Here is a 285416-nt window from a genome sequence, read left to right on the forward strand (position 1 = left end):
ATTGCCCATTCCCTCTCCTACTCTCCTTGGCAACCTGGCACCTCTCACATGCCTGGCACCACTGTGCCACCTCAGCCGATATACCTGGCCAGTAACACCACTGCCGTGGGAGCTCTAAGGTCCTCTCGACCCCCTGATGGCCATGCCCCTGGTGAACTTCAGTCCGCACATCTGATTTAAAGCAGCAGGCAACAACAACTGAAACACAACCTCTGCCCCATCTGGCTGGAAATCTTCTCCATCAACCGATCCCACTGCCGAAGCAACACCAAGGCTGAGTGAGACACATTCTTGCTCTCCTCTTTATTGAGATGTCGTTTACGCCTCCAGAAAACTAGGACTTCCTGGATAACTGGGTCGGTGTGCTGAAGTGTGACAATGTCAGATGGGGGATGATGGGGCAAGGCTGCAACAGCAGCTTGTTGCACCCACCTTTTCCACCTGCAGGGCCTGCTACAAAGGCTTAGGGAGCAGTGTGCCACGGACCATGGTTTGCATGTCCTGTGGCTCAGGGGGATGCTGGCGAGAGAGAGCATCCGCGTTCTTGTTGCTTTGGCCCAAGCGGTACTTAAGTTCAAAATCAAAGGATGCCAGTTGGGCTGCCCAACGCTGCTTGGTGGCCCCAAGCTTAGCAGACGACAGGTGGCTCAAGGGGTTGTTGTCGGTATAGACAACACATTTGTGGCCCAGCAGATACTCCCGAAACTTTTCGGTCATCGCCCACTTGAGTGCTAAATACTCCAACTTCATGGAGCTATAATTTTGCACGTTGCGCTCAGTGGGCCTCAAACCACGGTTTGCATAGACTATGGGCCTCACCTTACCATCCTGCTCCTGTGATAACACAGCCCGAAGACGTCCATAACTGGCATCCACTTCCAAAATGAATGGGAGCCTGAAGTCAGCATAAGCCAGCACAGGTGCTGAGGTGAGCCTGGCTTTCAATGCCTCAAAGCTGCCGTGACATTCCTCTGTCCAGCGACTGGCCCACTTGGATTTGGGTCCTGCCAGTTCTGCCACCAGCTTATGCAGGGGTGCAGCCAGCTTTGCAAAACCCTCTATGAAGCGGCAGTAGTAGCTGGCAAAGCCAAGGAAAGAGTGCAGCTCAGATGGAGTGGCAGGGGGTGGCCAGCTGGAGACGGCCTCGATCTTGCTGGGGTAGGTGGAAACACCTTTATCAGAAATTACATGGCCCAAGAAACGGACTTCCTGCTGGAAGAAGGCACACTTACTAAGTTTCACCTTTAGCCCTTCACACTGCAAATGCCCCAGCACCACACCCAACCTCTCCAGATGTTGCTCAATGGTAGAGGAGAAAACCACGATGTCGTCGAGATAGAGCAGCAGGGATTGGCACTGCTGGTCACCGAAAATCCGCTGCATCCACCTCTGGAAGGTGCTGGGAGCGTTGCAAAGCCCAAAGGGCATGCGGTTCTACTCAAAAAGGCCAAAGGGGGTACAAAAGGCAGTCTTGGGACGATCAGACTCTGCCACGGGACCTGATTATATCCACTAGCCAGGTCCATGGTGGAAAACCAACAAGCACCGGTCAAGGCATCCAAAGACTCATCTGTGCGGGGCAACAGAAAAGCATCCTTCCTGGTTTTCCTATTAAGGAGCCTGCAGTCAACACACGGAGAGTGCCATCCCTCTTTTTGACCAAAACAATTGGAGAGGCATAGGGACTGCTGCTCTCCCTAATGACCTGGGGCCTCATGTACTAAGACTTCCATGGATTTCCTACTGAAACATGGCATATGCTAGAATCCAGAAACTGTCGTACGCACAAAAAAATCAGATGTATCAAAGTGTGCGTACGCATGGATCCAAGCACTTTTCCTTTGTACATCCCAATCAACGTGGAATTGAGCGCACATGTAGAAGTGCTAAACTCCTCCCTATCCACGCCCCTATTTAAATATGCAAATAAATTTAAATTGGGCCTCCACCGGGGATTCCCTCTCTGCACCATCAGATTTACAAAATGAGTAAAGGGAAGAAGCGCAACTTCACTGAGTCTGAGCTTGAAACGCTTTTAAACAAAGTCGAGACTCGAAGACCCATATTATTTGGCAGCCTTTCTACAGGCATAAACACAAAAAAAAAGAAGTGTGAGTGGGAGCGTGTGTGTGAGGCAGTGAACGCTGTGGGGTCGGAGCAGCTCACACTCCCTGAAATAAAAAAGAAATGGTCTGACGAGAAGGTGGAGGTGAAGCGGAGGATTTTGGCCCACCGCCGAAGCGTGACCGCAACGGGCGGGGGGACAGGAGGGGAGGAACTGACCCCCTTTGACCAGAGAGTGGTGGCCATTGTGGGTGACACAGCTCTCACTGGAGTTGTGGGGGCCCATGAAGGCAACACAGATCATCCCCAAGGTAAATGTGTTAAACTCAGAAATGTTGTCATTTTAATGGTCGTACAATAGGCTGCTCACATTACACATGCTCATGCATAAAGTTGCCAGGATATAAACACATTGACTCATGTTTAATTACTTAATTTTTTATTATCATCATTTCTGAATAGACGATGAGCCAGGAGAGGGCGCCTCCACCGGCACCACGTGCCCTGGCCTCTCCACCGGCGTCTCCACCGGCGTCTCCACCGGCTCCTCCAGCTCCACCAGCACCACGCGCCCCGGCGTCTCCACCAGCTCCACCAGCACCACGCGCCCTGGCGTCTCCACCGGCTCCTCCACCAGCACCACGCGCCCCGGCGACTCCACGCCAGCTGCTGACGTCCGCCCGACTGGCCGAGTCCTCACTCAAGCTGTGCTGGAATCACAGGAGGAAATTATTAGAGCAATCCATGGCGTCAGTGATCGTCTAGATCAACTGATCAATGTCCTCAGAGATATTTGCCATGCAATAACTGCACTTAAAAAGTAAAGTGTGTCCTTGCCTCTTTACATCGTTGAAATCAGATGCTGCCCGTATCGCTTCCCAGGGTGGGTCGAGGTTGACGGGTCCGGCATCCGGTTCCTCTGGTGGGGGGATGTGTTCTGGCAGTGGTATGCCATGCCGGTGTGCCACGTTGTGCAGGACACCACAGGCCAGCACAATGCGGCACACCTTCTCCGGTGTGTACAGCAGCACCCCCCCGACCTGTCCAGACAGCGCCAGCACCCCTTTAGTAGGCCAGTTGCCCTCTCCACCACTGCCCGAGTTCGGGAATCTCTTGTTCGGTGCCGGGGTTAGTGAGAGGGGTCAACAGCCACGTTCTCAGGGGGTAGCCATGGTCCCCTGGAGTCAAATGAAGGAAGAATACAACATGTGAAATAGATTTAGTTTCCTTTGTTCATGCACCATTTGATTGAATCACTATTACTTTTTAAAAAAAATGTATATAAATAAGTGCTACTGTTAGTGGGAAACAAACAGAAGGACAAAACAACTTAATTACAAGGATTGACAAGACGGATCACACTTATATTAATGACTGCAGAAGTGCGCTGTGGCTACTGCAGTGTGACATTTCCAACTTTACGCACGTGTTTATTGACACAAATACTGAACACAAGGAGACAAAAGGAACATAAAGGGCTTGTTAGATAGCTCTATCACTCTATTCTCACCAGGGAAAAACAAATGCACATATTTTAATGCACGTGCCCAAATGGGCATTGTGCTGGTTTGCATTCGGGGCGCAATTAAACGGATACATTTACTCACCGAGAAGCCACCCATCGCGCACAGTGCCAGCCTTCAGCCTGTTACCAACCATGCTATTGGTAAGAATGAACGAGTCATGCATTGAACCAGGCCACCTTGCCACGATGTTGGTGAGCTGCATTTGCGCATCACATATTATTTGAACATTAATTGAATGAAAATGTTTCCTGTGATGGCGCTTTTATAGCAACATGTGTGCAGTCAATAGCTCCGATTACATTAGGGAAACCGGCTCTTGCTGCAAATTGCGCTTTAATGTTGGCCTGTTCAACAGCATTGCATGGGAATATGATGTACCTGGATGACATTCTTATGATCCCGTCCCACACAGCTGGCATGGCTCGGCTCAGAGTGGACTGGCACACTCCTGACCGGTCGGCCAGTTCCCTCTGGAAGGCTCCTGTTGCCAGAAACCCCAGAGTGGTCAGCACCTGTGTGGGCACGGACAACCCCTGGCTCCTGGCTGTGTGTCGTTCTAGAGCCAGCCGCAGCTCTGCGCACAGCTCCAGTAACACTGGCCTCGGTGACCTAAAACGACTAATGAGCCAGTTGTCGTCATTTGCCAACATATCTTCCCGTTCTCTAAACACCCTCTCACGTCTGATGTTACCATTTGCGATGTCTTCTAACAAGGCCAAGGCTGCCATTGTTAATGCCATTTTTTCATCACTTTGCACATGCTTTTATATCCATCTATATGATTGCAAACACGTGTGTGTTAATTGTCCATTAATGTGTCTCTGATGTGCACATTACTCTGAGGACCAATTGTTTTCACATAATTAACAGTCTCCCAGCATCACCTCAAAGTGTCGCCAAAGGAACAATAGCTGTAGAAACGTGCGTACGCCAGCCATGAAGCTGGCGTGGGGCACCACACATTTCCACGGTCATTTCACTTTTGATAGATCTGACCGTTGGCGTGGAAAATGACGCACGCCACGTTTTTGTGCGTACGCAACATGGATACATGAGACCCCTGAGCACTGAGCAGTTGGTTAATATGGTCTTTAACGACCTTATACTCGGATGAAGGAATGCGCCAATAGCGTTGCTTCACAGGGACATCATCAAAGAGAGGGATCTCGTGGGAAACCAGGTCAGTACAACCAAGGTTCCTGTCATGGGCTGAATAGAAAGAACTGTACTGATCAAGAAGAGCCCTCACTTTATCCTGTGCTTCCGCAGGTAAATGACCCAACTCCAAGGCTGCTATTGGATCCTGCACTGGCGGGGAAACAGACTGAGAAGCCACTGTAGCCACCATGGGTGGCACCTCAGTAACACCAGCAGGTAAGCTTACGACACGTACCGCGTCTAAGGTCCCAACAACAGCATGGGGATAGAGCAACACATCGGAAGAGCCTACATTCATGATAGGAATGTAGGCTGTGCCCCGTACCACCGGCACCAGGGCAGGAGAAGCAAGCAGTCCGGCTGGCAGGCCAGAGTCTAATGGCTCAAACAATACAGTGCTGCCAGAGTACTGCTCCGAGCATGTGGCCACCACAATCTTCATCACACCACCTGGGATACGACAAGCACTTTTGCCACAAACTTTGACCTTCCCTGTGCTCTGATCAGCCTTAACTCTGGCTTGATGGCACTTTTGCAGGGCCTGCATGACAAGCTTGGGGGCTTCAGACACCACTGGCAGGTCGAAAAAAGCCAGGCCATGATGCCCAAACAACTCCCTGTAGCACTTGCGAATAACATTCGTCCCTAGAACGCCAGGAACCTGCAGCAACACACAACCAGGAGGATCCTTGACCACCAAAATCCCACAACCTGGTAACCTCTTACCACAAAACTCCACGTCTAGCTCTAGGTAGCCAGTGTAGGGGATAGCCAGGCCATTGGCTGCTCTGAGCTGCAGCCAGTGACAAGATTTGAGCCATTCTTGGCCCCATGGCTTAAAGTGCTGGCGAAAAAGAGACTCAGTAATGGTCGACACCATAGACCCTGTATCTACTAAGTAAGAAACAGCAATCCCCCCCATACTCACACCTAAATGGGGACAAGATGACATGAGCTTGAACACCCACGTCACCTACACACCCTGAGCCAGTAACTGCCCCACCCGAACTGTGGCTCTGCAGCTCGGCGGGTGCTAGTTTTCCGGCACCTGGGCAGGGTGGAACGGCCTGCTTGGCTGAGAGGCCGGCAAAGGAGGCTGAGTGTGGAAAGGGACATGGCCCCCCTCACACTCCCTAGCGATGTGACCTGGTTGCTGGCATTGCCTACAAATTATGGGACCATGAGAAGCTACTCGGCTATGCTGCTGAGGGCCCTGCAGATGGGAAATGCTCCGAGTCAGTTGATTCAACTGCTCTTTTGCTGTAACTTTAGCATTTCCCTCAACTCACGCAACTCAGAGGCTTGTGGGGAACCAACACCTCCCTGGCTACTACCCTGAGCCACGCACTGAGCACCGAAGACAGAAGGGACAGAATAACTCCGACCCCTAACACCCCCGGGTAAGCCCTCTCGTTCCCACCTGATCGCCTCACTCTTAACCTCAAGTAAGGTAGCTGTAGGCTGCCGGCGCACAAACTGCTTCAGTTCGCGATGAAGGGCCCCATCCAGCACATGCTCCACAAACTGGTCACGCAACAATCTCTGCATTGGGTATACCAACGGGTGCATGCTGCTTCACAGATGTCATGAGACCCATCAACACAAGTGAAAACTCTAACAGATTCTCTCTCTTGCTGCCGTCGGGAGAAAAAGGTCTCTTGTAAAGCTACATAGGACTCTACACACCCATATAGCTCCTGTAGCACCTCAATGATCTTAGCTGGATCTGCACGTTCTCCACTGGGTCGGTACATAATCTCCTCACGTGCCTCCCCCTCTAGGTGGTCAAATAAGAAGAATGCCTGATCGGATGCAGACAAGTGGCGTGCTCTCATACAGGCTTGCACCTCCTCCAGCCACTCAGTTAACCCTATCCCTGACTTTCCCCTAAATGTGGGACATTTTCTGTCTTGGGGCACAAAAATCAGTCGCTCCCTTAAAGGCGCACTGGCGGTAGAAGAAGCAGCGGGTGTAAGAGAAACTGAGGGTGCTGTACTAGGGCCAGGCACGGCCGCAACCTCAGCCTCTCATTATCCGCTCTTAGCTGAGCGACTTCTTCCCTCAGTTCCTGCAACTCCGCCTCCATTACTAAACATGTACCTGTACCTGGCTTTCCTACCGTGAAGATGAGACTAGGGAAAAGGGGAGAAGGAGGGCGGGCTCCTCGCAGGACTCTTCTCAGATCCAAGAAACCAACTGCTGCTTTGCCTCAGAAGAAAAAAACACAGGTCAGACACTGACACTTAAAATAGTAACACTGTCACAGGTTTCCCCATTCAAAGGAGGGAAAAGAAAAAAATGAGCAAAAGAAAACAGAACATGCGTCTCCGCTCTCAAATTGCAAATCCTGCCAACAACGCCAGATTGTGGCGGCACGAGGATCGTACTTTGGACAGCACTTGATTAAGAATGAATTTTACGCCAAACAACGCCACCCTGGGGGTTTCACCCAGGGACCCTTTTTTTTAAAGGACTATTTTCAACCAAAGAAGGCACTCAGGTCCATTTTACAATTGAGGCAGAGACAGCATTTCTGGTTACAAAAATATTATTTATTAGTTAAATTTCCAAAATCTTTAAAACTCCAACATTAAGAAGTCACTCACTGGGGCAGAAAAAGGAAGCCAATCAGGGCTGAGACTTACTGGGCAGATGTGACGTGAAGTAAATGAAAGTGAAACAAAATCAACCCAAAAAGTGCTAACACAAAGAGGGACACCGCCACCGGGACACCAATCCGCCACCCTAGACTCAGCACTTGACAGCAAGTGAGAAAAAAGAAATTAGATGCAACTAATCACAAAACACACATAAGAAATCAAGAAATTAGCTATACAAAGTCTCTAATAATTAACACAATAACAAATCAAGTAGAATTAACAAAATCTACATAATCAATGACATTGTTACAAAAGAAAAATAAAGTAATACCATAAAGAGCAACTGATCATGAAGAAAATAAAATAAGAAACTTTCCCACTGTACACACACACACACACACACACACAGATTAAGAGGTGACAGGTCCGACAATGCACTAATATGGCGTCGCCGAGCAACAATTCAGCCAGACCTGGACGAAGGAGCAGCAAGCTATTGCTTAGCCAGCTTTGGTGGGCAGCCGGGAGCCAGGCAGACAGCTTTAGAGCACCGCAACAGCGTGTGCAAATAAAAGCCTGGAGGTGAAGCAGTGCGAAGCCAAGCAATGAGACAAAGCAATAGTAACGAAACAAAGCAGCAGCAGCGAGGCAATGCAGCGAAGCAAAGCAGCAGTGATTTCCTGTGGACGGGTTAGCGGGTGCTGTGCCGCTACACAGGTATCTTTACCCTACAATAAAAGAACAGATATGAGCAACTTACTAATGGCTGGAGGAGGAAGCTAAGGTCACTGTGCTGTGCTACATACCGGTCAGGCAATCCCGTCGGCATGGTGTGGAGCGAAGCGCTCGGCTACACGAGGGTCGACCAGCAGTGGACAGTGAGCAGCACACGGCGAGCGGTGAGCGGCGAGCAGCATGCAGCCAGCAGCAACACCAAAGCGAACCTCTGAAATAAAATAACCAGAATGAACAACTGGATGGACAGCATGAGACCAGACTGCAGTCGCCGCCGCCAGCCTACCTGCCGCCAAGCGAAAGAGGAAGTGACCCAGGCTCCGTCAAGCAACAGGACAACCAGGTGCCTTCTGCCTGCCTTTATAAGGTGCTCTCTCACATCGGTTGGCTGGGAAGAGCCACACAGCTGAAAGCCACTATACACAACTTCGTACTGCTACATATGCTTATTCTGAATTTGATGGCAACAAGTTTCAAACAAGTTGGGACAGAGGCAACAAAAGACTGAGAACAATGAAGAGTGATCCAAAAACACTTGTTTGGAGCATTCAACAGGTAAACAGTATATAGTATCATGATTTGGTATTAAAAGGGGCATTCTCAAAAGACACATGCAAGTATAGGGAGAGGTTCACCACTTAGTGAAATGTGATTGTACATTGTTGCTTCAAGAAAACTTTGTAAAACTGTTGTCAGTAAACAGTTCTGTTTTTATTTTACGTTTTACACAGCACCCCAACTTTTGTGGGATTGGGGTTATAGTTGTAACAGCGATGGCAGTAGTAGTACCAGAAGTAGAAATAATGTTAGCGAAATTGGTTGTGGTGCTGCTTAAAGTATGTGCAAAGGAAAAATTCAAAGATTTGTTTTGAAACACATTCTACATGTTAGAAAGTTTCGATACGTGTATCGTTACAGCCCTACAAATCAAGCATTGTAGAGAAGAACACTAGTCCTCCCATTCATTTAAATAGAGAAGGCAGAATCACGACACAACTTCCAGCCCTATGAGCTATCAGTGCTACCAAACGGCGTGTCATGTGACCACCCTCCAATCATGAGACGTTAAACTTTTTGCAAGCAGCTGCTAGGCTGGGTGACGAAGTTGGCTACAAGAAGATGGCTAATGCCTTTAACCCTGATATTGCGGACCCTCCGAGCTCATTTAGGTCAGCAGTGTGGCAACATTTCGGCTGCCCGGTTAAGATTAAGGATGGCAGTCGTGTTGTGGACAAAACCCAAACCATTTGCCGTAAGTGTTTTAAGAAGCTTCCTCAAGTGACAGGCAACACGTTGAATATGCAAATGCATATCTTAAGGCACCATCCCGACATCAATTTAAGAGCAAAGAAACCCCAACAACAACAACAACAACAGTCTACTCTCCCTAATTTATTTCAAGCTAAATTGCCAGCCAATTCAGGCTGGGCTCAAAAGATTACAAGGGCAATTGCAACATTCTTGGCTCTGGACATGCGCCCCTTTTCGGTGATGGAAAATTATGGGTTCAAGTTTTTACTTAGTGTGCTGGAGCCCCGTTATGAACTGCCAAGCCTAGCGCATTTCTTACAAAATGTGCTCCCAACCCTTTTCAATGAAACCAAATCGAAAATAGAAGAGGAATTGAGCAGTGCCGAATCCATAGCCATCACCACAGATGGATGGACGTCCCGTGCCACAGACAGCTACTTAACCATAATGGCACACTATGTTACAGTTTTTCTCAGTCGCTTTGGTGCTTTTCTCACATCACTATTAAAATTTGCACAGCAGTTAGTGCATTTCTCAAAACAATTAGTGCAAACTGCAAAACCTAGTGGATAACCTGTAAAAGCACGTCACTTGCTCAAAATGGATAGTCCATTCCTCAAAAGCAAGTATTCATGTCAATGAAACTGCCAGTGTCATCAAAATGAGAAGTCTTGACACCATTGTTTACGAACAAGATAGTCAAATGGCTTTGTCATGTTTTCATTATGACTCTTATTCTCTCAGTGTTTTCCAATGCAAAAAAAAGGTCAGAACTCGGGGACACTACCTGAAAATGCTCAAGACAGCACTATACACTACTTGTACAGCCATTTGAAAACTACAGTAAAGTTACACATTGCTGTAGTTAGGGGAGTAAGTGAGTACAAGACACTGAATACGTACGTTTCACATTTTTACTGTATATGCGTTTTGCAATTCTACAGCATTGTGCAAAAGAAAAATACACTACAGTCACTTATTTAGAACAAACATAAGAAACACCCTTTTGGTAGAGCTGTGCACAAATGTGAACAATATAACAGTACATATTGTAACTGAACATAGGTAAATCATTCTGGCACATCCAGACATTCCTGTCTGTCTGGCCACATATTTTCATCTACATCACAACGGATATCATCCCTTGCAATGCAGCGAGGAAAGTATCTCCTGGACTGGCGAATCCACCCTCTGCATGACTCTGCTGTGATGTCGTCACATGCTGCATCCATGGCTGCTAGCAGGGCCATTTACGCATGTGGACGCCGGTCATAAACCTTCCACCTCCAGGCAGAGAAAAACTCCTCTATCAGATTAAGGAATGGGGAGTAGGGAGGGAGATATTTGACCAGCATCCTGTCATGTGCTGCAAACCACTGTCTGACCAGATGTGAGTGGTGAAAACGGACATTATCCCACACAACATACTTGTTGAGTTGGCCTCCACCCCTCTCATTCTCAGGGACTATGTCCCTGTAAAGAGTGTTTAAAAAAGTCAGCAGATGTTGTGTATTATATGGACCAAGAAGGGGGATATGGGTGAGGACGCCATTGTCTGAGATGGCTGCACACATTGTAACATTCCCTCCGCGTTGGCCTGGGAAATCAGTGGTTGCTCTCTGTCCAATGCGATTTCTTCCAAGCCTTCTACCTTTGGCTGGATTGAAACCCGCCTCATCAACGTATATGAATGTGTGCAGTGGTTCCCTGGCTTCCAGCTCTAGTACACGCTTTATCGAGAGAGAGAGAGAGAGAGAGAGAGAGAGAGAGAGAGAGAGAGAGAGTTTTCCTGTGTAACATAATGCATTTTGGAAAACATATTGTACAGTATGTTCTGTGAATACATATACAGAATTGCTAGTGTACTGCATGAAACTACACAAAGTAAAACTGTTTACAGTGCTGAACATTAGAGTATACATAGAAGACATGTTTTACCTGTACATACTGGTGACGGATCTCCTTCACTCTTTCAGTTCAAATGGCACTTTGTACAGTTGTTTTCATTTAATTTCTCTTGAGCATTCTGTCAATTGTTGCAATTGACACAGATTCAATATTGCCAAATACATTGTTATCATCTATGACAGCGCTTTGAATTTCTTTCAACCTTATTGCATTGTTTGCAATCACCATTGAACAAATGGCTTCCTCTTGCTGTGGGGTAAAAAGGGGCCCTCTTCCACCTCTGCGAGGTTGTCTTTCAATCCTATGTGGTGCAGAGTAAAATTACAGTAATGTACAGTAAACATGAAATATTATGAGATGTTGGATTACTGTCCAATACTATACATACCTGTTCTCCCCACGAAATGTTTGAATGATTTTGGTTGATATTTGGTTGCACCCTCCGACCAGCCTCAGCCATTGTGAGGCCGTGATTGACAACATGGTCCACAACTGTAGCCCTAATTTAATTAGGAATCTGCCTATGTATTTGGCCTCTTCTCCCTCTTCCCCTGTTTTGTCCCCTTCCCCTTCCTCCCCGCATCCTCAACCCTCTTCCACGTGAGTGAAAGCTGAAGTTCACCTGAGAGCAATTGTTCAATTTAGGAGACATTTCCAGGAAAAAATGATAAAGGTATAAAATTTGCTTGACAGAATTTGATAACTAGTTAAAAAATGTTGTATGTAATGACTCAAGCAATGAAATGAAGACTATTAGTTTTATTGGGAGCGACTATTCAGCATCCATAAGTATAGTTCATTTTGACTGACATGATATAAGCAAATGATAATGTTATAAAACAGCAGATAATTGTATGAAAGCAACTGATACATGTCCAAAAGCATTTGCAATTTGTTCAGAGGAAGGAGAAATTGCTACTATGATGTGCACAAATGACTAAATGTTGTGGAGGTTGAACTAATAGTTATGAGAATTTTCATTCTGATCTGAGAAAAGCACCAAAGCAACTGAGAAAAACTGTAATATGGTCATGCGCAGTGCGGATTGATTCTTAAAAAAACAACTATTTACGATTCACTTCGGTCGGTAACATGGATTGTAATGCGTTATGTGGCATAACTGTAGTAATACATTACTGAAATATTATTAGTAACGCTTGATATTACTCCATTACACGCTAACGTGTTATACCCCAACACTGATGATGGTATCAAATCAAATCAAATCAAATTTTATTTGTATAGCCCAAATTCACAAATCACAGTTTGCCTCAGAGGGCTTTACAATCTGTACAGAGACGACACCCTCTGTCCTTCGACCCTCGATTCGAGTGAGGAAAAACTTGCCCCAAAAAAGGCCCTTTTAACAGGGAAAAAATGCGGAAGAAACCTCAGGGAGAGCCACAGAGGAGGGATCCCTCTCCCAGGACGGACAGACGTGCAATAGATGTCGCATGTACAGAGCAGATCAACGAGATCACAATGTATTCAATTATAAGCGATGGTTGACAGGAGTGAAAGTACACAAAGATGTATTACAGCAATAATGATGAAATGCACATGGAAATGTGATTACTAGTGATAACAGTAGTAATGATCAATGGCAAGGATGGTATGTAGCAATGCAGTACGATAATAGTAGTGGAACGTATGTAACAGAGATGTGACTAATATTAGCGACAGTAGTGGTGGGTGTCAGGCAGGGTCATGGCAGTAGGTGCATCCACGATCAGGCAGGGCCATAGCAGTAGGCGCATCCACGATCAGGCAGGGCCATAGCAGTGGGCGCATCCACGATCAGGCAGGGCCATAGCAGTGGGCGCATCCACGATCCACGACCCGGGCGCGGCCAGGATCCAAGGGAGCCTGTAGGACTAGAAAGCACAAGGACTCCGGGGAAGAAGCAAGTCAGTGACATGCAGAGATGGGGCATGTATACAGGCATAATGTATACAGATGGAGAGGAGAGGAGAGGGGAGGAGAGAGAAGCTCAGTGTGTCATTGTCCCCCGGACTAGGCCTATAGCAGCATAACTAAGAGCTCGTCCAGGACAGGCCTGGGCCTGTCCTGGACCAGCCCTAACTATAAGCTCTATCGAAGAGGAAGGTCTTAAGTCTACTCTTAAAGGTAGAGAGGGTGTCCGCCTCCCGGACCAAAACAGGAAGATGGTTCCACAGAAGAGGAGCTTGATAACTGAAGGCTCTGGCTCCCATTCTACTTTTGGAGACTTTAGGAACTACAAGTAATCCTGCGTTCTGGGAGCGTAATGCTCTAGTTGGGTGATAGGGTAATATGAGCTCCTGGAGATATGATGGTGCCTGACCATTAACAGCTTTGTAAGTGAGGAGAAGGATTTTAAACTCTATTCTTGATTTTACAGGGAGCCAGTGCAGAGAGGCCAGTACAGGAGTAATATGATCTCTTTTCTTAGTTCCTGTCAGTACACGTGCTGCAGCATTCTGGACCAGCTGGAGACTCTTTAGAGACTTGTTAGGGCAGCCTGATAATAGAGAATTACAATAGTCCAGTCTGGAAGTAACAAATGCATGGACTAGCTTTTCTGCGTCTTTTTGAGACAGGATGGGCCTGATTTTTGCAATGTTACGTAGATGAAAAAATGCAGACCTTGAAATTTGTTTTACGTGGGAGTTGAAGGACATATCTTGATCAAAGATAACTCCCAGATTCCTGACGGTGGTGCTGGAGGCCAAGTTAATGCCATCCAAACTCGCTATATCATTAGATAATGCATCTCTAAGGTGTTTAGGACCAAGTACTATAACTTCGGTTTTATCTGAGTTTAACAGCAGAAAATTGCAGGTCATCCAGGTCTTAATGTCCTTGAGACATGCATGGAGTTTAGTAAGCTGATTAGTTTCATTTGGCTTTATTGATAGGTATAACTGTGTATCATCTGCATAACAGTGAAAGTTTATGGAGTGTTTCCGAATTATATTTCCTAGAGGGAGCATATATAAGGTGAATAGTATGGGTCCAAGCACGGAGCCTTGAGGAACACCATGACTAACCTTGGTATACAGGGATGACTCATCATTAACATGTACAAACTGAAATCGATCCGATAAATAGGACTTAAACCAGTTTAATGCGGGTCCTTTAATGCCAATTAAGTGTTCCAGTCTCTGTAGTAGAATGTGATGATCAATGGTATCAAATGCAGCACTAAGATCTAGTAAGACCAGGACAGAGACAAGTCCTTTGTCAGAAGCGATTAGGAGGTCATTTGTAACTTTCACCAGTGCCGTCTCTGTGCTATGATGTGCTCTAAAACCTGATTGAAAATCCTCATATAAACTATTTTTATGAAGAAAGTCACATAGCTGGTTGGCGACTGCTTTCTCAAGGATCTTGGAGAGGAAAGGGAGGTTGGATATAGGTCTATAGTTGGCTAAAGTTTCTGGATCAAGATTAGGCTTTTTAAGGAGCGGTCTAATTACAGCTAGTTTAAAGGACTGTGGTACGTATCCTGTTAATAGAGACAGGTTGATCATTTCTAGTAAAGATGTGCTAATTAAAGGTAAAGTTTCTTTCAGCAACCTAGTTGGGATGGGGTCTAGGAGCATCGATTCTAATGTTACATGCCTGGACATGCGGGGCTTCTTATTCTTCTTCCTCTTCGTCTTTAGTTTCAGTGCTTGGCGGTTGACTACAGACAGGCATTACGTCACCAACTCGAATGGAACTTGCATTAACTTGTAATTTAGGAGCACTGATTCGCCAAACCTGTCTTCTTGCAGTCTAACAAATTTCTTCTGATTTTATTTTGTAGTAACAAGTAACGAAGATGGTTAGGGGAAATGTATATTATTATTATTATATATGTAATGTACATTTTATTTAGGAAATGTAGTGGAGTAAAAGTGAAAGTTGCCAGAAATATAAATAATAAAGTAAAGTACACATACGTGAAAATTCTACTTAGGTACAGGAAGACACTGAGTAAGGCAAATTTACTCAAACAAGTGATTGATACAAAAGGAAAAATTGGCTGTCCATATTGCAAAAAAAGAAAAATATATGAATAACAAATATATTTATAACATTTTCCAACCCACTTTAGATCCACATCTATACCATGCCATTCCCATAAAACATGAAAGCTACAGTATATTAGAAAATAGTGATATGGGGAGCTAAACGGTCCGTGCATGAAGTATAATGAATCTCCATTGTTTAAGTTGTATAATGAAACATCCCATTTTTGGGGGTATTTCCTATTTCATTGTCGTAAGCAGTCGTATGCAGCTTTTTCATTTATCCAACTTGTACAATGAACATTGAAAAAGGAAGTCGAGTGTCGGAAACAGCCGCTACGGAAGCCCTAAAGGGCCATGCATTCATACATTTTATTTCCTCCGTTTTCCCGTGATAACGAGTTAATTTCATTTGTTTTCTCGAGATCTCAAGTTATTATCTCGAAATAACAACTGCTGTTTTCCCGAGATAACGGGATAATTTTCTCGAGATCTTGAGAAAACAAAACGATAGTGTAGTATATTAAATCATTGCAGCAAACATCATTCAGTGTAGCAATGTCCGAGGAGCAGGAGCATATCAATCACCACGTCACATATCTTTTCAATCAAGGCCTGACACAGGCTGAATTAGCATTATGCCTTGCTATTACAGATAATAAACACATTAGTGTGCGTAATCTAAAGAGGTTAGCAAGGCTTCAGCTATATCGGCGGCACAATCTAAGTGAGCCTGATGTTGTTGTTAACTACATAGCTGACCAGCTATGTAGTTAATGAGGAGATCTCGAATGAATTATATCTTCATCTCGGGAAAACAAAGTTTCGTTATCTTGAGATCTCGAGAAAATTATCCCGTTATCTCGGGAAAACGGCAGTTGTTATTTTGAGATAATAACTCGTTATCTCGAGAAAACATAACTCGTTATTACGGGAAAACGGAGGAAATAAAATGTATGAATGCATTCCGTAGCCTTCAAAGTAAAAGTTGGGCGTTTTGAAGCGTGTTGGCCAGAGCTGTCAGTTTAAGGAGAGCGAAATGAAATAAATATAACCTAACAACAAATAGCCTTAATAATTTAGATAATTCATAACTGTTATACAGTGATATTTCCGCCACTTCCCCACAACTGAGATAGATCATCGCCGGGATTTTCAAAGTAAACACACCGTTTTTGGGACGGAGACTGAGCCGCTGGACTGCAGTCGTCATGAAGTAAGTCAAACTTTTTTGTTGTTGACCTTATCCACCAAACGTCTCCAACCAAACACTGTTTAAATTTGCTGTTGTAACGTTATGCTAACGTTACTCGTTTGTTATTATCAGCTGTTTTGCACGTCATTTTAATATTTGTCCATCTAAGTCTGTGTGAAATGCCTTCAATTATGCTAGAAGTGAGTTAACTGGACCCTGCCCAGTCATATAAGTAAGGCTTAGGGGTGTTTTGATATTAATTTTGATGTATTGAAGTGTGGTGAAGTGTGGTCTGTATTCACAAATGTATGTTACCAGCATAAATATTCTAAATAATATAATTAATGTCATGTATCTACGGAAGCACATTGCATTCACTGGATTAAAAAAAAATAGACACCATATCTCGTAATTACGAGATCAGGAACTCATAATTATGAGAAAAGATCTCGTAATTATGAGAAAGATCTCGTAATTACGAGATAAGATAAAGAAAAAAGGAAACGTCTGTAAATCCTCTCTCAGTGGCAATGATGGCGCTATCACAGTTAATGTGCTATTACTACCTTCTCGGTTTGAGACACTGGGAAATACTGATGTTTCTTAAAAATGAGGATGGTATTAATATTAGTATGTCAACACTGCGCAGGCATCTCAAGTCGTTAGGATTGTTCAGGCGGAAAGCCCAGTCTGACGTGCTGGATGTCGCTCTCTTTCTGCAGGAGCAGTTGAACCAACACGGGATGCTTCATGGATACAAATTCATGCATTTGAAATGCATCCAATCTGGTTTCGTAGTGACTCACTAAAAATTCTAGATCCTCAAGGAGTACAGCTGAGGCAACGGAACCGTCTAAGTAGACGCCTGTACACAAACCCAGGCCCCAACTTCTTATGGCATGTTGATTCGTACGACAAACTGAAACCTTATGGAATATGTATTAACAGTGCCGTTGATGGATTTTCGCATATGGTCATGTGGCTGCATGCTTACACCGCAAATAGCAACCCCAGAGTTATTTCTGGTTACTTCATTGATGAAGTAGAAGACAGGAGCAGCACTCCCACACGAATCAGGGCAGACCGGGGCACTGAGAACCGCTCAGTGGAGCAGATGCAGATGTTTTTAAGAGGTACCCATGACGACGAGTTCAATGAGAGATGCTACATTACTGGCTCAAGTAATCATAACCAAAGGATTGAAAAGTGGTGGGGATTTTTAAGAAAACACCATACTCAATACTGGATCAATGTTTTTCAAGATTAAAAGGACCATGACCATTTCTCAGGGGACATGCTTGGAAATAATTGAGGTAAGTCTTCCTCCCCTTTTGGTTGAATTAAGATAACACTTTAAATGAGTAATGAATGAGGTCTAATTGTTAACTTCACTGGACTAGACTGTTTTTTTATTCTGTCAATAACTAATTATAACAATACTGTTCATATGCCCAGTTGCGCTAGTCGTTTACTACAGCTGTGATCATTTCTCCTCTCCATGCTGTTCATATTCACAGTTCCAATGTGAATATGAATCCAAAGTATTTTCTTCCTGAGCTGCTTAAGAAATTTTGTTGCAAAAAGACTCACATTCACAACAGCTTAATTATTTCTCTGTTTAAACCTCATATGAGCTTCAGCTGAGATTTAGAATGAATATTACACAGAAAGACTGTATTGTCCTTTATCGCATTTATAAGAATTCCTTCATGGCCTCTTTGGGGAGGAGAATGACTGCAGTATCACTTAAAGGGGACATATTATGCTCTTTTTCAAGGAGTTTAAATAAGTCGTATAGGCAGTGCCGGCCCTGACCAATTTGGTGCCCTAGGCAAGATTTTGGCTGGCACCCCTTGCATCACAGTCAATTTTACAATCAATTTTCATACACTCACACAGAAACTACATGTATGTATTCAAGATTTTATTTCTTTCAAGTCAAAAATATCACACCAAATAAAAACTGAAGAAAGAAACAAGTGATAAATAAAAAATACAATATAAATAAGGTATTGCACAAACATATTAAAGAATATTCTATTTACATACAAAATAAAAACAGTCTGTATTCTTTGGGAGGAAACCTTTTGCAGCAGAAGCAGTGCAAGCTATCATTCTTCTTTGAGTACATCAGCCAGCTTCTTTAGATTTTTTCCCCACTGACTATCCCAATTGTCAATGTTGGTTCCACTGATGTGTTGCTCTACCCCCACACTATTGTAGGCACACTGATTGGGGTTAATGTTGTTAGTCTTCCCACAGGAGTTACTGAGGTGCCATCTAGCGTAGCCACTGTAGCATCCCAATCAGTTTCTCATGCTATGCGGGATCAGATAGAGGCCACTGATCTGTCTCCATTGCCTGTTGAAGAGCAGGGTCAGGTGAGGTCCCTTCTTAGGAAGTATACCCCAGTCTTTTCTACTTATGATGGAGATTTGGGTTGCACTAACCTGATAGCCCATGACATCTTTAGACCAGGTTCCGGTAAGGCAGCGCTACAGGCGTATACCCCTGTCTGAGTATGAGGTTGTCAAGGAACATATCAATCAACTGCTAGGAGCATGGGTAATCAGAGAGAGCAGCAGCCCTTACGCTTCCCCCATTGTGCTGGTTAAAAAGAAAGATGGCAGTCTGCGCATGTGTGTTGACTACAGACAACAGCAAGACACGGAAAGATGCATTTCCCCTGCCACGTATCGAGGAATCACTGGATGCACTGACAGGTGCTCGCTGGTTTTCCACCATGGACCTGGCCAGTGGGTACAACCAGGTCCCGGTCACAGAGGACGATCATGCCAAGACTGCTTTCTGCACTCCATTTGGGTTATTTGAGTGGAATCACATGCCCTTTGGCCTTTGTAATGCCCCCAGCACCTTCCAGAGAGTTGCTTCTCTACCTTGATGACATCGTGATTTTCTCCTCCACAGTAGAACAACACCTCGAGAGGTTGGAGGTGTTGCTGGGTTGGCTCCAACATGAAAATCTCAAGGCAAAGCTCACAAATTGTGCATTTTTCCAGCGTGAGGTGTGCTACTTGGGCCATTTGATCTCGGACAAGGGGGTTTTCACCGATCCAAGAAAGGTGGAAGTGGTAGCCAACTGGCAGCCTCCCACGACCATCTCCGTGCTGCGGTCTTTCTTGGGATTTGCTAGCTATTATCGTCGGTTCGTGGAGGGTTTTGCCAAGATGGCGGCTCCTCTACATAGGCTGGTGGCAGAGCTGGGAGGCACCAAGTCCAAGAAGAGGGCAGCGCAGGGTACCATTGCGAACTGGACGGAGGAGTGCCATCGAAGTTTTGAAGCACTGAAGATCAAGCTGACCACTGCACCAGTACTTGCTTATGCCGACTTCTCACAACCTTTTGTCCTAGAGGCAGATGCAAGTTACGGTGGCCTTGGAGCAGTACTTTCCCAAGAGCAAGGAGGCAAGGTCAGACCAATTGCTTATGCCAGCCGAGGTCTGAGGCCCACGGAACGCAACATGTTAAACTACAGTTCTATGAAGTTGGAATTCCTGGCGCTCAAGTGGGCCATGACGGAGAAATTTAGGGAGTACCTGCTTGCCCAAAAGTGTGTCGTTTACACAGATAACAACCCATTCAGTCATCTCTCCTCTGCTAAGCTTGGTGCCACCGAGCAACGGTGGGCGGCCCAACTGGCATCCTTTGATTTTGAGTTGAAGTACCGTTCAGGCAAGAGCAATCAGAACGCAGATGCCCTATCCTGTCAGCACCTACCCAGTGTGCAAGATATGGAAGCCACAGTCCCCGGCACATCACTTCCCAAACCCTTACAGCAAGCCTTGCAGTTGGGAAGGGCTGAAGCAACCCAAACTACCATTGCGGTCCTGCCTCCTCATGCATCTTCCGATATGGCTACTCTCCAACAGAATGATCCCGCTATTCAGGAAGTGTTGGTGTTTTGGAGACGGAAACAGCGTCCCAACCAGGAGGAGCGGAATCGGCCCGTGTCGGCGATGCTTCGACAGTGGGATCGCCTAGTTGAGAGGAGTGGAATCCTCTATCGCTAGGTTTTTTGCCCTGATGGTGCTGAGCCAGTGTTCCAGCTGCTGTTGCCTGCTGCCTTAAAGGAGGAGGTACTGACTCAGGTTCACCAGGAGCATGGCCATCAAGGTGGAGAGAGAACATTGGAGCTACTGTGGCCACGTTGTTACTGGCCAGGTATGTCCTCCGAGGTGGCGCAGTGGTGTCAGGCCTGCGAGAGGTGCCAAGTGGCCAAGGATAACCAACCAGCTGCCCGTAGTTTCATGGGACATTTGTTGGCTTCCCGGCCTAACGAGATTTTGGCCATCGACTACACCATGTCGGAACCTGCCAATACTGGACTGGAAAATGTCCTAGTGATGACGGATGTCTTCAGTAAATACACGCTGGCCATTCCCACACACAATCAATGTGCCTCTACTGTGGCACAGGTTCTGGTGGTGGAGTGGTTCTATAAGTTTGGTGTTCCAGCCCGTATACACTCGGACCAGGGCCGCAATTTTGAGAGTGCTCTAATCCAGCAGCTTTGTGGCCTTTACGGCATTAAAAATCTTGCACCACCCCATACCATCCAGCCGGAAATGGCCAGTGTGAACTCTTCAGTAGGACCCTCCACAACTTGTTGCGCACGCTGCCCATGTCTCGGAAGAGAGACTGGAGTTCCTGCCTACCTCAGGTGCTCTATTGTTATAACACTACTCCCCACCAGGCTACTGCTGAGTCACCTTTCTTCCTGATGTTTGGTCAGGAACCCAGGCAGCCGGTTGATTTCCTGCTGGGTAGAGTTCAGGAGCCTGTTGGCGGCAACACCCACGAGTGGATTCAGGAGCACCAAACCCGACTACAGGTGGCATTCGAAGGCGCCAGGGAACGGTTGAAGACTGCTGCAGAGCATCGAAAGAAGCACCACGACCAGCATGTCCACAATGTATCACTGAAGGAGGGTCAGTTGGCATTGTTGCGTGATTTCAGTGCTAGAGGACATCATAAAATCCAAGATCTCTGGAGCGCGGTGGCCTACCAAGTTCTGAAAGCTCCTCAAGAGGGAGGATCTGTATACAGAATCGCGCCTGTAGACGACCGGTCCAAAGCAAGACGAGTCAATCGTACGCTGTTGAAGGCAGTGGTCAGAAAGGACTGTCCAGGTGGTCCCTCCATCAGTAATCCACTCCCTGTCAACGAGCCACCATCAGAGGACAAGTTGTCATGTGACAAGTGATTTGTTGTTGCACTGCCATGACGTCCTTCTGACCATTCCTACTGAGACTTCTGCCCGACCCCCTGCCGTGACCCAGATGGCCCCTCGTTTGCTGCTCCCACACTCTGAAGCGGCTCCCACTCTACCAGGCCCTTCAGTGGCTCCCACTACTGTAATACTGCACCAACCCTCTGCTTTGTCTGCTGTCCCACCAACCAGTTACCCTGACACTAGCGGCGCAGCAGTGCGACAGACGGCAGGGTCAACAGCTGGCCAGCATTCCAACATCTACCATCTTCTTAGGCCTGTGAGGGAAGTAGCACATGGGGCTGCCAGCTCTCCCGGTCCTGTGTCTAAGGCGGTTTCTGCTCTCTTTAGGCCTTGGAACTAGCTTAGCTGCTCTGTCTGAAGTGATTCATCGTCGGGTCGACGATGCAAGATGGAGGGGTAGATTGTAGCAGAACAGAGCCTGGTTGAGTACTGCTCTGCATGGTTCTGGGTGTTTTCACTCTTAACTGATCCGTGATCGACAGCCAATCATTGTATGCAGGCATACTATAAAGGCAGGTAGTGGTCCCTACTTGTTTTTCCTTCTGTCGCCGTAGTGTACCTCACTTCCGGTGCGCCCGCTGCTGTAGCAGGTAGGAGAGCGGTGTTTGCTCGTGCCTTTGTAATTTCTTGGTTTTATTAGTGTGGTGTTAAAACCATTTGCATGTGCTTTTGTAGATGCCGTGGACCCTCTCCCCTCCTCAGCCGTGACGCTCATTGATCGCAGCTGGTAGGTTCATATACCGTGCGCTGTAACATCATTTAGCATGTAGTAGCTAACTAGCTGTTGTTGTTGTTGTTATAGGTATTCACTCAGGGCGGAATAGCACCTGAGGGCTTTCGTCTGTCCCCCCTCAGCTGACTCATAAGCACAGCCGGATCGGGACCGCGAGTTTGGGTTCAGCAGCCAGTAGTGTCGCAGCTGCTCAGCTCACCTATAACTCTGCTGCTGCTTTGCTTATTGTTTGCTCATCCGAAGCTAACTGTTGTCACTTTGCTCATCTGAGCTAACTGTTGTTACTTTGTTCATCCAAGCTAACTGTTGTTACCTTGCTCATCCGAAGTTAACTGTTGTTACTTTGTTCATCCGAAGCTAATTGTTGTTACTTTGTTCATCCAAGCTAACTGTTGTTACTTTGCTCATCCGAGCTAACTGCTGTTAGCTCAACTAGCCCCTCCTTATTTGTTTTGGGCCACTTCGGTAGCTTGCCAATGGGGTTTAACTCCACCTTTTGTTTATTCCTATTTGGCTGCCTTTAATCCCCGTTAATATTGTTTGGTGTAATTGATTCTGTTTATTTCAGTTATCTTATTTTGTTTTTCTTATTACCTTACTTGGTTTTGTGTTTACTAAGTGCATTGTTTTTTCAGCATTTAATTAGTGTTGTGTTATTTACATGATGCCCCACTAATTTGTACTTTGTTTTCTTTTGTTTAGAAGCTCGAGAGCCTAAGGTGGTGGGGATTGGTGTCCTCCGGTGGTGGTGTCCCCTCTGTGTGCTGTGCTGTCAACCCCGGGTGTGATCCTTCACGTGTGTGTGTGTGTGTGTGTGTGGATGTGTATGCACGTGTGATTGGGGTGACTCTCCTCCTGGACCCTTCACTTCTGGTGGCCCACCTCCCCACTGGTAAGCCTCAGCTTGGGGCGGCAGTGGCTCAGTCAGTAGAGACTTGGCTTGGGGACCGGAGGGTGGCCGGTTCAAGTCCAGCTACAGACCACAATATGGAAGTGGACTGGTAGCTGAAGAGGTGCCAGTTCACTTCCTGGGTTACTGCCGAGGTGCCCTTGAGCAAGGCACCGAAACCCCCATGTGCTCCCCGGGCGCCTGACACGGCAGCCCACTGCTCCTAGTCTGCAGTATGTGCACTTACCATGTGTGTAGCTAGTGATGGGTTAAATGCAGAGGATTAATTTCAGGTGTGTTTGCATGTTCCATGTAAAAGATAGCTGACAATAAAGATTCTTCTTCACCCATCTCCTTTGCCCCATCATAATTGTTTATTTTGTGCCTGCTGGCCTTTTATTAATATTGTGTATTTAAAAATAAAACTTGTGTTGTTGGAATCACGTCTCTTGCCTCATAGAATCACAAACCTACGTGCCATTGAGTGATCAGTTTGGTAAATGTAAAATAATATTCTCTGGGTGAAATTCCCAGAGTGGCATTGTCAGCTCCTCCTCAATTATACCAGCTCGCTGGTTGATTTCCTAACTCCACTCGCCACATACAGCTCCAGGAAGCATCCCTCCCATACATGGTTATCTGTTTAACAACATAGCAAGGGGGGTGAATGCAGAGTTTCTCACCTCTAGCCAGAGGAATAGGAGGTAAATAGGTCACAGACACTAAGTCTGCTAACATAGATAGATCGAAGGCCTCCTTACGAGTTTTACACAAACAGTCAGCTTCGCTTTGGCTTGGTTCGTCAGACATCTGTTCTGTAGACATATCTACAGTAGCTTCGAATAACTAGGTTGCAGAGACAATGAGATATAAACTCATAGAACAGACTTCACTATCCTTATCCAGACTTTAACGTCTTTACAGGATATGTATGACCTCCTATTAGGGATGGGCATTTCGAGTAATTTTCTAACCGAGTACCCGAACCTGGTTCTAATCGAGTAACCGAGTAATAAAATATATGACTCATAAATGCGCTCTGTCCATCAGACAGCGCATTGCTGACACACAGCGTCGTCAGACAAAATATCAGGTGGTTAATAAGAGTAGATTGGAGTTTAAGATGCACATATGAGTTTATGACTGGGAAAAAAAAAAGTTTCCCCTCTGGACGGAGCGCATTTATACCCCAGGATTTTTTTTTATTTTTTTTTTCAGTAATTAGCTGTGCTTACGCTTTCGTGTTTCTTGAACCTTAAGTGGTTTCGCATCGAACTCGTTGAGTGGTTGTAAGCCAGTTTAAGGTTACAAATGCGGTTACATGCTGCATTCCGACATGCCGCTATTTAGACAGTGACCTGTAATTGTCGGAATAGCGGCATTAAAGTTATTTTTCAAGCGTCCCACTATTTCGACATTGTTTTTTGCCATTGTCGGAGACTTGTCGGAATAGCGGCATGTCTAAAGAGAGACATGTCGGAATAGCAGGCGGACCCCGAAATATTGCATACATGTTAATTTACGCATTATTTATTAGGATTTACGGAAGATTTCCTGATAGTAGTGATCACACACGGCAACAGAGCAACCATCTTGATGTAAATAAACGATCTTTGGCAGATCATGTTTTCCCATTGGATTTTAGCCCGTCATGTGACGGCACACGGGTCCCTATTGGACAGGCTTGACTGCTCGGCTTCTGGGTAAGCTAACGTTACAAACACACCGGTGGGGTCGGTGTAAAGGCTGAAATAGACGAGAAACAGAGCGACTACACACCCGGCATCGCCGACAATGAAATAATCCTAGGTTAACCGGTTAATAATTCGTAACCGATTAGCAGATTGTCTACTCGGGTACCCGAGTATCCGAGTAATTGGCACATCCCTACCTCCTATCGTTCCTATCCTCCTATCCTATTGATTTATATCTCTATAAAGAGAAATATAAAGTATATCTCTATATATTTATATATAGAGATATATTTCTTTAATATATACAGTACAGACCAAAAGTTTGGACACACCTTCTCATTCAATGAGTTTCCTTTCTTTTCATGACTATTGACATTGTAGATTCACACTGAAGGCATCAAAACTATGAATTAACGCATGTGGAAATATGTACTTAACAAAAAAGTGTAAAACAACTGAAAATACGCCTTATATTCTAGTTTCTTCAAAGTAGCCACCTTTTGCTCTGATTACTGCTTTGCACACACTCTGCATTCTCTTGATGAGCTTCAAGAGGTAGTCACCTGAAATGGTTTTCACTTTCACAAGTGGGATTTCTTGCCTTATAAATGGGGTTGGGACCATCAGTTGTGTTGTGCAGAAGTCAGGTGGATACACAGCTGATAGTCCTACTGAATAGACTGTTAGAATTTGTATTATGGCAAGAAAAAAGCAGCTAAGTAAAGAAAAACGAGTGGCCATCATTACTTTAAGAAATGAAGGTCAGTCAGTCCGAAAAATTGGGAAAACTTTGAAAGTGTCCCCAAGTGCAGTCGCAAAAACCATCAAGCGCTACAAAGAAACTGGCTCACATGAGGACCACCCCAGGAAAGGAAGACCAAGAGTCACCTCTGCTGCAGAGGATAAGTTCATCCGAGTCACCAGCCTCAGAAATCGCAGGTTAACAGCAGCTCAGATTAGAGACCAGGTCAATGCCACACAGAGTTCTAGCAGCAGACACATCTCTAGAACAACTGTTAAGAGGAGACTGTGTGAATCAGGCCTTCATGGTAGAACAGCTGCTAGGAAACCACTGCTAAGGACAGGCAACAAGCAGAAGAGACTTGTTTGGGCTAAAGAACACAAGGAATGGACATTAGACCAGTGGAAATCTGTGCTTTGGTCTGATGAGTCCAAATTTGTGATCTTTGGTTCCAACCGCCGTGTCTTTGTGCGACGCAGAAAAGGTGAACGGATGGACTCTACATGCCTGGTTCCCACCGTGAAGCATGGCGGAGGAGGTGTGATGGTGTGGGGGTGCTTTGCTGGTGACACTGTTGGAGATTTATTCAAAATTGAAGGCATACTGAACCAGCATGGCTACCACAGCATCTTGCAGCGGCATGCTATTCCATCCGGTTTGCGTTTAGTTGGACCATCATTTATTTTTCAACAGCATCTCATAATATCTCATGTTTACTGTACATTACTGTAATTTTACTCTGCACCACATAGGATTGAAAGACAACCTCGCAGAGGTGGAAGAGTGCCCCTTTTTACCTCATTTAATTTGCTCAAGAGAAATTAAATGAAAACAACTGTACAAAGTGCCATTTGAACGGAAAGAGTGAAGGAGATCTGTCACCAGTATGTACAGGTAAAACATGTCTTCTATGTATACTCTAATGTTCAGCACTGTAAAACTGCTGTGTGTAGTTTCATGCAGTACACTAACAATTCTGTATATGTATTCACAGAACATACTGTACAATATGTTTTCCAAAATGCATTATGTTACACAGGCTCTCTCTCTCTCTCTCTCTCGATAAAGCATGTACTGGAGCTGGAAGCCAGGGAACCACTGCACACATTCATATACGTTGATGAGGCGGGTTTCAATCTGGCCAAAGGTAGAAGGCGTGGAAGAAATCGCATTGGACAGAGAGCAACCACTGATTTCCTAGGCCAACGCGAAGGGAATGTTACAATGTGTGCAGCCATCTCAGACAATGGCGTCCTCACCCATATCCCCCTTCTTGGTCCATATAATACATAACATCTGCTGACTTTTTTAGACACTCTTTACAGGGACATAGTCCCTGAGAATGAGAGGGGTGGAGGCCAACTCAACAAGTATGTTGTGTGGGATAATGTCCGTTTTCACCAGCACATCTTGTCAGACAGTGGTTTGCAGCACATGACAGGATGCTGGTCGAATATCTCCCTCCCTACTCCCCATTCCTTAATCTGATAGAGGAGTTTTTCTCTGCCTGGAGGTGGAAGGTTTATGACCGGCGTCCACATGCGCAAATGGCCCTGCTAGCAGCCATGGATGCAGCATGTGACGACATCACAGCAGAGTCATGCAGAGGGTGGATTCGCCAGTCCAGGAGATACTTTCCTCGCTGCATTGCAAGGGATGATATCCGTTGTGATGTAGATGAAAATATGTGGCCAGACAGACAGGAATGTCTGGATGTGCCAGAATGATTTACCTATGTTCAGTTACAATATGTACTGTTATATTGTTCACATTTGTGCACAGCTCTACCAAAAGGGTGTTTCTTATGTTTGTTCTAAATAAGTGACTGTAGTGTATTTTTCTTTTGCACAATGCTGTAGAATTGCAAAACGCATATACAGTAAAAATGTGAAACGTACATATTCAGTGTCTTGTACTCACTTACTCCCCTAACTACAGCAATGTGTAACTTTACTGTAGTTTTCAAATGGCTGTACAAGTAGAGTATAGTGCTGTCTTGAGCATTTTCAGGTAGTGTCACCGAGTTCTGACCTTTTTTTTGCATTGGAAAACACTGAGAGAATAAACTGTCATAATGAAAACATGACAAAGCCATTTGACTATCTTGTTCATAAACGATGGTGTCAAGACTTCTCATTTTGATGACACTGGCAGTTTCATTGACATGAATACTTGCTTTTGAGGAATGGACTATCCATTTTGAGCAAGTGACGTGCTTTTGCAGGTTATCCACTAGGTTTTGCAGTTTGCACTAATTGTTTTGAGAAATGCACTAACTGCTGTGCAAATTTTAATAGTGATGTGAGAAAAGCACCAAAGCGACTGAGAAAAACTGTAACATAGTGTGCCATTATGGCATGCTGTTAATTAATCTTTGAATATACTAAATGAAACTTTGAATATATTGCATGAAACTTTGAATATATTGAATGAATCCTTGAATATATGGAATGAACCTTGAATATATGGAATGAATCCTTGAATATATTGAATGAATCCTTGAATATATGGAATGAATTCTTGAATATATGGAATGAACCTTTAAATATATTGAATGAATTCTTGAATATATGGAATGAACCTTTGAATATATTGAATGAATCCTTGAATATATTGAAGGAATTCTTGAATATATGGAATGAACCTTGAATATATGGAATGAATCCTTGAATATATGAAATGAACCTTGAATATATTAAATGAATCCTTGAATATATGGAATGAACCTTGAATATATTGAATGAATCCTTGAATATATGGAATGCACCTTGGATGTATTGAATGAACCTTGAATATATGGAATGCACCTTGAATATATTGAATGAACCTTGAATATATTGAATTAATCCTTGAATATATGGAGTGAACCTTGAATATATTGAATGAATCCTTGAATATATGGAATGAAATTTTAATATATTTAATGAACCTTTAATATATGGAATGAATTCTTGAATATATGGAATGAATCTTTGATATATGGAATGAAACTTGACTGACGTCATCAAGGCACTTCTGCCATCTTGTATTTTGCTGAGCAAGAAGTGAGAATGAGTCAGTCAGCTCGGAACCTTGTGGCAGCAATACTGAGCAATGAGGACATTATTAACTCATTGGCAAGTGCTTGTGCAGGCCAAAATCCACCTGATAGTACCCGTGCCCAATACAGTTCTCCTGACGAAGAAGTTCGCTCCCTTTTTAATCGTGGCAGGCCGACTACAACAGGCCTCAGGCAAAATCCTGACAGAAGCATGCCTTCACAGGAGTGCCCCGCAACAGTCCCTCTATATAATCTTCGCCTGTACACAAGAAAGGGCCCAAGTAGGCTCCCAGTAGAGTGCATATAATGATATTCTATATCTTAGTGCAGATCTCCACTAGGCATGTGAAGTTAGAGCGGAACAATTCCGAAACATTAGTGCAATAAATGCACCTGCTCTGTGCAGGCTCACATCTTGGGCGACCTGAAGCACTTAAAAATAAACGCTTCGGGTCGTAAGTGTAAATTTACACTTTTAGTCTATTTCCCCACAATAATCGTGTAAACACGAGGTTGATGTCCAATAAAAAGGCATGTTAAACAAATATATTTAACAACATTTTGCAACAGGCGGTGTAGTGTGTGTGTGTCTGTTGATTTGTGGACAGAGAAGTGAGAAAAGAAGGTATGATGAGCCCTGGTAACACGGCGTCTCCATAAAAAAACAGAGCTATTGACGGAACACTACAACACGCTGTGTGTAGAGGTCTGTACGTCGGTCTGTATGGTTATACAATAGCAGCTTGGTATCATTTTCAGGTGAATTAAATGAAGGTAAAACACAGTGAATGGCCATGCGTAATAGCAATGCGCTCTGGCGCAGCACATCTCCGTGACTGTGGATTTATCTGTGTATCAGCTGCTGCGACTGCAGGGATTTCGTGAACTGAAAGAGAAGCTTGTTTAGATACAATGAGAATCACCCACATTCATAGACCAATGAAGGCTGAATATTTAGTTTAGTATTGAACGTGTTTGATGATCAGCGACACAAAGCTGGGCCCGTTACGCACACAGCCATCACTTTATAGAACCGATACACACCACATACAATATGTGTATATAGTGGAATCTAGATTAGGAGGAGTGATGAGTCAGCAGTCAGTGGGGATATACAGTAACACAGAAGAGTCAATAAAATTGTTTTTTCAATGATACAGTCATAAAAGTGCGCCAATAGGCTGATCGGTCCAGTAGTATGAAATTAACTGCGGACAGACAGACAAATGCATAATCCCCTCCAAGATTATGCCTGACAGAGATAATTACTATGGAATTAATAATTTGTATTACTGCTGTATTAATCACTGTAACACAGTTTAATGGTATACCGTGGTAAGACACAAATGTTGTCTATCAACCACAAAATATACAGTGTAAAATAAATTCACTGTTAACACTGCCTGTTTGTATACATAATTATATATTTTGTTTAATGTTTCTAAGGTTTCAGGTACAAGGCAGTTCACGTTCTGTGGCTCAGTCCTTTTTCAAAGAGGTGATTCTCCTGCCAGACCACAAAACTACACATGTGCCAAGGCGTGCCAAAAAAGCTTGGCTTTTTGAAAACGGTATGCCGTTTTCAAAAAGTAGTCTGCCTTGGAATTTGGCTGTGACTGGGATTCTGACACAATAATGCAGGCAATAACAAACTAAGTTTTGGAATTGTTTTGTTATATTTGTGACCTCTTTTCATTGGATTTTTGCAAGAATACCACAACATATAATACTATGAAAGCTTTATTTTGAGTGCTTGTGTATTGTGAATTAAAATATAATTTTATTATTTTACATTCCCTTTTGCTGCTGCTGATTTCCGACAGGCTTGCTGGGATATATAACAAGATGACCACACACATGTTTTCAATACATTATGGTTGTAAATAGCTGATAACAATTCCATTTAAGTTATACTGAACTGATGCGTCCTGGTAGCTCACCTATTAGAGTGTGCACCCCATGTACTAAAGGCCAAGTCCTTCCCACAACAGCCGGGGTTCTAGTACAACCCGGGCTCTTTGCTGCATGTCATCCCTTCTCTCTCTCACCCCTTCCTGTCTGTCTTCAACTGTTGCTATCAAGTTAAATTCTGAAAAAATATATTTTAAAAAGTTATACTAAATAACAGAAGTAAACTGAAGTTGGTTGAACTGAGAAAATGACAGAATGTTAATTTCTGTGTTCATACAAATGATGTATTGAAAATAAATATTTTCCTTGTACTGTAGTGTGCTCTTTTAGCTTCAACAGAAGTTTCATATACAGTGTGTTTTTCCTTCCTTTAGGTTACAAATCCTGCTGCCATGCTACAACAAATTAGCTGAGCCATCCCTTACTTACATCCCAGACTTTGAATGGAGACCTTGTCAAAAAGCTGTTTCATCAGAAGTCCATTTATGTCAGGCCTGACAAAATCATTTTAAGTGAGGAAAAAGAATCTGTAAGTGTTACTGACGATTTCAGGACATGTTTATGACAGTGGCAGTCACAATGGCAATAATGTAATTTACACTTGATTTAAACAGGTAGCTACTTGTAGTATGCTCTGACACAATACAAAAGTCTGTTACAATGTTTTGTTGTCAGTATAGTCTATTGGATTCATAAAAGTTATTGTATTTATCTCTTTGCATTGACAGTCATGTTCTGATGGAGAAAGCAGCCGTACAAATGACCCTGGTTTGGCAGAAATATCTGACACTGACAAATGTGATAAATATTTTTGTGTTTACACTGTTACATCATATGTTAAGTTTTTTTTAAAAAAATCAAATTTATTTTAAGTAATATTTTTGTGCAGAAAGAAACTAAATCACACTTTTTTTTTAATCTGCCACATAATACATGTATTGTACAAGCCCTAAATGTGTTCTGATGCTCACTGTCAAATAAGGTAAATGTTACTCATGAGTTAATTTTCCATGTTACAGTTACAGTCATTGGTAGTGCGCGAGACATTTCCAAAGAAGTTGTCCCAGACATCTCCACTTCTGAGGCCCATTCCCTCTCCAGTCATACCCCTTCCATCTCCAGTGGTGACGAAGTTATGTGGTGTTTTGCTACCCAAGATATTTGCACTGATGCACCTTCCATCCCAGCCGACACCCTCACCATGTCCACTAGTGCTGGTGTCATCACTATTGATGAGACTCTCACCATGTCCAGTGGCCATCTCCACTGACAACACTCATGGCTTGTCGGTTGGCCCCACTGTCAATGCTAGCGGCAACAGGCATCTTTGCGAATAACACCTCCAGTGTGTCCCATGGTCCCACTCAACCCAGTGCATCTGGTAAAAGTTCATCCAGTACATCCTACAGGTCCATCTTTTCAAATTTTTTCTTCTCTTTTCATACAGTATTTTCAGCAAAGAACTATTTGCTATGTAAAGATATTGTGGAGTCATGGTGTCCTGAACAGAGAAGAAAGTTGCACTCCCTCTGGATTGTTTTGATCTGAACCTCTCTGATGAACAAATAAACCTTTGCCGGCCCACGGACGCGTGTACTGTAGTGCTAGCAAGTCCGAGGGTCCGTTCTGTTTCATTTGTGTATGTATCAGCCACGTGGTCAAGTTACACACCGTTATCACCACTTCATTGAGTGGGGCATCAGAGAGAAAGAGAAAGAGCAGCAGTGGTAGAGTGACATAGAGAGCGAACAAGGAGAGTGAACAGTGGTGGCGAGACAACTGGTGAATCAGAGAAATCAAAATTTTTTGTCTGACTGTATCATAGTGGTTACATAAGCACAAATATACACACTGCCGCACAACCCCGCTACTGATTGTGTTGCCATATGCGCTTGCTGAGAGCTCTTTAAATGATGTGCAGCCACTGGACAGCAGTCAAATGGCATATATTACACCTTTAAATAATGCACTGTCCGTTCAAGACAATTCAAGTTATTAAACCATCAAGGAAGTTATTTGTCCTGTGGTAATGCAACTATCTGTGTGAACAAACATTATATTTGTACCTTAATTATAAAATATTCTTGTTTTATTTTGTAGTACATACCTTGACCTATTTGAGGAAGAATACCTCTCTGATGACCCTGATCTCCAGGAAGCCATTTCAAGGTCTTTAGATTCCAGCGCAAGTGGGAGGTCAGTATAAGACATTATACAAAATCTAAGTGTTGTAATCCAGGATAACAATGACTCTCTAGCCTCGAGAGAAGTAGCAATAAGCAAGCTGCTACCACTTCTGTTCTTTGTAGGAGATACACTAGTAATAATTGTAATTTATTAATCACTGGCGATTAATAAAACACTCGTTAATGGGGCACCACCTCCGATGTTTTGTCTATTTGAATAATCCGGAGGTAATTAATGAAATCCGACTAAACAAGGTTAACTTGTATCATCTCATCTCATCTCATCTCATTTTCTTTCCGCTATTTCCCTATTGGGGTCACGGGGTGTTGCCGCTTTTTTATCCCCCCTTTTCGGGGGGTTGCGGGGCTACTGGGGCCAAATCCAGCTCTCACCGGGCGAAGGCCAGGGTACACCCCTGGATGAGACGCCAGTTCATCCAGGGCCCTCTGATGGCAGAGGCTGCCTTGCAGCTTGCAACTTGCAAGGTGCGAACTGCACATCAGGAGCAGTTTAGGGGTTCAGCATCTTGCTCAAGGATGCTTCGGCACGTAGCTCAGTTCCGCCCAGGGGAGCTTTCTTAGCAGAGTGGCGGAGTCAGCGGCGGAGGGTTTCTCTCCGGTGGTTTGCGACTCTAGCCGGAAGTCCTGGTCCAATGGCCGAGTGTCAGCTTGTCCGGTATCAGCTGGTTGGGGACCACGGTCCGATGTCTTAGGAAGAGTGTGGCTGGTCCAGTACCGAGCCGGTGACGATTCTGGCTCACTGCCCAGCGGGGAGTTACCGCTTGAGAGCGTGGTGGGTCAGAGCCGTTCTGGCTTGTCAAAGTCTGTCTTTCGTTGGAAACCACTTGCACGGTTTCAGACAGCAAGTTGCTGTAGTGTCGTGATGATGATTTTAATAAAGATGTTCTTCTTCATTGCCTCGAGTGGTGGTTCTCAGGCTCTGACTTTGTAAACTAAATTTAACTTTAACAAAATAACGGAGGATGATACGTTGATCCGGCGGATCTTCCGTTGTTACTTAAGGGGGAACTCCGGTTATTTGACACCTGGATCTTATTTATAGGTGTAATTATGCTCGTATACTCACACAGACAATTGTAGTGCAGCTCGGAGTCCTTCGGACGTTAGTTAGATCCAGCCGATCATGACCGCAGCGCACCGGGGCCACGGCAATGGAGCTTCTACATACGAATTATCTGCCGCGAAACTTGCTCATTTCACCTACATTTTGTCATGAATGGCCAGTGTTATCATCATGTCATCTCAGCTACCTTGTTGTCGTCGTCACCCAAACAAACTTTTGATGACGTCATAGACATGCGCCGCAAAAACTCAGCTGTTTCAAATCAAATCAAATCAAATCAAATTTTATTTGTATAGCCCAAATTCACAAATCACAGTTTGCCTCAGAGGGCTTTACAATCTGTACAGACGACACCCTCTGTCCTTCGACCCTCGATTCGAGTGAGGAAAAACTTGCCCCCCCCCAAAAAAAGGCCCTTTTAACAGGGCAAAAAAATGCGGAAGAAACCTCAGGGAGAGCCACAGAGGAGGGATCCCTCTCCCAGGACGGACAGACGTGCAATAGATGTCGCATGTACAGAGCAGATCAGCGAGATCACAATGTATTCAATTATAAGCGATGGTTGACAGGAGTGAAAGTACATAAAGATGTATTACAGCAATAATAATGAAATGCACATGGAAATGTGATTACTAGTGATAACAGTAGTAGTGATTAATGGTAAGGATGGTATGTAGTAATGCATTACAATAATAGTAGTGGAACGTATGTAACAGAGATGTGACTAATATTAGCGACAGTAGTGGTGGGTGTCAGGCAGGGTCATGGCAGTAGGCGCATCCACGATCCGGCAGGGCCATAGCAGTAGGCGCATCCACGATCAGGCAGGGCCATAGCAGTGGGCGCATCCACGATCAGGCAGGACCATAGCAGTGGGCGCATCCACGATCCACGACCCGGGCGCGGCCAGGATCCATGGGAGCCTGTAGGACTAGAAAGCACAAGGACTCCGGGGAAGAAGTAAGTCAGTGACATGCAGAGATGGGGCATGTATACAGGCATAATGTATACAGATGGAGAGGAGAGGAGAGGAGAGGGGAGGAGAGAGAAGCTCAGTGTGTCATTGTCCCCCGGACTAGGCCTATAGCAGCATAACTAAGAGCTGGCCTGTCCTGGCCCAGCCCTAACTATAAGCTCTATCGAAGAGGAAGGTCTTAGGTCTACTCTTAAAGGTAGAGAGGGTGTCCGCCTCCCGGACCAAAACAGGAAGATGGTTCCACAGAAGAGGAGCTTGATAGCTGAAGGCTGTGGCTCCCATTCTACTTTTGGAGACTTTAGGAACTACAAGTAATCCTGCGTTCTGGGAGCGTAATGCTCTAGTTGGGTGATAGGATAGTATGAGCTCCTGGAGATATGATGGTGCCTGACCATTAACAGCTTTGTAAGTGAGGAGAAGGATTTTAAACTCTATTCTTGATTTTACAGGGAGCCAGTGCAGAGAGGCCAATACAGGAGTAATATGATCTCTTTTCTTAGTTCCTGTCAGTACACGTGCTGCAGCATTCTGGACCAGCTGGAGACTCTTTAGAGACTTGTTAGGGCAGCCTGATAATAGAGAATTACAATAGTCCAGCCTGGAAGTAACAAATGCATGGACTAGCTTTTCTGCGTCTTTTTGAGACAGGATGGGCCTGATTTTAGCAATGTTACGTAGATGAAAAAATGCAGACCTTGAAATTTGTTTTACGTGGGAGTTGAAGGACATATCTTGATCAAAGATAACTCCCAGATTCCTGACGGTGGTGCTGGAGGCCAAGTTAATGCCATCCAAACTCGCTATATCATTAGATAATGCATCTCTAAGGTGTTTAGGACCAAGTACTATAACTTCGGTTTTATCTGAGTTTAACAGCAGAAAATTGCAGGTCATCCAGGTCTTAATGTCCTTGAGACATGCATGGAGTTTAGTAAGCTGATTAGTTTCATTTGGCTTTATTGATAGGTATAACCGTGTATCATCTGCATAACAATGAAAGTTTATGGAGTGTTTCTGAATTATATTTCCTAGAGGGAGCATATATAAGGTGAATAGTATGGGTCCAAGCACAGAGCCTTGAGGAACACCATGACTAACTTTGGTATACAGGGATGACTCATCATTAACATGTACAAACTGAAATCGATCCGATAAATAGGACTTTAACCAGTTTAATGCGGGTCCTTTAATGCCAATTAAGTGTTCCAGTCTCTGTAGTAGAATGTGATGATCAATGGTATCAAATGCAGAACTAAGATCTAGTAAGACCAGGACACTGGTCACTTTGTTTTGGTCGGCTATTTCTGTGCAACATGGCAGAATATCTGATGTAGAGGTGTCGGACGATGACGACTTTGAGTATGATGGGTGTCCTTACCGTTTTGAGCCAGAATACACTGACGAGGAGCTCCATGAAAGGAGGATGCGGAGGCAGCGAGCCGAACAGCTGGCCCAAGAACTGGTGGTGCTCTTGTGGACACTGCTCACCGATGGCAACAGAAGAGGAATGTATTTGCTGCTCAGAGCGGGACTTGAGACCAGGGCATACACGTATTGGTCTCCATAAATATATGTCTGACTACTCTGGAGGATTTCTCGGCAATGATAAACCGGGCTGTGGTAGAGACTTTTTTCCGTGTCCCGAAAGTAAATTGGAAGACCCAGCCAAAGCCAGCAGGACCGAGCGGCCAACTTTCGATTGAGTAAGTAGTCTATACATACATAAAGGGTCTATTTTCCATGAATTTGTTTGCTTTATGAGTAAATAACTTGGCGAATTTGAATATCTGTACTTTATAGTAATGGCTTGTGTAGAATACAGACCACAGACTGAAGCTATTACGCAGGAGAAATAAAGGAGAAACAGGGTTGACAACAACAAGGTAGCTGAGCTGACATGATGATAACACTGGCCATTCATGACAAAATGTAGGTGAAATGAGCGAGTTTCGCGGCAGATAATTCGTATGTAGAAGCTCCATTGCCGTGGCCCCGGTGCGCTGCGGTCATGATCGGCTGGATCTAAATAACGTCCGAAGGACTCCGAGCTGCACTACAATTGTCTGTGTGAGTATACGAGCATAATTACACCTATAAATAAGGTCCAGGTGTCAAATAACCGGAGTTCCCCTTTAATACAAGATAATCTAAATTAAGTTCACTTCCTCTAAATCATGTTACGATACTAAACTGTATAATAAAATTAAAACAGAACTTCGTTCTGGTACAAACTTAATAAAAGAAGCTAATCAATACTGCGAAAAATATAAAAATGAGAAAAATCAATGCGTGAGCACTTCTGCTGAAATCGCTGTCTTGAAGCGTGTTTCAAAGTAAAGTAAAAAGCGAAAAATTGAAGACGAGAGTTTCGAAATTAAGAGTGAGACTAAGAATAACTAAAAACTTAAAAGACTTAACTGAAACTTAAAGACTGAAACAACTTGAAACTGAAAAACAAAAACTACTGAGGAGAGAAGTGCTGTCTCTCTGTTTTGTTGTCTCCAAAAGGCGGGCGGGCCTGGGGGCAGGACTGCCAGCTTTTTGTCTCCAAGTAGATAGTGGTGAGTGTGAAGATTCACAGGAACTCACTAAAACTAAACTATAGTTTTAAACGTTTCAAAACCGTGCTTCACCTTTCACCGAATCTCACCATGGCTCAATAGATGGACTTTGTCTATCATGAAAAAGGATTATGTCATGATTAAAAATCACTGAACAATTAAAGGAAATTAAAACTGGATCAAAATAAAAACACACTTGAATAGCAAGCAAGCAAGCAAGCAAATTTTATTTGTATAGCACTTTTCATAGAAGGGGTTCACAAAGTGCTTCACAACAGAGTCAGGGAGTAAAACAAGAATAGACAATTAAAATACAGAGGAGCATAGAAACATAATAGCTTGGCAATATAAAACAAAGTTATGACAAAAACCCAGAAAACCCACCCCTACGTAAAAGCCAGTCCAAACAGCAGAGATTTCAGATCCTTTTTAAAAGACTCGATGGAGTTTAAGGTGCGTAAGGACAGTGGTAGGGCGTTCCAAAGTCTGGGGGCAACAGCTTGGAAGGATCTGTCCCCTCTGGATTTAAAATGGGTGAGGGGGATGATAAGCAGGCATTTACCAGAGGATCTGAGGGAGCGTGTGGGGGTATAAGATTTTAGCAGCTCTGAAATGTAGGAGGGGGCTTGACCATGTAAAGCCCTGAAAGTAAGAACTAAAATTTTAAAATGAATTCTAAAATGGATTGGGAGCCAATGAAGTTCTGCTAAAATCGGCGTGATGTGTGCACTTTTTCTCGTGTGGGTTAAAAGTCTAGCTGCGGAGTTCTGAACAGCCTGGAGGCGATAATGTGCTTTTTGGTTAAGACATGTAAAAAGGCTGTTGCAGTAATCTAGACGTGAGGAGATAAAAGCATGGATGATCATCTCAAGTTCTGCTTTGGACACCATGGATCTTATCTTAGAGATGTTCCTCAATTGAAAGAAGCAGCTTGCTGGTGTGATGCTCAAGGGACATGGCTGAGTCAAAGATGACCCCGAGGTTCCGGAGGCTCGTCTACCGTACCCAACTGAAATTTAATAGAGGGGATGCGATTTTCGGGTGCAATAATCAGGGTCTCTGTCTTTTCTGAATTTAATTGCAAGTCATTTGAATTTAACCATTGTTTGATGGTGGACAAACAGCTGGTTAGTGAAGACAGTTTAAAAGACTCAGACTCGTTAAAAGAACAATACAGCTGGATGTCATCAGCAAATAGATGATAAGAAACATGTTGGAACTGGCTAATTATCTGACCCAGGGGAAGAATGTATAGTAGGAATAGAATTGGCCCCAGCACCGAGCCCTGTGGAACCCCACAGGGCAGGGAGGCTGTTTCTGAGAAGATCTGGTTTGCACATACATTAAAACTTCTTTCAGAGAGATAAGATTCAAACCATTTTAAGACGAGACCGGAAAACCCTAGGTCTTTGAGTCTGTTTGCCATAATTTCGTAATCAACAGTATCAAAGGCTGAGGAGAGGTCTAGTAAAACCAGGACTGAGTCTTTGCCAGAGTCGGCTGCCATCATAATATCACTAGAAACTCGAGTCAAGGCAGTTTCGGTAGAGTGATTTCTACGGAAACCCGACTGGAATTTATCCAGGACATTATTAGTCTCTAAAAACACTGTTAGTTCCTCTGCCACTATTTTCTCCAAAATCTTGGACAAAAAAGGAAGCTTAGAGATTGGCCTGTAGTTTTTAGGTAGTGATGGATCCAGGGATGGCTTTTTAAGAACAGGTTCGACGACAGCATGTTTGAAGTACCTAGGAACCACACCAGTTGAAAGTGAAAGATTAATCAGGTTCACAACACAAGGACCAATCGAGTTGAGAACAGTTTTAACCCTCTAGGCGCCAGAGTTTATTTAGCAATATATTCTGTTTGGACTTTAAGATTTCAAAAGGCTGTAGCTTGGAAGTGGTGAGAGATAAATCCATACTGTAAATGAGAAAAATATTCATAATGACCTAAAGTTTGTGATGGGAGTAAATTTACTCATCTAATTTGCATATTGTGACGTCACCAGGTGACTGGATGTAACTTTCAGTAAAACTCATTTTTGAACATATTTACACACACAAAAAAAAAAATTTATATTGTCATCTCATCCTCAAAATAAAGGAACAGAAGTTTGAGTGGAGTAAATTTACTAATCTAATTTGTATATCACCAGGTAAAATTCAGTAAAACGGAATTCTGAACATATTTACACAGTAGATTTTTTTCCATTTCATTTCATTTTTTCATAGATTTTTTTCATCCTCTCATTCTCAGAGTAAATGAACAGGAATCTGATAGGAGTCAATTTCCTAATCACTCACTCTCGCCGTGATCAGTGCGTGTTGCTTGTGTGACCGTGTCTGCAGCTGCAGCATGATCAGAGTCACTCGTCTCTGACGAGCGATCGTCATCAGAGGGCAGATCGTCCCTTTCTGAATCGCGATCAGCAAAGATCTGTGCAAGCACCTCATCCGCACTGTAAAGTCTTTGGGGCATTTTGTTTTTTATTACAAAAATCGCTATCTGTGTCTCTATCTGTCCAGCACACTTCTGCCACCGCTCCGTGGCTCTCTCCTCTCCCACTCTGCCGCTTAGCCGGTGCAGCTCTGACAGCCGGTGTCGGGTTTCCAACTTTTTTTTCTCAGGTATTTTGCATAGAAACACACCCACAAATGACGTCAGGATTGAAGCTGAATCTAGTGGCCATCTAGTGGTAGTAAGCAGTAACAGCACAGGGCAGTAGATTTAAAGATATGGGCTGTTTTATTCAGCAATGTTGCCTGTCGCAATAATGCGACTTTGGCGCCTAGAGGGTTAAGCAGCTTAGTGGGGATAACATCAGAAGGAGACGAGGAGGATTTCATTTTTTGCAACAGCATAGTGATGTCCTGGAGCGTCACCTGGCCAAAAGAGGACCAGGTGCAGGACAATTGACCAGTAGAATCAGACAGTGCAACAGAGTCAGTTGGAGACAGTGGTGGGATATTGTCTCTAATGTCACTGATTTTGATCAAAAAGTATTTAAGAAAATCATTGCTGTCTGCATTTGAATACACAGGAATTTGCGGGACAGAGGGTGAGACAAGGGAGCTGATAGTCTCAAATAAGACCTTAGGGTTTTTCTTATTTGAGGATATGATTTGAGCGAAATACTGTGACCTGGCTTTCCTCAACAATTCATTTAGAGAGGCTCTAAGCTCCCTTAGGTGGAGTCTATGAACCTCCAGTTTAGTTGACTTCCACAGTCGTTCCACTTTGCGACAGTTTCTCCTAAGAGAGCGGACAGAGTCGTTTATCCAGGGGTGAGCTACATTTGCAGGTGCACAGCTTGTTTTCACCACAGAGACTTTATCTAAGATGGACGCACAGTGACTATTAAAAGACTGGATGAAGACATCTGGGTGATCAATTCCCGTCAGTAGTTGTGGCACAAACATAGAAGAGAAACCATCGGCAGCATCCTGGTTTAAAATCCGCCTTTGAGATTTTATTTTCAAAGGGGGAGGAATTACGGGAACGTTGACATTAAAAAGCACACAGCAATGGTCACTGACTTGGAAGTCCTCCACAAGCACATTTCCAACATCTAGGCCTAATGAAAAAACAAGGTCTAATGTGTGACCCTTGGTGTGCGTGGGTCCAGAGACATGCTGGGTGAGGTTAAAACAGTCAGTGATGGATAAAAAGTCAGCAGCTGAGTTACTTGAGACATCATCGATGTGGATATTAAAATCACCGATGATTAAAACTCTCTCTAGCTTAATAATGGAGGATAAAAATTCTGTAAAATCAGTGAGGAAGGCTCCCACGGGGCCAGGGGGGCGATAAATTAGAACACAATAAAAGGGGCTAGAAGACCCAACTTTTATTGTCTGAGACTCAAAAGAGGAGAAAGGCTCGGAATTTACCAGTCTGCACAGGTGGCTGTCCCGGTACACAACAGCCAGTCCTCCACCACGGCGCTCCATGCGGGGGGTCCCAATAGACGAGCAGCCTGGAGGACAGAGCTCCTTTAAGTGAAAAAACTAATTTTCCCTCTGCCAAGTCTCAACCAGGAACAAGATGTCCATGTTCTTGTTCATAAACAATTCGTTCAGGGTAAGGGATTTATTGGAAATTGAACGAGCGTTTAACAATGCCACCCGCAACGGCAGTGACAAATCAGCTGATTTGACTGCTGATTGTTTTGGGACTGGCAGCAAGCACCTTCTATTTGGGCTGGCGCCATTTGACGCATTAAATGAGGGGGTACGGTGAATGTGAGAGGGCCTATTACTTATTATAACTGGAATAAGGGATTTCAAGTGACATGGAATAGGCCGCTGGTGCCGGTAGGGGGAGGTATTACAGGAGGGAATGGGGTGGGATGAGACCGTGGAAGAAGAAGCAGGTGATGAGGAGGGGGTGTGGCATGTAAACAGTCATTCACGTGGAGATGTAAGGATAGCATAATGAATGTTAGCCGCCAACAGCTGTTTGCCTGAGGAGTTTGGATGGACTCCATCACGCATAAAAAGAGTCGGGCGCTTCCAAAACAAGTTAAAATTGTCAATAAAACCGAGGTTGTGGGCTCGACATGCAGACTGGAGCCAGGTGTTGAGAGCAAGGGTTCTGCTAAAACGCTCAGGACCGTGGGATCGAGCCGGGAGGGGGCCACTGATAAAAACAGACTTCTCACTGGATTTTAAAAGACTAAAAAGGCTGTTAAAAAACTCTTTTGTGAGTTCAGACTGCTGATAGGCCATGTCGTTTGATCCTACATGGATCACTAACCGGGTAGGCATGGAGGAAGGTGGGATCGAGCGAAGCAGACCGGGGAGTTTGTCCAGGAGTACCGGGACAGTAGCGCCAGGGAAGCAGTGAGTGGAGGAGTTTTCGAAGCGGACGCCTCGGGTGTAGGAGTCTCCGATGATCACAGTCGGGGGCGGGAAAAGGAGCGGCGAGACCCCGGGAGAGCCGGGAGCATTTGCACCGGGAAAGTGATCCCGAGGCCGGCCGCTGTGGAGATACCCAGAGCGCCTCCGTACTGCCTCCTTCAGCAGCCTCCGCCGTGAGGCAGAAGTCGCGGTCTGGGATGGCAACTGCCGGCACTGGGCTCCAGAGGTGCTTCCCTGGGTGCCACCGGGGGGTGGTGGAGGAGACGTCGGGCCAGTGGAGCAGCTCTGTGCACCACCAGGTATAGCTGGAGAAGACGTCAGTCCAGTGGAGCAGCTCTGTGCGTTGCCGGGTTGAGCTGGAGAAGACGTCGGTCCAGTGGGGCAGCTCTGTGCGCCACCGGGGGGAGGTGGGGGAGATGTCGGTCCAGTAGAGCAGCTCTGGGTCCCGCCAGGTGGTGGTGGAGGAGCAAGGTGAGAAGGTGCAGCCGCCTTGTCATCCGACACTGGGGAAGGACCCACAGGGCTGCCGGGTAGCAGTCTGCCGGAGCAGGGAGCAACAGACACCACACCGGTCTGTGATAGGGACGCGGCGGCCAATGGAGCAGCACTCGAACCAGAGCCCGAGCCCCGACCAACTCCCTGATCCCCAGCAAGCTGCGACAGAGCATCGAAGCGGTTGGAGAGTGGAAGCGGGGGTGAGACAGCTACGGGTGAGGTCCTCCTGTGGCCACGAGAAACCACCTCGACCCATGGACGCTGAGAGCGGGGGGTGGAGCAGGAGGACGGCCGCAGGCTGGAGGGATCCCAGGGCAACGTGTCCTGAAGAGCCGCTGACAGAGAGGAGATCTGAAGGCACTGTTGGTGAGCGACATCCAGACACTGGTTCAGCAGGGCCTCTTTGGTTTTAAGTTCCGCAGAGAGCCGACGGACATCGTCTAACAGGTCAGCAATCTTCTTCTGTGCTTTCTTTAGTCGCCAGTCTGGCTCCGGGGACACGGAGGTAGCCATGTAGCTTAGCGTAGTGGAGCTAGCTGAGGCTAATTGTCTTGCCGGCTTTCGACTGGGTATAGACCAAACAGTGTAAAAAGTAGTAAAAATAGCCACTGATCACCTTAAAACTCACAGGGCTGCAGCTGTGAGTATTAAAAGGTTAAAAACAGCTAAAATCTGCTGCGATCCTGGGTTAGAAAATACTTAAAATCAGTTAAAAGTCACTTGAGTGAGCAGGAGCTCAGTCGTTCGTGCCACCTCTATGCGGGATGTGTTCTGAGTTAACTGAGACGGAATATACCGTAGAACTAGTAGAATTGATCACTTATACTTATTCCTCCTGGTTCTATCTTAAGACTTGTTAAAACAAAACATATCAGAAACATTTACTGGTTATCAAGGAACTTATTACACAAAAGATCTCCTGAAGGTCTGTCCCAATCGTACCAGGGCTTATCATCAGGTGGTGCTGTGGTTTCACCGAACACAGGACACATTAAACATTAAACTTGATTTCAATCAAATTTCATCACAGAGACACGGGGGAAAGTTCAGTGTTATCAACTTCTTTAGCTGTTTCTTAATCTGTTAACATTAAGAGCATAAGTTCCTGGTTTAAAGACAATTAGAACTTGCTTAAAATCTGGATGAGTGCAGAAACCATTATAGGTTGGAATGTGTGATAAGAGAGGCATAGTCGTAAACCATTTGGGCAGGAGGGCTAGGAAAACAGAGGAGAGGCCCAGAGTGCTTTTACTCTGGAGGGTGTACTTGATAATTCTTGTCACAAGAAGACAAGAAGACACAGAACATCAGAGTCGTTACCGAATTTACAATTGCAAAGAAATAAGTTATAACACATGATTATGACAGTTCTTCTGTTCCTCTTTATCTCTGAAAGGAGATTCATTTGATGATGAACTCGACCGACCTGAGAGAAAGGAGTGTTCATCTTGAGTGGGGGAAGAGGGCAAAAAGGGTTATTCAAGCTGTAAATAAAGAAGAGGGGTTTTTCCTGTGATGCGTCAATCTGACGGTTTCATTGGAAGCAAAACAAGTCAGGTGAAGAGGTGAGAGACTTCATAGCGTCTCTTTCCTGAAAACAGTCAGCTTGCAGATGAGAGGAGTAATTAATGCAAGAGCAGAACCTCAAGGGAATATAGAGGCGATGGACATGTGTTCCTACATCTTTATCTGTTATCCAATCATTTCTGTGGTCATTTTGTCAACAATATACAATAGACCTATTTTTTAAAATCATGGTGTAAAACTTCACTGAATGGGGATTACCCATGCCATAACATGCACTATTTCTGGTATTAAAATGTGTTTTTTTGTGATCAGATAGTAGTTTCAGTGCCTCTTTGGATGAAGGGTGGTTTTCAGTGTTGTAAATTCTTCTCATGCTCTTTACATTTTATGTGCGATATATCAGTAGGTTAAGTACTTCTGGAAAAGCAAGAACAAAGTCAAACTCTTTCCCTTATCCCTTTAGCTTATCACAAACATTTTTGGAAAATGGATATTAATCAGTATTAATAACAATTTGTGGAAGTTGGATTGTAGTTCAGTATGTGAGTTATTGCCATTGACATTAACAACAAATTTGTTTTATTGTTTATTATTGTTCCAGTGATTTAAAGATGACTTCAGAGAGAATAATGGAGCAGGTTTCATCGAGAGTAAATGATGACAGCGCTGTGCGCTTCAATATCATAAGAAGTGTGTGGGATGGAGCATCCAGAGCCATGGGCAGATCCAATTTTTCACCCGAGAAGAAGGTAGATGTCAAGTTTACTGATGACTATGGAATATCTGAGGGTGCCGTGGACAATGGAGGACCTACTCAGGAGTTTTTCTGACTCTGTCTTCATGAAATCAAGGACAAAATTGGCATCTTTGAGGGTCCCCCCTAATGCCAAAGTCCTCACATGCAACTCCAAAGGTACTTATAATTAAATGAATTCTCAGTGAGGCCTCTATTGGATTTCTTTGGATCAATAAAAACTTTGTACCTGAAATGATTGATGATGATTAATGATTGATGATGCAAGATTAATGTAAGACATTTCAGGTTTTTCATCTATAATACCTTTTTGGAAATTTACTGATTACTAACAATGATGAAAATCAACCTGAACATTTCTGATGTAACCATTTGACATGTGATGTTTAATTTCATTTGATAACAGCGATGAAAGACAATAGATACTTCTATGCTGGCCAGATTATGGCAATGTCAATTGTCCATGTTTCTTGTCTGAACCCTTGTATGAGTGTCTTCAAAAAGGTCCGGACAATGTAAAGGTCAAAACTGAACATATTACTGATGAGGAGGTCAAGGTCACTGGTGCAGTCAGTGAGCATATTTTCCTTTGATTCTATTGCATTTATAAATAAATTATTCATTTTGCATGTGAGGTATCTGAACAACAGCACATTCTGTATTATGAGTAATGAGACTGTGATAGGGTGTTCATCTGTGAGAGGTTTAAGGAATGCAGCTGCATGTGTGTGTGTTACATGTTAGCTATAAGATGAGGCCTAAAAAGGTATTGAACTGAGCTCGGCTCTCATCCCAATTGTTTGGATCTGGCTTAACGTATACATTTCCATATAGAGACAGAGAGAGAGATGCAGAGCTTCTTTAGATCGTAAAATCCAGAAGTGACATCAGCAGAGTTAGGCAACGTATAGATTCAATTACTATTGGATAGATGGGCCTTCAATCCACCAAAAGTGACCAATTAGAAGAAGTAGATAGTTGTAGGCAGAAGGGATCTAAAAAGGCCCACACAGGCAGAGAAGATCAGATTGTGGTGGACACTTGTAGATTTCCTAGAGCAGAGAGGATTTCTGATAGAGCAGAGGGCAAAGCATTTTGGGCATCCTTTGCCAAGATTTGAGAATACCAGGGAGTGCACACTCTGGTTCGGACGCTGGCTTGAGATCTGTTTCAATAAAGATTGCTCTATCTTTCACCCAGCCTGCCTCCGCAGAATTTCTTTATCAACATACTACACACCGACACCTTTGGAGGACGACAGCCCATACACTTCACATGCACTCATTAACATACACGTTAAACATAATTAATCTTAATAAAAAATGAATAAAAGTCAATAAATATTTACTGTTCTCATATCCTAATGTTATTTTAATATTTCAGATCTTACAAGCTCAGACTGAATCACAACTGCAAGATGCAGTTGCACAGGCAGCCAGCTTGATCAGTCTTGCTGGTCACAATGTTCACATAACACTGCAAAACAAACAAGAGACTGCTTTGGACTGGAAAGGTATGTTCATATATGACCACATGCTATAATTGTACCCTGGCAGAAAAATGAAGGCTAGTTTCATGGTGGAAAAATGGCAGATACAAGAGAAAAGCTTACTTTTGAGTTGCTGTCATAGAAACCATGTTACCACTGTATACAAACAATTTCAATGATGGATGTAGAGTTCCATTTTATAGTGCACCAGTGCAAGTCAAATTATTATTTTATTTTTTGTTTGATTCATTGTTGGGGGCGCCCACATGGCTCTGTTGGTAGAGTATGTGCCCCAGGAACAGCCCTTTGCTGCATGTTATTCCCCCTCTATCTACCCTCCTTCCTGTCCATCTTCAGCTGTCCCTATAATAAAGGCAAAAAGCCCCCAAAAAAATCTAAAAAAAAGAAAAGAAATTCCTCACTAAATTGAACATTAAAAAAAACACCTGAACAACAAATTCCAATTTGTTTCCCTTGTTTCCCTTTTAATAGGTTCAGAGATGGCTTAATGTCTCTAGGTGTCCTAGATGCTCTCCAGAGATACCCTCTACAGGTAAAGTGCCTTTTCGTGAGGCTGAAAAGAGTTTAACAGCAGCTGATGTAGAGAATCTCTTCCTGATCATTCACTCTGAAAGAGGGAGTAATGCATTCCAAGAAGAGTGCCGTACCCTGGCTTTCAACAAGACATAATTCTTTAAACTGTTTTGACTGCATCATAGTAGTACATGACATTGGTAAAAAATAATTTTATTGGAGATGCTCCACTATGTAAGGCAGTTTATATGAATTATAAATACATTAATTGGGGCAGCAGTAGTGTTTGTCAGCAGTTTGAATGCAAAAAAATCCCCAAATTTATTTTTTGTTTGTTTGTTCGCTCCTCTGTGGACTTTGCCCCGAGGAGGTTCAGCCCATCTTTAAGATTTGCTAACTCGGACCGATTCTCTTGTTATTTCAGGCCAGTCGGGTGCTTTTGAGGCTTATCCTCTGCCTTTGTTTTATAAGGGTGTCCTGATTGTTTTTTTAGCATATTAGGAACTTTTGGTACTTTTCCACAGCATAGCCTACCTCAAAACACAGGTGTTCTCAGTGCTACCAGGGCTACCTAGCTGCTTCTCCTGGGTACTGGATAGTTCATCTTGGATGACACCAATAGCTTCTGGCCTGTGACAGCTCTCTTTTTAAATAAGGATTATGTGATTTATTTCATGCAGCTTTAAAGCATTCCAAACCTGATTTTAACACAACATATTTCATTAGGTTACACAGAGTATATGAGTGAATACATAAGGTGAAGTTTATAGTTTTACACAACACTAGTCTATGGCATTATGAGCTATCCTTTCCTTTCCTCTCTTACACCACTTTGCATCACTTCAGTGGTATAATACTTTATGACTTATGAAAATGCTGGTAGATGTAGTCATAATTTAATTGTGTTACTCTCTTTTTATGTCTTACAGTTGAAAACAATGTGTCTCTGGGTGATATTCTTGTTTTCTTCACTGGATGTGACAGTGTTCCAGCACTGGGCTTCTCTCCAAAGCCAAGCCTTGAGTTCATCACCCATTCCCGATTTCCACTGGCGAGTACTTATGAAAACATTCCTCGCATTCCAGTTCATGCAGTATACACTGCTTTCAAATCTGAAACCAAATAACAATGTTTGTGATATTCCTCAAAATGACTTATTTATATCTGAGTCTATATGTGACAATGTATGACACCGCAATAGTGTAACAACTGAATTACCCAAGCTAGCAGACTATCTCTCAAGCAGTTTAGATGCTCTGACAAAAAGTTCGATTCCATGATTTCCATCATCAGTGAAGGGGTTGATGGGCCTTAACTCCACATTCCACTGGTGAGCATAAGGGGGTTGCACAGGCACACGATTGAGTGGCCTCTGATGCTGAGGAAGTTGGAGCATTCCAATCGTCCACAGTTGCAGTGGGGACCGACTCTCCATTGTCCTCAATATTCCACTGGCTCACAAACTCATCCACAGATCTGTTAATTCTTGGATGATAAACATGGTGAAGAGCTGTAATGTGAAGAGGGTCAGTGCTGTCTAACAGTCCGAAATTTTCCATAAAGAGGAAAAGGTCTTTATAGTATCCTGACACCACCCTGTTTACTTCTGCCCACAATCTTTCGATCCTTTGATTATGGACATTACGTCCAACCATGAAACTTCCTCTGTTTGCTCCTTGATTCTCAATCATGAACCATGCAACATCAATGTTCTCGCTACCAGCATCACCCCTGACATGATGTGGCAGTCCAAATACATCAACGGCACCCTGGAAAAGATGCAAGGCAGTTGATGCTCGGTTGTCTGTGCAACATCTCAGGAAGGTAATGTAGCGACTGTAGCCATCAACTGCTCCATGATACACAAATCCCCATGGATTTAACTTGTGGTTTGTGTCAATATGCCTGAAATAAGAAGAAATGTGATATTATTATCATTATTATTATTATTATTATCGTAATAAACCACTCTGGATGTACATAAAAATGTAATTTCATTGACTTTGCTGTACGACTATTTCTACTTTGTAATAAGAATGTTCCGGGGGTTTGTCTGAGAATCTCAGCAATAAGTCGATCCAGATCGACATTTGCAATGCCAGTGAAACTCCCATGGTTCACCAGACCGAGTTGTGTCCTGTGGTTGTACAGAGTTTGGATGTTTACAGACAGCATCCGAGATATGGCCATCCAGCTAAATCCTAAGTCCCGCACGTGATTCAGCTGAGCAGCTGGTATGTTGTACCTTCAAAGAAAAATAAATAAAATAAAAAACAAATGTGTTAATGTGTTTATTCACACAGTGTGAATGAATTGACTTATTACCTTGCAGCCTATAATGATTTTTATATAATAATAACTAAAATAAGTTTGTAACTTATCTATTGTACCATTTACTATAGAGATTACTCTTGGCCTGCATCAGCCTCCACCCCCATACACTTTAAATACTACTTACCCCGGCCTTCCTCTCTGAGATGCAGAATGAGTGCCTATGCCATGCGCTTGTACATCAACTTCCAGCTGGAATGTTTTTTCCGCCAACATCTCCCTTACAGACTTGTAAATTCCTTCAAGAATGACTCATAAACATTATTGCTCATGAGCACTATGAATGTCGCAATAATGGAAATATGATCCTCAAGGTGACGCGATATAGTCTCCAAACTGTTAGTGTAATTTGGAGTACAACCTGTAGCAAAAAAGTTTTCCAGTTCAAGACAGTATTGGAATATTTCAACTGATGCCATTTTGTAAAACCAGCAAATTCAGAAGGCTATCACTTTGATGAAAAGGATACAACTAGGTTTTGAATTTCATTCAGTATTCTCAATTTTTTATCAGTATATCAAAGCTTCATTCCATATATTCAAAGATTCATTCCATATATTCAAGCTTCATTCCATATATTCAAAGATTGATTCCATATATTCAAGCTTCATTCCATATATTAAAGCTTCATTCCATATATTCAAAGATTCATTCAGTATATTCAAAGATTCATTAAATATATTCAAAGATTCATTCAATATATTCAAAGATTCATTCCATATATTCAAGATTCATTCCATATTGGCAACTGACGTCACAGCGCAGTGCATATTGGGATACCCGCCGCCTTTTTGATAGCCTGTGAATGAACCCATTCATTCATTCATTATTTCCCTGTTACGTAGTTACAACACATTATTATTGTTATCAAGCAAACTTAAAGAACATGGACTTTACCGTGAGAAAATCCTGCCGGAGGCAAAGAAGCGATACCTGGAAAAAAAATCGCTTTAGTCGGATATACGGACCCATATGAGATCGCCTCACCTTCGCTCACTTTCCCAGACTTGTACAGTTATTTTGTCTGTGGTGAGTGCCTACACCGCCGAGCAGTTTCGCTCTTATAAGTTGTTGGAAGCCCACGTTCAATTTACCAATGGATGGGTTTACGACATATAAACATTGTCAGCGATCAAAGGTATGTAAACATCCTCAACTCGTTACCTTTCCTTTAGCATGCTTAGCTAGCTAGTTTTTTAATGAGAATACAATACTTATTCATTCTGTGCTCTGTCTTTTCATTTACTGTTGTTATTTCTGTACTTAGGTTTTGAACTTGCAGCGCCTCAGCGAGCCGCCTTAAAAGCCCTGGATGATCGTTAGCAGCACTGTGAGGGTTGAGTGAGCCCACTGCACCTGTACGGCCGGAGCTGCGGAGACATGTTGATGCTCTGTTCTAGTTCAACACCAGTTCAGAATACAACTTCAATAATCACCATGTAGTTTAATTAATACCTCTCTGGCAATGTCAATCAAAAACTGAACATGATCTTTGCAAAGGCAGAATTTGTTGCAGAGCTGTTGTATTGGATCACATTAGATTGTACAAGTGGTCACAATATTATGGCTGATCGATGTATTTACTTATGTTAACTTATTATTTTGCACTATTTGTTATGCAGTATTTGTAAGTAGTTTGTAAATTGTTTTCCTGAAAAGGTCATTGCACAATGTTTCACTTTTTGACTGCATTGTTTACTTATGTACTTATGTTAACTTCTTTTGCACAATTTGTTCTGCACTATTTGTTGTTAAACATGCACCCAAACAATTGCACAATTACAATGGCATTTCTAATAAAACAAAGTTTTCAGATAATCAGAATTGCATTTATTGCAAAGGAATTACACCACTTATAGATACTTACACAGCTAAGAAACACTTGTTTTGTATTAGGTGCAACAAAAAACACAATGGCATAACAGCAAGGATTTCATAAAACAAAGTACACAAAATATACAAGATATACAGATGTATGCGTTGCATACAGGTAAGTGCCTCTGCGTTGTCTCCATCTTCCTCATCTTCTATCCATATGTGTGTCTGCCTGGTGTTTTCTTCCTTTAAGTCGCTCTTGTCTGCATGAGTACCAGTCCCGATGTGTAACATCAGAGGGACCCAGGTGCAGGGATGGAGCCAAGTCACGGTGTGACTCATCCATTTCATATGCTGGTTTACCTGTAGTGAAACAACATATCAACACTCAAAATAGTCGCAAGCAACAGAAAAGTGAATGACTATCCATCTATTCATCTACCAGCTGGTTAACTAGCCAGCAAGAGACACCCAGTTAGCTGGCTAACTGGCTAGCCGGTTAACTAGCCTACTCGGTAGCTATGATTATGGAGTAAAATCGGATTTTGCGCTACCACACGACCAATAGTAAACAAAACACTCATCCGAGTGAAAATGGAGCATACTTTCATATATTTCGGGATGCTGGCAAACTTGCTGTCAGGGTGCCTTGCCTTGGCACGTCTCCTCTTCGTAATGTCGGACTCAAGGCTTCCTTGAAGCTGCTTCCACGAAGGAGAACCATAAAAAGATAGTCTGTTGTCGAGTTTTTGTTCCTTATGGTCGTGTGAACAGGCATTGCAGCTGACAACGCAACAGGTCCTTCCCATGACTAAAACGATAGCTCTCTCCCTCTCGCTCTCGCTACAGCTTCTCGAACAACCAAGATGGCGTCCGACACCGCAGCGCAAAATTCCATATATTCAAGAATTCATTCAATATATTCAAGGTTCATTCCATATATTCAAGAATTCATTCAATATATTCTAGGTTCATTCCATATATTCAAGGTTCATTCAATATATTCAAAGATTCATTCAATATATTCAAGGTTCATTCAATATATTCAAAGATTCATTCAATATATTCAAGGTTCATTCAATATATTCAAGATTCATTCAATGTATTTAAAGATTCATCCCATATATTCAAAGTTTCATTCCATATGTTCAAAGATTAATTTCCTGAACGGCATGCCATACACACACACACACACACACACACATTTTTTTAGAGATATATCTCTGTATAGAGATATATAAAGAGAGAGATATACTTTATATCTTTCTATATATAGAGATATCTATCCATCTGTCTGTCTGTCTGTCTACCTACCTACCTACCTACCTATCTATCTATCTATCTATCTATCTATCTGTCTATCTAAATATCTATATCTAAGTCTGAGTTTTTTAAATTGTTTTTTTGGTTGAATGCCTGAAATAACGTCTAAATGAGACTACAGAAGTTGACGCGCACACTAAACATCATCACACCGAACACGAGACTCATCTACTCACTAGTCCATGTTTACAGGCAGACTTCAGTTACAAACTATTCCAACTTGCGGATTTATCAGAAAACGTCTTTAGCAGTTGTGTAGTAAGATGCTGAGTGGTGGTGATGTTTAAATTATGTGACCGCAATGTAGTGTGTTTATAGCCTTACAATAGCTTTTTACTTCTAGTAATTTAATTTATGCTGCAAAAATCACAAAAGTGGTGTTCATCTGTGAAGATTATTTTACTGAACAAAATGTGCAAGTATCAAAGTTTGACAATATTACAAAATCCGATTCAAAAATCTCATAGGCTTTTGTCGAGGGAACCATGGTGATGCTAATGTCTGATTTAGCCTTAAAAAATACATCATTGCTACACTAATGTGGAAAAACTTTATATCAGGACAGTTAGTTGCTGAATGTTGGGGGTCGGGGACTGGAGCCCTTTTAAACAAATTAAATCTCAGAAACCACGAATGTAACAGTGGCATGAATGGCATTAATCAACACATGCAGATATAGAATGGTCATTTTTGCTCTACTGAAAAAGTGAAGTATGACTGAATTATCAATGTCTGCTGTTTTGTAAAACACTTCAATCTCCATTCACCAACATGAACTTATCAAAAATAATAAAACTATCACTTTTAATTTTATTATTTTATATAGTATTCAGTGCATTTCAAAATGTTTGTTTTTTTCACCCAGGAGGCATAAAATATGGGGCATATCACATGCCAAAACAAGAGGAGATTAGGTTTTAACCTGACAGAGCTGGGTGGTATTGCTATAACCAAAATTCTAAATCGCAATATTTTTAGAATCTTCAAACCGGTACTCTCTCCGGTACCGGTACTTTGCAAGCAGGACAACATCACTAAAGCCTCACATTACTATTTTTGTCAAGTGCCAAACATACTCTAGTGTTTATAATGAAAGGGATATTAATATTCACACTGGCACACAATACATTAATATATCACTGCAATCATTTTTGCATACAAGCATTACTTACTCATTAAACCATCAAACAGCAATATGGTCAACAAGTCCTGGTCATATCTGACCATATCCAACATAGTCTTTTGGAGACTGAAAACTGAAGAGATCCACTTCAAGTCTTTGTGTCAAGCTGCTGTATGCGAGCAAGGGTCCAACAGAGCTGACCGTGTCTTTTCAAGTTGTTGTTAGTCATTTCCAAGGTGGAGAAGTGAGTTGGGGAGTACCAGCAGCCAAGATTGTACAATACTTGTCATGGTGATAGCATTTAAAGCAGTAACTTCAACTTTAAAGCTTGTAATTTTGGGAACAGCTTAATTCCATCCAGTTCTAGGAAACGTTTCTGAAACACCTCAAAAGTGTAGCGCAGTGTTGGGGGGTATGCAAGATTGAGGGCATAAATTAGCCCCATAAGCAGTGTGCAAGCTTTAGCAGTACTGCTGCATCCTGGCAACATCTCCTTGCCTTCAAGAAGGATGGATACATCTACTGGATCCGCTCCATCAGCATCATGGATGACCAGGATCTGAGGATGTGTTGAGTGGCATCACTGCGGCTGTCCTCCTGCATACAATTTACAAGAAAAATAAAGACGATTCTATTGAGAAACAAATAAACAGAATTGCATTAACCATTCGAAGTGAAGTGACTTTATTATCAGGGCAGAATGAGCACATTCTAAACATGACCATCTTTAAACATAGATCAGATTACAATTTTGAGTCAAATCTATTTTACAGTGACCCAGGTTTAGTAAACCATTTGTAGAACATGTCACAAGATTGCTGTAATATACATATTGTAGCCCCTGACTGAATGTTGCTTTTAGCCACAAGTGCCTTTGTACCTTTACAGTGCGAAGAAAACCTGTGGCTTTGAAACCCCAGTTAAATTTTTGTGATTGTACTTCTTTTGAATTATTGAAAAATATCTGTTCTTCCAGATATTAGATTTTGTGAAATTATAACCGTGTATTAAAAATAATAACCATGCTTTACCAGGCAATCTTCAAAAAGTTCCTCTTTTTTCTCGCCAAGGTACAGTATGAGGCTGCAAATAACAGCTTCACGTCTCACCTCAATGTTTGGTTCTGTGAACAGTTTCAATACATCAATACTGAACCATTATTCATACACAATGAATTGTCAAGTGAAAATACAAGAGCATACATGTACAAGGAGCAGTGATTTGACTGCAAGGAGCAAGAGCCATGTGAGGAAGGATGAAGTGGATTTGTGTTGTGTGAACATATGCATGGGGCAGTGTGCATGTGTGTGTGAGTGTAAGAGAGACAGTAGGTCCAAACCCCTGCAAAAAAATATGAAACAAGCACAATTTTGAACAAGCACACCTGACTCACTTTGTCCAGGAATGGCCTCAGCTTGGTCCCAATGACTCCTTCCTTGGCTTTCATCAGGGCAATAAGTTTTGGTGTGTAGTGGTCAAGTTTGTACATGAAGCGCTGCTCCAGAGAAATTGAAGTTACTCTCCTGAATTACCTCCTTGATCTGAATTGGTAAAAGATTCACAAGTACAACATCAGGAACTGGGCCAAATGATCTGCTGCAAAATGAGCATTTTAAACCTTGTAGATATTGGTGGAATGGACAAGCTAGCACTTTTTAAAATGATCAACTTAAAAAGAGGAAAATTAACTGGGCTTACAATTATAACTGAGAGAAGTGCATTTCAAGTTTATTTATGTTCATGTGTTCAATCATGAACAGTACAACATAATTTATATTATAAAAACAAATTGTTACTGACCAATGGAGCAGGTGTGCAAGTTTTTATGGCTTTATGGATTCACCTACCTCAGTTTCACAAAACAAAGCGTGCCATCGCTCTTTGAAATCATCAGCAGCTGGACTACCACTCACAACCTCAAGCCTTCGACAGGAGGCCATTTTTTCTTGAATCGCTTTAATGTTTTTCTTCTTCTTTGCCTTGTTAAGAAGCTCCTGTCTTTCCATCTCCAGACTGTCGCTGGATTCTCCACTTGGACGTGGAAGGTAGTTCACTTCTGCTCTCTTTCGTCTCTCGCAGTTTTTTTGCAGGATTTCTCTCACCCAGGGGGTTTCCTTTTCAATGAGTTGATATCAAGCTCAGGACAAGGTACTTCACGCCTTCTCATTTTAGAACGGTAATTAACCATCTTGTATTTAAGACGCTACTGCCACCCATATATGCTAGAAAATGAGGTTCCAGGCTCCCCTCGATTCCACCAGATACCAGATATATATACACACGTCCCAGCTCCGGCAGTCCGCAGCCCTCCGGAGCAGATACGCAGGACTTCTATTTCTGGCGGATGCTGGAGCACGACGCAGCAATTCAGCCTAATTCAGCACAGAGCAAACACGAAACAACATGACATCCGGTTAATTTTCAAAATAAAACCCTCAGTGTTGATGCCAGCACAAAAACCTAAAGAAGGGACAAATACAGGTTCTTCTTCTAATCCTTCTGTCGGGAACACTTCGTGTTGTTATGTTTATAACACATAAAGGGCCGGATCTACTAAAGGTTTGCATGTATTAAAACATGTGCAAACTCCTTGCGCACACAAAAAAATGTACAAACTGATTTACTAACAGTGCGCAAAAAGGGTTGCGTCTGTCAAAGGTGCAAAATAGCGCGTCTGCATTCAGTTAGTACGTTTGCAGCAATGAATATGCAACAAGGGGCGTTTACACGCAATTGTGCGTGTTGTGGGTGAAGAAAATGTAAATATATTAATTTAGCACACGCAAAGTGATTTATCAAACCTGAAAGCAATTTTGCCAATAGAAACTGTGTCTATATTTAACTCGTCTCAAAGGGAGGTGCAAACGGTTTGTATGCGTAATTGCGCACACGTGGCTGCGGTTATTGTTGCAAGAAGGAGATGCCGAAACAATGGAAGGAGACGCCGAGAACGCATTTTTCACCCTCGTGTGAACATTTTTGGGATGAATGAGGAAACTATCGTTAGAACATATCGCCTATCCAGCCTTGCCATTTTGGAGCTGTTGGAGGAACTCAGAGCAGATTGCACCTGCTCCTCAACACTGGTCAGAGGCATCTCATCCACGGTGCCCCCGCCTGTTTTATTTGCAGACCTTTTATTATACTCCAATTTTTCTTTTGTTCTTCTTCTGATGTCTTGGTATCTCCTTTTCACTTCATCCACTGTTCACCTGTTTTTTCCAACAGCATTAACTTTTTCACCGATTTTCTCCCACACGGCATTCCTTTGCGCGACTGTCAGATTCCTTTGCTGCAGCTCATTGAAATGTTTATTCCCTTCCTCTACCAACACTTCTAATTCCAAAGGGTCGAATTTCACTTTGCGCTTTCGCTCTCTCAAACTCGCCATGCTGAAAACCATGAAACATGCTAAACCCTCATTTAAATAGGCGTGTCTCCAACACGTTTGCACCTGTTATCATTAACACAATCACTCTTAGTAAATCGCCCGCAAACCGCGGTTCAACCCCACACGCAAATTTTTAGATTGCGCACGCAGATTAGTACAAGCAATTTGGGATCTTAGTAGATCCGGCCCAAACTGCGGTCGCGGGTGATGGTGTAATTATCGCGGGAACTCCTCGGTCTCGTAACTGAAGTGGTGCTGCGCTGTGCCAGACTCAAAACGCAGCTGGTGGGGGTTAATGGAGCAAAACTTTACCTGAGCCGTAACGCAGTGGAGGTACATCCAGTGGAATCTTTGGGTTAGGCATGGATGCTTTTTTTTATCAGAGCTTCTACAATTGCCAGTATTTGAAGACCAGTGGGATAGGCAGTGTAGTGGAATTGCTTCAGCAAGTTTCTCAAGTAGTATGTCACAGTCCATACATTAGGGGTGGGCGGATCGATCCAAATATTGATAGTGTCGATACCAAGGTGAGTATTGGTATCGGATCGACACTAGCGTGATGAGATCGATATTTTTGTTGTAGTTTCTCATCTATAAGTTCAGTAAATCACTCGTATTTCTTCACAGAGTTTGTGTATCGGATCGATATCAATCGGTATCGGATCGATACCAAAATTTGCAGTATCGCCCACCCCTACCATACATACAGTCAGCTTCGCGTCACAGTTGGGGGCGGGGCATTTCAAGGGGGAAAACAATCCTTTCCCCCTCGCCCAGAGCACTGTAAGCGCGCAGATTTAAAATTTTGATATTAATGCTAAATGAACATGTCATACATTGAGTCATTGCAGCCCATTGACAGGGATAGATACGTTTAAAAAATAACTTTAATAGGATCGGATTCTTGTCCGTATCTTATTAAAGAGTGGGCGAATGATCCGACTAAATGGCCTGAAGCGTCATTCCCTGATATCTTCTGCTACCTGGTTGAATCACCCGGTAAGAGGCAAAATCACGTTAACTGATGAATTAAACCTCACATAATTTCTATGTCTGACAAGACATACAATGGTTGTTATTACACAATAGCCATCGTGAGCTGCATATACATATTAGTTATTGACGACTTGGTATATCACTCAGGGATTTACACACAGCAGCCTGAAAAACTATCGGTACCTGAAGGCACACAACTTTTTTACAAGTGGCTTTGTTGGAGTTGTGCTTCATCACAAACTACCTTCCTCGGATACCTACCTGTTCCAATGTGATGTAAAGCCATCCTGGAGGGTGACAGAGAAGCCGCACCAGACGTGGGTCGCAGTTAAGGGAGAGGGTAGTACTATTGTTGCTGCTGTTTCCAAAAGAAATGTCACCACCTGGTGTCACCACCTGGTGACATTTCTTTTGGACGGGCAGTAGGCCTATATGTAAAATCTTAGTCCCAATATCTTTAGTGATCTAGAGCTAATGGATATTTTTTTCCTTCCTTTTCAGTCTTGGTGAATGTTTTAAATTAGAGGCTTGTGTCCGCATGGGGATCAACAAAGTGCCATGCACAAGCAAAGCCTGTGAGTGGAACAAGATATGTGTTAAAAAGACTGAGCCTGCCCTTGTTGCAGAGACAACTTTTTACAGAGGACAAGGCGTCAAAAAAAAGGAAAAGGAAAGCCCCTATCCCAAAAGCCTCTTTATCACAGCAGCAGCAGTTCCTCACTATGCTGGCTGACAGATCACCTGACACTGTGGTATTAAATAGTTTCATGGATTTTTCCAGGCCTTTTAAGAAGCCATGGTGTTTCAGCCAGCATGAGGTGACTGAGGAGGAGATTGAAAATGTGGAGAGAGCAACCATCCTTCAGGCATCCTGTGTGCAATGGCATCAAGAGCGGGTTGGTTGCATTACAGGCTCCATAGCCCGCCGTGTCTTAACAGCTACTGAACATCCTAGCAAGTCACTGATCAACACTATATGTGAACAAAGGCACAGGCCAATAATGAAGCCCTGGATTCAGTGGGGGAGACAGCATGAGCAAGATGCCATTGACACTTATCAATATGCTCTCGGAGCTGGGAGTCCCACAGCCAACCTGCCCTCCACCATTTACATCTGTGCCCCAGGAGATGCACCACATCAGAACCTGGTCATCAGAAAGGCTGGCTTCCGCATCTGCCAAACTATGCCATACCTGGGGGTTTCATGTGATGGCTATGTTTCCTGTGACTGCTGTGGTGAGGGTGTTATAGAGGCTAAGTGTCCTTACAGGTGGGGGCAAGACACCTCTACTGGGTACCAACACTGGCTTGAGGACATCTGGAAAGCCTGACAAGCTTAAAGAGGAGCCATGCATATTTCACTCAGGTATTTCAATATTTCACCTGTATATACCTGCACACCTCTAATAAGTCTGCAACATTTTGTGCAATTATCCAAGATAATTATCCACAGATGGCATACTGTCTATAATGTAAATATTAGTGTTACGATGATTGCATTGCATTTGATTGCATTTGACAGGTCCAAATGCAGATGTTTGTTACCAAAGGGATGTATGCAGACTTCATCACTTGGACTCCTCAGACCTGCCTGATATTCAGAGTACAAAGAGATGAGGACTTCATCATCATTCAGAAGCTGAAAGATGCACAGGTAGGTGGTTGAATTTCCTATCAGTGTAAAAATGGCAACAAATAAGTCACTGTGACTGAGAGTTACATATTTATTTATACCAATTCATTTTGAAGCATATTATAGCTATTTCATTCAGTATCAACATAGACTAGACTATATGTACAAAATCAAATATCACAAAGCCTATACATTTATTTACAACATGAAAACAGACATACTTTTCAAAGGGGGTGTACTCATTTATGCTAAGCACTGTATATGTTTCTGTTAAGTAGGCAGAACACAGTCCAGTTGAAAGCAGCACAGGGAGTGACCCATCAGGCAACACAAGTGTCAGCAGAACATCAGGCAACAGAGGCAGAGCGTCAGGCAACAGAGGCAGAGCGTCAGGCATCAGAGGCAGGGTGACAGGGTGTGCAGCAGCAGAGCAGCACTGAGATAAGTTCAGGGACCTGTGGAAAGACAAACAGCAGATGGTTTTGATTAGAAAGATCCATTATGTCTCCACTGAAACCTGTTAAATGGTACAATTGGAACAATCATGACTTATTTGTTGTATAAAAAAGTTGCATAAAATATTGTTCTCTGATGCTCAATATTAAATTACTGCACATTGATTGTGTTCTTACTCTCAGATTCTGTAACGGTTGTACATAACACTGCCAGACAAGTTCACTAGTGCTGCACAGACATGCACAATTCTGTCAATCATGGCCTCTTCTCTCTTCTGTCTTTCATCCTGCAGTCTCTTCACCAGGCGCAGAGGAAGTGGGCCATCCAGAATGTGGTACCGGCTCTTCAGGGCACCAATTACTCTCTCTGCAGACCTCATATGCCATATTTGTTGTTAAAATGCTGTTTATTTACATTGTTATGTTGAGTTTCACAGGAGTAGCACAGTTGACCATTATATCATCATCATCAGTGCATTGTGTCTTATAATTAGTGTTTCTTTTTCATTTTAAAGTGAAGAAAGTTCCCTGTTAACTTCCTGTTATCCTGATATTGCAGTTCAATGTATTTAAATATAGAATAACATGTTTTTAAGATAAAATGTTATCTTAAGACACCCTACAAAGTAGGGATTACACATGTACTCGTTGATGTGATTAATTGAATAACGTCTCAGCACTTGCATTGTTAACCCGGATCTGTACTGTTACAGTAATTAATTTAGTAAGGGAAATGTGAACCATGTCAGCGGCAAGTAGCAACAGTGATTTGATGATGCAGCACACTCTGAATACCTACAACATTAAAATGTACATACTGTATGAGGTTCTGCCGCAATTTCACCAGAGTAATTAAGAGCTGGTCTTGTGTTGACAGCTTGGACGTTTTCTGTGACTTAACAAACTGTACCAGGTACTGATGAAGAGTGTCAATTACTGTCCATGACAAGCCTGTCATGAGGTTACATTAAGTGTCATTTTCTCTCAGTGTTTACCGAAAATGTCAACGTCTCCAATTCTCTGATGGCTTCATCTCGCTCCTTCATGGCCTCATCTCTTTCTCAAAAAGTTGTTTTCTCTCTAAATCCTGAAGAGGTATGGGAGCTTCTGATGTTGGAGATTCTGGTGCCAGGGCTTCTGGTGCTGGGGCCTCTGATGTTGGGGATTCTGGTTGGGCAGACTGAACACCCTCACGCTTCCTCCTTCTCTCCAGCCTCTGAAGTACTGACCTGGGAGACTTTGTCTTTCTGTGTGGGAACAGCGAGGGTATGTAGTGTGGGTGGGCTATGTCCTCGTTTTTTAAGCCTAGGGTAAGACAGTTCACAAACGAAATGAGAAGGGGATAGAAGGGGAGATAATGAAATAAATTTTAACTGCAGAAAGCTCGGAAGCTACCACCAGTGTTGTTAGCATAGCTGTGTTTTTGTATACTCGTTAGCTTTTGTAACAAGGCAAGGTAGCCTGCATAACGTAGTAGTTAGTTAACTTCTCTTAAAACTAGTAATTGAACATTCATGTTAACTACGAAACAATCTAACACTGTTATTGTGTGAATAACGTTGTCATACCTGTAATGAAGTGCTGACTACAGACGTACACATGTTTGGATTTTGGATCCCACAGGTGGCCAAACTCATCCTCCCGACGGATTGCTTGAAGCCACCGGGTTCTTCTCCTAGGCTCTGTGCTTTGGTTTGGCAAAATATAAAACTTTAGATTTGGATTTTTTATCTTATTTGTTGTACAAAAGGGCACACAGCAGCTCCTGGGCATTGTGGAAACCGGCTTGTTCTCCCCCTCGGCGCAAACCGGATGTGACGTTTTGTGGGCGTTCCCTTGCTTGCAGACTGTATGTATGCTTGGATTCTGAAGGAGTGAGGCATCACTTTCATAAGCCGTACTTCCTGCTTGAAGGGGCATTTTGACATTGTATGAAAATGTGGGTATCACAAAAGTAGTTGGACATGGTTTTGATCGATACTCTGGGGATTGTGTCAGATGAACTAACTGAGGAAGTGTCATCCTGGAAAGACCGATCAGTGGCACAGAAGGGGAGGAAGAAGAAGCCTCATTGATGGGAGTCAATGTGAGAATAATAGAAGGTTCTGTTTTAACTAGTTTGATTGTGTCTTTATCCTTTACCACATCTGTTGACATTAGAGTGAAGAACTGGTTATCAAAATCTTTGTCATGCAGCACCTCCATGACAATCCTAACCCTCTCTGAGCCCAGTGGCTTTTCTCAGTGAAATGAGCGTCTTTTTGCACTGGGAAGTGGAAAAACTGTATTTCAGTGAAAAAAAGTTTTTTCAAAGAAATTTCCTATCCAGGAATGGTTGAAGTTGGATTAATATTATGGCAAACATGCAGTGGCGGTTCCTCATATGGGCAATATGGGCAGACGCCCAGGCGGGATTTGTGGAGCGCCCGCCCAAAAAAAAAAAGGAGCGGACAGTCGCCCACAGTAATCGGCTCTGTAGCAGCCGCCATGGGCTTATCTCATCTCGGTGGTTGCCGACCCGTAACGGCTGCCTTAAATTTGTTTGCATTCATTTCATCCGGTTTTTGTATTGGTCATTTACACGTCAATTATGTCATGTTGCCTTGTGGGGAGTGGGCGGCTGGGCGCCCTCTGTTTTGTAAAGGTGCGTCTGCTTACTGCTGAGAAAGTCTCATATACAGAGGTTGTGGAAGAAGGGGGAGGGGGAGGTGGGGTTGATAGGTTCACCTCTGGACCTCAGCTCTCCCTACTGGTGTGGGGGAGCGGTGAAGCAGGGGATTCAGAATCAGAATTCCTTTATTAGTCCCGCAAACGGGGAAATGTGTGCGTCACAGCAGCCAAAGGACAGTTCAATATAACAATAAACAATAATAATAGTAAAAGCAATTAACAATATAATAAAAAGGTAAGAAGTAGAAATAGAATCGCCCAGGGCGTCATGCAAGCTAGAACCGCCACTGTCTGAACCAAACCAACCAAAATCTTTTTCTTGTCCAAAGGCACATATGCGGATCCAAACACGCTATACTTTCAGTTTATGTGCCGTGAATATAAAACATTTAAATAGTATGACTAAATCTGTTATAATATTTACTCCTCCCACACAGTTTATTTATTACATTAAAACAACGTGTATATATTCAAAGTTGGGTCGCACTTTATTTTACAGTACGTTAATAAGACGTAACAGGCCGTACTTTGTATCAAATTAGACAAAAACAATATGATAATAAGACGTAACAAGCCGTACTTTGTATCAAATTAGACAAAAACAATATGCTAATAAGAAGTAACAAGCCATACTTTGTATCAAATTAGACAAAAACAATATGCTAATAAGAAGTAACAAGCCGTACTTTGTATCAAATTAGACAAAAACAATAGCTAATAAGACATAACAAGCCGTACTTTGTATCAAATTAGACAAGTAGAAATAATGTAATGTTAATTAGACAGTAAACTACAAAAGTTAAACTGTTATTAGACACCATGTAGCCTACCCAAATTATGCTGTAATCAGAAACCGCATATAAAGCCTTATTACTTACAATATAGGCTACTATACTGAGACACTATTATACCAAATTATACTGTGATTACAAACCAAATCGGAGATCCTAATACACTATTAGACACCATTTCACAAGATCTTTGTCTAATTACAAATCACACACAATGCCATATTAGATATTAGACGCTATTCTACCCTCACTACCAAATAATGCATTTAATGCTACCAACATCGGCCACAGCTTAATTAGACGAATGTACTGCCATATTATATCAGACATGGCCTTTACAATAGTCGGACAAAACACACTTGTTTCTAAGAACATGTTGTTTTCATTTAGTTTACTGATATTGTTTGCAGCCAGGTTATTATTTCATTGATTACCTGTATATTAGACGCTAAATGCGGGACTTTTATTTTGAAAGCGTCTCGCTGTGAACCGAAAACATCCGGTGTTGTTGTGGATAGTGTCTGCGTGTTGGAAGTGCACCTGCACGGTGTTTGCTGAAAGTGATGAAAACAATCATTTTGTTTACTTAGCACCTGGCTGATGAAGGGCACAAGGTTTGTTGGCATATCGTTTCATAATATGTTTGATGGTTGTGTACAGTTTGATATAGCTTGTTTGAGCTAGCAGGGACGCTAATTAGCATTAGCTCAGCTATCCTGTTGGGTCAGAAGAACAGAGATGAGGCTGGTCGTTTCATTTCTCTGTTTATTAATATAAAGAAACGCATTTTGTGTGGTTTGTATTACAGCCCTCTAATAGAGGTTTTCATTTAAGTTAAAGCAGATTAAAATGTGATTTTTCCGTGAATGTAACAGTGATTGAAGCAGCTAAATACAAAAATACATAATTTTATTTGGAGTGAATTTATGATCCAAAAAGGGCATGAAGGAAGATGATTAAGCCTACCTTTATTTATTTTTTTTATACTTTTTGCATAGCTCAAGTGTACAAGGTTCCTGCATTAAACACTTTGGACCATCAGTTAGAGAGTCTGGCCATCATTCAGCTGGGGATGCTACACTGGTTAGCTGTTCAGTGAACTTCACTGGGCAGTTCAGCTATTTGACTGACATCTGTTCCTTAATTTAGGAGATAACGTTGTTTTTCTGGAAGCTTCAGCAAACCTCCAGAGAAGGATTCCAGAGAGCGACCATCAGCGTGTGTTTGAGCTGGAGCTCTGTGTGAAGAGAGGGCCACAGTGACGCATCGTGAGCCGCACAGCGCCCTTTAGCCCTATGCTGTAGCCTGTCAACCAGTGATCGGGCTCCAATTCACCGGCTTCCCGGAAGTATGGCCCTTTATGTTTTACTTTGGTTTGAGCCACGAAGTGCAGTATGGCGTCTGATGCCAGTGAATAAGGATCGAAATTAAGTCCTCCACTCCGTCGGCCTGCCCCAGGCATTTTGCACCTCCAAAGTCTGTGATATAATAACGTTCGTTTGATCGTGAAAATGGATTAATTAACAAAGGAAAACAGTCTCTGGAGACTGGACTAAAAGCACAGCCACTGGTACCCATGACTCGGCCGAAGCACATTTCAAAGCCTTATCTCAGGTGACAATGCAGGAGATACTCAAAGTGATCAACATGCCTAAACAGATATTCTGTACACTTTTACTGTCTATCATTTAGAGTCCAAAATGTGTTTGCTATTATTTGTGCTCTTGTTGGAGTTTTTAAAAAAAAATCACAAATGGGCAAAAAATGCTTTGCGTGCACCTTCAGCCACTTCACATTCATTGTGACTGCTCCTGTATTTACTACTTCATCACCCGCTATTGATGGAGACATGGCTTTGAGGTTAACTGGTCAATTGAACCTGGGCAACTTGTTAAAAATGGCTCACTGATACCTGCAGGGCTGCACTGGGCATTCACTGTAAATGCAGTATAATAAATACAGTATAGTCAACTCACAAGGGATCAGTGCAAATAAACAGCAATCTTTCTCTAAAACATGTGTCTCCTCATGACTGTCCCATCTGTGGAGAGGGAACTGCCTGAGCTCTGTGTTACAATATATGGGGAGTGTGGAGAGAAAAGACGCAAAAACAAATCACACCAGCCCATTTCAACATGGAGCTTTCTAACCCCTCTGAAAACATATGACATGATTTGAGGAAAGGATCTTCAGGGCTAATGAGTGCCGCCGCAAACAAGGGATTAATAAGAAACTGGGCTGCAGAATGAATACAGAACCTAAGATGAGAAAAGCCTCAGATCACATGATGCCTGAGGTGGGTCATGCACGAGCCGATGCCGGCCCTGGGGGCCTGGGTGAGTCGTGAGGGTTGGGGCTCTCTGTCTCCGAGGCGCTGGATTTGTCGTCGTCATCGCCCGTCTGCTCGGCGCTGTGGTACAGCATGAGGGCCTGGGTCTTGTGGGTGATGGTGATGGTGCAGGGACCCTGGGCCCACGGTTCCCCGTCCACCTGCATGGGCATCTTGGAGCTCTTGAGAACAAGCCTGATGGTGTGGGCCTGTCCCAGCCGTACAGGATTGGCCAGCTTGACCTGGATCTGGGCACAGTGGAAGGAGCCAAACACACCCACCACCTCCAGCAGACCATCATCCAGCCGTGTGGGCGGGCAGGGTTCATCCCCCATACCCTCCCAGAGTCTGCAGCCTCCACCCTAGTAGCCAATGTTACAAACCGGACAGCAGTAAGCCAGCAGGAAACCTGCAACAAACAGGTTGCACCCCTGGGAAATGCTGGGAATGGATTTGATGGGTCCCTTCCCCAGGAGCTCCAGCAGGAATCTGTATCTACTGGTGTTTGTGGATTATTATTCAAGGTGGGTGGAGCTCTTTCCTTTAAGGAAAGCTACGGCTGAGCCCATCTCTCGCATCCTCACCCAGGAGATTTTCACCCGATGGGGAATACCAGATCACGTACTCTCTGATAGGGGCTCCCAATTTGTCTCCTCTATCTTCCAAACCACCTGTAAAACATGGAACGTGTCACACAAACTAACATCTGCCTACCATCCGCGGGCAAATCTAACAGAACGTATAAACCGGACCTTAAAAATCATGATAGCTTCTTATGTTGGCTCCAGTCATAAGCACTGGGATAAACACCTTCCTGAGTTCAGGTTTGCCTTGAACTCTGCTGTGCAGGAATCCACAGGAGTTACCCCAGCTGAACTCAACCTCCACCGGCCACTCCGGGGACCACTGGATGTATTGTAACAGCCCGGAGAGGTGGTTCCTGATTCGCCAGCCTATCCAAAAATCTCACAGCTTGAGGAACTTCAGGCTTTTGTCACCAAAAACCTCTTTCTGGCCCGTAAGCGACAGAAGAGTAACTATGACAAGCAGCGCAGAGAGGTCACTTTGGGAGAGCAAGCCCGAGTTTGGCTACGTGCCCATCCCTTGTCCAAGGCTGAAAAATCTTTTACAGCCAAACTGGCTCCAAAGTGGCAAGGTCCCTACCATGTCATTCAGCAGGTTGGGCCACTTAACTATGAGGTGGTTCTGGAGGATACTGTTGAAAACAAACGGATCTTGCACGTCTCTCACCTCAAACCTTGCTACCCCACAGCACATCAGGTGGAACAGGAACAACGGCAGAAATTGCAGGAGATATTTGAGGGTGAGACTGAGGATGAGGGTTTTGTTGGATTTCCAGAAGCAAGCCCTGCTTCTCCATCTGGTTCACCTGTAAAATGGATAGCGCAAGGTGGTGAGATTGTTGATCACAGCAATCCACTGACTTGTGAATCTCAGGAAAAAGAGGATAAAAACCTTATAGATCTGTGAATTGAGTGAGGACAATGTACTTGGTTTTTTTTTTCAAGGGGGGAGGAGTGTGGCGATTGCCCAAAATTATATTGATTATATACAGATATAAACAAAAGAAATAATATTGACTCTACTTTTCACTCACCTCCACACACCCACTAGCATGTCAACCAGTGATCGCGCTCCAATTCACCGGCTTCCCGGAAGTACGGCCCTTTATGTTTTACTTTGGTTTGAGCCACGAAGTGCAGTATAGTGTCTGATGCCGGTGAATAAGGATCGAAATTGAGTCCTCCACTCCGTCGGTACCCGTGAGTCGGCCGAAGCTTGTTGGTCCCTTGTTTTGTTTTATTTGTATCTTTCTTCCTTTGTTTTCTTGGTTTCGTTTTTGTTTATGAGTGAACTGAACTGGAGAGAAATGACAGTGATTGCCGGGAAATCCCGAAGTGGAGTAATTTTTGTTTATGGATGAACTGAGCTGGAGTAAACTGACTTGATTACTGGAAATCCCGAAGTGGAGTATTTTTGTGTGGATTGAACTGAACCTAACTTTGACTTTTTTTTCCTTTTGCTTGTCGAACAGAAGGGGTCCGCCCGTTATTCCGACATGTCTCTATTTAGACATGCTGCTATTCCGACATGTCTCCGACAATGACAAAAAACAATGTTGAAATAGTGGGACGCTTGAAAAATAACTTTAATGCCGCTATTCCGACAATTAGAGGTCACTGTCTAAATAGCGGTACGTCGGAATAGCAGCATGTAACCCGAACAGAATTATTTTCGAACTTGAATTGGTGGTGGGGTTGAATTTACTGACATTGTGTGTTTATTTCACCTGCTCTGCTGTTGTTCACCACTGTTTTGTGTTTTAAGAAATGCATTCAGGGGTGAGTATGTATGTTTGGGGTTGATATCAATAAGTGATTTATTTTGATCAAACTGCTACAATGTGTTTATTAAATTTTCAAGAAATAAAACAAGAACATATATGACAAAGCAAACAAACATACATTTGGCTCACATACACATTAAAATAAAAATTTATACAGGCGAGAGATTCAGGAGTCACCTCCTACACAAAGAAAACAAACAAATAAGTAAACAAATAATATATATGTAATAATGTATATATATATATATATATATACATATATATATACATACATGCACATGATACACATGCATACATATATACACACACACACATAAAGTAAAATAAATTGAGGGCACATTGCAATTTATGATACATCCACATGATCAGAGAGAGGTTCATAGAAAGAAAAATACATCAACCAAACCGCAGAGTGTCATTTACGAGGCAGAGCATTCGGAACTATGATACAAACCCTCTTGCAAGAATGGTGGAAATATTCAAACCAATATATGACAGGAAGGGTTCCCATGTTTTACGAAAAAAACATCATCTTTGCTGTGTAGTTTACATGTCAGATAGTCCATTGCAACGTATTCAAGTGTCACTCTTTGCCACTGAGCCTTAGATGGAACTTTATCCATTATCCAATTCAGAAGAATACACTTTCTAGCACAGAAAGCAAGTGTTTGGTAAAGTTTTCTTTTAAATTTGTCAGTGATGGACAAATCATATATGCCAAGTAGCAAATGTAAGGGGTTGTTGTTTCTATTAGTAGACAGAATCTTATTAATTTCCTGCCCTATGACCTGCCAGAACTGCTGTACTTTCCTACATTGCCACAGACGATGTGTATGTACCAGTTTCTATTTTACACTTGGGGCACAGTGGAGATGCATTAGCGTTGAATTTATGACGTTCGGAGGGAGATATGTGGGCACTGTGTAGGAGCTTAAGTTGCATGGCTCTCACTCGATTCTTTTACGCATCGTTCCAACCATTGTCTGTTATCTCAACATTGAGTTCTCTCTCCCATAAGCCTTTCAGAAAATAGGTGTTTGTGTTGTTATACCCCTTAAGGATATTATGGAATAAACTAATAGACCTGCCAGATTTCTGTAAAAAGAGCTGTCTCTCTAAATGTGAAATATTTTGACACTGAAGGATTGTGGTGGCCCTTGTGGCAAAGTTTCTTACTTGCAAATATCGAAAGAAATCCTGTTGTTGAATGCCATATTTCTTTTTCAGCTGACTAAAAGACATCATGGTAGAACCTTCCAGTAATTTGTGTAAATTAGATATTCCTTTATTTACCGGAACACCGATGTTATTGTCCATCACTCCAGGAGGGAAATCAGGCTTACTGCATATTGGAGTGAAGACAGAGGTGAATTGTGATCTACCCTCTTATTTTCTGATGGCATGCCATGCCTTAACTGTGGAAATTGTAATTGGGTTAGTACAAGCAGACTTCAAAAATGCACTTTTTCTAATAAACAAAAGATTACTCAAAGGGTATTTAGACATTGAACTTTCTACATCCAACCAGAGATGTGGACTTACTACACATCCAGTCAGCTAGAGTACGTAAATGAGCACTAAGCTGGAACTTTCTAATGTCTGGGAGATCAACACCTCCTTCTGTGGAAGAAAGACATAACGTAGCTATTTTGAGGCGTGCTTTCTTCTTAGACCATATAAAGGAACTGAACCAGCTTTTTAGCTGTTTGATGGTCTTATGGAGGAGCATAACTGGGATCATTTGTATTGGGTAAAGTAACCTGGGAAGGATGTTCATTTTCAGGAGTGCAACACAGCCTAACCAGGAAATTGGGAGGGTGTTCCATCTCTCTAGGTCCAACTTTATACGCTCGAATATGGGTGGGAAATTTGCTTTATATATTTGATCAAAGGAGGGTGTTATACGTATTCCCAATTAGACAAAACCTTCTGGTGACCATTTAAAAGGAAAGGGAGATGGAGTTTTGGGTATCTGTTTCAGACTGCCTAATGGCATTACTTCTGATTTACTGAGATTTATTCTGTAGCCGGAAAAAGTACCAAACATATTGATGGCCTCAATAAGGGCTGAATTGATACCTCAGGTTCAGTCAAAACAATCAAGACATCATCAGCATGAAGAGTAATCTTGTGTTCTCTAGTGTCAATAGTGAGACCATGTATTTTTTCATTTGTCCTGATTGCCTCAGCGAGTGGCTCAATTGCCAGGGCAAAGAGCAAGGGCGATAAAGGACATCCTTGCCTTGTATCTCTTAAAATATGGAAATTAGAAGAACGCAACCAATTTGTAAGCACTGCTGAGAGGGGATTAGTATAAAGTAACTTTATCCAGTTAATAAACTTTTCACCCAGGCCAAATTTGTGTAACGTGTAAAACAAGTATGGTATTTCAACGTGGTCAAATGCCTTCTTGGCATCCAGAGAAAGCACCAGATCATTCAAAGACCGCTGTTGAAAAACTTGGATTGTGTTTAGTAATCTGCGCATATTATTGTATGAATTACGACCTTTAATAAATCCAGTTTGGTCATCATTTATAAAAATAGGGAGTAAGCCTTTTAGTCTTGTTGCTGATATTTTGGAAAGGAGTTTCAGGGAGGTTTCGGGGATTTTGCCCTTTTTTAAAATTAGAGAGATGTGCGCTTCTCTCAAAGACTGCAGTAAAATGCCTTTCTTAAAAGAGTCCTTAAACACATTTAGAAGAGGGTCAGTCAATAAGTCGTGGAACTCTTTGTAGAATTCACTACTGAACATCTGGACCTGGAGCTTTACCAGATTGTAACCCTTTAATAGCACTGAGCACTTCCTTCTTAGATATAGGAGCTTCAAGAGATGTTTTCTGGTCGTCAGATAAACTAGGAAAGTTAAGAGAGGAGAAAAAAGTGTTCATTTTTTCAGTTGTATCAGTTTGTAGTCCAGATTTATACAATTTTTCATAGAAAGTTTTAAATGTGTTGTTAATGGCTATGGTGTCAAGAGCATGTTTACCCAGACTGTCTACAATTGAGAAAATAATTTGGGAATCTGCTTTTGTCTTCGTCAGATACGATAGATATCTCCCTGCTTTTCCCCAATGTCTTTATCCCCACATTTTTTGTCTAGCAAGTCTGATCCTGCCTTCTGCATCTTATGTTAGTTGTAAGTTTAAAGTGCACCTAAGTGCAGAAATCTCTTTAAGCTTCTGTACAGATGAGTTTTTAACATATTCTTTCTCAGCATGTTTCAGTTTGGACTTCAGATTTTTCTTTGTTCGTCCTGCCTTCGCCTCTTAGTGGACATATAAGATATAATAATACCTCCTGTTTCCCACAGCAGCGAGGGGTCATTGGTGGAAGCTGAATCAACAGACAGAAATGACTGAAATTCTTCTCTAAAGTAAGATATGAATTTATGGTCTGTTAGGATAGAAGAGTTGAACTTCCAGTGTCTAGTTTGGTTGACTGGGTTCCTTAAATTATATTGTATGGACACAGCAGCATGACCAGGAATAACTATATTTCCTATAGAGTTGGAGATAACTGACTGCAGCAAGATTCTTGGAAGGAAGAAGTTATCAATCCTAGTATAGGATTTGTAAACATTTGGAAAAAAAACTATATTCTTTCTCCGCTATGTGTTGGGCTCTCCACACATTATATATAGTCTAGGTCCTCACAAAGGGCGGAGACAGTTTTGGCTTGAGGTGAAAGTGATGATTTTCCAGGTGGAGATTTATCCATAATGGGATTTAAATGACAATTAAAATCTCCTCCAAGAAACGTGTTTCTATAGTAAGATCTATCACCTTAGAAAAGGAAGTAGTCAGGAGATCACTGGGGTATCCAGGTGGGTTGTAAATATTCATTATAGCAATTTCTTCCCCGTAAAGTATGCCTCTCACAATCAAGTAACAACCTGCTGTGTCTTTTGTACAGTCTATAAGTTTGAATGGTACATTTCTCTGGATTAATTTGGCCACATCTCTACTTCTTGAAGTAAAAGATGAAAAATAAACCTGTCCAAAACCTCTTTGTTGTAATTTCAAATGTTCACTGTTGTTTAAGTGTCTCTTGCAACAGCGCTATATCAACACATTCCCTTTTAAGATAAGTAAGGATCTTTTTCCGTTTAACAGGTGTATGAACACCGTTTACATTCCAAGTGCATAGCTTCAAAGCCGACATGATTATAGATTATGAAATAAAATAATGCCTGAATACATATCACCCGTAAAGTAATCTGTAACAAAGTGAGCCAAATAGAACCAGAACACAACACTATAACAGTTATAACAAAAAACAGTGCATCTAAGGCACCCCTTGCCTAACATTGGCATTAAACGTAGACACTGTCCTTCTAAACTCGAGTGTGAAAGGGTTCTCTAGCAACAAAAGAAAGATATCTATCCGGGAGGTCAGGAGGCATTGCTTATAGTGAGCCTACAAAGATAACAGTCTCAGTGCTCCAGATCAAGTACAATGTATGTCCATAATGTCCACTGTTTATCTGTTAAACATAATAAAAGTCTGACGAATCCACATTCAGCATGAAATAAAAGAAAAAAAGAAAAAAGAACTTACAGAGTAATGTTCACACATCGTCACGGAGGGTATCCTTCAGTGACTCGACGACGTATTTCTCCACCACGGCTGGGTCGTGGAACATCTTGGTGGATCCGTGGTAGGTGACTCTAAGACAGTATATTTGCCTGTAGTTGGCACCGAGTGCTCTCAGGTGTTTCTTCATTCCATCGTATCCCTTCCTCCTACGGAGAACGGAATGCGGAAATGTCCTGAAATATCAAAAACGTCGCATTTTCATATTTCAGCGCTTGATTTTTCTGTCCCATCTCCCACGCCGCATTCATTACACGCTGTTTATCTTGATAGTTATGGAACCTAACCAGCAACAGCCGTGGTCTCTGGGTGGAGGGGGGCTTTGGGGCCAGTGAGCGGTGTGCTCTCTCCAACTTCACTTGACCTGACTTTGTTTTAATGTGAAGGATTTTAGGGAGCCAGGTCTCAAAGAACTGAGTCGGGTCTTCTCCCTCAGCATCCTCTGGAAGTCCGACGATACGGATGTTTTTACATTGCCCTCTGTTCTCCAGGTCGTCAGCTCGCTTACATAATTTACACACCATCTTTTCTAGCGCTTTCAGTTTTCTGTCGACCGGGTCTGTGGTATCCTCCAGCGCTGAAATCCTCTGTTTGGCCTCGGTTATGCGCTTTTCGTGGCCTTCAAGCTCCTCCCGGTGTGTTTTTCAGAGCTCTGACAGTGGGCCTAGCTTTTCGTCAATAACTCTGGAAATGTTGGCTGTAATTTCACCCACTGCTTCATGATGTGCCAGTAAGCTAGCGTCTGCTCCGGTGTCGGCTATGGTGCTAGCTCCTGCGTGGGCACTGCCAGCCTGCTGGCTTAGCTCAACATCATCAAGAGCTTGATTTTTCTTACGTGGCATGCTGTCAGACTGTCTCAGAAAATAGCTGTCAATGTTCATGTTAGGCTAATGAACCGTTAAGCGGTTGGAGTGCTATTTTTGCAGGGTTAAATGGAAAAATGAACAAATTAGCGCACCAGCTCTTCCAAACGTGACCTTCTCTCAAGCCGCCATCTTGAAAGTGCTGACTTTGTTTTAAGTCATTTTAGTCACTTTTCAAGCTTAAATGTCAAACATTTACTGTTTCCAGCTTATTGAATGTCATTTTTTGCTGCTGTTGTTCTTGTTTTTTATGACAGTAAATGAAGAGTCTTAAGGTTTGGACTGATGGTTTGACAAGCAGGGCTCTGGGAATTTGCAAATAAAAAAATGTTTAAAACTTTTTAATGAGGGTCATTCTAATGTGGTAATTATACTTTTTTGTGGAAAAACCATATCAGACAAATATTACTGTTCCAAGTAGAGTATTTCTATTTTTATTTACTCAAATAAACTGGTGTGATGCACCAGTAGGGTGCTTCAGCCCATCTTACTGGTGGTACATGGTTACATAGCGCATCTGACAAATGACTTTTACAAAGACCAGCAGCCACTGTTACTTAAAGCCTAATATTTAGGAGATCAGCAGTGCTGTGTCAGCATGCATTCATGGCATTACGTGTAGCAGCTGATTAAAGCTGAAAAGGTCAGATCAAGGAGTGCCCTTTGTTAATCTATGCATCAGACTACACATTCATCTTATACATACATTCCTAGGCATACCGTTGAGACAGGCACCTTGTGGGTAGTTTCTTTTCCCTCAGCCAATGGGAGGTTGTAATCCTACTACACTGTAGACTTTGAGTTGATCACCATATGGAAGACTATTGTTTCATTCTGACCTGACTTCACAATTCTGACCTGACTTCAGAGCATTTTCAGCTGCTTACACTGTTATCAAATCTGTTATACCTATAGCTTACAGTAGTCATAATGTAAATACCCGCATATCAAATCAACAAGTAAAACAATTGAATCGCAAATGTTCCTAAAAAGTTTATATGAAAAGTTTTTGGTTTTTTTTGTTAATATTTTTATTAGGAGGTAAGGCACATTAGAACAGGAACCAATGTTATAATTACATTGAGTATCACATCACATGCGCGTCACAATTGAAAATATAAACATATCGATACAATGGAAATACTGTGCATCATGATGAATGAAGAGCAAGACATACAGTCTGCCTCCTAGGATGTTTTCTTATTTTATATTTGTGGCCCAATAGGAACATGATTGGGCGACAAACAAACAATGTGCAAATAAAAATAAATAAATAAATAAATAAGTAAGTAACTGAGGATTCTTGTATGTAAAAAGTGAATAAGTGTTAAAGCTACAGGGTATAAGCAAAAATACAAGGTAAGCCAAAAGACAGGAGAAGCGAAAAAATAAACAAATCAATCAATCAAAATAATAATAAAAATGATAAAGATAAGAAGAAAAAGAAAGAGAGGGGGTGGGGGTCCATCAATCAGGCAGAGACTGAAGAGAGTGAAAAAATGTTAAAAAGGGAAGCCACTTGTTTTAAAATTTATCAGTTACCTTTCACTGAATATCTGATCTTCTCCAGCTTTAGAAAAGACATGGGGTCCGTTTCACAAAGCAGGTTCAACAAACTCTGAGTCTAACCTTGAACTCTGAGTTGATCTACTCTGAGATAGGAAACTCTGAGTTTTCGGTTCCAGAACAGCTGATTTGAGTTAGTTTGATCAACTCGGAGTAGTTTCACCTGGAGTTAAGCGCGTGCGCCACAAGTATAAAAAGACAGCGTCAATGGAGCCCCGATTCGACGAGTCACCATGGCAACGGGGAAGAGGAGGGCTACGTTTTTTTTAATTAATGCGCCCATACGGTGAGTTTGAGCACGTTTATTAGAAGGAAGTGTAAACAGCTTAAGATGAAACATAAAAACATTGTTCAAACAGGTAAGACCTCGGCATTATCTCATGGGGGTACCTCATTTTGATCATGTTTTACATTGTAAAGTAAATATTAAGTGGCTGTTTGACTGTACAGTTGTTTTATCTCCAACATAATGCTGTTTTCACACACATAAATGTCTTCTCATCTATATCATGTTCTGTTAAATAATCAAGCCTGTTTAAACTAACACAGACTTACTCAGCCAACAGAAAGAAAGCAGATGCCCGTAAAACGGGTGGTGGCCCAGCACCGCACCTCTAACAGAGGCAGAGGAGCTGGGCCTGAGCCAGAGTTTAGGAAGGCCAGTGGCTGAGCTCATCCTCTGAGCTCACCCCCCAAGACACAAGTGCTTTTATAAAATATAATATGCCTAGACCTATATATGTATTTTAAGCCTATTCATAAAAATATGTATTTCCCTTTCATGACTTTTTTTACTTTTGTAAAGTGCTCTGCATCTCCGACGTTGTATAAAAAACTCCCATTTGCAAAAAACCGCAGCACAACACACAATATCTGCTGGGATGTGAGAGCATGACTTCGGTTGGTAATGTTGGAAATGTAAGGGCGGATTAGGTTGTGTATGTAAATGATGGACTGTGACGTGAAACGGTACCGCTCAAAAAGATAATTGTCTGGAAATGCAAGAACATCTATGCGCGGTCTGATAATCATCTCCCGACGAATATTTAATTCTCTGCGCAGTAATGCTGCACCTTCATCCACGGGATCATTATCAAAAGGACATGCCATGGTAGTGAAAATAGTCGCCACCTAATATAACTCCTAATGTCGCCTACTGACTGATTTTTGCAATGATCTTCTCAAAAAACAGACGGCAGAACTATATTACGCCAAAACTCGCCTGCTGACTGAATGAATGAATGAATGAGGAAATCAAATACCGTGTGTGGCTGAAAGAGGCGGAGACAGAGAGAAACTCGAGGTTTGTTGAGAAAAACCTGGTCCCGACCAGGTTAGGTTCATAGAGTATGTTACCATGGTAACTGACCGAGAGCTTAAGTTACCTCTCTCTGTGAAACAGGCTAGAGTTACCCCTCTCTCTCTGGTTTGAGTTACCTCCCTTTGTGAAACGGAAAACTCAGAGTTTCCCTCATTTCAGGGTTAACAGACTCAGAGTTTTCACTAAACCTGCTTTGTGAAACGGACCCATGGTGTCATTGAGCCACTGAGTGCAAGAGGGAGCTTTAGTTGACTGGGCTCGGGTCGGGCTTGAGTTTTTGGGCCTGATCTAAGCTCTACTTGGAGGTAAGTTGATAGCCTGTTGCTCTTGAAACGTTTCCCATAAGTAATGAATTGCGCTATATATCGTTGGCTACAGCCTGCCGTACATTCACAACAACAACAACAACAAGAAGTAATGGATTATAATACCCTGCTGCTGCAAGCACACTGATAAGCAGCAACATGGTTGTCTCTGCTAGTCACGGCCTGAGCAGAGTAGCTACTCCTCCCGGCTCTGTTCTCACTACAGCTGTTCTAATGTCAACAAACACACATGGCGAATAATTTAACAAATTCACGCACATATTTCTAACCAGCCAGCATTACTGGTCCATACAGGAGCAGCTGCGTCAGACGGTCCGACTTAAATGACACTGAATGATGCTTTTGACCTCCGAGATGTATAATGTGTAGGCTATTGAAGAGAAACGCAAATTTCAGCACCACTGATCTGTTTGTTGACATTAGAACAGCTGTAGTGAGAACGAAGCCGGGAGGAGTAGCAGCAGCCTGCTACACAGTGGGAACTGGCACCGCGTTCAGCGGTAGTTTAGTAATCCATGGTAGTACTGTTGTGTAGGAACTGTGATGTTTTGGCACCGCAAGTACCATGCAACACTAAATGTTTAAATCACAGCCCTACGCTGTATACGCCTCCCTGTAATTCACTCACTCATTAGGCTACTCTGCTCAGGCCGTGACTAGCAGAGACAACCATGTTGCTGCTAATCAGTGTGCTTGCAGCAGCAGGGCATTATAATTCATTACTTGTTGTTGTTGTTGTTGTTGTGAATGTACGGCAGGCTGTAGCCAATGATATAGCGCAATTCATTACTTATGGGAAACGTTTCAAGAGCAACAGGCTATCAACTTACCTCCAAGCAGCACAGCACAAGGGAGAAGTGGGTGTAATGCGGAAGGCGTAGCTGGCGCTGGAGCCAGGTCAAACCAACCAATAGAAACTCTTCTCATATCCACCAGCATAGGCCCCGCCCATCAAGTGCAGTTGAATTCGCAAGCAAAACTTTAGAACTTGCAACCAAAGAGGACTGATTTGCAAGCAAAGATTTTTAAATTGAACGCAAAGAGGACTCATTTGCAAGCAAAGGTTTTTAACTAGAAAGCAAAGAGGACTCATTTATAAGCAAAATGGTCGTATGGTCGCCTGACTATTGACATGGCCAGGCCATGATCTGGACGTCCATTGACAGCCAGAATTAGTTGATAAATGACGTTGAGAAAAGACGTCCAGTCAGGCCATAATCTAGACATCCACTGACATCCAGAATTAGTTGAGAATAGACGTTCATACTGGCTATGATCTGGACATCCACTGACAGCCAGAATTAGTCAATAAACGATATATAAACGTCTATACAACGTCCAGAAAAGACGTATAAAAAACTTTCATTCTGGCTCCCCAGAGGATGTCTTTTAGACGTCTTGGATGTCCATAAATGATGTCTAAAAGACGTGATCTAGACCACTCTTTGCTCACTGGGTCTGTTTAAGAGTCTGTAGGGTCACACAGTGTAGTCCTCTCATTATTTGTACTTTATGTATATTGCAGGGAGTTGTTTGGACTTCAGCGTACATTTTTTAATACAGACAGTAGCACGTACCGACGCGCGTGGAATGCGAGGGCCCGTTCATCGCTGCTTGCAGCTTTAATTAGGGCCCGAGCACGAATCTCGTATCTGTAAGGATTATCTTTCTTTTTCTTTTTCCTCCCATTTGACTCATGGGTCTCAAGGATTTAGCCAGGAATTATTTTTCTCGGAATTTTTGCCGTAACAGGAAGTCAGCCATTCTGAATGGCGTGCAGCGATTTTCATTTTTCGGAAGCTGTTTTCGGGACGTTAGGATGTTCGCAGACTTACCAAATTTGGCCCATAGCTTCTAACCCATGAGTACGTTAATTCAATACCATAACTGCCCTCATGCTTGGCACGACAGCTCAGTAGCGCCACCTAACGCCCCCCTTATGGCTTTTCCCATTTTGTACGTACCCATTTCTATGCCTTTGCTACGCCCCCTAGAATATTTCAAACTTGAAGCCCTGCCTCCTACATGCACACATGTTAACGAAAGTCCGTACGCATATGTATCATGACCAGACGCACAAAAAACCCTCTTGGACACATACCCTCAGTCCAACAGGCAGTCCGCCATTTTCCTTCAAAGTCGATCCTTCGCCACAAAGCAGGAAGTCCTTATAACTTCAACATACAATTTCCCATCTGCATCAGATTGCTTATACATGTGGAGGGGCTTGCCCTGAATACATCTCTGCATCAATACTCTGTCATATCTATAGCGCCACCCACTGGACACAGGAAGTCACTGAATATGTCACTGACACAGATTCCAGTTAGGTAGGAACCTTTCCACAGGCAACGGGCGAGCACATATCTGGTTGCGCGCACTCCGACGGCACCACAGCCCGACGTACGTGGGGCAAGGGCCCGTTCATCGCTGCTTGCAGCTTTAATTAGGGCCCGAGCAGGGAACCTGCGAGGACCCTATTGTAATTGTAATGATTATTTTTTGTTATTTGTTATTTTTCTTCTGCCAAAATGATCGCATTTTTCACTGCCTGAACATACCCCAAAACTCACCAAACTTGGAATATAGATCAGACCTGGCGAAAAATTTTATAATCTGTTGTCGTTGTGAATTTTCACCACTAGGTGGCGCTATTATCAACGAAAGTGCGTTTTGCCTAATAACTCCCACATACTTTGTCGCACACTCAAAAACCTTATATCCACGCGTTCAGTGAATCCTCCTGAATCTCTGGGTATAGGCCACGCCCATATCCGCCTACCGTTTTTTTTCACTAGCTCGCAAAATGTCGCAAACCTACTTTTTCGAACTCCTCCCAGGCAATTTCACCAATTTGCACAAAACTTTGCACACAGCATCTGTGGACCCTCCTGACAAAAAGTTATTAAAAGAATTTTGATATACCAAAAAATACTCAAGTTATTAAATTACAAATTCCTGCAGATTTCGCTCAAAACAGGAAGTTTTGCATATCTCCACATTGGTGTGTCCGAATGACTTCAAACTCAGGATCCTACTTCCCTATGAGGCCCTAAGGCTCTCTTCAAAATTTGGGATGATGACCACCAGGTGGCGCTGTTTAAATTGAACTATTTTATATCTCAACATCGGTTGGTCAGATTATCACAAAACTTGGTACACTTATTCCCAATGCCCTCCTGAGGATAGCTGACAAATGTGTTCCAGATCCGACACTAGGTGGTGCTCTGGTGGCCATCTCATTTTATATTTGGCACTGTGCCCACACCATAACACTTATGGATATGAAACTCATAGGGGTGCTATAAACTGGCCCCTGTAACTCACACACCAAAAATGACCAGCAGGTGGCGCTATTATCAACACAAAACCGTTTTTGCCTAATAACTCCCACATAACATGGTGTGAATTCTTAAACCTTATATCTATGTGTTCCCTGCATTCAGCTGAATTGTGTGATGTAGGCCACGCCCACTTTCGCGTCACACTTCCATTTGAAAATTCCGGAATGTCACAAACCTTCTTCTCCGAACTCCACCTATGCAATTAATCCCATTTCCACCAAACTTTGCACACATCATCTGTGGACCCTCCTGACAAAAAGTTATTAAAAGAATTGTGATAGTCCAAACAACGGCCATAATATGAAACAACAATTTCCTGCAAATTCTGTTCAAACAGACAGTCTTCCATATCTTCACCAAATGCAGTCCCATTAACACACGGACAGTTAAGACATACATACACAATAATCGGGCAATGCGGCCGGGTAACTGGCAGGCCCCGACCGCAGCACACCCCGACACGCGTGGACTGCGAGGGCCCGTTCATCACTGCTTGCAGTTTTAATTATTATTATTATTATTTTTATTTTTATTTTTCCCAAATGATCGCATTTTTCACTGCCTGAACATACCCCAAAACTCGCCAAACTTGGAATATAGATCACACCTGGCGAAAAATTTTATAATCTCTTGTCATTGTCAAATTTCGCCACTAGGTGGCGCTATTATGAAGGAAAGTGCGTTTTGGCTAATAACTCACACATACTTTGTCGCACATTCAAAAACCTTATATCCCCACCTTCAGTGAATTGTGCTGAATCTCCTGATATAGGCCACGCCCATATCCGCCTACCGTTTTTTTTCGCTAGCTCGCAAAATGTCGCAAACCTACTTTTTCGAACTCCTCCCAGGCAGTTCGACCGATTTGCACGAAACTTTGCACACAGCATCTGTGGACCCTCCTGACAAAAAGTTATTAAAAGAATTTTGATATTCCAAAGAATACTCAAGTTATTAAAAAACAATTTCCTGCAGATTTCGGTCAAAACAGGAAGTCTTGCATATCTCCACATTGGTGTGTCCGAATGACATGAAACTCAGGATAATACTTCCCCATGAGCCCCTAAGGCTCTGTGCCAAATTTTGGCCGACCACCACTAGGTGGCGCTCTTTAAATTGAAGTAATTTATATCTCCACATCCGTTTGTCTGATTGACATGAAACTTGGTACACTTATTGCAAATGCCCTCCTGAGGATGGCTGACGAAGGTCTTACCGCTCCAACACTAGGTGGCGCTCTGGCGGCAGTTTCATTTTGTTTTTGGCACTGTGCCCACACCATAATACTTATGGATATGAAATTCATTGGGGTGGTACACACTGGCCCCTGTAACTCACACACCAAAAATTACCACTAGGTGGCGCTGTTATCAAGACAAAACCGTTTTTCCCTTGACTGCCTTCACTTTTCATTACTCAACGGAAGTTGTTGCATGAACAAGCCCCGACAGCAGCATGCCCCGACACGCGTGGACTGCGAGGGCCCGTACATCACTGCTCGCAGGCCCGAGCAGGGAACCTGCAAGGACCCTATTGTAATTGTAATGATTATTATTTATTTTTTTTATTTTTCTTCTGACAAAATGATCGCATTTTTCACTGCCTGAACATACCCCAAAACTCGACAAACTTGGAATATACGTCACACCTGGCGAAAAATCTTATAATCTGTCGTCGTTATCAATTTTCACCACTAGGTGGCGCTGTTATCAAGGAAAGTGCGTTTTGCCTAATAACTCCCACATACTTTGTCGCACATTCTAAATCCTTATATCCACGCGTTCAGTGAATCCTCCTGAATCTCTGGGTATAGGCCACGCCCATATCCGCCTACCGTTTTTTTTCGCTAGCTCGCAAAATGTCGCAAACCTACTTTTTCGAACTCCTCCCAGGCAATTTCACCGATTTGCACGAAACTTTGCACACAGCATCTGTGGACCCTCCTGACAAAAAGTTATTAAAAGAATTTTGATATACCAAAAAATACTCAACTTATTAAATTACAAATTCCTGCAGATTTCGCTCATAACAGGAAGTTTTGCATATCTCCACATTGGTGTGTCCGAATGACTTCAAACTCAGGATCCTACTTCCCTATGAGGCCCTAAGGCTCTGTTCAAAATTTTGCCCGATGACCACTAGGTGGCGCTCTTTAAATTGGAGTAATTTATATCTCCACATTGGTTTGTCGGATTAACATGAAACTTGGTACACTCATTGCCAATGCCCTCCTGAGGATAGCTGACGAAGGTCTTACCGATCCAACACTAGGTGGCGCTCTGGTGGCAGTTTCATTTTTTATTTGCCACTGTGCCCACACCATAACACTTATGGATATGAAACTCATAGGGGTGCTATAAACTGGCCCCTGTAACTCACACACCAAAAATGACCAGCAGGTGGCGCTATTATCAACACAAAACCGTTTTTGCCTAATAACTCCCACATAACATGGTGTGAATTCTTAAACCTTATATCTATGTGTTCCCTGCATTCAGCTGAATTGTGTGATGTAGGCCACGCCCACTTTCGCGTCACACTTCCATTTGAAAATTCCGGAATGTCACAAACCTTCTTCTCCGAACTCCACCTATGCAATTAATCCCATTTCCACCAAACTTTGCACACATCATCTGCGGACCCTCCTGACAAAAAGTTATTAAAAGAATTGTGATAGTCCAAACAACGGCCATAATATGAAACAACAATTTCCTGCAAATTCTGTTCAAACAGACAGTCTTCCATATCTTCACCAAATGCAGTCCCATTAACACACGGACAGTTAAGACATACATACACAATAATCGGGCAATGCGGCCGGGTAACTGGCAGGCCCCGACCGCAGCACACCCCGACACGCGTGGACTGCGAGGGCCCGTTCATCACTGCTTGCAGTTTTAATTAGGGCCCGAGCAGGAAACCTGCGAGGTCCCTATTGTAATTGTAATGTTTATTATTATTATTTTTATTTATCCCAAATGATCGCATTTTTCACTGCCTTAACATACCCCAAAACTCGCCAAACTTGGAATATACGTCACACCTGGCGAAAAATTTTATAATCTGTCGTCGTTGTGAATTTTCACCACTAGGTGGCGCTGTTATCAAGGAAAGTGCGTTTTGCCTAATAACTCCCACATACTTTGTCGCACATTCTAAATCCTTATATCCACGCGTTCAGTGAATCCTCCTGAATCTCTGGGTATAGGCCACGCCCATATCCGCCTACCGTTTTTTTTCGCTAGCTCGCAAAATGTCGCAAACCTACTTTTTCGAACTCCTCCCAGGCAATTTCACCGATTTGCACGAAACTTTGCACACAGCATCTGTGGACCCTCCTGACAAAAAGTTATTAAAAGAATTTTGATATACCAAAAAATACTCAACTTATTAAATTACAAATTCCTGCAGATTTCGCTCATAACAGGAAGTTTTGCATATCTCCACATTGGTGTGTCCGAATGACTTCAAACTCAGGATCCTACTTCCCTATGAGGCCCTAAGGCTCTGTTCAAAATTTTGCCCGATGACCACTAGGTGGCGCTCTTTAAATTGGAGTAATTTATATCTCCACATTGGTTTGTCGGATTAACATGAAACTTGGTACACTCATTGCCAATGCCCTCCTGAGGATAGCTGACGAAGGTCTTACCGATCCAACACTAGGTGGCGCTCTGGTGGCAGTTTCATTTTTTATTTGCCACTGTGCCCACACCATAACACTTATGGATATGAAACTCATAGGGGTGCTATAAACTGGCCCCTGTAACTCACACACCAAAAATGACCAGCAGGTGGCGCTATTATCAACACAAAACCGTTTTTGCCTAATAACTCCCACATAACATGGTGTGCATTCTTAAACCTTATATCTATGTGTTCCCTGCATTCAGCTGAATTGTGTGATGTAGGCCCCGACCGCAGCACACCCCGACACGCGTGGACTGCGAGGGCCCGTTCATCACTGCTTGCAGTTTTAATTCCTTTTTAGATTTACTTGAATACTGTGTAATGTACCTGGGCTTGAACTTGAAGCAAAAGTATAATTATTACAGGTTGCACTACTTTTTGTATCGGTTTTATAAAAGATGTTTGTGAAATTTGCACAGTAAAAGTTCTGTATTTTGACCTCAATTGTCTTTGCATTCTGATTCCTCACTTCATTGGAATCATGAGTGGCTCTTTTTTGTAAACAACATCATTTTCTGGGGCCATGCAAACCTGTATTACTACTAGTGTGGAATTATTCTACAATATTCACTCATCATGACAGTAAAATAGACCATCCTAAGTCAATCTACTGCAGTAATTCCTCTCTCAACCAGTAGAAAATGCTGTGAAAACCTGATTATGCATGAAAAAAAAATACTGTCACATACCGTGAAACCGAATTTTGAAAAATACTGTGATATATATTTTTGGTCATACCGCCCAGCACTAGGGAGGATGAAACACATGACTGTGGCTCTAAATCACACCATGGCAGATCAACTGATTTGAACCAAAATTAAATCTTGTGGATATGTGCTGCCCAATAATACAATTGAAAATTTGGAAATGACAGTCCGCCATTGAATTTACATCTCTGTAGTGTGGATTTGCGGATCCTGGGTGCCTTTCCACACCATAGGAAGTGAGAAATAGTTTGATCAATTGTTTTAAAGAACTGCTTTGGCAGGAGAAGTGGGAGACAGTGGAACAAAAATAGAAATTTGGGCAAAATGTTCATTTTGACTGCATTAATTCTTCCAATTAACGAGAGAGGTAAGCTTCCCCATCTTTGGAGGTCAGATTTAATTTTAGACATTAAAGGCAGGAAATTAGCAGAAAAAAGAGAGTTTAGTGTTCTGGTTACACTGATCCCTAGATACTTAAAGCCAGGCAGGCTCAATTTAAAAGGGATGTCAGACTGTTTGAGCTGTGATGCTGAAGCATTGACAGGGTAGCATTCACTTTTAGAGATATTTACTTTATAGCCTGAGAATGATCCAAATCTCTGAAAAGTAGATAAAATTGTTGGGATGGAAAGGACAGGATCTGAGACATACAGCAATAAATCATCAGCATAAAGTGATAACTGAAATTCTGTGCCAACCGTGAAATCCCAGTAAAAATGGAAGAGGACCTCAAAAAGATTGACACGGGCTCTATAGCTAGTGCAAACAGTAGGGGAGATAAAGGACACCCCTGCCTGGTGCCACGGGCAAGAGTGAAAAAACTGGATTGGATGCTATTGGTGGAGATACTAGCTTGTGGAGATGTATAGAGGAGACGTATCCACGAAATGAACACATTTCCCGGCCCAAATTTCTTTAGTACAGTGAATAAATAGTCCCATTCAACCCTGTCGAATGCTTTTTCAGCGTCAACCGAGATCACTACTTCAGGTGTTGCTGTGGTAGTTTTAGAGTGATAATATTTAAGAGAGTACGGACATTAAAGAACAGCTGCCGCCCCTTAACAAATCCAGTTTGCTCAGGTGAAACAATAGTTGGTACAATGTTTTCCAGGCGATAGGCCAAAGCTTTCGCAAGGATCTTAGCATCCACATTTATTAATGAGAGAGGTCTGTAGGAGCTGCAGAGATCCGGATCCTTATCTTTTTTTAATAGGAGACTTATGGAGGCTTGTCTTAAAGTGGGAGGGAGAGTACCATGTTGTAGCGATTCCTTATATACAGCATGCAGTAATGGGGACAGTTTATCCTGAAATCTTTTTAAAAACTTAACTGGGAATCCGTCAGGGCCAGAAGCTTTTTTATTTTTTCATGTTTCTCATAGCGAGAATAATTTATTTTACCATTAATGGTGAGTCAAGTTCTTCAGCAGAGTCTGGGTTTATCACTGGGAAATTGAGGCTATCTAGGAACAAGTTCATTTCAGTAGTGTCAGGTGGAGATTCAGACTTACATAAAGAGGAATAGAATGAGTGAAAAACAGAATTAATGGTAGTGGGATCTCTATGCAATGTGCCTGAAGAAACTTTTATCAGGGAAATCATACGTGAGGCTGCCTGGCAACGTAGCTGATGAGCCAGAAGCCGGCTTGCCTTATCACCATGTTCATAATATGTGGCACGTGATCGTAAGAGAAGTCGCTCTGCATCATTAGTGGTGATAAAATCAAACTCAGTCTGTAGCTCAACAAGTTGTTTAGGTAAACTGGGAGAGGGGCAGGTAGCAAGTTGTTGGTCTAATTTAGTGATATTAATAGAGAGTTCTTGCAATTTGGCTTTACGGGACTTGTTCAAGTGGGGAGAGTAGGAGATTATTTCTCCCCGTAGGTATGCTTTTAATGATTCCCAGAGCAGTGAGCATGAGACTGGGTCTGTGTCATTTTTATTTATAGCAATAAAATCATCAATTATAGCTGCAATAAATGTATTAAACTTATCATCTGAAAGAAGTAATGTATTGAACCTCCAAGGTGTTGAGTATCGGGGTTGTGAGGAAAACTGAATATCTAAAGAAAGAGGGGCATGGTCAGAAATAACAATAGGGCTGTAATTAACAGTAAGTACTTTAGGAATTAGTTTAGCGTCAATAAAATAATAATCAATCCGAGAGAAAGACTGATGCATCTGTGAAAAGAAGGAATATTCCTTGGTGTGAGGGTTGTAAAATCTCCAAGGGTCAATGCAACCATTTTTGGACATGAAATCGGAAAGAGACCTCGACATTAATGATGGGGTCAGAGTTCGTGGGTTAGAGCGATCTAAATTGGGATCAATTACACAATTCATGTCCCATCCAATTATAAGGAGATTGTTATGCAATGAGGGAAAATATTCAAAAAGCTTATTCATAAAATGTGGATCATCGAAATTGGGGGCATATATGTTAACTAATAAAATGGGAACATGGAAAAGTGTACCTCTAACAAGTATCTGCCATTTTTGTCTGATATAAAACTAAATTGACTTACCAATTAAAATAGCAACTCCCCTGGCTTTAGAATTGTGAAACACCTCCAAAACCCAAGGACATTTAAGTCTGACCTGATCTTTGGTGCGCATGTGGGTTTCCTGTAGAAACACTAGATCAGCTTTAAGACTTTTCAAATGTGCAAGTATCCTAGATCTCTTAATTGGACTCCCCATGCCTTTAATATTCCAGCTCAAAAATCTCAGAGAAGACCCAATATGTGGGATATCAGAAGTACTAGGACTAGAGGCCATTTCTTAAGTTCTTAGACATAGAAATAGACTGAATGTGGACCCCCCAAGAGGAAGAAAAAAGAAAAGAAAAAAAAAAGGAAGAGAGGAAAAAAAAAGACACCACAACACTTGCAGTCTAAGTTAAACTGAGAATCACTGAAGAGTGAAAAGAAAAAAGAGAACAAAACACAACCCGTGAAGGCGTGAAACACGTCCATATGAATTGAAAAAGTAATAACTGTCAATATTAATTGTGAAGAGTCACTACATTAGTGTTGTGTTTTATTTCCCTTATGCGTCTAGCGACCTGATGAATGTGCTGGCCTCTTCTGGTGATTTGAACTCCTTCTCTGCACCGTTGTATGTAACCCGGAGGCGCGCCGGGTAGAGCAGCCCAAAACGTATCCCCGGTATCTCACGGAGCTGGCGTCGGACATCATTAAAGGAGGCCCGGGCACGAGCCGTCCTCGGAGTGTAGTCGGGGAAGATAGAGAAAATCATGTCTCCAATCTTGATCCGTTGCTCGGCCCTGGCTCGGCGTAATATGTCCACACAGTCCATATGATAGTGTAGATGAGCGACTATGGGGTGAGGCCGCTAACCGGGTTTCGGCTTTGGCTGGAGAGTACGGTGAACGCGGTCCACGAGAGGCTCCTTCTCGAGCTTACAGTAGGTACTACTTCGTTGTGGCCGAGTTCACACGTGATTCTCGCGAGAATCACGCACATTTTAAGTGGAGGATCAATTGTGTTTTCATGAGAAGCGGCAATGTGCCCAAACAACCACCAGGTGGCATCTGTGAGCAGGAGGACGACAACATGCAGCAGCAGGGAGCAGTGACCATGAACGGGGAATGGACAGAGTTGCCTGATTTATGATTCTGTTCGTTGTTGCTTAAATACAAGAATGTAGCTAATAATACCTCACCCACTCCACACCTCATTCCAACTCCTTCCTTCAGCCTGTCGCTACAGGGTCTCTCTAGCAAGGACAAACTTAGTGAAAAAAATCATTCATCCGCCATCATCATCATCAACAACTCACTATGAAGCCTTTTAAATGTCTTTTAAGGTCTTATTCTTTGTATTTTGTATTTATCTGTGATATTCCCATTTTATGTTTATCTGTTTTCGTTTGCTTTTAAGTTTAACTGTGGTCTTTTTTTGTGCACACGTCAAAGACCCTAAAGACATCTGAGGTTGTGATTTTGCTCGCTCGCTGCAGCCACGGCTAAGCGGAGGCAGAAACAATTACGCACAGCCTACAGAAGTTTCAACGTCCATACAAGCATTGAAGAAATGATTCTTATCAGTTCCATAATTCAAAGAGGATTTTTACTCAAGAAAAAATCTATAAAGATCAGTTTTTAGGTTGAAGACACGACAGCAGCACGTATGTCCAGACGCTGATGTGTGTCAGCTGGGGCAGCGGGTCGGTGATCCATAAGACACATGAGAGCATTATGACTGATGTATAGCTCCCCTGGTAGAGCAGCTCCCTCAGTAAGCAGACTCATCCGCTAGTATGAGTTCGAATCTCAGTATAGGCTGTACCTTTAGTTAATGTGTTTTCTTTCCACATCATCATTATGATCACATATGGCTAGTTTGCGCAAATAAATGAGCAAATGAGCATTAATTCCCCGCTGGGCCGCAGCTTTCCTGCTTGTGTAGAATAGAAAGCGCAAATATTTGTGTTAAATTCTGACACCACAACTGTAGCGTACCGAATATCAACAGATGATAACCAGAAAAAAAAACGTTCTATTGATCTGATTCACTGGCTTTCTTTCTTTCAGTTGTGGTGTCAGAATTTAACACAAATATTTGTGCTTTCTATTCCTTATATTTTCTACAACAGGCTTATAGAAAGAAGAACGACACCACGTCATGTCAGACAGTTTTCTCTAGCTTTATTAAAATACATAATCAGCAGCGTCACAGTAGTGGGATATACAGAAGGTTATTTAAAGCGGAGTGAGTCCCTGAAGCAGTGTCCCTGCAGGAGGAGATCCCTTGGCCGTAATGTTCACTGTCTGCCAGTCACATGCCAGTTGGTGCTCCCTCCCTTTAATGCTATCACTTGCTTGATGACTTTGCCCAAGTGATCAATGTATTTGTTGCAGACCTCTTTGCTGTCCTCAGCGCGCGGGGGTGGGGGTGGGGGTGGGGGCACTGGCGTAGCAGGCTTTTCAAAAGTGTGGGGGATGGATGTGGTCTTTCCAGTTAAGCAAACTTGTTCCAGATGCCTTAACATTAGCATTCCCTCCTGCTCAAATCTTACTACAGTCGCTCAGTTTCTCTGGCCGCTCTCTGTCTGCGCTGCAGATGCCTCCTCTCCCACTCCCTCTCCTGTTGTTGCTTCAAACATGACACCGGCTTTCAGTGTGACCGGCTGATGATTGGCTGTTCTGCCTCAAGTCCCGCCTCTCTTGCTGTGTTAGATATATCGGGAACTAGCCATAGATATACATATTTATATACATAGACGCTTTACTGAGCGCTGAATCGTACGTCGAAGACATGGACTGAACTTTATAAAGCTCCTTCTACAAAGTGCTTTAAGTTAAAGCCTCTCATTTACACATTCACACATGTACGAATATATCTGGTAAACAGACGTACCAAACACAATGTCTGTAACGTTCTCTGATGATTATAAACGTTAACTACTCCTTATATGTTTAGTAAACAGGTAGGCAACAAACCCACATATGTAGCCTATTTTTCTAATGTTTTTATGAGTGTTTACAGCTGCCAATGTATGTAACTCTGTTACTGTGATGATAAATATTGAATCTATAATAACCAGATCCTGACATGTGATGTCTGTGGGAATAAAAAGCACTGATAATTAGCCTACAATACATTTTACATTTAACTGATTTTGATGAATCGTTTTTGTATCCAGTGACTTTAACTACTAAAAATGACATAATGTAATAATGTAATTATCAGTGCTTTTTATTCCCACAGACATCACATATAAGGAATAGAAAGCACAAATATTTGTGTTAAATTCTGACACCACAACTGAAAGAAAGAAAGCCGGTCATAGACGTCGGAACTAGGGGTGCGGCCGCATCGGCCCCCCCGCACCCCATCAGCCTCCCTACCCACGGCATTACGCTTTAAAAAAATAAAGAATCTGACATACATTTATCTCTTACATATAATTAATGCATAGATCTATGCTTTTGATGTGACATGCAGCCTGCCTGACTACATACAGTAGCCTAGGCATCTGGCATAGGAGTCAGGCTGCATCTGGACCTGGGCGTTTTGATCAGGAAGGACTCCGCATAGCTGCAGGGCGAGAGCAGGCAGTTCTTGAGGCGGCTCAGGGCAAACGAGTGGATGTGGGTTCCTCGGAACTGACCCCCTTTCCACGAGAGCGGCTAAGCCTTGAGCTGGACATACTGAGGAATGTGTGTAGGGGACGAGAAGTAAGCACCATCCTGCATACCTTGCAGCCCCAAACCCGCTCCATGCTGTCGGAGGTGGAGAAGCTCATTAAGCTGTGTCTGGCCCTGCCAATATCTGTCGCGGCATCCGAGCGCTCTTTCTCAGCCTTGCGCAGGCTGAAAACCTGGCTGCGCACCATGACGCAGGAGAGACTAACACATTTGACCGTTATGAACGTTCACAGTGACCTTATGGATGAAAGCGATGTCTCGACCCTGCTTAAAACCTTCATCAGTAGGTCAACTGAGAGAAGGTCCACTTTTGGAAATGCATGAAAGCCCTGAGTCAGGAGCGCAGACTTTTCTTTTTTTCATTCAAGGGTACAAATAACGCTGTTATGTTCCTTAAATGGCTTGATTTAGTGATCAAAGTTTCATTTTCTTAACAATAAAGATGCCGTGTTCATCCATGTTATGCCCCGGCCTAGGGTTTACCAGAACATAACATATGGCTTCCCTCTCTTTCTCCCACTCCCAAGAATAACACACAAAACTAAGGATGCAGTCCAAAATAAGGGAATTTATTTATCCCAAACGAAAAATACAACTTCAGGGTGAGCCTCACCTAAAGCAACAAACAAAACGATCTGGGTTTTCAAAACTTACTTTCCTAACCAAAAACAAGAGCCAACAAAAAGACAGGTTGTCTTACCTAACTCCCTAACCATAAACAGGAGAAACAGGTGCACAAAGAAAAAGGCTACTCACCCCTACTATAAAACTGGACTGAATAATATTAACAAAACTATTTACAATATGTACAAAAGAGATATTAAATCCCTTTGCAAACACGAACATCGAGTGTTTCTGAATTCAATGGGAGTCACAATGATTCGGCCAAGGTGCTTTAGAGAGAGAGAGAGCGAGGCCACGAGGTCTGCTCCAGGCTCCACTTTTAAATGTCCCAGTGTTGAGATCTGACCAATCAGCAGCCTTCCAGCTTCCCCAATCCGCAGCCTCCACCTGTAAGGATGTTCTGGACACAAACAGAAAACAGCACCTCCTCTTGGCAGGAGGGAGACAACATCACAGACAAACAGAACAGAACAGAACATACAAATTATGACCCCTGGGGTCATAACACCCCCCCACCTAAGATCAAACATGTCTTCCCCTTACGACATGTTTGACCTAAAATCCTGCACGTGACAGGGCATCCGCCACAACATTGTTGCTACCTTTAATGTGTTCTACTTCCACATTGAAATCCTGCAGCAACAGTGACCAGCGCATGAGACGCTGGTTGTTGTTGCGCATGCGGGATAGGAACACCAAAGGATTGTGGTCGGTATACACCACAACTGGGAGAGAGCTCGAACCTACATAGACTTCAAATTGTTGAAGTGCTAACAGCAAGGCCAGACATTCCTTTTCAATGGTGCTGTAGTTCACCTGGTGTTTGTTGAACTTTTTTGAAAAGAAACATACTGGGTGTTCGATACCATTACCATCCTCCTGCAGCAGAACAGCACCTGCACCATGAGCGCTCGCATCTACCTCCACCTTAAAGGGACGCACAAAATCAGGTGCAGCTAGTACTGGCGCACTGCAAAGGAGGGCTTTGGCTGAGTCAAATGAGTTCTGGCATTCAACTGTCCACAAGAACTGGCGGGAAGGACTCACTAAGCTGGTTAGTGGCGCAACGACACTAGCGAAGTTTCTACAGAACCCACGATAATATCCACACATCCCCAGAAACCGGCGCAGCTGTCGCCGCGTCTCTGGTACAGGGAACTCCAAAATGGCCTGAACTTTGGCTGACAGGGGGCGCACTTGTCCCTGTCCTACCTGCTTTCCCAAATAAGTCACCGCAGCTTTACCAAATTCACATTTGGCCAGATTCAAGGTTAGAGAGGCACCCTTTAAGCGGCTGAATATTTCCTGCAGTGTGGCTAGATGGTCAGACCAGGTGGAAGAATACGCTACTATGTCATCCAAGTACGCCTCACAGTTTTTCACACCTGACAGGACAGTATTCATCAGCCTTTGGAAAGTGGCAGGAGCGTTTCTCAACCCGAAAGGCATGACAGTGTACTGGAGAAAATGATCTGGAGTGACAAAGGCGGAAATTTCAGATGCCCTAGGTGAAAGAGGCACCTGCCAGTAACCCTTGAGTAGGTCCAGTTTCGTGACGTACTGGGCGGATCCTACTCTATCTACACAGTCATCCATGCGGGGCAGAGGAAATGAGTCGGGCTTGGTAATAGCGTTCAGCTTGCGGTAATCATTACAAAACCGAGGAGTTTGATCAGACTTGGGCACCAGGAGCGAAGGTGCGCTCCACGGGCTGGAGCTCGGCACAGCAAAACCATTTTCTAAGAGGTATGCGACCTCTGTCTGCATCACCGCCCGCTTCACCGGATTAACGCGGTATGCGTGCTGCTTAATTGGCTTGTGATCACCCACATCGATGTCGTGCATGAGGACTGTGGTCTGTGTGGGGTTATCACCGAACAGCGCATCATGATCACGAATGAGGTGGCAAATGTCATTTCTAGCCGAATCACACAAATATGACAAATGTCCCTCCAAATTTTCCAGAATTTTTGAGTTCTCCAAACGGGCCGACGGAACTGACATAGACCGCTCACACAGCCCGTCCTCTTTCGGACTGTAAGACGGTGACACCACAGAGGCGACAGGTGATGCACATGGCTCAGGCGGCACGGACGACGCGTCAGCGCATCCGCGGTCAACATATTGTTTCAGCATGTTAACATGACACACTCTGAACTTTTTTTTTCTATCTGGCGTCTTGACCACATAGTCTGTGTCGGGCCGGTCTGCAAGCCACCTCTCTTGCAGGAGACGCAGCGGACCACGCACAGTGTGCCCGAAAACTAATTCAGCGGGACTGAAACCAAGAGACTCCTGCATGGTTTCCCGAATGGCGAACAGGAGCAGTGGCAGACCCTCATCCCACTCCCTGTTAGACTCAGCACAGTATTTGCGAAGCATGGACTTTAATGTTTGGTGGAATCTCTCCAGTGCGCCCTGACTCTGTGGATGATACGCGCTGGACACCTGGTGCTTAATGGACAGCTCCGACATCACCTGTGCAAAAACCCTCGACATGAAGTTAGATCCCTGATCAGTTTGAATGCGTTTTGGCAAACCAAAGGTGGAAAAAAACTTGACCAGAGCTTTCACTACAGCTTTAACTCTCAGCGAGCGCAACGGGACGGCCTCAGGAAAACGTGTGGCTGCGCACATCATGGTCAGCATGTACTGATATGTACTAACTGCTCTTTATTTACTGCCAAACACAACTCTTTGTCTTCTGTTTCCACCTCAACAGAAAGAGGTTCGTTTTTCTGGTCAGAAGAGGGGCTGACGGATACCTCAGATGAGTTCAAGAACGAGTCAGACAGATCGACTATTTCACCAAGCTTACGAGCTTGGGCACGGGTTACGACGCACGCCGGAAAAACTGACGGCGCGTCAGGTGCAGCGGAGGTAACACACAGATCAGCGGTGGGATTTTCAATTACCTCCGGAGCAGACGGAAAAACTTTGTTCCCAGCCAAATCATTCCCCAAAATGAGATCAACTCCGGCCATCGGCAGCTGATCACGCACCGCTACTTGTACTGTACCGGACACTAAGTTGGAGGAAAGAAAAACGGTGTGACGCGGCGCACGGATCACGCTCAGTTTAATTCCCCACAACAGCAAATCAGAACCACAGTACGACTTATCCGAAAAAGGCAACATACCACGACGGGCCACAGAATATGTTGCACCAGTATCCCTCAGGATAGTGATCGGAACCCTGGACGCCTCATTTCCAGTCAGAGAGACAAACCCGTGTGTTGTAAATGGCTTAAAGGAATCATCAACCTCTGTCAGATTTCCGTGCTGGCTTATAGTAGGCTCTGAACTGATCAGACCCACGGCAGAGGGATTTTTACTCTTTGACTGGTCTTTTGCTTTTAACACAGGACAGACTGAAATGAGGTGGCCAGTTTCGTGACAATAATAACACTCACGATTTTCACCCGTGTTCGAGAAACGCCGAGGTCCGCGGTGACTAATAAACCTCGGTCTCCTAAAAACTCCCGGCGTAATTTCTCTGACAGGTGCCAAAAACGCGCTCTTGTGAGTTAGAGCAAACTCATCCGCGAAAACAGCAGCTTGAGAAAGCGACACAACTTTTTGTTCATTTAAATACACCACGATGCGCTCTGGCAGGCACTTTTTGAACTCCTCCAGAAGCACCAGCTCTCTCAGCTGCGCAAAATCTTTGGTCTTGCTGGCATGACACCACTTATCAAAAAGCACGCCTTTGTCGCGCGCAAACTCCACATATGTCTGGCTGACACTTTTCACACAGTTCCTAAACTTTTGTCTGTATGCTTCGGGAACTAATTCATAGGCACGTAGTACACTAGCTTTAACAATGTCATAATTTAAGCTCTGTTCAACAGTGAGGGCGGCACACACCTCCTGAGCTTTTCCTACCAGCTTACACTGGAGCAACAAAGTCCAGACATCCTTAGGCCAGTTTAAGGTGGCAGCAATGCGCTCAAATGCGCTAAAGTAGGAGTCCACCTCAGACTCTCTGAACGGAGGCACCAGTGCAATGAGCCGGCTCACGTCTAGACTCTGTCGGAGAGAGTGCGGGTCTTGCGGGGTGACAGGGGAACGGGGAGCGACATTAGGCTGGCGTTCCAGCTCTAATGCTTTCACCCTCAGGTGCATAGCCTCCATCTCCAACTGCCTATTCCTCATCTCCATCTCCCTAATGCGGAGTGTCAGCTGGAGCTCTTCCGCTGACAAACCCGACGTAAGGGGAGGATCTGAGCGAACGGGCGTGACAGGCGGAACAGGCTCTCGAAGCTCCACGCCACCTTTTCCCGCAGATTCTACCGCCGACGGAACAGCAAACAATTGCCTCTCCGACAACGTCTCCACCAGGAGCCGCCTCAGCTCCTCCTTTCTAACGCTGGGAGGCACTTGCACATTGTACACATTTGAAATGAGCATCAAATCCACCTTTCTGCACTTATTAATTTGCTCCAGCGTAGGCTGCCTAACAAAACCATCCAAATCAAATTCCATTGTGCCACTAAATGAAATAGTGTCCGCCAGAAATACGTGAAAGGAACGAACAAAGAAAACAAAAAAAACTGAATTTGTCCGACAAAAAAGACGAGGGGACAATGATCCCGGACGAGCCCCCATTTATGTTATGCCCCAGCCCGTCTCCAACGCCATTATAAAATAACTTCAAATCAAATCCTTAATCATTGACAAAAGTGCGTGCTTCCCCCGCCCCTCCCAACAAAAATCCCGCCCCCCCTCTCAGAAAATAGTTCCGACGTCCATGAAGCCAGTGAATCAGATCAATAGAACGTTTTTTTTCTGGTTATCATCTATTGATATTCGGTACGCTACAGTTGTGGTGTCAGAATTTAATGTATTTTATGTACACAAGCAGGAAAGCTGGTGCTGGGGCCGGCGGAGAATTAATGCTCATTTGCTCATTTATTTGCGCAAACTTGTAGCCATATGTGATCATAATGATGATGAGAAAAGAAAACACATAAACTAAAGGTACAGCCTATACTGAGATTCGAACTCATACTAGCGGATGATTCTGCTTACTGAGGGAGCTGCTCTACCAGGGAAGCTATACGTCAGTCATAATGCTCTCATGTGTCTTATTAGTCACGGACCCGCTGCCCCAGCTGACACACATCAGCGTCTGGACATACGTGCTGCTGTCGTGTCTTCAACCTAAAAACTGATCTTTATAGATTTTTTCTTGAATAAAAATCCTCTCTGAATTATGGAACTGATAAGAATCATTTCTTCAATGTTTGTATGGACGTTGAAACTTCTGTAGGCTGTGCGTAATTGTTTCTGCCTCCGCTTAGCCGTGGCTGCAGCGAGCGAGCAAAATCACAACCTCAGATGTCTTTAGGGTATCAGATATTATTATAGGCTATTCTTATATTTAAGCAACATCCAGTCAGGCCGTGATATAGGCTCACGGGGGCGGACTGGGACAATAATTTAGGTCGGCAATTTTACCAGTAAACAAATGTTCCTTAAAAAACAACTAATGTCCATATTTTAGCTCTACTGTAAAACAAAGAAAGCACAAGTGATTATCCAAGGTCACCCAGATAATTGAGGTGTCCCACCGCTGTGAAACAATCAGTCTGAATCAATCTGATACGGTTTAGCAGTCCCCCTCTCCATTCACTCTACCTGTAGCCTAAAACAGCGCCACTCTCCATTGCAGCTACATTGTGGTCAAATGTGGAATTGTCCCAAAATCGTTTGAGCTGCAATTCAGTACTATGCTTCCACCTAGTGGCTACAGTTGTCACTTACATTTCACGCGTTCCGTGAATCTCGCTCCCCGCGAGTGAAATGGCCACTTTGAAGTAGTACCTACTGTAAGTGCCTCCTTGAGCAGAGAGGAAATAGCTGTAGCAGTAGAAGAGGTGGAAAAATCCTCAGGAATTCCCACTAACTGTATGTTGTTGCGCCGAGATCACGCCTCCAAATCCTCGCATTTATTGTCCAATCTTATCAGTTCTGTTGACAGATGCTCCACTTTAGCCTGTAAGGTAGTAATGTCGTCAGTGCAGGAGGAAAGTGATGTTTCCATTTCACCTACGGTGCCCTTCAGAGCGCACACATCAGACTGGATGTTTGTAATACTGTCAGATAATTCCGACTTCACTGCCTGTAGCTCAGTCTTGATGTTTGACAAATTCTCGGTCAAGGCCGCTTGAAGCTCGGTTTTGAAAATAGCCGCCATCTCGACGCGGAGTGACGAGAGCAGCTCGGCCTTAAAGTCAGGGCGAGGAGTGCCGCCTGCGGCTCCGTTCGAGCAGGAGGGGGAACCACTACGAGGCGGGGATGAGGCGGGCGGAGTGGGCCGCGGTGGTTGTATAGCTGGTTTAGCTTTTGTAGGCATTTTGATCGGTGAGAGGTCGGCGTTAAGTTGAGATTATGGTGGTGGGGAAAACACACACCGAAAAAAAGACGAAAAAAGATACAAAAAGTGTGCCTAAGATAGAATTTGTGAAGGTTGTTGCAGGAGCTCAGAGAGGCGCATCCTACTCCATCAGTCGCTACACCGGAAGTTCATTGTCCACTCTTATGAATCTTTTGAAGTAATTTTGTCATGATTGATTATCTCTTTATCTTGGCAAAGCAACATTGTTATCTTGTGATAACCACGTTAATCTTGATCTTGGGAAAACTCGTTATCACAGGAAAATGAAGGAAATAATATGCTTGACCCATGGCTGTTTAGGGCTTCAGTACATGTGGACATTTGAAGAATGGTTGTCAGGTGAATAAGATAAATGTTTTGGATGACATAATCTATGATAAAGGTCCCATGTTAAGATAATTTAATATCGGATGAGAGATGAGAAATGAAAAGAGGGGAATTTGGGTGTGACAGCAACACAAGGACAGAATAAGTACAGACAGATAAAATTACAGAGAATAAATAACTACATTTAGATAAAATAACAATAGAATAAAAAAGAAACTATACATAAGCAATTCTAAGTGCTGTATCATAAGCAACTGGATGTGTTTCAGTTTCTTGAAGACGTTTCACCTCTCATCCAAGAGGCTTCTTCAGTTCTAACTGGCTATATCTTCTTGCTATTATCCTGCTTGCTATTCTCTCATCTCATCTCATCTCATCTCATCTCAGTGAAGAAAGTATATTCTTTCTTTAAAGGAGTCTTGAGACTGAAAGGTGATGTGTGATGTCATCAGAGGTGGAACTTGACTCCTCCCCTGTGTCCCTTTCAGATATCAAACTTTCCTTTAAGTTAAATCATATTAAATTGTTATTGACTTCTGTGAAGGGGTCGAGGTTTACAGATTTGACATGGTGGCACTCTCAGCTTTTAAATGATACCAAATATGAAATACATGGACTAACACGATATCACATATTCAGAAATGCATGATAAACATTATTAATTCAGCAAAAATGTTATGAGTGGCAACTAATAAGCATTACATACACTGATGTATTGATACATTGGTATCTTTGAATGGGCACAATGAAATGAAACAGAGTATTAAAAATAACACACTATTGTCCCAGGAAGGTTCTTCTGCTCTGGATGAGAAGGACTGTAGTGTAAGTTAACAGACAAGCATGCAGATTAGCATCTACACAGGCCACAGCACCCTGGGGTCCCAGGTCCTTAGAGAGCAGTTCACAGTTCTTTGTGAACTCTGGGCCAATGTCTGAAGAGGTGAACTTGATGACAGTTTATTAGATAGGTGGGTCTGTCTTGCCAGTTGGAGTTTGGGTCCTTTTGATGTCCTGGAGACAATGTATTGGTGTGTTTAGAGTCATTTCATGACTCTCAGGAAGGGGTCCTGAAGACACTGGGCTGGAAAGGAGGCTCCCCAGTCACATGCCAATTAAATTAGTAGTAACAAAGTCAGCAGAATAATATGGCACTGTCACCTATGACATATTAATTTATTAATGTCGAGATATAATGTCATAGTGTTGTCAAAAATAGCAGTTTTTCAATAACCAATAATAACCAATCAATTCAATACTTTTCAACTCTGAATATTTTATATAGTTTCGACACTTATTTTCTGTCGATACACTGTTACTGCACTGTCTATCTCTCATCTCTCTGAGTTGACACACACACACACACACACACACACACACACACACACACACACACACAAATGTACAAGTAAAATATTATACCCTGGCACACATGAACTGACAAAGAAACACCAAGACACTGAAGTCTTCTTGAGAAAAAGTGTTGATATTCATATATACTCAATTTTAAAATGCAAATAACAACATTTGATAGCAAAATAAATCAATTTCATTCTACAAACATATGTATTTGTATACACACAGTATTCAATATGTCTACTTTCTGATTAACACATTCATCATTCTCCCTTTATACCAGTGATGCCACTGTTTGGTTATCTTCAGAGAAGAGGATGTGCAACACATTTGTAAGTCCAGTCTGAGTCTGGTTTGGTCCTTTTGTTCTGTTTTCTATGACAGAGCATAAAGGTGACTATTAGGGAAAAAATTGACATTTTTAGAGGAAAACCATAATGTTTAAGAAAAAAGTCATAATGTGATGGAGATGTCACCATTTGAAAATAGTCATAATTTATTTTAAGTAGTGATTTTCATTCCCTATCAAAGATAATCATATAATCCTGTGATATTCTCATTTAATTTAATTTAGTTTATTATTCTTTTTATTATTATTATTATTCAATGTATATATGTGTGATATTTCAAATATATGAAATATATATATTTCAATATGACTTTTTTTTTTAATTATGACTTTGTTCTTGTAAATATTCTGGATTCTACCTTAAATCACAGCTCAGATGACATTTTCTACCAGATCTCTTTCCTTTGAGTCTCTGATTTTTTTGGGACTCAAACAAACAGCAGCAGCAGTGAGCAGACATTGTTCTGCATCAGAAATTAAAGCTTATTAAACTTGAGTACCATTATTGCTCTCTATTACAGCACATGATTATGAAGAGAAGTACATTTGCATTCACATCACTACTGTAATGAATGTTAACTAATTAACTAAGACACTGACAAGCAGTCGTATTTCCATAAAAAAAAATGAGCTCACATAGATGTTTAAATAATACCTATGAGCCATTGGGTTTTAGTTAGGTTATTTTCAGGACATTCAATTGTTTTTATGTAAACCACAAAAGAGTTTATTGGTCTTACACTGAATTGATTATTCACTGTAGCAAAAGTGTAGATTTTGATGATGTAAGTCAGTGTGAGTGTCTAACTCAATCACTGGAGGGGCCATCTTAAAACATAAAAATCTATTTGTGGGCCAGATAAACTGGGGCAAAGCAGAACTACTAGGGTCACCAGGTTAGACCCAATGATTCTATTGTGGCAAAAAGTAACTACTTCAAATGTACAGAAAATAAAGAATAATAATTAACTACCCCACACACATCTAAGGTATCTCTTCTGATGTTACTGTCCCTGTAACAGTAGAGGGGTTGGGGGCACTCTCCCCCAGGAATCAGTTTATGGAAAGCAACCTTTAAAATGCTAGTTTTTAGTTACTTTCATAATATTTTTATCCAATAACACTCATCTAGATGGCTGTTTTTTAAAGGGAATGAATCATGACATTATGCTCGTTCTGTAACACTGTTAGCTTTTCAGCAGGAGACCCAGTATACATGTTTATATACATGTTTATACACACATACACACACACACACACACACACGCACGCACAATTTGTGCACTTGGTCCCTTTGTTTTTAGATGAGACGTCGTGTCTAGCTGGCCTGTTTGGAGATGGAGTCCACAGATGTGTCTGGAACAGCAGTCACTGAGTAAACTGATCAGCCAGTCAGGTGACATGCTGGTCTTTCATTGGCTGAGAGTCAGAGGCAGCTGCCACACCAGCAGTGTGTTTTCAGTGGAGTCTGAGCAGGGATCAACTGAGGCTGTCTGTGCTATCCTGCGGTATCCTCTGCCACCAGAGAAGATGGCTGTTGAGGTGACTTTGCTGCGTCTGGGCTCCACCTCCTTCACCCGCTCCCTAGGCCACCCCCTCACCCACACATCAGGGTCCTCATTCACTTCATAGATGGAGCTGTTCTCTGGGCTGTGTTCCAGGGTGTCGCGAGGGGCCCTTGGGCTCCCTTGTTCGGGCTGGGCTGTCAGCACCTTCCCAGGCAGCTGGCAGGTGGAGTGGAGGCGGTACTGCAGCAAGAGACGCTTGGGCTTCTCCTCTGTTGGTGGAGGAGCTTGTGAGTCCTGGCTGCTCTGCTCCAGCCTCTGCCCTCCCTCATCTCCTCTCACATTACCTTCCTCGCTGCCATTGAGGACGGAGTCCCGGCGAAGCAAATCGGACGCCAGGGTGCTGGAGATCGACATCAGGAAGTCCACAGGACCACAGTGAGCGTTCAGAGACATCACCCCCCTACCTGAGGGTACAACAGTTATAAATGAGTCCACACTATCTCCAATAGCACCTTATGAGAAGGAGTAAATGATGTGTGACATTATGTCAACAGGATAAATATACAGGATATACCATGTACCACTCTAACATATGAATGTATGAATATTATTTTTTTGTCAATATCTGATCAACAGGTCATTGAAACTAATATTAAAACCCTGCTACAACAACCAGAATGAACAGAATTATTTATTAAGTAACTACATTGATTTTCATTTGGTTTTATTTTTGGTCAGTAACGTTTGATCATTTGAATAAAGGTCATCAGTTGCTTTAAACTCAGGCACCAGAGATTAATGAACTGATGCTGATACAGAACGCTAGTTGTGTAGACATCATGTCATCAGTTTATTTAGGTCCAGGGTCAGGGTAACAGATTAAAAGCGGCTTTGTCTCCGCACTACATGTCAGTTAGCTATACTCTACCTCAGAAGCCTGACATAAAGTGGACCGACCAGCTATAAAGAGGAATCTAAGAAAACGCAAAGAATGGTATGTTTTAGGGGTGTCGCAATATTCGTGATAACCATGATATTATTTAAATAAACTATTTATATTGTGTTTATAATACACATATGATAATAGTGTGTGAATAATCCAGTGAAGATGTTCGGCCTTGTGCATCCTTTCTTCAGGAGTATATCTGGTTGCCATTACACTAGTAATTGAGTAGTTAATTTCAATCATTCTGTTTGTACACTTTTTTTTTTTTTTTTTTACAGTTATGGTCACAGACTCTCTGTCCACCTCCCTACACTCATCTAAATATTTTGAGGGTAATTTATTCTCCATGTCCATCTCCATCTCCACCACTGAGTCCTGCAAGAAGTTTTCCGTCATTTAAAGTTTTGGCACGTTCATTAACTCTCTTATTGAGATTCATCGTCATAGCTCGTCTTGTGAGTTCACAAATGAAACACGTTTGGCCTTTAGGGCTGGTTCTACGCAGCTTGGTCTGGCTTTCCACTGGCTGAGCACTCTCTGCTCTTCTTTTTGTGGCTCTCTCCAATTTCGTGTTGTTGAACATAAGGCGACAACTGTGTGGTGATACTGCGCCTTGTTCCTCCTCAGAGTTTCTTCAATGCCACCACCATCATCAAGTCTGGCTGGATCCAGAACAATAGGCATCTCTAATTAAATGCGTGACAGAGGGGAATATTATTCGCAATCATAGTGTAGCCATCATGTTGTTGTGGTTGTTGTGCACGTGGTGACTTGAGCTCTTCACTATTCTTCCTCTGGCAAAGACAACACTTGCTCCAGTCAGTCCGGAATTTAGACGGTCCTGGATCTGTATTTGCCATCTTGATGAATGGTAATCAAGGTATCACAGTATGATAATTATCTGTATTCAGTGAATCAAGGCCGAGAGGTTATCCTTTTACCACCTTGCACAATGCGCAATCATGCACAATAAGGTATGGGATACCATAGGGTTAGGGTTAGGGTTAACCCCCTAGTACAGGAAGATGCTACACATACTAAACCTCTAAAGGTGCGTTCACACCGGACCTTTTATTTTTGTCCCTGGCGACAAGTTTACATATTAAGTCAATGCAAACGAGCGACTGAGCGGTTAATCGCTCAGGCGAAATGTCGCTGGGGCTCTGAGCGACAGCGTCCGTGCGACGGGGGGAAAAAACGCTCTGTCGCTCGAGATGAGAAACCCCAAGTCTCTGGCCGTCAGTCGCTTGTCGCTCAGCGCTGACTGGCTGCCGTAATCTATAGGCTATGTAATTATGACAACTACTGAAACCATGGAAACGAAATACAACTCCACCGGTCCGGAAGAGCAAAGCCGGCTTTACGTTGACACACACACACACACACACACACACACACACCGGAGACAAATGGCCAGGCGCTCCTTAGCTGGGATGGAGCGCCTGTAGTTGGTGTCCAACCGGGCAATTCCTGCCTCCGATTCTCGCCAACAGCTCGTCAAACTGGGCCGTTGTCAGCCGCGTATACCATTGAAAACGGGAAGAAATGAGCGCCTCTGAGCGACGTGAAATTCACTGGAATCGCTTGAATGACGTTATCAGAGCGATCTGTTGAATTGTCCCGACAAGCGACTGCAGCTGAGCAACAGAGCGACTTTTTTGGAGCGACACGAGCGACAGCGACAAAAATAAAAGGTCCGCCTGCCCTCTTTGCTGTCGCGCTGGAGCCCCTCGCCTTAGCAATAAGAGCCCATCCGGGAATTGTGGGTCTGGAGGTGGGAGGTACCGAAATGCTCATTAGTCTGTACGCAGACGATGTCATATTAGGCCTAAAAAAGCCAGAAAAATCTGTTCCCCTTCTGCTAGAACTGATTACCTCTTTCGGAAAGCTGTCTGGGTATACAATTAACTGGGCAAAGAGCGAATTTATGCCCCTTTCCAACACCTACACGCCCGGTTTCCTAGAAGACATCCCTTTTAGGTTGGCTAAAGATCACTTTACGTATCTTGGCCTGACAATACCCAGGGAACCCAGACTCCTATTCAAATTAAATTTCTCAGAGTTTGTGGCTAAGCTTAAGGGAAGTATAGAGGCTTGGAAGATCTTGCCCCTGTCTATGATCGGCCGTACTAACTCGATTAAAATGGTCTCCCTTCCCAGGTTCCTTTACCTTTGTCAGAACCTTCCTATTTTCCTCACATCAGCTTTTTTTAAAGAACTAGACTCCATAATTTTGTCATACATTTGGAATTATAAGAACCACAGGATCTCAAAAGCCCATTTACAAAAGGCCAAATCAGAGGGAGGGCTGGGTCTACCTATATTTAGACATTATTACTGGGCTGCTAACATTAGGGCATTGATGTTCTGGCAACTGGAATCTCCAGGCAGTTTGGCCCCTGGGGCCCCCTCCTGGTTGAATATGGAGGCCAACTCGGTAGTCAGATCATCTTTATCTGCCTTGATGTTCTGCAAAATAGAGAAGCTAGCCATTTTGAGGAGTCAAAGTTTTGTTGTTAAAAACGCTGTTAGAATTTTAAACCAGGTGAGAAAAGCCCTGGGTCTGCCAACGACATCTGTACATACACCTATCTGCTTCAACCACTCCTTTATGCCTTCAACATCAGACAGAGTTTTCCATGCCTGGAGGGAGAGGGGCCTTACTTCCATAAAGCATTTGTACGTGGATGGACACTTCGCTTCTTTTGATAAATTGCGGGCAAAATTTGAGTTACCACACTCGCACCATTTTCGTTACCTGCAAATCAGAGACTATGTTCGATCCAAAATCCCTGATTTCAAAACTCTCCCTAAGGAGCATGTGTTTTTCGACATCTTAAGGAGCCCCCCTGACTCCAGGCATCTCATTTCCAGATTTGTGCGTTTGTTTGATGATTGTAACGGGGCTGTCACGGACAGGGTGAGGGCGGCTTGGGAGGGAGAGCTAGGCATTGAGCTGTCTGCAGAAACATGGGAGAAATGTTTAGCTATGATACAATCTTGCTCGGTTAACAGTAGACATCAGTTGATTCAATTCAAAGTTGTTCACCGTCTTCATTACTGCAAACTCAAACTGCATAAGATCGCTCCTTCTGTCTCACCGCTGTGCGACAGGTGTAAGGTGTCGGAGGGCACACTGTCTCACACCTTCTGGCTCTGTCCCTTGCTGACTGGACTCTGGGACAAAATATTTGACTGGTTCTCCAAGGCCTATAAGAGACCCTTCCAACCGGAGGCTGAACTTGCCATCTTTGGCTGCTCACAGACTACAGCAAGCCTACCTGCAGCAATGCAGCAGTCTCTGATGCTGGGGATGATTATTGCAAAAAGGCTAATCCTACTGGAGTGGAAGTCGACGTCTCCCCCTTGCTTTCAGAGGTGGTTGGCTGACATGGCCTCAACCATACAAATGGAAAGACTCAGGTTCACAAGGACTAATTCAATTGGAAAATTTTTGGCTATTTGGGGCCCCTTCCTTGCCTACCTGGATGAGACCAGGACAGATGACAAATAACTGGTAGCCTTACTGTATATTTGTTTATGCACTCATCTATGTGTATGTGTGCTTACTAAAGTCACAGGTATTTTTCTTTTCTAATTTAATTTTACGTGTCTGAGCCGGGGTGTTGTTACTGTTGTTGTTATTGTTATGTCTGTTTTCCTTTAAATGAAAAATGAAAATAAAAAGAATATTAAAAAAAATAAATAAATAAATAAAAGGTCCGGTGTGAACGCACCTTAACACTACTACGATATACACTACCATGCATTTTAACCGAGTCAGACGTAACATGAACCTCTAATTTAGCAGAATATTAGGATTCCGGGACTGATATATGGTACAAGGAAGCCAGTCAGTAAGGCCATGTGTCCAAATTCGGATTCTACATAGTGAAAAATGTATTATTTGACACCAAGATCATTCAAATAGGACAAGTCTTTGCGATTGTATTCCAAAATGCAATATTACTGTATATTCAATGGTGGCCATCTTGAAAAATGGCCGCCATCTTGAATTTTTAGGTGGCTAACGGGTTTTATCAAAAGAGCAATCCCCAGGGAGTATGTGTGCCAATTTTGGTGCTTGTTTCCAGAAATTAACGATCCTCCTGTAATTTGCAGTTATCTGCCCCACTAAGAGAACATGCTGCAGTCTGGAGGTAAGCAGGAGAGCTACTGTACTCAGTACTGACCTGTGATCTTGGGGATTCCCTCCAGGGTGGGTACAGGGAAGGTGAGGATGATGCCTTGGCTTGTCCCCACCCACAGCAGGCCCTGGCAGATAAGCAAGCTGGAGACACTAACCTGACCTGCAAAACAAAAAAGACATCCAACTATTAACACGACCATCAACCTTTATATTTATCATATGTTAGGACTGTCAAGGGATTAAGAACATTAATCTAATTAATTACAAGCTTTGTGATTAATCGCACATTCCAATATTTGTTGTAAGCATTTAAAGTATTTCAAAGCAAATGTATCTTGGTAGATGTGTGAATCAATGAATAAATGGACATTCTAAACTTTAAAATAAGGTGATATTTCAAGCTTGAAGTACTCCGATTCCATCCGAAAACAATGTTTTATCGTTTTTGACAAATAACTTAATTTTGTACTTCAAAATTAAGCTGTCACTAAAATGGAATGGACTACAGTATAATCTTGGACTTTATGTCATCTACCAAGCTTTTTTAAAAAAAATACTTTATTTACAGTTTTATACAAAACTGTATAAAATATGCCACAACAGAGAAACAGTCAAACATAAAAGAAAACAGAGGAAAAGGAAAAGAAAAAGAAAAAAAAAAAGAAGGGGGGCTGCCAGACAGCCTATACGCAGCGCTCCACTGGATCTAATTTCGTCCAAACGACTCCAAATGACACCAAAGTTATCTGGGTGAGTAAATGATCGTATTTTATGCTAGAAATAAGGTCCAGGTTGTAAAAAACGGCAATTCCCCTTTAAGCCCTAAATAGGTGAAATACTCCTCAGTGAATTGGTCTGTTAAGGGCATGAACTCACTCTTTCTCCAGTTTATGGTATAGCAGAGATGCTCCCGAAGGAATTTATATATTCTAGTAGGACGGGAATGGAGACCACCGGGTCAGCTAAACAGACAAGGAGGTCGTCTGCATAAAGAGTCACACGGATCTCGGTGCTGCCTGACCTAATACCTTTAATATATGGATGTCCTCTAATACCAATAGCCAGGGGCTCCAGCGCTATATTGAACAGCAGGGGGGACAATGGGTCCCCCTGGCGGACACCGCGCTGCAGAGTGAGCGGACCGGATCTGTCCCCGTTCATTAGAATGGAAGAAGTGTCGCAAATAGATAAGGACACTCTATCATATCAAACGCCTTATGAGCGTCTAAGGACAATATAGCCGCTCTGTCATCTTGCCATAATCTGCATACATGATACTGCGGATTTTGCAGACATTAGAGAAAGAGTATTTGCCCGGAATAAATCCTGTTTGGTCCGGGTGAATGATACTTGCTACATTTTTACCAAGCTGGTTTGCTAGAACTTTTGTAATTATTTTCACAATAAGTTATCAGTTATCAAGCTCCTCTTCTGTGGAACCATCTTCCTGTTTTGGTCCTGGAGGCGGACACCCTCTCTACCTTTAAGAGTAGACTTAAGACCTTCCTTTTCGATAGAGCTTATAGTTAGGGCTGGCCCAGGCCTGTCTTGGACCAGCTCTTAGTTATGCTGCTATAGGCCCAATCCGGGGGACAAATGACACACTGAGCTTCTCTCTCCTCCTCTCCTCTCCATCTGTATACATTATGCCTATACATGCCCCATCTCTGCATGTCACTGACTTCACTTCTTCCCCGGAGTCCTTGTGCTTTCTAGTCCTACAGGCTCCCATGGATCCTGGCCGCGCCCGGGTCGTGGATCGTGGATGTGCCTACTGCTATGGCCCTGCCTGACACCCACCACTACTGTCGCTAATATTAGTCATATCTCTGTTACATACGTCCCACTACTATTATTGTAATGCATTACTACATACTATCCTTACCGTTAACCACTACTACTGTTATCACTAGTAATCACATTTCCATGTGCATTTCATTATTATTGCTGTAATACCTCTTTATGTACTTTCATTCCTGTCAACCATCCATTATAATTGTATGCATTGTGATCTCGTTGATCTGCTCTGTACATGCGACATCTATTGCACGTCTGTCCGTCCTGGGAGAGGGATCCCTCCTCTGTGGCTCTTCCTGAGGTTTCTTCCGCATTTTTTTTCCCTGTTAAAAGGGCTTTTTTTTGGGGCAAGTTTTTCCTCACTCGACTCGAGGGTCGAAGGACAGAGGGTGTCGTCTCTGTACAGATTGTAAAGCCCTCTGAGGCAAACTGTGATTTGTGAATTTGGGCTATACAAATAAAATTTGATTTGATTTGATTTGATTTTCAGATCATAATTTAGTAGGGCAATAGGCCTGTAGCTACCCGGGTCTGTTTCATCCCTGTCCTTTTTTAATAAAACACAAATATTTGCTTCACTGAGAGAGGATGGAAGCTGTTTGTTTTTAAACGTGTCTCGGATCATTCTCAACAGAGAGGGTGCCAGGACCCCTTGAAAGGCATTGTTAAACTCTGGCCCAAACCTGTCCGGACCCGCCGCCTTGCCGGTGGGGAATGCTCTAATAGCATCCTGTAACTCAGAAAGTGAGAAATCCAAGTCCAGACTCTCCCTGAAAGCCGCATCCAATTTTGGAAAGTGAAGCGAATCAAAAAACTGATCGAAAATCTTCCTGTGTAGCTGTTGATTTGGAAGTGTAAATCTCTGAGTAAAATTCTTTGAAACATTCGTTGATGTCCTTTAAGTCTGTATGCATCTCTCCAGATTCAGATTTGATTTTATAAATGGCTCGTTTTGCTTGTTCTCCTTTTAACTGCCTTGCCAGTAACTTCTGTGGCTTATCACCAAGCTCAAAGTGCCTTCGCTTAAGCTTCAGTAGTAAGTTGCCTATTTGTTCTCCCAGAAGGATATTATTCTCTTACTTTAATTTAAGAATTGTGTTGTAATCTGATTGGAGTAGTGAATTTTGGTAGACCTGTTCAGCAGTTTGTAGCTCTTTTTCAATCTCTTCAAATCTGCCTCGCTTAGTCCTTTTCAGTGTTGCTTCATAAGAAATAATTTGCCCTCTAATATACACTTTGAGTGTTTCCCACAGTATTGTGTCATTCACCTCCCCATTGTCGTTGGTCTCAAGGAACTGTGATATGTGCGTAGTGATGTGTGTTTTAAAAGCCTGATCCTCAAGGAGATAGGGATTAAAACGCCAACTATAGGCTTGTCTAGGCGAGCACAATTTAAGATTAAGATAAACGGGACTGTGATTAGATATTATTATGTTGTGACATTTGGTATGGTTAATGTTAGAAATTAATCTGGAATCGACTAGAAAGTAATCGATCCGTGTGTATGATCCATGTAGATGTGAATAAAAAGAGTAATCCCGATCAGATGGGTGCTGCAGTCTCCAAATATCTACCACCTTCTTTGTCTTCAACAAATTGTTAATGGTTTGTACAGCAAGAATATTAGTTGGGGGGGCGGAAGACAGCCTATCTAAATATGGGTCATCCGTGTTCGGCCCATATATATTCACTAGCGTAACAGGAAATGAACTGATATGCCCAGTTACAATTATGAACCTGCTGTTTGGGTCAGTTGTAGATGATTGAAATCGAAAGGCACAGTCTTCCGGAAGAGAATGGCAATGCCTTGGGCTTTTGATGTGAATGGTGACTGATAGACCTGTGAGATCCAATTAGCCCTGAGTTTCCTGTGCTGAGTGGCTTTAACATGAGTTTCTTGTAAAAATATAATGTCAGATTTAAATGATATCAAATACGAAATTGTCACAACAATCGCTTCCACATTGTGGCTGAAAAACAAACCTGTGTGAGTCTCGGACCAGCTGTGTGTGTCCCAGCTGCTGTTTGGTGCTACTCAGACAGCAGCTGGGACACACACAGCTGGTCCGAGACTCACACAGACCGCGACACAAACGCGTCCGTAAACCGTAATCTCTTGTTTATAGATAGATAGATAAGACACACAAATACACACATCGTAACGCCTATTTGATAATCCATCATATTGATTTAGCAAAGGCTTCGTTGAAAACAAACGGACAAGACCGGAAGGAGGGTTAGCAAAACAGCTGAGTAGTGACCGGGCGAGAGGTTGTTATGGAGAAATAAATCCGGACAAATAAGATAAAAATCCGGAAGAAAATCCGAAACCCCTCCGCTTTGCGTTGGGATTTCATCCATCCCTTCATTCATCTTACTTGCTGCTTCATTTAGCTGCCACGAGTAAATACATAGGCTAATTTGGTGTAAACATGTTAGCAATGTTAGCTTGTTGTTAGCTTACAATGCTAGCATAGAGGCAAACGTCTCCGTCGAACAAGTAAACAAGTGTTCACAACACTGCAGAGACAGACACCGTCTAATAACACAGAAACAAACTAACGGCAGCTTTCACAGTCATAAGCCAGCATCGGCATGAAAGTTATCTGTGTCACAACATCCACAATAAAGACGAAGGTTACCTGCTCAACAGAAACGCCGCTGTATCAGCATCGGGTCCATATCTTCACGGACCTTTCGCCACCTTCGATGTGATGACCCGATGTTTATTCGGTTTGAGCCCTCTTTGTTTCACATTTCCGCTTTGTGTCTTTTCAGTGACAGACTTTCTTTCTTTGACTCTTTGTCAGTGGGGCAAGCAGAGGCAGCTGAACTGCTCAGGGCAAAACAAACCTCTTGTCCGCTTGTAGTTTCAAATGCGGAAGTGGGTCGGGACCAGACGTGAGCAGGCGCAGGAGAGTGAGCAAGGATTGGATCGGAAAATTTATCCAATAGGAGCCATCCGGGCCGGATGGTTCCTATTGGTCAATTTCTTTTCAGTTTTACAGACACTAGAGAGAATGGATTTTTTTGGTTCCTTTTACTCTTCACATTGTGTAGGTGGTACTATTGGGTCATAACCACCATCTAAATGATGTTAATAATAATAACAAATCTTTCAAATCGTAGACCATAGCTTTAAGAGGGTCGTAATCAGATCATAATGTTGGATTACAAATAAGGGAGAAAGCTCACATGTCACTCTGTTGATTTATTTACTTTTATTTTATTTCATTATTTTTTTTTTTTACTGTAATTTTTTACTTTATTATATTACTGTTCTTTAATTTTGCTTATTGGCATAAATATACACACGAGTAAGAGATTATTACTATTACTGGACTACATACTGGTGCAATTTAAAGCTTTTTTTAACGGAACTTAATTGTAATTCTGTCTATATGTGGTTTTCTACATTTACAAAATACTCGCTAAAATTTAAATTGAAAAAAAAACCCCCACCTCAAATAAGAACCTTTTCATACTTTGTCATAAATTGGGATAAATACGCTAAAAATTTTTGGATAAAAACACTGTTTGGCTTTGGAGGGTTCCTCCTGTGGAGGGTTGCGATGTTGAACGTTCTGCTGTTTGTCTGTGGGGGGGAGATGATGATGGATATAAAAGAAGGTGTACCGGTCCTGTTGCTAATGGCTTGTTTGGGAAAAGTACCTGGTAAGCAGGTCAATGGCAGATGAGGCCAGTCAGGGAGCTAGCAGGGGCAGTAATGGTCAGTTGCGTAGTCATTATAGGCAGGGAAGAAGAAGATGGAGGTTCCGGTGAAGAGGTGTGGGATGTAAAAAGTCAGTCACGTGGAGCGTGGGGACATCATTGGCTCATTACCATGAGCCTTTTAAATGTTGTTCATTGTTGTGTGGTGCGAAGGCCTTCTTACCAATGAGGATTTTACAGGGCGTGTCTGATTGAGTGTGGCATCCTACATTGACAGAGACTAGTCCAGAAATGCTTCACTGAATGACAAAAATCAGCACTCTTCACTAAGAATATTCATATGATTCAGCTCGGTTAGCCTCACCTGGTGTCAGGTGGGCGGTGCGGGTGGAGATCTTGACTTCCTGCAGTGGTTCCAAGGTCTCTGTGTGAAACAGGTGGATGGAGGAGCCCCAGGTGAAGGCCATCCATACCCCCGCACCTGAACGAACCATGTGGCTAACACTGTAGCCTGGATTGGAGTGGGCCTGGAAACTCTACAGTCCAGAGAGAGGCAGAGAGACAGAGTCACAGTATGTGGGTCATCTCTCAGCAGTATCATAGTTGTGCCATATGTGAAAATGTAAACTTGGTTATTACAGCATCAACTTATCAAGTTTTCGCTCCACACAGCAACAGCCTCCTGCAACGGCTAACGTTAAATCACAGCACACACCTTCAGCAGTAAGGAATACTGGGCAGTCTTTTCACACCGAGGTATGTTGGTGACGGCTTTTTTGCTTGTGTTTATATGATTGTGACATTTAAACAAAGTTGTAGATTCATAGACTAAAAAGGCTAAAAGAGCTTGTTGAACCTAGTGAACTAGCTGCTAATACACATCTGTCTGCTGTTGGGACCAGCCACATGGTTCTGACGTCGGATCGGCCCGCGTGCAGCTCAATGCTTTGATGCGGCTTCCTTGCACTATAAAAGCCTGATAAACAAAGGAAAGTGCAACGACTCTTAGGTCCAGTAGGTGGCGCCTGCTTGTCACAGCCCCCAGGTTGGAAACTCCCATCTCCCATTGTCTGCGTGCGCACCTGAACGCGTCACATCCGCTGACATTGGAGGAGATAAATACAGCGGCAGACCCTTTTCAACTCAGGTTTTTACGTTGTTTTTACGCAGGGTTTTTACGTCGTTTTTACAGACTAAGCAGTCCCAGAGTTACAAGCTGCGGGAAGCATCAGCTTCCATATGCAACTACTACTCAGAAGGGGGCCTAGAGATGTCTGGACTTATTTTTCCCGTCTAGGCCGCAGTCTTTCATCTCGCCGGATGAGCCAAAACTGCGCCGTGTTCACCGAACACACTCGGGATCCTGAAAAGATGCTGTGTAACCAGCCTCTCTTTACCTGCCTGCAGAAGGAGGATACTTTAATTTTTCCTCAGAAAACGGCCCCTCATGCCCGTTTTCTTATTGCCCGTCGACCACGCTGTCTCAACAGCCAACGCAGAAAACTGCAACCCGCCTTTAATCCGCGCCGAGGAAACGAGCTGGATTAAGGAAGACACGACTACAAGTGAGGCTTAATTAGTGTCTGGGCAGATACTATAAGTTAGCGTGTATTGTATGCTTGTGAGCTACATTATTGTTTGTGAGTTTGTGGACTGCCGTGTCCCTCCTTTTATTGCTGTTTGTTTTACGTTGCAAAACATGTTGTTTGCTTTCACTTTTCGCTCATTACGAGCTGATTTGAGCCCCTCCACGCCGTGGAGCGGGGGTGTTAGCTTAGCCGCCGCTAAGGGCGTTGGCCCTTTGTCTTTGTCTCTCTCTCTCCCTCTCTTTAACTAACACACATGTATATGTACACACATTAGGGGTTACACATGCACACACATAATCTTGTGAGCAACCTGTTGGAGACTTATGGTTGATGACCTCGCTATAACATAAGATATGTGTGTCTCGTGATATCTCCCTTTTATGACTTAAGAGACAGAAGCCTCGTGGTAGCACGTCCACCTTTTGTGGGACCGTAGGTCACTTTCCCTACAAATTCATCTCCTGTGCAATCAAGTGCACACGAGTCCAACGGTGGTGTAACCATTGCCGTTGTTCAAATCTCGCACGTTCGTTCAATTGACTAGCATTAGGTGACGTATTCACGTGCACCATTTTTGGAATTCCAGGCATACGATTCAGCAAAATCTATTGTCCCTTTTGTATTCGTATCCACGCGTGACTTCTCCAAGTCACGTGTCGGCCATTTTTGTAGTTGAACGAACGTGAGTTCCCATTTCCTGTTCGGCCATTTTTGTAGTCCTTTCAACGGAACACTCCGTGACGTCACCCTCCAAGGGAGCGTGACCGCCATTTTGGCTCTCCGCCATTTTGTTTCTTTGACTACAACCGCCATCTTGGCTCCTCTTTCTTTGTCTCTGACACACACACACACACACACACACACACACACCCATGCTTGTTTGTTATTTGTGCTCGGGTTTGTCTTAGTTTAGTTTCCTAATTTAGCTGCTTTGGTTGAGTAATTGATTTGTGTTTATTGAAAGTATTATTGATTTAATCAATTTGCTAACAATAATAAAGTCTATTATATTGTACATAGCAGTTTTCTGTGATTATTTTGTGCATATGTTTTGTAGCATTTATTGGTTGTTATGCTGTCCTCACTACAGTGTAGGAACTGCAGCTATACAACTAGCTAAACTCTTCCATGCAAATGATGACTTGAGTCTTGAGTGAGCTTTAGTTGCTGTTTACTGTCTCTCTTCGACATCAATTTACACGGACAGAGTGAAAACTGTAACAAAGTAAAATACAAAAATCACCATTTTACTCGCAACATGTGCTTTTCTTCAATGTAAATAGACCTAAATGAAATATTTTTAAAACAAACACATCAGATGTCTTTTCATGTAAATAATATCTTTTAACATTAATTTATGCGTTCAATTATGAAATGATTTACTCACAACATTGCCTCCGTGGTGTTTACAGTATGGATTACACAGGATGGACATATAAACACAGGTGTGCAGATTCAGCTGGCTACCTCAAACCGCTAACAGGAAATAAACTGTGAACCTCTAACTTCCAAAGCAAGATTAATTAAAGGCAACCGAGTTGTGATGGTCAGTGCTCGGATTCATTTCCTTCACTGTTCCTTTTAATTGTAAATATTTTTCAAATATTTACATTTAAAATGAACCCTTCTTTGAGACTAATTTTGGTCTGGTTATTGGTCCCTGATTTCAGGGCGGTGCCCCGTTTTTAACGATTTGAAGATTAATTTTATTAATTTTTATTTTATTAATTTTAATAATTATTTTCAATAATTATTAATTCCTGATAACCACACCTGCCCTACCATCCATTCCCAACACTGCTGACCAGCAAGAGCTACGGGTCAGTCGGTGTCAGTGTAGTTAGGCAGTGTGCGTTCATGTGTTTCTGAGGAGTGGCTCTGGAGGGAGGAGGCAGAATTTTTTCAGTTGGATACTTTCAAAATTTAGCTTGCTTTTGCTGGTTTCTACTATATGATATGATATGATATGATATGAAATACTTAATTAATCCCCCAAGTTTGTTAGCGTGTCACCACACATTTAGGACAAAGATCAAGTAGGACAATAATACAAAATACACATTCAGGGTTAGCATCATTCCACAGTACTTAAGATTGGTTGTAGTCAAAGTCATCGACATCATGTCATCATCACATCAATTAACAGTGACAGTCAGCAACAATGTTCATTAAAAAACTTCACTTTAGCAAGACTTCCTGAATCTCTCAGAAGAGCATCTCGGCATAACAAGCCTGTCACTAAAAGAGGGACAAAGCTACTTGAACACTAGATGAACCACATTTTGCGTGACGCTGTTAAGCTTCCTACCCATTCTTTGTTTCAGGACCACATCAGGTGAGTCAGAGGTCACGCCAATAATGGATCCTGGCTTCCTGATCAGTTTATTGATCTTATCCCTTTCCTCATCAATGGTATTTGTCAATGGATATTTGCAATTTGAGTTTGGAAATTGCAAAAGTAGGACAGTAATTGTTCACGTCCACTTTTGAACCACGAGTTCACAACTGATAGAATCAGGCAGAATCAGGAAGTTGCATACATTGTTACAGGGCGGGGCTTTAGACCACAAGACTATCAGAATAGTACAGCTATAGTATTTTAGTCTTTTAACTATTGATGCTGACCAATGTGGAACACCTTTAAATGATGACTAACACTTATACAGTAGATATATATTTATAGATATTGATTTTAAACTTATACAGTGAGTATATAGGACTAAAAAACACTATACAAACTTTTGTGATTTTCCATATTTAACAGAATTGTCCACCTGTTGCTGATGAAATGGCATACCTCTGTGTGGAGGCTGGATCCTTGGATGACTGTGACTTGGTTGGCACAGCTGGCCCATACAGCCTCTTCAAGTGTCAGCAGACTACAGACTGGCTGAGAGCCCAGAGATACCAGCCTGCACGAGTCCACGTCCCACAGTCTCTCTGAGAAGAGGAATGGTCCATGCTTTAGCACCTATTCCTACTGCAGTGTAATACTGTGAATGTGCACCACAGTGTTGACTCTGAAGTTCTTCAGCGAGAACTCACCTCCAGTTCTTCTGTGGTACACAGCTACTTTGCCATTGGCCAGTCCAGCAAAGAGGAAAGCCAGCGAGTGTTTGAGGCAGAGGACTGGAGAGCTGTCAACGTTCAGCAACGTCAGCAGGCACTGAACAGCTGTGTCCACGCTGCTGTACACATGGATGCTGGAGAGACATTACAGTGGAAAGTCAAATACCCCTCTAGTTCACTAAGTTCATTAAATAAGGCCCTGACTCGATTAGTGTCTAGAGACGGAGGCACAGAGTGAGTAGAAATGACTGACCTGCCATCCTGCAGGCCCACACAAATGATGTTTCCTATCTTTGCAGCAGTCTGAGCCTTCTCAGCTTTCTTTTCCTCTGCACTGGAACAAGGTTCCTTCACATACTCCAGACAGAGGACTGGGGCCCTCAGTGGGACAGTCTTGACAAGGCGAGGAGAGACTCGGTTAAGGGAGAAGATCTCTACTTGGCCATGGTTGGAGCTGCCCCCTCCACCAGCAACCTGAATGCCACAGGAACATAAGGAGATACAGCATATCTCAATAAGACGTACACAATACACAGAGGAGTTCATCAAATCAGCAGACAAATATAATGTCAAAAGACCCAAACACATGTTGGAAAGGTAAAGATGGCCAACCTGAATGAAGGAGGCAAGAACATTAAATCTAGATGAGGTCCACTACAAGTATAGCTAACTGTACTCACCCAGAGGTAACCCTGTGGTAACGATGTACTGACAGTGCAGAAGCCAAGCAGGCTGTACTGAGATGGACTGTGAAGAGCTGCCTCCAGCTAAACAGACACAAGAGACTCGTTTCATTTATTGTAGGACTCCTGGACAGCCAAAAATACAAACAAACATACAAAAATACGATAAAAACAACAACAATGTTGGGATCCACAGATGAAGTCGCTCATTGTGGGTTTCCCCAGAATTCTTCAGTCTTTACACCTGGGTCAGAAGACTGCCCAGAGACCCAGTTCTGAACTACTATTGGTCAGGATGACAGACACTGACCAGGTAGTCAAAACTCCAGCTCCTTCCTTTGTTCTCTCTTCTCCCACTAGGCGGCCTTGCCCCCAGTACCTCTCCTGGACCTTCCTGGGCTGAACAGCTGCTGAGAGCTGCCAGCTGTAGTTCCAGCAAGCCCACAGAACTTCTCCCCACAGCAGGGATGTGAGGTCCTGCGAGAACTCTAGCTCAGTTAGCAGCAGTGACACAAAGCTTGCCAGCTAACTTCACAATCAAGAGGAACAAAAGTAAGTAAGCACAGAGCTGCTACCTCTGCACAGGAGAGGGGCAACCAGTTTGCTCCACCTTCTCACATTGGACACTGCACAGCAGGACACCACTGTTCAACCCTGGAGCCACAACTTTCCCCAGCTTGGCATCAGCTGAGGAACCACCAGCACCTTTTTCTACATAGACTGGTAAAGTTGAACTGGGCCCAGATAGCAGACAGTATAGCATAGCATGGCTAGGCACAGGACTGTTGAACTCTGGTTGATGTAATGCACATGTGCTCAATCTATGTGATTGTTCACTGTTTGGGTGTTATTGTGATCTCTGTGTAGTCAGGTTATTGGTAGTTTGCTTTGCTACACGGCTAATTTGAGGTTAGTTGAATTATGCTCCACACAGAGTCAGGGTCTTTGCATGCAGCTAACCATCTTCTCTAACCTGGCACCACATCACGCACACACACTCCTTTAGCCTGGACCATATCACACCTACGTGTGATATCAGTGAGCACATATTGTGAGCACCACCATTTTTTCTTTGTTCCCTCCTATCAAAGAAAGAAATGGTGATCCACCATCTTGGACCTGAGTCCAACCCTCGTTGCCCATGTTGTAGACAGCTTAGTACTTTTTATGAGACTGAATTATTGAATTGGCCCTGATAGTCAATTATTAATGATAGCCAAATTTAACCCAATTTCCCTATTAATGTTGCATAAAACCACAACAATAATAATAATACATTTTATTTATAAGCGCCTTTCAGAGCACTTGATGACACCTTTCAAGACGATGTTAAAAAACAAACAAAAATGTCACAAACAATAATAAAATCAAACCAGGCAATGATATACAATAAAAGCTAATACAATAACTCTGTATAAAATTATACGTTGAATAAAAACAAAATAAACTCGACAGACAACACATGTACAGTGAGAGGCATAGATATACAGAGAGGGAGAATATGGTTGTCATCCACAACTTATTTCTTTGCCCGTCACTTGAACTTAAGTCGTTCTGGTCTGCCATAAATAAAGTTAAGGACATACTGTTGGCACAGACAGAGAGGGAGACGTACTATACTTCCTGAATGCTGCATGGTGCAGCAGTCACAGAAATTCCAACTACATAAAACAAAGGGAAAAACAAAGACTAGCCAAACAGATTCTTGCCCAGTAACTTCTAAACCACAAAGACTACAAACACAATGCTTTTGTCACGGTTTGTTTTCCAAAAATTCATTTTTATGTTGACATGTTGCAACCTCTTTTGCCTTTAGCATCAGTCTGATGTAAATGTCAGTTCTTCACCATGTGTTTGGCTAAGAGACCAGAATATGTGGCTGCTCGATGACCTGTAAACCTAACCAAAGTCTGTTATCAGTCACCTTGAGAAATTAAAACCACAGATGCACAGATCAAACACATTAATAAAAGTTCAGAAGATTCTATATGTTTTATATAAATCAATAACCAGCAGCAGCTCTTACCTTCAGTGTGTGTGTTTTGGAGGAGAAGACAGGAAGTCTGCAGGTCAACAGTGGACAACTGAATGGACCTTTTTTCTTCCCATCTTCCTCAGCAGATTCCCACCCCAAAGTGTTCTCCTGTCCTGAGCAAACAAACCACACACACACACACACACACACACACACACACACACACACACACACACACACACACACATTAAAAACAGTGGCGTGTTCATTAATGTTTCTACTTTTTCAAGAACTTTTCAAGAAAATTCAACAACTCCGGAGTGATACTGGTTTGCAAACATTTTTCTGTTTTCTGCCTCACTACCTCTGGACCATGGTTTGATCAACAAGCACTCTGGACACAGGCCAAGAGTCCCCTATGCCAAGACTTTGTTAAGTTGGAACGTTACTGGTCATATTCAAAAAGTAAGGATAAAAGAGCAACTACAATATTTTCTATGCTTTTTATATTTATGGTGTTGATTTTTAATTCTCTGTGTTTTATTTGGTCAGCTGTTGATGTTTTAAATGTGCTTTATAAATAAAATAAACTTAAACTTACAGTCTTTGAGATCACAAAAGATTTTTCAAGGCACCAGATAATAATACACCAGTCAATCTTTTTTTATCATAAACATATTTGATAAAGATCATTGATCGATATATGTAGTATGTTTAACGGTGAATATAACACAACAATAACTCAGTTCTGACGCAATGTGGACATGCACCATAGCGCTCACATCCAACACTTAGCCAATATCAAGGTTTTTTTTATTTCACCACTTCCTTTGGCTCAGTCTACAGCAAAGTTAATCTTGCACAGCAGTGTTTCCCGTAAGTGACCCAGACTGTGGTGCCCCACCACTGAAATTATTTTTCACTTCTTTTAACAGCAATAAACAGAGTTTGAGCTGTCAGGTACACTTGTGGTCTCAAATAACAGTAATGTTAAGTTGTTGAGCTAGTCTGTCGTCCATTTCCCTCCAGCCTGTCTTGCGAAAAAGATCGGAAATGATAACCATGTGCTCATATTCACATATAATATTGTAAGGACTGGAATAATTGCCGCAGAGCCAAAGCTCAGTGTTATATTATATTATTAGTGTCAGTGTTGTATTAATTTCTACATTTTTATTTTCTACAATTCCTTATCAGGGCCCCAGCATGAACCTTGCAAGGACCCTATTGAAACTGAAGGAGTTATTATTTTTCTTTTTCTGCCAATATAATAGCACTTTTGAGGGACTAAACATCTTGGCACACCGTCAGTCCTGGTGAAAATGTACGCCTGATATGGGTCTTGCATAGGGGCATGACTAAAATGCTTGACCACGCCCCTTTAACAGCAGCCCGCAAGGACAAAAAAGCCTCCTGAAGCCATTTCCTAAACACAACATGAAATAAGCCATTTTAAATTTCGTGCTGATTTCTTCACATGATGTGTTGTATTTTGACAAACTCCTTCTACACCTTTAAAGAGATCAACGTCAAATTTAATTATTTCAAACAACAGGAGAACTCTATTGTGAATGAGGATGACACCACCATCATCAGCCGTAATATAAACAACGATGAGAGTTCATATCAGGAGTAAATCAACAATCTTGCAGAGTGCTGCACAGAGAACACAGAGAATCTACTGCTCAACGTCAGCAAAACCAAGGAGCTGATTGTTGATTTTAGAAAGAAGGAGACAAAGACACACACCCCTGTCTACATCAGTGGAGCTGAGGTGGAGCAGGTGAACAGTTTTAGGTTCCTTGGAATTACCATCTTTGTCATCACACATCACCACCCTGGTTAAAAAAGCACAGAAAAGCCTCTACTTCCTACAGAAACTTAGGAAGGCTAAATTCTGGAGCAAGATTCTGGTCAACTTTTACAGAGGAGTAATAGAAAGCATCCTGATTGGAAACATCACAAACTGGCATGGTTCATGACGGCCAAGGACAGGAAGGCTCTATAGCGAGTAATTAAAACCACCAGAACATCACTGGTACCATCTACAGAGCATCAGTGACAGTGAAGCGAGATGTCTGCACAGAGCCCAAAGATACTAAAAGACAACACCCACCCAGCCACAGCAGGGCCGGACTGGGAGACTTTTTCAGGCCAGGAGTCAGTCATGTAACCAGGCCACCCTGGCCTTGCCCACACACACACACACGCGCGCGCGCGCACACACACACACACACACGCGCGCGCACGCACACACACACACACACACACACACACACACACACACACACACACACACACACACACAGTGCATTCCAAATAGAAGTCCACATATGGGACCTATTGTACAATCTAAGGTTGGAATATACAGTCACTTTTATGTTTGGGCTGGTAAATACAGTAACACAACAATCCTCAGCAAAATCCACTAACACACTTAATAGAAGAGAATAAAGGTTTTACATAATAAGTAGTGCCAAGGTTACAGCTATACATAAAAAGTCATGTCATGTAGAATATCAACTGCCTCATTGGCACATATTTTTTATGTGTAGCCTACAATATAACCTAATAAACAAAGACAACTAAGTCCAAATCAAACAATTAATCAGCTATGAAGGGACAGCCTTCGAACACATGTTCACAGAACTCATGCACGCACGCACTGACAGACACATATATGCAATGTATAATACAGTCCGAGAGCATAGTTCCTAATAAGCAATCACATAATATTGACTAATATTTTATATAGGCTCTAATTATCATACTGGGGAATACTAATGAACCACAACCTAAATCTGAGGTTGGAATACATAGCTTTCATGTTTGGGCTGGGATACATAACAGCAAGTCAGCAACAGACAGCAAAATTCAATAACACTAGCACTTAATAGAATAATGCTGTAGTGCCAAGACAGCTATTATTACAAATGAGAGCCATTGATGTCAAATGGCAGTGCCTGGTGGTGTTCATGTCTGCAACTTGTTGCATGTTGTTGCTCTACTGTAGAAATGATTCTGTACCTACTAATGAACCACAACCTACAATATAACCTAATAAACAAAGACAACTAAGTAAGATTATATCCCATTTGTTGCACAAATAAATAATTTCAAACGCAGTAAAAAAAAAAAAAAAAGTGGCTTGTAAATCTGTGATTTTAAAATCCCAATATTTTATTTTATTTTAATTTCAAGGCCAGGGCCTAGTAGGCTACATATTTACACTGTGTAAAAGTGTCAAGGACCCTGACAAGAACCAGTGTTTTTTTTAGGAAACTTAGCTTGGGGGGGGGGGGATAAATTAGTCAATTTTAGGCATTTGGCCGCGTCATCCTCCAGCGCCTTTCTTTTTCTTCTCTCTCTTCCTCTCGGCACCGCCTTTCCTCTTTTTTTTTTACCCGGGTTAGGGTCCATCATCGACGAAGCCTCATCTCCTCTCCCGGTCCGCTCGCTACACACACACACACACACCGCAGCAGGTACCAGACACACGCCACACACCCCTTCCTCCACACGCTGTGTGTGTGGTTGATACGGACTGTTGGGGCGGGTGTTAATCCAAACAAACCAATCGTCTTGTCCTCCTCACATGCTACTGGCCTGATTGGCCTCTGATTGGCCTGGCATGCCTCTCTGACTTAGAAAAAAAAGTCAGATAGCCGCGACGCCGGCTGACCGGCAGCCTGTTAAAAAAAAAAAGAGAGAGAGAGAGAGAGAGAGAGAGAGACGCAGGCCAGCAGGCCAATCAGAAGTATCTGCTGCCACACCACCAGACTACGGAGCAGCTTTATTCCCCAGGCTGACACTCCTCAATTCATCATTAACACTCCTTTTTCTAAAATAGATGTAGAACAAGGGACTCAAACATAATTTTGCTTTTTGGAACTCTTGTGTTTTTAAAAATGACAATACAGAGTCAGCCTACAGGGAGGACGTCAAACACCTGACTGACTGGTGCTCTCAGAACAACCTGGACCTCAACACAACCAAAACCAAGGAACTAATAGTGGATTTTAGGAAATCTAAAAGGATTGTGCCTCCCACCCTCTCTATTGAAGGAGAGGAAGTGGAGAGGGTGGAGAGCTTCAAGTTCCTTGGGGTACACATTTCAGCCGGCTTCACCTGGTCCATCCACACCTCGAATCAGGTGAAGAAGGCCCATCAGAGACTTTACTTCCTCAGGAAGTTGAAGCAGACCCATCTCGCCCGCCTGACCTACTGCTGCACTGTGTGGTTCACCAGCTGCACTGCCAAGGACAGGAAGGACCTACAGCGGGTGGTGAGGACGGCGGAGAGGATGATTGGGACCACTCTGCCCACCCTCAGAGATATCTACTCTGGCCGACTGCACAAGAAGGCCAGAAACATCAGCACTGATCTCACACACCCTGGACATGCCCTGTTCTCCCCACTCCCCTCTGGAAAGAGGTACCGCTCTCTCAAATCCAAAGCCGCAAGATTGAGTAACAGCTTTTTCCACCAGGCTGCCAGAACCATCACCCCACCCCTATCCATCTCACGCAAGGACTGACATTTGAATACATTCATACACACACTACCAAGTGCAATACATCCTCCTTCCTCCTCCATTGCACTACGAGCCCACTGTGTTTGCACTTTTGCACCACCTTGCACTTTAATGCACATGTCCATATTTATGGGGACTTGTTTTTATACTGTTTATCTGTGTATCTTTTATATATTTTTTTTATTTATTTTTTTCTACTGTCCTACTGCCATGTGGAGCTGCTAAACGTATTTTCACAGTAAATGTTGGTGACAATGTTGACAGTGACAATAAAGGATTCTATTCTATTCTATACATTTAAATTGTAACCTTGTATGTCTTTAAACCAATCACAATAGTCCTAGGGAACACAAAGTGAAGGATCATCAACTTCTACATCTATGCCCAGGATGCAGCAGTGGTGCCCCTCCAATATACTGTTAGAGGAGGGGACTTGTATGGTGGCCCAGAGGTGTCAGGCCAGATACAAAAACCACAACACAAATACAAAAGCCACAACACAAATACAAAAGCCACAACGGAAGTGACCTAAAACGGGTCCGTGCATGAAGTATAATGAATCCGCATTGTTTACGTTGTATAATGAAACATCCCATTTTGGGGGTATTTCCCATTTCATTGTCGTAAGACATGTAATGCAGCTTGTTCCTTTATCCAACTTGTACAATGAACATTGAAAAAGGAAGTCGAGTGTCGGAAACAGCCTTCAAAGTAAAAGTTGGGAGTTTTGAAGCGTGTTGGCCGCAGCTGTCAGTTTAAGGAGAGCGAAATGAAATAAATACAACCTAACAACAAATAGCCTAAATAATTTAGATAATTCATAACTGTTATACAGTGATATTTCCATCACTTTCCCACAACTGAGAGAGATAACCAGGATTTTCAAAGTAAACACACCGTGTTTGAGACGGAGACTGAGCCGCTGGACTGCAGTCGTCATGAAGTAAGTCAAACTTTTTTGTTGTTCACCTTATCCACCAAACGTCTCCAACCAAACACTGTTTTAATCTGTTGACCTGCCAGGAACGTAGTAAGCTGTTAACTTCAGAACATAGCCAATGCTAACAATGCTATTTTGTTTGCAGGTAAAGTTGCTAGCTGTTGTAGCTAAACAGCTGTTGTAACATTATGCTCACGTTACTCGTTTGTTATTATCAGCTGTTTTGCACGTCATTTTAATATTTGTCCATCTAAGTCTGTGTGAAATGCCTTCAATTATGCTAGAAGTGAGTTAACTGGACACTGCCCAGTCATATAAGTAAGGCTTAGGTGGTGTTTTGATATTAATTTTGATGTATTGAACTGTAGTGTGGTCTGTGTTCACAAATGTATGTTACCAGCAGTGTTTGTGCATGCAGACAGACTGCAAAGTAAAGAAATATTCTGAATAATATAATTAATGTCATGTATCTCTATAATTAGTGAGTAAAAACTAAAGCTACAATTAATACACTGTTCATCTGTGGATGTACAGTTGACACCATCAAAATAAAGAGGAAAGATGAACCTCAGCCATATACTTTCTTTATGCAGTCTTTATGTAAGACATCTGTCTTTAAACCTAACAAAATATTACCTTTTATTGCACAGTTCCAGAGGACCAGAGTAGAGAGCTTTTGAGTTTTGATGTGGTTTTTCAAAATTAAAGCCCTCTAAAATGTCAAATATTTATAATATTTCTCTCTTAATTCTAGGGCCGGGACTCGATTAAAAAAGATAATCTAATTAATTAGAGGCTTTGTAATTAATTAATCGAAATTAATCGCATTTTTAATCGCATATAAATATTTGACCTGAGAACAGTGAGAAGCAATTTTTTTCGTATAGGTTTTAGTATACCATTGAATAATGACTGAATAAAAAAGAAAGAAAGAAAAAAAAAGCCATAATTATTACTATTAAAATAAACTGAATAAATAAAGACATGGGATGTTTCATTCGGTGTGTAATGGACATATATATATATATATATATATATATATATATATATATATATATAATGTATTAGTTTCACTTTTTGAATTGAATTAGTGACATAGGCCTTAATAAACTCTCCCATGACATTCTAATGCACCTGTACATCAGAAACAATAGGAGTGATGGGTACAGTAGGATATGCAATAATTAACTACTGCATACATCTTGAAAGCTCTACTTTACACTGTTGATTTGTATAATCCCAACAGACATGTCCAGTGATTTTCAGCTTTCTGTGTTTACATGTGTCTGTTTTGATGATACAAGTCAGCGGTCCTGAAATGTGTGTTTCTCTTCTATAAAACACATTCTACATCGCGGAGGCAACGTCTTTCCACTTAGGGCTTCCTTCACCTTTGAAACGGGGCAGAGCTCCGTGGGAAACACCTGCCTGACACAGCAACGTAGGGAACCGTGCACGTCCGCGGCGCACAGCTCCACGGACATGCACGGGGGGAAAAAACGGCGTCGCCGTCGTACCGACGCTACGCGCCGCTTTGGGTTGTGAGCGCGCATGTCGCGCGTCTACATTGGAAGCTAATAGGTAGGCTATTATCAGTATAATCAGAGGCAACCATGAATGAGTTCGCCTCAGTTTCACGTGATTGTCACTGTCAGGCTGTTAATTCTGCTAACCCGAGCTGAGACGCACCCCAAGTGTCGGCGGCTTTTTAACTCGTTAAATAATTGTGCTCCAGTATAATCGGTACGCCTGAAACTCATCCAGTGAGAAACGTTCCGCGGTGCAAATATAAGTGCGATTAAAATGCGTTAATTTTTTTAACGCGTTAATTTTTGTGTAATTAATTAATCTTAATTAACGCGTTAAAGTCCCGGCCCTACTTAATTCAGATCAATATTAGGAGGAAACTACCTGTTTCCACAGACTAATTTCACTTCAGACAGATAGTGGTCCACCTCAGAGACTCACTCATATAATAACAGGAAGTTCTGATGTGGTTTTTCAAAATTAAAGCCCTCTGAAATGTCAGATATTGTCAATATTTTCCTCAAATTCAGATTTACATTAAAAGGAAACTTCCTGTTTCCACAGACTAATTTCACTTCAGAATGATAGCACACCACCTCAGAGACTCACTCATATAATATCAGGAAGTTCTGATGTGGAATTTCAAAATTAAAGCCCTCTAAAATGTCAGATATTGTCAATATTTCCCTTTAAATTCAGATGGATATTAAAAGGAAACTACCTGTTTCCACACACTAATTTTAATTCAGACTGATAGTGGTCCACCTCAGAAACTCACTCATATAATATCAGGAAGTTCTGATGTGGAATTTCAAAATAAAAGCCCTCTAAAATGTCAGATATTGTCAATATATCCCTTTAAATTCAGATGGATATTAAAAGGAAACTACCTGTTGCCACACACTAATTTTAATTCAGACTGATAGCAGTCCACCTCAGAGACTCACTCATATAATATCAGGAAGTTCTGATGTGGAATTTCAAAATTAAAGCCCTCTAAAATGTCAAATATTTTCAATAATTCCCTTTAAATTCAGATTGATATTTCAAGGAAACTACCTGTTGCCACCTGCTAATTTCATTTCTGACTGATAGTACTCCACCTCAGAGTTACACTCAGGTAATTCCAGGAAGTTCTGATGTGGAATTTCAAAATTAAAGCCCTCTAAAATGTCAGATATTGTCAATATTTCCCTTTAAATTCAGATGGATATTAAAAGGAAACTACCTGTTTCCACACACTAATTTTAATTCAGACTGACAGTGGTCCACCTCAGAGACTCACTCATATAATATCAGGAAGTTCTGATGTGGAATTTCAAAATTAAAGCCCTCTAAAATGTCTTTTTTTTATTGTTTTTTTTAAAAATTGTTTTTACAGTACAAACTCATTGGGCAAATTACAAATCATGAATTCATATCAAAGAATATCAAGTCCTCTAAGGTACAATGAATGATTTTGTCCTTTTTTTTTTACATTTTCTGTCCTTCCTACACACACATTATCCCAACCACCCACCCACCCACCATCGTTCTCTCTAAACACTTCCACCTCACTGTCATACACACTCTCATACACGCTCTCATACACACTCCCCCCCGCATAGCCAAATGCATGAACGAGGGAGTCACTTTGTGTGCTACATTTTAAACATTTATCTGAGGAGTTGCTATCAAATTTTTGTATTTTATCTCTGCTATTTGCGTCATTACTTTGAATTGAATTAATTGTAGATTTTCATTTGTAGTTACTTTATTTGTGAGACGCAAACAGTCCTTCCATCTTCTCACCGCATCATATGTAGCCCTTATTATTCTCCTCTTTTTATCTCCTTCCTTTTTCAAAACTCCCCTTATGTCTGTAGCTACTCAGGAGTTGAGGTCCATATTGTCCCTTATCCAATTTTTCAGTTGCAGGTAACTAAACCTTTCTATTTCTTTTAGTCTGTATTTGTCTTTAAGCTCCTTGTATGAGCATACTGATCCTTGGGTTATGATATCCGCTATTGTTTGGATTCCTATTGTCTTCCATGTTCCCCAATTAATTTTTGTATTTTGAATCCTTATAGACGGATTGTTCCATATTTGTATGTGTCTTGGAATTTCAATTTCATGTCCTATTCGCTTTTCTATTTTTTTTTCCAAGCATTTAATGTACTGTTAATTATGAAGTTAGCTGTACATTTTTGCTTACTGAAAATGGTGGACAGGTAACTTTTGGACATTAACTGATGACTTTCAATATCTATCCATGAGCTTTCGTTTGCAATGTTTATTATATGGTCGATATAAAACATCTGAGCTGCCTGATGATAATATTCTAAATTGGGTAGATTCAGACCTCCCTCCTCCCGTGGGTAATACAATAGCTTTCTTTTTAATCTGTGAGCTTTATTTGACCAAATAAAAGACGATATAAATGAATTAACCTCTCTAAAAAATGCCTTTGGTGGAGTAGTTGAGATCGTTTGGAATATATATAAACATTTTGGCAGCCACATCATCTTAAAGAGATTTATTCGGCCAATTATATTTATTTTCAAATCTGCCCACTTCTCTATGTCTTTCTTTAACCCTTTTATTAGTGGAAGAAAGTTGTCTTTATAGAGTTGAGATTTATCTGTACTGATGTAGCAACCAAGACATTTAATATTCTGTGTTTGGACTTTAAGTTGTTCACAGTTTTCCAGAGTATTCATGCTTTTGTCTACTACTAATAGTTCTGTTTTTTTTATATAAATTTTATTCCCAGATAAAGTAGAGAAATGTGTCAATATTTCGATTACACTTGGTATAGACGTATTGGCCTTATTCAAGTAAAGTAATAAATCATCGGCATAAAGACTTAGTTTATACTCACACTTTCCAATAGTAATACCTTTTATTTTATCTGTCTCTCTTATTTTTTGAGCTAATGGTTCTATTGCTAATGCAAATAATGATGGTGACAAGGGGTCTCCCTCGGCTGTACCTCTATTTAATGGAAATAAATTTGAGAGGATTCCATTTGTATATACTTGTGCCATTGGTGACTTATAATTTGTTTTAACCATATTTATAAATTCTTCTGGAAAACCGTATGCTTCCAACACTTTAAATAGATATGCTCTCTCAAGGCGATCGAAGGCTTTTTCTGCATCTACCGTCATAAGTGTTAAGTCTATTTTACTTTTCTTTGCAAATTGTATTAATGATAAACAAGTCCTAGTATTGGTTCTTAACTCTCTGTTTTGTATAAATCCTGTCTGGTTTTGATGGATTATCGTGGGTAAAATTTGAGCGAGTCTATTATTTATAACTTTAGTAATAATTTTTTTTATCACAGTTAATTAGGCTAATCGGTCTATAGTCTGCCGGAGAATCACAATCTCTTCCTGGTTTTGGTATTACCGAAATGATTGCTTTATGCATTGTTTGAGGCAGAGTATGCTCCTTTTGGGCCGTGTTCACTACTTCCATAAACAGAGGTTCGATACTTGACCAAAATGTTGAATAAAATTCAATTGGAATACCATCCATTCCTTGGGCTTTTTTTAAAGGAAATGTTTTAATCGCAGAGTTAATTTCCTCACTAGTAATGTCTTTCCTAAGTTGTTCCTTTTGCTCAGCTGTTAGATGTTTTAGGTTAAGTGATTTAAGGAAGGGAGTGGGGTCTGATTCTTTTATTTCAGATGAGTATAGGTTCTCATAGTATATTTTAAATTCATTATTAATCATCTGATTGTTGGTAAAGACTAAATCTGATGTTTTATCTTTTATTGATATAGGCTGTCTCTTAACTACTTTCTTGACTAATGATGCTAAATGTTTACCTGATTTGTTGGCTGAGATATAATTAAGTTTATTTGAGTTATGTCTAAAGTCATTAGCTTTTTGTAGTAACAAATTATCCAGCTGTAATTTACTTTCTTGGATTTCTGTTAACACAGTACTATTAGCTTGAATTTTATGTTGCTTCTGTAGTCTATTTATTTTGTCTGTCAGTTTATTTCTTTCCTTATCTAATTCTGCTTTCTTTTTAGCTGCGAATCCTAGCATTATTCCCCTTATATAAGCTTTAAATGTGTCCCATATTATGCCGATTTCCGGTCTATTTTCTGGATTTCCCACATTAACATTAGTTTGAATAAATCATTCAATGTGGTTTTTAATGTGTTTTACGAAATCTGTATCTATTAAGTCTTTCCTATTCATTCTCCAAATTAGTGTTGAGTGTTTTGTTTGGGCATCATACTACATTCTACTATTGCGTGGTCTGATATTACAATTTCATTTATTTTGCTTGATATTATTCTATCCAGGTGTGGTCTAGAGATAAATAAGTAGTCGATTCGGCTATAACTGTTTTGAGGGTGTGAAAAATATGTATAGTCTATTGTTTTCGGGTGTAATGTTCTCCAGATATCCTCTAATTCATTATCTAGTAAGAACCTCAAAAGTCTTTTCGGTGGGTTAATTTTTCTATTTTCTGTAGAGCTATCCTGAGATTTAAAAATACTATTTAAGTCTCCACCAAAAATTATCACTCCTGTTGGAGAGCTTTCTAATACTGTCTGAATTTTATTCAAAAAGGACATTTTTGAATTAGGAGGTTTATAAATATTAATAATTGTATAGAGTTCCCCAAACAATTCACATTTAACTACTAAAAACTGACCCTGGTCATCTGCCTGTTGTGTTATCAACTTAAAAAGGTATCCGCTTGTTAATTAATATTCCTACTCCTCTACTTCTGGAAGTAAATGCAGCTTCAAATACTTCCCCCGTCCAATGCTTCTTGAGTTGTTCAATTTGCCCAGGTTGAAAGTGGAGCTCCTGCAATAAGACAATGTCGACGGACAGCTTCTGTAAATGTTGCATTGCTTATATTTTCTTTGTGCCCTCCTAGCCATTTACGTTCCAAGTTACTATTGAAAATCTGTTTTGAAGGATTTTTATTAAACTCTCAGTGTTATTAGCCATAATCTATGGCATAGTACAGGGAAGCCTCAGAAAAGCGTCCAACGAGATCAATCCAGCCATCAAGGAAAGCTAAGGCATAACACACACACACTTGACCCTCCAGACACACACACACCCACACACACGCATACCAACATTAACCCCCTGGTTTCCCCATATACTGTAAGAGCATGCTTTGCTAAGGCTGTTTGCCCCTTCTCCTTTGCATAGGGCATTGAGCCATTTATATTTTATTTTTTTATTTTTTTTCCCAAATAGTACAGCCTAAATTTTTCTTGTCATTTGTACTGGTATCTTAAGGGTCCATTTAAGAATATAAAGAAATCGCTAACATCAGAAAATAATTCATCTTAATTCTCATTTTTTTTGGCACCTTCAGGAAGGAAAAAACAAAGTACATTCAGCATACACTTGTACTAAATACATTTGGTATATCAGCCTAATTTCCTTGGAACCATCAGAAAAAAAAAGAGAAAAAAAATACACTCAGCATACTGGTTAGTAGTACCAGCTTTCAGAATTTGTAGCTTTGTTTAGAAGTGCTGGACCCGGAATATAATGCCTCTTGGATAGCATGCTCTTTCATTGAGTGGGCCTAGTCGATGTGCCTTCTCAATGTCCCTCTCCTGTAGTGTTAAACCCCATTCAGTCTCCATAAGATCCACCAGATAAGGAATAATCCCCTTGCCGGTTTCTTCTGATCCCGGAACATTTAGAAGTTTGAGGTTTTTCTCTCGCTGTCGGTTCTCCAGTGCGTCGATGTATACCAACGCTTGGTCAAGGTTTTTTTGGAGCTCATCAATGCGTCTCGCCTGTGCGCTTAATTGGATGGCGTGGGTATGCATCTCTCCTTTAAGCAGTCCGAGTTTGTTATCTATTGAGTCCATCCTCTTCGTTAAGAGATGACACAAGACTGTTTGTCGTCGTTTGCAATGACAAGAGCTTATCAAGCTTACTATCCAACTCGTCGAATCTTGCTGCATTTGCCGGCATTTCTGCGATTTGGGATCTTGTGTACATGCGCACCTGCTTCTTTGTTTGTTGCACGTTATGGATCCTGCTCTGTTTTATCTCCTGTTGTTTAGTTGGTATGGATCACGACTCACTGTGCTGTTTAGTTAGTTTTACATTTGCACTTTTTTGAGCTAAAAGTAGCGTTTTTTAGCTCAAAGAGGCCCTACGCGACCAGGAGCTCTTAACCTCTCCGGCCTCTCACTTCGCGCATGCTCAGTGTCAAAAAGCCTGCTCTTAAATGTCAGATATTGTCAATATTTACATATATATTCAGATGGATATTAAAAGAAAACTCCCTGTTTCCACACTAATTTTAATTCAGACTGATAGTACTCCACCTCAGAGTTACACTCAGGTAATTCCAGGAAGTTCTGATGTGGAATTTCAAAATTAAAGCCCTCTAAAATGTCAGATATTGTCAATATTTACATATATATTCAGATGGATATTAAAAGGAAACTCCCTGTTTCCATTCTGAAGTGAAATTAGTCTGTGGAAACAGGTAGTTTCTTTGTAATGTCAAGCTCATTTTTTGACTTTTAAGAGGGCTTTTATATCTGAAATTCCACATCAGAACTTCCTGGAATTACTGGAGTTACTGGAGTGTAACTCTGATGTGGACCACTATCATTCTGAATTAAAATTGGTCTGTGGAAACAGGTAATTTCCTTTTAATGTGAATCTGAATTTGAGGAAAATATAAAAATTATTTCAAATTTCAGAGGGCTTTAATTTTGAAAGTCCACATCAGAACTTACTGATATTATATGAGTGAGTCTCTGAGGTGGTGTGCTATCAGTCTGAATTAAAATGAGTCTGTGGAAACAGGTAGTTCCCTCCTAATATCAATCTGAATTAAGAGAGAAATATAAGAAAAATTGGACATTTCGGAGGGCTTTAATTTGTAAATTCCGATCAGAATTTCCTGATATTATATGAGTGAGTCTCTGAGGTGGACCACTATCATTCTGAACTGGAATTAGTCTGTGGAAACAGGGAGTTTCCTTTCAATATTGATCTGAATTTATATGTAAATATTGACAATATCTTACATTTTAGAGGGCTTTAATTTTAAAATTCCACATCAGAACTTCCTGGTATTACATGAGTGAGTCTCTGAGGTGGACCAGTGTCAGTTTGAAGTGAAATGAGTCTGTGGAAACAGGTAGTTTCCTTTATATGAAAATCTGAATTTATATGTAAATACTGACAATATCTGACATTTTAGAGGGCTTTAATTTTGAAATTCCACGTCAGAACTTCCTGATATTACATGAGTGAGTCTCTGAGGTGGACCACTATCAGTCTGAACTGAAATTAGTCTGTGGAAACAGGGAGTTTCCTTTATATGTAAATCTGAATTTTAGGAAAATATTGACAATATCTGACATTTAACAGGGCGTCAATTTTAAAAAAACACATCAGAACTTGCTGATATTATATGAGTGAGTCTCTGAGGTGGGGTACTATCATTCTGAAGTAAAATTAGTCTGTGGAAACAGGAAGTTTCCTTTTAATGTAAATCTGAATTTGAGGAAAATATTGACAACATTAACATTTCAGAGGGCTTTAATTTTTAAAAACCACTTCAGAACTTCCTGATATTATATGACTGAGTCTCTGAGGTGGACCACTATCAGTCTGAACTGAAATTAGTCTGTGGAAACAGGCAGTTTCCTCCTAATATCAATCTGAATTAAGAGAGATATATTATTAATATTTGACATTGTAGAGGGCTTTAATTTTATCAGTCCATCCATCCATCCATTTTCTTCCGCTTATCCGGGGTCGGGTCGCGGGGGCAACTGTCTGAGCAGGGACACCCAGACTTCCCTCTCCCCGGACACTTCCTCCAGCTCCTCCGGGAGGATCCCAAGGCGTTCCCAGGCCAGCCGGGTGACATAGTCACTCCAGCGTGTCCTGGGCCCCGGTGGGGCATACCTGGAACACCTCCCGAGGGAGGCGTCTAGGGGGCATCCGATACAGATGCCCGAGCAAACTCAGCTGGCTCCTCTCGATGTGGAGGAGCTCCTCACCCTATCTCTAAGGGAGCGCCCCGCCACCCTGCGAAGGAAACTCATTTCGGCTGCTTGTATCCGGGATCTTATTCTTTCAGTCACGACCCAAAGTTCGTGACCATAGGTGAGGGTAGGAACGTAGATTGACCGGTAAATCGAGAGCTTCACCTTACGGCTCAGCTCTCTCTTCACCACGACAGACCGATACAACGACCGCATTACTGCGGCCGCCGCACCGATCCGCCTGTCAATCTCACGCTGCATCCTTCCCTAACTCGTGAACAAGACCCCAAGATACTTGAACTCCTCCACTTGAGGCAGGAACTCTCCCCCAACCCGGAGGGAGCAAGCCACCTTTTTCCAGTCGAGAATCATGGCCTCGGACTTGGAGGTGCTGATTCTCATCCCAGCTGCTTCACACTCGGTTGCAAACCGCCCCAGGACATGCTGGAGGTCCCGGCTCGAGGGAGCCAACAAGACAACATCGTCCACAAAAAGCAGGGATGAAATCCTGTGGCTCCCGAACCAGATCCCCTCCGGCCCATGACTGCGCCTAGAAATTCTGTCCATAAAAATAATGAACAGAGCCAGTGACAAAGGGCAGCCCTGCCGGAGTCCAACATGCACTGGAAACAGGTCTGATTTACTGCCGGCAATGCGAACCAGACTCCTGCTCCGGTCGTACAGGGACCGTACAGCCCTTAGCAGAGGGCCCCCGACCCCGTACTCCCGAAGCACCTCTCACAGAATGCCACGAGGGACACGGTCGAATGCCTTCTCCAAGTCCACAAAACATATGTGGACTGGTTGGGCAAACTCCCATGAACCCTCGAGCACCCTGCGGAGGGTATAGAGCTGGTCCAGTGTTCCACGACCAGAACGGAAACCGCATTGTTCCTCCTGAATCCGAGGTTCGACTATCGGCCGAATTCTCCTCTCCAGTACCCTGGAATAGACTTTACCAGGGAGGCTGAGGAGTGTGATCCCCGATAGTTGGAACACAACCTCCGGTCCCCCTTTTTAAATAGTGAGTCTCTGAGGTGGACCACTATCAGTCTGAACTGAAATTAGTCTGTGGAAAAGGAAGTTTCCTTTTTAATGTAAATCTAAATTTGAGGAAAAAATTGACAATATCTGACATTTCAGAGGGCTTTAATTTTGAAAAACCACATCAGAACTTTCTGATATTATATGACTGAGTCTCTGAGGTGGGGTGCCATCATTCTGAAGTGAAATTAGTCAGTGGAAACAGGAAGTTTCCTTTTAATGTAAATCTGAATTTGAGGAAAATATTGACAATATCTGACATTTCAGAGGGCTTTAACTTTGAAAAACCACATCAGAACTTCCTGATATTACATGAGTGAGTCTCTGAGGTGGACCATTATCAGTCTGAACTGAAATTAGTCTGTGGACACAGGTAGTTTCCCCCTAATATTGATCTGAATTAAGAGAGAAATATTATAAATATTTGACATTGTAGAGGGCTTTAATTTTGAAATTCCACATCAGAACTTCCTGATATTATATCAGTGAGTCTCTGAGGTGGACCACTATCAGTCTGAACTGAAATTAGTCTGTGGAAACAGGTAGTTTCCTTTATATGTAAATCTGAATTTGAGGAAAATATTGAAAATATTTCAAATTTCAGAGGGCTTTAATTTTGAAAGTCCACATCAGAACTTCCTGATATTACATGAGTGAGTCTCTGAGGTGGACCACTATCAGTCTGAAGTGAGATTAGTCTCTGGAAACAGGTAGTTTCTTTTTAATGTCAAGCTGAATTCACATGGAAATATTGAAAATATTTGATCATTAAATTGGCTTTTATTTTGAAATTCCTCATCAGAAGCTCCTGATATTGTGTTTATTTTTACTTTGGACTAATTATTCACACAGAAGAATTGCCATAGCCTCCATCTGCTAAGGCTTCAATGTGATCAGAATGAGGCTGGTAAAATGATTTACATGAATAATCAATGAATTAATTCCTTAAATGCACAATTAATTAATCAATTAACTAATCGTTCAATCAATTCAACAATTAATTAACAGACTGACTGACTGAATGAATGTGAAATTGCAAATTGCGTTCATAGGTCTGTGCTTTTATTTTGAATTCTGTTCTTGGACTGCATTACCGTAATAAGTAGTATATACAGGCACCACAAAATGACTGGGGACTAGTTTGACCGGGGTTTTTCAAGTGGAGGCGGGCTTGACCGCAGTACGTTACAACAGCTGTTTAGCTACAACAGCTAGCAACTTTACCTGCAAACAAAATAGCATTGTTAGCATTGGCTATGTTCTGAAGTCGTTTGACTTACGACTGCAGTCCAGTGGCTCAGTCTCCGTCTCAAACACGGTGTGTTTACTTTGAAAATCTCGGTGATTATATCTCTCAGTTGTGGGAAAGTGGCGGAAATATCACAGTTATGAATTATCTAAATTATTTAGGCTATTTGTTGTTAGGTTGTATTTATTTCATTATGCTCTCCTTAAACTGACAGCTGCGGCCAACACGCTTCAAAACGCCAAACTTTTACTTTGAAGGCTGTTTCCGACACTCCACTCCCTTTTTCAATGTTCATTGTACAAGTTGGATGAAGGAACAAGCTGCATTACACGTCTTACGACAATGAAATAGGAAATACCCCCAAAATGGGATGTTTCATTATACAACGTAAACAATGAAGATTCATTATACTTAATGCACGGACCCGTTTTAGGTCACTTCCGTTGTGGGTCACTTCCGTTGTAGTTCACTTCCGTTGTGGCTTTTGTATTTGTGTTGTGGCTTTTGTATTTGGCCTGACACCTCTGGGCCACCGTAGACTTGTATTGGTGAAACACCTGCATATGGGAGGTGAGTCCTGGCATTAAAAATTATAAATTCATTCATAAACTTCACTCAGCATGTCTCAGGGCCCACCCACAATAAGGGCCATACTCTGGACTTAGTCATATCAAAAGGACTTAACATGACCGTACCCTGTGTCATGGATGTTGCTATTTCAGATCACTGTTGCATATTCTTTGATGTGTCTGTTTTTCCTGTACAACAGAAGGGTACCAGAACAATCAAAAAACGTATCATTAACAATAACACCATTGAAACCTTCAAGAAAACTGTGAATGAGTTATCGTTGTTCATGGCCTCATCAACTGAGGATCCTGTGAACAACTTCAACTCAAAAATACAAAATATCATTGATAACATTGCACCTGTTAAAACTAAAAACATAGAAAAACAAAAAGCCCCCTGGAGAAATGGAGCGGTTGTTACCCGCAGATTCCACTGGATACGGTACTGCTACGGTACGGCTGCGTTACGGCTCCGGTACGATTTTGCTCCGTCGTCCTCGTCCGGCAACCCCCACCAGTTGCGTTTTGAGTCCGCTACAGCGCAGCTCCGCCGATCAGCTGGAGAAACGAAACCGAGGAATTCCCGCGATAATTACATTATCACACACGAACGCAGTTATATGTATGTGCTATAAACACAACAACACGAAGTGTTCCCGACCGACGGATTAGAAGAAGAGCTTGTATTTGTCTCTTCTTTGAGGTTTTTGTGTTTGTATCAACACGGAGTGTTTTATTTTGAAAATCAACCGGATTTCTTGTTGTTGTTTCGTGTCTGACTTCCTGTCTGCTCTGTGCTAAATTCGGCTGAATTGCTGCGTTGTGTTGCGGCGTCCGCCAGAATAGAAGTCCTGCGTATCTGCTCCGCAGGGCTGCGGACTGCCGGAGCTGGGACGCAGCAGACACGCAGCGCAGCGGACCTGGTGGAAGTTATCACATAGACTAAAGTGCTACGGATCAGCTCCGCCGCCGTGGCGGAGCCGTAACGCAGCCGTACCGTATCCAGTGGAATCTGCGGGTCAGGCAGCTTGAGAGAGAGTGTCGCCAGGCGGAACGAAAGTGGAGAAAGACCAAACTTCAGGTTCACCATGAAATCTACAAGGATAGACTCAATCATTACAACAGAGAAATTAAACAGGCCAGACAGTCCTTCTTCTCTAAAATCATTAATGAAAATATCAACAACAGTAAAGTGCTCTTCTCCACTGTTGACCGACTTATTAATCCACCATCTACAATCCCATCAGAGATGCTGTCCACTGAAAAATGTAAAGAATTCGCTACATTTTTCAACGATAAAATTATATCTATCAGACAGAACATTAGTGCATCAACATCCAGAAATGAACCTACCCTCCAGTTCTCCAGGAATATGACTGCTGCCATGTCTCACTTTGTCCTGTTAGACCAAAAAAAACTAGACGATATCGTTGGGCAGCTCAGGTCCTCCACCTGCTGCTTGGACCCTCTCCCTACCACATTCTTTAAAACTGTTTTTAACTGCTTAGCACATGAAGTATTAAAAAATATGAACTGCTCTCTTCAATCAGGTATATTTCCTGCAGCACTTAAAACAGCTGTCATTACACCACTTCTGAAAAAGAGCAATCTTGATGCAGCAGTTATTGCTAACTATAGGCCCATTTCCAACTTACCATTCCTCAGCAAAATACTTGAAAAAGCAGTTTACTTCCAGCTTAACAACTATCTAACATCAAACAGCCTATTAGACTTTTATCAATCTGGTTTTCGACCTCACCATAGCACAGAAACAGCACTTATCAAAGTTGTGAATGATCTGCATATAAACACAGATTCTAATAAACTATCTGTTCTTGTGATCCTTGATCTCAGTGCTGCCTTTGACACTGTTGACCATGATATCTTATTAGAGAGACTAGAACAATGGGTTGGCCTATCCGGCCCAGTTCTAAACTGGTTCAGAACTTACTTACAGGACAGGCAGTTCTTCGTGTCCATTGGAGACTTTTTCTCGGGCAAAGTGGATGTTAGGTGTGGAGTACCAAGGCTCGATTCTTGGACCATTACTATTTAATCTTTATATGCTCCCACTCGCACATGTTATAAAGAAACACAACATAAATTACCATAATTATGCAGATGACTCACAACTGTACTTATCTATATCTCCGGATGACCTACATCCCATTCACTCCCTAAATCAGTGTATTGATGACATCAATCTGTGGATGTCACAGAACTTTTTACACCTGAACAAAGATAAAACAGAAATGCTCATCTTTGGTGCAAAGGCTCAGAGATAGAGAATTGCAGCTCATCTCAGTTCTCTGTCCCTGGAGAGCAAAAGTGAAGCCAGAAATCTTGGTGTAATCATAGACAGTGATCTAAACTTTAAGAGCCATATCAATCACATCACAAAATCAGCTTTTTATCATTTAAAAAATATTTCAAAATTAAGAGGCTTCCTGTCAAAAGCAGACTCTGAAAAATGTATTCATGCATTCATAACAAGTAGACTAGACTACTGTAATGGTCTATTCAACGGCCTCCCAAAATCAGCTGTACAGCGATTACAGTTAATTCAAAATGCGGCTGCACGCGTTCTCACTGGAACAAAAAAGTTTGAACACATTACACCTGTTCTTAGATCCCTACATTGGCTCCCCGTCAAAACTAGAATTGATTTTAAGATTCTTCTACTTGTATATAAAGCTCTAAATGGCCTCGCACCTCAATATATAAAAGACATGCTCATCAGGTATGAACCAGCAAGAACTCTCAGGTCCACCGGCAGCGGTCTTTTAACCATCCCTCGCACTAACTCTAGAGCAGGGGAGGCTGCCTTCTGTATCTATGCCCCAAGTAAATGGAACACCCTGCCTGAGGACCTGAGAGACGCTCCTACACTGAGCACTTTTAAAAGCAGGTTAAAAAAGTTTATGACTAAGTTTCTGCGTGTGTGTGCATGTGTGTATGTGTGTGTGCGCATGCATGTGTCTGTTCTGTATATTGTAAGATTTGTATAGGCTGCATGCACTGGTTCTTTGCATAATTGCACAGACTTTCTGCACCTGTCTTGTAATCATGTTGTCGCTGTGTGTAAAGCACATTGTGTTACATTGATTTGTATGAAATGTGCTATAGAAATAAAGTTTGATTGATTGATTGATTGATTGATTGATTGATAAATCCCTGCAAAATAAAAAGTTAACAACCACTAGCTTGCATAGGTTCATATTGTTGGTGACCAATAAGGGTTAGGGTTAACTAGGGTAACTTGGAGGTTGTTGTTTCCCAAGTGACTGGGATTCGGAAAAGGGTAAAATGCAGCCTCCCATTGGAAGCATGAAATAGGTGGACAATGGAAGGCTTTTAATTGCAGTCTACATTTGTTTAGGTTACGTTTATTATTTCTTTATGTTTATTCTACCTAAGTGTAGATTCTTTTCTGTCTCAATCTTTGTGAACATCAGTGACAAACCAGACACTGTTGGATATCATCTGAGCACAACTGTGAGAATCTGTTGGGTTGATTCGGTTGAACTTACTCTGAGCTATTTTTGCCAGGTGCATCCGGTTCACCCAGGAGATTTTACTGAGAGGGCTGGGAGTGTTGAAGACCACCATAATGCTCACTGGATGACCAGACCTGAGTGAAAAAAGTATAGGAAATTAAAGGAAATTAAAGCACAAGAATATTCACACATCTCTGTCTGGTAAATGCTGGTGCAGTTGAACCTCTCTGCATGCCCCCGCTCTGAGCCTGTCCTATATGAACCTCCTGACACTCACTTATCAGGTCTGCCTGGTACAGACAGACGTAGGTGACACTTGTTGGCGCTCTGGATCTCCTCCTCCTTTAGACGGATAAGCCTCTGCAGAGCCAGACACCAGTCCTGAGACACTGTGGAGTTCAGATTCTAACACAGTGACAGATGAGGGGAAGGAAGGATCGATGAGTTAGACTCTCCTTTGCTTGATTAACATCAGTCAGATGAGAAAAAAAGGTTTTGGCCCGTGCTGAGCGGTGTAGCACCTACAGTGCCTAAAACAAGTAATCACCCCCTTGGATGTTTTCCCCTTTTATTGCTTTATAAATGGAATCATGGTCAATATAATTGCTTTTATATTATATAATGGCTTTTTTGACAATAAAAAAAAAAAATCATATTATTATATGTAAAATAAGTGATTGCATAAACATCCCCCCCTTTAAAGTGACTGGCCTAATTCAACAGATGTCCAGCCAATTGGTGCTAGTAGTCTCACAATTAGTGAAATGGAGATCACCTGAGTGAAGTGAATGTGTCTCAAGTGATTATAGAATACGACATCTATGTCTGAAGGTCCAGTCACTGATTAATCAGTATCCCTTGCTACAATTACACCATGAAGACAAAAGAACACTCCAAGCAACTCTGTGAAAAGGCTATTGAAAAGTATAAATCAGGAGTTCAGTTAAATCCATCATTAAGAAATGGAAGGAATATGGCATGTCGGGACCCTCACCACATGGTTCTGACAATAGAGCAGCCTGCACGTAGACCAAAGCTTAAATGCGGCCTCCTTGCACTTACAAAGCCTGGTAAGCAAAGGAAAGTGCACCGACCCTAATGTCCAGTAGGTGGCGCCTGATTGTAACAGTCCCCCCAGGTTTGAAAACTCCCATTGTCTGTGAGCACACCTGAACGCATCGTCAGTTCCGCAGCGACCGGAGAACATAAAAACAGTCCAATCATAACGTGTTGCTGGAAGCATCAGCTTTTGTCTGTGCAGCTGTTACTAAAAGAAATTTACACTGTAAAACATTGTTTGTCGCTTGTTTTTCTTTTCGCTCATCATGAGCTGATTTGAGCCTCTCCACTCTGTGAAGCTAAAGTGTTATCTTAGCCGACGTGTGAGCGTACAATAAGGCGTATTCCATCAAGAATCAGGCGAAGGTGATTCAAGCCTAAGTTTGTTCACTGACCGCTGAGGTACAGGAAGGCGAGTATTGTGTCTCCACAGCTGTTTCTTCCACTTTGCTACGCTTCTTTTGTCTCTGTCTCTCTCTCTCTCTCCACTATCCCCACGTGTAAACGTACACACATATGTTCGATTGACACATACACGTAATCTTATGAGCAACTTGTTGGAGACTTATGGTTAATGACCTTGCTATAACATTAGATACGTGTGTCTCTAGGTATCACCACCATAACATTAGAACAGAGCCAGCCCGAGGCATAAGCGAACTAAGCGGCTGCCAATCGAGAAAAAAAATTTGGTTTCTTTTTTTTTTTTTCATTTATTTTTTACTTGTGTAGCCAGGTGAACAAGAGACCAAGACTGTTTTCAGACTGTTCAGACAGTGTTTTATTATTCTGTAGGGAATTATTACTGTGTTAGCAGTTTCTTTTTGTTTAGGTGACACTGTCACTTTAAGAGCGGCACGCCTGTAGGTTGCGCGAGGTCGCGGGAGATCATGGGAAATCACCGCGTTCCCGTGCAGAGTTAGTTACACGGAAGTAGCAGTAGCGGGAGTGAAAGACGGACTGCTGAGGTGTGTATTTTGATGTCGCGTGTGAAAAATATCCCCATACATAAAGCACAAGAATAACTGTTTGCATAAACTGTGTCCATTTTGATGTGTTTGATGTATTTAGAGGGGAGATAGAGCGCATTGAGGTCAAGGTGTGTGACTTGGCGCACAAGCTGCACACAGGAATGCGAGTGAGTTTAAGACTATTCACAAAATGTGTTTTAAGCTCATGCAAGAATGTTAACTTGAAAATGTATTTTGTTCATTAGTGTAATTTACAGTATGTTTTCTGTGAACTAAAGAATATGCTGTAATGTGACTATGAGTTATGTGGCTGTGAAAATGTATTTATTTGTTTTTCTGTTTTTTATTTTATTTATTCAGAAAGAGCCACTACTGTTGTCTAGTCAAGTCTAGAGTGTCTAGTCAAGTCTAGAGTCACTTTTAACTAGAGCAAATGTCTAGGACACAGAGATAAGTGTTTGAAGTTCATAAGCTAACTGAGGTTTACCGGCAGTGTGACGTACAGTGAGGAAAAATATTTTGTTTTTTGATACTGATTACCTCAAATCCTCAACATTGCATTGTTAATGCTGTTTCTTTTATAAATTGCAGTCAGGGAACAAAAGACCCACAACAATTATTCTACTGTGTACGGTCTCCTCATTTATGACCTGGCCACACTTGTTTACAACAAATGCAACCTCTACTGTTGTATTTTGTTATTTTTCAATTCGGTAAACCACACTTAGTGCTTCACTTTGAATATGAAAGTTTAAAATAAATTTGTGATTTTAGTACCCTCTAAGGTTAAAAGGTGACTGATTTGGTGTAAATAACAACTATAATAATACAGGGGTCTACCAAGCCAAGGGGGCCAGAGGTCTAGAGGGCCCAGGAGCCCCAAAACATTTGTGGCATGTAAGCAAGGATGGATTACTGAATGAGCCTACTGGGCCCAAGAGGTCAAGGGGCCCTGAAGCCCAAGTCGTTGCGTGAAGTAACTACCTCAATAATCAAAAAGCAAAAGCCTATGAATCTGAACGCATTTAGGTATTGCCCTTCTCCAGCTGGCCATCCCAAAAATGCACCAGAATACAGGAAATCACATCTACCAAATTCAGAATTTTCTTGGGGAAGACTCCCAGACCCCCCTTCCCCCATTTGCACCCACTTTCGTACAAATAAGGTAGGGGGGGGGGGTCCTTATGCATCTGTGCCCAGGAGGATAGTAGTTCATAATCCGTCACTGTATTAATACAATTTATAATGTAACATTATAGTGTGACATTTGTGTCAATAACTGTCAAGCACAGGTGACTCCGCGGTGGTGGGAGGGGGGCCCCAAATCAACTTCTGCTTAGGGCCCCCAAAAGGCTTGGGCCGGCACTGCATTAGAACAAACCATGACGTCATCTTCCAAGAGATCACGTTGGCCATCTTGGCTCTTTGCCATCTTGGTTCTCTTTCCCTATGACTGCCATCTTGGCTTTCTTTCCTTGTCTCTCTGACACACACACACACACCGCATGCTTGTTGTTTGTTATTTGTTGCTTGTGTGGCACCCTGGTCATTTTAGTAAGATATTGTATTCATTGTTAACTGGGTCGCCCCACCCTCAAATTTACTTGTGTAGACACATCTGATCCCGGCCGGGCTGAAACAGTTACTACCTTACGCCAGTAGATGGCGGTAGCAACTGATAGCGTGGTGGTTGCTGCGGGCTCCCGTTGTCGTGGTAACCATTGTATAAGTGCAGAGGAAGTCCGGCCGCAGTAGATACAATGTAGTCAGTTTACATCTGATTCCGGAGTAATATTAAGTGTGTGTTTATCTGTTTGTCTTTTCAGGTGAGTCTAGTCTACACAAGCACCCATATGCCTAGATGTTTTCTGTTATTCGCTGTTTGAATATTTTCTGTTTAATCGCGGTTGTGTTTGTTACTGTTCACTCGTTAAATGTACTTGAGTGAGAGATGGGTAGCAGCGGTTAGCGACCGTTGTTATATGTTGTTAAGTATGTTGTTAAGTATGTTGACACTGTAGCTGTAGTCTTAACTTGCTAATATAATATTGTTGTTTTGTATTGTTTGCACAGTTGTTTTATAAGGTTTATATAGTTTTAATCGTTTCGGACGTTGTTAAAGGTTAAACGTTACACGGTCGCTGCCGCTGTTGCCCCCCGTTGTCATGGTAACCATTGTATAAGTGCAGAGGAAGTCCGGCCGCAGTAGATACAATGTAGTCAGTTTACATCTGATTCCGGAGTAATATTAAGTGTGTGTTTATCTGTTTGTCTTTTCAGACATCTATTGTATATAATAAATCTCCCTTAACACCTGAAGTGGAAGTCTAAAATTCAGTGTGTTACATAATTTGGCGAGCTAGCCCAGGAGGGACTATTAGACAGCTGAGAGTCCCTTCCCACGAGACGAACCGGAAGAATAGAGATCAAGTAAAGATCAAGATGGAACAGATACAGGATGAGATCAGTGCAGTGCTGTGGACGCTTGAGAAACCAGAGCTCATCAGGGTGTGTCAGCATCTCAAGTGCAGCGAATCATCAGGAGAGGGATTCAGAGGACAGTGCCGTCGGACCCTGATTCGCCTTGCAGAGGGAACTTTGGATGAGATCGAAGAGAGTGAGGAATCTCAGGTGTTCCAACAGTTCCTGCATGAATTTCAGTCATTCCTCCAGTCATTACAAGAACATACTTCAGAAGCAACACATCGCACCACCACCACACCTAGTGAAATTGAGAGACTGAAAGAAGAATACCTACAACTCCAGCAGGCTCAGGCAGAGGCAAGGCGGGCCCTGGAGGAGAAAATAGAGGCCTTGGGGACCCGGATGAGCAGCACAGCAGTGGTGAAGGAAAGAGAAGTCAGTCAGCCTGTACCTCTCATAGCTCCAGAGGTAACGCTCAGAAAAGATTTCCGGATCTGGGGTCAAATAGGTGAGGCTGGACAGAGAGAAAAACTATCCTTCACCAGTTTGACCAACCAGATCGAGTCTGGGCTCAAGAAGGGCTATTCAGAGACTGAAATAATTGAGGCTGTGATTAAAGCTGTAAGCCCTGGCCTTCACCTTCGAGACCTGCTGGAGGTGAAACGAGACCTCACACTTTCAACTCTAAAAACCATACTGAGAGGACATTACAAGGTTGACTCATCATCAGATCTGCTTCACAGACTCATGAACATTTCACAAGAGCCCAAAGAATCAGCCCAGGAGTTTCTGTTCAGGGCAATAGAGCTCAGGGAGAAACTGCTCTGGAAGTCTGGTGAGGACGAGGGGGACCAGTTCAGCTCAGATTTAATCCAGCGCAAGTTCCTTCGCTCATTAGAGACTGGTCTGTTCAGCGAGGCAGTGAAGTTTCAGCTGAAACCCTACCTGAGTAACCCCAGAGTCAAAGACGAGGTGCTGATTGAAAGAATGAATGAGGCTGCCAGTCTTGAGCTAGAGAGACAAAATAAGCTCAGGAGAACCACTGCAGTCAGACCACCGAGAATAAATGAGATACACACAGAGCTGCAAGTCAACAACAGCCAGTTTCATCCCCATAGTGAGACAGATACAAATGATGAGGCAGTGGGCGGGGTCGCCCCCACAAAGAAAAAGCAAGGACAGAAAGGACCAGATTTAGAGACTGTGAAACTCATTGCAGACCTCAGGGTGGATGTTTTGGAGGTGAAGAAAATGTTCAACGAGGCAAGAGAAACAACAATGTCAAGGCCAAGCACAAATACCCGGCCATCACCAGCTGCGAGATGGGCTAGAGGATGTCAGCAATGCAGAGAGGCTCAAGCAGGTGACACATGCAGACACTGCTATCGTTGTGGACAGGAAGGTCACCTTCCCCGCGGCTGCAGGCAGGGCAGACCCATGCCGGGAAACGAAAGAGGGTTGCTGAGTCGGGACCCACAGGAGCCTTCTCATCCTCCAGGTCCCAAGTGAACACGGTGTCTCTGCAAAATACACCCTCACATGCACTAAACCCACCAAGTGATCACACAGACACTCCCTCTGCTATCCCACAACCACCCAGCAACAAGCCCAAAAGTAACACACCTGCTAACTATGTGCCTTCACAGCGACAAAACAAGCTCATCAGTCTCATTGGGAGAAGATGCATGGTCCCGTGTCATCTAGACAATATACCAGCTGAGGCTCTATGGGACACTGGAGCTCAGGCAAGTCTTATGAACGATAACTGGCGGAGGCAACACCTCCCACACAGCACCGTCAGGCCACTTGCTGAACTTTTGGGTGCAGAACCACTGGTAGCAGTAGCCGCAAATGGGAGTGAAATTCCATATGATGGGTGGGTAGAAGTAGAGTTTTACTTGGACTGTGACACACACAAAGGAAAGAGACTCTTAGTACCCATGTTAGTGTCCAGTGACCCCAATGTTGCAGAGAAACCGATTATTGGGTTTAATGTTATTGAAGAAATAGTGGGTAAATGGGGCAGTCAGCAGTCAAATCACATTCAGAAGATCAGCAGAATGTTCTCAGTGTCTGCAAGAACAGCTAAATCAGTGCTGAAGTTACTTCAGACCCCAGATCCAGGTCAAGGTGTGGGCACAGTGCTGACAGGAAAAAGGGGAGTACGCCTGGCTGCTGAACAGATAACCACCTCATCCATCCGTGCACATGTGGGAGCCAAGTTTGCAGGACAAAGTCTGTTGTTTGTTCCACATGAGACATCACAGCTGCCTGAGGGTCTGGTCATCCAGGAGGGACTGGTCACTGTCAGTGAGCGGAGGTCGGTGTATATTCCAGTCTCAATAGCCAACACCAACAAGCATGACCTCACCTTAAATCCTCACACCATCCTGGGGCACCTGGAAGAAATTAAAGCAGCGTACCCTTTCGCAGTGGAGTCGTCCGATGAGACACTAGTGGCAACAGCACGAAACACCTTGCAGCCATCCATCCAACTAAATGAGATAACCAGCAACACACAACACAGACACAGACCATCTCAGTGGGATCCTCCTGTTAACCTTGACCACCTCAGCAAAGAACAACAGGAGAGGGTGAAGCTGGTATTAAGAGAGGAGTGTCATGCTTTTGGTTATGATGACAAGGATGTTGGGTGCATTCCCACTTTGAACATGCACATCACATTACACGACACTACACCTGTTCGTAAGACCTACATATCAGTGCGAAAGCCCCTGCATCAAGAGGTGAAGGATTATCTCCAAGATCTTCTGAACCGCGGGTGGATTTCAGAGTCAAGGTCACCCTACTCCTCCCCCATCGTCTGTGTTCGCAAAAAGTCAGGTGAACTGAGGCTGTGCTGTGATTATAGAGGACTTAACAGGAAGTCCGTGCCAGACAGACACCCAATTCCCAGAATCCAAGATATGCTCGACTCTCTACATGGCAGCTCCTGGTTTTCAGTTCTTGATCAGGGCAAAGCATATCACCAGGGGTTCCTGGACCCCGAGAGTCGCCCCCTCACAGCTTTTATAACACCCTGGGGCTTGTATCAGTGGAACCGCATACCCTTCGGACTCAGTTCAGCCCCAGCAGAGTTTCAACGGAGTATGGAGGACTGTCTGAAGGGGCTTCGTGATGTCACCTGCCAGCCTTATTTAGATGACAATCTAGTCCACTCATCCTCATTTGACAATCATGTAGACCACATCCGAGCTGTCCTGCAGAGATACCAAAAACATGGTGTCAAACTCAGCCCACAGAAATGTGATGTCTTCAAGAGAAGAGTTCGCTTCCTCGGACGGATGATATCAGCAGAGGGATACACCATGGACCCAGCTGAAATAGCCCCTGTTCAGGCACTCAAAGGCCAGCCACCGTCAACAGTGGGGGAGTTGAGCCGAGTCCTTGGTTTCCTCTCCTACTACAGGGCCTATATCCCAGACTTCTCCAAGGTGGCAAAACCACTCTACCAGCTGCTGACCCTGCCTCCAGACAGAGCCCTGCCTCCTGGGTCCAAAAGAAAAGGAAAAGTGAGTAGTACAAGGCACAAGGGCCGCCCACCACCCAGCACACCTATCAGTTGGACTCAGAGCCACCAGGATACTTTAAATAAGCTAGCTGACTGTCTAACAGAGCCACCTATTTTAGGTTATCCTGACTTTGCAGAGTCATTCATTCTCCACTGTGATTCTCCACTGTGAACCACTGCCACGTACTACGTACTACGGTAAGCGTGTTGCGTCATTGCGTCATTTCCTGTTGTTGTGTTACTGACTGATAGCTGTGCTGCTCCGGCTCGTCCGAGCAGATTATTGTTGTATTCCTTTCTGCAGCGACCGAGATCCCGCTTGTGATCGGGCACTTGCTGGTCCACTAAGGCATTCAACAATACTCTGTGTTTATAGCTTGGTCGCCGGGCTTGCTGCTGTTTGTAGCTCTCCTAGCTCTGCTGGCTAATCTATCGTGTCCTAGCTTAGCCACTATCAGCTAGCGATGGCTTCTCTCTCTCCCTCTCGCTCTCCTCTTTTCTCCTGCTCAGTGTGCCAGATGTTTAGTTACACCTCTGCCTCCCTTAGTGATACTGGTACATGTATTAAGTGTAGTTTATTTGTAGCGTTGGAGGCGAGGCTCAGTGAGTTGGAGGCTCGGCTCCGCAGCATGGAAACTCCGACTGTAACTGCTGCAGTTAGCCACTTAGCTAGTGCGGACCGAGCAACCGTAGCTTCAGCTAGCCGTCCCTCGGCAACTCCCGAGCAGCCGGGACAGCAGGGCGGCTGGGTGACTGAACGAAGGAAGCATAATACCAAGCCAAAGCACACGTTACACCACCTGCCACTTCACGTTTCAAACAAATTTTCCCCACTCAGCGACACAGCCGCTGAGAAACCTACTCTGGTCATTGGCAGCTCCATAGTACGAAACGTGAAGTTAGCGGCACCAGCGACCATAGTGAAATGCATCCCAGGGGCCAGAGCGGGCGACATCGAATCAAATTTGAAACTGCTGGCTAAAGCTAAACGTAAATATAGTAAGATCATAATACATGTCGGCGGTAATGACTCCCGGCTACGCCAGTCGGAAGTCACTAAGATTAATGTTGAGTCGGTGTGTAACTATGCCAAAACAATGTCGGACTCCGTAGTTTTCTCTGGGCCCCTGCCAAACCTAACCAGAGATGACATGTTCAGCCGCATGTCATCATTCAACCGCTGGCTGTCGAGGTGGTGTCCAGCAAACGATGTGGGCTTTGTTGATAATTGGCGGACTTTCTGGGGAAAACCTGGTCTCATTAGGAGAGACGGCATCCATCCCACTTTGGACGGAGCGGCTCTCATCTCTAGAAATTTAACCCATTTCATTAGCCAACAACCAGCCTGACAACCCAGAGTTGAGACCAGGAGGCAGAGCTGCAGTCTTACATGCTTCTCTGAGCTTCTATTAGATCAGTTGCACACCCAAAACTTCATTGAGACTGTGTCTGCCCCCCGACCACCTAAATTAATTAAATTAATCAAATCAAAAGTCCACAGAAGAGGAGTTGTGCATGAAAATCTAATAAAAATTAACAGCAACTCTGCAATCTCAAAACAAGACAAGAGAATTAAATGCGGACTCCTAAATATCAGATCCCTGTCATCGAAAGCTGTACTAGTAAATGACTTAATTTCAGACTGTAATATTGATTTATTCTGTCTTACTGAAACTTGGCTGCATCCTGAAGAATATGTCAGCCTGAATGAATCCACTCCACCCAGTCACATTAATACTCACATTCCTCGAGGCTCCGGCCGAGGAGGTGGTGTTGCAGCTATTTATGACTTAAGTCTGTCAATCATTCCTAAACCTAAATTAAATTATAACTCATTTGAAAGCCTTGTTCTGAGTCTTTCACATCCAACGTGGAAAACTTTACAGCCAGTTCTATTTGTTGTAGTGTATCGAGCACCTGGTCCTTACTCAGAATTTTTATCTGAATTCTCTGAGTTTTTATCAAGTCTAGTCCTCAAATCAGATAAAGTAATTATTGTAGGTGATTTTAATATTAATGTGGATGTCATTAATGATAGCCTTAGTACTGCATTTATCTCATTATTAGACTCTATTGGCTTCTCTCAGTGTGTACATAAACCAACTCACTGTTTTGACCACACCCTTGACCTTGTTCTAGTTTATGGTATCGAGATTGAAAATCTAACAGTTTCTCCACAGAATCCTCTTTTATCAGACCATCACTTAATAACTTTTGAAGTTCTATTACTGGACTACACACCATTAGGCAAAAACTCCCTCACTAGATGTCTATCTGATAGTGCTGTAGCTAAATTTAAGGAAATTATACCGCTGGCACTAAATTCAATGCCATGTCTTAATATAATAGAGGACTCCTCCGCTAACCTCAGTTCCTCACAAATCGATCATCTTGTTGATAGCACTGCAGGCTCATTGCGAACAACACTGGACTCTATTGCCCCCCTGAAAAGGAAACCTATAAAACACAGGAGGTTAGCACCCTGGTATAACTCGGATACCCGCAAATTGAAGCAAACATCACGGAAATTTGAAAGGAAATGGCGTTCCACCAACTTAGAAGAATCCCGCTTAGCCTGGAAAGATAGCCTTAAAATATATAGGAAGGCCCTCCGCAATGCCAGAGCAAGCTATTACTCGTCATTAATAGAGGAAAACAAAAACAACACCAGGTTTCTTTTCAGCACTGTAGCCAGGCTGACAGAAAGTCACAGCTCTACTGAACCATGTATTCCTACAACGCTCAGTAGTAATGACTTCATGAGCTTCTTTAATGATAAAATTTTAACTATTAGAGACAAAATCCATCATCGCTTGCCCTCAACTGGCACTATTGTATCTTTAAACACAGGAACCTCAGAAACAGTTGTAAATTCTGACTTATATTCAGACTGCTTCTCTCCCATCGACCTCCACCAAATAACTTCGATGGTTTCTTCATCTAGACCAACAACTTGTCTCCTAGACCCCATCCCAACTAGGTTGCTGAAAGAAACTTTACCTTTAATTAGCACATCTCTACTAGAAATGATCAACGTGTCTCTATTAACAGGATACGTACCACAATCCTTTAAACTAGCTGTAATTAGACCGCTCCTTAAAAAGCCTAATCTTGATCCAGAAGCTTTAGCCAACTATAGACCTATATCCAACCTCCCTTTCCTCTCCAAGATCCTTGAGAAAGCAGTCGCCAACCAGCTATGTGACTTTCTTCATAAAAATAGTTTATATGAGGATTTTCAATCAGGTTTTAGAGCACATCATAGCACAGAGACGGCACTGGTGAAAGTTACAAATGACCTCCTAATCGCTTCCGACAAAGGACTTGTCTCTGTCCTGGTCTTACTAGATCTTAGTGCTGCATTTGATACCATTGATCATCACATTCTACTACAGAGACTGGAACACTTAATTGGCATTAAAGGACCCGCATTAAACTGGTTTAAGTCCTATTTATCGGATCGATTTCAGTTTGTACATGTTAATGATGAGTCATCCCTGTATACCAAGGTTAGTCATGGTGTTCCTCAAGGCTCCGTGCTTGGACCCATACTATTCACCTTATATATGCTCCCTCTAGGAAATATACTTCGGAAACACTCCATAAACTTTCATTGTTATGCAGATGATACACAGTTATACCTATCAATAAAGCCAAATGAAACTAATCAGCTTACTAAACTCCATGCATGTCTCAAGGACATTAAGACCTGGATGACCTGCAATTTTCTGCTGTTAAACTCAGATAAAACCGAAGTTATAGTACTTGGTCCTAAACACCTTAGAAATGGTCAATTTGTGAATGCTTCAGAGACTATCTATATTATGCCCCACATTTTGTTGTCTATACAGACAACAATCCCCTTACATATGTTCTTACAACAGCTAAACTTAATGCAACAGGCTACCGCTGGGTGGGTGAGCTGGCCGACTTCAACTCACAATTAGATACCGACCAGGCAAAAGGAATGCTGATGCTGATGGACTGTCCCGGCTACCCCTTGACATCAACCAGTACATGGCCCAGTGCACAGCAGAGGTAAAGCAGGATGTAATTGGAGCTGCTGTGGAAAGTATAGTGCGACAGAGAAACGACGCTTTTCCTGAGACAACTGTAGTCAGCCAGAGTGTTATCAGTTTAGTGCAAGACACTACATACCTGTCTGCAGGGAAGTGTCTTTCACCAGATGACATCAGAGTGAGTCAGGAGCAAGATCCTGTGATTGGCCCTTTCCTCCAACACAAAGCCAACAACTATCTGCCAAAAGGTCGTGCCCTGAAAACAGAACCACCTGAGGTCAGAATTCTACTAAGACAGTGGAGCAGACTGTATTTAAATGAGGATGGAGTCCTCTATAGGAGAGCTAATGGCAGAGATCAGCTCCTCCTTCCAAAAGAGCACAGGGACACTGTATTTAGAGAACTCCATAAAGAGATGGGACATTTGGGAGCAGAAAGAACTCTGGGATTAAAAGGGGACAGATTCTACTGGCCGCGAATGCAAAGTGATGTGGAGCATTTTGTGATGCATGCTTGTGAATGTTTGAAGAGGAAATGACCAAGTAAGACAACCAGAGCCCCACTGACCTCCATCAACACCACTTATCCCTTCGAGCTTGTCTCCATAGACTTTTTACATCTTGAGACCTGCAAGCATGGTTATGAATACATTCTAGTGGTGATGGACCACTTCACACGCTTCGCACAAGCTTATGCAACTAAGAACAAGTCAGCAAAAACAGTGGTGGATAAAGTCTTCAATCACTTTGCCCTGGACTTCGGTTTTCCTGCAAGGATTCATCACGACATGGGCCGAGAATTCGAAAATCAACTGTTTTCCCAGCTGCAAAAAATCTGTGGCATGCGTGGCTCCCATATTACCCCATATCACCCACAGGGAAATGGTCAGGTGGAGCGTTTTAATAGGACCCTCCTGTCCATGTTGAGGACACTGACAGATGATGAAAAAGCAGACTGGAAAAACTCTCTGTCAAAGGTAGTACATGCCTACAATTGCACTCGGAGTGAGGCCACTGGGTTCTCTCCTTATTATCTGCTGTTTGGCCGTTCTCCCCGACTTCCTGTAGACATCTTGTTCAACCTACCATCTCAAGAACAACAACTAAGCTACACAGAGTATGTAGAAAAATGGCAGTCACAAATGAAAGAAGCTTATGAAATTGCATCAACAGCGGCTAAGAAAGAAGCTTCAAGAGGAAAACAATACTACGACCAAAAGATCTATGGAGCTCAATTACAGCCTGGCAACAGAGTCTTGCTCCGCAATCTCAGAGAAAGAGGTGGGCCTGGCAAGCTCCGTTCACACTGGGAGGATGCCGTGTATGTGGTGGTGAGTCAAAAGAGCCCTGACATGCCTGTGTATGAGATCAGACCAGAGGGAGGGGGCCAAAGCCGCACAGTTCACAGAAATCTGTTGCTCCCATGTGACAGCTTACCTGTAGACAAGCCCGAGAGAAAGGGACAAGACAAAAGAAAGAAAAGTCCGAGACAAAATATGGGAGAACATCAACAACAGTTGCAACAACATGACACAGACATGGAAAGTGAGGATGAAGGTGAACTTGTGTGGAGGTTGTCACGGCAACACGACCATGCTCGCAGAGTTAATGTCCCGATCCCTGACGCTGAGGCCTGTGAACAACAGATGGGAGAACTTCAGGACAGAGAGAGTGAACCAGATCTACAGGATGTGGAGGAGGACGAACCTGAGCTACATCTCATACAGGATCATCACAACCAGCAGGAACAACAAAGTGAGCACATATCTGATGAAGCAGAACCACAACATCAAGGGAACACAGACTCTGATCAAGAACAAGAGTCATCACCTCTGGTATTCCCCACTTACCCTCAGAGAGAGCGGCGGCGACCAAGGATGCTGATGTATGATGCACTGGGACAACCGACCGTCAGAGAAGCTGGTATGGACTGTTTAGAGGTGGACCAAACAGCACCTTGCTTCCAGAGACTGTGGCGTCCCTGGGAGCTCATGGACACAAACAATGTGTTTGGGACTGTGATAAACTGAGACAGTTTAAAGAGACTGACACTGGAAAAAAGAACACTTGAAGTAAAACATTGGCAAAACAATGGACTGAATTTAATCCATTTTGGTAAAGGTCTTAACAGTGCAGTCTGTAGTGTCACAAATTGATATTGATATAGTGAAAAATACATGTTTGGGTGTCTTGATATGTAAACAGTAGAAGAGTGGTAACAGACTAAAGTGAAGTGTTGGCCGAAAAGTGAGTCTGGTTACAGTAGGCTATAATTCATCACAGTGAGGTGAACCTGTTTATTAATCTTGAAGGGGCAAATAATGGTTACTCTCCATGATTTGGTACTATGTGTCAATTGAGTGGTGCTAATCTTTATGGATTTACATGTGTTTAATCTCAAAGCACTTGTATTTGACAGTGAAATGCCAACAGTGTGTAACCATAATTATTATTCAAGAAAAGACACTTGTCGTATAATATTGTGAGTTAAAAAAAAAAAAGTGTGTGTAACAACATTTTTTTTAAAATTTATTTAAGTAGGGGAGGGCGTGGCACCCTGGTCATTTTAGTAAGATATTGTATTCATTGTTAACTGGGTCACCCCACCCTCAAATTTACTTGTGTAGACACATCTGATCCCGGCCGGGCTGAAACAGTTACTACCTTACGCCAGTAGATGGCAGTAGCAACTGATAGCGTGGTGGTTGCTGCGGGCTCCCGTTGTCGTGGTAACCATTGTATAAGTGCAGAGGAAGTCCGGCCGCAGTAGATACAATGTAGTCAGTTTACATCCGATTCCGGAGTAATATTAAGTGTGTGTTTATCTGTTTGTCTTTTCAGGTGAGTCTAGTCTACACAAGCACCCATATGCCTAGATGTTTTCTGTTATTGGCTGTTTGAATATTTTCTGTTTAATCGCGGTTGTGTTTGTTACTGTTCACTCGTTAAATGTACTTGAGTGAGAGATGGGTAGCGGCGGTTAGCGACCGTTGTTATATGTTGTTAAGTATGTTGTTAGTATGTTGACACTGTAGCTGTAGTCTTAACTTGCTAATATAATATTGTTGTTCTGTATTGTTTGCACAGTTGTTTTATAAGGTTTATATAGTTTTAATCGTTTCGGACGTTGTTAAACGTTAAACGTTACACGGTCGCTGCCGCTGTTGCCCCCCATTGTCATGGTAACCATTGTATAAGTGCAGAGGAAGTCCGGCCGCAGTAGATACAATGTAGTCAGTTTACATCCGATTCCGGAGTAATATTAAGTGTGTGTTTATCTGTTTGTCTTTTCAGACATCTATTGTATATAATAAATCTCCCTTAACACCTGAAGTGGAAGTCTAAAATTCAGTGTGTTACACTTGGGTTTGTCTTAGTGTTTTAGTTTCATAGTTTAGCTGCTGTAGTTGAATGATGGATTTTTGTTGATTGAAGTATTATTGATTTGATCAATTTGCTAACATTAATAAAATGAATAATATAACATAACATTAATAATAAATGATATTGTACAGAGCAGTTTTCTGTGATTATTTCATGCATATGTTTTGTGGTAATTAGGGCCTGAGCAGGAAACCTGCGAAGGCCCTATTTTATCTGTAAGGATTATTATTCTTCACCCTCAATGACGAGCGCATATTTGGCGGCCTGAACATACCCCAAAACTCACCAAACTTGGAACATACGTCACATGTGGTGAAAAATTTCATAATTTGACATGATTGCGGGTGGATGTGGCCAGGGGACTCCATGGTGCCACCTAACGTCGTTTTTCCCCGCGACAGTTTTCTCGGATCATCATGAAATTCGCAGGACTCGTGGGTCTCAAGGATTTAGGCTGGAATTATTTTTGTCGGAATTTTTGCCGCAATAGGAAGTCAGCTATCTTGAATGGCGTGCGGCAATTTTAATTTTTCCGATGCATTTTTTGGGACTTTAGGATGTTCGCAGACTCACCAAATTTGGCCTGTAGCTCCTTACCCATGAATACGTTAATTCGATACCACAAGTGCCCTCATGCGCAGCACGACAGCTCAGTAGCGCCCCCTAACGCCCCCTTTACGGCTTTTCCCATTCAGTTTATTTTTTTCTATGCCTCGTACTTTATTTAACTTGTCCTACAGATTTAACGCCACAGACTTCACAGTCACTAAGTATCATCCTCAGACCTTGATGATGACACCTTATGAAAAGCTTTCGCCTCCAATATACCTGGTGGGCGTGGTGGTGCAGTCAATTTCAAGACATCCTTATGGCTTTTCCCATTCTGACGTACAGACAAACACCTACGGACACCAAATTTTACACACGCATCACGAGTCACACCCATTGATATCTGAAATGGGTCTGGGCGTTTTAAGTTAAAAAATGGCTCCATAGCACCCCCTGGAATATTTCAAACTTGAAGCCCCACCTTCTACATGCACATACATTAACGAAATTCGTAAAGGTGATGTATCATGACCATACGCACAAAAAACCCTCTTGGACCCATACCCTCAGTCTAACGGGAAGTTTGCCATTTTGGCTCAAAGTTGAGATTTCGCTGCCATTTTCACCCATTTCTATGGCTCGTACTTTATTTAACTTGTCCTACAGATTTAACACCACAGACTTCATAGTCACTATGTCTCATCCTCATACCTTGATGATGAAAGGTTGTCAAAAGCTTCCGCCTACGTTATTCCTGGTGGGCGTAGCAGTGCGGTCAATTTCGATCCTTCATCACTGCTTGCAGTTTTAATTCTAAATATTTTACAAATATTAACAGTTAAAGTGAACCCTTATTTTGAGACTGTTTTTGGTCTGGTTACTGGTGCCCTGTTTTAACGATTTGATTATTAATTTTTATTCATTTAATTTTAACAATTACTATAAATAATAATTTAATTTCTAATAACCACATCTGCCCTACCATCAATTCCAACAGACACATGTGTAAATCTTCCTAGAGCAGGCGGTCCTCACAAACTGAGTAACCATGCAAGAAGGAGACTAGTGAGGGAGGCCACAAGAAGAGAGAAGATTTATTTTCCATCAAGACAATGACCTGCAGCATTCAGTGAAAGCTACACAGAAATGTTTAAAGACAACAAGGCGAATGTTCTGGAGCAGCCGAGTCAAAGCCCAGACCTCAATCCAATACAGAATTTCTGGCTGGACTTGAAAAGGGCTGTTCACGCCCAATCCCTGTGCAACCTGACAGGTTCACTTTGACATTTTATTTTATAAATGTTTTGTCAAAAAAGCCAAATTACATTGACGCTTCATCTCTGCATGCTGAGGAGCACAAGGATGAAGTGGGTGCTTGTCCCGTGAGAGAAAAAAACGCTGATGCCTCCGAGATTAAACACTCAATGAATCTGTCAGTGTATGAACAACGGTGACTAAACCAACCTATTGCATAAACCTACTAGTTTATATTTAAGCTGTCTTGAGCTGTCTCTAGCTGTCAAAATAGCTTACAGCACAAAAAGATCTCAAGGAGATTGATTTTTATTTATTAAAAAGTGTAGCCTTAAACTTTGGGCTGTAATGTTTAAGTGAAATTAATAAAGTCAAATTTATTCAAACAGAATAAATATTTGGTCAACACAAATCACACAGGAATCACGTAGGCTAATGATAAGAATATAAACAGCAAGAACAACCTTGCATCTCTCGGGGTAAGCGTAGCATACTCAGCAGGATGGTGTATTCGCAAATGCTTGTGCAAATTGGTAGTGTTAGAGTCCTGTGCTGGTACCAAACCTTTGCAGGGTGATTTTGTTTTCTTTTTTGTAAAGTAGCTCCTCCATAATTGCATTTGTTGAAAATGTGTGCAGTGCAGTGCTGGTGAGGAGAATTCCCCACTCACTGCATGTGCATGCGCACACCTGCGTGGATATAAAGGCAATTGCTGACTAATGGGCTGACAGTGGCCAGTTGGAAAATTTTAACATATCACCCAACCCTAATACAAAAAGCAATCTTAGCATTTTGGGGACCAGTTTCAACACAAAGAACAATAAGAGCTGCTACCTGGTAGGTTCCGTTGAGCGTGCCCACCAGCAGTGATACCTCCTTCACCACAGCTAGGTCATGCTGCAGCTCCTCCAGCTCCTGGTACAGTCTGGGAGGACCCAGGAACATTTTACCTGAAACACAGGGAGTTGCACTTCTATATCAACACATTGAAACCCAGATTTAGTATTCGTTAACCTTTTGATTGCTCCTTAAATATTCTTTTAGGTTTTGTAAAAAAAAAAACCTCTCCCATCAAATCAAAGTTTGCACCAATCAGACAAAATATGCAGTACAATGATCATGTTAAGCACAGATTACTTAGTGTGTTTAGTTTCTGTAAGGGAGGGGAGTGGCCTGATTCACACCATATCAGCAGACTTCCCAGCATGCACTGTTTGAGAGTTAAAACTCTCCTGAGAACTTTCTCTTTTATAGTTTGAAGAAAAAATGTATGATGGAAACTTGCTGTGCGTCTTTAATATATTTGAATAGAAGTCCTGGTTGTTTGTTTTTACAATAATGAAGACATTGCTAACCATGATAAAGATTAGTATCGAATTCCCTCTTAACCCAATCACACTATTAGAAATTGGTGGAGATCTGAGTTTTTCTACCAATGTTGGAATAAAGTAGTTCCACTTGATTCAGTTTCAGCTCATGTGTATACAACAAGTGGAAGGACTGTGGTGAGTCAGCAATAGAATTCTATAGAAATTAAGTTATGTAAACCAGAGACTGGGGGACTTCCAGTTTCCGCTTAATGGAGTAGGGAGTAGAAGAGCTCCGACAGATAAACCCTTACTAAAATAAGTTTGAACCTCCAAAAACCGGAAAAACGGAGCACAACCTAAATTTTAACGGCTTAGCAACTAAACTCTTGATATGAGGAAGAGCTCATGGAGCGGGGAACAAAAAGGGACGCAATTGAAAATTCCATTCACTCGAGGCAGCCCAAAAATGGCCGACAGTGCAGCGGTGAACGCACAGGAGAAAACAAGTCACCACACCCGAGACCACACTTGCCCTGCAGATGCTTAGAGAGAAACTACAGACATCCAGAGAAGCGGTGCTGGTCCAGATAAAAGCTGAGATCGCAACATCGTTTAAAGAAATTAAGACAGACATTGTTTTTCTCCGCAAAGAGACAAAAGCCGATATGTGGGCCATATGGGACGAGCTAGCCTGTGAGTTACCACGACTCTGCTTGGCTCAGAGTAACCACGCTGGAAAAGTCACAACAATTAATTACTAAAGAATGTGAGAAATTGCTAAACAAATGTCAGGATCTAGAAAACAGAAGCAGGAGACAAAATCTACGACTGGTCGGCATTAAAGAGGGAGCGGATTTTCTTCCCCGCGGTGCTCGGAGCCGAGAACATCAGCTCCCCGGTGGTGATAGACCGGGCACATTGTACACTAGCCTTGAAACCGACCAACCAAGAGAGACCCCGGGCCATTCTTGTCTGCCTCCATTATTATATGGACAGACAGAGGATACTGGATCCGGGCAATGCTAAACGGACGACTTACATACGGAGGAGAGCAGGTGTACATCTTTCCAGACATGAGCACTGCTTTCAACCCAGTGAAAAGGAACCTCTGAGAGGCCAACGTCACGTTCAAATTGTTCTACCCAGCCAGGCTCACTATCACTGTGGACGGGATTAGACACACCTTTGACTCCCCGAAAGCTGCTGAAGATTTATACAACCAGAAGATCGCCAAAGTGGACGGATCCCCATGAACACAAGTAACAGTAATGATCGAGGATTGATATGCTTTTCTGTAAAACTTCTGGGATCAATAACTTTTGTGGGATGACTCAGAACGAAGTAATTGTTTTTATATGTGGGTCTGCTCTCTGCTTAGGTTTTGGATATGTACACTGGATGTGTACACACACAATCTATAATAGGATCTAGCGCAGTTGACAGTACTATAGATACGAAGTACACAGTTTATAAGTCATCGTGATCATTGGGAGATAAATGAGTCATCTCACTGTCAGATCCATTTATGTGTGTACAGTTAGTGCTGGGCGGTATGACCAAAAATGTATAACGGTATTTTTCAAAATTCTAACGGTTTCACGGTATATGACAGTATTTTTTTTTTCATGCATAATCAGGTGTTCACAGCATTTTCTACTGGTTGAGAGAGGAATTACTGCAGTAGATTGACTTAGGATGGTCTATTTTACTGTCATGACGAGTAAATATTGTAGAATAATTCCACACTAGTAGTAATACAGGTTTGCATGGCCCCAGAAAATGTTTTTTACAAAAAAGAGCCACTCATGATTCTAATGAAGTGAGGAATCAGAATGCAAAGACAATTGCAGTCAAAATACAGAACTTTTACTGTGCAAATTTCACAAACATCTTTTATAAAACCAAAAAGTAGTGCAACTTGTAATAATTATACTTTTGCTTCAAGTTCAAGCCCAGGTACATTACACAGTATTCAAGTAAATCTAAAAATTAAAGCTGCAAGCAGCGATGAACGGGGCCTCGCCCCACATACGTTGGGCTGTGGTGCCGTTGAAGTGCGCGCAACCAGATGTGTGCTTGCCCGTTGTCTGTGGAAAGGTTCCTACCTAACTGGAACCCGTGTCAGTGACATATTCAGTGACTTCCTGTGTCCAGTGGGTGGCGCTATAGATATGACAGAGTATTGATGCAGAGATGTATTCAGGGCAAGCCCCTCCACATGTGTAAGCAATTTCATGCAGATGGGAAATTGTATGTTGAAGTTATAAGGACTTCCTGCTTTGTGGTGAAGGATCGACTTTGAAGGAAAATGGCGGACTGCCTGTTGGACTGAGGGTATGTGTCCAGGAGGGTTTTTTGTGCGTCTGGTCATGATACATATGCGTACCGACTTTCGTTAATAGGTGTGCATGTAGGAGGCAGGGCTTCAAGTTTGAAATATTCCAGGGGGCGCTATGGAGCCATTTGTTCACTTAACACAGTATTAATGCATAGACCTATTCAGGGAAGACCCCTCAACATGTGTGACCAATTTGGTGTAGAAATTGTAGGTTGAAGTTATAAGGACTTCCTGCGCAATGGCGAAGGATTGAAATTGACCGCACCACCACACCCACCATTTACAACGCAGGCTGTTGAAGGTCTGAGGATGCTACTAAGTGAATGCGAAGTCTGTGGTGTTAAATCTGTAGGATGAGTTAGTTAAAGTACGAGGCATAGAAAATGAGTCCGTATAGAATGGAAAACCCATAAGGGGGCGTTAGGGGGCGCTTCTGAGCTGTTGTTCCGCGCCTGAGGGCAGTTATGGTATCGAATTAATGTACTCATGAGTTAGAAGCTACATAGCAAATTTGGTGAGTCTGCGACCATCCTAAAGTCCTGAAAACAGCGTTGGAAAAATGAAAATCGTCATGCGCCATTCAAGATGACCGACTTCCTGTTACGGCAAAAATAATTCCTGGCTAAATCCTTGAGACCCATCAGTCCTGCGAATTTCATGACGATCCGAGAAGGTTTTTGGTCACATGACTCGACGTTAGGTGGTGCTTGAACACACTGTCACGCCCACCAGGTATAACGTAGGCAAAAGCTTTTGACAAGGTGTCATCATCAAGTTCTGAAGATGATGCTTAGTGACTGTGAAGTCTGTGGCATTAAATCTGTGGGACAAGTTAAAAAAAATATGAGGCATAGAAATGGGTACCTACACAATGGGAAAAGCCATAAGGGGGGTCTCGAAATGGAACGCATTGCCACGCCCACCAGGTATAACGTAGGCAAAAGCTTTTGACATGGTTTCATCATCAAGTTCTGGAGATGATACTTAGTGACTGTGAAGTCTGTGGCGTTAATCTGTAGGACAAGTTAAATAAAGTACAAGGCATAGAAATGGGTATGTACAAAATGGGAAAAGCCATAAGTGGGGTCTCGAAATTGAACACACTGCCACGCCCACCAGGTATAACGTAGGCGAAAGCTTTTGACAAGGTCTCATCATCAAGTTCTGAAGATGATACTTAGTGACTGTGAAGTCTGTGGCGTTAAATCTGTAGGACAAGTTAAATAAAGTACGAGGCATAGAAATGGGTACGTACAAAATGGGAAAAGCCATAAGGGGGGCGTTAGGTGGCGCTACTGAGCTGTCGTGCCAAGCATGAGGGCAGTTATGGTATTGAATTAACGTACTCATGGGTTAGAAGCTATAGGCCAAATTTGGTAAGTCTGCGAACATTCTAAAGTCCCGAAAACAGCTTCCGAAAAATGAAAATCACTGCACGCCATTCAGAATGGCTGACTTCCTGTTACAGCAAAAATTCCGAGAAAAATAATTCCTGGCTAAATCCTTGAGACGCATGAGTCCTGTAAATTTCATGACAATCCGAGCAGGGACAATCGCAGGGACAATCGACGTTAGGTGGAGCTATGGAGTCCCCTGGCCACACCCACCCCCAATCCTTTTGAATTCCAATAGCAGCACTGAAATGTGACGTATGTTCCGAGTTTGGTGAGTTTTGGGGTATGTTCAGGCCGCCAAATATGCAGTCAAATGGGAGGTTAAAGAAAAAGAAAAAGAATCATTACAGATACAATTGGTCCTCGCACGCAATTCGTGCTCGGGCCCTAATTAAAGCTGCAAGCAGCGATGAACGGGCCCTCGCATTCCACAAGCGTCGGTACGTGCTACTGTCGGTATTAAAAAATGTACGCTGAAGTCTGAACAACTCCCTGTAATATACATAAAGTACAAATAATGAGAGGACTACACTGTGTGACCCTACAGACTCTTAAACAGAGGTTTGTATCCATTAGCCAGCCAGCACTGCCCTCTGTTGGAGAAAGCCTGAATTTACAATCAAAAGTGAATGCAGTCAAGCGGTTCTTTCGTCATTCAGCAATAAAAGCCCCACCTATTGGCCGATTTGCACCAAAGTTTGCACAAACTGTCATTGGGCCATGGAACAAAATTAGCAAAGGTTTTGTGGTAATGGGACTGTACTTTGGCAAGATATGCAAGACTGTCTGTTTGAAGCAAAATGTACACAAAGTTGTTATTTAATAACTTGAGTATTCTTTGGAATATCAAAAATCTTTTCACAACTTTTTGTCAGGAGGGTCCAAAGATGCTGTGTGCAAAGTTTCGTGCAAATGAGTGAAATTGCCTGGGAGGAGTTCGAAAAAGTAGGTTTGCAACATTTTGCAAATTTGCGAAAAAAAACGGTAGGCGAAAATGGGCGTGGCCGATATAAGAAGATTCAGCAGGATTCACTGAACATGTGGATATGAGGTGCTCCACTGGATCTAATTTCGTCCGAACAACGCCAAATGACACCAAAGTTATCTGGGTGGGTAAAGCATCGTATTTTATGCTAGAAATAAGGTCCAGGTTGTAAAAATCGGTAGTTCCCCTTTAATTACATAATTACATAATCGCCATCAGTAAACGGGACCCTGTCTGACTCTTTCACTCGCGGGGAGGGAGGCTGTTTATGAGGGAAAGTTAACTGAAGTCTCAGTCGGGAGGGCAGACCATCGTGGTGATTTTTTTCACCACGACAAACAGTTGGTGGGTTAAAGTTTTTTGCCGGGGACAGACGCTTTTTTTCGGGCAGAAATAGTCAGTCGGACAGACACTTCTCCACGAATAACTGCGGTATTTTTTTCCTCATATAAGTTGCCAAAGACACTACCAGTTACTATGTTACTTTTGTTTGGTCATGTAACATTGCTTTGTGGGACATTTATCTATATTTTGTTGAGTGAAGGACCTGTACAGTTATCAGACAGTGAACACCATTAGACCGACACACCCTCACTCCGTGCGCCTACATCCGATCTATCCAATACTGGAGTACAGGAGCAGCATCAGAGGCGCAGCGAAATTTCACCCCTCGCCGCATCTGAGACTTTCACACAAAGGAGGATGCGGAGAATTGGCGCAGGATCCCCGCATACAAACGGCAGTGTGAATGAGGCTAATGTCTATCCTATCCATCTTCACCGTAACGTAACACCAGAGCACTACTCACCTCACCATGCCTTGTAGTCGCACCATGCGTGTTTAGAAGCGCAACATTGAAAAGGGTCCGGTCTGAAACAGTGTCGCGCGGCGCAGCGTTCCGAACGTTGTGTAATCAAATACACCGGTATGGCGGTACATTTAAAATTCATATCATAACGAAAATATACACCGGTATTCGGTGTGAACCGGTATACCACCCAGCACTATGTACAGTATTTTCTATTTTTTATTTGTATTTATTATTGTAAATACTTGCTGCTGTCAATATCCTGTGCGCTGTCAATATCCTGTGCTACACTGAGCCAAATGCAACGACATTTCGTTCTTATCTGCACTGTGAGGTGTACTTCTGAATGACAATAAAGAAAAGTCTAAGTCTAAGTCTAAGTCTTATGTTGCTATTGCTAATTGCTCCTGTTTTATGTTAAATACAGCAAGAAACTAGAATTTGGAGGTTCAAAAATGAAATAGATCTAGAAGGAGCTTAGAGACCAAGTCTATTCTTTTTTTTTTTTTTACTTTTCTCCCTCTCCTCTGAGGTGTGTTAAATGGCAAGTTGCCTTTGCCTTTGGATAAGCTCTTTTTTTCCCCCCACCACTTGTTTGGGGAGTGCTGGGGGTGGGGTGGGTAGATGTAAAGTTTGACAGGTTAGATAATAAAAATTGTTAGAAGTTACTACATGTACATGTCTTTTGTGATTAATTTTTCTCAAATCCTTCTCCAGGATTGATTACTTCTTCATGGACTCGAAACTACTTACAGCAGTAAAATATATCGATTATGAAGCCATTGTTTTATCGGATCACGCCCCACTAAGACTGCAACTAAATTTCCCCTGTAGGCATTCATCCAAAATGTGGCGTATGGATAATGGTTTACTAGCCTGTGAAACCCATACAGAATGTATCAGATCTCAATTAGTTTTATACATGCAAATCAATGAGACCCCAGATGTTTCTAAAAGTACATTATGGGAGGCTCTGAAGGCATACGTCCAAGGACAAATTATCTCCTACTCGGCTCAGTTGGCCAGAACACAAAATGAGAGGAGAATAAATAAAATAACAAGACAAATTGTAGAATTGGATAAACTGAACTGCTTGCTGAGAGAGTTCAATCTCCTCTCCACATCCAAGACAACTAAATTAATAAACCGTTCCAGGCATAAATACTATGAACATGGTGAGAAAATAGGATGGCAGCTGGCTTATCAGATAAGAGTATCTGAGGCATCTAGACATATAACTGAAATTTGCACAGGTTCTGGAAATACAACAAAGGACCAATCAGAAATAAATCAAGAATTCAAACAATTTTATACCAAACTATATACAACAGAAGCGACAGGTACTTCTAGAACTATGCAGGAGTTTTTTGATAGTTCAAATATTCCCTCCATCTGTCGAGAGGATCAGTGTATGCCGGAGGAGCCTATAACTTTGGAGGAAGTTACCTTAGCAATACGAAGCTTACAGAGTTCGAAAGCACCAGGGGCCTCATGTATTAATGTTGCGTACGCACAAAAACGTGGCGTACGTCATTTTCCACGCCAACGTTCAGATGTATCAAAAGTGAAATGACCGTGGAAATGTGCGGTGCCCCACGCCAGCTTCATGGCTGGCGTACGCACGTTTCTACAGCTATTGTTCCTTTGGCGACACTTTGAGGTGATGCTGGGAAACTGTTAATTATGTGAAAACAATTTGTCCTCAGAGTAATGTGCACATCAGAGACACGGACAATTAACATCCACGTGTTTGCAATCATATGGATCATAACTCATAAATCATAAAAGCATGCGCAAAGTGATGAAAAATGGCATTAACAACGGCAGACTTGGCCTTGTTAGAAGACATCGCAAATGGTAACATCAGACGTGAGCGGTTGTTTAGAGAACGGGAGGATCTGTTGGCTAATGACGACAACTGGCTCATTAGTCGTTTTAGGTCACCGAGGCCAGTGTTACTGGAGCTGTGCGCAGAGCTGCGGCTGGCTCTAGAACGACACACAGCCAGGAGCCAGGGGTTGTCCGTGCCCACACAGGTGCTGACCACTCTGGGGTTTCTGGCAATAGGAGCCTTCCAGAGGGAACTGGCCGACCGGTCAGGAGTGTGCCAGTCCACTCTGAGCCGAGCCATGCCAGCTGTGTGGGACGGGTTCATAAGAATGTCATCCAGGTACATCAAATTCCCATACAATGCTGTTGAACAGGCCAACATTAAAGCGCAATTTGCAGCAAGAGCCGATTTCCCTAATGTAATCGGAGCTATTGACTGCACACATGTTGCTATAAAAGCGCCATCACAGGATGAATTTGTTTTCGTCAACAGGAAACATTTTCATTCAATTAATGTTCAAATAATATGTGATGCGCAAATGCAGCTCACCAACATCATGGCAAGGTGGCCTGGTTCAACGCATGACTCGTTCATTCTTACCAATAGCATGGTTGGTAACAGGCTGGAGGCTGGCACGGTGCACGATGGGTGGCTTCTCGGTGAGTAAATAATGTATCCATTTAATTGCTCCCCGAATGTAAACCAGCACAATGCCCACTTGGGCACGTGCATTCAAATATGTGCATTTGTTTTTCCCTGGTGAAAATGGAGCGGCAGAGCTATCTAACAAGGCCTTTATTGTCTCCTTGTGTTCAGTATTTGTGTCATTAAACGCGTGCGTAAAGTTGGAAATGTCACACTGCAGTAGCCACGGCGCACTTGCAGTCATTAATATAAGTGTGATCAGTCTTGTCAATCCTTGTAATGAAGTTGTTTTGTCCTTCTGTTTGTTTCCCACTAACGGTAGCACTATATATATATATATTATTTCTTTTGAAAAAAGTAATAGTGATTCAATCAAGTGGTGCATGAACAAAGGAAACTAAATCTATTTCACATGTTGTATTGGACCGAAATCCTCCGCTTCACCTCCACCTTCACGTTGGACCATTTTTTATTTTTTATTTCAGTGAGTGTGCGCTGCTCCGACCCCACAGCGTTCACTGCCTCACACACACATTTCTTTAGAGGCTACCAAATAATACAGATCTTCGCGTCTCGACTTTATTTAATAGCGTTTTGAGCTCAGACTCGGTGAAGTGGCGCTTCTTCCCTTTACTCATGGTGTAAATCTGATGGTGCAGAGAGGGGAATCCCCGGTGCAGGCCCTATTTAAATGAATTTGCATATTTAAATGGGGGCGTGGACAGGGAGGAGTTTAGCACTTCTACATGTGCGCTCAATTCCACGTTGATTGGGATGTACAAAGGAAAAGTGCTTGGATCGATGCGTACGCAGACTTTGATTCATCTGTTTCTTTTGTGCGTACAACAGTTTCTGGATTCTAGCGTACGCCATGTTTCAGTAGGAAATCCACGCAAGTCTTAGTACATGAGGCCCCAGGCCCAGATGGGTACACACCTGAATTTTATAAGACTTTTGTTGCAGAGATTGCACCTCTTCTCTTGGAAGAATTTCAACGAATCTTCAGGAAGGGGCTTTCTTCCAACAACATTTTATCAGGCAACAATTTCTTTCATACATAAAAAAGGGAAAGATCCACTTGAAACAGCATCATACAGACCAGTGAGTCTACTGAATACAGACACCAACATTTTGGCAAAGATATTCAGGGTTTCCCCCAGAAAACGTGTTAAGCCCGGTGGTAGGGTGGCCCACCAGCGGCCCACCGGTGCCCAAGCATGTTTTTTTGTGTCAGGGGCCTGACCCTGACCATTGACTGATGGCAGGGCCGTATAGGTAACAGATTCATTAATGGAGTAGTAGAATTTAGAAGGAGTGATTCCATAAGGCTTTAAGATCAATGTTAAAAGTTGACTGGAAATTTGAAAATATTATCATTATCATGTGTTATTATAAGACATTTATGTAACACCAGGTCTTACAGATTGCACTCTTGAAATGCTGTTCAACCAACCACAAAAATAAATAAATAATAAAAATATAATTTAGATAAATAATATCAACTGTCTGCACTAAAAACAAAAAAACTACTGCCTGGTGTCTCCAGAGATTTTTATTTTTTTCCTCAGAGATTTTTACAATCTGGAGTCACGTGAACATGACCACGCGTCTGTTTCCGGTCTGTCGTCATGGAAACGTGACAATCACGGATCTACCAAAGATACTCTGTAATCTACTGTTTGGAACAGAGAAAACAAACGTGTGTAAACGCGAACCGTACGAGCTGAAAAATGAAACGCTGGGTCATTTTCACATCTGGTGAAAGCAGCTCGGCTCACAGAAGTCCGGAGCTCTGACGCTGCAGGGGACGACGTGCTAGCAGCTAACAGCTACTAGTCGCTGCAGCAGCTGGCTGAGCCTCTAGAGCCGCGGCTCGGCTCACGTTAATGGCTACGAGGTCGGTCAGCTGGTGAAGCAGCGGTCTGATGAGCATGATGTCCGTGACATGTCCCGTTATGCGCGACGAAGTTGTGACGTTGTCAGGTGATGAAAAAGACACCTGATCACGTGTTGATGGAGCGCAAAAACTGATTTCAAGAAAATAAGGCTTATAATACACTGGGGGAAACCCTGATATTGGCAATTAGAATAGAACATATACTAACAACAATAATTCATGAGGACCAAACAGGGTTTATCAAAAACAGACAAATGGCTCATAACATTAGCAGATTATTCAATATTATATATACATCCAACTCCGACTCAATCTATGAAATATTAATATCTCTGGACGGAGAGAAGGCCTTTGACAGGGTTGAGTGGGATTATCTCTTCTCGGCCCTGTCAAGGTTTGGTTTCGGTGCAAAGTTTATTTCAGGCTCCTTTACGCATGACAATGGCCTCAGTGCAGACAAATAGGATGAATTAGTACTTAAGTATGTAGAGTACTTTAGATTAACACGATCCACTAGACAGGGATGTCCACTATCCCCGCGTGAGGAGCACACAGTCTCAATGTTCGCAGATGATTTATTAATATACATTTCCGACCCCTCTAAATCGGTCCCCGCAATAAATTTGATTTTAAATAAATTTGGCCAATTATCAGGATATAAAGTCAATATTAGCAAAAGCATAGTATTCCCAATCAAGACTTTAAATGACGGACAACTCTTTGATGATTTGCCCTTTGAGATCTCAACTCAGTTTAAATATTTAGGAATTAATGTTGCCAAAGGTTTCACAGATCTTTACAAAGAGAACTTTCTAAAATTACTAGATAAGACAACAGAAGACCTGCAAAGATGGTCCCATGTCCCCATTATTTGGGACAAGAAAAAACCTAGATTAAGGAAGATCTTCTTACAGAGACCAAAATCAACAGGAGGTATGTGATTGCCAAATTTTAAACTTTATTACTGGACGAGCAATATTAAAATGATGGCCTATTGGCTACAAAAAAACTCTCCGATATGGCTAGGTATAGAAAAGACCTGCTGTCGCCCCTCTTTCCTTCGAGCCATGCTGTTTTCAGCTCTGCCCACTGTAGACCCTGGATCATTAGCCAATCAGATCGTCTCCCATTTACTCAAGATCTGGTCCCAGATTCGAAAATTCTATGGGTGGCAGTCCTGTTCCCTTCAAAGCCCTCTTATTGAAAACCATGCCTTCGCACCTTCATTTACTAATATAATATTTAACGATTGGTTCGAAAAAGGAATTCATAGCTTCTTAGATATATTTATAGATAAAGTATTTCCAACATTTGAACAGTTACAGAGAAAATATAATATTCCGAGGTCACAGTTCTATAAATATTTACAGTTACAGAGCTTTATTATACAGAATAATCCATCATACCTAAGTTCTCCCAACCGATCCACAATGGAATCGATACTTATGCAGGATCCTCATAAAAAGGGAGGAATATCAAAGATATACGAAGAACTATCAAACCTGACCTGTACGGCTACTATGGATCATCTAAGATCAGCCTGGCAGGATGACATAGGAAATAAGATTCTCGTTGAAAAAAAAAAGTTCTATCGAATCTGGCAACCATTTATTGTTCACTTTAATCGCAACACATAGTCTGATGGCAAAATTTAGAAGGGATCTTTAGCCTTAATATAAGGGAAAGATTTATTTTTTTATTTATTTTATTTTTATGTTACGTGTATATGTATTCAGGTATGTGTATATATATTATTTATTCATCTTTTAAATTGAATCCTTTTCTCCGCCTTGTTTATTTTTATTTAAGATACCCAATTTAACTATAATAGTTGAAGCTGGATGTGTAAACGTGTACGTGTAAATCCGTATGGTGTTTGTTTTGTCTGTTATGTACTGTGTTCAAAACAGTGATCTCATGTACTTTATGTTTAACTTAAAATTAGTTATGACACACAACTTAGACTCCTGAAAAGAAATAATGTATGTGCACTAATGATTTTGAGTAAAGCTGACTAATGTTAACTTGTTATGTCTACTAAATCTAATTATGGTTCTAGGTTAATACAACTAGACATGTTTAGTTTTAGCTTGTGTAAAAACTAGGGCCGGGACTCGATTAAAAAAATTAATCTAATTAATTAGAGGCTTTGTAATTAATTAATCGAAATTAATCGCATTTTTAATCGCATATAAATATTTGACCTGAGAACAGTGAGAAGCAATTTTTTTCATATAGGTTTTAGTATACCATTGAATAATGACTGAATAAAAAAGAAAGAAAGAAAAAAAAAAAAAGTTCCTTTGTAATATTTACAATTTTGGGGATACTGAATTTTAGGTCTTCATTGAATGTTAGCCATAATTATTACTATTAAAATAAACTGAATAAATAAAGACATGGGATGTTTCATTCGGTGTGTAATGGACATATATATATATAATGTATTAGTTTCACTTTTTGAATTGAATTAGTGACATAGGCCTTAATAAACTCTCCCATGACATTCTAATGCACCTGTATATCAGAAACAATAGGAGTGATGGGTACAGTAGGATATGCAATAATTAACTACTGCATACATCTTGACAGCTCTACTTTACACTGTTGATTTGTAAAATCCCTACAGACATGTCCAGTGATTTTCAGCTTTCTGTGTTTACATGTGTCTGTTTTGATGATACAAGTCAGCGGTCCTGAAATGTGTGTTTCTCTTCTATAAAACACATTCTACATCGCGGAGGCAACGTCTTTCCACTTAGGGCTTCCTTCACCTTTGAAACGGGGCAGAGCTCCGTGGGAAACACCTGCCTGACACAGCAACGTAGGGAACCGTGCACGTCCGCGGCGCACAGCTCCACGGACATGCACGGGGGGAAAAAACGGCGTCGCCGTCGCACCGAATGCACGCGGCAGCTTTGGGTTGTGAGCGCGCATGTCGCGCGTCTACATTGGAAGCTAATAGGTAGGCTATTATCAGTATAATCAGAGGCAACCATGAATGAGTTCGGCTCAGTTTCACGTGATTGTCACTGTCAGCCTGTTAATTCTACTGACCCGAGCTGAGACGCACCCCAAGTGTCGGCGGCTTTTTTAACTCGTTAAATAATTGTGCTCCAGTATAATCGGTACTCCTGAAACTCATCCAGTGAGAAACGTTCCGCGGTGCAAATATAAGTGCGATTAAAATGCGTAAATTTTTTTAACGCGTTAATTTTTGTGTAATTAATTAATCTTAATTAACGCGTTAAAGTCCCGGCCCTAGTAAAAACTAAAACCCTCTACATCAACGGGTTTCTACACAATTTTCTTGTAAATTCAACTCATTCAGGTCACAAATCTCATCTGATTTAATACAAATTCATTAATGCAATGGACAACCTTCACTGTATAGCAGAGATAAGACGGTTTATTCTGTGATCAGTTACAAGAAAAAGTAAGTATTAATTCTGACACTACTAGTCAAGAATTGATCACTTGAGACAGAGACATTGAACTATGTAAAAAATTCAGATTATTTGCTATTGCGATGACAGTAGCTCAGCCTGTGGGGACAGCTTGTGAATTGGAGGGTGTCTGGTTCAAGCCAGGCACTGACCAGTCGGTATGTGGCATGGAATAGTTAGTGGAGAGGTGCCAGTGCCTCCTGGGCACGACCCCATGTGTTCTTGAGCAAGCTACAGAAGACCTTACTGATGAGGGCACTGTGTTATGTGTCAGCCCTATCTCTCTGTCATTTCCACCTCTCATTGCATGTCTATAGGTCCTCCTGTGCATGCTTTGCACTCCATTGTGTGTCAGTGTGTGTTGAAGGGTGAGATGTTGAGCTATGGATGTACCTGTGGTGTTGGAGGTGGAGCTGTGGCGCCTGGCTGTGATGACACTGTCTCTGCTCTGCAGACTGTCTTGGCCCACCTCCACCACCTGGGTCTGCAGCAGAGGTGCATACCACTTCACTGTGTACTTAGGACCAAGAGGAACCAGGCTGCTGATGTCAGGGGGACCTCTGGTGGACAAACGTATTAATGCTTACTACATGGCAGTTATTCTGTGCAATTGCCGCCACTTCCCATAACATCATCTGGGTTTTGTTTGGCTTTACAACAGAGCTAAAACCTGGTAACTCCATCAGAACAAGACTTACATTTTTATTTTCTTAAGTTTTTGAATCTTTACCACAGTGAGATTTCTGTGGATGACATACCTTGTTTTGCTGTGTCCAAAATCATATAAGAGTAGGCTTCCAAAGACATTTCATCCTCGGCTAAAGCATAAATGTCCACCATGGTCAATCTTACACTTGGTCCTCTTTTCTTGTAAGTGACCACATCTAGTCTCAGAATATGAAAAATCATCATTTCTGCTTTCTAGTGATTTTATTTTTTATACAAAATAGAAATGATAATCAAACAATTTTTTAAATTTCACTCATCCCTTTTGGCCATGACTTGTTTTTCATCTTTAATTTTTGTCTTTTAAAACAACAATCAAATAACCACTCTTGGGTCCTGTAACTGCTTTGAAATGGCTCCAAGTGACTTTCTATAATCACCAAAATGTATCGTTCAAGTTACTGTATGTATATTTTTTATGGTATCTTTATTCAAGAGCGTAGATTTTCAGTTTGAGAGCATGATTTCATTCCTTTTCAGTGACATAGCTCCTTCTCGCGCTCAGATTTATTCTCCTCGCACTCATATTTTCTGCTCGCACTTGGATGTCAGCTGCTTTCTTTCAAAATGTGTGCTTGAACTCAAAAATCACATGCTCGTGCTCACATTTTTTCTGCTTGCACTCAAAAATTTCGCTCGCATTCAAATATGTCCTGCGCTCGCTCAGATCTAAAGTCTGCGCGCTCAAAACTAATGTGCACGCACTCAGAACAAGCACCTCCTCTCAGGTTGAGGAGTCTGCTCAGACTCAAGGCTGTCCCTCCTTGCGCTCAAAATATTGTGTTTCACCAGCCAATAGGGGACAGCTAGAGTGTGGACCAATCAAATGACGGATGCCACCTTGGGTGCGTTCCTTTGCACTTTTTTGAGTGCTCCGTAGGGGCGGGTATATGGTCTGTTTGTAAAACTGCTTCTCTCAAAATACACCAGTTTACTATATTAGCCAGCTATTTGAATCGTCACTTATTTAAGACGCCAGCCTATTTATGTATAATTATTCTTAAGTAATCGTAAAACGAGTTATCGCAGTTTAGATTCTCTTTTTTATTCAATATTAGCGGACATATGTAATATAGTATGAATACTCACATCACCATTTAAGTGTTACGATGGCCAAGTGGTCGAGGCCAATGTCAAATTTTGCATTTTAAACCATCGGACGTCGGTTCGCATCCCGGCCGCCCCACTCTTGCTGTCTGTCATATTATTATTGAAACTATATGAACGATGTGTTTTGAGTTGTAGCAACATTAAGCAATAAACTTAAACCGCTCTGGTCCATCTCGTCTCCCGCTCAGTACCTCGCTCCGAGTCCCGCTCTCTTCTTCTTGAGAAAGCATAACCAACACTAACTTAATGTAATGCGTCCCCTGGCTTTGACCCCATTACACGCACCAATGTTATCGTCAAATCATTATCATCATAGCGTATTTTTCATTATGTAAGGGATAATGTATAGTTCGGAGGTTGTTATGGAGAAATAAACCCCGACAGGTTGTATGGAACTCCATAACTCCATTTCTCCATAACAACTGACTAACTATACATTATCCTGCTTATTACACGGCCTTACGAGTGAAATAAATAATAAATAATCACCCACAATGATTCAGCAGCGACAATGATTGCTCGGTAAAGTTTTAACTTTCACTTTCACTTTCAAGGCCGGCCTGAGAGAGGAGCTGGACAGCGGTGCTGTGGTTGGTCTATATGTTGCCAGGGCGGATCAGAGCGCCGTCCCTAGCTGCTCTCATGTGTCCAGTCACAGACATGATCTGATGACTGTCAAGGCCAGACCAATCAGAGAGCAGCATTCAATAGAGCTGTGTAATAAACCTTTTTGATCACATAGCTTAGCCTATTTACCGACCATCTCTTGTTAAACGTTTCAATAAGAGAATCAGCTGGGTACACGTATTCTATTACTTTAACAGTAATTTATTAATTCAAATTTAAAATAATAATATTACAGACAGCAAGAGTGGTGCGGCCGGGATGCGAACCGGCGTCCGATGGTTTAAAATGCAAAATTTGACATTGGCCTCGACCACTTGGCCATCGTAAAATGTATGCTCTTTTGTGAGTATTCATACTATATAACATATTTCCACAAATATTGCATAAAAAAGAGAATCTAAACTACGATAACTCATTTTACGATTACTTAAGAATAATTATACATAAATATGCTGGCGTCTTAAATAAGTGACGATTCAAATAGCTGGCTAATATGGTAAACTGGTGTATTTTGAGAGAAGCAGTTTTACAAACAGACCATATACCCGCCCCTACGCAGCACTCAAAAAAGTGCAAAGGAACGCACCCAAGGCGGCATCCGTCATTTGATTGGTCCACACTCTAGCTGTCCCCTATTGGCTGGTGAAACACAATATTTTGAGCGCAAGGAGGGACAGCCTTGAGTCTGAGCAGACTCCTCAACCTGAGAGGAGGTGCTTGTTCTGAGTGCGTGCACATTAGTTTTGAGCACGCAGACTTTAGATCTGAGCGAGCGCAGGACATATTTGAATGTGAGCGAAATTTTTGAGTGCAAGCAGAAGAAATGTGAGCACAAGCATGTGATTTTTGAGTTCAAGCACACATTTTGAAAGAAAGCAGCAGACATCCAAGTGCGAGCAGAAAATATGAGTGCGAGGAGAATAAATCTGAGCGCGAGAAGGAGCTATGTCACTGAAAAGGAATGAAATCATGCTATCAAACTGAAAATCTACGCTCTTGAATAAAGATAGGATAATTCTTCCATAATTTTTGATCCAGCAGGTTTAGTCAGTTGATATGTAAGATATATGTAGATATGTAAACTTATGATCCCGTCTGTATATTTATCTCTTAAGCATTACCCTTTTCTCTGATCCTGCCTGTTTTATGGCTTTTATTCCTTTTACTTGTAAAGACTTATATTATCTTGTGTTTTTACATCTTCTGTTCTGCCTTCTTGTTTCGAACCACTTTAGACGAGGCTTCCTTGTGTTTGGCTCATCTGTTGAGCGTTTATTCTGTATTAAAGTCTTCCTGAGTTTCCTGCTTTTGCTTGATGGTTAAAGCACTTTGTCAGCTCTGTTTTTGAAGGTGCTCTTTAAATCATGTTTAATATTCATTATTATTAGGATACTGACAATGATAAATAAATGTACCTTGTACTATGTAAACTATGTTCCACTTGCCAAAGAAGGCTGTGGGATATAATGACTGTAATACTAACTGTTCCAAAACAGCCAAATCTCATTTCTACATTTATATTTTAATTACCACAAAAACAGTACACCATGTAAATAATACAGAGCTGAGGCTTGAAAAGAGGTATTTCATTTCACTTTGGACAGAGCAAAGCTTGTTCCCCTGCTTCCAGTCTTTGTGCTAAGCCAGGCTCAACATGTATTTGACCTACCTCCATAAAGGACACTTGATGAGACAAAATTTGATGAGACAACTAAGACCCCAAATTCAGAAATTCATCTTAAACTATCCTCTCTGATATCAGGTTTTACAGCTAAACTGTAATGGAGGTAACAGGAGAAATTGTGCAGCTAAAACAAATGTACTTACTTCAGGTTGACGTTGGCACAGATCAGGGTGTCGTTGAGGAGGAAGACCTTTCGCTCCTTTGACTTGAGAACTTGACCTTTATCACCATAAACAATTTCAGTCAGCAGTTCACACTGACTCAGCTGCCTCTGCTCTGAGTTCAGCAGCTGGAAACACAAAGCGGTTCACTCATTAAAACACTCAACTCCAGTATATGAATCAGCTTCCGTATAGCCTGTTTGGAGCTGAAATACTGATCGCTCATGATCTACAAATAAAATGCAGTTTTAAGTCTGCAGACTATCTAAGTATCTCAGTGTCTACTGGTCAGATCAATATCAGCATGGTTGCCAGAAGCTGATTCTGAAGCTGAAGACCCTCCCCTCCCTTGCCCTCCATCACCATCATCAGGCCAAGATAGTTCCATGCACACAAGAAATTTGTAAATTCAAGGTCAAGGGACATTGTCATGAAATGTATTGGACAGATTCCTGCTCCCCAGAAGATCCATTTTAATTCTAGACATTCTATGAACTTTCTTTTAACATAGAGGAAATGGTTAACATTAAGGATGGCCTTGTGATTTTTGAATCAAAATACCACTACACTCACAGTCCAGAAAACACTAATCTGTTGATTCTAGATTAACCATAACCTGGATGACTGAGAACCTTCATCAACACAAATCTGTTGGTTTCATAAATAGCTCATGGACATGAATTATAATACATCCTGTGTCACCTTGTTGAGGTTGCGGTCACCCACACTGTGTGCTATCTGCTGGATCTCAGCCTCCTGATCAGCCAGACGCTTCTGTTCATTGAGTTTCTCTGCCAGGGTCTCAAGCTCAGTGAGAGCCAGCTGCAGAGGCAGCCGGTCAGTGTGGGACTTGGGAGTGTTCTTCAACATGTCCTGATACAAAACAACAACAACAACAACAACAACAACACAACATCAAATGCTACCTCACCTGAGGGTGACAGCCAGGGAACATCATCAATGTACAGAGAGTTCAACAGACGCTTTCACATCTCTTACAATTTTATATCCCTAACAGGGGGATACCAACACAACTGAAGGAGATATATCAATGAACATAATAAAGGATAAAAAATATTGTTGTCATAATAAATAAATAAATTATATTAGTTAGTAAGTGCTTTACATGGTTGAACCAGGATTAGAACATTTCAGGACTGATGCAAGTAAAAACCAAAATAATTGAATAATAAATTTAACAAAATGCACAACTAGAATGGCACTCAGTAGAGTGCATACCTCTGCTAAGGCTCAACAGTCCCCTTCAATTCAATCACATCTAATCCAATATCAAACTCAATAGCTCTGTCTCACTCTAAACTTTTGAGAGACTGGTGTTGAGCCACCTGAAGGACATCACAGGCCCCTGCAGTTTGCATACCGGGCAAACAGGTCAGTGGATGATGCAATCAACATGGGACTGCATTACATCCTGCAACACCTTGACTCCCCAGGGACATATGCTAGGATCCTGTTTGTGGACTTCAGCTCGGCGTTCAACACCATCATCCCAGACATCCTCCACTCCAAACTCACCCAGCTCACCATCCCAGCCTCCACCTGTCAGTGGATCACAAACTTCCTGACAGATAGGAGGCAGCAGGTGAGGCTGGGGAAAATCACATCCAGCACCCGATCAATCAGCACAGGCGCCCCCCAGGGATGTGTGCTCTCCCCACTGCTCTTCTCCCTATACACCAACGACTGCACCTCAAGAGACCCATCTGTCAAACTCCTGAAGTTTGCAGACGACACAACGGTCATCGGCCTCAACTGGGATGGTGACAAGTCTGCTTACAGACAGGAGGTGGAACAGCTGGCCCTCTGGTGTGGTCAGAAAAATTTGGAGCTGAACAAGCTCAAAACTGTGGAGATGACAGTGGACTTCAGGAGTAGCCCCCCTACACTGCTCCCCATCACCATTTTTAACAACTCCGTGTCTGCTGTGGAAAACCTTCAGGTTTCTGGGATCTTCCATCTCCCAGGACCTAAAGTGGACTCCCAACGTAGACTCCATAATCAAAAAGGCCCAGCAGAGGATGTACTTCCTGCGTCAGCTCAGGAAGTTCAACCTGCTCCAGGAGCTGCTGATCCAGTTCTACATGGCAATAGTCCAGTCTGTTCTCTGCACCTCCATCATCGTCTGGTTTGGATCAGCCACCATACAGGACAGGAAAAGACTGATACGGACAATCAGGACTGCAGAAAAAATCATTGGTGCCAAACTGCCCACCATCCAGGACCTATACTCATCCAGAGTCAGGAAACATCTCTGCAGACCCATCACACCCTGGACACAATCTGTTTGAACTTCTCCCCCCCGGCAGATGCTACAGAACACTGTCCGCCAAAACAACCAGACGCAAGAACAGTTTCTTTCCCCAGGCTGTCACACTGATGAACACTTGATCAGTCACACAGTGTCAGTAACCCCCTGACTCCAAAACCATCCACTCACAGTCTTTACATTTACAGACTAAATTGCACTTTATATGTATATATATATATATATATATATATATATATATATATATACTACCTGTACATAATTGAACAACATAAATTCTCACTGTAAATAATATAGTATATACTGTATATATATATATACTTAAATATATATTTATAATAGACCGGACCTCTGAACACTTTTTAACTGACTGTTCTTTGTTGTTCTTGTTCCTTCTAGTTGAATGTTTGTTATGTTATGTTTATGTTCATGTTTACGTCTATGTACATCGTGTGCGAAGAAAAAACAAAGTCAAATTCCTTGCATGTGCCAATAAAGCTGATTCTGATTCTGATTCTGAACTTTAAACCACCCATAACTGCTTCGCCATCATCTAAGCTCAGTAGATGTGTAATAGCCCACCACAGGACAACTAAACACTGCTGATGGAATGATCATCTCCACTGTCTTGTCAGTTTCAGGCCTTGAAATGAAACCAAATATTTCACTTGACCGCACATCACATACTGCTCTTTACTGAAAGGTTTACACTTCCTGTTTGAAAATGCTGATGAGATTCATAACCAGAGATCCAAATCAGTGAACAGTTACGATGATGAGCAATCAGTTGTTTCAACTGAATCCCAATTATTTGTAGTTTTTTTGTGATTGGCTCATTTAATGAAGATCCTGGATGAGTGGAAATTCTGCCATTACAGGGGTAAAAACAAGAAAGTTACATTTTTTAACCAAATGTAGTCATGATTCATCAGATCCTTCAGGTCCAGATGGCAGCTGTCAGGTGTCCAGAAGACATTTTTCCACAATCATGCCCACCAGGTCTAACACATTTGAAGAATAATGACAATGACTGAAGGTCATGTTTTATTGTCCATTTCATTTACACTATTATGTCAAACTTTACATGATGGTGATGAAACAGCAGAGTACTCATGTGTGATCAGTGTTACTCACCTGCAGCAGCAGAATGAACTGAGGGAAGCGTTGGATAGGTTTTACCATTAGGCCATACAGTGTGATTCTGTCTGAGCTGGATGCCTGCTTCTTCTAAAAGTCACATGGAAAGCAAATAAAGTTTTTGTCAGTATTTTTTTTCACTAAAATCACTAAAGCACCACGAACTTCTCTGTCTCTCAGTCTGAGGTCATCAACATCAGTTTAGGCCTTTAAGTTCCTCACCGCTTTAGCCTTGCTCTGAGCTTCTGTTATAGCTTCAACACTGCCATTTCTACATTTCAGTACATTACTGATCAATATTAAATTGCTATGTTTTTTTGTGACATCTCTCTGTCTGCCTACTCCTTGTGAGCTGGTTTTGGCTTCTTCAGTAGCCAGTGGGTGGGGTTAGAGATTGTGGTTCTGCTTGTTAAATGGCAGTTTTACAGTTTAAATTTGTTGTTGTTATGACTGTATACATTCCACCAAACGCTAATACCAAGCTAGCACTGGACATCCTGCTATCTGCCATCAGTAATTTGAAGACTGCTCACCCTGATGGGGTTTTCATTATAGCTGGAGACTTTAATAAAGCCAAGATGAAACATGTCCTATGAGAGGTCTGAATATGCTGGATCATGTCTACAGCAACATCAGGGAAGGTTACAAAGTCACCAGCCTTCACCACCTCGGCCAGTCTGACCACCTGTCCATCTTTCTCACCCCTTTATACAGACCTCTCATCAGCAAAAACAAAGCCTTGTGTGAGGAATATAAAGACCTGGCCAGAGGGGGCTTCAACTCAACTTCAGGACTGTTTTGTGCGCACTCACTGGGATTTCTTTGCATAAGATAATATGTTTTATATACAGAACTGCATTGACAATGTCACTACTGACAAAACAGATAACGTACTTTCCAAACAACAAACCACAGATGACTCAGGATGTTCAATTCCAGCTGAAGGACTGCAGCACAGCCTTCAGGTCTGGTAATAATAAACAATACAGTGCTGCCAGATTGAACCTGAAGCGAGCCATCAAGGAGGCAAAGGCTGCGACTCACTAGCTGAGGAGCTCAACCACTTATTTGCCCACTTTAAGGTGAACAAGGCAGAGGCTGAGACCGCACTGCTACCATCCACTAACAGCCTGGCTTTACTGTTAGCACTGATCAGGTCAGGAGAGTGCTCTGCAGTGTCAACCCCAGGAAGGCCGCCTGACCAGACGGTGTTCCAGGAAGGGCACTCAGAGTGTGTGCGGATCAGCTGGCAGAGGTATTCAGCAACATCTTCAACCTCTCCTTGTCGACATACACTGTCCCAACCTTGAAGTTTGAAGTCTGCCACCATTATGCCTGTCCCCAAAAATACAGCTATCAGCAGCCTTAATGACACATTCAGTCCTCTCTTCCAACCACTCTGAACCAGCATCAATTTGCCCAAGAGCCAACAGGTCTACAGAAGACGCCATCAACACAGCCATTCATACTGCACTAACCCATCTGGAACAGCCGGGGACATACATGACAATGTTGTCTGTGGACTTCAAGTGTAAAACTATGTTGCTGAGTTTTATTCTTAATCAAGTCCAGTGCAATATTGCTGTTCTTAAACTTGTTTTTATATTTGATACTTTTATGTACTTACTTGATTTTATACTTTGTGTGTTTGAGTCATCTGTCATTTGCTGTAGTAGTGTTTTTATTTGTATGACCACTGAGGATTTGCACTGAAATGTTATTGTACACTGTGCAATGACAATTCAGGCATTCTATTCTATTCTATTCTATTCTATTCTAAATTCTTGTTTTTGCAATCATCTCGAAAATGGCTTGGCCAACAGTCACAATTCTTTCATCATTTTAATCTCTCAAGTCATCTTCATCTGCTCTTCTGCTATGAAAATGCCAAATTTGGGGACTTTTTTTGAAATTCATTTAAACTCGATTTTTACTTGTGGCCTATTATTATTATTATTATTATTATTGCCATCATTATTATTGCCATCATTATTGTCATTATCATTATCATAGTAATTATTATCATTACCATTATCATCATTATCATAATAATTATTATCATTATCATTATTATCATTATCATAACTATTATCATTATCATCTTACCATTATTATTTCTATTATTACTATTTTTACTACACTCCTGAACAAAATCTTAAGACCAGGGGAAAATTGCAAGTATTTGCATTTCGCAGTGGTGGATCGTAACCAGGTTGTAAGTAGAGCATCAAAATGCATTAAGAAGAAACAGGAGCAAGATACAAAAATAGGGAGTAGGCAATTTATTGATAACTGCATTTAAACTAAAACAGGCTGTTCATCAGCTGATCAAAAGTTTAAGACCATAGCCTTAAAAAGCCAAAATCTGTGCTAAAACCTGGCTTTCATGTCATTTTCTGTCAGACATTCACACTGTCATGACCTCCTGATGGCAAAGGCAAAAAGGCTTTCTGTCTTTGAACGTGGCAGGATTGTTGAGCTGCACAAGCAAGGCCTCTCGCAACGCGCCATCGCTGCCGAGGTTGGACGCAGTAAGACAGTCATTTTAAATTTCTTAAAAGATCCTGAGGGTTATGGGACCAAAAAGCCAAGTGGTAGACCCAAAACATTTCACCTGCACTGAGCCGGAGGATCCGATGGGCTGTCAGTGAAGACACAGGCCGATCCTCAGCCCAAATTAAGGCCCTTACTGATGCTGACTGCAGCCCAATAACCATAAGACTGCATCTGCAGGAGAAGGGCTTAAAGAACAAAAAACTTCTTCAAAGACCACGTCTCCTCCCACGCCACAAACTTGCCCGTTTGGACTTTGCAAGGGAGCACCAAAAATGGGACATGAAAGGTCGAAAATGTTATTCTCTGACGAGGAAAAATTTTACCTGGACAGTCCTGATGGCTTCCAACATTACTGGCATTGCAAGGAGCTCCCACTGGAGATGTTTTCTATGCAGCACAGTGGAGGAGGCTCCATCATGATCCAGGGTGCTTTTTCCTTCAATGGAACAATGGAGCTTCAGGTTGTGCAGGGGCGTCAAATGGCGGCTGGCTATGTGGAGATGTTGCAGCAGGCATCCCTCTTGACTGAGGGCCCTCGTCTGTGCGGTGATGGCTGGGTCTTTCAACAGGACAACGCTGCAGTTCACAACGCCTGCCTGACGAAAGACTTCTTCCAGGAGAATAACGTTGCTCTTTTGGACCATCCTGCGTGTTCCCCTGATCTAAATCCCATTGAGAACGTTTGGGGATGGATGGCAAGGGAAGTTTACAAAAACGGACGTCAGTCCAGACCTTGGATGCCCTTCGTGAAGCCATCTCCACCACATGTAGCAACATTCCCACCAGCCTCCTGGAAACACTTGCATCACGCATACCTACACTAATTTTTGACGTGATCAACAAGAACGGTGGGGCTACTCACTACTGAGTCCTTTTTTGACACCTTTTAGTTCTGTTTTTTATTTTTTTTGGGCTTATGGTCTCGAACTTTTGATCAGCTGATGAACAGCCTGTTTGAGTTTAAATGCAGTTTTCAATAAATTGCCTACTTTATGTTTTTTGTCTCTTGCTCCTGTGTCTTCTTTTTGCATTTTGAAGCTCTACTTACAACCTGGTTACGATCCACCACCGCGAAATATGAATACTTGTAATTTTCCCCCGGTCTTAAGATTTTGTTCAGGAGTGTATAACCAGTGTTGTGCTAGTTACTGAAAAATAGTAACTAGTTACAGTTACTAGTTACTTTGTAAAAAAGTAACTCAGTTAGTAACTCATCTCATCTCATTCTCTCGTCCGCTATGTCCCTATTGGGGTCGCGGGGTGTTGCCGCTTTTATCCCCCCTTTCAGGGGGTTGCGGGGCTACTGGGGCCAAATCCAGCTCTCACAGGGCGAAGGCCATCAGTTAGTAACTCAGTTACTTAAACCAAAAAGTAATGCGTTACTGAGAAAGTAACTTTTTAGTTACTTTAAAACGTTTTTCCAATGCTCCCATTAAGTAAAGGTTGATTGATTGAATTCCCCTCTAGCTGTCATTTCAGTTCTGTACTGATGCTGAATAATACAAACAAAAAATTAAAACAACCGTTTCAATTCATTTGCATCCACATCACTGAATCTAATTAGCCAAGCACAGTTTACATGTTACCGAAATGTTGGTTTTCCCTTTGCTCTTGAGTTGAAAATAATGTGAGTATCTCCACGAGGAGAAACTTATCTTCCCTTTGTCACTCACCATCATGACCTGCCCTGACATGTCCAGTCCTCTTCATGGAGCGTGTCTGACTACGTGTCGGACGCTAGAGGGTGCCAAGTGCTTTGTTTTTCACAGTGTCTTTCTTTCAATTCAATGAAACTTTATTGATCGCTAAAATATTATGGGAACTGTGTGCCATTGTAAAACCTCACCAAAAGGAACGGAGTAACGCAGCGTTTGGTAACGGAAATGGAGTTAGTGAATTTAAAAAAACAACGCGTTACATTATTAGTTACTGAATAAAGTAACAGCATTACTGATAACGCGTTACTACTCAACACTGTTTATAACTATTATTATTATTATTATTATTAGGGCCCGAGCAGGAAACTTGTGAGGTCCCTATTGTTTCTGTAGTGATTATTATTTTCCTTCTGCCAAAATGATCGCATTTTTCACTGCCTGAACATACCCCTGCTCGGGCCCTAATAATCATTCGAAAAACAAAAGGGTCCTTGCAGGTTCCCTGCTCAGGCCCGTTCATTGCTGCTTGCAGCTTTAATTAGTGCTTGCCCAGGGAACCTGCAAGGACCCTATTGTTTTTCGAATTATCATTATTAGGGCCCGAGCAGGGAACCTGCAAGGACCCTATTGTTTTTCGAATGATTATTAGGGCCCCAGCAGGGAACCTGCAAGGTCCCTATTGTTTTTCAAATGATTATTATTATTGTTTATTTTTTATTATTTATTATTTATTTTATTAGGGCCCGAGCAGGGAACCTGCAAGGACTGCAAGCACTTTTGCGCTAAATTTCCATTTGCAAATTCGCCAAATGTTACAAACCTACTTTTTCGAACTCCTCCCAGGCAATTTCACCAAATAAAGGGGAACTACCGTTTTTTACAACCTGGACCTTATTTCTAGCATAAAATACGATCATTTACTCACCCAGATAACTTTTGTGTCATTTGGAGTCATTCAGACGAAATTAGATCCAGTGGAGCGCCGCGTATATCCATATAATGCGAGTGATCGGGGCACTGAAGCGCAGCCTCTATATAACGCATTATCTGCCGTGAAACTAGTTCATTTCACCAATATTTTGTTATGATACGCTAGTGCTATTCCCCTCTGAGTCCGGGGTTGCCTGTTATAAACATCTGGGGTCTGTAGGTTGACCTACTAACCTCTGACCTGGATGATGTCATCTCTGAAAGCCGCGCGCACAGCCGGCTTGTTTACCTGTAGTTTGCTACTGCTAGTTTTTTGCAACATGGCTGAATATTTTTCCGATTCTGAGGTGGTGGACGATGACTTTGTTTATGAAGGTCCAGGTTGTAAAAAATGGTAGTTCCCCTTTAACACCAAACTTTGCACACAGCATCTGTGGACCCTCCTGACAAAAAGTTATTAAACCAATTTTGATATTCCAAAAGACGCCCAAAATATAAAACAACTATTTCCTGCACATTGTGGTCAAACAGACAGTCTTGCATATCTTCACCAAATACAGTCCGATTAACACATGGACAGTTAAGACACGCATACACAATAATCAGGCAATGGAGCCGGATAAGCGACACGCCCTGACTGCGAGGGCCCGCTCATCACTGCTTTTAATTATCAGGGCCCGAGCAGGAAACCTGCAAGGTCCCTATTGTGGTCCCTATTGTTTTTGTAGTGATTCTTTTATTTATTTTTCTTTGTCCCAAATGATCGCACTTTTCACTGCCTGAACATGCCCCAAAACTCACCAAACTTGGAATATATGTCACACCTGGCGAAAAATGTTATAATCCGTTGTCGTTGTGAATTTCCTCCACTAGGTGGCACTATAATCAAGGAAAGTGCGTTTTGGCTTATCACTCCCATATACTTTGTCGCACATTCAAAAACCTGATATCCACATGTTCAGTGATTTGTGCTGGATCTCCTGATATAGGCCACGCCCATTTTTGCCTACCATTTTTTTTTTTCGCAAATTCGCGAAATGTTGCAAAACTACTTTTTCTAAGTCCTCCCAGACAATTTCACCAATTTGAACGAAACTTTGCACACATCATCACCCTTCTGACAAAAAGTTATTAGACTAATTTTGATATTCCAAAGAATACTCAAGTTATTAAATAACAACTTCCTGCAGATTTTGTTCCAAACAGGAAGTGTTGCATCTCTCCACATTGGTTTGTCTGAATGACATTAAACTCAGGATACTACTTCCCAATGACAGCCTAAGGCTCTGTGCAAAATTTTGGCTGATGACCACTAGGTGGCGCTTTTTAAAATGAAGTATTTTATATCTCCACATCGGTTGCTTGCATTAAAATGAAACTTGGTGGAGTTATTGTCAATGCCCTCCTGAGGATAGGTGTTGAAGGTTTTACCGATCCGACACTAGGTGGCGCTCTGGTTGCAGTCTAATTTATTATTTGGCACTGTGCCCAGACCATAACACTTATGGATATGAAATTAATAGGGGTGGTATAGACTGGCCCCTGTAACTCAAACACCAAAAATGACCAGCAGGTGACGCTATTATCAAGACAAAACTGTTCTTGGCCGTTAACTCCTATATAATATGTCGCACAGCTTTAAACCTTATATCTACGTTTTCCCTGAATTCAGCTGAATTGTGTGATGTCACGCCCACTTTCACGCTAGAATTCCATTCGCAAAATATCGCAAACCTACTTTTTCGAACTCCTCCCAGACAATTTCACTGATTTGCACAAAACTTTGCACACAGCATCTGTGGACACTCCTGACAAAAAGTTATTAAAATAATTTTGATCATGCAAAAAATGCCCAAAATATAGAACAACAATTTCCTGCACATTGTGGTCAAACAGACAGTCTTGCATGTCTTTACGAAATACCGTCCGATTAAAGGATAACTACCGTTTTTTACAACCTGGACCTTATTTCCAGCAAAATATATGGTCATTTACTCACCCAGATAACTTTGGTGTCATTCAGCGTCGTTCGGACGAAATTAGATCCAGTGTAGCGCCGATATATCCATATAATGAGAATAACGGGGCATCGACACACAGCCTCTATATAACGCATTATCTACCACGAAACTAGTTCATTTCACCAATATTTTGTTACGATATGCTAGTGCTATTCCCCTCTGAGTCCGGGCTTGTCTGTTGTCAACATCCGGGGTCTGTAGGTTGCCCTACTACCTCTGACCTGGAAGATGTCGTCTCTGAGCTGCGCGCGCACCCGCAACAGCCCGGCTTGTTTACCTGTAGCTGCTACTGCTAGTTTGACCCCGGATGTTGATAACGGACGAGCCCGGACTCAGAGGGGAATAGCACTAGCATATCGTAACAAAATATTGGTGAAATGAACTAGTTTCGTGGCAGATAATGCGTTATAGAGGCTATGTGTCGATGCCCCATCACTCGCTTTATATGGATATATCGGCGCTACGCTGGATCTAATTTCGTCCGAACGACTTCAAATGACACCAAAGTTATCTGGGTGAGTAAATGACCATATAGTTTGCTAGAAATAAGGTCCAGGTTGTAAAAAACGGTAGTTATCCTTTAACACAGTGGTTCTCAACCCTGGCGACACGAAAATGAAACGCAGATATCAAAGCGGTGCCCAAAAACGGCACAATAAACAAAAATGTGATGAATTTACTGCCAAGCTTCCGAAAATAACAGCTTTATTTGGAACGGTAAATCCTGTCAGACGTGAAGGATGCAGTGTGACAGGTGAGTAGTCTCATATAGCCGACAGTGTTTAATAAACAGCTAAAGTTACCAACAGTGGCGGCGTTTCCCAGATTCGATCGTTCTTAAGGACTTAAGAAGGCTCTTAAGAAGGGTACGGCTAAGAAGGAGCGCTAAGATACGGGTGTTTCCCAGACGCGTTCTTAACTACCTTCTTAGGAGAACCTTAAGATCAAGCCAAAGAAGCTTCTTAAGAAGCTCTTAGTGGGAGATGTCCACCACGGTGCTGCTGACACTGAATCAATCGATGCCAGGCAAATCGATCACCCACCTCTTTATCAGCGCATAAGTCACACACAGCGTCCCCCACCACCTCCAGGAAGCTCCCCACTGCGTAAAAACGCAGCGCAGCCAGGAGCTGCACCTCCGGGCTGAGGGCAAAATTGCAGCAGGTTGCTCTCTGGATGTGTGGAGACACAGAGTGATCAGCCGTTGGATCTCCGCACGGGGCAGCCGGTCCTTTGCCTGGACAGCCCGGTCTGACAGCACGTCCAGTGGGGAGAAGTGCTGACGCACGTATGCATTTATGTAAACCGTCTGGCTTCGCGCACGGCGACGCTGTTGGTTCGCAGCGAGAATGTGCTGTATTGCAGCCATGGTTTCTCACATGCGCGGACTTTGGCAATGTATTTATATAGAGTAGCAGGTGAAGCCTCTCTGGATGAGGTTCAGCTGAGTTCAATTAAATCTGTTTCCTTGATATCTGTGAAATGCCACAGGGTTGTTGTTTTTTTATGTGTAGTACTATAAACTCATATGCAGATGTGTGTGGAAAACTTAAACAGCCTAATTATGTTAAGTTAGTTAGTTATGCTGAGTATTTTTCATAATCAGAATAATATAACGTTATGGCTTTCATATAGTCTAACTCTAACCTACGGATAATTTGTCTTAAACGGCTATAGCCTACAGACATACTGCCTGCCACACAAGAGTCATAAAGAATAGGTTTCATAAATAAAAATACAAGCTATAATAAAAATATCAACCGGCATGTTAGTTAACAACTTTTTTCTGAAATGTTATAGCCACCAGACAGCCACACACAGCCGGCCAGGATGTAGAAAGCAACAGCGAGGTTGACGGGGATGAAACAGGGCAGCCTGATTGCGAAGATAGTGACCAACAGACAGGGTACATTGTAGATGAAGGAGACACCCCAGTGTTACCGTCAGATGAGGAGTCCACCGTGCGCCTTGAAGCTTCAGTGCCAGGACAGGGAGAGCGCAGGCCCGCGGGTTCACCATCAAGTCAGGGAGAGAGCACCGTGCACCGTGCGCCTTGAAGCTTCAGCGCCAGGAGAGAGCGAGCCTAGCCCCGGGGCTTCAACATCAATTCAGGGACAGGTGTAAAGGTGTAAAGAGCCTCTAAGACACATGTTACAGACGGCAGACCGCCCCCCACCCGACAACCCTTAAAAATAAAAAATGTTTTTAATAAGGGCCCACTCAAGGATAGTCGCGGGGGCGCACGTTTACGTTACGGTGCTGGCTGTGTCTGTATGTGTGAATGAGAAGGGCAGACATGAGACTAGTGGACAGGTTCGTTGTTGTTGTTTTGGTGTAGTTAAGCTGACAGTAACTGGTTTTGAGTAATAAAATGCCTGTTTGAGACCAACCGCTCGTCGTCCTTCTAACTTCCGGTCGGACGCTACATTAATTTTGCGCATTTATATTTTTCCAAAATGATTTGGCGACCCCCAGAAATCATCTCGCGACCCCAATTGGGGTCGGGACCCCAAGGTTGAGAATGGCTGCTTTAACACACCGAGCAGGGAACCTGCAAGGACCCTATTGTTTTTGTAGTGAGCATTTTTTGTCCCAAATGATCGCATTTTTCACTGCCTGAACATACCCCAAAACTCACCAAACTTGGAATATATGACACATCTGCCAGAAAATTTTATAATCTGTTGTCGTTGTGAATTTCCATCACTAGGTGGCGCTGTAATCAAGGAAAGTGCCTTTTGCCTTATAACTCCCACATACTTTGTTTTATAGGCCACGCCCATATCCGCCTACCGTTTTTTTTCGCTAGCTCGCGAAATGTCGCAAACCTACTTTTTCGAACTCCTCCCAGGCAATTTCACCAATTCCCACGAAACTTTGCACACAGCATCTGTGGACCCTCCTGACAAAAACTTATTAAAAGAATTTTGATATTCCAAAGAATACTCAACTTATTAAATAACAACTTCCTGCACATTTCCTTCAAAACAAGGAAGTCTTGCATATCTCCACATCGGTTCATCCGAATGACATGAAACTCAGGATAGTACTTCCGCATGAGCCCCTAAGGTTCTGTGGACAATCTTGCCCGATGACCACTAGGTGGCGCTCTTTAAATTGAAGTATTTTATATCTCCAGATTGGTTGGTCGGATTAACACAAAACTTGGTACACTCATTGCCAATGCCCTCCTCAGGACATCTGTCGAAGCTTTTACTGATCCACCACTAGGTGGCGCTCTGGTGCCAGTTTCATTAGGGCCCCAGCAGATAACCTGCGATGTCCCTATTGTTCAAAAACCATATATCCACGCGTTCCCTGAATTCTGTTGAATCTCCTGATATAGGCCACGCAAATTTGCGGCCTAGATTCTTTTTCCGCAAATTCGCAAAATTTCCAAAACCTACTTTTTCGAACTCCTCCCAGGCAATTTCAACCGATTTGCACCAAACTTTGCAAACAGCATCTGTGGACCCTCCTCACAAAAAGTTATTGAAAGAATTTTGATATTCCAAAGAATACTCAAGTTATTAAATAACAACTCCCTGCACATTTCGTTACAAACAGGAAGTCTTGCATATCTCCACATTGCTTTGACCGAATGACATGAAACTCAGGATACTACTTCCCCATGAGCCCCTCAGGCCCTGTGCAAAATCTTTGCGGACGACCACTAGGTGGCGCTCTTTAAATTGAAGTATTTTGTATCTCACATCGGTTGCTCAGATTAACCAGAAACTTGGTACAATTATTGTCAATGCCCTCCTGAGGATATCTGTTGAAGCTTTGACCGATACGCCACTAGGTGGCGCTCTGGTGGCAGTCTAATTTCATATTTGGCACTGTGCCCACACCACAACACTTATGGATATCAAATTCATAGGTGTGGTATAGACTGGCCCCTGTAACTCAAACACCAAAAATGACCAGCAGGTGGCGCTATTATCAACACAAAAAACGTTTTTGCCTAATAACTCCCACATAACATGCCGCACATTGTTAACCCTTATATCTACGTGTTCCCTGCATACAGCTGAATTGTGTGATGCAGGCCACGCCCACTTTCACGCTACATTTCCATTCACAAATTTGCTGAATGTCGCAAACCTACTTTTTCAAACTCCTCCCACCCAATTTCTCTGATTTGCCCCAAACTTTGCACACAGCATCTGTGAACCCTGCTGACAAAAGGTTATTAAAACAAATGTGGTAGTCCAAAGGACGCCCAAAATATAAAACAACAATTTCCTACAAATTGTGGTTAAACAGACAGTCTTGCATATCTTCATCAAATGCAGTCCCATTAACACTTAAGTTTTTTTAATTGTGTTCCATGCCCCAATGACGGTTTGTGCAAATCCGCCAATAGGGAGCGCTTTTATTGCTAAATGACGAAAGAACAGCTTTCCTGCCTTCACTTTTGATTCCTCAGCGGAAGTTGTTGCATGACCAAGCCCCGACAGCCACATGCCCCGACAGCAACGTGAAGCGACAGCAGCACGCCGCGACAGCAGCATGCCCCGACGCGCGTGGACTGCGTGGGCCCGTTCATCGCTGCTTGCAGCTTTAATTATTATTATCATCATCATTATTATTATATAATAGACTTTTAGTCTATTTTATTCTATCTGACTTGTTTTGTGTCTGTGTACAACTTACGTGCCTTTAATTGCCCCCCGGGGACAAATAAAGTTTTTTTAATTGAATTGAATTGAATTATTATCATCATCATGATCATTATCATCATCATAATTATCATGATTATTATTATTGTCATTATTATTATCATTAATAAAATGAATTAATACTACCAAAAAATTAATACCAGCTTTTTTTAAATGGATCAAGTTCAGTGAATGTTCAGTGCAGACTGTAATGTAGCTGGTCGATTTGTCAAAACAAAAGCATTAGATAAAAATAGATGCGTTTCAGTTCCAACAGACAGACAAGTGAAATACTCAGAAGAGAGCCAAGGCTGGACTGTATGGTTGAAATGGTTTTAAACAACAAATTTTGAGCACCTTGAGAAAGTCCAAGAAAACAGGTTTAGACATGCAGGCCTTCTTGATCAGAGCCATGGCGTTGGTGAAGTTGTTGATGTAGTCACTATATACGTTCAGCACCATGGACTTTGAAAACTGTGGAGGAAAGAGTGTGACATCAGGACACTGTGGTATTATAACAGACAGCAGGGACAAATAAAACTGTTTTCATTTCATGGACACTGATTTAAACGACCTCTGCAGAAACTCACTGCCAGTGTTCTAGTGGAGATGCAAAAGACTCCAAAGATAAAAAATGTGCGGCTGATGTTTCAGGTTACAAGGTTCATCTATTTTTCATTCTACAGCACAGAGTGAAATGAAATGAAACTAATCAGCTTACTAAACTCCATGCATGTCTCAAGGACATTAAGACCTGGATGACCTGCAATTTTCTGCTGTTAAACTCAGATAAAACCGAAGTTATAGTACTTGGTCCTAAACAACTTAGAGATGCATTATCTAATGATATAGCGAGTTTGGATGGCATTAACTTGGCCTCCAGCACCACCGTCAGGAATCTGGGAGTTATCTTTGATCAAGATATGTCCTTCAACTCCCACATAAAACAAATTTCAAGGTCTGCATTTTTTCATCTACGTAACATTGCAAAAATCAGGCCCATCCTGTCTCAAAAAGACGCAGAAAAGCTAGTCCATGCATTTGCTACTTCCAGGCAGGACTATTGTAATTCTCTATTATCAAGCTGCCCTAACAAGTCTCTAAAGAGTCTCAAGCTGGTCCAGAATGCTGCGGCACGTGTACTGACAGGAACTAAGAAAAGAGATCATATTACTCCCGTATTGGCCTCTCTGCACTGGCTCCCTGTAAAATCAAGAATAGAGTTTAAAATCCTTCTCCTCACTTACAAAGCTGTTAATGGTCAGGCACCATCATATCTCCAGGAGCTCATACTACCCTATCACCCAACTAGAGCATTACGCTCCCAGAACGCAGGATTACTTGTAGTTCCTAAAGTCTCCAAAAGTAGAATGGGAGCCAGAGCCTTCAGCTATCAAGCTCCTCTTCTGTGGAACCATCTTCCTGTTTTGGTCCGGGAGGCGGACACCCTCTCTACCTTTAAGAGTAGACTTAAGACCTTCCTCTTCAATAGAGCTTATAGTTAGGGCTGGACCAGCTCTTAGTTATGCTGCTATAGGCCTAGTCCGGGGGACAATGACACACTGAGCTTCTCTCTCCTCCCCTCTCCTCTCCTCTCCATCTGTATACATTATGCCTGTATACATGCCCCATCTCTGCATGTCACTGACTTACTTCTTCCCCGGAGTCCTTGTGCTTTCTAGTCCTACAGGCTCCCATGGATCCTGGCCGCGCCCGGGTCGTGGATCGTGGATGCGCCTACTGCTATGGCCCTGCCTGATCGTGGATGCGCCCACTGCTATGGCCCTGCCTGATCGTGGATGCGCCTACTGCTATGGCCCTGCCTGATCGTGGATGCGCCTACTGCCATGACCCTGCCTGACACCCACCACTACTGTCGCTAATATTAGTCACATCTCTGTTACATACGTTACACTACTATTATTGTAATGCATTACTACATACCATCCTTACCATTAATCACTACTACTGTTATCACTAGTAATCACATTTCCATGTGCATTTCATTATTATTGCTGTAATACATCTTTATGTACTTTCACTCCTGTCAACCATCGCTTATAATTGAATACATTGTGATCTCGTTGATCTGCTCTGTACATGCGACATCTATTGCACGTCTGTCCGTCCTGGGAGAGGGATCCCTCCTCTGTGGCTCTCCATGAGGTTTCTTCCGCATTTTTTTTCCCTGTTAAAAGGGCCTTTTTTTGGGGCAAGTTTTTCCTCACTCGAATCGAGGGTCGAAGGACAGAGGGTGTCGTCTCTGTACAGATTGTAAAGCCCTCTGAGGCAAACTGTGATTTGTGAATTTGGGCTATACAAATAAAATTTGATTTGATTTGATTTGAGAGTTGTACAACCAAATGCAAGCTGTTGTTCATTTATGGTACTCACAAAAACACAATCAAAACAACAATAAGTCATTAAAAGAAACTATTAATTATAGTGGATTGAGTGAGAGGCATCTCACAAAACTCTGATCAACCTCTAAACTACAGTGCTAATAAACACACCATGATTCTTCTGCTAAACTGTCTATTTCCGCCTTAAAATGTTTTCAGAAAGAGATTTTAGTGACTGTTTCGCTGAAATAGAGACAGATCTTGAACCAGAAGTGGCTGCCATATTTTTTCTGTACTGTGAAAACCAAGGCTTTAATCAAACTGTAAAACAAGGCAGTGCTGATCAAATATGAACCAAAATTCTGTCACTACACAGGATATTGTTTGTGATTTTTTGGTGCTTGGTGTGGTCTCTTTTTGTTTTGTGCTTGCAGAGGTGCTTGGAGAGGCTGGGCGGAGCCTTCCTACCGGAGCCGCAGTGCGCACCTGAAGCAGGTTGGCAATCAGCGGCTGCTGATAAAGCCCTGCTCTTCACGCTGCCTGTTGCCAGATGATTATGTCTACGTGATGTGGTATATATACTCTCCATTACTATTGTTTCATTTCGTTCCGCTCTCTTGGAAAGACTAACTACCTTCGTGCTTTTTTTTTGTGTTCGCCAGCCCACCGGCTCCCTGTGTCACCTGTTCCGACCATCCAGCCCTCCGCACCTCTGCAGCCAGTGGACTCCCTCTGTGTTCTCCGGCGTATCGACGCACCACATTCCCACCTGCCTCCCCGTGGGCCACCGCGCCTTCACCTCGACGCTACCAGACTGAGACTCCGCCTGGAGCGCACAGCTCCCGCACCATCTACAGCCTCCCATTCATAAATAAATAAATCACTCCTGTAATCAGCTCCAGCCTCAGTGTCCGCATTTTGGGTCCTCCCTACACCTAAACCGAGCACAACAAATATTTCAGAAACACTTTTTAGTGTTTTGCCAAAACCAAGCACCACCCACAGCAGTGCATCACCCATCGGCAGGAGTGTTTATTGGTCTGGTGCGGCGCAGTGCATTCTAGTTATTGTAGGTTTTCTACCTTTTGAGCAGAAGGGAGCCCTTATCTCTGTTTTCTCTGCTCATGCACGACCAATTTTGTGTCTTTCTACTGTAAAGACAGCCCAGTTTTATGCAAGAGCCATCTTTCCAGCAGTGAAGTACTTTTGCCATCAATACGATATACAGTAGCTGCTTCTGTGTAATGAAATAACTTTTATTCAGGCGCTATATATTAAAGGGGCACTCCACAGATTTAAAACACAAAGATCAGCTAATTTATTTGTCATGTTTACATCCACTCAGCCTGTGAAAACTGCTGTTTAATGTAATGTCTGTATGACGTAAAATCTGTGTTACAGATGGCGGGTGTGGTGTGATCTGCTGGAAACCCATCAGAAGGAAGAAAAGAAAGAAATGACTGTGTGACTGACCGAGGCTACAAACAGGTCTCCTATCTTCTCACTGTGATCCCACTCAGCCACACGGGATGCCAGGGCAATCTGGAACATTGAGTGGCACTGATGGATCTCCTGCAGACGGTAAAAGATCTGGCGCACTTTCTTGTGGTTTAGGATCAAGTTCTGTGGCTCCAGCAAAGGCTTCTGGTACTCCTGAGAGACAAAGAAAGGTCAGCTTGACATGCTGTAGATGGCCAGGATTATATGGCATACGCAGCATTTTATCTCTTTATCAGCAAGGTAGTGCAATAAGTGCGTACTTTCTACTGAACTTTATAATTTTTCTAAAGCTAAATAATGAATTGAATTGTAACTTAGGGTTAGGGGTTAGGATCAGGACTTTTAAGTAAAATAAGTAATTTTATGGTCAGCATAAGATATTCTCCACACAAGAACTGAAGAACTGAATCTTTAGAGTGAGTTTAGAGAAATGTTTTCAGATGGACAGTGAAGACAAACAGCTGGAATCACCAGTCCTCATAATGTGTTTGTTTCATTTTTGGTTCGTCCCAGAGAGAAAAGGCCTCTCATCTGATGTGTTGTGTGACTCACCTGCAAGATTCTTTTGAGAGAGTCCAGGTAGCTGCTCTCACTCTGCACAATGGAGCTGAGGATGAGACGTCTGACCACCTGGAAGAGGCAGTGAAAAACTCTCACACTGATGCAGATTAAACATATCTGCACTAACTATAAAGGGTTTCACCGATAGAATGTAAAATAAAAGCTAATATTAGCAAAGTGACAGTGTCTCAAATAATAGCAGTGGCCAGCAAAATCAAATAAAAGGCTTTCAGTAATAAAGGCCAGGTAAAAAACTAGAATTACCACATCATGGTTGTATGCCTCTGCGTACCAGTCAAGTTGCTGTTTCTAAGCTATGGCTAGATGTCAGGCAGAACATTATGATAGCACAGTGAAGTTGACTGTTGACCTTTTGGATATAAAATGTCTTCTCTTCATCATTTTATCCTATTAGACATTTGCATAATATTTGTCATACTTATTATATGAATTGTTGACAAGAATGGGACAGATGGACAACCTGAAAACATGGTACAGGAACGAGATCTGAACAGGGCAACTGACTCTACACCTGTTTCACCTAAAGGCCTGGTTCTTGACATAGTTGTGGCAAAATAAGAGCCCTGACCACTAAGTGAGAATAGGAGTTATTTAATTCCCATTGCATATTTGAAGTACAATTGATAAATATTGCAGATATGTCAGTTAATCATTAGCCCCATTCACACAGTGTGAAGTTACTGAGGTGGAGTGGGGGGACAGTTCGTTCCAGGTCTGATCCGCCACCGGAGGTAGAAACTGCAATAGAGGGGAGTTCCATTCTGTGTGAATGGAAAAGCCGGCAGCGCGGGACAGGATTTTGTCTGTCTGATGGTCTTCACACTCTGACAACTAAACAGATCCTTCACTCATCAAATAAAAGAGAACCTGTTTACTGATGGCAATAATCTAATTATGTCATTTTGAGTGAAAAACAAAACTTCTTCACTTCACTTTTCACAATACATGGTGGGTCAGAATGTCAATTACAACACTTTAAAAACAGCAGCCATATGATTATTAACATGTTTAGATGTACAGGTGGAAACACGTTAAAAAACAACAGAGATGTCAATGTCATGATGTGTACCGTCACACCTCTTTTGGTACTGTACCGCCAGCATGCTGTATGAAATGACACAGTTGAGCGGCTATATGTCGGCGCTGCTTAGCTCAGTGTGAACAAACAAAGGCGGCATAAAGGCGAGGCAGCGTAACGACGAGCCTTCGTTGCGGCGATAATGTGGAGTCTTTGTGTGAAAAGGGCCGTTGATAGATCTGAATCTGTAATCATTACAATGCAATACCCTAAAACTATATTCTGCTGTCTATTTAAACTGAGTACTAGATTTAATCTTCTAACTCATTCATTATGGCTCATTTTGATGAACATAAAATGGCCTTCCAAGATTATCTGGTCCTTTTGATACACTGGCATGTGCACATGGCCAATAATCATGAGAATATGCACACACCTGCTGACTATTGAGCCCCTCTGGCATGGGGCATAGTTGTGGAGGAGGGTGCTTTAAGTCACACACAGACACATCCATGTAACCTGCATCATCCTTTCCCTCGCCTGCAAAATAAAAACACAACCACTTTATTCACACAGATAAAGACACACACACATTCTATTTTCTGACTTCACATTTGCAAATATTTTGCAAAACATCTTACCCCAAAGAAGTACGTACTGCTTAACAACAGATGTGTCTTTGGAAAACAATCATTTCTGTGTCTAGTTTTGTCTTGATATGCTGATGTGGTTGGCAATTGTTGGAGCTTTTGTGCCTGTTAATCATATTGCCCATGTTTATACCTGTCTGCCACTAGGAGTTTGTTCAAATGCCTCATCAGGACTGGTTTTAAATGTCTCCACATTCTGAAATATTTGCCATGATGAAATTGATAAGAAATGAATCATTTCTGCATTCTTCTCGCACACTTCTTGCGGCTTAAAGGTACTATAAATCTGATTTCCACAAACTGAATACCTTGAGTGACCTTGATAATCTCACTTCCAGTTTCTGTACCTGATTCTTTTCTTTGCAGAAATGACACTTTGCGAATCATAGCTAACTTTGTCTTTTCAAAACCGTCCTTGGTACCATTCTTCGCTGCTTTCATCAACTGCTGCACCTGGAAAACACAATTAAAGTATATTAACCAAGGTTACTGCAGATAGTAAAATCTAAAACAAATATTTGTCAAAAATGAACTCATTCAATTTCACTAAACTCAGCCCTCATTTGTATCTCATTACTCTGCTGGTTAATCCCAGATTCTCCACTGATATCTTTTTTTATTTAAGATCTGACACCTTTTACAGGCCAGCAGAACAAGCCCTGAGAGAATGGCTCCAAACATTTGGAGTGATTAGTTTCAGTCAGAACCCCACCTTAGTGTCACAGCTCTGTCTGATGTGGGTAACATGAGGTGAACTGAGACGCACTGCCAACTCCCTACTGGTGACAGCACAACGTTCCTTCAGTCTCAGCACATCTGCAGGTAGCTGGCATCCATCAGCAGACCGCAGAGTAGAAAAACAGGGTTCAAGATTAACACACCTGGCAACATTTCAAGAAGAAAACATTCTAACAAGAAAATGCAACAACAGCAACTTCATACACGGATGCCAGGAATTCAATCAAATATCACAATGGGTAGGTCAACAACTACACCTTTAACGCAAAAAAATCATGGAGTTGGTGAATCATTCATTGAAAAACCCTTGAACCCTTCATCTGAGGTCCAGTATTACACATGATTTAATTATTATTGTGTTTACTTCATTGGAGACTTCAACACTGATATTTTACATAATCCGATATCACTGTGTTAGTGTTGTTCCTGGAACATTATAAATAATACTGCTGCAGGACCGTCAGTGAAACTGACCAATCACGTTTTTGTAATGTCATAGCTTAGCAACTCATGGAGAAAGACCAGAAAAAGTAGTTTTGTTGCCCAAACCTAACAAAGTAGTTTGTTGCCCAAACCTAACAAAGTAGTTTTGTTGCCTAAACCTTAAAGTAGTCTGTCTCCAGATTCCATCTGTACTCAGAGTAAAGTGATTCCATACTGAATTTCAGTTATTGCAATTATTTACCTTGATTATAGCTTCAGAAGACAAAGCACCTACCTCATATATTAGTGAATGTCTTGCATTCAGACAAATCAGTCCTCCCTCACACGCTTATAAAAACATCCAGCTTATCCCAAACATTGTGAGACATCCTCCCCATTAAAAAAACAGTTGAGGAACTCCTTATTCCTGATGATTTACTTCATGACATCTCCACACTGAAAGCTGACTTGTGTTTCAAGGTGTCATTTTCTAAACACTAACACATGAGCTGAGAGGGGAAAGTCCGACAGCAGGAGTAACACATGGTGACAAAAGCAGAAGACAGAAATGCTGACAGAGCTAGGGACTGCCAGAAATAATTCACTTCCTCTTTTTTTTAAACCAGGTTTCATTCATACTGTACATTACATAGAAACTAGCCATGGTTAATCCCCACCAAGGTGATTTTTAGGTTGGATCAATATGGACTTTTTGAGGTCAGTTTTAGTCACAATTCAACAATGTAAATGTAAAAAAACAAAAAAAGTTCAAAATTCTCTTCTGGATCCAGCCAGAAAGCTTACCTGATCTTAAAGACGCACTTACCATTATTCTGATATCAACATTAGGTTGAATGGCTTTGAAATGTGTCAGTTGTGGTGACAAACCTGCAGAGAATTCTCATCAATGTAATAAATGTAAGTTGCTATGACCAGAAAGTCCAGTCACTTTGTTACCCTGACACATGGTACGAACTTGGTCTGTCAGCTCAGTCTTTTATTTCAGGAAGAGTCAAGTAAGTTCTCTGATTTATGCTATGGGAAGCAAGGCTGAAAAGATGACTGGTTCCTTTGAATTTACCCCAGAACTGCAGAAAAAAAAAGACTGGAAAGAATTTGATGACTACTTTCTACAAAAAGGATCTCACTTAGCGGTTCCAGCTGATGGCTGTCTTCAGGCTGGCACAAGTCATTCGCATTGGCAGTGAAACCTCCTTTACACTAGTGCTCAACACCAGAGCCCCCCAGGGCTGTGTGCTCAGCCCCCTCCTGTTCACACTGTACACCCATGACTGCACTCCCATGACTTCACAATAGAGAAGAACTCTATTGTGAAGTATGAAGATGACACCACCATCACCAGCCGTATTATAAACAACGATGAGAGTTCATATCAGGAGTAAATCAACAATCTTGCAGAGTGGCACACAGAGAACAACCTACTGCTCAACGTCAGCAAAACCAAGCAGCTGATTGTTGATTTTAGAAAGAAGGAGGCAGTGACACACACCCCTGTCTACATCAGTGGAGCTGAGGTGGAGCAGGTGAACAGTTTAAGGGTCCTTGGAATTACCTTCACTGAGAACCTATCATGGTCATCACACATCACCACCCTGGTTAAAAAAGCACAGAGAAGCCTCTACTTCCTACGGAAACTTAGGAAGGCTAAATTCAGGAGCAAGATTCTGGTCAACTTTTATAGAGGGGCAACAGCAAGCATTCTGACTGGAAACATCACAAATTGACATAGTTCATCATGGCCCAGGACAGGAAGGCTCTACAGATGGAGTTATTATAGCTACGGTTTAGGAACTGGACCATGCCACTCCTCCTCGCTGATGTTAACTAACCAGCTTGCAGAATCCGCACCGTAATAAGGGGTCTCTGGTTTGATGCAGCAAAACATAAAACGAAACCCCGGACTTCGTCTGAACGAGAGGATCTGCAGGATCTCATGACACGGCGCAGTACATAGCCTCTTCTTCATTGTGGCTGCAACCCCTCTCAACACAACGTGCATGCACTCAACTCGCAGTAAACTCTGTCGCACCATACTGACGTCACACATACACACAGCGCACTAACGTCACATACCTCTTATGTCACAAGCAAGTCATACATACGATCGTGGATGCGCCTACTGCTATGGCCCTGCCTGATCGTGGATGCGCCTACTGCTATGGCCCTGCCTGATCGTGGATGCGCCTACTGCCATGACCCTGCCTAACACCCACCACTACTGTCGCTAATATTAGTCACATCTCTGTTACATACGTTACACTACTATTATCGTACTGCATTACTACATACCATCCTTACCATTAATCACTACTACTGTTATCACTAGTAATCACATTTCCATGTGCATTTCATCATTATTGCTGTAATACATCTTTATGTACTTTCACTCCTGTCAACCATCGCTTATAATCGAATACATTGTGATCTCGTTGATCTGCTCTGTACATGCGACATCTATTGCACGTCTGTCCGTCCTGGGAGAGGGATCCCTCCTCTGTGGCTCTCCCTGAGGTTTCTTCCGCATTTTTTTTTCCCTGTTAAAAGGGCCTTTTTTTGGGGCAAGTTTTTCCTCACTCGAATCGAGGGTCGAAGGACAGAGGGTGTCGTCTCTGTACAGATTGTAAAGCCCTCTGAGGCAAACTGTGATTTGTGAATTTGGGCTATACAAATAAAATTTGATTTGATTTGATTTGATTTGATACACATCAGGCTCAGCCTGTAACACTGATCTGCCATCCAGGCCCAGCCAATCACACCACCTGTGTCTCATCAATCCAACCACCTGCGTCTCGTCAACCTAACCATCTGTGCCTCATTAACTCAACCACCTATGTCGCCCAGCCTGATTCAATCACCTGCGAAATCTATATATGCAAGCCTAACCATTTCTCACCCGTTCTTCTCAAGCTCTGACATTCATTTGCACTAAGACAAGCTAAAAAATGTAAAACCTTACCATCTTCCCGACGAACTAAGAGCTGTTTCTTAATCCCTCTGGCGATGATCTTTTCGTCGAACATTCCGTCATCTCTGAATCTCCTCCACCTGTGATCACCTCCACTCGGGCACGACCAACCAGGCAGCCACCACGCCTGCACTCCACCATCCAAGTCCCCCGGCAGCACATCGTCCACTACTCTGCATCCAGCGGCTCCAGCCAGACACCACGTATATCCTCCCCCTGCTCGGACATCATTGACTTCGCTGTTCGCACCAGCCCTCAACGTCTGTCCTTTATCTCCCACTTACATCCCTGCCACCCCCCCTTCCCTCCCGCCGCAACATGGCATCACTTCCTCTCTTTTCTCTTTTCTTTCTTCACGACGACCAACTCACCCAGGTTGGCCCCTCAACTCACTCTCCCCTTCCTTCCAAACGTATCCAGTCGCCATCTCCACACTTCTTTAGGGGCACAAGCTCCGCCCCTCTTATCCCCGAAATTCAAATCCTTGGCACCAGGCTCGGATTCTTGACCCCCCTTTCCTGCCATTCAACGCACTTGAACCCCCTTTCCATCTCATCCAACGCACTTGAAACCCCTTTCTATTTCGTGCAATGCACTCAACCCCTCTTTCTTTCATCCACCTACCTCAACCCTCCTTTCCCTCATCCACCTACCTCGACCCTCCTTTCCCTCATCCACCTACCTCGACCCCTCTCTCCCTCATCCAACTACCCTAGACCCCTCTCTCCCTCATCCAACTACCGTAGACCCCTCTCTCCCTCATCCAACTACCCTAGACCCCTCTCTCATGCCCTCATCAAGCCTTCTATCAATTGAAATAAAACTACCTTTATGCTAAACCAAAACCCTTTCATCTTACTACACCGGATGGTGCAGTTTCAAGTCATTCCATACCCTTCACAACCTCCCATTCCCCTTCATCGACATCGTAACAATAACCAGCTTCATCACATTTGCCCAAATCAGAACTTCCACCATCCAAGTATATCTCAGCGGCATCAACTTCTTCATCAAACTGATCTCCGGAGCTCCAGCCCCCTCCGTTTCTCATCCCCATGTCACCATGCTGATCGACGGCCTACATAAGGCAGAACGCAAGTGCACCGAAACACTTACCCTTAACTGCAGACCTCCTCAAATGCCAACTGAAAAGCAACCACATACCTCCTCGTTCACATCCAACTACCTCCTTGCCCACCACTGCACCAATCGCCAGCTTCTCTCCCTGCTCAGACACCTCAATAACGCCATCCACATTATCCCCCGGGGCCAATCCTTCATCTCCCACCTTCTATCCCTGTCTTCCATCATTCCATCCCTCTACGATAACGTCACCCTGGATGACTCCTGCAAAATGGAGCCGAGAACGTGGTGCAATTTTCTGTCTTCATGGAACGGCATTTCTTTCTTTTACGATGACCGAATCACCCAACCAGAGGACATCCAGCTGTACACGGACGCTGCACTGCTATTACGGCGGCAGATGGTTTGCCTCTGTTTGGCCCCCAGAACTGTCCCCACTCTGCCCTCTATTAACTTTATCCGTTCATAATCGCTGAACTTCTTTGGGGGCACGAATGGTCCAGAAAAGTTATCCTCATTCACTCAGACAACCTCACTGCTGTCGACATCATCAACAAAGGCTGCTCACAATCAAAGTCCTTGGCCGCTGGTCCTCCCAACCCTACAACAGCTACATCCGCAGCCACCTCAGCAATATCCATCAAGCACATTTTTTCGCATAACCCAGTAATATCTTTTGGGGGATGATGAAGCCATAACAACCACGGCGTGCACCCATTGAGACATACCCCTACTCCGAGTCTTCATGTGAAGGCACATGAAAGAAAAAGGGTGGGTTGCCACATGGAAAAAGCAGCCATGCAACCCTCAAAATGGAGGAATGTGGGAGATGCACTAAGCCTGGCACTGATGACAGAAATGGCATCAAAAAGTAACATGTCACAAAAAGGGTAATTGGGAACATGCATGCCACTCAAAAGCTCTAAAAGCTCACAGAGGAGGTGAAACAGCTATATTTCCTCTGACAAATGGGCACACAGACTAGTCAGGCCGACCGGACTGTTAGTCTTACCATTAATAAAATATCAGTAACCTTCAAAATGAGCGAAGGAGCTGATGCTAAAGTTCAAAATTATGAGGTCCATACAACAACAAAGCTAGTGGGAGTGGAGAAAATGTCCACATTGTGGAAAAAACTCTCTATCTCACAACGTTGAAGAACATTACAAAAAATCCTGGATCTGATCTGGAGAGTTCTATCTATTCTGGGCTGAGATCCACCCTCCATCCAAGTTTGGTAGAAATCTTTTCAGTGGTTTTTGTGTCATCCTGCTGACAGTCAAACAAATGGCACAAGTGAAAATATAACCTCATGCAAGGTAATACAACACACTAGGGCTGTCACTTTTTCAAAAAATCAAGTTCGAACGAATTTGAAATGACACGCAATTGATTCGAATGTATTCGAATACCCCGCCCCCCCCCCCCCCCCCGCGCGCGCACGACAACACACGACATTATTTTTTATTATTTTATTCAGTCAGACGAGGTTGTACACTTGACGTCGCTCCGGCAGCTCCGCTCGTCTGTGGCTGTGGTGCCTCGGTCTCCGCTGCCGCAAGCTAGCAGGTAGCAGATTTGTTGTCGTTGTAGAGAAAGACAGCTGCTTTGTACAAAGTCGACAGACAGCTTTGGTGTTGTGATTGTCCGCTCAGGACCGCTTTGCTTGCTAGTGTCGTAGCAAACAACATAATATTACTAGCTGAATTGATAGGTCGAGGGTTAATAGGCCGTGCAATAGGTCAAGCTGATAGTGAATTTTTTGAGCGCCCTCTGCTGGATCACAAGGCGAACTACTTCAAACGGTCTGTTGCGCTTATAGACTGTAAATCTTGAATTCGAACAGGTCATTACATTCGAATACGAACTTTTCCCCCCACATTCGAACAAATATTCGAATTTCGAATAAAAAGTGACAGCCCTACAACACACACGGCCCCTCCCAGCTGATTGTCCATATGTGAATATTAGGTCAGAACCTTAACATTAACCATAACCCTAAAATTCCAGCAGTGAGGTTTTTTAAGCTTACAATAGAGACAATGGAAGCTGACAAAGTTAGTTACCTCAGCTTCAGTTATGTCAAGCTTCAATCTTCAAATTTTTACCCAGTAAGGTTTAGTTTTTTGTTTTTTTTTTAAGGAAATTTTCAAATAAAAAGCAAAAACTGATTTGAAAAAGTGAAAATAAAATAAATTTGATGAGCAGACATCCTGGATATGGACAAAAATGTCATATCCTTTTCCTCAACATGACTGATGTACTCATGATGCATATTACATATGAAGTAAATGGTATCCTTTAGTGAATGAACATACCATCAATTTGCATTAAATTGTAGGTTGGCACTTGTGTTTAATCCAGCTAACAGTCAGCAATATTTGAAAGTAGCACTGGAGGCCATGAGGTAGCACGATGTATTTCACCATCTGTGTGCTGTCATGTTACTTGCTAAATATACTGAAGTACTTGACCAATATATGTTTTAAATATTCAGTATCTGTTGTTCATATCTAGGTTTTGTTTTAAAGGGCAGTTATTGCAGCAGTATTTTGCCATTTTTCCTTATTTATCCTGCACTGATGTTTAGCCAATACAGGGCAAAATTACATTCAACAAAAGCCAGCTAATGGTGCATGTATCCACCAATCCACCCTTTCCTACAGGATGTTGATGTGGACAGGCCAGAACCATACTGTTATTTTATCATTTTTGTTGGGTGTTTCCAAATACCATTAAAGGTGATAACTGCACATGCTGTACAGATTGAAACATGTCGTGCATAAAATTGATTAAGTCCTGGACAGTGTTGTGGAAAGTCATGTCTTCATCACAGTGAGCCACCTGCACCCTCTAACAGAGGACAGGAATCTCGCTGCAGCACACCAGTTGTAGTGTGTTCCTGGTTGTTCACATTTAAAATCTCTGAATGAGTTACCTTGTTGTTGTTGCTGCAGGCTGGAGGTAGAGTCGCACTGTCAGACAGATCATCATAACTTTCAAACTCACTGGAGCTCCAGCTGTTGGAGCCACGCTGATCAGGTCTTTGGATGTCCTCATAGATGTCATCAACATCTACACACAGATGCCATCAGATAAACAAATAAGTGTAGTGTGTAGTTTCATTTAATACAATACTTTTGTGTCTTAAGCTTCTATTGTATGTGTCAGTCTATTGAAACAATGTAGTCCACAGTACGATGTGTACAGTGCGGTGGTTAATAAAAGCTACAAACTGCTCACCTGGCACTGGGTTCTGAATGTTCTCAGCAGGCACATCATCATAAATGACCTCTGGGTCTCTGACCACACTGTCACTGCTTCTGGTCACTGTCCTCTGCTTGAATGGTCTATCTACATCAGCTGCGTGATGGTTGCTCTTTGGACTGACTGGAGAGTACAGCTCATTCTCAGCAGTGCCCTGCCGAGTGTCCTGCTGAGTGTCCTGACGAGTGTCCTGCAGAGTGTCCTGCTGAGTGTCTTGCTGAGGGCTGTGGCTGTTCACTGTGCTGCTAGACTTGGCCTGCCTTCCCTCTTGCATGAAAGATGGCTTTCCTACAAAACAATAACACCATTAATGTAAACATCCAGTGTGTAGGATTTAGTGACATCTAGGTGTCTGGTTGCAGATTGCAATCAATGAAATACCCTTAGCCTTACCCTCTCTCATGGTGGCTGCTAAAAATGTGAAAGGCCTTATTTAGAGCCAGTGTTTGGTTTGTCCCTAAATCCCCCTCAAGACATTATGTTGAGGAAAAAAATGATAATTTAGAGATGATATACTTAGATACTATTCCAACAAAAAGTGGGAATGTTTCGAGAATGAAACTGTAATATTACTAAAAGTCATGACTGTTGTAATCACAATTTCATGACAACATGACAACATTCATGACCTGGTATTTATTTCGTGTGAATGTAATTTTTAAAAAGCCAAAGTATTTGTCGTTTTGACTTGGGCCCTACACTGTGTTAAGGCTGTGTGCCCACATTTAAACAATGTTTTGGTTTTAAAGGGGGATTTTATGTCATAGTATGTATGTCTATACATAGCACTCATGATGTTAGTCAATAAATTAAATGTTAATCTCAGGCCACAGTGTTGAGATTTTGTTGTGTTTTTGGAGCGCCACAGTCCAAGTTCATGTGTTGACTCACTCATCCAAGTCACTGGAAAGAAGCAAACCTGTCTTGCATGTGAGTTCTCTCAAGACTAGGAACATTGATATATTCTCTAATGAAAGGTTCACTGCCCTCAGGGAGGATTACACACTTAAATTCATGACACAGGGAGCTTCTGAAGAACACTACTCATTACTATGACTTGTCAAGATGGGCATTTATAATTAAACATATATTACTACACAAACACAAGCTCACTACTTCAATATTCCATCAGGTACTACATGTACAATCTAATGGTGGATTCATGTGGGTTGGTGGTGTGAACATACACATACACAGACGTGCATTACAGAGCTAGGGAGCAGAGGACAGCTGGCTACCCTTACGAAAAAGAAGTGTACTTAAAGTTTATTTTATCAAGTAAACTTAAGTAAAGTTCAAGTATATTTCCCAAGTATGCTTTATCTAGTAAGTATACTAATATCAATGTACCAATAGTATACTTAAGTGTACTATTTCAATACTTCTTGGGACTAAATTGGCCCACTTTTTAGTTTATCAAAGTATACTTTCAAGTATATTTGAAGTGTAAGAGCAGTAAACTTTGAGTAAACAACTAGTTTACATCTAAGTATTATTTGTACTGCAACTATACTACAAGTGAACTTATAGATATACTGTTAGTTTACTAGTTATATAATTCTAGTCCACTTTCTAGTTTATGAAAGTATACTTTGAAGTATACTGCAAGTGAACTTATAGGTATACTGTTAGTTTACTAGTTATATACTTCTAGTCCACTTTTTAGTTTATGAAAGTATACTTTGAAGTATACTGCAAGTGAACTTATAGATATACTGTTAGTTTACTAGTTATATACTTCTAGTCCACTTTTTAGTTTATGAAAGTACACTTTTATGTATACTGTCAGTAAACTACTAGTGTAATAGTTTTTATTACTGCAAGTATACTTGTAGGTTTTCTTTAAGTGAACTTAACATCATACTTATAGTTTACTATTTATATATTATTTTTGCACTTTAAAGTATACTACTAGGTTACTTTTTAGGTATACTGGAAATATACCTTTAAATGTACTTTAAGTGGACTTGAAGTTAACTCATGTACACTGCCAGTGGACTACACATATAAAAATTCACAAGACATACTCAGGATTAAGAACATATTTGTTTTCTTTATAAATCCAAATTTTCAAACAAATATTGTACTGGATGCCAAAATATAACATAACATTGACAACTCAAATCACAATCACAGAGGATGGAGCAGGGCTGGGGGTCCTCACAGAGGATGAAGTTGGACTTGGGGTCTTCACAGGGGACAGAGGAGAAGGAGAAGGGCTGGGAGTCCTTCTAGACACTAAATTCGGTTTTACTGAGGCCGACTGTGCTCCACCAAATCGTGATTTAGTGAACTGGAAGGAGAAACAACAACGATGACTTAATTTTATGATGTAACGCATACAAACAATTCATACAAGACATTAATTACTGCGACAATATTCACCATAGCTAAACTTGGAGGGGGACACAGGAAAGACCACTGGGCTGCATTATCAGTCGCATCAAGGGCCGAGACCGGGACCACAGGCTGGACATCAGCAGGAGACTGAGTGGCAGGCTGCTAAAACAACAGCATTATGACATGTGCTGTAACTGCAACAGCATAACAGCAATGTAAACAGACATGCGAGATGTAATTCTTTCAAAGCTCACCTTAACAGTGTGAAATCCACAACTAGAGGCCATGGACCCTCTAAAGAGGGTGGTCTGTCCACGGGCCTGCATGGGGCATTTCTCAATCTGAAACAATCAGAATTGTATTCAGCCTGGAGTGAGACTCTCAGTCAGTCAGTCAGTTTTTTTGTGATTGTGATCCTTGGTTATGCGGCACGTTTTCTTAAAAAATGCGATGGAATATGCGGGATATTTATGCAATTTTATGCATGGTCATGAGTAATAAGTGGATATTTTGCTATACTTTACCTTCTGGTAGAGATCACGCCATTTGCGCTGCCTCGGGGCTGGTCTGTTGCCTCCTCCAGCAGGCTAAACCCCAGAGCTGGCGAATGTCCTCAGTCTCACCATCCACTCCCCCTCTCCCATTGCCTTGTGGCTCTTTGGTTTAGTGCTTATCTGAAAACAACATGGAAATAATAACTGTGGTTACAACTATGAATCACAGCATAAACATAGTGGCCACGTTATCTTGTCGTTTTTGCATTCAGATTATGTACTGACTTGACCATACTGTATCTGCAGACATAAACAGCTTTCCTAGTAAGCTTCAGGTTGGCTGATAAGGTCCGTTATTTCTTGGAAGTAGTTTAAATTAAAGTTATAAACTAAGCAGCTAGACGACCGGTTAACAGTAGGCTAAATCATTCAACTGTACAAGTGTACTAAGCAAAACAAATGAACACCGAACGTGAACAGGTAAACACGTGTTAACCTTTCCTGTTCGCCTCCCAGACCGTAGTGGCAGAGCGCAGGGGCTTACGTTTTCCTCCTGGGCTGAAGCCGGTTAGCTTCAGGGCTAACACCCTTCACTTCACTTCGCTGCCAGACAGCAGTTGGTAAAACAATAGGAGAGACATTATGTGGTCTGGAGAAGCTTGTGCGTTTATTTGGCGTTAGCGTTAGCTAACGTCAGTCTATAACCAAGGTTAGCGTTAGCTAACGTCAGTTATCTGGCCAGCTACAATGACTGAAGTTGCTGAAAAACGTCATAAATCATCATAAAATTAGCCGGTGTGACGAATGGAAGTATACAATGTATGACCATTCGATCAGAAAATAAAAACATTGGATGTACTTACTGTGAATCAACAGTAGGCTTAGCTTGCTTCGCTTCGTGACGGAGACGTTAGCGGGTCAATGTCATTCAACAGCAACGTGACCAGAATGAAGCGCCGTGAGTCGTGGAGCTTAAAGAGGCGGAGCTGAGCGCAGTGCGCTGATCGGACGGCAAAGATGAAAAGTTGCTATTTGAATTAGGCGCCTTTCATTCCAGCGTCTGTACTGTATATAAAAAGCGTCTGTACTCAAATGTGAAATGCATGTTAATTACAACTCGTTTAATTTTGCCACTTCCTACAAATTGTTGTAATGTAATTGTAATTTGACCTTTGTTGAACTGGATTTTAGATCCACATGGGTCAAGGAATCGTGAACCTGTGAAGCTGTACATTACATGTCTTTGTTTTTATGGGACAGTAGCTACAGAGTTAAAGGGAGACCTTGAAACTGTCACAAACTGCCTGTTTTCCCTCAGTTCCCACCAGGTAGGCACCTGTTGGTTTTTGATACGGTGGCCCAGAGGTGTCAGGCCAAATACAAAAGCCACAAAACAAATACAAAAGCCACAAAACAAATACAAAAGCCACAACAAAATAATCGTATTCGTATTTGTGTTGTGGCTTATTTGTGTTGTGGCTTTTGTATTTGGCCTGACACCTCTGGGGCACCGTACTTTGATGTGTCATAATTAAATATTAGGAAAAAAACAACATTAGGAAAACAGTGTGGCCTCCATTTAACGGCCACAAATTGTAAATATTTTATTATCCAAAACATAAATGCAAAATATTGTTATGTTAGCTGTTATATATTACGGCATATATCTGTTACGAACACAAGGTTAGTAAACTTAACAGTGACAAAATATTTTGTTTTTTTCTTTTACAAAAACTAGATGCAAAAATTACAGTATTGACTGTAATGTAAATTACAGCATCTTTCTGTTATAAACTGAGTGCAGGAGTATTTAACAGTGCAAAATTTACAGTTTTGACTGTTATATATAGTTACAGTGTTTCGCTGTTCTAAACATTTTATTTAACCTTTTGAGAGTCTTTTTTACTGTAGTAGCTGTAGTAGTTTTCAGTTTTTTACCGTAAAATCTACTGACATTTTTTACAGTGTAGATCTGTCTACCTGCTTGCTACCTTTGTGCTAACCTACATAACACTGTGTACATATAAGATCAGTTTCAGTTCCACTTGTGTACTATTTACTCAAGCTATTCCACCCCAGTACTACCTCAAAGAAGCCAATATGTGCGCAAAAGTATTAAATAGGCTACTCTATCATAAGAGTGAGCACAACTACAAGCCAAGTATACATAAACTTTCTATATAAGGCAAGAATACTTCTTAAGTATATCTCGATCAAAAGATTAAGTACAAGTATAGGCCAAATATACTTAGACTTTTCTGTATACTTGTCAGTATAAGCCAAGTATACTTAAGTATAATTTTGTTAAGTATATCTCTGATTAGTACATGAAAAGTAAACTGAAAGCATACTTTCTTATTTTTTAGTTTAAAAGAAGTATACTAATAGCACACTTGAATAAATTTCTTTTTCGTAAGGGTAATGTTAGGTGAAACTGGTCACTGCAAGCAGGAAATTCTCATTTGGAATATAACTGCTATATAGTGCTCTTTTCTAGCTCAACAGGACATTCATTTGCATTTTCAAATAAAAAGATGGAACCTCACTCAAATGTAGCATCTTTTTTTCACTACTACACTACAAACTAGCTACTTCTAGAGCTAACACCACAGGCAGCTTGTGTACCTTTGTTTAATCGCAGTGTGAGCTCTGAAACCACACTGAGCCACTCCTTGGCTCGATGTGATGTGTGGGCTGTCCCAATGCAAGCAAACACAAAGACATCCTCACTTTGGTGAGTAACTCGACAAAGACCAGGTGCTCTTCACAGCTGGATGTGAAGGCCAGAAGAGGCTTGTCAGGCTGTCCCATCACATACTGCTGTTCCTCTTATTTCTTACCTTCATAGATACCCCCCACTCTCCAGGAACTCTCTAACTCTCCAGTCACTTCCAGATCAGAGAAGGTGGAACATCTGCAACAAGGATGGTAATCTAAAGGTCACTCTTTTCATAACTTTTCATATTTATCACTTTAAAGTAGCACTCAGCTGATTTTTAGTGGCAGAGGTTCTTCTATGCCCTTAAAAGCACATTTTATCCATCTATAAAGAGGTTGACAAATAAGATCTCCTCTGAAAGTCTACTTACTTACTTAAAATGTGAACAAAGATGGAACTTGATATTAGGTGGTCATATATAGGGGGCGGATCGTAACCCATCTCTGTGGAGACAGCTGGAATCATGATTTGCCTCAGGCCTTTACAAGCTGTACAACATAGGTCACCCTGTGTCCTTAGACCCTCAAATTAGGGCAGGAAAACCCCCCACACAAAGTTAAAAATAACAGGGGAAACTATGGAAGAAATCTCTGTAGGAGCCACGTAATGAGACAACAGTCCATTGGAAATCCCAAACAGGCTTACAGTGGGAGCAGTGAGAGACTCGTGACAGTAGTGGTCTAACTGCACATGCCTTTGTCACTGTACAGACGCCATGGTCTGGATTGAGCAGTCTTATGGTACTGTAGAGTCGAAGGTCCTTTTGTGGTTTTGCTGACAGTTGGATTTGTTATATGACCAGCTCAAATCAGCTTTAATACAATCAACTCTACAGCTGTAAGTGCAGCTTTCTTTAAAGGTGCTATTGGTAAGAAAAGTAGATTTTTAAGGTCTCAGTTCCAACTCGTCAAAAACTGCTGGGATGGCGGCTGACACATCCTACAATCCCAAAGTGTCAGTTTTTGCTAAGTTGGAAATGAGACTCAAGAATCTACTTTTCTTACAAATAGCACCTTTAATCTTTTGGGTTTATAGTAACATGTAGAATGAGCTTAGTCAACCATTCAGGATCTTTTCAAATCTACTGTATCTATATTAGAAAATGGTGACGTTCTACATACTGTGGTCAGTTACATGTTTTTTTTTTGTATATGTAATAATTTATTCCATCATAACTTACCCCTCTGGCGACTCCCTGACCTCCATGTCTGGAGAAAAGAACACCATAATGCAATCTTAGTACAGTATACAAATCCTCAGTACAACAGCAACACCCAAAAAGTTGGGAAGCTGTTAAACATAAATAAAAAAGAATGCAATGATGTGCAAATCCGTTTTGACCTCTATTCACCTGAATAAAATACAGACACAAGATATTCAGTGTTCAAACTGATAAACTTTGTCTTTTGGTTAATATACACTCATTATGAATTTAATGCCTTCAACATGTTCCAAAAAAGTTGGGACATTGGAATGTTTATCACTGTGTGCCATCACCTTGTGTTTAGCAGCACTTAGTCACCATTTAGCTCGATGGTCTCGGCCAGTCAGTGTTGGTTTGGTCCTTGGCTTCTACATTCTCTGAATCTGTTGATGATATTATGGGTTGTAGATGGTGAACAACTTGTTTGTGAACAACTGAGCCTTTCCATGATGCCCTTTCATACCCAGTCATGATCCTGTCACCTGTTACCAATGAACCTGTTTACCTGCAGAATGTTCCAAGTTCCATGTGTTTTTGGAGGATTTCACAAACTTCACAGTCTTTTTTTGCTCCTGTCACAGCTTGTTTGAAACATGTTGCTGCCATCAAATTCAGAACTGTCTCAGTTGATGAGGTAAAACATTAAATATATTGTCTTAAATATACTGTATGTTAGAATGGATTAGCAACTTATCACTTTCTGTTTCCTTCATGTTTTACACAGCATCTCAACGTTTTTTGGATCAGGGTCATGATACAGCCATACTTCACCTGAGCAGTGCTGGTGGTACAGTGAGCAGGTTGGGCCCTTCTGCCCTGTCCTGCTTGTTTCATTGACACCCTGACTTGCTGTCTCTTGCGTGTGGGCTTTAAGGTTGTTTGACTTGGTGTAAAGGATTGACACAGCTGTGTCTCTGGTCCAGCCACTAATCACAGGGGGTCCAATGTCATCCTCGTCATCAAACTCAAACTTCTCCCCTTGCTCTTCTTCATCCGGATCTTCCTTTATGTGTGATGCCCCACTAGATAAAGACGCTGAGGAAAGAAGCAATCAATCAATATTAAATACTACCCTGTTTCACTGTAGCTACAGAAATGAGCTTAGATTTTCAACTCAGATCAGGTTTTAATATGATTTGTATTTTTTTTTGTCCAAAAGTGTTGTTGAAATGTTTTGACTTCAGGATGAGGAACCACAATGGGCCTGTGACCTGTACCTGTATTTCTATCAGCTGTTACATAAGTTACATTTCCAGAATGATCATGAAGCCAAATAAAACTATTTCAGAGCTTGAACCTACCACTGCATTTCCAGAAGCTCTCCAACATGCATATATACTGTAAGTGATTCATCAGATTGAATTAGTTTGTTTTTTTTTCTTTAATGAATATGCTTTATGGTGCTGTTTGCAATCACAAACAGTTTGTGATTGCAATTAAAAAGTTGTTTTTGAAAGGTTAAACACCAAGAATATTTCTAGCAGAATATTTGGCTAGAAAAAAATCTAAAATCAATCTGTTTTCACAAACTTTGACTTTTGGACTTTACAATACTCTAGAGTTATTGGAACTGTTTCGATCACAAAGAAACTTGTGAGCTTTGAGACACTCCTGCATCTTCCATCAGCTGTGCTGGTGAGCAGGATGCTACTAGCTGGCTTAATACATGTAAAGTTCAAGGACATAGCATAATTATAAATCATAAATCTGTCAAGAAGAAAGACAATTTCAGCAGATATTTTAGTTACAACAATATTGAGCTACCTAAGCAGTTCTGTGTGTATATCTGGGGTGTTTTTTCAGTTTGGGAAGTGCCACGATGTCTTGAAAATATTAATGTCAGTTCAAGGTGACTCAATAGAGACTAGTAATAGTCTCTGCTGCAAGGTCGTCACTGAAAGTCAGGTTAGAGTTAGGGCTGGAGTAGTACACTAGGTTTCATTACATACATACATAGGAGTCTACTGATGTGATTGTTTTCTGGTTGTTATTCAGACCCCAAGTATTTCCATAGAGACGGAGATAACACAAGCAATATTTCATTTTTCATTTCATTTATTTATTTATTGAGTTAGGACAATGAACATTCATCAACATTGATGGGTTAAGCATCAGTGTAAATGCGCCGGGCTTAGCATAACTGCTAAATTTCTTTGCGTGCTAATTGCCCAACAATTGTGACGTTTCTGCTCTTGGAAGGTGCAATATAAATTTAATTATGATAAATAATTATTATCATTTTGTTAGTAACAGTTGCGTTATGACTATAATATTGCTTAAATAACACCATATGTTGAACAGATTGTTTTCCAGTGTTTAACTGAGCAGCAAACAGGAAACAGAAGCCATTGAAAACAGAGGATGAGTCACTGGAGAGAGAGAGATTAAACTCTAAACATATGGCTTTTAAGCACTAATCCTTCACCAAGTCACTCCTCATTTGCACCACGACTTACATAGAGACTATGCAACAACAAAGCCAAATTACCAACTGGGTAAAGCAGGGAATTGCCTCAGAGCTCCAGATCCCTGTGGGCCCCGGTTCACTGTGTGGACATTGGTTCAACTTCTCTCTATGGATTTTACCTCTCGGGCTTAATGCAGGTTGCCCTAGATATCTGACTTGGGGAGTTGTAGATTAATTATTAGTACATTTATATTTTGATGTACAGGTGACCATCGTAATGAAAGACACCATCAGACTGATTTACCATCAGTCAATGAAAAGGCAGTGAAAAACAATACTTATGATATGCTGATGAAGGACTAACAAATTGCAGAACAGATGTACCAAAACATTTTTCATGTTTTTTTAGCAAATGTCTCCTCTAATACACATCATGGTCACGATAAAAAGTAAAAAGTTGGTGGTATGTGCTTATATATATTTTTCAGATTTCTTAAACCTTCAGAAATTCACATTTGATTGAGCTATAATTATAAGGCCTTTAAGGTAAGGCCCATCTTGAAGAGAGCCCCTGTATTGAAATCTAGTTACATCAGCCAAGGCGGTTATGTTTTGACCTGAGTCCGTTTGTCTCTCTGTTTGTTGGGTGGTTTGTCAGCAGGATAATTACTGAACAGATTTCCACCAAACTTGGATGGAGAATGGGTCTCAGCCCAGAATAAACCCTATTAACTTTTGGTGCAACTCCAGATAAAGAGACAGATCCAGGTTTTTTTTCTCACTTTCTTTAACATTGCGAGATAGAACATTTTTTCACATTTGTATTAATTCCTCAGGAATAATGCATGGATTTTGATGAAAAAAAAAAATCAGGTGTATTTATGTGGCTGGTATCTATGAATGAACACAATTTGATGCAGATCCTAGATCTGGTGAAATTAAATGATGGTTAAGCAGTCTTGGATGGTTTAAAATTTAGAGTGACACAGGGCTGTACAGTATGATCTAGGATTCAGCTTAACTGAATTAAAGGGGACTGCTGGGCCTTGGAAGAGGTATACGCTCTACTGACAGCCATTCTAGTTTTAAACATTATTTCAGCAGATATTGTGCTTTCTGAGTGCATGTTCTTAAATCAGCCAGTATTTAATTGATTTATCACTCAACTACACCGGGGCCCGGTAGTGTTCCGGCATAGAACAATTGTACACACCTTACAGAGTGTGGAAGAACAGGGGTCAACAAGGGCCCAGGAGCTCATTTCTACCCTGGGGCCCTCAACCAAGTTAATTATGTTATGATCAATGAATAGACTTCTAAATGTCCTGGTCAGTCATAAAATGTTCTGGACAAAAAAAGCTTTTACATTGTTGTGCTCACAGTACTTCAGATTCCTCTCCTAGACTGCCATATGTTTACTGTACTTTGCTGCATTTGGAGGCATCCAGAGTTCACTGTGCCAATCCTTCTGGTTGCTGCTCAGTACTGCCTGATGGGTAGATTTGTGTAAGGGTTATCTTTGAAGCATATGGCCTGCAGAGGCTTACTCCCTATTATATAGCATATGGTAACTAGGCTAGTCGGCCCTGTCCCTGGGACAGCAGGGGATTAATGAGTCAGGTGTCACCTCCCTGTCTGACGGTGACTCATCCAATAGGCTTCTTCAGTTCTAACTAACTGGAGGGGAGTTGGCAGGCTTTTAAACTCTGTGTGGGTTTAAAGGCTGAGTTTAAAAGCCAGCCAACTCCTCTCCAGCTAGTTAGAATTGAAGCCTCTTGGATGAGAGGTGAAACGTCTTCAAGAAACTGAAACAAGTCCAGATGCCTACGATACAGCACCTAGACTAAACTGGTTTACAAATTATTCAAATGGTCTAAAAGAGATATGTGAAAATCTCAATCTGGCACAGCTGATCGATGAGCCGACCAGACCTAATTTGAAGGATCCCTCAAAGTTAACAGTGACAGATCCGATTCTGTATAATAGGAGGGACAAAATGACTGCCTCTTGAGTTTTGCACTTGGTCTAAGTAACCATTGTCCTGTAGTCTGCATTAGAAGTGCTGGATTGGCAAAATCATGGTCTGCAATTGTTATGAAAAGAAATTTTAAAAAATGTTTTAACCGACATTGCTGACAGTAATATACATTATACTATTTGAAATACTGGATGTAGAACAGGCTCCTAAATATTTCGGGAACTCTCTACTTACTTTTATTGATAAACATGCACCATTCAAAAAGCTCAGGGTTAAAGATAGATCAAACCCCTAGTTCAGCTCAGAACTATCAATGATGCTCAATACAAGGGACAAAGCCTGGGCTTTAGCAAGACGTACTGGTGAGGAAGCCCACACTAACTTTTAGGCAACTTCTATGCAATCTCCAGCTCTTGTACAAACCCATCCAAATTTTTGAAAGCAGTAAATGTAAATAAAAACAAATCCTCTATGTCTATACCTTCTAGTATTACATTTAATAATTGCCAAATAGATAAACTATCAGATATTTGTGATGCTTTTAAGAAATATTTTACTACTACTGGAAATCAGTTTGGCATGGTGTACTCAGGTTCTGCTGCTGTCTCATGGGCCTCCTCAAACCAAACCTCTGTGTTTAGACTGCAGAACTTCACTTCCTCTGTTGTTAAGGAAGCACTTCAAGATGTTGATATAAGGAAAGCAACTGGGGGGGATAAACTAGACCCATATTTTTTAAAGCTCCGTGCTCCATTTATGTCTGATTAAATGAAATGATGAATCTTTTTAATCTATCCATTTCTTCTGGGGTTATCCCTAAGATCTGGGAAACTACAAAATGTTGTCCCACTGCATAAAGGTGGTGATAAAGCTGATCTGAACAACTATCAACCAGTTTCTAAACTGCCTTGTCTTGCTAAAGTCCTGGAATCATTTGTCAATAATCAGCTCAAATCATTCCTCTCAATATATCCTGTGTTGAGTCCTCACCAGTCTGGTTTCAGAGCTAAGCATACCACTGTTACTGTTATCACCTCAGTTACTAATAATATTATATCTGCTGTCGATAAAGAGAAATACTGTGCTGCCCTCTTTGTGGATCTAACAAAAGCTTTTGATACTGTTGACAATGCTTTGCTCATACAGAGGTTAAGTGATGTTGGTTTTTATTGTAATTGAAATTATTTTTCCGTGTTTCTACCATTGTCTACCATTGTCATTGTTTGACCTGAAATTAGTCCTCAATGCAAACAAGACCAAATTCATGATATTCTCAACAGCCAATTGGTCTGCATATTACCACTTTAACAGGACACCGTATTGAAAGGGATTCTGAATAGAAATATTTGGGTATCTGGTTGGATCAGAAACTCACACTTAATTTCATATTACAGTGGTAGCCACATAGAAGTTCCCCTCCCAGCCTGCTGCCATGCTGCTGCCATGCTGCTCCCATCAGAGTCCCAGCAGAGCTCCAGAAAAGTCCCAGCGGCTGGAGTGACCCCCTCCTTTTCCTGGGCGTGACTAGTTTTTACTGGAACTCCACCCATTCAATGAAATACAGGACATGACCAGGTGATGGCGCTTCTCTCACAGAATACAGTACATATCGCCAGAGGCGGCATTTAAAGCGCCGCCTCTGGCGGTGAGTGGAAATTCACATAATTCATAGAACCACGAGTACATGTTTGATTTAAGAAGTGAAATTATAACAGACCTAGCTACTGGAGATGCACTGGCCACTGTTTTATCTGGAAATAAATTGTTGTAGCTAATAATACCTACCTTTTTTTATCACAATTTATTTACTGTGAATCTACAATTAAAGAGGAAAAACTAAGGGAGTGATGAAAAGCCTTTTGGAAGATGTTTGCAATTGCAGGTATTCAGTGCATGCCTTCGACCAGGGAATTAGCATTATCATTGCTCAACCTTTTGTTTGCACTAATGGGCCACCTATTGGTCACCCATTGTCACACAAATCATGCAATCCTGCAATGCAGCTGGCTGTTCAAATTTGAACATCATTTGTGTTTGTTGTCAGAGCTTAAATCATATGTTCAGACACAAACTTCCAGAAGTATTCCAATTGCGTAAGGAGGGAAATTACACCTTCTGTTAGAGCTGGACCGGAGAGAATATTATTGGGACCAATATGTAGGCTATAATACTACTAGTGATACCAGTCATGGAGAATGGCGTGTTTTTTGGTTCGGACTCAATGTCCACCCTATCTGGGCAATAAGTGGCTTGTTGGTTTACAGTACTTTGTCCACTTGTCCACAGGTATTGTCACCTGACTCTGCATCACTTGCATCGGTGTCTAATATCATGTCCACATCACTCTATCCATTTTGGATGATAACAATCACATCCAGCACACAAGGATCTGTCCTTGCTGGTGGCATTCAATGGAAAAAAAGTTGAATGTTTATATATTATCAGGTTGTAGATAACCTGTAGGAGAAGTGGTGGGGGTAGGGAAATTGACTCCAATATAAAGTGTTTACACATTCACACATTTCACTAGTCACACAATTGTCTGGCTAACCTATTGTACTCTCTGATTATCATCCTGGAAGGTATGCATGCAGCCCCAACACACCCTAAACTACTGAACATTCACACCTGCTCCAAGCATCCCCCACTACTGCTTTGACTTTAAATTGATTAGAAAATGAGCATGAATTTCTTTAGAAGGTCCTGCTTTAAACATTTTTATCTTTAACGCTGTACTTCCTCTGGATTAAATTTATTGATTTTTCACTATAATTTACTAGTTATAACACTAGCCTATAATGTCAATCCCCCTATACACCCCATTCCGATTTTATACCACAACTTTACAATCTCTTTAGATGTGACCGTTTTTTCATTTTGAATTGAGCAACACTTTCTTTTATATTTGCCTTTGGAGAGGTGGTTGGATGTTGTTCAATGTTTATTTATTTTTTACTGCAGTGTAGCCTGACAATTCAGTGACAAATAAATAAAATGAATAGAGACAGTAGAGATTTTTTTTTTTCATTTTTATTTAAGGTGAAGGCGGTAAATAAACTTTAAAAAAGAATAAAACAAAAAACAAAAGCCAAGGTGCCTCAATATACCCTATTTGGGATTCAGTCTCTAAAGGAGTGTTCATTTTTTGTTTTTGTGCCACTTAACAAAAACCAAGGCGCTGTTCTTCAGGGTCCACTTTTCGGGGGCTCCTCAACCTTTCGTTGATTTTGCTGCGGATACGCTGCCACTGGTCCGCAGACAGATCTGGGAAGCGCTGGGTGATGTGAGCATGGATGCTCCTTTTGATGTTCTGTGGCAGTGACGATTTGCCATTTGAGCCACTCCAATTTACAGTTCTCCCCGGCACTGATACTTATCAAACGGCGTAACAGCCATGAAGACATTGGATGCGTACACATCCGGTCGATGCTGGCCCCGCAAGAAAGACATCCTAAAGAACTCCTCTTCCCGCTCAGCCGAAAGGGGTCTGAGCATAACGTCCGCTATGGGAGTTGTTGGAGCCGGTGTCCTTGGGACTGGTGTTGAACGGATGGGCTGTGGGGCTGGGACTGGTGTGGACCCAGTGGCTGGTGTTGAGGGGGTGGGCTGAGGGTCCACGTCTGTCCCGAAGACGAGGTGACGTCTGACACGCGTGGCAGCCACAGGCTCCTGATGTGGTGGCGCTGGAGGGGGGTTTTCGAGCCGCCACACACAGTCCTGCATCGTTTTCATGTTTTCTTGCATCCGGGCAAGCTGCTGTGCAATGCCATCCAACCTTTCATTCAGTTCAGTGACGTCACTGTGGTGGCTGCACCGGTGTTTTTCTATCTCGTCGACTTTTTTTCTGATATCCCTGATCTCCGCCTCGTAGAACGCACCGACACCGTCGGAGACACTGCCCCTGTGTGCGGAGATGGTGGTAGCCTATAACATAAAAAACATGAGTCTCTATTAATAACAAGAACAGGGGAAAAAGAGCCAGAAAAAGAGTCAAAACAGCCAATGTTTTTATGTTTATATTATATTATATTATTATATTATATTTATATATTTTTTATATTATGTATTATATTTCAGCTTAGAAAAAAAAACGTACCGCTTTTTTTTTCATGAGGCGAACTTTGCTCCGTGCCTCTGGTGTAGCGGAGAGTCTCGGCCTCTGCAAGGGCTGTGTTGTCTAGAAGGAAATCAACATAAAATTACAATTGGGTCACAACTTGAAATTTAAAATAAAATAAAATAAACATCAGACTCCACTAACACTGAGAGAAACCTGCATAGTGAAGTAACGTACCTTTGACTTCAGACGTTTTGGTCTTGTAGTTCGTGTAGACACGTAGAAGCTGCTTGCCTCCATCATTAACAGCCACCAAAGCAATTCGGAGAAAAATAGTCAGGTAGCAGCAGCAGCAGATCTTGGCTCTTGTCAGGTAGTCAGGTAGCCTGTAGGCCTTAGCTATTTATCAGTGAACGGAACCCCACCCCCCACCGCCCAACCCCCCACCAACACCCACCCCCTCCTGCCTTGGTTCAACTACGTCCTCATCCCTTCTGTCCTGCTCCTCAACAATGGGTAGAAAAGGGCCTGAGCTACCCCACCAAGCTCAAGAGCTCTCGACCTCGACCAAGCTCAAGATCTCTCGACTCGACACAGAAGCTGCAACAAAGATGACGCGCATCAACAGACACACTTCCCAGCAGATCCGTGCGATGCAGGCGAGCGGAAAAACAACACGAGAGATATGGCAACATTTGGCATGCCGGGGCATTAATGTCACTATGAGAGCTGTAAGAAAACATTACAAAGAGGAACCACCCCTAAGCTCATGGCCCAGAAAACTGAATAAGTAAGTAGCCATATAGCCTATATTAAAATAAAAAAACATTTAAAAGAGTGAAGCTGCAGCCAAATTGTGCTTTTCAGTTTGTCTAATTTGTTTTCCTTTCCTAACACAGCAATATCCTTGCTGCCATCGATGACATGACAAAGGCAAACAACGAAATGAATGCCCGGGCTGTACAGCAGAAAATCAGAGCAGATTTTGGTGTGCAGCTGAGTTTGACGAGTGCACGCCGTGCTCGCAGACAGATGGGCTGGAAATTCGGCAAAACTCGTTTCTGCCCAATGCTGAAGGAGCGCAACAAACATGCAAGGCTGCAGCAAGCTTCACAGTGGAAGGCGTGTGGGGAGACGTGGCATAATGTACTCTTCACGGATGAAACTACTGTCGCACTGGAGCATTATGCAAGGCAAAGTTTCCACAAAAAGGATCACTTTGTTGCAAAACCGCAGCCTAAGCACCCGTTGAAGCTGCACGTGTGGGGAATGATCTCCCGTCGAGGAGCAGGTCCCATGGTCATCTTCGATGGAATAATGGACAAAACCTACTTCGGGGACTGCATCATTAAAGAATTTGCTGCACCATACATTAGGAAGTATTTTGGGTCGGATCATCGCTTTTTCCAGGACAATGATCCAAAGCACACCGCTTCTGCAGCTTGCATTGCATCTGAGGGCATCAATTGGGTGAAAACTCCTGCAGAGTCACCGGACTTGAATCCAATCGAGCTTGTTTGGCACTCCATGAAAGACTACATCCGCAAAGAGGCTAAGCCAGGCACAAAGGAGGAGCTTGTTCAGGCCATACATGCGTTTTGGGAGACAAAACTGACAGCGGAGTTATGCAACAGACTTATTACAGGATTATCAAATGTTTTAAGTCTGGTTATCAAGAACCAAGGCGGGCACAGTGGAAGATAACAATGTGATTGCAGCAATATTGTCTATAAGTTTGCACAAATGAGAGACTGATGAACGAATGTTGATTTTTTTTCTTTTTTAATTACTTGTGATTACACAATTTTTCGCTGCATCTTCAATAAATATGCACAACTGCCCAAAATCTAAACTGTCTTTATTCCATTATATAAAATGACAACACACACCAACATGTACTGTTTTACTGACAGACTACAAATATGATATGACTATTATGCGACTGAATGTAATTTTCTATTCGCCGTAGAAGGGCCGTGAGGACCGCTAGATTTTAAACTCTATAATCTCTCATGTAATGCATGGAATGCATTCATTGTGTCATGATATATTTTTTTTAAAAAACAACATAACACCGAAATGTACATTTTAACAAGTTCAATTATACATTTATCAATATTCATGTCATCGCACATATAAACCGTAATTATTACATATATTTACACAAGATTTTAATAGATAAAACTCAGAACAAGAAAATTAGGCCTAATAAAAAAAAAGCTGGAAACAAGCTGATCTAAAACAAATGTTTTATTTAATGTTTATTACATTAAATGCTGCAGATTTTTACTACGTTTGTGGTTTATTACGTTTGCGGACATTATTACGTTGGCGGTCACTTAGGACCACACTTTCATTTTACACATACAGTCTCATGCGTGTATATTCACGGACACGTCGTTATGTTGTTTATTTATTCGTTAGGGTTTATTTGCGCACCGTATGCTTCAGTGTTAACATTAAAACCACCACAAGGCAAACATTTACTAGAATGTAAAATCTGTAGACAAGTAAACTGCGAGTGATATACATTTTTATTTGTGCTCTGTGTTTATTTATCTTTGAAGCTACTTATATCGCCTGTTTTGGAGGCAATTCATCTGAGGGAAAAAAGAAAGGAGGAGGAAAAGTGATTGACAGATTAACCCGGGTCAAAATCACTGCTCCTCCCCGTGGACAAATGAGGCGCTGCAGCTGATTTTCACACAGGCTGCAGAGGGGCGTTAACAGTCGTGGCTGCATTCACTACGTCATCGCGGGGGATTAAATTATCCCCACAGGCCAAGCGGGAGCCCGTCACGGAGCTGCCACGGACCAGTCATGGTCCCGCATAGGTCCTACCAGGGAATCGGGGGAACTTCGAGTTGGCTACTACTGTAACACGCTTGTTAGCAAGCTAAGACAAAAAAAATGGTTATTTATACAGAAATCAGAACTACTATCCCCATGTTCAGTAGGAAACTGATCACTGAGGCTGTCTTTTTATCTGTCCTGGATTATGGTGATATTGTCTATGTGACTGTTATTCCACTCATCATTGCATTTTATTTTTCAAATTCTATATGAAAAGTTTAGATGGGCACCTTTAACAGTAAGACGTGACAGCCATTGGTTTCTGTTTCTTTTTAAAGCCTTGAAGGGCAACATGCCACCATATATCAGCTCTTTATTAAACTGGTCACAGAGTCACTATTCAACACGCTCTAGTAATTGTAAAATGCTCCAAGTTCCCTGGGTAAACACTACATCTGGGAAAACTGCTTTCAGTTTCAGAGCTTCATACACGTGGAACATTTTACAACAATTTTTAACTGCAGTAAAACTGAACTATACTTCTCTCTCCACTCTCTTATGGATAATTTTAGACCATATCTCCTCAGCCCTCCCAGTTCATGTCAGGGATTTTCTTAAAAAAAATTCATGTTAAAAATTCACACAACCTTGAAAAATCCTATAATTGCAAAATAATATATGTAATATAATCTAGTATGCAACGAGCCAAGACATTATAAGTCGTAACCTGCACATTTCCTGAACCCAATGACAAACAGGTTCAATAGGCATCAGACAAAGAGAGAACCTTGAAGTCAACACAGTACAAATATATAAAATATTATTCTGGGTAAAATCTACTGTCAGAATATAAATCCCTGAAAAGGTTTTTGAGCTCTGAGGCTGTATTTAGTATATCTGTGTCACTCAATGTTTTAATGCAGGACCAAATAACTTGATGCAGATGGGAAAGGCCTACATTAATACTACATAGAATCAACATCTGGTTGCAACAAAGTGAAAGCTAGTGGAAATATAAATTGGAATGAAATAAGAGATTTTTCAGCAAGGTAAAAAGTGATTTATTACAGTTTTTCTCAATTGTTTACACACAATTACTGGTACTTGAGACACAATGACCTCAACATGAAACTTGTGCACCAACCCCCTGAACCAATTCTGCTAAACTACAAGCACAATTCCTGCTTTACACTCAAATTGCAGTTCTACAACACACTTTTTTCAGAACACTACGCACAATTCTCTGCATTTGGCACAATTTCCATGGAGAAAATCTCTTGTTTTCACAAGGAACACACTGTTATTCAAAATTCTAAAGTTAATTGCCCTACTATGCACACTGACTCATCACATGGGCAAACACCTGTCACACAGTTTTACAATTAGCAATCAGAGCTTTAGCATAAAAGGGCAACATGATGATGCAATGTGGATGAGGTGCTGTGGTCCGACCAAAACAGAAGAGAGGATGCAGCATGGTTTTTTTTATTTTTTACTGTAACTGCAAATTCTTCTGTTGTTTTGTATGTCGACCACTGTATGTGCAACTTTGTGTTGGTTGGGATTTACACTGTGTACATTGTTTTTGTGGGAAAAATTAAATATATTTGTTACTGTGTATTTGTGTGTTCTGAGTATAAAAACAATATTCTAAAATATTTTACAACACACTTATGTATGCACTGTCTGTAGTAAGTGTAACACTGAACAAAAAAGGTGAATGATGAATGGAGAAGAAGTGTTTTCCATTCATCATAGTGTTTTACATTGAGCACATCAGAGTTCAACTGGTTCTTATAAATGTCTATTCATATGATGGTTTGTGTGTGTCATTTGAAAACAAAATATCATTTTGAGAAGAAATAATATTGTTTTGAATGTAAAGATTCATTTTGCAGGAGAAGTGAGGGGTTTTGCCCACTGTGTGTGTGTTTTTTGATTTGTGTGTAGAGTTCTGAGAGTATGAGGCATGCTTTCAGAAAATGTGTGTAAACAATCGAGAAAAACTGTAAACACTAAAACCCATTGGCTGAACAAAGTTTGCAGTTGCCTGAACTCATTTAGTTAATTGTGCAGTCTGTTGTCAATACCTTAAACCATTTCACATGGTAAAACACAATTTGCAGATCTCACTTAGACTTTTCAGCAGAACTCTAAACACATTCTCATTCTCAAAACACATTCTGCACTCTAATGCACATGTCACCCATACTGGTAAACACAAGTGGCAACAATCAAATACAAATAGAGAACACATGTCATTGATTAAAACACAACCACTCAAAATTGATTTCACTTGTTTCAAATCATGTGACACAACCAATATAAGCCAGTTCAGAGAGAGAGCAAACAGGTTGTTGAAGGTGGGACGGAGAAAGTCTAAGAATGGATGGAAGAAACAAATTGTCTGGCCCTGAACATTGTGCCATTTGTTTACAGTACTGACTGCTCAATAAATGTTGACTGGTTGCAGGTTCATGTCAACAAAAAACAAGAATAACAGTATCACAGAAACAAAGGACACGCTTGTGAGATGCAGGGTACAGTACTGTAAAAATAGGGGTACAAGGAGGAGGAAGAACAAAAAAAATTGCAAAGAGCAAAGCAGAGTATAATTTCTGATCAATTTTGAGCTACTATGATAGAATATGTTTTCATTCATCAAAAGACAATGACGGAAAAATATTAAATTTGTTTTGAGATTAAAAATGTACTTCTCCCTGAGAACTATATGTTTTGAACAACGTGTTTTCTATTTTTTGGTGTATTGTTTTCTGACTGCTTGATAGTGTATATCATTTTGATCCCTTTGTTTATGATTTAAGAGCAGTGTTTGGTTTTGAGCACAGGTAAATCTGTTTTGAGGCGAAAGTTTCATTTTGCACGAGGAGTCAGAGTGCTTGAAGCTGAGGTTTTGTGTTTAATGTTATTTGTTACGTTATTTCTTCTCAAAATGATATTTTGTTTTCAAATGACACACACAAACCATCATATGAATAGACATTTATAAGAACCAGTTGAACTCTGATGTGCTCAATGTAAAACACTATGATGAATGGAAAACACTTCTCCATTCATCATTCACCTTTTTTGTTCAGTGTTACACTTACTACAGACAGTGCATACATAAGTGTGCTGTAAAATATTTTAGAATATTGTTTTTATACTCAGAACACACAAATACACAGTAACAAATATATTTAATTTTTCCCACAAAAACAATGTACACGGTGTACATCCCAACCAACACAAAGTTGCACATACAGTGGTCGACATACAAAACAACAGAAGAATTTGCAGTTACAGTAAAAAATAAAAAAAAACATGCTGCATCCTCTCTTCTGTTTCGGTCGGGCCACAGCACCTCAACCACATTGCATCATAATGTTTCCCTTTTATTCTAAAGCTCTGATTGCTAATTGTTAAACTGTGTGACAGGTGTTTGCCCATGTGATGAGTCAGTGTGCATAGTAGGGCAATTAACTTTAGAATTTTGAATAACAGTGTGTTCCTTGTGAAAACAAGAGATTTTCTCCATTTTAAATTGTGCCAAATGCAGAGAATTGTGCGTAGTGTTCTGAAAAAAGTGTGTTTTAGAACTGCAATTTGAGTGTAAAGCAGGAATTGTGCTTGTAGTTTAGCAGAATTGGTTCAGGGGGTTCGTGCACAAGTTTCATGTTGAGGTCATTGTGTCTCAAGTACCAGTAATTGTGTGTAAACAATTGAGAAAAACTGTAAGCAATTGAGAAAAACTGTAACCAAACCGGAAAAGGTAGGTACCCTTGGGTGACATGAATCGTCGCTGATTGGACTGGTCCTTCCTTTGAACCAGAAGGACATGGTTTACATGTTTTCAAAACAAGAGCAGACATGTATATGGGTCCGTGTATCATGTGATCATGCAATTCTATTTAGTGTGGCAAACGAAAAACGAAAATACGAGTCAATATTCCGTTCTTCTGTTTTTCTGTATGCACCAAACATTGAAAACTGGTGTTTGTTTTCCTATTTTCAGCCCAAGACGGAAAATATAATAAACAAGGAAACCAAAACGAAATAATAAATCTAATTTACATTTTCCGTTATTGTTATACCATTTCCCACGGTACATTTCTGCTGTGTGGCCACGCTTTGCGCATGCACAATGTGTAGCGACTCGCTCGGTATCCATGGTGAGCAACAACACACCGGTCTGAGCGTCCCACGGTCCAGTCCATTGACTGTGTACAGTCTATGGTCCAGTCCCAGTAGACCACTGGAGTCCCACATTCTAATGGCCTCACTCGAGCCATACATGTCTCTAATTAATGACATGTTTATGAATGGAGTGACGTATCATGAGATCTTAGAAAAGTTGCAAGAAATGGGTGTCCAGCGGGGAAGCTCTGAAATCACACAGAGACGCCGCATTATCGCCGCAGCGGTTCGCCAATTCTCCGCCGTTGGTTGTTCACACAGAACCAAGCAGCTCCGGCGTAAAAGACGAACCAGAGTATAGGCTAATTCACACAGAAAGCCGGCGCTGCGGCTCCAAAGGAGGCGTGACGTACACATCATGATGATGACGTACAGTACAGACCAAAAGTTTGGACACACCTTCTCATTCAAAGAGTTTTCTTTATTTTCATGACTATGAAAATTGTAGATTCACACTGAAGGCATCAAAACTATGAATTAACACATGTGGAATTATATACTTAACAAAAAAGTGTGAAACAACTGAAAATATGTCTTATATTCTAGGTTCTTCAAAGTAGCCACCTTTTGCTTTGATTACTGCTTCGCACAGTCTTGGCATTCTCTTGATGAGCTTCAAGAGGTAGTCACCTGAAATGGTCTTCCAACAGTCTTGAAGGAGTTCCCAGAGATGCTTAGCACTTGCTGGCCCTTTTGCCTTCACTCTGCGGTCCAGCTCACCCCAAACCATCTCGATTGGGTTCAGGTCCGGTGACTGTGGAGGCCAGGTCATCTGGCGCAGCACCCCATCACTCTCCTTCTTGGTCAAATAGCCCTTACACAGCCTGGAGGTGTGTTTGGGGTCATTGTCCTGTTGAAAAATAAATGATGGTCCAACTAAACGCAAACCGGATGGAATAGCATGCCGCTGCAAGATGCTGTGGTAGCCATGCTGGTTCAGTATGCCTTCAATTTTGAATAAATCCCCAACAGTGTCACCAGCAAAGCACCCCCACACCATCACACCTCCTCCTCCATGCTTCACGGTGGGAACCAGGCATGTAGAGTCCATCCGTTCACCTTTTCTGCGTCGCACAAAGACACGGTGGTTGGAACCAAAGATCTCAAATTTGGACTCATCAGACCAAAGCACAGATTTCCACTGGTCTAATGTCCATTCCTTGTGTTCTTTAGCCCAAACAAGTCTCTTCTGCGTGTTGCCTGTCCTTAGCAGTGGTTTCCTAGCAGCTATTCTACCATGAAGGCCTGATTCACACAGTCTCCTCTTAACAGTTGTTCTAGAGATGTGTCTGCTGCTAGAACTCTGTGTGGCATTGACCAGGGGCCTCATTTATAAACGTTGCGTACGCACAAAAGAAGGCGTACGCCACTCTCTACGCAAACCGTGGGATTTATAAAAAGAGAACTTGACGGGAAAATGTGCGGTCCACCACGCCAACTCTGACCCATGCGTACGCACATAACTGGGGTAAGGAGAAACTGCGCCACTGACGGCAGAAGAAAGAAACGGGAGAAACTGTGTGAAACTGATCCTGTAAAATAAATAGTTATATGACCTCTCATATATGAACAGTTTATTTGCAAGAAATGGACAGTAAAAAATGACATTTCTACAATGAATAAACAAACATACTCCCTGGAGTGCACACGGGAAACATATGATTAAGACAATAGTAAGACAACAGTAGGGCAAATTATGTTTACACTGATATGAATGCAGTGTAATATCCTATATCATATAGCCCATTTCGTTTCATCTCCGTTTTCAATGCATAACGCATAAAACACTTTGTAACTGTGTTTTGTTGCCATACAAAGAAAGACTATAATTATCTTATATTGTTAGTCTGAAGAACTGTTAGTCAATCAGGGTAATTCTCACACGTGTAGCAGATACCACCTAATAGATGGGTATATAAAGGCAGGTATTCACAATGCGTCATGGCGCACAATGGCTGCTTTGGCACTGTTAGAGGATGTGGCAAACGGGAGGATACGGAGGGAGCGGAACTTCCGAGACCAGCAAGATCCACTAGCCAACAGTGATGAGTGGCTGATGAGCCGTTTCCGACTCCCACGAGCTGTCCTCTTGGATCTATGTGCGGCATTGGGCCCAGCCTTAGAGAGGAGCACCCGCAGAAACCACGCCGTGCCAGTCCCGCTTCAAGTGCTCACAACACTCGGGTTTCTGGCAACCGGCACATTCCAGAGGGAATTGGCTGACAGGTCAGGGATATCCCAGCCAACCTTTAGCCGTGTTATGCCAGACGTGTTAGAAGGTATAATTGGTTTGTCGCATCAGTACATAAAGTTTCCTTATACGGTGGGTGAACAGGCAAATAAAAAAGCGCAATTTGCAGCAATGTCCGGTTTCCCAAATGTAATCGGTGCCATTGACTGCACTCATGTTGCTATAAGAGCACCGAGTGAGAATGAATTTGCTTTCATTAATCGTAAGCATTTTCATTCCCTCAATGTCCAACTCGTATGTGACGCAGACATGTTGCTTACAAATGTAGTGGCTCGGTGGCCTGGGTCAACCCATGATTCATTCATACTGAGACACAGCAGTGTTGGGCGCAGACTGGAGGCCGGCGCTGTACGTGATGGGTGGCTTCTAGGTACGGATAATTAATGTGGAAATCCTGAGACTTGCAATGTTGTACTAGTGTTTAACCCGTTCACCGACCTTGCAGGCGACAGTGGATACCCCCTCAAGCGGTGGCTGCTCACCCCTTTTCCTAACCCACAGAGCGCAGAGGAGAGGACCTATAATCTGCGCCACAGCCAGGCGCGCAGTGTTGTCGAGCGCACCATCGGGCTCCTGAAGGGCAGGTGGCGGTGTCTCGACAGCACAGGAGGAACGCTAGCCTACAAGCCCGAGAAGGTCTGCAGTATTGTCAGAGCGTGTGCCGTGCTGCACAACGTGGCAAAACTGAAGGATGTGGCCTTGCCCCCCGACGCTGATCGTCTTGGCCCCGACCCGGACCCCCATCCCCAGGCATTTGAGCCAAACGCTGCTGCCGTGCGCCAGCGTTTGGATGTGATGCGTCGTTTATGAAAATACAGGTATGGAAACAAATTCAAAATAATCATTTATTGATAAACTCTTTCATGGTGGTGTTGAGCTCGGACAGGACATGTTTTATCTCCCGCAGTTCTCTAGCAACTTCATTTATTGCAGTGATGGTGTCTCTCTGCGTCTGCAGGACTGCATCTGTCAGGACACGGCTGCTGGAGGGCTGGGATGCACGAGGTGCAGTGGAGACGCTGGGCGCACATGGCTCAGCTGCAGCGCCACTGACCTCGCTTGGACCCGCAGCAACTACAAGAAATGTTGAATAAAGTCACTTGTTTTGTGAACGGAGTCTCAATCGTTTCTGTATATAAGTGTGAACACAACTTTAATGCATTTGGTTTACACTCATTTCAAATATGGGAAAACAAATTACATACCTTGGTCTTCTGCTTGTGGGCCGGCATCGGTGTCCCCCTCCACCTCCGTCACCACTCCACTCAGGAGGGATTCCCCGATGATCCCCGCCAGTTTTTCCTCCAGCGGGGTGAGCTCCGGATGGCCCGTTCCCCCGCCCGTGGCACAGACGCTCTGCCTGTGTGACGCCAGGCGCTTTTTTGCGTCCACTTTGATGTCTGACCACTTTTTTTTCACCTCGGCCACACTCCGACCTTCTGAGGCAACAGCATTGACACCATCTGCCACATGCTGCCACTCTAGAGCCTTTTTGGCATTGGTGACCCCAACACTGTGTCCACCAAATAATAAAGCCTTCCTCTTCTCCACCTCCCCGACAAGAACTTCCACCTCACACTGGGTGAAATTGCGTTTCTTGGCTTTTCTTTCTGCTTTCGGCATGATTTCAGTGATGAATCAATATTCATGAGGGGCGTTTCTCTGAATATTTATAGGCAAATATGGGCGTGGTTTGACCCGCACACAGGTGCGCCACATTTAGAGTGGATTGTGATTTATAAAGGGAAATCGGCGTAGGACATGCATGCGCACTGTTTTATAAATCAGGATATGTTTGTGCGTAAGCACTTTCTGTGTTTCGTGCGTACGCCAATTTTGACGTCAATCCTACGCACAGTTTTATAAATGAGGCCCCAGGTCTCTAATCTGAGCTGCTGTTAACCTGCGATTTCTGAGGCTGGTGACTCGGATGAACTTATCCTCCGCAGCAGAGGTGACTCTTGGTCTTCCTTTCCTGGGGCGGTCCTCATGTGAGCCAGTTTCTTTGTAGCGCTTGATGGTTTTTGCGACTGCACTTGGGGACACTTTCAAAGTTTTCCCAATTTTTCGGACTGACTGACCTTCATTTCTTAAAGTAATGATGGCCACTCGTTTTTCTTTACTTAGCTGCTTTTTTCTTGCCATAATACAAATTCTAACAGTCTATTCAGTAGGACTATCAGCTGTGTATCCACCTGACTTCTGCACAACACAACTGATGGTCCCAACCCCATTTATAAGGCAAGAAATCCCACTTATTAAACCTGACAGGGCACACCTGTGAAGTGAAAACCATTTCAGGTGACTACCTCTTGAAGCTCATCAAGAGAATGCAGAGTGTGTGCAAAGCAGTAATCAGAGCAAAAGGTGGCTACTTTGAAGAAACTAGAATATAAGGCGTATTTTCAGTTGTTTTACACTTTTTTGTTAAGTACATATTTCCACATGTGTTAATTCATAGTTTTGATGCCTTCAGTGTGAATCTACAATGTCAATAGTCATGAAAAGAAAGGAAACTCATTGAATGAGAAGGTGTGTCCAAACTTTTGGTCTGTACTGTATGTGTTTTTTTCAAGGTGTTTCCTGGTGTCCTCCTGTTAATCTGAACATGTACACGCTTGACTGTTTATAATCATATGGATGCCGTTATAATGTGCTGTAAGATCCCGACCAACCAAACATCCTGGAAAGTGACAAATTTACGTTTTTCAGTCTAAATTACATATTACATAATCAGCATCAGTCAACAGGACGCTGTCTGACTATTTCACTAGCGGGGAGAGAGGCTGTTTTCTGGGGGGAAAGTTCACTGAGTCTCGGTCAGGAGGGCTGACCGTTGCGGTGATTTGGTCTCGAATTCGGGGAATGCTGGAGCCTGCTACACTGACGGGAGACAACACAACACATTTCTATTTCAAAATAAAAGCATTTGTTATTGTAACCTATGAGGTCCGTGCACGAAGTATAAATGAATCTCCATTGTTCATGTTGTATATTGAAACATCCCATTTTTGGGGGTATTTCCTATTTCATTGTCGTAAGACGTGTAATGCTACGGAAGCGTATTGCATTCACTTGAGTAATTTATTTTTTGGTCTGTTTTTCTGAGTAATTTATTTTTTTTTGGTCTGTTTTTCTGAGTAATTTTTTTTGGTTTGTTTCTTTTTTCTGTTTTTCTGACTAATTATTTTTCCTGTTTTTCAGAGTAATTTATTTTCTGTTTTTCGTGGTAATTTTTTTGTGTTTTTCTGAGTAATTTTTTTTCCCTGAATTATCACGATACTTCGAACTCCCGGGAGAACCTCCAAACTGCCATATCTGTCCAACTGATTCTGGAGTAATGTACTATGTACTATGTACATTGCTATGTACTATGTATATGTCTATACATTTCTAGCAGATCTGAATGGGCTTTCCTTCTGAACAACCGCAAAGTCCTCATTCAGGGGGGGCAACCCCAATTCCGACGGACCGCCATTCTGACCGGGTTATGGTTAAGGTTAGGGTTTCAGGTTCGGAATGGCGATCTTTTTTCAAAAAAGGGCCGGCATTCCGAAACATGAAAGTGAACGTTCGGAATGGCGACCTGTCACCATCCTCAGGTGCCTGTATAAAGTTGACAAATAAATTACTCAGAAAAACAAACCAAAAAAAAAATTACTCAAGTGAATGCAATACGCTTCCGTATAATGCTGCTTGTTCCTTTATCCAACTGATATTTCCGCCACTTTCCCACAACTGAGAGAGATAATCTCCGGGATTTTCAAAGTAAACACACCGTGTTTGATTTTGATCTTTTTTTTGTTGACCTTATCCACCAAACGTCTCCAACCAAACACTGTTTTAAATTTGTTGACCTGCCAGGAACGTAGTTAGCTGTTAACTTCAGAACACAGCCAATGCTAACAATGCTATTTTGTTTGCAGGTAAAGTTGCTAGCTGTTGTAGCTAATGCTAACGTTATGCTAATATTTGTCCATCTAAGTCTGTGTGAAATGCCTACAGTTATGCTAGAAGTGAGTTAACTGGACCCTGCTCAGTCATATACAGTAAGTAAGGCTTAGGGGTGTTTTGATATTAATTTTGATGTATTAAACTGTAGTGTGGTGCAGGGTCGAGGTGAAGTCTGAACAAGTGAGTCTCGAGTCTTTTGCGAAAGATGGCGAGTGACTCTGCTGTCGTGACGTTGGTCGGAAGTTCGTTCCACCACTGAGGTGCCAGAACAGAGAAGAGTCGGGATTTTGCTGTGCGGTCTCTGTTTGCGCTCAGCGATGGCGGTACCAGCCGGCCGGCTGATGTAGTAGAGCGAATTGCTCGGACCCTGGACCACGGGTATAAAGTGGGGAGAATCGGGGAGATATCTCAGTTGCCCACGGGGTAGCTCACGGATGTATGTTTTCTGTTTTGGAAATAAACACCTTTTGGACTGAGGACCTGCTGCTTTGTCTTTGATTTTTTGGACTTCAACCTTGAGCGGATTTTCAGAGTCAGATGCATTAATTGGAAAGATAAGAAAAGTAGTCTCCCACTACAATTGGAGGTAGACGGGTGCATTTCGGTTAATGGCCTTGAAGGCCAGCACCATGGTCTTGAATCTGATGTGGGCCGCAACAGGAATCCAGTGGAGGTCACGGAGGAGGGGGGTCACATGGGAGAATTTGGGTAGATGAAAACGAGGCGCTCTGCAGCGTTCTGGATACGTTGCAATGGTTTAGTCGCAGAGGCTGGGAGTCCAGCCAATAGCGAGTTGCAGTAGTCGAGGCGGGAGATGACCAGCGATTGAACCAGGAGTTGCGTTGCTTCCTTTGTGAGGAAGGGCCGGATCCTGCGGATGTTGTAGAGGGCAAATCTGCAGGATCGGGCCACCGCGGTGATGTTGGGGGTGCAGGAAAGTCCGTCGTCGAGGATTACACCCAGATTTTTTGCAGTCGATGATGGGGATACAGTGACGTCCTCAACAGTGACCGACAGGTCCATGTGAGGGCAGTCTTTTCCCGGGATGAAGAGGAGTTCAGTTTTACTAAGGTTGAGCTTGAGATGATGGGCAGTTGTCCAAGCGGAAATGTCTGCCAGACATTCCGAGATGCGCGTGGCAACGTGGGTATTTGAGGATGGGGGAAAGGAGAGGAACAGCTGGGTGTCATCTGCATAACAGTGGTAAGAGAATCCATGTGATGTGATTGCAGAGCCTAGTGATCTAGTGTATAGTGAAAACAGAAGCGGTCCGAGTACTGAGCCTTGAGGGACACCAGTATCCAGGGAGCAGGGTTTGGACAGGGAGCCATTCCACGTGACCTGAAAGGTGCATTCTGTCAGGTATGATGTGAACCAGGTTAGGGCAGAGCCGGTGATGCCAAGTTTGGTCAGAGTGGAGAGGAGGATTTGGTGGTTGACTGTGTCAAACACAGAGGATAAGTTGAGGAGGATGAGGACTGAAGAGTGGGACGAGGCTCTGGCGGCCCAGAGCGACTCAGTCACTGTGAGGAGGGCCGTCTCAGTGGAGTGAGCCGTCCTGAAGCCTGACTGATTAGGGTCAAGGAGGTCCTTTTGTGAAAGGTAAGAAGACAGTTGGTTGAAGACAGCACGTTCCAGGGTTTTAGAGAGAAACGAAAGAAGAGATACAGGTCTGTAGTTTTGAGTATCGGCTGAGTCTAGAGTGGGTTTCTTTAGGAGTGGCTTTACTGTAGCTGTCTTGAAAGGAGCTGGAATACGGCCAGAAGTGAGGGAGGAGTTGATCAGGGTGGTGATGAAAGGCAAGATGTCGTGCAAGATGCTTTGGAGAAGAGAGGAGGGAATCGGGTCGAGGGAACAGGTGGTGGCACGGTTAGACGTCACTAGTGTGTGAACATCTTCAGAGGAGAGAGAGCTGAAGCGGGTAAGGCTGTCATAGGTGAGGGTTGGGGGAGGTGCTTTCTGGGAGGGCATCGGAGTAAATGAAGAGCTGATGTCTCTTACTTTCTTCATAAAGTAAGTTGCAAAGTCGTCAGCAGTGAGGGAGGATGGAGGGGGAGCGGTGGGAGGGGTGAGGAGAGAAGAGAATATGGAGAATGAGTAATGAGTAATACAATACCACAGTTATTTATAATGATTTCATTTTCTGGGACCAGTATGAGCTACTACATGTTTCATGTGGGTACTGTACAAAGATTAACCATCTCTTCTAATTAAAAGGCAGTGTTTAAATACAAAACTGATTCAGTGTTGAAACTCCTTCACTCCTAGATAGATAAATAGATTACTCAGTAATAAATGACTAAAAACACAGCAGTTATTGCACATAGTTATTGCCTGAGGGGAGGATGGGGAACAGGGAGTGTCCGAGGTGCGAGGTGTCCTGCTGGACTAAGGACACAGCCCTAGGGGAGGCCGGTGAATGCTGAATGATGCTGGAGGAGGTGTGGTGGCTGATCCTGACACACTGGGTTCTGTTGGTGAGGAAGTCCTTAATCCACCTGCAGAGAAGGTCTCCCAGACCCAGTGTTTGTAGTTCGTCAGTCAGTTTTCTGTGTAGTGGATCAATTGGTCCTGTATGCAAATTGGTGTTGGTCGAGGTCAGGAGGGATGCATGCCTTAATGTGGGGCAGTAGTCTCTCGAAGCATTTTCATAATCACCAACGTGAGGGTAATCATTCAGGCTTGTGATGGCTGAGGTTTTGGGTACAGGGATTATGGTGGCAGTTGTCAGACATCTGCCTCTCCAGGGGTCTCATAAGCTCTCTACTCTGGTCCTCTGGATACTCTGTAATAAAAGGTAATATTTTGTTAGGTTTAAAGACAGATGTCTTACATAAAGACTGCATAAAGAAAATATATGGCCGAGGTTCATCTTTCCTCTTTGTTTTGATGGTGTCAACTGTACATCCACAGATGAACAGTGTATTAATTGCACCTTTAGTTTTCACTCACTAATTATAGGGATACATGACATTAATTATATTATTTAGAATATTTCTTTACTTTGCAGTCTGTCTGCATGCACAAACACTGCTGGTAACATACATTTGTGAACACAGACCACACTACAGTTTAATACATCAAAATTAATATCAAAACACCCCTAAGCCTTACTTATATGACTGAGCAGGGTCCAGTTAACTCACTTCTAGCATAACTGTAGGCATTTCACACAGACTTAGATGGACAAATATTAAAATGACGTGCAAAACAGCTGGTAATAACAAACAAGTAAGGTTAGCATAACGTTAGCATTAGCTACAACAGCTAGCAACTTTACCTGCAAACAAAATAGCATTGTTAGCATTGGCTATGTTCTGAAGTTAACAGCTAACTATGTTCCTGGCAGGTCAACAAATTTAAAACAGTGTTTGGTTGGAGACGTTTGGTGGATAAGGTCAACAAAAAAAAGTCTGACTAACTTACCTCATGAGCAGCAGCAGCAGCAGCAGCTCAGTCTTCGTCTCAAACACGGTGTGTTTACTTTGAAAATCCCGGAGATTATCTCTCTCAGTTGTGGGAAAGTGGCGGAAATATCAAGTTGGATAAAGGAACAAGCAGCATTACACGTCTTACGACAATGAAATAGGAAATACCCCCCATAATGGGATGTTTCATTATACAACGTGAACAATGGAGATTCATTTATACTTCGTGAACGGACCTAATAGGTTACAATAACAAATGCTTTTATTTTGAAATAGAAATGTGTTGTGTTGTCTCCAGTCAGTTTAGCAGGCTCCAGCATTCCCCGAATTTTCAGAATATCAAAATAACAAAACAATAAAAATCTAAAACTTAATGTTCACGTTATTCTGTTTTTGTTTTAAAACAGAATAAAAGGCACAAAATGTGGTTTTATGTTATTCTGTTTTTCCCGTTTTTTTCGTTCTGGGTTTAAAAGAGAATAACAGAAAAACAAACTTGTTTTTGTGTTTTTTAAATTTGGTTTTGAAACGAAAGAATGTTGGGTACACGGATTTACATGGATGTGAGAATTACTTGTGTGCCGCTTTAGCTAGAGCTGGGGATGGTGAGTTCACTCATTTAGCCACGCAACTATAGAAATATATGTGTATAACTTTACATGCCAAGCAATTTAGCAGGAATCAGGACATATAATATTATCCTTCTTTTGTTGAACTCTACATTGAGCAGATTGGCAGGGCTACAGGCCAACCCCAAAAGGGAAATGTAGCAATACTAAACAAGGTGCTGTAGCTTTTTCATTTAACTAAGTTAATCTATTCATTATCACTTCAACAACAATTTCATTACACAAATTTAACACACTTGATTATTTGAATTAAATATTGGGTCTGACCAGTGTTGCCACAGTTACCTTGAAAAAGTAATCTGATTACTGATTACTGATTGCTCCTTTAAAAAGTAACTTGGTTACTTTACTGATTACTTGTTTTTAAAAGTAACTAAGTTAGATTACAAGTTACTTTATTAGTTACATTCAGCAGCTGCCACCAACAACCCCCGCCGCCTGAACATAAAAATGACAACCGGTTTTGCCAATACTCACTTTATTGGAAGTGCATTTTTAACAGTAACGTTTAAGTAAGTAAACAATGTATCTTAACTTAAATACTATTTCCTGAAAAAAATACATGTTTTTATAAAGCAGTCTTTCTTGACTTCACTTAACATAAATACTTGTTTTTATACAAAATAAAATAAAACCAGTCTTTCTTGACTTCACTTAACATAAATACTTTTATACACCATAAAGTCACTTGTACCATGGACTTTAAACCACGTGCTATAAATAAACGTGACTTTTCTTCTTCAAAAGTCAAAATGATGAATAAAACAGCTCTTCTGTCTACTGCAACCTGAGAAAAGATGGCAGTAGCTACACTTCACGTTCTCGCAAAAGTGTTATTATTAAGAAAGGTTTCGTGTCCACTGAGAAATTTGTTTTTTTAATTTGCAATGATTGCAGAAGTGTTGCTGCTGTTGTATTAATAGTGAAATGTGTGGTAAATTTATCAGGGCTAATGGGTGCAGATCATATCAGGGGAGGAGAAGAGAGGGGAGGAGAGGAGATGGCTGGGTTTTATCTTAGTTAGCCTATATTATTTTGCGCTACGGATGCTTCATATAGCTACAGGTCAATTAACACACACGAGTAAAGAATTACTTGTATAAACAAGGAACTTTATGCTTACCTGAACATGTCAGTGCAACGATTAAAAAAACAAGCATCGAGTAGCTGTCAACACTGAAGAAAGCAATGCTGATCACGGAGTCAGGATCATCATTCTCACAGAAGGGAAAAAAACTGTCCTGCAACTTCACTTTAGAGTCGCACAGTAACGTTACAGCAAACACAGTCATGTGTTGGGAAAACGCGAGCTAACATGAATCTGTGAAATAAACAACATTTGTTTGATCCATGTTGATACATAGATACATATAGACCTCCCGGACGTCGCACTTTGCGAACGTACAAAAAATGTTTGCGCGCATGACACCTCCGCTGCTACAACTTCATCCTAGGGGAAACACTAAATGTTGTAAGAGTTTTGAGCTAAATCAGCTGGAGCCATCTTTAAAAACAAATACTTGTGAAAAACAATTCTATATTTCTGAAAACCAAAGACTGAAAATTAGCTTTTCTCTGAATGAGCATTAAGAGAAAATAACAAAGAGAAAAAGAATGACATACTCAAGGTACAAGGTCAATTTAATGTCCTTTTTTAAATCACAAGAATGAAAAAAACCAAGCAATGTTTTGAGTCCTGCTACATCTATTAATCATACATTTATTATTATTCATTTTTATAATTACTATGATCACGCATACCTGAATAAACACACTCAGAAATATGTATAAATGATAAATAAATGTGAAACAGATAGTACTAATATGGTAAATCACAATGTGAGGTATTCCAAACAGAGAGGATGTCCTAACTTTGGAGAAGTCCAATGACTCACACATACAGTTTGCACACTGTATGTTAAAACAACAGGTATTATGAAGACCTTTGGTGTTGGGAAACCAGTCTTTATTCACGTGGACAACCAGCTATGGCTGTATTTTGCTGCATTGTGCCAGAGGCATCATGAACATGTTACATTCCTTTACAGCAAATCCAGACATGTCCTTTCCCCAGACTGATACTCCAGATGACAAGCCACTTAAACACGAGACCTTGGCTTTTCATCATTCTCAAAACTAGGCAACTGGACATAAAATGGTATTCAGACATAAAAATGTGTCTTAACTAAGACTATTACTTTAACAAGAAAAAAGAACACTTAATTTTTTGAAGAAGTCATGTTGTTAGCATCTATCAAAGATATACATATTCAGATAAAAGGCTCTGCAAAGAACAATCTCTTTTGCCAAGTTGAATTAAGAAAAAACGGCAGGTTCAAAGTGAGATACGCGGCAGGGGACGTTTACTTTTAATGCATCAGCATCACTATTGCTGCAGAATATGACTGGACGTGAATATTAATGTCTATGTACTGTTAATATAATGATAAAATATTTTTCAAGGATCCTGCTGTTGTTGCACTGTGCAATATATAAGAATTGGACAACTGTCGAATTCGTACACCAAACTAGGTCTTTTTACTTTAAATTTGAAATACTGATTTTTTTGTTAATAATACACACATAATATTATCATCTGAATAATCCACTGAAGATTTAATTACTTTATCTGGTTGCCTTCTCACTAGAAATAACATGTAATTTCTTTCTTACAGACTCTCTCCACCTCCATACACTCTATTATTATTATTCAAATTTCTATAGTTATCACAAAATTGTTATCATGAATTTGTTTGGCCATGATAATTGTGTAGTTTAAATCTGATATCATGACAGCTTGACAGGGGACAGCATATCACCAGAGTAACTGCTAACTGCTGCTGCTAATTGTGGATGACAGATATTGTGATAAAAAGTTACTTTGGTAAAAGTGAAAGTCAATCACATGAATGATACCTGAGTAATTGGGGAAAATATCGGATTGTAAATATACTTTTAAGTGCAAGTAAAAGTAAATCATACATAAATTTACATGCATGTACAGTATATACTGTATAATGGGTCGACCAATGCTTAAAAGTTTACACGAGTCGAGAACTTTGTTTTTTAAACTTTTGGGACTACAAGGTAGATCTATCTTTACTGTAACATTATCAGTCTGGACTTTAGAAACCTATGGGTGACACCACGGTGGCTCGGTTCACTTTTTAAAAAAAAATGTTATAGTGGCTGATTCAAATGAATGCTATATGGCATTGATGAATAGATTATCCTACAACATGTATAGGACTCTATGTAGGCCTATTTATATTCTAATAGTTGATGGCAGTACTGATGGCTTGAAATTTCACAGGAGAATTTTCTTCTACTGTTACAATAATGTCTGGCAATGCAAGAAATACAAACCCTGTTGACTAAATATAATAAATAAGGAGCATAATGAATAAGGAGAAGCCATTTTATTTCACCTCATTATAGCACCATGTATAGACAAATACAGAGCAGATGTTCTGAGATTGTATTGTCCCTTTCACACATTTTGTTTCATGTTGTGGTGTAATAAAAGCAACATTATGTGGAAATTGTCATTTTGTGTGGTTTGGCGCCCCCCACAGTTTCTGAGTGTAACACCACTGTGGTCAATACAAAATATAATGTAGGTGCTAACTACAAACAGAACTCATGACATCATAACAATGTGATGTGTTTAAAACTTGTATGTTGAAGTTAACATGTATGTACCGCTGTGATCCTCCCCTCTCACTGAAGTTACATAAAGCAGAAACAAGTGACAGAGACACCATTCACCCTGTTACAACACACTGTACCGCAACATAACTGAAGCTGTTGGTTTCAGGTCAAAACGTTACAGCATGTTGCTTTAACACAACAGACACCTGCTTCAGTTCGCTGCACTCAAGTGAGCTGCATAAAGACAATCTCCAGGGAGTGCTCGTCATATAAGAATGCATGTCCTAAATATCAAGCAGATATGTGGGCTTCCTCATCAGTCCACAGCCATGAAGAAATTAGAAATTAAATTGTCTGAATAGACAATCGGTTGGAACGAAGGCACACGGATTGAGTAGCTAATAGCAGCCAGATTTCACTGTGTCTCAAGCTCATCACTGCATTCAGACATAAGTAGGACTCCCAACCAAACATTGAGGCAAAGCAGACAAGCCGTCCCGTTTATCTCCCATCTCTGCTTAAGACATAACTTACCTCACGGTCCCTCCGGTTCAGTCCACCGGCTCCCTGCAGCCCTGCTCCACACGCACACTGGACTGTGCTTTAACACAGGCTTGTGTTCCTGTTGTGTTTCCGTCTCTTCTCCTCCACCTCCTCCTCCTCCTGCTCCTCCTCCCCCTCCGCACTGCTCTCACCCTGCTCACAGGCGCTCCGCTTCATTACTATCCTGCTCTGACCGTAATAATCACCCTTACGAAAAAGAAGAGTAGGCCTACTTCAAGTTTATTTTATCAAGTAAACTTAAGTAAAGTTCAAGTATATTTCCCAAGTATACTTTATCTAGTAAGTATACCAATATCAATGTACCAATAGTATACTTATAAGTGTATTATTTCAATACTTCTTGGGACTAAATTGGCCCACCAATTAGTTTATCGAAGTATACTTTAAGTATACTTGAAGTGTAAGAGCAGTAAACTTTGTGTAAACAACTAGTTTACGTCTAAGTATTATTTTGTACTGCAACTATACTAGCCTATAAGTGAACTTATAGGTATACTGTTAGTTTACTAGTTATATAGCCTACTTCTAGTCCACTTTTCAGTTTATGAAAGTATACTTTGAAGCAGGCTATACTGCAAGTGAACTTATAGGTATACTGTTAGTTCACTCCTACTTCTAGTCCACTTTTCAGTTTATGAAAGTATACTGCAAGTGAACTTGTGAATTTTAACACCCTCGCCCACCTGCCCCTCCTTGCCAAATGCTTCGCACGTTCAATTCAATTCAGTGCCTCAAGCAGCAGGGTGGCCGGATAACTGATCCCTCTTTGCCCGCTTGCTGTCACTGCTAAGCGCCTGCATCCCTATAGTTCTCAGCCAATGCAAACAGCATTGAAAAGGTAAAATTAAGATGTTGAGTTTACCCGACGGTGTTGTTAACCACTCGTCAAAGTTACTGTGTGTGTGTGTGTGTGTGTGTGTGTTGCAAATAGTAGTGTAGCGCCAGTTAAAATTAAGGAAGCTTTTACTGGTGGTGGTCTGAAGTATTTTATTCCTCGAAGCAATTCTTTATGACCAACAACAACAACAACAACGTAAGAGTTAAATAAAAATAATTAGCCTGTGGCATTTAGCTTTACTTTACATAAAACGAACTTTAATTTCAACACAAACATAAATGTACCATAAGCCTTTACCATGTTGCCACTTTCAACCGGGCTAATAAATCACTCTTGTAGTTTAGTCCAACACCGTAGTTATTTCCCTTTATCCGTGAATTTCCTTATTTCCATGTGACGCTTGTTTACCTTCCTCAATCAATTTACCGTCCATTCGCTCCGTTCCGTTTACCAAACCCTTTCAAAATAAAATAAATCGGTTTAACAGGAAGTGTCAAAATAAAATATGTAAAATAATACATAGTAAATAAAAACCAACATGCTATGGAGAGAATTTTGTTCCTTTATTATTCAATCAAATAGAATAGATTTGAAACCAAAAAAGAGATTTGAGAGCAAAAGAGAGTAAGTGGCAATCAAATTATTATTTTTTTTAGATCAAAACAGAACAGGTTGCAATTGAAAAAGAAATATGAGAGAGCATATTTCTTCAACTTCAATCAAAACTCAAAACCATTTTGCTTATAAATCAGTCCTCTTTGCTTTCAAGTTAAAAACCTTTGCTTGCAAATCAGTCCTCTTTGGTTGCAAATTCTAAAGTTTTGCTTGCGAATTCAACTGCACTTGATGGGCGGGGCCTACGCTGGTGGATGAGAGAAGAGTTTCTATTGGCTGGTTTGACCTGGCTCCAGCGCCAGCTATGCCTTCCACATTACACACACTTCTCCCTTGTGGTGTGCTGCTTGGAGGTAAGTTGATAGCCTGTTGCTCTTGAAACGTTTCCCATAAGTGATGAATTGCGCTATATATCGTTGGCTACAGCCTGCTGTACATTCACAACAACAACAACAACAACAACAACAAGTAATGAATTATAATGCCCTGCTGCTGCAAGCACACTGATTAGCAGCATCATGGTTGTCTCTGCTAGTCACGGCCTGAGCAGAGTAGCCTAATGAGTAAATTACAGGGAGACGTATACAACGTAGGGCTGTGATTTAAACATTTAGTGTTGCATGGTACTCGCGGTTCCAAAACGTCACGGTCCCTACACAACAGTACTACCGTGGATTACTAAACTACCGCTGAACGCGGTGCCAGTTTCCACTGTGTAGCGGGCTGCTGCTACTGCTCCCGGCTCCGTTCTCACTACAGCTGTTCTAATGTCAACAAACACGCATGGCGAATAATTTAACAAATTCACGCACATATTTCTAACCAGCCAGCATTACTGGTCTGTACAGGAGCAGCTGCGTCAGACGGTCCGACTTAAATGACACTGAATGATGCTTTTGACCTCCGAGATGTAGAATGTGTAGGCTATAGAAGAGAAACGCAAATTTCAGCACCACTGATCTGTTTGTTGACATTAGAACAGCTGTAGTGAGAACGGAGCCGGGAGGAATTTAGTTGAGGTAGTTTAGTAATCCACGGTAGTACTGTTGTGTAGGAACCGTGACGTGTTGGCACCGCGAGTACCATGCAACACTAAATGTTTAAATCACAGCCCTACGTTGTATACGCCTCCCTGTAATTCACTCACTCATTAGGCTACTCTGCTCAGGCCGTGACTAGCAGAGACAACCATGATGCTGCTAATCAGTGTGCTTGCAGCAGCAGGGCATTATAATTCATTACTTGTTGTTGTTGTGAATGTACGGCAGGCTGTAGCTAATGATATATAGCGCAATTCATTACTTATGGGAAACGTTTAAAGAGCAACAGGCTATCAACTTACCTCCAAGTAGAGCTTAGATCAGGCCCAAAAAATCAAGCCCGACCCGGCCTGGCCCGACACATTAACTGTAATTATGAGCCTGAGCCCGATTTAAACCCGACAATTTTAACAGCGTAACAGTCAGAGTTATTCAATGTAGCCTCCTTTTGTTTAGTGGGTAGGACCTGCACGATGAAGAAGAGCAGGTGTACTTCCGCTCCCCATGAGAAAGGATACTGCCGACAGAGCGAAGACTCCCCATTTTATTTAGTCTTTATTTAGTAAAGTGTTGGTGCAAGAACCTCGGCCTGGATCGTTTGCGTATGCCTGTAACATCTAGTGCCGCAGAGACCTGGCATGGTGTGGTCAGTATTATGAATAAAAGTGCCGTGCAGAAACCCCCACATGTTGCCTGCCGTCTCTTGAGTAACCGGAGGCACCGCACTAAAGTGGACCATCACCTTCCCCTTCACCAGCCCACGTTAAAGTGGGCTGTTATAACTGACGCTCACAACTACAACTCCGAGTTGTTTGAACTACAGAAGTCTGTTTACAATTATCTTAATGAATAATGCAACAAGGACGAACCATGTAAACTGCATTGTTTGTTTATTCAGAACGGAATGGATCGCAAATTAATAAAGTAATGATAAAAAAAAAAAAAAACATAGCCTACACAAATGCTTGATCAAGGACCCGGCCCGGCCCGAGGATAGTGGTGGGAAATAAGTCCGGGCTCGGGCTTGGGCAGAGAATCTAAACTCTACCTCCAAGCAGCACAGCACAAGGGGGAAGTGGGTGCAATGTGGAAGGCGTAGCTGGCGCTGGTGCCAGGTCAAACCAGCCAATAGAAACTCTTCTCTCATCCACCAGCGTAGGCCCCGCCCATCAAGTGCAGTTGAATTACCAAGCAAAACTTTAGAATTTGCAACCAAAGAGGACTGATTTGCAAGCAAAGGTTTTTAACTTGAAAGCAAAGAGGACTGATTTATAAGCAAAATGGTTTTGAGTTTTGATTGAAGAAATATGCTCTCTCATATTTTTTTTTCAATTGCAACCTGTTCTGTTTCAATCTCAAAAAAAAAAAATTTGATTGCCACTTACTCTCTTTTGCTCTCAAATCTCTTTTTTGGTTTCAAATCTATTCTCTTTGATTGAATAATAAAGGAACAAAATTCTGTCCATAACATGCACTATGTTGATGCCCTTTACAAGTAGGCTAACAGCAACGTTTCTCCGAATCCATTACTGCTACAGACAAAACCGAAAAAAAAAACAGCCTCAAAAAAATGTTCGGTATATTGTATATTATGTATAATAGTGTTAGGTATCTCACTGGTAGGTGGGCAATGGTGGTGGTGGTGGTGGTGGCTTTGGGTGGGGGGGGTTGTACTCATAAAATGTCTTCAAGGTTGGCAGGTCTGTAAAGAAAAGATACAGTGCTGTATGCTTGAAAGATGGTACATTGTATTTAATGACTTACAAAAGTGTGCACATCAAAGTCCTGCATATTGTGCATGTACCAAACATTGCTGTGTTTTAGGTACTAATTTAGCAGGTCTTTATGTAAAGAATGCATGAAATGTAAAGAGCACTTTCATGCATGAGGTTAGGAAGACTGTAAACTTCAGTGCCATCTGGCCTGATATGATAATAATTAGATGTGCTACAATACTCTCACCTTATGAATTGTCAAAATCAGGCAAATGTTTATCTGTTTCTGTGTGGTATATAACACTATGAGATCAGTTTCAGTTCCACTTGTGTACTATTTACTCTAAGCTATTCCACCCCAAAGCTGATTTGTTATTATAAACTTTAACATGTAAGTTATAAGATAGTATGTAAAACAGTACCTACTACCTCAAAGAAGCCAATATGCATGCAAAAGTATTTAATAGGCTACTCTATCATAAGAGTAAGCACAGGCAAGAATACCTAATTATACTTTTATATCTCGATCAAAAGATTAGGTACAAGTATAGGCCAAATATACTTAGACTTTTCCGATACTTGTCAGTATAAGCCAAGTATACTTACTTATAATTTTTTTAAGTATATCTCAATCAAAAGATTAAGTACAAGTATAGGCCAAATATACTTAGACTTTTCCGATACTTGTCAGTATAAGCCAAGTATACTTAATTATAATTTTCTTAAGTATATCTCAATCAAAAGATTAAGTACAAGTATAGGCCAAATATACTTAGACTTTTCTGTATACTTGTCAGTATAAGCCAAGTATACTTAAGTATAATTTTGTTAAGTATATCTTTGATTAGTACATGGAAAGTCAACTGAAAGCATACTTTCTTATTTATTTGTTTAAAAGAAGTATACTAATAGCACACTTGAATAAACTTCTTTTTCTTAAGGGCAACCAGCCGTGAGAATCATCGCTGATAGTCGCCTTCAAACATTAGGCCTCTTTAATAAATATATTACACGTTAATACAAATAACAGCCTACACAAATCAAATCAAAGGCTGCATAGAAGTAGAAAGTGTGTTGGAGTGTTTATTCATAATATTATAGTATATACTGTATATTATATTATATTATATTATATAGTATTATATAAATATATAGTATTTATATAAATATATAGTATTAGTATTACAAAGATGAGTTTAAATCTCCACAAGAGGGCACTCTGTGATAAAAAAAAAAAAAGAAAAAAGAAAAAAAGAAGTGTGTGTTACTGCCCTGCATAAAGCCAGTGATGGAGGTAAAGGTAGAACTGTGCAGTACAGCTTTCTTCAACATGTCATTTACAGAACGTACTTTGTACTGTTTTCTGACTCATCCCAGAGAGACAGGTCTTCACAGTTATAATGTATAATAATGAATAGTTGATAAATCTCTAAAGCCCAGTTTCAAGTTCTCTACATTAATATGCCAGCAGAGGGCAGCTCTCCTTGATGAGATGCCCAGTTAGCATCATGTCAGGTGAACTGCTTCTCTGGTGTATTCCCAGAGTTTAACTGATCTTCATAATCTAAGTGGACAGAACCGTGTAGCTGTTCTTTTGTCAAAACCCACAGTGGCATCTCCTTCTTGCTGCCTGTCAAATGCATTTACACAACAGGAGTAACTGGCTGAATTACAGCCACAACTCCTGCATGAATCACTTCCTGTCTCTCTACACTATATGTTCATTTGATAGCTATTTGGAAAAGATAGATTAAATTAGTTTTCATCCATTACAGCCAGTTATCAGGGTCAGAGTTGCACGCAGACTGGAGCCTATCACAGCATGCTTTGGGGTGAGAGATGGGGTTTGAAGGATGACGTTGGTTCATGGACGTAATATCATAATGTTTGGTTCAGATGTTCATGCTAACAAACTATGCCAAGATGGTGAACATCTTCAACACTATACCTGCTAAACATCAGCATGTAAAGGTTGTCACTGTGACTTTAACATTGAGTTCAAAGCACCATGTGTCAAAGTACAGCCTCTTAGCTCCTGGCATGACGCTTGTTGTTTGTGCTTTGCTTTTTCTCATGAGGACATCATCTGCTAAAAAACAAGATCAGGGCATCAAATGTGGACACATTCACACTCTCGTTATTCCAATCGTTATTGTTATTATTTCAATCTATACTTTTTTTTTTAAATCCTGCATGCTTTCAGCTACAGAAACCACATGTTCAGCTCTTTTAGGAATGCTGTGCTTGTTTTATTTTTATACCTACTGTACTTTTTAAAAATCCAGCTTTCTTCAACAAAATGTTGCCATAGAGTATGAATGGGAGGTACATGATCACAAGGTTGGTGGTTCCAACCCCGCCTCTGGCTGCTACAACCTTTACAATGACTGCTCCTACTACCTCTCCTACCACTAGTACGAATGCTACTAATACTACCACTACTACTACTACCTTTACTACTACTACTACTACTACTACTACTACAACCTTTACTATGACTACTGCTACTACTACTACTACTACTAAAACCTTTACGATGACTACTGCTACTACTACTTCTACTATGACTACTACTACTACTACTGCTACTACTACTTCTACTGCGACTACTTCTACTACTACTGCTACTACCACTAGGGGAGAGTGGGGTAAGTGGTGCCAATTTTTACTTAAAGTTCCTTTAAAGCAAGGGGATTACAGTAATGCCTCCATCTAAAATATGTACATATAGTTTAGGATGTTGTGCATCCCTGGGAACAATCACTTTGGATCTTAAATAAACTGTTTGAGAAATATAGCTTTAGAAAAAAAAGTGGTTTCGTGGCACAACTTGCCCCCGGTGCGGGGTAAGTTGTGCCATTAGAGAGAATACACTGGGGTAAATTGTGCCATTGATAATTGAAGTAAAACAGATCATTTTAATCTCACAAACGATAATGCTATATAAAAGCAAGACAAATTCAATACAAAATTACTTATTTAACGTTTATTTAAAGTTTTAACAACATCAAAGGCCACTTTTCTATAACAAGGCCGATACCATCACATGAACACCTAATTGACTCTTTCTCTTCACAGATCCAGCCTACTAGGCCTACAACTTAACATCCTACTTGTCAATGCTGCAGGGAAATATGAACTTCCAAGTTTTGTGGTGTGGGTGGTTTACTTAAAGATAGTTTACTCTGTCTAACCCTGTCTGTCTTCTGTTTGTATTTGCATGGCATGATGGATTTTGGTCTAAAATTAAGAATGTCACATAGTTTTAGTGATCAAATGTAGGAATAAATTAACAATAACAATAAAATACAATAAAGTAATATATAGTAAATAATCATAAGCTGGGGTAAGTTGTGCCACTGGCACAACTTAACCCAGGCCCTTTGGTACAAATCACCCCAAGCCCACCATTTTGAATAAAATGCATCCCCCAGCTGTTTTGAGCTAGCATCATGTTAGCTGTATAGACTCATGGTGTAGCTTACTAAAGCACTGAAACATGTGTGAACTGTTTTCAAAGTTGTCTATAATTGTTCAAACACAGCAATCAAACCGTGATCATAGAAATGTTACTTTGGAGGGCAAAAAATTGTTTTTTGAACTTAAATGTGCTTACCTCTCAAGCCATGTGTCTCCCTTCTTTGCAGGATGAGCTAAATGGATGCCTCTTCAAAAATATGTGGTCACATGACCAACTTTTTCTATGGTCTTCTAGATAACTGGGGTTGCACTACTTGCCCCTTGGCACAACTTACCCCACTCTCCCCTACTACTAATGCTGCTACTATTACTACTGCCACTACTACTACCTTTACTATGGCTGCTGTTACTACTGCTACTACTTCTACTAATACTACTTCTACTAATGCTGCTACCTTTACTATAACTACTGCTACTACTACTAATACTACTACTACTACAACTTTTACTATGCCTACTGTTACTACTACTACTACTACTACTGCCACTACTACTTCTGCTACCACTACTACAACTACTACTGCTACCCGTTACTATAACTACTGCTACTGCTACTACTACCATTAATGCTACTACTAATGCTAGTACTACCACAACTTTACTATTACTACTGCTACTAATACAATATTACTACCACTACTACTATGCCTGCTGTTACTACTTCTACTACTACTTCTACTAATGCTACTACTACTACTACTACTACTACTACTGTCACTACTACTACTACTACTACTACTAATACAACCTTTACTATGCCTGCTGTTACTACTACTATTACTACTACTTCTACTAATGCTACTGCTACTACTGTCACTACTACTACTACTCCCACTCCGAAACACCGCTGTTCCGAATCCGACTTTCAAGTTCCAATTACTTCCCAATAGCGTTAGGGTTAGGGTTAGGGGTTCCCCAATAGCCTTTTCAGAATAGCAGGGTCTTTAGAAAAAATGGGAAACCACGCCATTACGAAGAATGGAAGTCTATTTTCGGAACAGCAGGGTTTTGGAAAGGCGGGGTGTAACCCTACTACTACTACTACTACTACTACTACTGCTACTACTACTGCAAGGTGCTGCTTAAATTACTGCTTCAATTACTACAGGCACTATTGCCCTCAATACTCCCAATACTACTACAGCTTTCACACAAACTGAATATAAGGTGTGTGGTGGAGCTTTGCAAATCAAATCAAATCACATTTTTTTTGTATAGCCCAAATTCACAAATCACAGTTTGCCTCAGAGGGCTTTACAACCTGTACAGAGACGACACCCTCTGTCCTTCGACCCTCGATTCGAGTGAGGAAAAACTTGCCCCAAAAAAAAAGCCCTTTTAACAGGGAAAAAAAAAATGTGGAAGAAACCTCAGGAAGAGCCACAGAGGAGGGATCCCTCTCCCAGGACGGACAGACGTGCAATAGATGTCGCATGTACAGAGCAGATCAACGAGATCACAATGTATACAATTATAATGGATGGTTGACAGGAATGAGCACATAAAGAGGCATCACAGCAACAACAATGAAATGCACATGGAAATGTGATTACTAGTGATAACAGTAGTAGTGGTTAACGGTAAGGATAGTATGTAGTAATGCATTACAATAATAGTAGTGGAACGTATGTAACAGAGATATGACTAATATTAGCAACAGTAGTGGTGGGTGTCAGGCAGGGCCATGGCAGTAGGCGCATCCATGATCAGGCAGGGTCATGGCAGTAGGCGCATCCATGATCAGGCAGGGCCATAGCAGTAGGCGCATCCACGATCCACGACCCGGGCGCGGCCAGGATCCATGGGAGCCTGTAGGACTAGAAAGCACAAGGACTCCGGGGAAGAAGTGAAGTCAGTGACATGCAGAGGTGGGGCATGTATACAGGCATAATGTATACAGATGGAGAGGAGAGGAGGAGAGAGAAGCTCAGTGTGTCATTTGTCCCCCGGACTGGGCCTATAGCAGCATAACTAAGAGCTGGTCCAAGACGGACCTGGGCCAGCCCTAACTATAAGCTCTATCGAAAAGGAAGGTCTTAAGTCTACTCTTAAAGGTAGAGAGGGTGTCCGCCTCCCGGACCAAAACAGGAAGATGGTTCCACAGAAGAGGAGCTTGATAACTGAAGGCTCTGGCTCCCATTCTGCTTTTGGAGACTTTAGGAACTACAAGTAATCCTGCGTTCTGGGAGCGTAATGCTCTAGTTGGGTGATAGGGTAGTATGAAACTGCAGGTGTAATTGCAGTTCTACTATGAGCAGTGGAGCAGCCCTATTTTCGACCCTCAGCAGGTGACTGTGATCACATCTGCTTCTCTGTGGGGAGAGTATAATTATTATGTTTCAGTCCCCATGACCCACTCTAACAAAACAACTTCCAAAATGCATATGTTGCTTGTTTAATTGATTACACCTAAAGTCCTTTTTGCTGCTCTGTGGCAGAAATGGTTAAGCACATGGCTGATCCCATGGTCAGGGGTTTGATTCTTCATGTGCTCACTTTAGGAGAAGTTTCCAACATAGATAATAATGTCACACTTGCATATACATAGTTGATTGGATGACTGATTACACCTGCAGTACAGTGTGAATGTTTTTTTTTTAAATGATGAACAAGTAGAACCTCTCTCCTTTCTAAATGTTAAATCCCTTCAGTTGTGCCAGGATTTTTCCTAGTCAACTACTTAGAGCACAGATCACAAGTTAACCATTGGAAAAACTATGAAACTGTGTCAGATTCTTTTTGCCAGTTTGATAGACTCTTTATCTTAAAAAACACAATGTTAAGGTATGCCCCAGTAGCTCAGTTAGTAGAGAATGTGCCACATGTAATGAGGCTGTATCTTGGCAACAGTTGCCAAGGCTCAAATCCAACCCTCACCCCCACTCACTCCTTCACCATTTCCTTTCACTCTCTCTTGTCCTATTACAATAAAAAAGTAAAAACATATTCCACATACGTCATGCATTATGACTTTTATTTAACTTTTATTCACACATACTGACATACAAATAAACTTCACTGTCTGGTGAAGTGGCCAAGTGGTTTGAGCATAGTACTAGTGCCCATGCACTCCACTACAAGATCACTGGCTCAAAGCCTGACTTTTGGAAAGGTAACTTGATTACTGCAATTCCAACAAAGGATATTTCTACATTCACACTGCATTTTCAGTAGGAAAATGCATTTTCTAGTTGTAAGTAAGAATTCACTGGATGAATGAATGAAAAATGGTATGTCCTAAGTGACTTAACACAGTGGAACAGATTAATGTAATGGTCTGTTTTTGGAGCTGAGTTGAAGTTCTTTCAATGGACTTGACCTGACTCTTGAGAATAAAGAGAATGGCTCCCCCCATTCTGATGGAAAGTCAGGTGAAATTTTGTAGTCCACAAAACATTTCAGGAGTTGTTTTAAAACGGCAAAAACAGCAAAAACTACAACAACCAAAAGCCTAATCCAAGTCTCAGGTAGCCCCAAGATCCCAAATTGATTTGACATGTTATTTGCAACTTTTTATTTAAGTCAAACTCTTCACTGTAGCTGCTAAGCTAAAAGTGTCAGTGTACCACCCCTCTGAGGTGGGTGCACAAGCACAACCATGTATAGAGAGCCTAAATAAAGCTGCCGATAATAAAATGAATGTATTAATTATTATTATTATTAATGATATTAAAGTCATTTCGGGATCTGTGGGCTTACTAGGCTCCTTTTTTACAGTGTGAGGCCACTGAGCCTTCACTGTAAAAAATGTCAGTGGATTTTACCATAAAAAACTGCAAAACTACTACAGGAAAAAAACGTAAACTCTAAAATGGTTAAGTACAATTTTTAGAACAGTGAAATACTGTAACTATATATATATCAGTCAAAAATGTAATTTTTACATATTTTTTCTGGAAAAAATACATTGCTCCACTGTTAAATACTTGTGCAATCTGTTTATTACAGAAATATGCCGTAATTTACATTACAGTCAATACTGTAATTTTTGCATCATTATTTTTGCACGTTAACCGGTCATCTAGCTGCTTAGTTTATGACTTTATTTTAAACTACTTCCAAGAAATAACGGACCTTATCAGCGAGCCTGAAGCTTGCGTATGATAGGCGTTTATGTCTGCAGATACAGTATAGTCATGTCATTACAGTATCTGAATGCAAAAATGACAAGATAACGTGACCTCTATTGATCCTACACCAGTAACCTGTAATAGCAGCTCAAAAGTCAAAGAGTGATTGGTTGATTAATTGATAAAAAAAAATCAAAATAAAGAAATGTATACATAATATACACCACTCACTGATAGATATGACCATGGTTGGATAATTGCACAGAACAAGTGAGTAGATCTTTGTAATATAAAGATAAGATGCTGTGTAGCATTAATCAAAAAATATAGCCAGTAAATGTGGTAATTGCACAGAGATTGGATTTTCACAGGACTTGCGCACTTGTTTAGCACACTATGTTTATGCTGTGATTCATAGTTGTAACTACTGTTATTATTTCCATGTTGTCTTCAGATGAGCACAACAGACCAGTCCCGAGGAAGCGCAAATGGCATGAGCTCTACCAGAAAGTAAAGTACAGCAAAATATCCACCTATTACTTATGACCATGCATATCACTAGATGAGAAATAGTCAATCTGATGGTGCAGAATGTACTAATCTGACCATGGACTGTACATGAGTGTCACTCCAGGCTGAATACAATTCTGATTGTTTCAGATTGAGTAATGCCACGTGCAGGCCCGTGGACAGACCACCCTCTTTCTAGTTGTTGATTTCACACTGTTAAGGTGAGCATTAGAAAAATTACATCTTGCATGTTTGTTTACATTACTGTTATGCTGTTGTTGTTACAGCACATGTCATAATAGGATTCCAGGTAGGAAGAGACTTGATAAACTTATCAAGAAGGCCAGCTCCATCCTGGGATGCCCTCTTGACCCAGTGCAGGTGGTGGGAGAGAGCAGGATGATAGATAAGCTGTCATCGCTGCTGGTGAAGGAATCCCACCCCCTGCAGGACACTATCACAGCACGGGGGTTGCTCCTTCGGCGATAGACTGATACACCCCAAATGTGTGACGAATTTTTAATATCCATATTTATTATTTGTAAATAAAAATACACTGCCCACACTGTGTATAATTACACTGTTCATATTGTAAATATTATGTATATACAAGTCTATTCTATTTCTTATCTTTTTATTATATTGTTTATTTTTTACTTTTGTTTTATTATTGTTTATTGTAATATTCCTGTCCTTTGGCTGCTGTAACACAGAAATTTCCCCATTTGCGGGACAAATAAAGGAATTCTGATTCTGATTAATGCTGTTGTTTTAGCAGCCTGCCACTCAGTCTCCTGCTGATGTTCAGCCTGTGGTCTCAGTCTCAGCCATTGATACGACTGATAATGCAGCCCAGCGGTCTTTCCTGCGCCCCCCTCCAAGTTTAGCTATGGTGAATATTGTCGCAGTAATTAATGTCTTGTATTAATTGTTTGTAAGCGTTGCATCATAAAATTAACTTGTTGTTATTGTTTCTCCTTCAAGTTCACTACATCACGATTTGGTGGAGCACAGTCAGCCTCAGTAAAGCTGAATTTAGTGGCTAGAAGGACTCCAGCCCTTCTCCTTCTCCTCCGTCCCCTGGGAAGACCCCAAGCCCAACTTCATCCTCTGTGAGGACCCCCAGCCTTGCTCCATCCTGTGAGGATCCCTAGCCTTGCTCCATCCTCTGTGATGATCCGCAGCCCTGCTCCATCCTCTGTGAGGACCCCCAGCCCTGCTCCATCCTCCTTGAAGACTCCCTCTACGGCCTCCGTGAGGACACCCAACCCTGCTCCATCCTTTGTGATCCATCCTGCCTGCTGTTCAGGAGTCCCTACTCTTTCAACATACACTACCTAGTGGAACTACGCTCAACACTGGAGTTCCTCCAAAGGTACAGTTTCTTTCTTGTAACATTATTTAATAACACAAGACATTTAATTTCACTCCTCAGTTGTATATTAATATATGTAATTTTTTTCATTAAGGTGTTTCTTCTCTATAAATCCTGAGATTTATAACAATTTTATACATTGTGCTTTGACACGCAAATTATAGAGGCACTGGGAGTTTATTTGAAACCCAGATTTTGTTTGACTACCTGTTTATTTGACTATTTGTTAGATTATATTGTGGGGATGACCATTTGATAAATAATCATCAGTAATGTCTGATAGTGGGTGAAAGTAGTGGGGCAAGTAATATAACAGCTGGAACAGACTGGTAAGTTCACAAAATGACATCACTTTACTGTAATGCAGCCAGAGACAAAAGACAACACTTATGTCATATCACAATATTACCATACCCAAAAGCCCACACCACATTTAGTGTATGTATGTATGTGTGTATATATATATATATATATATATATATATATATGTGTGTGTGTGTGTGTGTGTGTGTGTATATATGTGTGTATATATATATATATATATACACACACACATAGATATACATATATATATCCATATATTGCCCAGCCCTAAGCTGACACTACTGATTTCTATTGTAAGTGTTTTGGTGATGTGAAATACTGTATACCATTATGATCTAAAATGTAAAAAATATTGTGATATACATTTTTTAAAATATTTCTCACCACAACTTTTGTGTTAATGAAACAACTTTTGATCGTATAGTAATTGTTATCTCTGCTCTCTCCCTGATAGTGGTGTTAGAGCCATTGCTGCAACTCAGTCCATCCAACCTGGCGAAACCCCTGATGTCCACATACAGTAACATTTGCTGCACCCTTGCTGCACCCTTGCTGTGCCCTTACATCAACAGCTACAGGATGGGACAGGAGGAGGTAGCATCTTGGAAACATCTTGACTAATTAAAGACACTTTTATGCCAATGGACATTTCAGGGTTTCCCCCAGTGTATTATAAGCCTGGCGGGCCGCCAGGTCTTACTTGCCCCCCTGCCAGGCTAAGCATCGTTTATTTATTTTTTAAAAATCAGTTTTTGCGCTCCATCAACACGTGATCAGGTCTTTTTCATCACCTGACAATGTCACAACTTCGTCGCACATAACGGGACATGTCACGGACATCATGCTCATCAGAGCAGCGGCTAGTAGCTGTTAGCACGTCGTCCCCTGCAGCGTCAGCGCTCCGGACTTCTGTGAGCCGAGGTGCTTTCACTTTTCAGCTCGTACGGTTCGCGTTTACACACATTTGTTTCCCCTGGTCCAAACAGTAGATTACAGAGTATCTTTGGTAGATCCGTGATTGTCACGTTTCCATGACGACTGACCGGAAAAAGACGCGTGGTCATGTTTACGTGACTCTAGATTGTAAAAATCTCTGAGGAAAAAAATTTAAATCTCTGGAGACACCAGGCAGTTGTTTTTTAGTTTTTAGTGCAGACAGTTGATATTATTTATCTAAATACTATTTTTATTATTTATTTATTTTTGTGGTTGGTTGAACAGCATTTCAAGAGTGCAATCTGTAAGACCTGGTGTTACATAAATGTCTTATAATAACACATGATAATGATAATATTTTCAAATTTCCAGTCAACTTTTAACATTGATCTTAAAGCCTTATGGAATCACTCCTTCTAAGTTCTACTACTCCATTAAAGGTCCCACAGTATACTGTTTTTCATCAATTTCACACAGCTGTCAGAGGTCCACAACACTGTATTCGAAATGTATTGCCCCAAACCCATCCTTGGTCCTGAATTTCAGCTGTCTAAAAGTGGTTTAAGTGAGCGGAGAGGATGCCGTTCATGCTAGCGGTAGCATGCGCTAATGTTTACGGTGGATGTATCACTATGACTCGCGAGATGCTGTCGTTCAACCATACCAGTTTGACCCCAGAATTGGACCCAGAAGGAGAGGCTCAGAAAAATACAGACTCTGCGGCTGCAGCAGGACTAAACAACACAACCACCCGGCTTTCGTCCCCCACTGACCTGCAACAGGTCACATCTAAAAACAGCTAGCGAAAGCTGTGTTTGTCTCCAACACAGTCTCCAAACTCTTGGACACTGTTCGCATAGTCTCTGTCTCCAGTCTGCACGTTTCCAGACTTTTTACTGTGACAACCAAGCTCCCTCGTAATATTATTGACATTAAACTCGCTTCAAACGCCGTTGCATAGCAGACCGAAGCGGAGCTAACTAGTTAGCCAATTTCAGGCTGACTTCACCATACTCGTAGGCAACTGTAAATACTATCAAACCGTGGCGACACTCACCTGTGGCTCGGGTGGAGTTGCTGGATCCCATATGGTTGGGACTGATCCTTTTACAAGGGTCAGTGTCGAGGCAAAGCCAGCTTTGTACTGACCCTCCTTACTGAAGCAGTCGGATGTGAAGTGGTTAGCACACACAAACAGACTTACACGAACTGTAGCCGGCACGTTGTCGTTAAAAATGAAACGCAACCACTGTCTCTTCTGTTCTTCTGTAGCTGGGACAGAATATAGGCACTTATCTTGATTTTTGCAACCAAAAACAGAGCACTTCTCGTTGCACTTCGACATAGTGCTTTCGATAGCGTAATGGCGGATCTCCGAGATGGTAGTGCTGTACCTGGTGGGTGGACACTGTGGGTGGGATTATTCAAATGACCGGTCGTCAACGTCGATAACCGAAGCCGAATTGGACTCGCTCATCTGGAAATTGCAGGCAAGACACCGTCAGAAATCTGTATCTCACTCAAAAAAGCACGGATGGTCTTTTTTCAAAGTTTTTATGCGTGTGGCAGCACCATAGACCCACAATAATACCCCAAATCCCAGAAAAAGTGAGTTTTTCATAATATGGGGCCTTTAATGAATCTGTTACCTGTAGGGCCCTCCCATCAGTCAATGGTCAGGGTCAGGCCCCTGACACAAAAAAACCCGCTTGGGCACCGATGGGCCGCTGGTGGGCCACCCTACCACCGGGCTTAACGAGTTTTCTGGGGGAAACCCTGCATTTCAAAACCTTGGACTTCTATCTGCCAAGAACTGTAGTAGTAAGCCAGGGTATACCTGGTAATTCTATTCAAGCATATTGTATGACCCAAACTGCCAGTTCAATTTCAGTAATCTTAACCATCATGATCATCTGTAAGTATCATACTGAGCACTCATGTATTTTTATTTTTAAAAATGTGCTTAATGTTCACGATCTTTCAGTCATTAAAATATTACATACAAGTTTTGTCTTGTATGTATTTTACATTGATGTTTTTTAGTAGTGTAAGATAGTGTTAATTAACCAAAGGTCGTATGGTTTTACCAAAACAGGCTAAGAGATGTGTTTTGTGCTAATTATGTGGAGTGTATTAAGATTTTAGATGACAGGTTTCATTCAGTGCATTTAACTAGCCAAATTAACAGTGAACACATTATATTGCATAATAAATTTTACATTAACGGTCATATTTAATGGCAAAACCTTCTATTTATTTGACATTTTAAGGGGACTTATGAAGAATAAAGTAATGTTCTATATTACAGACTGATAAATGCACATTAAAACACTATATATATAGTATACTAGTATGGTATACTAGTTTATAGTTTTAAAAAAGGAAGGAAAACCTGTTAATTTTACGGTAAAAAATCGGCAGCTGTGGTTGCCAGAATTTTACCGTAATAAATACAGTAGGCCCTTTTCTGCTATAACGGTAGAAGGATATTAGTACTGTTGATTTTACAGTAAAGGTCGGAGTTTAAAACCATATTTTACCGTATAAATACAAGTTTTTATTTATTTTTTTTAATTGTGCTGTCTTGCCGTATAACTAACATTAAAATCATGTTTATTATATGGCAAAACTGCGTTTGTTTTAATAGGAAAAATGTTTATTTGTACAGTAAATTTTAATATCTTAATATCTTATTACCGTAATAGTAATTACGGTAAAATTCTGGCAACCACAGCTGCCGCACTGTAAAGAATTTCGCTGTAAAATAACAGTAAAATACTGGCAGCAGGGACGTCAGTATTTTACTGTTATTTTACAGTGCAACTACTGTTATTTATTTTAACATTACTGTATTTTGGATTACAGTATATGCCCGTAGAATAACGGTGGGTGTTGTGGTTATTTTACAGTGCTTCTACCGTGATTTATCTAACAGTATATTACTGTTTTTTGGTTTACAGTACATGACGGTAGGATAACTTGGTTATGGTTATTTTACAGCGCATCTACCGTAATTTATGTAACAGTATATTACCACATTTTGGATTACAGTACATGACAGTAGGAGAACTGTGGGTTATGGTAATTTTACAGTATATGCCAGTGTGTTATAAAATCTGCTATTTTTGCATTCGTATAAATCCTCACCAATTTAAAAACAAAGTATGCAGGGCTTCTCAAATACCCAGCCCTAGGCTACGACATTCATCCTGACAGCCAGTCAACATCCAAAAGTCCTACAATAAACACACAGCTTGACTTTTCTTGTATTTTACTAACGTCTTGCCTTCTAGTGCTTAGAGCGGATCAGAAACACATTCAGCAACAACATGCATTCATCACTGTTCATCTGTCTACTGTGCTCAACTGAAGAAAAGTAGCAGGTTAAGCTAGTGGAGGACACGGAGTGGGAGAGTAGCAAAGAGTGGACAGTACAACATTTTCAAGAACCAAGAACCAGAACTCACAGAGCAGAGCACTCACTCTAACACAGTTTCCCAGAACCGACAGCACAGAGCTCTCACTTTAAACTTATTCAACTGTCTGAGCTGTGTCTGCCTCAGTTTCTATCATCAACATAGGGTTTCTATGCATGCCGGCTCAATGAAGTGACATAATCATAACTGAATTGATTACATTTTTTTGTTATTGCCAATCATTCCTAACCTCTGACCTTGAATAAAAATCAGATGCAGACCTTTAAGTAATAAGTTCGAGAACCATGGTATAGAACACAAGAAAATATACATTCCATAACATTGCTGTAGTTTATTACAAAGTGCTCATTTGTACGGCAGACTTTGTAAGATTAGTAACATTGAGAACATTTGTATTATCCTTAAAGACAGGACGAAAAGTGCAAAGAAGAGAAAAGCAAGAGACAGAAAGGAGAGAGGGTGGTTAGTTATAGTTTAGGGAGGGTTACCTCCTTAAACCTACCTTTAGTACCTCCCGAAACTATGGGCTAGGTCAGAAAAGTAGCATGTTGTTGGAATGTTAAGAAGGACTAGTGGGACGAATGGAGTCAAGCAGAAACTAGAAACGTCTACATTTTCAGAAGACAAATTGTGTGCTTGCAAAATTGAGTTTTAAGTATTTTAATCAGTACTTGATGTAGTCATCAGTACTTGAAGCAGTAGTTGAACAAGCTGATACAGTACTTCATGTATTTTAAGAAGTTTAAAGAGCAGGCAAAACAATGCGCTAATTTGAAATCAGACCGCTCCTCTGATCAATGATAAAATCAGATGAAATTATTTGCACATGTTCCTGCTGCCCTTCTCAACCAAGCACAGTCATCCTGTTGAGACTGCGGTATTCTAATATAATAAAATGTACATAATAAAATGTGTTGATATGTTTTTAATGTTGCTCCTGGCAGGAACACACTGACACACCTTACTTCTCCACCTGGTGAGAGACTGGCGATTGTAGGTCCTCACTCACTCCCTTTGGAAAATCCTCTTTCCCGTTTGTCGTTGCACAGTCAGCTCTATAAAAGCACAAGTTAGTTATATCTTCACAAAATTGGCGATTAACTTTAATAACGTAGCAATCTCTAAGATGTTCATTTAAGTAAATTCCTGTTAAGCCACTATCTATCGCTGAATAGGGTAACACAATGGTGAAAGCCCTTGCATTTGCAGTGATACGATGAGTACTATTAAAACTGGATGTCAGTGGTGACTTTCCTGGGACTTTTTCAAAGACAGTTAGACAGACAAGTTAGTGGCATGTTTTACCTCACCCAGCAGTGGTTGGTCTGCCAAAGAGGGTAGACAAATATGACGCTGCAGACCTACATGTGAAGGTAGCTCGCTTCAGGTGAAGCCGCTTGGCATGTCGCCTACTATTTTTTTTCGGTCTTTTTCGGTTTAGCCTACTGCTTAGCCACTGTAACACCACGGGTGTCACCATATATACGAGATTATCCTCTTTACTGCCTTTTTTTTGCTGACTTCAAATGAGTCAAAGGTTGCCCTACCTTATTTACAAAAATAGTTACTGAAAGGCTGGAAAACTAGTGTGCAATGAAGTTAATGAAGTTAAATTAATAAATGATAAGATAATAAACACATAACACATACATTTTAAAATTAAAAAAAACTTTATGAAGGTCAGCAACACCTACAGCTAATTGAGCTCAAGCTAGCTACAGAGCTTGTTTCACTTAGCCCTATTTAGCAACCTGAACTAATGAAACAGACCTAATGAAACATCTGAAATGTCAACAGTTCAATAATCATGCAGACAAAACAACACTGGACACTACCAATTTCGGGAGATAAGCATGACTTTACTTTACCTGCTCTGTTGAACTCCACATGGACTTCTCTGGGTGGAATGATATGACGGAGCTGGCTCTCCAAAGTCAAGGTCAGGAATAGCCAGTTAGGTTACATATTGTCACTCAAAAATGAGTAGTTTGAAGAGTTTGATCAGTAAAGAAGTGCTATCATCAAAATAGAAACATAAACTCGCAATCATCAGTAAGATGCTGATGAATAATGACTGGACTTGAGAAGGGATATTAGCACGTCTCCACTGCTTGACAGAAAATACTGTATTGTGCTGTTAAATTACAGTTTCTTATTGTTAACTGAGCATGAACTGTTAATTTACATGTAAGCATGAACATTTAACAGTATTTTACAATTATTTTAAAATACAGTAAGATACTGTTGTAATCCACCGTAAATTTACAGCAATTCATTACAAATACTGTTTTATGCTGTTAAATTACAGTTATCTATTGTTTTTGTTAAATAACTGATTTAACTGTTGATTTACATGTGAGGGATTAATATTTAACAGTATTTTACCATTATTATAAAATACAGTAGGATACTGTTGTAAATCCACCGTAAATATACAGCAATTCGTTACAGTGCGTTTTTTTACCGTAAAGTCAACGGGGGTTTTTATTTTACAGTGTATGTAGCCATTTTATTACATTTTGAAACAAGTCCCCATTTACTTCAGTGAAGCTCCAGAAATGTTTTGTGGACTACCAAAGTTCACCTGACTTTCCATCAGTATGGGGGCAGGAGATAATGACTGAATATTACTTTTTGGGTGAACTGTTCCTTTAAATCATAGTATGCTGCCATATTACTAGTCACCCTGAAAACAAGAAAATCAAAAATGGTAGCGTTGCTTTGGGCTTTGGACTGCTCTTCAACTGATTACGTACAGATAATTCAACAGCAAGAGCTTTATGATGGTTTTCAGTTAGTGTGTCGTAAGAAATCAGGTGACATCACCGAGACTGACTGATATAAAGTAGTAATGGTGAAAAACACAGACCTGCTGAAGGTGGACATTTGGCACAGGTTTTCTTATGTAATGGTTTCAGACTGCAAGCAGAGATAAAGAGAGGACTCCCCCTTAGACAACTGAGTATCTACTGTACCTATTGTAGAATGTAGATTTGAAAAAAACAAACACGACTGAATTCATCAAATGAAAAAGAGAGTTTATTAATCTTTGTTGGCAACCCACATGCAGTTATGTAGTGAACTTGTGTCCTTTAGGATGGTAATGTTACTCTGCAGACTTCATTACACTTCTGACAAATAACCAATTTGTCACTTCAAACAGAAAAATACATATAAGCAATACACACAGTTGAACTGTCTCTAATGCAGAATCATACATTTCCTGTTTCTTTGGTTGGAGGTGATACTATAATCCAACATGTGTCCCAGGAAACTGTCAGACTACCCTGATGGGGAAATGACACAAACACAAAAAGAAAAAGGATTATACAGGTTATAAAGACCTGGTCATGTAGCAACACTGGATTGTATTAATGCATATTTATTTAATGTTAGTAGACTCTACAGGCTGCAGTGTTTATTATATTCTGCAATATGAGACAGGACAGCATACTGATGATTTTGTTATTCAATAGTTATGAAAATGTCACATATCACACTTCTGACATGTAAAAATTGCAATTTCACATGTGAACTGGAGTTTCAACATGAGAAAATGCATTCATTACAAATGTGAACATGACATTTTATCAAGCAATTGGCTTTTTTCACTCATGAGTGAGTTTCAAATATCATACATCCATACATGATTGGCTCTTTTCCACATATGGATTATAATTTCCACATGTGGAAACCAAAACATGGCACACAAAATCACATGAAATCTGATTCATTTGTCTACATTTTCACATATTATTGGCTATTTTCACATGTGAACTAAATTTTTTAAAATTCGAAAATATGTGGGGGAAAAAAATTCAAGAGGGGAACTGGACATTTTAACAAGTAATTGGCTTTTTCCTCATATGAATGAACATTTCCACATGTCGAATCGACATTTTGAATTACATAAATTCACAGTTATTGATTTTACATGTGGATTAGAATTTCAACATGTACAAAAGCTGTACAGAGCCTCCTACTTAGTATGTGTACTTTGTACTATTTGTTGTTTGTCACTTGACTTCAAACTGTGTAGACAGTGTGTTGTCGGTCACTGTTGTTTTTGATATACACATAAACCTACTGTATATTTTCATGTTTTCACCTGCTTGTTTATTTAACGGTGATACATTTGTTGTTACCTGTCTTTGTTCACCTTTGTTGTCCTTGTTTTTAGCCGTATGTCTATTTCTATCTTCCTGAAAATTGTGTGTGACACTGTGAGCAATGTAAAGCAGGACTTAGATTCCTTCTTTGTGTACACATAGTTCCCCAATAAAGCAGGTTCTGATAACAATTCTGGAATAGTACTGTTTGGTATTTAAATAGATAAACTTCTCACAAAATATTTAGTAGGTCTAGTCTTAGTGCTGCAGAAAAAGTCACATTGTCCACTGGAAAATACTTCAACATTTCGGGAGACACTATTTGCTTTCTTACCAAGAGTGCGATGTTTATATCAGTCTCATGTCTGTGTGTTGAGTTTGGAACTGCAGTCAGGACCTGGTTAGCCTAGCTAAGCATAAAGACAGGAAACACAGGGAAACAGCTAGCCTGCCTCTGTTCAAAGTTCAAATATACACCTATGTATATATATCTAATATATGGAAGCCCTGAACGGCCATGGGTTTATTATTTATTAATTATAATATATCATTAATATATATTATATTAATGATAGGGCCGGGACTTTAACGCGTTAATTAAGATTAATTAATTACACAAAAATTAACGTGTTAAAAAAATTAACGCATTTTAATCGCACTTATATTTGCACTGCAGAACGTTTCTCACTGGATGAGTTTCAGGCGTACCGATTATACTGGAGCACAATTATTTAACGAGTTAAAAAGCCGCCGACACTTGGGGTGCGTCTCAGCTCGGGTCAGTAAAATTAACAGGCTGACAGTGACAATCACGTGAAACTGAGGCGAACTCATTCATGGTTGCCTCTGATTATACTGATAATAGCCTACCTATTAGCTTCCAATGTAGACGCGCGACATGCGTGCTCACAACCCAAAGCGGCACGTAGCCGCGTGCATTCGGTGCGACGGCGACGCCGTTTTTTCCCCCCGTGCATGTCCGTGGAGCTGTGCGCCGCGGACGTGCACGGTTCCCTACGTTGCTGTGTCAGGCAGGTGTTTCCCACGGAGCTCTGCCCCGTTTCAAAGGTGAAGGAAGCCCTAAGTGGAAAGACGTTGCCTCCGCGATGTAGAATGTGTTTTATAGAAGAGAAACACACATTTCAGGACCGCTGACTTGTATCATCAAAACAGACACATGTAAACACAGAAAGCTGAAAATCACTGGACATGTCTGTTGGGATTATACAAATCAACAGTGTAAAGTAGAGCTGTCAAGATGTATGCAGTAGTTAATTATTGCATATCCTACTGTACCTATCACTCCTATTGTTTCTGATGTACAGGTGCATTAGAATGTCATGGGAGAGTTTATTAAGGCCTATGTCACTAATTCAATTCAAAAAGTGAAACTAATACATTATATATATGTCCATTACACACCGAATGAAACATCCCATGTCTTTATTTATTCAGTTTATTTTAATAGTAATAATTATGGCTAACATTCAATGAAGACCTAAAATTCAGTATCCCCAAAAATGTAAATATTACAAAGGAACTTTTTTTTTTCTTTCTTTCTTTTTTATTCAGTCATTATTCAATGGTATACTAAAACCTATATGAAATAAATTGCTTCTCACTGTTCTCAGGTCAAATATTTATATGCGATTAAAAATGCGATTAATTTCGATTTATTAATTACAAAGCCTCTAATTAATTACATAAATTTTTTTAATCGAGTCCCGGCCCTAATTAATAATAATAATAATAATATTTATTTATTGTTATTAATGGTTATTTCCTCCATTTTCTCGTGATATTGAGTTAAATGTTGTTTGTTTTCTCGCGATCACAAGTTATTTATGTCATTGTCACGGAATAACAATTTTCCCGAGTTAAAGGGGAACTACCATTTTTTACAACCTGGACCTTATTTCTAGCATAAAATACGATCATTTACTCACCCAGATAACTTTGGTGTCATTTGGAGTAGTTCGGATGAAATTAGATCCATATAATGCGAGTGATCCAGGCCCTGAAGCGCAGCCTCTATATAATGCATTATCTGCCGCGAAACTAGTTCAAATCAAATCAAATCAAATCAAATCAAATTTTATTTGTATAGCCCAAATTCACAAATCACAGTTTGCCTCAGAGGGCTTTACAATCTGTACAGAGACGTCACCCTCTGTCCTTCGACCCTCAATTCGAGTCAGGAAAAACTTGCCCCAAAAAAAGCCCTTTTAACAGGGGAAAAAAAAAGCGGAAGAAACCTCAGGAAGAGCCACAGAGGAGGGATCCCTCTCCCAGGACGGACAGACGTGCAATAGATGTCGCATGTACAGAGCAGATCAACGAGATCACAATGTATACAATTATAAGCAATGGTTGACAGGAATGAAAGTACATAAAGAGGTATTACAGCAATAATAATGAAATGCACATGGAAATGTGATTACTAGTGATAAGTAGTAATAGTTAATTTCACCAATATTTTGTTATGATACGCTAGTGCTATTCCCCTCTGAGTCCGGGGTTGCCTGTTATCAACATCCGGGGTCTGTAGGTTGACCTAGCCGTTTAGCCTAGCCACAGCCGTTTGTTGTTCTTTGGCCAGCTGTTCCTCTCTCTGCCTCCGCATCCTCCTTTCAACGAGCTCCTCATCCGTGTACTCTGGCTCAAAACAGTAAGGACGTCCATCATAAACAAAGTCATCATCCACCACCGCAGAATCGGAAAAATATTCAGCCATGTTGCAAAAAACTAGCAGTAGCAAACTACAGGTAAACAAGCCGGCTGTAGCGGGTGCGCGCGGCTTTCAGAGATGACATCATCCAGGTCAGAGGTTAGTAGGTCAACCTACAGACCCCGGATGTTGATAACAGGCAACCCCGGACTCAGAGGGGAATAGCACTAGTGTATCATAACAAAATATTGGTAAAATGAACTACTTTCGCGGCATATAATGCGTTATATAGAGGCTGCGCTTCAGTGCCCGGATCACTCGCATTATATGGATATACGCGGCGCTCCACTGGATCTAATTTCGTCTGAACGACTCCAAATGACACCAAAGTTATCTGGGTGAGTAAATGATCGTATTTTATGCTAGAAATAAGGTCCAGGTTGTAAAAAACGGTAACAAAATAATTTTCTCAAAATCTCGAGGAAACCAATTATTGTGTGATAACAGCATAATTTAACCAGTTATCACGAGAAAAACAAAAGGTTGATCCCTCTTATTATTATTATTATTACTTAAAGCCTAATGTTTTAGACAAGAGCACCGTGATTGCATGTATAATCAATACCTCCTATGAAAAATATTCCAGCTAAGACTTCTGACCCTCATGTATGATTTTACTGAATCCCTTATTAAATTTTGTTGTGCCATCCTCAGCTGCAGTCTTACCTCTTCCATTGTTGCATCCCAGACCACTGGCGTTTCCTATTCGATCCATCCTGGCTCCAAAGCAGCTAGAGGCCCGTTTCCTGGTGGTCAACAGCAAGTCCTGCAGGCGGCTCCTCTGACTTGCAGTCCTGCTGTGGCCCTCACTTGGTGATTGAGATCTTTCTGATATCAAAGGTTCTTGGTCCCCCTCCTGGTCCAGGCTCCATCCTGTGCTGGCCTGGTTGTGCTCAGGCTCTTGGTTTGTCCCTTCATAATCAGCTTCAGAGTCCTCCTCCTGGGCTGCTTCCATCAGAGTCTCCTCAATGCGCCCCAGCAAAGACTGGTGTGGAGAGATAAAGATGGGTTACCTTAAAACCGAAACTGTCTACATTCTGTCAGTACGTTTTAGGCATAGGAAACACATGCTCCTCGAGAAACAGCCCAGAATTTGGTATTGGGCTTGTGAAGTTTTGAACTAAACTTAAAATGGTGTCTAAGCACCCTAACGCCAGGTTCAGACAGGACGCGGAAGCGCCCCGATCGGCTGCGAAGCGCCGAGGAGCGGAGTCATTTTCATTTCGGCGCCCATGTTAACCGATTGTGTCGTTCAGACAGCAAGCGCCGCGGCGCCTGGTCTAATTTTTTCGCGTGCCACGGCCGAATGTGTCAAGCCGGGCAGGAAGTCAAACAAAGCAACAACGAGAAATCCTGTCGATTTTCAAAATGAAACACATTTCAAAATAAAACTCATTACCATGAAGTGGACATACATTTACAGTTGTCAGGAAAACGTGGCGTTGTGATTTTATGCGGTTATTTACTTTCCTATGGTGAAAAAACAGCTCCAAGTGTGACTACAGAACAGCTGACGAGAGTTTCCGAGCGCGGCGCTTCGGCGTCCTGTCTGAACCTGGCGTAACACATTTCAAACCTTGTGGTATTCAACCAAGGCAACTGGTAAACTGTGAGGGTATAACAGGTGCTTTGAAGCACATTTACATGCTTGGGAGGCTCAGAAATCCTCACAGTGCACACTGGCTGGATGTTATAGCCTTGGTCAACAAGGATTATTGAGTATGCGCCTGCACCAAAACCATTAACATTAAATCATTTTGTGCCATATAAACAAGTGTCATGGAGTGTCTCTTAGTTTAAAGGGGCTCTATGTAACAATTTATGACAATTAACATGTATTAATCACTTTTTCATTGGCCATATGTAAGCAGATTGCAATGTGAATTGATCATTTTCAGCTGCTTACATTTATCAAGCTATCAAATCTGTTGCAGACTTACATACATGGCATTGAAAAGCTATGCTAAACCAGCTACTCCTCACAAGTGTCTCACTCTAAAACATCCATGTAGACACAAGCACTACATTACAATACTATTGTTATGCCTATAGCTTACAGTAGTCATAATGTAAATACCCACATATCAAATCAACAAGTAAAACATTCGAATGGCAAATGTTCATAAAAAGTTTATATGATTTGCTTTGAAACTCTCAAATTCACCCCACAGAGCAGTGTGTGTAAGTAGCAGTCAACTCTTGAAGTCATGAACTCAGGAAGTCGTTTTCTTATGATAAGTTATTTCATTATCTCGAGAAAACAATATTTGATATCTTGTCATAATGACAAAAACAACGTTTCTGTACCTGACAGTTAATGTAAATAGTTTTATTCACATTTTTAAACAGGTTTTAGGTGATATGCTTTCCTAATCTGTGGCTTGATCACTGGGAAATATCCAAGTGTCAGTAAGATATCAGTTTTATGGTTTCTCAGGCTAACTTAATTGTGGAGATGATATGTGTTTGGTCAGCTAACACTCATGAAATCTCATCCCAACAGTTTTTTCGAGGGACTATTTTAAAGATAAAAAGTAAGAGACTTACATATTGTACTGTAGTTCTTTCCAAGAAGCTTCAAAAGAAATTACGTATAATACCATTTTATCTCTAATTCCAATGTCACCATTTGATTTTACAAAATTAAGCTCTGTAGTTTGCCCCACCCTCTCATTCTCGGTGATATTACATTCTGGTGGAGACATGCTGGAAATAATATTGGATATATAAATACTGCAATGGGAAGTTATTAATTATATAAAGCCTAATGTCTTATATAAAGCCTAAAGGCTGCAAACAGCACATAGGACATGACCTCAGTGGTAAAAGTGATCATCTTCACATCTCTGACTAATACACAGCTCACTCCCTGTATTTATGTTCCTGACCTCCTACAATGGAGTTGCTAGACAAACAGGTGTGATCACTACAGTAGTGATGTGGTTCCATACCTTGAGCTGAGCCAGGTCACTGGTCGATGAGGGCCTTCCCAGTACGTGGCCGCAAACTAGTGTGTGCTGACACAGCAGGACCAGCAGGCCCCACAGGACCGCAGTCCTCATGTTATCCTTCTGCTGTTACTACGGCTGCAGCCTGCACTGTAGGGCTTTATATACATGCCATCACACACACACACACACACGCCACAGACAGTCGGTGTCAGTGGCTCATCATTTTGTAGATTTCCTCAAGTGCATTCTGACACCTCTGCTTGATAAGACAGCTGGTCAGATGTCCCTTCAAGTGGTGCTTGGTGGTAGGTGATGTGTGTGTGTGTGTGTGTGTGTGTGTGTGTGTGTGTGTTTGTGTGTGTGTGTGTGTGTGTGTGTGTGTGTGTGTGTGTGAGTGAGTGAGTGAGTGAGTGAGTGAGTGAGTGAGTGTGTGTGTGTGTGTGTGTGTGTGTGTGTGTGTGTGTGTGTGTGTGTGTGTGTGTGTGTGCGTGTGTGTGTGTACAGTAGCCTATATGTGTCTGTGCATCATCAGGCTAAGCAGATAGCAGGGGCATGTCCTGAGAAGCCATCTTGAGGCTCTGAGCTCAGATGTGGTGTGTAATGACAGGAATGCAGCATTCACTATGCAAATACTTCACACTGTCTGCACTCCTGAAAAATACCATAGTAGGTTAAAACTGCTGCACCTGGGATGGACGGAGGTTACAAGCCTACATAATATTATAATGTGAGCTATTCAACCAAAGACATCACTAGAACTAGAGCAATATGCAAAAGGTCACTCTGAAAAATCGATGTTGTTGAGTAACTAATTGGCATGGTGAAGCCAGGAAGGTATACTGACAACTGGACACAGCATCAGAGGTGGAGCCCCATTCATTCCTGTGAAAGCTGCTCAGTGGTACATGAAGCATATAGAGACTTCCTTCCAGTTTAGCCCTCTGTTAACTTGAATAGGGATATTATGATTTAACGGGTCAGCTCTTCCAGCCTGTCTACATGTTATTAGACTGAATGGATCAAATTATGACTGATTATGAATTATTGTATAACCCTAACCTGCGGATGTAGTGTTGCACATTTTTGGGCCCGTGCATCCTGTGACATTGTAATTACATGGTTTGGATGCTATGTAAAATTGGCTTCAAAGCCTGGTGCTCGTCTCGTGGGCAACTGGTCTGCACTTGCCATCTTTATTTGAGAAGGATAGTGAGTAAACTGTCAGTTGTACAATATTCATTATCTGTATCTGGTTGTCTTTTGCAGGGTCACCGGGGCTGGAGCAGATCCCACATTTACATTAAAGTGGAACAACGCTTGGCCATTATAAAGCCGTTGCACACTATAACAAACTGAAGCCATATTTTGGGAATACATAAACACCTAAAACCAGGGAAAATCAACAGGACAAAGAAAAAGTTTGGAACCCTGATGTTGTTCTAGTTAATGACCTGTGGGTATCTAATGGGGTGGGTCAGGCACCAGGCCGTAACAGGAGATGAGCCGCTCAAGTGAGGCACACTGAGTTGCCACCTTTGGGAAAGCCTGGGGTGAATGAGAGAGATTTACCAACAATGTACAATGTGTACCCTAAGGAATTGGGAATTGGACACATGGACCAATAGGATGCAGAAAAACAGACATTAGGACCTCAGACTGCTGATGAGTCTCCCATTTTATTACTTTCTTCTTTTTTTTATTAATCTCTTTTTATTGAGTTTTCATCAGAACATTCATGGAAAGAAGCAAGTTCAGCATTCAACAAATGAACAAGCATATGAGTGTTTTCTTATTTTCCATTGAGTAATGCTAAACATGGGTTGAAGATTTCCATCTCAGTAGTATTATTCAGCACACCAGCAACGTAAGAAAGGCCAATAGATTAAGAATATATTTGGACTTTTGTTTCGCACTGGGTACGATGCCAGAAATTGCTGTCATGGGTTTTGGTTCAAACTTGAGTACTGACAGAGTGTGAAATATTTCAGTCCAATAGCTATAAAGAGAAAGGCAAGACCAAAAATGTGTATCAAGGAGGCTGGACCTGACTTGTATCTTTCACAGATAGGGTCTACATCTGCATAGATTTTGGATAGTCTCATCTTAGTCCAGTAGGTTCTGTGAACCAGTTTACACTGAATCACGCTGTGATTTGCACATATTAAGGAAGAGCGCACGCTTCTGTATCTCTTGTTAGATGGCAGCAGGGTGAACAGACTGTGACTGTCGACAAGATTGAATGGTTTTGTGTGCTGTCCATGGTGCTGAAAACTAAGGTTTACATTTACCCCAGGATCCATACAGAACTAACAACAACTTAACATGTCTGTTATGTTATCAGTCAAAATCCAGTTTAAAGAAATGTGACGAGGGTGTATCCATCGCCTCACTACTCATCAGTGATTTCAGCATAGTCATACTTATCCTGAACAATTACAGAATATCCTGAATGCAGTTGCCTGTGGTTGACTTGGAATGGCTACTTCATCAATATTATATATTTCAAGAGGTGTGTTTTCATCATCTTTGTCTTGTCCTTATCCACTCCCACATTCTCTACCCATGGGAGTGCTAACAGGACATGCTGTGGATGCTGTTTGCACTGTGGCTTTGTTTGTATTGTGACATTCAGTCCATGTGATAAGACCTTGCCGGCTATCAGTCATTATGATTGCAAAAATTGTGAAAGCAATGTTTGAAACATAATTTACCTCTTAATTATTTTTGCCCTGATTTAAGGCTGCTTCTGGCTAATATCAGGTCATAGGCAAATTAAATGGACTAAATAGCCCAGGCTGGCCACACAGCAGATAAAAAAAGAGACTGTTGAGCCCACATCTTTACAGATACCTGTCTCTAGCACAACATACTGGATCAAGCTGTTGCACTCGACGGGCTGACCTACAGCCAGACGAGGACAGGTGGGCTCTGTGTTTTCATCATTGATGCTTGGTGCTAAAATGCTGTCAGTTAATGGCAGTGTTTACCTGATGTTGAACTTTTACATAACTGCTGTTTACATTCACCTTCATGCAAATTCAAAAAATGTACTACATGCTTATGTATGTATGAATATAAATAACTGTTCTATGTTTGTGTAGCATGAAGGAGTTTACAAACGGTTCTTTTGTTATGCAGCCCTGTGTTATAAAATGACAAATAAATCACCTTTAACTCCAAGCAACACTCGGTTTAATGATGTGCAGTTGTAAACATTTATTCAAACTTTTAACAGTACTTAAAGAACAATCTTACATCATTTTAAATAAATATATTTGTAAGCCACAGACAATACTCAATAAATATTACTAAATAAATAGCATTAAAATAAAAATATCTTTTGGTAGAGACGTTGCAGTTCCAGAATTTAGATGGTAAGACTTCATCTTTACTTTGGATCTGTAAGAGAACAAGAAAACAACATTAAATCTGCCATCAGGACTATTCATATTTTAATATTCATGTCATTATTTATATGAGGTAAACTCATGCTACACTGTCCTTAAAGTATATTAAATATATTTTTACCAGGCTCTTGTTTAATCGCAGCGTGAGTCAAATCTTTTTTCTTGTTGACTATTATAATGATTTTCCATAATACCCCTGACCCAAACAAAATTGTAAGTGCTCAACCTTGAGTGTAATTACTTCAACTTACTGTATCTGCCAACAGTGTTGCACCCAAGAGAGCTCATGGAGCCTATCCTATCCATCCGTCGACCGAAGCAGCCTGAAGATCTCCTGGATGAGTCATTGCGGACGTTCTTGAGGTTCTTGGCTGAGAAAAACTCCCTGATTGCTGCCTCATCAAGTCCAGTTTGGGGCTGCTCTCCATCTACGTCCTCTATGTTCAGGCTGTCCAGATCGTCACTCTCTGCAGGGACTCTTTGGGCCACCTCAGTCTGCTCTGAAACTGACTCCTCAAGTCTGTGAAGGATCACCTGCATAATCCAAAAAGACACATGTTAGGATAAGTTTTATATATCTTAAAAAGGATAAACATTCACAGGCGGGACCCTCAAACATTTCTGGTGGTGCTTTAAAGCATTATGATGCATTAGATTTTAGTCAATACTGAATATCCTACTGCAGCCTTTAATATTACTCTATCATTACACTAATTATTATTCACTGAGAGCATCAATTTAACTTCAATAAGCACAAATCATGAGTCCCATCAAACGGTATGCCACATTTATACAATCCCTAATGGGGGAAGATAAAATGAAACTCTTCTGCTCTGCTGCTGCAGATTGGACCGATGGTGGAGCCCTGTTTCAAAATCGCTCATTGTCGCCTCACCTTTAAGATGTCCATGTCAGTGTCAGTCAAGCCAGTGCTGATGGGATATGTGCTGATGAGCTGCAGGTTTAAGATGAGGAGGACGCCACAGAGGGGAACGGAATACAGATGCATGTTTCTCTGTGAGTTCCTGCTGGCTGTATCACTGAATAGATGGATGGATGCTCTTTGGCTTGTCCTTGGAGCTGTTTAGATGCTGGAGCCCACAGCAGCACCCTCTGCTCTTTTATACTTAGGCTCAACACACATAGGTATGCCTGGAATTTCAGTGGCATTCCTGACACCTGATTCTGATAACAGGAGCTGTCGGAAACTGCTCCTTTTAAAGACTTGTCTCTTAGATATGGGGCATGCTACTTTGTCTCAGAAACATACCCCACCCCCTCCTACACGGGACATTGTTGTCACTGAGCTACGGGAAGTAGTAAACTAAAAGACAGTGTGACCGTGTTACTAAATTAAGTGGTGTACGTGATTGTGGCAGGGCAGTCTGCAGAGATCAGCCTTCAGTGGGAGAAACCAAACCATGTGATCGGTGTCGCTTGTAATGATGAGCCCACAGAGAATTATGGTGCGTTCCATTTACCTCAGAGGTTGGAGCTGGGAATTATGTCATACCCAAGTTGACTGTGTTACACAAGGCTACAACAAGTCAGAATACCAATTCCAGCCAGGTTCGCCAATGTTAGTCATTGTCAGCAATGCCAGTTGATAACAACACATTACATGGTATTCTGTGCATAAAAACATTGGAGTAACATGTCTTCAGATTAGCCTAGGACTGATTTAATGAGACACAAATAAGAAAGTACTAATAAACAGTATATTCTACAGCTTTCACAGCTGTTGATAAGCAGAGCGGCCATTTGGATTCTGATGTTGGTGTAAGCAAGGTGCGTCCAACTTTCCAAGTCGGAAATCTGACTTTAGGTGGGCCTTTTCAGTTGAAATTGCAGACTGGGGAGTTGGACTTTCCGAGTTTGAACTTCCAAGTTTTATTGAAACTCACCATGATCACAGACTCTGCTGCTACCCTCAGCTCCACTCAGCCTTTTAGCATCTTTCAGCCAACTATTTTGGTTTTATGGTCCACAACTTTTTTTACTGTATCATTTCAGTCTTGGTGCTCTCATCAACTTTGTTTCCAGCATCAGTTGCAGACAACTATGTGAACAGTGAAACTGAGCAAAATGGCTTCAAAGTTTTTTGACTGTCCAGCCAAATGTGCTACAGGTAGAACAGTGGTTATGTGCTTATTAATTATGTATTGTTTAAGTAATCTTTTCAAGTCTTAAAAATCATGACCAATTACTTGACCTACGACCATTAAAAATGCAGATATTGCTCTCTCACCTTGAAAAGATATATGGGTAGTGCAAAGTGCAGTAACTACAATCTTCTTCTTGAAAAATAAGAATTGAAATTGATTTCTTATTACATGAAATCTGTTATTTAATAGTTTTATTGTTTGCATGTTGGAATAAATGACTTTTTAAGAAAAAATTAAAGAATCCTCGAGTATGAGGAGAAAAAACAAACTTCAGGCACTCATGCATGGAGCAGGAACAAAAACAGTTAAATTAGATAGAAAAGTCCTTATTCAAAACATGGCTACTTACAGAACAATAAAACACCAACTGGTTTTGACTTTGAAGGTCTTCATAAGGGAACAAAATGGTGGACAAAGCCATTTTATAAACTTGGCAAGGGGTGTCTCCGTATCCTGATTGAGTGAATGCAGGTGATGATATCAATGAATCCCATGTTGAAGATGACACACCTCCCCATATTAAAAAAATATCCTGCTTTAAAATAAGAAAACAACCAAACTTACACACATCAAAATTACATCCCTCACATGAACACATTTCCAAAAAGAATCAATCCATTATTTAAATTATGTGACCTTCTATATACTGTAATTGTAATGCATGGTAGGACTTACGCAGTAGGTTGTTAACACGTCGGACTTCTTCTAATGCATTATTAATGTCTTGTAAAACCTTTCCCTGAGCCACCTTGATAGGTTATCTGCCTACTTTTCAAAGTCAGTCAGAGTCAAAAATATGCTTAACCCTTTTTAGGGTTTTTTAGTTGTGGAAGGTGAAAAGAATAATGAGGAAGAAAATTACGATCTGTTTCTTTGCAAAATAAAGTGGTATGTAAATTGTTGTCATCACCTTTATAAATCAAAAAATCCTTAAGTATTATTTTGTGTATTAAGATGGCTTGATGTAAATTAAATGGGTTGTCAGTCTGTAAATGAATACCTGTGAACTCTCCTGTTTTTTTTCAGTCATAACTGTATTTTGCAGCTGAATTGTAGTCACTGCACTTTGGCTTTGTAGGGCAGAGCTGTTTTCAGAGAAAAAACTCTGATAAACCCACTGTACACTACCTGCTCAACAGCAAAAAGCAGATGAACACAGTGAAGCATTAAGCAGCTAAAGAGCCAGATTTAGAAAATGAATGCAGGTTTATGTTATGTTGCAGTGAGGCCTATCGACAGATATTCAGCTGCTCTAGCAGCATGGCTCTAGGAATATCATTGTCAGTTCATGCATTGGTCTTTCTTTCTTTGGTTCACAAGTATTCATACCAGGGCTATTCAATTGGGCCAGATTATAAACCAGGACATGTAGATGGGCCATTTGTTCAGTTGTTTGAATATTTGTGATAAACTAAGGCAAGAAAAGTTCCTTTATTGGTTGAGAAATGCTCCTACTTCTTAAAAGAACAGTTCACCCAAAGATAAAAATTCAATCATCATCTACTGACCCCGATGCTGATGGAAATGTTAGAAAAAAATCCTGTCGAAACAAATTGGCTCCATACAGCTCGTCTGGTGTAATCCAAGTCTCCAGAAGCCCGGAAATCCCAACTGATTTATAAAGACGTTATTTATACCCTTTTTGGGCTGGATCTACTAAGATCCCAAATTGCTTGTACTAATCTGCGTGGGCAATCTAGAAATTTGCGTGTGGGGTTGAACCACGGTTTGCGGGCGATTTACTTAGAGTGATTGCGTTAATGACAACAGGTGCAAACGTGTTGGAGACACGCCTATTTAAATGAGGGTTTAGCGTGTTTCATGGTTTTCAGCATGGCGAGTTTGAGAGAGCGAAAGCGCAAAGTGAAATTCGACCCTTTGGAGTTAGAAGTGTCGGTAGAGGAAGCGAATAAACATTTCAATGAGCTGCAGCAAAGGAATCTGACGGTCGCGCAAAGGAACGCCATGTGGGAGAAAATCGGTGAAAAAGTTAATGCTGTTGGAAAAAACAGGCGAACAGTGGATGAAGTGAGAAGGAGATACCAAGACATCAGAAGAAGAACAAAAGAAAAATTGGCGTATAATAATATAAATATAATAATAGTAGTAAACTTGCAAGGAGTTTTGTTATTGCAGGTATTGCGTGACTCCTTCTCGTAGCTGGCTCCAAATCCGCTCTGAGTTCCTCCAACAGCTCCAAAATGGCAAGGCTGGATAGGCGATATGTTCTAATGATAGTTTCCTCATTCATCCCAAAAATGTTCACACGAGGGTGAAAAATGCATTCTCTGTGTCTCCTTCCATTGTTTCGGCGACAGTTTGCACACGTTTTAATACATGCAAACCTTTAGTAGATCCGGCCCTTTATGTGCAGTCAAGCTCGTGCACCCACTTCAGACCAGGTGTGTGCTAATACATATAGTTCAGCAGCGACAGTGAGCTTCAGCTTTTAAAAGGGTGTACATAACATCTTTTCATATCACTCTAGGATCTTGGGGCTTCTGGAGACTTGGATTACAGCAGATGAGCTGTATGGAGCCATTTGATGTTTTTCCATTTTAAATCAGGTCTCCGGCTACTTCAGTTGTTAAGCAGAATGCTGCAAAGCTGTTATACTGTGAAGCTCCTAAATATGTTTTGTGGAGTACAGAACTTCACCTGACTTTCCATCAGCATGGAGGGAAGAGATGACGACTGAGTTTGACTTTTTTGGCAAACTGTTCCTTCAAGGTAAGTCAACTATTTAAAACCCTCATGGATTAGCTGGAAAATGTCACAAAGCTGCACACAGGTCTGGCTTTCTGACACCATGAGAAGTTGACTTTTTTAGAAATAAAAGCCGGTTGCCTTTCATTATCCCAATACAGCTTGGCATGGAATTCAGTCAAGTCAAATTGAATTTAAAAAAAATAAAGAAAAGAGCTAAAACACACTGTTTCTGGATAGGTTACATTATTTGAAGGGGTTCATATGTTCCCATGTGAAAAGTCTAAACGGAAGACATAACTGATGATAAGTGACAACGATATAAAAAAATTAAAATAAAATACATTAATAAAATGTGTTCCCCATCTACCACACCGTTTTATTAAATGTGCATAGCATGACGAAAGTGATGACGAGTAAGCTGCTTTCAATTGTGGCCAAAAAAGAAATTCAGACTCAGTTATTATGCAAAATAATTATTTTACTACAATACAATCTATTACAAGGCAACTCTATCCAACAATTAAATAAAATAATAATAAATACATTTACAATCATTTAATATTTAACAGCTCACATAAGAAAAAGGGAATCACAGTTCTGCATGAGAACCAAGGAGAGACTGATGTAAGCATCCTTTAACATGTCAGTCAGAGCTGTGTGACTGAGAGGAGCTCTGTGGTTCTGGTCACATTTATGTGTAGAGTCATCCATTCCTGTTGACAGAATAAAATCTTATTACTGCACAGGTTGGAACGCAGTTTGTTACAGTTTACATCACTGGCTGAAACTGGGGCTGCTGCACAGCTGCCCTGAAGCAATGAGCCACTTCACCTCCAGCTGCTGCGCTGCAGATGTTCAGTGACATCCTGATCAATGAGCTACTACAGCTGCTACAACTACATTCATTTTCTATGTACAAATACACAGACACCGTTTTTGATGCATTTTTATGCCAGTGGCATTAACTGTTATAAATTCCTCTTGAAATGTAGAAAAAAAAGATTTGCATAATAAATTGAGGTCATATACTCTACTACTATACTCTAGTACTTTTTTCACTAGGCCTAATGTTAATATATTAATGTTGTTATTTTATTATATCATATTATAGTACTTTGTGAATATGTGGCTAGTAAATGTTTTAAATGTGACCCATAATTCTCCTATATATAATATAAGCTCTACATTGTGTTAAATCAATTCAACAGCCATAACACATTTGAAAATACAGCAACACATTTCCTGTATTTCATCAACACTATTGAGTTTAAAAAGAAATTCATATAGGCCTATTTATTATGTCACATTTTTCTGCATCTGTGAAAAGACAGCTGTAGGAACTCAGATGGAACATTTTCCCGTGTTGCAGTTATCGAAAATGAACGTACACAAGATGATATGGTCCCCGGCTGTCTGCCTCCTACCTTCAGCATCCCAGCCCACTGAAGGAGCCGATCCTCTCCAGGCGCACACCGAAGCAGCTCCTCAGACCGCCCTTCTTGTAGCGGCTCCACGAGCGCTTCGACGTCCTCATGAGGTCTTTGAAGAGACGCGCGAGGACGTTTTCTTTGGCCGCCAGTGGGTCGGAGGAGCTCCAGGGCTTCTGCTCTGGAGCTCCGAACACCGAAGTGTCTCTTTTCACCTCCATCTCCTCGGAGGAGTAATACGGCGCTGTGTTGATCTCCTCTAACAGCTGCTTCAAACTCTGAAAACACACAAGTGGAAAGTCTTTTTCATCACAATGTAATTCACTCTTATTTCCAGCGCAGTTCAGTTCCCAACAGTCAGAAAGACGCTCCTCATCTACACCAACAGTACAGTCACCTCTCACATACAGCCTCAGTTAAACATTAAATCCACTCTGTCTTCACACAAACTAAAACTTTCTTCTTCTACGCCTGTAGAGAGATCTCCTGTCACAGTAGTGTTTCTGATGTGGTCAAATAGCACATAGTAGACCTGAGTAGACTTACTTGGAGATCAGAAGGGGGTTTGGCCCTTACGAAATGAAGCAGTAAAAGTAGAGATAAGCAGCAAACGGAGATATTTGGGTTCATTCTATATTGCAGTTTGATTTCTTCTTCTGTAAAGACCAGCTGCTGTGGCTCAGTCGTCTCCTGCTTGTCCGGCTCTTTGACGGTGGCCAGGTGCCCCTTTATACACGACCTGATTCCGTCACAAGGCCTGGGGAAATTAATGAGGTGTGACTAATGGCCCCACACGTGGGAGTACAGGCTAACTTGAACATAGAGACTGAAGTGTCGAAGCTGTCCAACAATATGAGTGAAGACTCACTGAGGTTTTATTGGCTTCATTTGGAATAACTATTTCTTCTAAATAACTGTAACTATAGCCCCTCAGCACTTGGGTTCCCTGCCCTTGTCATTAGATAGTTTTTTACTTCTCCCACTGAACACAATAAGAACCCACACATACATATAATCATAATAATCACTAGTCTTCATTTTCTCTCCACGGAATTACAGGTCACTCTTTATGTCAGCTCATGGTCAGCTGATGTTTGCTATAGCCACAGGAACATTCAACAGTAGCAAATGTAGCAGCTCCGCTGACAGTGACAGCAGCATGGGGAGCTGGATTAAAGACCTCCAACAGTGACCCCCAGTTACTGAAGGTACCTTATATGACTGGCAGATTTTACATATTTGACACTGTTTACAACAACAGCCAGAAAAAAAGTGAACTAGAGAAAAAAAACATACGCCACATTTGTGATGAAGTACTGTGTTGTACACCAACGTTACTCTACTAGCTATCCAGCATAATCAGTCAAGAGCTGCATTTAATCATTACACATTACATTAGGAAAAAAAAAAAATACAATGTTATGAAAACGTTACATGAATTATATATTCATACGTTTTATTTCAGTAATCGCCGGGGGGGGGGAAATGCCAACTACAGCCCTTCATAGAGGGTCAAATTTAAAATAATGGTAATATTAATCAATAATTTATAACTGTAATAATAACTATAATGTTCTTGGTCCTCTGTACGCCCAGGTAAAGTGTTTGGTCTCACACCACCACTCTTCACTCCACAGATGGTCCTTATTTCCAAGATATCGCTGTAAAAAGTGACTTTACATAGAAAGTAAAGGTAGAATGTTCACTTCGCAGGTGAAACACATGGACATTGAAGGGCGACGCCACCGCAGTAGTGGCGACCTGTATACTTCCAGTAGATTAGTGTATAGCAGGGTGACAGAGTGTTTGTTAGTTAATTACAGCATTTCTTTTGGTGTCCCCCTCAGGAACTGTTTGTGAGAAAGTTTCATGAGTTTTCCCCACCGAGGTTAATATTAGATTCTCCTCTCTGAACGAGGTTAGTGGTTAATGTCACTGAGACCTAGTAACACCTGAGAAAGTTCATCTTTTTTGTTTTGTTAGTTGTTTTTGTTGTGCCTTCAACTGCAACTGTATAAAAAAATTACATTTTGAAGCTGCATTGCCAAAAAAAAAAATACCCTATCTGACATCCTTTTTTAGTTTATAGTGAATGAGATCCTCTTGTGCAGAACCCTGGGGAAATGTCCAATAACAATGTTTTGAAAATAATTTCTTTCTACAATATCAGTGCATGGCAGCTATGGTACAGTCAGGATCAGTTCTAGTCAAATAAAAACCCCTATATTTATTTTTGGTCTGTTATGTCATTAACTAAAGAGTATGGTCTAGACCTGCTCCAATTGATAAGTGTCATGAGATAAGTTTTGTTGTGAATTGGTGCTGTACCAATAAAAGAAACTTGTCTTAATTGACTTAACACACTGCAGTATACTGCATAAAGGCTGGATGAGCTACATCCAAACTGACCTCTTAAACATTGAATTTCGCATCTTTTCATAAGGGCACACTATACACCTTACATCAGTGTCAGCACTGGTTATTAACTGTGCGCCGTGGAATACTAGCTGTCTTGTATCAAGGGAAGAAAATGCCTCCGTTAATAGAAATACAAACGACAAAACAGAAGTGTTTGTTCCAAGTTAATAATAAAACCTATACTGTTTGGTTGTTGCACTTCAAATTGTATATTGACTGTACATTTCCCTGTAAATCTATTAAATATTGAATTTTCAAAACTGATTTTGAAACCTATTGAGGTTTCTTCCACATTTGTTTGCTCCAGCTTCCTTCACCTTTGTGTGCTAACTGAGGCTGAGCATGAACAGCACCTATCTCTATAGTGAGTCAAATTAAAGTCATATGCTTTGTGTACTTCCTGCATTATTGTGTAAACATGTTACATGCTGTCAGACCCAACCATTGCTATAATTTGTCTGTCTCTTCCCTCTTGGGGCTCAGTGGAGGTGGTGAAAATTAGCCACTATCCAGACATGTACCAGGGGTAAATGATGAGCGATTAGCCTTGGACCCTGGGAAGCTGAGCACACTGTGGAGGTGGATAGCAGCTAATTGACATTGCACCAGCTTCTCAACTGGAGAGCTATCATATGAAATTGACTCAAGCCTCAGGGATGCTGTGAGTGTTTCACCTCACTTGGAAAGAATCTGAGCTCTGTTAATTCAATCTGTTAATCCTGTCACAGAGACAGAAGTGATACTGTCAGACAGATGTGATACTGATGGCAGATGTAGTACTGTCAGTCACTTGTAGTCAAAATGGCCATCAGATCATAATGAATGAGCTGTGAATGACAAAGTGTCAATACTACTCTGCCCAGAAATATTGAGTAACAAACACAAAAGTAATCAATGCAAACAAAAGGCTCCCATATCACAGATGCATTCATGCATTAATTAATGCATGAATTGTGCAGTTTACTGTTGCAACTGGTGAAGGTAAAGATAATTTTAACTATTTATGTACTATTGAATAGTTTAATCTATAGGAATCCAAATCTGAATGAGGTTTATTGACAAGCAAGATTTCCCATGTAAGGAATTTGCCTTAGTGTTTTGGTGAGCAACAACAAACATGGCAAGTACCAAATACTGCAAGTCAAGAAGCATACATTGAAAATTGACAATTCGCAACATTATTTAAGATGAGATTGAGCAGATCTGGGATCTTTTATAGCCAAATGGATGTAACGGTGATATGCTTGGGATGACCATCAGCCCATGATTTGTATTAAACGTTCTGTGATTTTGCAGGAGGCCGAGGTAGTGCCTCCGATTCTGAATGAGTTGTCCAGAGTAGTGAATGGGAGAGATGTCGAACAAGAAGAGAACATGGCGGAAGTGTTGGTGAACCAGAAACGAGTAACCACCTGTCTGGACTTGGAGTTGAAGAGAGGATCTTCCAAGGTTGTACTCTGGGATTTCCGCAACTGCAAGTTTAATAAGGAGAGCTAAGACTCTACAGTGAGATTTCGTGATTGAAGGGCGTCTGCCCTGAGCAGCAGCAAGAAGAATACCCCCATGGAGTCCAGGCACTTGGAGGTGGTGATCGATGATGACTCATCTGAGACAGATGAGCTAATGAAACGATGAAGTTGATGAATCTGCAAAGACCAGGCGATGATGGGGAGGTGGAGGGTGCGCAAAACAGCAGCATGAATAAACTAAAGGCAGGGAGACAATCA

General features: G+C 41.8%; 4 protein-coding genes across 7 annotated transcripts; all 4 read right to left on the reverse strand.

Annotated features, from left to right (window-relative positions):
- Positions 1-98296: 98296 nt before the first annotated feature.
- On the reverse strand, positions 98297-243452 carry LOC311265590 (rho guanine nucleotide exchange factor 10-like protein). Of its 3 annotated transcripts, XM_084367403.1 has the most exons (27): positions 243406-243452; positions 214298-214561; positions 213503-213530; positions 212444-212517; positions 206746-207057; positions 206441-206577; positions 198985-199098; positions 198620-198725; positions 198059-198162; positions 196575-196652; positions 195996-196175; positions 192538-192654; positions 180349-180441; positions 177630-177800; positions 176910-177055; positions 173013-173179; positions 158800-158915; positions 141052-141179; positions 140808-140908; positions 119469-119590; positions 117440-117526; positions 117013-117233; positions 116736-116893; positions 116488-116630; positions 112466-112637; positions 106676-106792; positions 98297-102000 (listed from the first exon to the last, which is right to left on the reverse strand). In XM_084367403.1, the coding sequence occupies exons 3-27, from the start codon at positions 213526-213528 to the stop codon at positions 101441-101443; spliced, it is 3750 nt and encodes a 1249-aa protein (XP_084223529.1). In that variant the 5' UTR covers positions 213529-213530; positions 214298-214561; positions 243406-243452; the 3' UTR covers positions 98297-101440. The 3 variants fall into 3 exon arrangements, with proteins under 3 accessions (XP_084223529.1, XP_084223530.1, XP_084223531.1); XM_084367404.1 differs by lacking the exons at positions 214298-214561; positions 243406-243452 and adding an exon at positions 213820-213879; XM_084367405.1 differs by lacking the exons at positions 206441-206577; positions 206746-207057; positions 212444-212517; ... (1 more) ...; positions 214298-214561; positions 243406-243452 and adding an exon at positions 199729-199893 and having other exon boundaries at positions 98298-102000.
- Positions 243453-264840: 21388 nt separating this feature from the next.
- Positions 264841-271674, reverse strand: nppa (natriuretic peptide A; the record flags this gene model as incomplete). The annotated part of the gene is made up of 3 exons (XM_084366294.1): positions 264841-265062; positions 269279-269597; positions 271564-271674. 3 exons carry the CDS (start codon positions 271672-271674, stop codon positions 265058-265060), a joined length of 435 nt encoding a protein of 144 aa, XP_084222420.1. The 3' UTR covers positions 264841-265057.
- A 3228-nt stretch (positions 271675-274902) lies between these two features.
- On the reverse strand, positions 274903-276029 carry nppb (natriuretic peptide B; the record flags this gene model as incomplete). 2 transcript variants are annotated; one of them, XM_084366281.1, is made up of 3 exons in its annotated part: positions 275866-276029; positions 275222-275504; positions 274903-274962 (listed from the first exon to the last, which is right to left on the reverse strand). In XM_084366281.1, exons 1-3 carry the CDS (start codon positions 275977-275979, stop codon positions 274952-274954), a joined length of 408 nt encoding a protein of 135 aa, XP_084222407.1. In that variant the 5' UTR covers positions 275980-276029. The 2 variants fall into 2 exon arrangements, with proteins under 2 accessions (XP_084222407.1, XP_084222406.1); XM_084366280.1 differs by lacking the exon at positions 274903-274962 and having other exon boundaries at positions 275208-275504.
- Positions 276030-280364: 4335 nt separating this feature from the next.
- Positions 280365-281946, reverse strand: nppal (natriuretic peptide A-like). The gene is made up of 3 exons (XM_084365929.1): positions 281818-281946; positions 281269-281549; positions 280365-280557 (listed from the first exon to the last, which is right to left on the reverse strand). The coding sequence occupies exons 1-2, from the start codon at positions 281899-281901 to the stop codon at positions 281271-281273; spliced, it is 363 nt and encodes a 120-aa protein (XP_084222055.1). The 5' UTR covers positions 281902-281946; the 3' UTR covers positions 280365-280557; positions 281269-281270.
- Positions 281947-285416: the final 3470 nt, after the last annotated feature.

Source organism: Pagrus pagrus (genome assembly GCF_965226575.1).
Source record: "Pagrus pagrus genome assembly, chromosome: 11".
NCBI lineage: Eukaryota > Metazoa > Chordata > Actinopteri > Spariformes > Sparidae > Pagrus > Pagrus pagrus.

Coding starts and splice junctions, on each gene's coding strand:
- LOC311265590 (XM_084367403.1), bottom strand. CDS start 213,528: ATGGAGGTCAGGGAGTCGCCAGAGGG. Junction 198,163..198,619: donor TCTGCAAAGAAAAGAATCAG/GTACAGAAACTG, acceptor TTTATTTTGCAG/GCGAGGGAAAGGATGATGCA. Junction 117,234..117,439: donor TACCACAGGGTTACCTCTGG/GTGAGTACAGTT, acceptor TGTGGCATTCAG/GTTGCTGGTGGAGGGGGCAG.
- nppal (XM_084365929.1), bottom strand. CDS start 281,901: ATGAACCCAAATATCTCCGTTTGCTGCTTATCTCTACTTTTACTGCTT. Junction 281,550..281,817: donor AACCCCCTTCTGATCTCCAA/GTAAGTCTACTC, acceptor GTGTGTTTTCAG/AGTTTGAAGCAGCTGTTAGA.